Genomic DNA, 241411 nt, shown 5'->3' on the forward strand with positions numbered 1-241411 from the left:
TGTCTTTCATCTGCCTCATCTCCTCTTTCATCGCGGCTAATTCCTTCTCTAATACCTCACATCTAGACTTACCAAATATTGGACTAAAATTAAATGTGATTTTGAGTACAATATTCAAAATCTAAAACAAACAGGGCCTAAACCATTTACAGTATATGCATTGATTTCTCAAAGAAATAATCTAAAGAATTATACTTATCAAGCTTTCTGCATCACAACACTGAAGACACCTAATCATTTCTCTTTAATTTTAGCCACAAAAGAATCAGAACAAAAGGTCAAAATGTTGGTATTTGGTAGTGAAGCATATCCATCTGATACAAGACATAAAAAATATATTTTGGTGAAAGAATTTTAAAAAATGATAAAAGTGGAAAAATTAAGAAGAAAGTACGGTAAATAGAAATAAGAAAAAAGCTAATATCAAAACATAATCAAAGTATAGACAATAAATATGTATAAGTAAGAATAAAATAACATTACGACGATACAAAGGGCAAACTGGTTTTGCATCCCCTGTCCGAAAATCCAAAATGTATTGTATAGAAAGGTATTTTAAATCATGGGAGCCACCTACCATCCACCGCCCTTGCCGGACAGATAGCTCTATTGCTTTATTGACTCCACTCTGAATCCTCGTATAATGCTCTGAATTCTTTTTAATTTTTGTGGGTGTTCAGTTGATTTTTAACCTCAGGCTGAATAGAATCCATCTAGAGAATCATCACTTTTATATGAGGATTCAGGTTTATTTTCTCCATCCAAAAATTCAGTGTGCACTGTAAAGTATAAGGATTTTTCAATCCATAGATCACATATTGTAAGTTGCAACTGTCACCATCCAGCACCATTGCTGGCCAGAGAATACCACATCATTCTTCTCTATTGGGTATAGGACCTGATTACAACTTTGTACAGAGAAAATACAATGGAAATATCATTGAGAGTTATAGTTCTTGTGAAAACTCCTGATTCAAGCCCATGGATAATATTCCCCCGCAAAAGAACTAAAGGACAGACCCCAAAACAATGAAGGGGTCTAAGACATTGTCTGAAGCCTCTGTTGCATGGCAGCCGAAATGAGATAGAAACTAAAGCATGCTGCACTCATCATGCAATCATGCCTATGGAACAAAAGATTGCCTCTGATATCTCAATGGCACTCAGCATAACTTCAGAGAATGAAAATGCAATTAAAATTTGCTAGCGAGCGAGGCGAAACACACCTGCTGATATATAGCGATAAGCTCTCCAGTCTTCTCGGTTCTGACTAGAACACTGTTCCTGAAAAGGCTCCTTTGTGCTCCAAAGTCATTGTGATAATCTCCACTTTGTCCTGCCAACATTACATACAAAAAATTATAGCACGACAGGGGGTGAACATTACTAGGTAGGAAAGCCTGGAAGTCTGTTCATAGACATCGATATGCAGTGCAGATGCAATCATTTTTAATTTAAAACCACCACCATAGATAAACCACCTGTAAAATGAACGGCCCAGAAATTCAAAAAAATGGTATGAAAATCATGACAAATCAGAGCTTTCGGATAGTATGATGCATGAGATATTTAGTGATTTGATCACAAACCACTTTAACCCACAGATACTTCTGCCCAATATACAGTGAAGTGAGTAGCATCATCAAAACAAGGTAGTGCAGATATTATTTTCCAATAAAAATCATAAGTTGCATTAACAACCACAATAGAATACAGCGCAAGGATACATAGAAACTACTCAGCACAAAGATCATGCAGCCATGTAATAAATTATAGGGTTCCAATTCGACTTGGAGAATGGAATTAAAATTAATTCAAAATCAGGTAACGAATAATTCTCAAATAGTATCTGTTGCCAGTTTTAATTTACTATTCAAAAGAGAATCAAACTGAGGTGATTTCATGCTTGGATTGTCAGAATCAAATAAGCAGAAGAGTCCTCATGCTTGGATAGTCACACAGAACAAGCGCAACCCTGATGGCTTCAACACTGAAGTTTGCCATTCTAAGCCCGACGCCGCTTCTGGATCATACAGCAATGTCATGTATCCAGGCTCTTCCTCCATGGAGAAAGCAATGAAAGGGAGAGGCGAAGAAAACCAAATACCAGTAGAAATCCTCCTGTCCTTTGTTGTTTTGAATGCAGAGAAAGGAAAAAAACGAAACCCTAATGAAAGGAATGAAAGGGAGAGATGAAGAAAACCCAAACTATTAGCAATCAAACTTGAAATTAAAACCAGAGGAAAGCAACAGAAATGGTTTTCTTTTCAAAGTTAGTTTTGCTAAACCGGGCTTCGAAAATGGCTTCTGAAAAAGGAGAGATTTGAAGGGGAAAACAAAAGAAAACAGGGGAAAACATGTCTCAATAATCCGGCATAGGGTTAGGGGTGGGAAAAAACCAGATGAGAGAGAGAGAGAGAGAGATGAGAGCCATACCTGCAGATTTGATAAAAACCTCTTCTTCCTTTGCAGAGGTGAGCGCAGACGAGAGGTTGAAGATGACCTAGGGAAAACCTTATTCTTTGGACAGAGCTTGCAGAGAGCGAAGAGAGACAAAGGCAAGATGGCTTTTGTTTAGGTAATACTCGATTTTAGGGCAAAATGGAAGAGGAAATATCGAGCGGAGGAAATATCGAGCGCGCGCGGGACTCTAAATTGAGAAATTAGTAGGGAAAAAATTAAATTTGGTATACCCACGGATTTACCTAACTAACGGTACGCAAAACATACCATATCCCTACTGGACATAAGTAGTTTCCGTAGGTAAGAGGCTACCGTATGCATAAATGTCCATCTATGCCTACGGATTATTTAGCAATCCATAGGTGAAAACTATATTCCTATGGAGAAATTAACCCCCGTAGGGATATTGTGCATTTCCCTATGGAATTAAAATCCGTAGGGAAAAAGTAAATTTATCCCTACGGACATAACTAAAATGGGCAGGGAAAGGCTAGTTTTGTTGTAGTGCTCCCTCTCTCTTTCTCGACAGAAGTAGAGGGAACCATAGATGCGCCCAAAATCCACCCTCCCCTTCCTTCCCGACGGTGAAATCTGCCATCTCCGCACGGTGTTTTCTCCTCCAACGAACCAGACGTCGTTCTCCTCCCCAGGTAAGTTCTATATTTCATTTTTTGTCTTTTTTTCCCTTTTCTAGGGTTTCAGTTAGGCTTTTTTGGTTTCTTGGGTTTTAACTGTTAGGGTTTTTCTTTCTAGGTTGCTCCTCCAACGAACCAGACGCCATTCTCCTCCCTAGGTAAGTTCTATGTTTCATTTTTTGTCATTTTTTCCCCTTTTCTAGGGTTTTAGTTAGGCTTTTTTGGTTTCTTGGGATTTAAGGGTGATGTATTTGGGGAAAATCGTGAATCATTGATGGTTTCCTCTATTTGTTTCTAGGAAAAATCATGAATCATTGATGTTTCTAGGGTATTTTTGTTTCTCCATCGAAAATCATAATTTTGTTTTAGTGAGAATGTGGAAAGATTAAAGCTTTAGACAGAGAGGAAACCTATTGGGTTTTTCGAAAATATCCAACTCCATTTTGAAAAAAAAAAAGTTTGGGTCCTTGGAGACCAGCACATTTTATTGCTGAAATTCGTAGAGGGCGTGACATCTCTTTCTTTTGCAAGGTGTCGGCAGAGAAGTTCTACAGAATACATATGGGGGCAATCTCTGTTCATTTATAATTTTTACTTTTCCCTTGTAATTGCTTTAAAAAAAGAAGAAGGAATGTCACTCCTGCTCGTTAATGTCACACTGATAGGGTCATCAAGTTGAATGTCCTAATCCACTAATACTGCATCACGTAGAGAAAGATTTTGCTATTGTAGGAAATGTGGCTGGCATTGCCATCCATAACACTAGGCACTTCCACCCGTGTTGTTTTGCCTTATCTATCAATCTTACATGGATGGGGGTGCCTAAATTTTATGAGTAGCAATACCCACATAAAAGTAGTTCTTATTTGAGGAGGAATTGAGGAAATAACTCCCTAAAAAGTTTATTATATTACACATACCATATTTTATTTCAGAACACTTGCTTAGTTGTATGATCACATGCATATTATCTTTTTAACATCACAGTATTTTTTTGAAACCTTATTGTTTGGCCAATTGCTCATTTGATATACTGCAATGATTTTATTTTGCAGAGGATATCAATCTCTGTTCTGTATTCTAATTAGAGCAGTAGAGTAAATGGAGCAGACAAGTATTTAGGATTAAGTTATTCGGTTCCAATGAAATAACAATATTGTTCATCCCTTCTTCCTTATTCTTTTTAGAGTTATGGAGGGTGGTTCTGTTTAGAGTTGTGGAGGGTGGTCACAAATAATTTCTCCCTAAAAGTATAATGAGAGGACGAGCATTTTGTTAGACCTTTTAGCATATTTTTCTCATGAAGAATTGTTGTTCATCAATGACTTGCATTTCTTTTACCATCTAGTTTTTTTGTATGATGCCCGGGTAGTCAAATGAAGAATGGCATAGACATACTTACTATGCTGTATTTGCATGGAACAGAACACCATGGACAATTTTATTTTTATGAACAGACTCGGGTCCTGTTCGTTTTGGATTTTTAGGACCGATTGTGAGTTCAATACTGATTATTGGACTCAAAATTATATTTAATTATGTTCAAAATTATGTTTAATCTTTGCTTCTATAAGCTTAAATGTGCAACGTTACTTAAGCAATATAGACCTCATAGATTTGATTTTACCTGTTAGTGTAGACACCCCATTTTGACCTGACCTCCAATTTTCCCCAAATTCAAATAAATCCCCGAGGTCGAGTAATATCCCAAAATTTTGGCATTAACCCCCCTGGTTGAGTTCCCGAGTCCTGAGGCTTAATTGTACAACCTTATTTTGATATTTTCGCTAACCCATCTTGTCTGCTTGAGCACAGAGTGTTACCCAAAATATTGTCAGTGCTCTCCAAAATCCTCTCGAAAAATTACGCAAGAAATGGGCGAAAAATGGGCAAAAAGACAAGCTGAGTTTGTGCCCTTATCAAAACTGGCTGTGCTCATATCATTTTCCTTGTTTGATACAAAAAAAAAAGGAAAGAAAAGTAAGATAAGATGAATGGAGGGTGGAGATCAAAGCAAGGAAGAGAAAACCCTAAAATCTAGCTATTTAGCTCAAGGAGCGAGGCCTCATTTTTTTTTTTTGGGGGGGGGGGGGAAAGAAAAATCAACAAGCAGAAAGAGGGAGAAGGAGGAGCCGCCGGCCACCACCTTCTTCCACCTCCGGCCACTCCTCCATTCCAGCCACCACCACCTCTTCTGCAGATTTTTGCCCCAACCACCTATCTCCATCTTCTCCGGTAAGCTTGCCGGAATTCGGCAAGCTCAACCCCACCCCCACCACCGAGCCTCTCCACAGCCACCTCCTCTGTCACTCAAAACCCATTCAAAAAAAAAATCAAAAAAAACCCATCCACCGCCACCTCCATTGAAGCCGATCACCACCACTATTCACCATTTCCTCCTCCACCGAGCCACCACCTCCACCAAACCCATTTCACAGCCACCCACCTCCATCGGCCGCAATCTCTGCAAAACCCACCTTCATTCCACCCACCTCCATCGGCCGCAACCCCTCCACCACATCAAACCCATTTTTTTTAAAAAAAAAATCCACCGACCGTCTTCTTCCTCACCTACATCACCCACACCATCCAAACCCTCTTCTCGGCCTTCCCCTTTCACCCACAACCTCTGCAACTACTCCGGCCGTGGCACCTCCACCCACCCAAATCTAACCCATTTTCTTCAAATCCCCATCCTCTCCACCGAAACTACCATCTCCCTCAAACCCATCTCAAGCTCTACCAGCCAACAACCCGAATCCTCGTCGGAATCCGACAAATCCCACCGGAATCCGAGCCTTCATTCTCCCAACTCCATCGCCTCTGCAACTCCTTCTCCATTTTAAACCCAAACCCATCTCATTCTCTCTTAAGCCAAAACCCATTCTCAAATCCTCCATTAACTCCGTGCCACCTCCGACCATCGCCCACTACCATCTGCCCCTCTCCACTAGATCCACCGTTTCCCAAACTTAAAACCCACCCCCATTAACAGCCACCACTGCTCTCTCTCTCTCTCTCACAATTTTAAGAAAAAAGAAAGAAGAAACGTGAGTTGAGGTTTGGAGAAGAAATTATAAAAAGAAGGGAAGGAGTGAAGGGTTCGGCCGGGATTCCTAAACCTGATCATTCATCCTTAAATCCAGCGGTTGCGATTGCATCTCCGGTTACCACTCTCAAAGCCCCGATCGTCATCGCTAGCTCCGGCAATAATTTCCATCAGGTAATCTGTGTGGCTTTGGGGTATAATTTCTTCTTCACTACTTTGAAGTGGTCTGAATTCCATTCCCATTTTATTCTACTTTTCTTCTTCTTCTTGGTATTTGGATCACAGAGATTTATTTAAAAGAATAGTCAGATTGGTTACATCAGTTTTACCCGTGGGAGTTGTTTCTTATGATTAACAAGGAACCATAGAAAAGTCCCATTCCCCCTGATTTCCTGTACACTTTGCTATGGGTTTCATGTATCAAAGCATAAAGTATATAGTCTTGGCCTTGTGTTTAGTTTTCCATTTACATTTATGATTGCTTTGTCTAAGATTAAAGGGTACAAGTCATACATAGCAGATAATCATGGTTTAGGCAGCGCCCAGCTTTTTTCCTCAAATGATTCCAATGGCTAGTTGGTAATTTGAGTTGGAATGGTTTCACTGTTTTTGTGAAGATTAACCTAAAATATTTGGGGTAGCACCCAGGCTAGGACGGAATGCTTCTTGAGCCAACCCTTTCCCTTCCTGCCTTAGAGTTTTCGCAGGTTAAGGGATTCCTTCCTTTTTAGAGTCTGTCATAGAGAGTTTAGGAGTCTGTCCTTTCATCTTTCAGAGTCAGTCTTCAGCATAGGAGTCAGTCCTTCAGTCTTTCAGGAGTCATTCCTGTCATCGTAGGGGTTAGGATTCGGTCCAACCTTTCGTCAAATCGTGTGTTTTTTCTATCCGCTCCTGCAAGGTATAGGATGCTGTCCAACCCTTGCAGAGTTGTTATTCTGTTCGTTCCCCCGCAAAGCATAGGATGCTGTCCAACCTTTGCGAGATATCAGGAGTCTGTCGTACCCTTACGATGATAGGGTTCTGTCCTCTTGTGTCAAAAATTCCAAAAAATATTTCAAAAACACTTGAAAATTCAAAAAACATCTAAAAATCAAAAATCTCAAAATCTCGAGTCATTAGGAGTAGTCGGGTCCGAACTACGGATGGCTTGATCCCTAGCTGAGGGGTACGTAGGCAGCTCAGGCGTGCTGCTGGCATCCTGAGTTCAGTCACCTTTTTTTGAATATCTTTCACAACGTCAAAAACTTCTATAAGCTTCAAAATCTTTCAAACCTCTCAAAACTTCAAAAATTCTTCAAAATAACCTTACCAGCAATTTTCAAAAGATCTTCCCATAGAGTTAGGAGTCTGTCCTAGGCGTGTGGGGTGTCTTAGAGTTAGGAGTCTGTCCTGATTGTGTTGCTTTGCCGTGTCTGGTCGTGTGAGTGTCCCTAGAGTTAGGAGGCCTCGAGTCGTGGTCGGCTAGACACTTAGTCGAGCCGATGGCTAGACTAGGACGCGCTTAGAGAGCCCATGGTTTTCCTTAGGACACACAACCTAGTCACACATAGGGTGTAGGGTCCGCTTGCATTAGTTAGGGCATATAGGGAGTCCTAAAAATTACCATTCACTTGAACTTAAGCAATGGCGCAAGAAGCTTTAAAAACTAGTCAGGTCTAGTTGATCGAGTCTAGGATAGCGGTCCTAGAGGGTTAGGCATTGTAGTTTAGCATAGGTCGCCGAACTACGTTGGCTCTGATTCTTCCCGAGGCCGGGATACGTAGTGCAGCTAAGATGGGTGGCCATCTTGGTCCGAGCCAATTATCGCATTAGAATCTAGGGTTTGTCATATTGTATGTTTTGCTGTGTTTTCTTACTTTCCTGTACAGATCCTATACCTTTAGCTGTAGCATGCATGCGTTTGTCCACCAGAACATAGACACCAATTAGGCATGACACTCATAACCTAGCTATTCTTAGGTGTCATGTCTTTCATTTCCTTTTTGTGTGTGCTTCTTATTCATCTCCGAGACATGCATGATTAGCTAGACGTTATCTCGGGGATATTCGTTCCCATTTCGCATGATTTTCGCCCAAAACTCTTCAAAGTTAATAATAAATGGCATAAGAGACCAGGTGCTTGCACTTGGGCGAATTGGAGGCGCTTAACCCCTTCCCCATTCGTCATCAGGCACGGACCCTTTGTATCTCTGGTTATCTGTTGCGACAGAGCACAGCATGGGATCCAGGGCCCGCTTCCTTGGATGGCGACTCTTTCTTTGTTCAAGGTACGCCTCGAATCCGGGCTAGTCCCCGAATCGAGAGGTATCCCACTTTACATCGCCGCTCATGCTGTGAGGGGCACTCTTTCGAGAGTTCCTTGGTAGAGCTCTCCTTCACGTGGATGATCTTGAGACTCGCGTGGGGGCCCGTCCCCCCGCCTCTCTCGGATCGGGGTCCACAGTTAGATATCGATTTTTGGTACAAGATAAATTTTGAACTGTGGATGTATGGGTCTGATCATATCTACAAGTTCCACTTGTAGAATGCTTGATAACAAAAGCATGAAAATGTGTAAATACTTATTATTATTTTTATTTTTTTTCATCAGAAGTTCCCATGGGAAAGCAGAATGCACATTGTTTCAATCTCATTAATCATTTTCTTGTTAGCTGTTAGAAGTCTGGGGTTTAAGATGCTGGAGGGGAAATTAGGGCTTTAGATACTGTGCTAACAATTTTATGAAATTTCTGTTCGAAGAAAAAAACTGTTTATTTAGATTGGAATTGAGCCTTTTCTTACATTGTATTGGATCTGGAGTTCTAGATTTGTTGAGGACTAATTGGTTTGGAAATTATGGCTTTAGGTATCAAGATTATATAAAAAAATTCTGGAATTTTTATTGAAAGAGCAAACTTGTTTTTTGAATCAGCCTTTTAAATGTTAAAAAAAAAATCTATTAGAATTTCAGAATTTAGATACATGGAAGACTCGTTGCTCAAGAAGTTAGTACTGAGGTTTTTAGATATCAAGTGTTGGACTACTAATAATCAAAATGATGATAGCACACTCCTGATAGGGGTTTGTCAGTTAAGAAGGCCCATTAATTACTCAACAAAGAAAACCTTGCTTCCTCACCCAAAATCCAAATGCAAGGGATTGTATTTGATGTTATTTGTATTTTATGTTATTCGTAGTTCATGTTATATTTCCATTGGTTTTATGCAGATTCAGAGAGACTCAATTAATGGCATCCTCTCGCAATAGTAGTTCTAGCAGACGTGGTATCCGAATTGCTACAAGAAATTGTAAATGTGAGAAGAAAGCTTCTATCCAAATAACGCAGACGGATGAGAATGGCAATAGAGGCCGCCTGTTTTACGCTTGTGCCTTCTTCTGTGTAAGTAAGCAGTGAATAATTGTAATTTTTACTAGTATGGGAAGTTTCAAATTCCTAACTCTTATACAACACGCAGGAAGGAAGTATAAAGAAGTGCAATTATTTCCGTTGGTGCAAAGAAGATATGGATGACAATGAAGTTGGTTCGAATAGGGATGATATAGCCGAATTGAAGAATGACATGGGCACATTGGTAAATTTATTATACGAATTGAAGGTGCAATCAGGCAAACGCTTCGACGGATTGAAGGTGCATGCAAATGAATTGAAGGTGCATGGAGGCAAACGCTTCCAAGTTTTTGAGAACCAACTACAATGGATTAAAGTTGCAGTTGTTGGGTTGTTTATCTTGATCCTTTTTGTGTCTCTGTTACTTAATGATCTAAGACAGTGTTGTTTAGTTGGAGGTGTGGGGTTGTTTATCTTGTTTCTTTTTGTGTCTATCCGTTACTAAGTGATCAAGGGTACTGTTGTTTAGATACCCTTTTCTGAATGTACGATGCTTCACTTAGCCTGTTTAACTTGCTTTTCCTGAAATTGGTACTTGTATGTACTTGTTTGTACAAACTGAATATAGATGACGAAGCGAAAGGAAACACGGGGAAATGAGTGTCGTCAGAGTGATTAGGGATGAAATGGCAAATGTGATCACAGTCTGTTCCATTTACTATGAGACCAGCTCAAACATGGTGGCAGCAACCAGTACATTGCTATACGAGCTTAGAATTTGAATCTCCTTTGGTTGGAAGAAAATCATCGCCAAAGTAGACATCAAGGTTCTCTACGAAACCCATCGAAGGTTCTCTCCTTTGTCGTCAGAAGTTCTATCTCCCATCTCCATCATTTTCCCAATCATTGTGCATCACTACCGTAAAGGTACCAAGGTGGCCGATTGATGCAGGCGAAATGGCGAGAAAACACTGTTCTGAATGTGAACTATCTCATTTTGGAACTGATCTCGCAAATTCTTAAACAGAGGGTTAAAAGTGAAGTTCAACTCTCAATCTCGAAAACAACTTCGGTCTACTCAAGGTAGTAATCTAACCTTGAATTAGAGCCCGAATTTATGCGGATGAAATATGAGGCTTAGAGGCTCTGAACTATGAGTCTTTTATTCAATTTCAGTTCCTCAATATGCAATGGCAAGATCCAATGTAAATTTGATATGTTTCACGAACACAGTAACGACAAGTGGATATCACAATGTGAAGTTTAAATAGCAATGGCAAGATCCAATGCTATTGAAATGAACAAATTCTGCCTGAAGAGTCTTTTGCATCGTCAGTTACAAAATTCTCTCAAAAGTTTTAGCTACCGAATGCATGAAAATATTTTCATAGCTCAAGAAATTCTCACTTCATTCAGACACTTGGAAGGATGGTCCTAGCTACTTTAGCCTCAAGGCCCAAAAATCTTTCGTCTCTAATTTGAGGATGATTTAATGATAATCGCAAAGGATTCTTTCTCGAGTTGCCAGGTTATCAAAACCCTCCTCTACTGATTTGTTCTCGGGAATGGGTCTAACCATTAATAATCAGAATTTGTTTAAAGTGACATCGATCTATAATTTATTCATTATAGAAAACGAAATAAGAGAAGCTGAATTTTACAAATCTGCCGCTTTGCCTTCTGCATCAAGGTTTCCTATAATTAACCGTATGCCTTCCTTCTCCGCCCTTTCTTTTGCTAACTTATCCACTGCATCGTTGGCTGATCGCAATTTGTGTTGGAACTGTGAGTCAATCCTTCAAGCAAGGTCTTTAATTTCTGGAATAATATGACCTTTCTACCAATGACATATCGCTTTGTTTGTGGCCCAAGCCACAACGTTGGCCGAGTCTCCTTCAATAATTAGTTGTCCCGCGCCATTTCAAGTCTTAAAGAGGTGATTTTGCTTGGCCTCGTTTGCATCACAGGTACAAGTCGGACCCGGGAAAGACATTATTACACCCTCGCTTTTATATCGAATGATACTGCCACTCCCTGCTTGCCTTGAATTTCCTTTTGCACCTCCTTCAAAGTTAAACATAATATTTTTTTTTATGAATTTTGAGAACCAATTTCATCCAAATATGATTATTAGACTCAAAGTTAAACATAATTTATTTTTTTATGAATTTTGAGAACCGATTTGAGTCCAAAAGGACTATTTATTATTTCACATAAGTAACCCAAAGTAGAAGGGGAACACCATGGGATGGCAGTCGTTCCCTCTTTAATGAACAGCCCAGATGCATGTTTCCTTGCAAGAAAACAATGATAAAATGTGTTATCCTCGGTACAGAAATGCAATAATAAAGGAGAAGACTACCTTATCATGCTTACAAGTCCAACTACTACTTTCTAGACCAAAGCATGCTCCTTATGCATGTAACAAACTGGAATAGCAGCAAACAAGGGAAAAGCATAAAGTTCTCATCCATTACCCAAAATCTGTTCATTACATTGAAGACCATGGACTTTCCAAAGCAAAATAGATTTGAATGTTTTAGACATCACATGACTAACATTGATAATAGATTCCAAAAAACTGTAAAGATCCATCACATGACATATTTTCAATGGCTACCATGTTCATGGCAATAGAAATTTTCTTGAATGAAACATGAGGCATGTTGAAACATGAGGCCTGTTGGGACATTTTCAGTTGAAACATGAGGCCTGTTGGGACAAATTTTCTTGAATGAAACATGGCAATACAAACCTTCCTCATTTGGGTCTCCCTCCTCATTTGGGTCTACCTCCTCATCAACAGATATATATCCCGCCTCACTTTCATCATTTCCTAACATATCGCCAACCATAATTAGTCTATATCATCAATATCATCAATTGATAAACCAAAATCTATACAGTAGTCTCTATCATCCATTAACTCGAGTACACTTCTTCAATCCCTTCACTTCAAGACAATCAAATAAAACAAAAAACATGTAAGCCAAATCAATGTCAATTACATAATAATAAACCAAAGCATAAACATAAGCACAAATCTATAGAAATGCTTGGTCTATCCAAATCACCAAATAACCAACAGGAACAGCAGAAAAACCCATGAACTCCAAATCTTTTTAAATACAAAAAATCACCACATCCAGATACATTACTCTATCATAGCATCGACATCCAAGTCACCAACTAAAGCCATTAAAACACAAACAACCCCTCCAAATAAGTTAAAAACCCCACCAAAAATATGTTAAAATGAAACGGATATTTTCCCAGACCATGAAAAAACAGATACACCAGTTATTTTTCTAGAGGAATCTACACAAACTTGCAACTAAATTTGATGAAATTGCAAGAACAATGAGTTAGAGGCAAAACTCACAAAGAAAACAGGGAAATAAAACTACAAATAGCATACTAAAAAAAATCAACTGCAAATACCTTCAAAACAGAAATTGATCTACCGGAAAGGCTCTAAAAAAATCAAAAATATTTTCAAATGGTGCATTATAGTTGAAAATCAAACTGTAGAAAATCAAGGGGACAAAAAACTCAAGAGAAGAGAGGACCGAAAACACCATCACAAACACCATGACAAACACCATCACAAAAGATGGGGGAAAATAAAGGAGAAACAAATACCCAAGCTATAAACCCTATAAACATAAACACTAACACTAGAAGAGGGTAGAAAGCAAAAAACCCACACTGAAACCCTAGAAAAGGGGGAAAACGAAAAAAAGTGAAATGTAGAACTTACCTGGGGAGGAGAACGGCGTCTGGTCCGTTGGAGGAGAAACCTACAAAGAAAAACCTAAACTCCTAAAACCCTAGAAAGCAAAAATGTAGATCTGAAACCCTTAAAAAGGGAAAAAAAACAAAAAATGAAATTACAAACCAACCTGGGAGGAGAACGGCTGGCGTCTGCTTCTTCGTTGGAGGAGGAAAACCGGCGGAGATGGGGGATTTCACGGCAACAAGGAAAAGAGGGGTTTGGGTTTTTTCGCGCCTCATCTCTGTCGAGCGAGAAAGAGAGAAGATCGGCTCTTTTTTAAAAAAAAGATTGAATAAGTTTGTGTAGATTACTTGGGGAGGAGAACGACGTCTGGTTCGACTCTTTTTTTGGCGAATTTTAACAGGCGAGAAGGAAGGGGAGAAGGGATTTTGGGGCGTCTGTCGAGAAACACAGAGAGAGATTCGACTCTTTTTTTCGAACGGAGATTCGACTTTTTTTTTCGTTAGTGTCTGAAAAGGGCAGGAAACAGCCAGGGTCGTTTCAGATCGACGGTTCTTAATCAATAAGCGCTGCTGCGCATATAAGCTTATATGAGCGACCGCTCATAGTCACTTTCCCCATATATATATATATATGTGTGTGTGTGTGTGTGTGTGTGTGTGTGTGTGTGTGTGTGATCAACACATTTTATGTTATTTCATATAAACCTACAAACTCATATATCATATTTAATGTTTATAAACTCTCTTAATTAATTAAATAATTAAATAATTATTATTTATTTAAATGATATTCTAATACTTTTAAGTAGGGATGCAACTCGAGTCGGGTTGGGTCAGGTTGAGGCCAACCCTAACCCAACTCGCAATAACATTCCCTCAACCCTAACCCGACCCAACAAGAGCCGCGGGTTGAGGATGGTCAACCCTAACCCAACCCGCCTCCAAATCGGGTCGGGTTGGGTTCGGGTTGGGTCCGGGCTCCTCTAGGACCAAACAGAAAAATACAAGGAAAAAACATAATCCTAAGAAAATCATGAAAAAAATAGAGAACAGAGGTTGGGTTCAGGTCAGATCGGGTTGCCAAATCCTCAACCCTAACCAACCTTAAATTAAATCGGGTTGGCTTTTCCCAACCCAACCCGAGAAAATGTCAACCCAACCCGAGCCAAAATCGGGTTGAGCCTGACCCAAGTTGCACCCCTATTTTTAAGACCCCAAATGAATGGATTGTTAATTAGAAATAGAGAGAAGATGATGAAGGGGCACCTAATTGAGATTTTTTTTTCTCTTTTATCAGAGGAGCATTAGATTTTTAAATTAAAAAAGAGAAGAAAAGGAGATACAAGCATACAATTCTCCCTACCAAATCCAAGTGAACTTTGCGTCACTGCCTACGTTAGCTTATACTTCCATACCCTACAAATAAGGCCCTCTCCTTCTCTTCCTCAGTCTCACAAAAAAAAATGGGAGATAAAGATGGAGTTCATGTTCTACTAGTTTCCTTTGCAGCACAAGGCCACATAAATCCCTTGCTTAAGCTCGGTAATAGACTAGTTTCAAAGGGCCTTCACGTTACTCTGGCCACCACGGAAATCCTTCGCCAAAGAATGCTCGATTCAAAAATTACAACGAAAGAAAAAAACAGCCAAATCCATCTCGAATTCTTCTCGGACGGTATGAGTCTCGACTTCGATCGCAAGAACAACATTGATTACTTCCTCGAACAGCTCGAGAAATTCGGACCCAAAAATCTCTCCAGCTTGATTGAAACTCTCTCCGTAAATGAGGGCCGGAAATTCTCTTGTATAGTTAATAACCCTTTTGTCCCGTGGGTGGCCGATGTTGCCCAAGAACATGGGATCCCTTGTGCCATGTTTTGGATTCAACCTTGTTCGCTCTACTCCATTTACGACCGTTTTTACAACAATTTGAATCAGTTCCCAACGGTAACAAATCCCGACAAGCCTGTAGATTTGCCAGGGTTACCATTGCTGGAGAAAGATGATTTGCCCTCGTTTGTTCTTCCCTCAAATCCGTTCGGTGGCTTTCCGAAATTGTTCTCAAAGCTATTTCGAGAGTTGGAAAAGGTGAACTGGGTATTAGGTAATGTTAAACAACTAATTAATTACTCCAATAGCTTAAGTTGTTAGTGTTGTTGTTATCTAATTAATCTAGAGCATTGCTAGCAAAAGTAGGAATATTCATATAGGCTCACTTTTTGTCTTATTAATTTAATTCATCCTATGTGGCTGCTCTGTCATGCAATAGCGGTTCCGTAAAATGCTTTCTGGGATGGCCCCTAGCTAATCCCGGGTGAAAATAGTTTAATCCATCCCTCATTTTTACCAAGTTTTTAAAGTATGTTGGCACAAGATTTTTACTTCAACACTCACCCTTACTCCTTGCCCCTCTTTTTTGGGGGAGTGGCCGTATATGTGTAATATGTGACCCTTTTTGAGTTACACATGTTTTTTTAGAGGAATGATAGAATGAAGGGCTCCCCTTACAAAAATCAGCTTCAAGGGCGCCCTCATTGATCCAACAGCAGCACACTTTTTAAGATGCCACTCTTGGATCAAATATGAGGGGCGGTATTTCCATCGTACAGCAAATAAGAGTTTATACGCCCATTCATCAGTTAGGCAATAGCTCTAATCCCATGTGAAACAACCAATTACTCCAAAAGCTTAAACTGTTAGAGTCGGTGTTATTTAATCATTTGTAATTCAACAGGTAATTCCTTCTATGAGCTCGAAAAAGACGCAATAGAATCAATGGAGAATCTTCATCCGATCAGACCCATTGGCCCTCTTGTTCCCTCAATACTTCTCGGCAAAGATCTTCCCTCCGATTCCAGAATGGACATGTGGAAAGCTGAAGAAGCTTGTATCAATTGGCTAGACAAAAAACCACCTTCCTCAGTCATCTATGTTTCATTTGGTAGCATTGTTGTTCTCTCATCTAAGCAAATGGAGAACATAGCATGGGGGCTCAAGAACAGTAAAAGGCCATTTTTATGGGCTGCGAAGCCTCCAGAACACCCGTCTTCAGACGGGTCAGGCGAATTACCAACGGGATTTTTGAAAGAAACTGAAGAACAAGGGCTAGTGGTTTCATGGTGTCCACAATCAAAGGTTTTGTTGCATGAAGCAGTCGCATGCTTTGTAACACATTGTGGGTGGAATTCGACGTTGGAGACAATTTGTACCGGTGTGCCAGTGATTGCATTCCCACAGTGGACGGATCAGCCCACAAATGCGAAGCTGTTGGTGGATGTGTTTGAGATGGGAGTTAGGGTTAGGGCTGATGAGGATGGAATGGTTAGCAAGGGGGAGGTGGAGAGATGCATTGGAGAGGTGACTGAAGGGCCCAAGGCCGCGGAGTTGAGGAAGAAGGCAGTGGAATGGAAGGAAGCCGCGAGAGCAGCGGTGGCCGACGGATCATCGGACCGGAATATTCAGCTATTTGTAGACGATGTAAGGTGCAAGGCTATGAAGGAGTTGTGAATTAAACAACCAATTACCCCAAAAGCTTAGCTTAAGCTGTTGGTGTTATTTAATCATTTATAATTAGCACTCCCCCTCTCTTGTGGTGGCCCCTCTTTCTTGGGTTGGCCGTACACGTGGATATCCACCAAGGAGCTGTTGGTTTTGAACTCAAGACCTGCCATGAGGCAATAGTTCTGATACCATGTGAAACACCAAATTACTCCGAAAGCTTAAGCTGTTAGAGATTAGGGGTGCAACTTGGGTTGATTTTTGTGGGTTCCGGTTGAGCTTTACCTTAAAATCAGGTCGGGTTCAGATTGATTCCTATTCAATTTTTAGCAAAAGCTCAACCCAACCGGACCCCAGTGCACCAGTGGTTAGAGTTGGTGTTATCCAATCATTTATAATTCAATATGAGTGTGCGGTGATTGGAATGGAAGGGGTGTCTGATATGAGGAATTATTATGGCGAAATGATATATTCGCCCCCTTCTGCCCTGCCCCCTTCAAGTGTAAAAGTGTAGTCACAAATACACTAGAGGGGCTTGCACTAAGTAAAAAAGAAGGGGGGGAGCAGATGTCATTTCCCATTATTCTGTGGCCTGGTAATAATTTTCCAATGAAAAATAACAGCTGGAAAAGTACAAGTGGGGCCCAATATTTGGATCATCCTATGGTGTTGGCTATACCGTATTTTTTGGGAGTTTGCATTAGGTAGGCTCCCTATGCAAACTCTTAGATTTCCTTTTCCCATATTATATACTATAGTATTATCTTGGGGAGTGATAAATGGACTCTCAAATATGATAAATCGACTCCCCATGTGTCTTTCTCTCTCCTCTGGGTTAGAGAGAGAAAGAGGAGAGAGATAGACACATGGGGAGTCGATTTATCATTTTGGGAGGTCGATTTATCACTGCCCATTATTTTGTTTAAATATATGCAAATATTTTATACACGGCAACAAAATCTAAAATCAAAGAAAATTGCAGCACACACGTGGACAAAATATATTAAAGAAGAAAATATATATAAAAACAACACGCGGGGGGTGGGGGGCTCTGGACGGCTCGACGGGTAGACCCATGCATGTCACATGTACATAATTGAATTTGTTGAAGTTACGGGAACCACAAGTCTAGCACATTGAAGCTGGTCGAATCATAAATGAATGACTCTAAAACCTTAATAAGGTGCCTTTAGGAGCCCATAAATACAAGTGAAACATTGAATTTTGGTCAGATTGGGTAGATCGTGTTGTGGGAATCATGTATGCTCTTGCAAATATTATTTTTCGAGCAATGCTAAACAGAAGGGTATCCTTGCAAAAAAGCAACTACAAACATGGTTTTAAATTTCGACCGAAATCGGATTTCGGTGGAGACTGACACCGAAATGGGTAAAAACCGAAACGCTCATTTATTTCGACCTAAATTTTTGAATTTTGGTCGAAATTTCGGTTGTTCCAAAATTTGACCCAAAAAACCTTTTTTTTTTTAATATTAATTTAATATTTCACCGAAATTTGGCCGAAATTTAATATTGAATAAAATATTAGTTTCGGGTTTGGTACCAGATTTCGACCGAAATTTCAAAATTTTGATCGAAATTTCAAAATTTCAAGGTCCGAAACCGAAATTTTAAACCTTGGCTACAAAGGGCACCCCCATTCGACCATCTCAATAAGTTGCATTTTCAAAGGCGCCCCTATTGGAGCATCTCACCAAATTAAGTCCGTTTATTATAAATGCACTTTGGTGAGATATGATGGTCCAAGTGGGTCCCACCAGACGATTCAGCCCCTCTAATTTGTCGCCGTTAAATGGGCAGCAAAAAAAAAGGAAAGAAGCAACGGTTGGAATGGATTTTGATGCCGCCTCCATACCAAGACTGAAACAAATAAATGGGTTGGGTTGTGCAAGAAGTGGGCACAACTTGTACTTCATATTTCACATACATCATATGTAAGAAGCCTTTCGTAATATGACTATCTGAAAACACAAAAATTAAATACATGGTTTTGTGTGCAAGTGAGAATATGACTACTTTATAAGATTTTTTAAAAAATATGATTAATTCATAAGAGAAATATAAAATGATAACTAAAAGAAAATTAATAAAGGAATTAGAACTTTCCCAATTTTGCGATTCTTCGTTCTGATCGTTGGTCGCGGAGCCGTCGCAAGTGGAGGGGAAAATGTGGTGGGCCGTAGAAGGTCTTGTGTGAAGATCGAGTTGGACGTTGGCGATCGTTGCGTTGCCCCAACTTGAAATTGTAGAAGGAGGAGAGAAAAATGATAAAGTGGAGGATTTGGTAGAGTGAAGAATTTGTAAGAAATTGAGAGGAGATAAGGGAGAATAGAAAAAGGACCCTTGGCCCTTTTGTAGAAAAGGAGAGAAGTTGTGCCTTGGGAAGAGAGAGAAAAGAAGAGTCCTTAGAAGAGGAGCTTTTTTGTCCTCTTGTAAGAATGGTGTCTTGTGTTGTAGAAGAGGAGAGATTATGAAAAAGAGTGTTTTTTTTTTGTTTTTTTTTTTGGTATATGGAGAGGGAGGAGAGAGAGGCGTTGGGGGATGTCTCTTGGTTGATTTTTTTTCTTTAAAAGGAAAAAAAAATATCAATGGCAAAGATTCCTCTTACCATTGGATTTTGTGTAATTTATTTTGGAAATAGAGATAAGAAGAGATAAAAACTTGCTAAAAAGGGAGATATTTTGAATGAAAATAAGAAAGGCATGGTTGGCTAGTAAAGAGGTAAGGAAACATTTTGAATTTGGCTTAAGTAGGTAATTTATTAAATGGAATGAATTAGATCATTTTAGTAAATATTACAATAATTTCAAATATTTGCAAGAGTTTCTAAATTTTATTTAAAGAAATTTTATTTTTTTAATTTTTGGTATTTACAATTGCCCCTCTTTGTCACTTGTTGTATTCAACAAGTGGCAAAGAAGTAAACACATGAGTAAATGACATGTTAGTTTTGAACAGAGCGAGGTTAGGGGAAAGAGACGTCCACAGGATGCCCCTCTTGGATGCCCCATGTGAAAACATGGAGTAGCCAAGAAGATGGGCATGAGAATAACAGAATATTAAGAGGAATGTCTAATACACAAAGTAGATGGATGTGAAAAAAAATTAGAAGACTTTGGGGCAACAACATACAAAGTCATCCAGTGAAATGTGATCTTCAGGTTGATTTGGAAAGCATTATAGGTGAGAACAACAAAAGTGATGGCTCGATCTATTATACTTGTCGTTTCAATGACATGATGCAAATAAAAATAAATGAAGAGCAATGATGAATAAAAACGGCATATGATAATTGAGAAAACGGTTTCTACACACAAGTGTAGATAAATTATCTACACACTAGCTTAAAATACAGTGGGGGCTCACATTGTTTGGGTGATCGAAATCATTCATTTGATGGGTGTGCCCAAAAAATCAGCTTCATAGGATCATCCTAACCCTTCGAACCGTGGAGGCAAAACATGGACAGATTTGTGAAGGTTTATACACGTCCATTTTACCTCCACAAATCGTAGGGTTGGGATGATCCTATGGAGCTGATTTTTTATGGACACCCTATCTATGTGAGGGCCAATCAAATGAATGGTTTGGATCATCCAAACAATATGCCCTCCACTGTATTTTAAGCTAGTGTCTAGATAACTTATCTCCACTTGTGTGTAGAAACCGTTCTCTCATGGTAATTTTGATTATTATAATGCAATAGAAAAGCTTGCAATGAAAGGTTTGATAAATGAATATGTGAAATACTAAGTGAAATGGAGGGAATACTAAAGTTAGGGTAAAGTTAGGGGCAAGAAAAGAATAAGAGAAAAGATTGAAAAATGAATTCAAAAGTATAGAATATTATAATGGAGTTGGCCCAGTTGATATGAGAGGTAAAACTAATGAGTCGTGGAAAAAAAGCAATAAACATATGTGGTATTCAATACCATGCAAGTGAGTAAACCAAATCTGTGTGCTATAAAATAAATGGGATAAATTACATATGTAAGGAGGTTCTTGAGAAGAGAAAATTTAAATGAAAAATATTAATAAATGGTTTTGTGTGCAAGTGAGAATATGACTAGTTTATAAGATTTTTTTTAAAAATATGATTAATTCATAAGAGAAATATAAAATAATAACTAAAAGATAATTAATAAAAGGACTAAGAACTTCCCCAATTTTGTGATTCTTCGTTCTGATCGTTGATGGCGGAGCCGTCGCAAGTGGAGGGGGAAATGTGGTGGGCCATAGAAGGCCCTGTGTGAAGATCGAGTTGGACATTGGCGATTGTTGTGTTGCCCCAACTTGAAATTGTAGAAAAATGAGAGAAAAATGATAAAGTGGAGGATTTGGTAAAGTGAAGAATTTGTAAGAAATTGAGAGGAGATGAGGGAGAATAGAAGAAGGAGTAGGGCTGCAACTCGAGCCGGGTAAAACCCGACCCGCATTGACCCGACCCGAAAATAGCCTGGGTCGGGTTCAGGTTTCATGGGTTTCGGGTCGAGCCGGGTTCAGCATTCAAAAGCCCGCATGAATCTCGGGTCGAGCCGGGTTTGAAGGGGCCCGACCCGACCCGACCCGAGTTACATAAGTTATAGTATGTACATTTTTTTCTATTGTTAGTTAAAAGTTAAAGGGATAATTACATTTACACCCCCTCTAGTTTCTGACACATCCACTTGCACCCCTATAGTTTAAAACGTGACAAATACACCCTTGTAGTTTCAATTTGTTTAAGGTAGGCCCCCTCAGCTGAAGGTTTGTCCATAGATTGAAGGGTTAGGATGATCCGATGGAGCTGATTCTTTTGGCACACCCTAACTATGTCAGGACCCATCAAATGAACGCTTTGGATCATCCAAACAATGTGGGCCCACATTATTTGGATGATTTTTTGGTAGTGTTTGGATTCGGGTAGGGGCCCACATTATTTGGATGATCCAAAGCGTTCATTTGATGGGTCCTGACATAGATATGGTGTGCCCAAAAAATCAGCTCCATCGGATCATCCTAACCCTTCAATCTATGGACGAACCTTCAGCTGAGGGGGCAAACCTTAAACAAATTGAAACTACAGGGGTGTATCTGTCACGTTTTAAACTATAGGGGTGGAAGTGGATGTGTCAGAAACTAGAGGGGGTGTAAATGTAATTATCCCAAAGTTAAAAGTGAAAAGCCACGCACCCACTGTTACTGTATGTGAGTGTAATTTCTGCTTCTATGAGTTGAGTTGATTCAAGTGTTTGATTCAGCATTGTTTGATTGTAATTACAACATTGTTTGATTACAGCATTGTTTGATTCAAGTGTGATGTGAGTGTAATTACATCATTGTTTGATTCAAGTGTAATGTGAGTGTAATTTCTGCTTGTATGAGTTGAGTTGCCTTGCCAAACAAGAATTTTCCTTAAAAATTTGCGTCAACGTGAAAAAACCCGACCCGAGATTTATCATGGGTAGGACCGGGTTTGGGAATCGTGGGTTTTCCGGAAAAAAACCCGACCCGACCCGACCCGAGATATTTCTCGGGTAGGGTTGGGTTCTCCAAAACCCGACCCGCCCGACCCGAGTTGCAGCCCTAAGAAGGAGCATTGGCCCTTTGTAGGAAATGAAAGAAATTGTGCTTTGGGAAGAGAGAAAAGAAGAATACTTGAAAGAGGAGCTTTTTTGTCCTCTTGTAAAAGAATGGTGTCTTGTTGTAAAAGAGGAGAGATTATGTAAAAGAGTGTTTTTTTTTTTTTTTTTTTGGTATAGGGAGAGAGAGAGAGAGGCATTGGGGGATGTCTCCTGGTTGACTTTTTTTCTTTAAAAGGAACAAGAAAATCAATGGAAAAGATTCCTCTTGCCATTGGATTTTGTGTAATTTATTTTGGAAATAGAGATAAGAAGAGAAAAACTTGCTAAAAATGGAGATATTTTGAATGAAAATAAGAAAGGCATGGTTGGCTACTAAAGAGGTAAGGAAATAATGCCGTCTCCACAGCTTAATCTTTTCAAATATTTGCAAGATTTTCTAAGTTTCATTGAAAGAATTTTTTATTTTTGGTGTTTACACTATCTAAACTTTTGAGAATTGATATCTTTCTCTTGCTTTTGTGAAACTACCAATTACTCCAAAAGATTAAGTTGTGGAGACGGCATTATTCAATCTTTTATACTATAACATTCCCCCTCACGTGTGGCTCCTCTTTTTCAAGGTTGGCCTACACGTGGCACATGTGTCCCCTCTTTTGGGTTGGTCTACTCAAAAAGCTTAAGTTGTTAGAGATGGCATCATTTAATGTTTTATGCTTTAGCTTCTGTTTGTCCTTTTCTTGAAACTAAAGAAAAGAAAAGACAAAAGGAGGTGAAAATGCTACGGGTGAAAATTGTTTACACTCATTTTTAATCTTAAATAGATCATGTGATAATTTGTCAGGTGAAACAGTTACATGCCTGTTGTCATCTTTCTAGAGAATGGAGGCAATAGTGATGCGGACAAAAAAGATGAAGAACATGTGGAATGAAACAATTCCTTTATTCTTAAACTTTTATTTTCGTCACCTTACTTGTAAATTAATTTTTAGGCATCAAATCATGTCCATTTGACTTGATTTTGGTATCAATAGAAAGGTTATTCGATTACCTATCTAATGAGGCCAAGATCACATAATTTGGACTTTATTTGAGGAAGTTATGGCCAATTTTATGGGCATGATATGGATTTATGATGGCATTTATATTGGAAACTAATAAATGTATCCCTTTTCATTACTTGGGACAACCAAGTGTAGTGTACGATGGCAATCAAGTCCTTTCAATCTTTCCCATGTGATGTACAGCTGCCTCTGTGCAATCATAGATAAAGTGCACCTGGGTGTCCGCGGTAATGAAAAGGGGCGCATTTATCATTTCCCATTATATTTTAGGTTAAGTTTTTAGTTTACTTTAGATAGACAAATGATTGAGATTTAGTGCTTTCGCCTTGTGAAACAACCAATTACTCCAAAAGCTTAAGTTGTCAGATATGGCATTATTTATTCTTTTATACTTTAACACTCCCCCTCACGTGTGGCACCTCTTTTTAGGGTTGGCCTACACGTGGCACATGTGGCCCCTCTTTTGGGTTGACCATTACATGTGAAACAACCAATTACTCAAAAAGCTTAATTGGTTGTTTCACATGGTATCAGAGCAAAAGGTCCTGAGTTCAAACCTCCTTGATATTAAAAATCCACATGTGGTGGACAACCCATAAAGAGTGGCCACATGGGCCACATGTAGGCCAACCCGAAAAAAGAGGGCCCACACATAAATAGGAGTGTTAAAGTATGAATGATTAAATAATGCCTTTTCCAAATGGTTTTGCCTTGCATTCTTCCAATCCTGTTGGCCGTATGTTAAAGGGGATGTCATGAACTTTTTTATCGAATTTTATGATGGGTTGGCATTGGACAAAGGTACTAGGGCTACTTTCATTGCCATTATCCCAAAAGTTGTTGGTGCAACTAAAATTTCTAAGTATTGCCCTATTAGCCTTGTGGGTTGCTTATATAAAGTTCCGGCAAAAGTGCTAGCGGAGCGATTGAAGGTTGTTCTTCCATTTATTATATCAGATTGTCAATGTGCTGTTGTTGCAAAAAGACAACTTTTAGATTGTTCATTAGTGGCTAACGAGGCCATTGATTCGTATCTTAGACTTGGTATGGGAGGCATATTGTGCAAGTTGGATATGGAAAAGGCTTATGATAGGATGGATTGGGATTGTTTGGATTATTTGCTAGCTAGAATGAGGTTTGGAAGTAGATGGCGTGCATGGATAAGGGCTTGTGTGTCTTCTACGTAGTTTTCCATTCTAATAAATGGGTCTCCAAAAGGATTCTTTAAGTCTTCTCGGGGACTTAGGCAGGGAGATCCATTATCCCCCTTTTTTGTTTGTTATTATGGCAGTGACTCTTAGTAGGTTGTTGATGAAAGGGAGAATGATGGGACTATTCAAAGGGTTCAGTATTGGAAGTGAGAATGTCGAGGTCTCTCATCTTCAATTCGCTGATGATACCCTCCTCTTTTGTAAATCGAAGAGAGATCAAGTGTTAAACTTGGAAGCATCGTTGAGGTGTTATGAGCTTATTACTGGAGAAAGGTCAAATTTTCAAAAGTTCAGACTGTATGCCCTAAATTGTCCGTCGGAAGAGGCTATGGATTTGGCTAAGATTTTGGGGTGCAAGCTGGATCATTTGCCTTCATCTTATTTGGGTCTTCCCTTGGGGTTTGGAAGACCCAATAAATCCTTGTGGGATCCTATTGTTGAACGTATTGAAAAGAGGTTGGAGTCATGGAAACAGAATCTTGTTTCTAGAGGGGGAAGACCTGTGTTGGTCATGTTGGCTAATATTCCTATTTATTTTTTGTCCTTGTTCAAGTGTCGTGTTAGTGTTGCTCTTAGGATTGAACAAATCCAACGGATATTCTTATGGGAGGGAATGATGAGAAGAACGGTATTCCACTGGTTAGTTGGAAAAAAGTTTGTCTCCCTATGAAGAATGGTGGGTTGGGAATTAGGAGAGTGAGGGAATTTAATTATGCATTGTTGGGTAAATAGTTGTGGAGGTTTGGAGAGGAGCATTCTCAATTGTGGGTGAGGGTTATTGGGAGTAAATATGGTAGTTTGCCTTGGTCTTGGGTTTCAAATGATCGATTTAGGAAACAAGGTCTGACGGTGTGACGAGACATTTTGAAAATGTCTTTCTCATTCAATCTGTCCATTAGGTTTAGGGTCTATGTGGTGGAGAGGATCAAATTCTGGAGTGATGTGTGGTGTGCTAAGAAGCCTCTCAGGGGCTTATTCCCGGACCTTTATAGGGTTGCTTCTAATAAGGAGGCTTTTGTTTGCGAGTATTTTAACCGCAATGGGGGAGGGTTAGTTTGGTGCTCGGTCTTTAGAAGGAATTTTTTTATAGGGAGTTAGAGTCGGCATCTTGTTTTCTTCAGACTCTTGAAAGTGCTACATTAAGAGGAGTGGGTTAGATAAAAGAATATGGACCACAGAATCTTTTGGTATCTTCTCTGTCAAATCTTTCTACAAAAGCCTATTGCTTTGTGGTGTATTCTCTGTTTCGGCCAAGATATGAAAATTTCATTGCCCACCTAGGGTTTGTATCTTTGGATGGGCGGTAAGTCGTGATCGGATTCAAATGATTAACTTTCTGAGAAAGCGTGGTATGTTGCTTATTGACCACTCTCCCCTATGCAAGGAGGATGGTGAATCTGTGGATCATCTATTCATGCATTACTCTTTTTCATGCCAGATATGGAGCTCTATCCTCCTAAGGTTTGGCATTCTTTGGGTCTTTCCATCATCAATTCCAAATTTGTTGCACAAATGGAGCCTTGTGCCCTAGAGTAGGAAAGGTAAAGTGTTGTGGAATATTTGTGAAATTCCAAGGGTGGTCCCGAATTTGGCAACTTATGAGGAGGGAAAAATTAGGTTGCTAACAAGTTTTAGACTTTTGAAAAACTCAAACCTAATTTGGAAATTAAGAGATCAACAATGAAATTCAAGCATACAAGTTAAATCTAAAGTGCAAATGCAAATATAGAGCAGAAGATAAGAGAGAATGCACCCGAGATTTAAAGTGGTTCGGTCCTCAAAACGCGAGGCCTACTCCACTCCACCAACCAAACTCGTTGATGGCTTCACTATGTGATCTTCTTAACTTCAGCGAAGATCAATGCCGATTACAATTCCAACCGCCTTTAACCTTGGTGGCGATCTTCACCACGAAGAGTGGGCTACGCTTCTCCGAACACTCGCCCGAATACAAGTTCTTGATAAGAAAGAAGGAAATAAAAAATCCCTCACAAGGGTTTACAAAATGTAGAAGATGTACAACTTTGAGCCTAGTGATCCAAATCCTAATTCAAGAGGATGAGAGGCATAAACAAGTTTGATTCACTCCTGGGATGTTCAAGTAGAGTTTAAGAGTGTTAAAATTTTTTGTCTTGAAGTTTAGAATGCCCATACATATAGGAAAACCAAAATATGACCGTTCAAGGGCATAGTGGTAATTCCTGCGAAAATTCCCAACGGCTATAAATCAGACCGTTATAGTGTTCTCGGAGTTCCGAGAAAAAATCTCGGAGTTCCGGGAATACAAACAGAAGTTAGAAAATTTCTACTTGACCATTTCTCGGAGCTTCGAGGAATCTCTCGGAGTTCCGAGAAGCCTATCAACAGCAGATTTTCAACTCTTGTTTTTGGGCTTCCAATATTACACCAACTTGGGATTGTTATGAGGGTTCCAAAGTGTTGGAACACCACAAGGACAATCACTTATATATTTTAGGGGTATGTGAGATTAACTTAATTATGCCTCTAAAAATCTAAATTAAAATTGGATCTTATACAATCTAAATTGACTTCGATCTTCAATGCGATTCTTTAAGTCTTCATTCGTCTTGGATCTCCGATGTCTTTGGCCTTCATAATGTGGTCCAATGAGATCTTCTTTGGCCTTAATCCAAGCAATGTTATCTTAGCACCAATGTGATCTACAACTTAGACAATCAAACACATTAGTGATCATAAATCACTTGTGTATTGGAATCATCAAAATAAGATGGGAATGCCAAGGTGGAAACCATTGGGCTTACAATTTGCTTACTTGCCATATGGTGGGTTATTTGGAAAGAGAGGAATTCAAGGGTTTTTTAGGGGATTGCCAAATCGCCGCATTGGCTTTATATGAAAGTTATTCCCTTATCTATATCTTGGGGAAGATGTATTCCATTATTCCGCTTTGTATCGGCCTTTGATCTATGGGAGGGTTGGAGAGAAGTTTGCTTTAGTAGGGAGGTGAGACCTCAGATTGATTAGAGATGTGAGGCTCCACCTTTTGGAATGCTTAAATTAAACTTTGATAGGTCGAGTTTTGGCAATCCGGGACCAGCCGGCGTTGGCGGCTTATGTCATAATGATAGTGGCGCTGTCGAATGGGCTTATTTCGGCCCTATTGGGATAAGTGATGCTTCGGAGGCTGAAGTAAAGGCCATCTATTTTGATATGATGAGGTTAAATAGAGAAATGTTGGATAGTATTATGGTGGTTGAAGGGTAAGACGCCACCACCGTGGAGATTTTCACATTTGTTTGATGAAATGGATGATCTATTTTTAGGTTCATCTTTGGTTCTTAATCATTGTGGCGATCTGTTAATGGGGAGGCGGATGCTCTGGCTAGGGGTGGGAGTTGGGTTGAGCGGTCGGAGATGGAGTGGTTTGATTATCTCCCTCCGTGATATTGTATTTTATTCTTTTTTTTTGTTTTCTTGTCCTTGTTCCATGTACCTTTGGGTGTGGTCCATCTCGGGCCCCCTCTTTTTTATTAATATTATCTGTTTGCCATCTCAAAAAACAAATGCCTTTTCCAACAACTTAAGCTTTTGGAATAATTGGTTGTTTCACAGGCCAAAAGATAGCTTTTAGGGTTTCTTCTCTTATAAATAGATATCATCAAAGCATTATAAGGGGCTTCTTTGATTGATTAATGAAAGTTTGCCTTTATGCTAGCTTTTGAGTATTTCTGATTCCGTTCTAAGAAACTCGACTTCGACGGAAACAGAGTAAATCTCATCCCCTTCGACAATGATCGAAGTCTTCTATTCCCTGCGACAATGATCGACGAGCCCCTTTTTCATTTATTTTCTCAATTTTGCTTCAGTTCCAGGGTTTCGAACTACATCAGACAATTATTCTCAAATGAGTGTGCGTATAAATTCAAAATGAAAGTGGACAGTTACAACAAGTTCCCTCTCAAAAAATATGGGGTAATGGTAAAAAGTTACAAATGAAAGCTATAAAAGAGAACAATTGCATCAAAGGGAGAGGTCCCAAAACCACAATCAAACATGTCATAATTTACATTCATCTTTACTTTACTTTTCTGCATTGTACTTAAACTTTTTCAGTAGCTGTAGTTTATCTCCACGAACTGAAGATACGGCGTAATTGATTCATCTTCGCAGATGAGCCTTTCTCTTTAATTCTCTATCCCTCGCACTAGCATTTGTTTGTGTTGTTTTATTAAGAGGTTAATCAGATACTTGTCGATTAAAATTTGTGTTGATTACAATGACGGGATGTTGGGGTTCTACGTGAACGCAAAGATCCCACATCGGTATAGTAAAAAGATGTGGATGGACTTTATTAGGACTTGGGCACCCTCCCCTTAACAACTAGCTTTCAAGGGTGAGTTCTACCAAGGTCTCAACAAGTGGTATCAAAGCCGGGGCGTGGTTACCCCAGTGTACCTCCAAGGATGGAAAAATCCCTCGTGCAAGATCTCGGTAACCCCGGTATGCCCCCGACGACAGAAAAATTCCTCAAGGAAGATCTCGCAGTTCCCATGTTGCACGTGCGTGGATGGGTGAGATTGTCCACATTGCTTCCGCGTGGAGGGGGAGATTGTTGGGGGTTCCATGTGAAAGTAAAGATCCCACGTTGGTAAAGGAAAATGATGTGGATGGACTTTATTAGGACTTGGGCACCCTCCCCTTAACAGCTATCTTTTAAGGGTGAGTTCTACCCGAGTCCCAACACGGGAAAGTAACTATAGACCCGACCAAGGGGATGATCATGTTAGATAAGCTTTGTGAGACAAAAAGATGGACCCAAAAGGGAAGTTTAGAAAGTTGGAAAGGGGCATAAATAGCTTTACCCACTTTCCTCTCTTGCTTTGTTGCACAATAGGTTTTAGTCATGGGTAGAACTTCGGACGCACCATCTGCACACGCGCACGTGGCATGGGCAGTGGGCACTTTTTGGCGTACTTTGCAATTTGCAGTTTGCACGTACGCATCGTCGCGGGGAGCAATTGGAACACACGTTCAGAAGCCAATTGGGTGCGATTTGAGACATGGGTTGATAATCAGTCGTGACTGGCGGAGGTTTTACACAAACAATTTGCCACTCCATGATCGATCTAGATCGTAGAATCGCGGATGGGCGCGATCTAACGGTCAGAATTCAACCCTCTATGGAAAGGTATCTTATAGGCGTGTATTTCAATCAGAAAGGTCATCAGAAGCACTATAGTAAAACAGAAAATGGCCAAATCAGAAAAAGTTCAAAAATCCACCTGGAAAACCCAATTCCATTGATTCCAAATCCATTTCTCACTCTCTTAAAGCCTTTACAACTTTGTTATTTACTGTCTTTTTAAAGTTTTCATCAAGTGTACTATTAGTCTGCAGAAACAATCACTTTTGTCTCACATACTTGAAAAGTCCAAAGGGTGATTTGGGCTCGGTGCCGTTTAGTGCAGAACATCATCAAACATTTGGTGAAGAACCCGGCTTCATTGTATCTTGGAGGCAAATTCGTAGTCCCCTTTGCACGTTAGTGGTGGGGGCGAACATCGTCTTAAGGAAAGCGATTACGTGCCTTAACGCATCTCATTTATTTTCTATTTCCCCCATCAAATTATCTCCAACAGGTCATGGCATCTATATTCGTGATAATTGGGGGTAGAACCCCAAGAAAATACACTTCAGGGAACGAATATTAAAATTTGTAGTTGATTATAGTGACGGAGACATCGGTAACCAGCACAACCAAACTCTTTAATTAAGAAATTGGTAATCAGATTTGTGGTGAAACATTGCACTTTTGCTAAAAATTAATGGAATCAACCTGAACCCGACCCAATTTTATGGTAAAAGATCAACCCAAATTCCCAAAAATTGAACTGAGTTGCACCCCTAAAGATCAACTCGTATTGATTATTGAATAGTCCTAGACCCCTTCACCATGATCCTAAGAAAAAATGTCATTTTAAGATGTCTCCAAAAGCCATTGATCCTTTGCATGCCTCAATCTTGTCCATGGGACTTAGAGCAACACGCTCACCTTGTGGTGGCCCATGAGATACAACAGTCCAAACACATGTAACATGTGTGCTATTTTCAAATAAATAAGATTAGTCCCTTGAACTACAAGCATCAGCCAAACTTAGGCAAGTTACTCTACCCAACAAAAAAAGAGTCCATGTGTTTGAAAATATGAAGTTCCACCTAACAAAATTGGAAAGACGGCTTTCAAAATGGAGATTCCTTTTGGATATTAAAATGATGGTTAAAATATCCAAAATATCCTTACATAAGGCCCTTGCAGGAATTCTCTAGGGCTCTGTTAACTTCTTTTCCCTGGTGCTGTTTTTCCTGGAAAACAGTCTTTTTTTTCCCTGACAAGACCTTGACAAGACAGAATTTCTGTGTTCACTTCTTTTCCAGGAAAAACTATTATCAGATGTGGAATTTCTTATTTAAAAGCTAAAAATGATGTGGAAATTGACTTTTTCCCTGTTACTTGAGATTTGCTTTCCGATTAAATATATTGGAAAGAGGCTTTCCATGGAAAACGAAGCCTTTTCCTCTTCATTCCTTTCCTTTCTGCCATGTCACCTGGAAAGGAAAGGAAAACGAAATCCTTTCCTTCCCTTTCCGGGGAAAAGAAGTGAACAGAGCCTAGAAAAACTTGGAATAGAAAAACTTTTTCAAAATTCTCTATCGGCCGCAAGAAAATTGGTTAAAAACATATAAAAGTGGAGCGATCCAACGGGTGTTGGCCAACTCACCTAGCAGCCAGATATCAGTAGCTATTATTTTGAAAATTTAACCCTAGCGTAGGAGTATTTTGGTCATTTTCTTATAAGCCAAAGTAAGCCCCAACTACCCTGTGCTCTCTAGTCTTCTTGCATATCTGTTGTCATTTCAAGCCCCTGTTTTTTCAAGGAAACTGTGGTCCAGTCTTCATCAATGCAGCTCTCAAATGCAGATGACATGAACCATAAATCTCTGGTCAAAACACACCTTCACATAGTTGAATAGAAATTCAACTCTCACGGCCCATTATTCCATTCCTATGTCATTACGCAACCGAATTACAAAATCAATTCAAAACTTCTCTTCCAAGTTTCATGCAAATTCCCATATTCATTCATTTCTCTTCAAAAAAAAGGTTCTAACTTAGACTCAAATTCTCATATTTTTTCTCTACAATGCAATCCCATGAACCATCCACGTTAGCTCCTCACTAAGACTAGCACTCCCACATGTGTTTGAACAACGAAATTGGTCCAAATTCTTTAGTCAAATATCGAATTTTCTCACTCTAAATACCTAAACAAAGATATTCTCACTATGAATATCTGAATTATCTCACTATAAATACCTAAACAAATCAACCCATCTTCATAACCTCAACTTCTCCCAAGAAAAATAACATATAGAAACACAGATAGAGATATGGCTAGAGGATTCAAGCCTTCACAGTTTCTTCTCCTTCTTCCTATCCTTCTGAGCTCCACCCTTTTCTCGGCTCAAGCTCGACCGCTAAAGCCTGGTTGCTTCGTCGAAGCAATCACGGGTTTCGCTGGTGAATTTTCTTTAGGGGCAATAAAAAACTCAGGCCCAAGCCCCGGCAGTGGGGGCCATAAGTTCACAAATGCAGAGACTCTGGGAGGGATTAAGGACTCGGGTCCAAGCTCGGGCGGTGGGGGCTGTAAGTTCAGAAATGCACCAACTCTGGGAGGGATTAAGGAGTCGGGTCCAAGCCCCGGTGGTGCGGGCCATAAGTTCAAAAATTCCCAAACTCTTGGAGGGATTAAGGATTCTGGTCCAAGCCCCGGCGGTGGGGGCCATAAGTTCACAAATGCCCAAACTCTAGGAGGGATTAAGGACTCAGGCCCCAGCCCTGGCGTGGGCCATAAATTCACTGTGGATCAAAATCTAGGAGGGAGAAAGCAGTCTGGTCCAAGCCCAGGTGACAACCATAAATTCACAAATGCTCACATTTTGGGAGGAAATAAGGACTCTGGTCCAAGCCCTGGACAAGGGCATAAACTAATAAATGCTTATGTTCTCGGAGGGATAAAGGATGCCGGTCCAAGCCCGGGGACGGGCACGCATATGTCAACACGGTTGGCGAGTGATTAGGTTCTTCCTGGCCGGCGATTAGATTAGTAAATTTATTTTATGTAAGGATTGTCACATAGTATTAATACCCTGGAGAAGGGCATGATTTAGTAACTAGAGGCTCGAGTGTAAGTACAAAACATAAGGTTTGTATAGGTATCCGCCCCAGAGTGGCAGGATTCTCTGATTTTTTTAATGAAATCCCCTTATTCTTTTATGCGTGCCCTTGTTACAAGTTTTAAGTTCATTCATTTCATTATTGTGTTTTTTCCTTGTTTGAATATTTGTTATATGACTGTTGTAAGTACATGGATTGGATGAATTAGGAAAACATTTCCAAAATGGGATTTCATTTAGAAAATAAAGATGAAAGTGTCCACATTGTGTTTTGCATTTCATGGGCATTCGAACTCACCTTTTTGTCTTCTCATACATGTGTTACAACATGTGATTTTGTCTTTATTTTCCTAGCCAAATCCATTCTGCTAGCAGCCCTAAGGCTTTGTTCACTTGTGTTCCCAAGAAAGCAAATCCCTGGAAAACAGCTTATTTTTTCCCTGACAAGACCTTGATAAGGCAGAATTCTGGTGTTCACTTGCTTTCCAGGGAAAATAGAATTACACATGTGGAATATTTGCAAAAAAGCAAAAAATAACATGGAAAAGCCCATTTTCCCACCCTTTAGGGATTTCATTTCCTAATAAAAACACACGGATTTCGTTTCCCTGGAAAACTAGTGCAAAAAGAAGGGCGAGCAATTTCCCTGGAAACCTTTTCCAACGCAAGTGAACAATCTAGGGAAAAATTTTCCTACACAGATTCCCTGGATTTCTTTTCCTAATGCCACGTTAGATTCCCAGGAAATATTTTATTTTCCTTTCCCGGGAAAACAAGTGAACAGAGCCTAAATGAATAATATAACAAATGAAGCGTATAGCCCTGTAGAATTTGAGGAACCAAAATATAAAACACAAGAGGAGAATAGAAGTACTCAAGAGGAGAATAGTACTGTTATTGAAAAGAAGAGATAGTCACACGGTTTTTTTTTTTTTTTTTACTGTATGTATTCCATTCATCTCATTATATCAAATAACCAATACGTACAACACTTCAAATAGATGTTGCCCATCCGTTTCACACTATTACTATCCTAGTCAAACTCTACTAGCACTTGCTTTGATAAACTCAACCATCTATAAAATAGGAAATTGATAAGAATAAACTAACCAAGATAAGGCTAACTAGGAGACCTTCACAATCTACTATACTAAAAAAAACACCGACTCTAAAAACTCCAAAACGTAAGTTACCTTGGGTCGGTCCCACAATCCACATGTAGCTTGAATTACGTTTCCAGCACACCCCCTTAATTCAAACTATGTGAATGATTGTACTCCCATCATATGACAAAATTTTTTAGGGGGTGAAAAAATCACCGCCCAAAGACAAAAGCTTTAAAGTTTTAAATAAATATGAAATTCCAACAGAATCTTTCCTCTCTAATCCACGAAGAACTAAGGTAAAAGAAAGAGGAAAAATATAAAAAAGAAAAAAGGGGAAAATTACATATACACCCACTGTGGTTTGGCCATTTTTCGCTTTAAACCTTGTGGTTTGGAAGTTACCAAGGATACCACCTCAACTTTCTGTGGGTTTTTTTAACGTGACAGAGTGGACGGAAAGAGGGAAATGACTGTTATGCCCTCGTCTTCCCCAACTGAAATTAGGGTTTTCATACTTTAAAACTGAAAATTAGGGTTGGATTCAAACCCTTGTTTATTTATCAACATATACCCTCGATTTAGGAGTTTTATTTATCTTCATTCACATCATTATCATGATTTGCACATAAACCCTAATATTTTAGGGATTTTTTTTGTTTTTATCAATGTTTTTTTTCTTGAAATGTGGGTTTGAAGTAGCCATGGGGTGTGGTTTCATTGTCTGTGGTGGAGGTGACGGCGGTGGCCGGGGATGGCAACGACGGCGATGGCCGGAGGCCCGGAGATGGCGACGGCGGCGGTGGCTGAACGTGGCGGCAGCGACGGTGGGAAACGGTGTAACCCTAATCCCTTTGCAAATGGCCTAAAACTAGTGATAAAGGGTATTTCTGTCCTCAAAATATTAACCATGGTTAGTTTTGGTCATTCCGTTGGGTTAAACTAACGGACTGTCAATGGAGGGGGTCTACTTAAAAATGTCAGGAAGTTGAGGGGGTGTCTTTTGTAACTTTCAAACCACAGGGTTTAAAGTGGAAAATGGCCAAACGAAAGGGGGTCTATCTGTAATTTCCCTAAAAAAAACCCATTACCCACGGAAAAATGATATTTATTTAGTGCGAATATAAGGAATACATAATTATATTGGTCTCATCTAGTCGTTCCTCCAGCTCTCAAATGCAGATGACATGAACCATAAATCCCTGGTCAAAACACACCTTCAAATAGTTGAATAGAAATTCAACTCTCACGGCCCATTATTCCATTCCTATGTCATTACGCAACCCAATTACAAAATCAATTCAAAACTTCTCTTCCAAGTTTCATGCAAATTCCCATATTCATTCATTTCTCTTCAAAAAAAAGGTTCTAACTTAGACTCAGATTCTCATATTTTTTCTCTACAATGCAATCCCATGACCCATCCACGTTAGTTCCTCACTAAGACTAGCACTCCCACATGTGTTTGAACAACGAAATTGCTCCAAATTCTTTAGTCAAATATCTGAATTTTCTCACTCTAAATACCTAAACAAAGATATTCTCACTATGAATATCTGAATTATCTCACTATAAATACCTAAACAAATCAACCCATCTTCATAACCTCAACTTCTCCCAAGAAAAATAACATATAGAAACACAGATAGAGATATGGCTAGAGGATTCAAGCCTTCACAGTTTCTTCTCCTTCTTCCTATCCTTCTGAGCTCCACCCTTTTCTCGGCTCAAGCTCGACCGCTAAAGCCTGGTTGCTTCGTCGAAGCAATCACGGGTTTCGCTAGTGAATTTTCTTTAGGGGCAATAAAAAACTCAGGCCCAAGCCCCGGCAGTGGGGGCCATAAGTTCAGAAATGCACCAACTCTGGGAGGGATTAAGGAGTCGGGTCCAAGACCCGGTGGTGCGGGCCATAAGTTTACAAATTCCCAAACTCTTGGAGGGATTAAGGATTCTGGTCCAAGCCCCGGCGGTGGGGGCCATAAGTTCACAAATGCCCAAACTCTAGGAGGGATTAAGGACTCAGGCCCCAGCCCTGGCGTGGGCCATAAATTCACTGTGGATCAAAATCTAGGAGGAAGAAAGCAGTCTGGTCCAAGCCCAGGTGACAACCATAAATTCACAAATGCTCACATTTTGGGAGGAAATAAGGACTCTGGTCCAAGCCCTGGACAAGGGCATAAACTAATAAATGCTTATGTTCTCGGAGGGATAAAGGATGCCGGTCCAAGCCCGGGGGACGGGCACGCATATGTCAACACGGTTGGCGAATGATTAGGTTCTTCCTGGCCGGCGATTAGATTAGTAAATTTATTTTATGTAAGGATTGTAACATAGTATTAATACCCTGGAGAAGGGCATGATTTAGTAACTAGAGGCTCGAGTGTAAGTACAAAACATAAGGTTTGTATAGGTATCCGCCCCAGAGTGGCAGGATTCTCTGATTTTTTTAATGAAATCCCCTTATTCTTTTATGTGTGCCCTTGTTACAAGTTTTAAGTTCATTCATTTCATTATTGTGTTTTTTCCTTGTTTGAATATTTGTTATATGACTGTTCTAAGTACATGGATTGGATGAATTAGGAATACATTTCCAAAATGGGATTTCATTTAGAAAATAAAGATGAAAGTGTCCACATTGTGTTTTGCATTTCATGGGCATTCGAACTCACCTTTTTGTCTTCTCATACATGTGTCACAACATGGGATTTTGTCTTTATTTTCCTAACCAAATCCATTCTGCTAGCAGCCCTTAGGCTCTGTTCACTTGCGTTCCCAGGAAAGCAAATCCCTGGAAAACAGCTTATTTTTTCCCTGACAAGACCTTGATAAGACAGAATTCTGGTGTTCACTTGCTTTCCAGGGAAAATAGAATTACACATGTGGAATATTTGTAAAAAAGCAAAAAATAACATGGAAAAGCCCATTTCCCCACCCTTTAGGGATTTCATTTCCTAATAAAAACACACGGATTTCGTTTCCCTGGAAAACTAGTGCAAAAAGAAGGGCGAGCAGTTTCCCTGGAAACCTTTTCCAACGCAAGTGAACAATCTAGGAAAACTTTTTCCTACACAGATTCCCTGGATTTCTTTTCCTAGTGCCACGTCAGATTCCCGGGAAACATTTTCTTTTCCTTTCCCAGAAAAACAAGTGAACAGAGCCTAAATGAATAATATAACAAATGAAGCCTATAGCCCTGTAGAATTTGAGGAACCAAAATATAAAACACAAGAGGAGAATAAGAGGAGAATAGAAGTACTCAAGAGGAGAATAGTACTCTTATTGAAAATAAGAGATAGTTACACGGTTTTTCTATTTTTTTTTTTACTGTATCTATTCCATTCATCTCATTATATCAAATAACAAATACGTACAACACTTCAAATAGATGTTGCCCATCCGTTTCACACTATTACTACCCTAGTCAAAGTCTACTAGCACTTGCTTTGATAAACTCAACCATCTATAAAATAGGAAATTGATAAGAATAAACTAACCAAGATAAGACTAACTAGGAGACCTTCACAATCTACTATACTAAAAAAAACACCGACTCTAAAAACTCCAAAACGTAAGTTACCTCGGGTCGGTCCCACAATCCACACGTAGCTTGAATTACGTTTCCAGCACACCCCCTTAATTCAAACTATGTGAATGATTGTACTCCCATCATATGACGAACTTTTTTAGGGGGTGAAAAAATCACCGCCCAAAGACAAAAGCTTTAAAGTTTTAAATAAATATGAAATTCCAACAGAATCTTTCCTCTCTAATCCACGAAGAACTAAGGTAAAAGAAAGAGGAAAAATATAAAAAAGAAAAAAAAAGGGGAAAATTACATATACACCCACTGTGGTTTGGCCATTTTCCGCTTTAAACCTTGTGGTTTGGAAGTTACCAAGGATACCACCTCAACTTTCTGTGGGTTTTTTTAACGTGACAGAGTGGACGGAAAGGGGGAAATGACTGTTATGCCCTCGTCTTCCCCAACTGAAATTAGGGTTTTCATACTTTAAAACTGAAAATTAGGGTTGGATTCAAACCCTTGTTTATTTATCAACATATACCCTCGATTTAGGAGTTTTATTTATCTTCATTCACATCATTATCATGATTTGCACATAAACCCTATTATTTTAGGGATTTTTTTTGTTTTTATCAATGTTTTTTTTCTTGAAATGTGGGTTTGAAGTAGCCATGGGGTGTGGTTTCATTGTCTGTGGTGGAGGTGACGGCGGTGGCCGGGGATGGCAACGACGGCGATGGCCGGAGGCCCGGAGATGGCGACGGCGGCGGTGGCTGAACGTGGCGGCAGCGACAGTGGGAAACGGTGTAACCCTAATCCCTTTGCAAATGGCCTAAAACTAGTGATAAAGGGTATTTCTGTACTCAAAATATTAACCATGGTTAGTTTTGGTCATTCCATTGGGTTAAACTAACGGACTGTCAATGGAGGGGGTCTACTTTAAAATGTCAGGAAGTTGAGGGGGTGTCTTTTGTAACTTCCAAACCACAGGGTTTAAAGCGGAAAATGGCCAAACGAAAGGGGGTCTATCTGTAATTTCCCTAAAAAAACCCATTACCCTTGTACGGAAAAATGATATTTATTTAGTGCGAATATAAGGAATACATAATTATATTGGTCTCATCTAGTCGTTCCTCCAGCTCTCAAATGCAGATGACATGAACCATAAATCCCTGGTCAAAACACACCTTCAAATAGTTGAATAGAAATTCAACTCTCACGGCCCATTATTCCATTCCTATGTCAATACCCAACCCAATTACAAAATCAATTCAAAACTTCTCTTCCAAGTTTCATGCAAATTCCCATATTCATTCATTTCTCTTCAAAAAAAAGGTTCTAACTTAGACTCAAATTCTCATATTTTTTCTCTACAATGCATTCCCATGAACCATCCACGTTAGTTCCTCACTAAGACTAGCACTCCCACATGTGTTTGAACAACGAAATTGCTCCAAATTCTTTAGTCAAATATCTGAATTTTCTCACTCTAAATACCTAAGCAAAGATATTCTCACTATGAATATCTGAATTATCTCACTATAAATACCTAAACAAATCAACCCATCTTCATAACCTCAACTTCTCCCAAGAAAAATAACATATAGAAACACAGATAAAGATATGGCTAGAGGATTCAAGCCTTCACAGTTTCTTTTCCTTCTTCCTATCCTTCTGAGCTCCACCCTTTTCTCGGCTCAAGCTCGACCGCTAATGCCTGGTTGCTTCGTCAAAGCAATCACGGGTTTCGCTAGTGAATTTTCTTTAGGGGCAATAAAAAACTCAGGCCCAAGCCCCGGCAGTGGGGGCCATAAGTTCACAAATGCACAAACTCTGGGAGGGATTAAGGACTCGGGTCCAAGCTCGGGCGGTGGGGGCCATAAATTCAAAAATGCACCAACTCTGGGAGGGATTAAGGAATCGGGTCCAAGCCCCGGTGGTGCGGGCCATAAGTTCACAAATTCCCAAACTCTTGTAGGGATTATGGATTCTGGTCCAAGCCCCGGCGGTGGGGGCCATAAGTTCACAAATGCCCAAACTCTAGGAGGGATTAAGGACTCGGGCCCCAGCCCTGGCGTGGGCCATAAATTCACTGTGGATCAAAATCTAGGAGGGAGAAAGGAGTCTGGTCCAAGCCCAGGTGACAACCATAAATTCACAAATGCTCACATTTTGGGAGGAATTAAGGACTCTGGTCCAAGCCCCGGCGGTGGGGGCCATAAGTTCACAAATGCCCAAACTCTAGGAGGGATTAAGGACTCGGGCCCCAGCCCTGGCGTGGGCCATAAATTCGCTGTGGATCAAAATCTAGGAGGGAGAAAGGAGTCTGGTCCAAGCCCAGGTGACAACCATAAATTCACAAATGCTCACATTTTGGGAGGAATTAAGGACTCTGGTCCAAGCCCTGGACAAGGGCATAAACTAACGAATGCTTATGTTCTCGGAGGGATAAAGGATGCCGGTCCAAGCCCGGGGGACGGGCACGCATATGTCAACACGGTTGGCGAGTGATTAGGTTCTTCCTGGCCGGCGATTAGATTAGTAAATTTATTTTATGTAAGGATTGTCACATAGTATTAATACCCTGGAGAAGGGCATGATTTAGTAACTAGAGGCTCAAGTGTAAGTACAAAACATAAGGTTTGTATAGGTATCCACCCCAAAGTGGGAGGATTCTCTAAAATTTTTTATGAAATCCCCTTATTCTTTTATGCGTGCCCTTGTTACAAGTTTTAAGTTCATTCATTTCATTATTGTGTTTTTTCCTTGTTTGAATGTTTGTTATATGACTGTTGTAAGTACATGGATTGGATGAATTAGGAAAACATTTCCAAAATGGGATTTCATTTAGAAAATAAAGACGAAAGTGTCCACATTGTGTTTTGCATTTCATGGGCATTCGAACTCACCTTTTTGTCTTCTCATACATGTGTCACAACATGGGATTTTCTCTTTATTTTCCTAACCAAATCCATTCTGCTAGCAGCCCTAAATGAATAATATAACAAATCAAGCCTATACCCCCTAATTATATTTTAATTAATAAAATGTATAGTAAAATTTTAAGGTTGAGAAGTGTTTGATTACTAGGCATTTTAAGTTGGTAAAACTAGCAAATTAAAGACACGTTGATGCGTGCAGGAGGGAGGGAGGGAGGGAGAGCATAGTCCTTACAAACTATTTGCTTATGAACTTATACAAGAAAACCAATGGGCATCCTACTCGCAACATTATTCATGCAAAAAATATGTTCTTTTATGAGATAAAAATAGAGCCAAAGCTTTAGAATGTGAAGTCCTTAATAGATATAAAGAGTGTTGGGGGCAAGACCGGATTCCCAGCTGTGTGATGACATGTGGCAACTTCCACGGGTGAGACGAAGCCACTCAGCTAGCTATAACACCGATTACCACCGATCTGACAAAGCAGGGAGCCGTGTGACCGTCTTGCCAAAGGATCCTCAGAGCCGGAGGCCCCGGAACCCTAAATGATGTCGCCACTTGGCCAGCTCACTCTCATTAACCCGGGAGATCGCATAACGTCTCAACAAGCCGCTTCCGGTGGCAAACCGTATGGCATCTTGATACTCTTTAGAGGATTCAAGTGCTTTCCAGCTCCCCCTTGTACGAGATCATAGCATCCCCTACTGCCATAGGGGACAACGCCTGTCATCCGTCAACATCACATCATGGGCTTGTCATTCCACCTTGTAATTCCACACCAATGTCAGCGCATGCGCCAACGATCATACAAAGTCACGTCACTATGACATCACGCCCTAGAACACATAACCCCGCATGTAAAAAGGAACCCTCCACTCCATGTCCAAGGCTTCTGGGCAGGAGTCCTACCCTCAGGTACACACCACCAAAGCATAACGCACACATGTCTTGCCCTTAGGTGCGCATATCCACCTGGGCCGTCTAGCAACTGCCTTCTCTCTCTCTCTCTCTCTCTCTCTCTCTCTCTCTCTCTCTCTCTCTCTCTCTCTCTCTCTCTCTCTCTCTCTCTCTCTCTCTCTCTCTCTGTGTGTGTTTAGCTCTCATTTTGGTGCCTTCATCTGACTTGGCTGTCGAAGTATTCCCTTGAAGTTCCAACTCTACGTGGTTCTTAACCTTTTGTCTATGAACGCAAGTCTCATATCGATGTTATCTCCCTCCATCCGGAGCCAAATAAAAGGCAGGAACCAACGATCCAGGACCACCCGTACACTCGATCGAATTCTAGCACCATCAAAGAGAATTAAATCTAAAAGAAGGGCACCTAAAAATTAAAGGAATCATAATGCAGTTAGGTAATGTGGATCCAATGAGGCGCTTTGCAGCTGGGTTTTTGCAAGGACGCCTTTCAGTTTAGCATTCCCTAGCAGTCCTACATGATAGACGGTCCAAATGATGCATTAGCAGGGCCCACTACAAGACAAACAGTCGGCGTGCCTCACCTTATTACGGTGAGATCGCGCCCTACCGAGACTTTTGATACATACACTGTTTCCCTCTCTCGGGGTTGTTTTAGCTCGGATGTAATGGCGGCATTCGTCGTCCTCCGTGGCCGGCTATCCGTTCAGTCACTCTGTATTTTCATATGCCCAAAACTATTTTCTTCTCACTGCAATGCAACCTCTGCCTTGAAAGAAGAGGAAGAAATGAAGGAGAAAAGGAGTAAATGGTTTACTTTACCTCCTTTTACTTCATCTATCAATGCATCGTCCGTTGGAAAATTGATCTCTGGTCGTATGGGTTCTGAAATGGGTCTCACTAACGAAACCACCACGGCTCTGAAATGGGTTCTTCGTTGCTGCCCCCAACTACCCACATCCCTCGTTCAGAAGCTCTTCCGCTTAAGGCAGGTAAGGGTCAAACTCTTTGGATAGCTCTTAAAGTGATTTGGGTTTAATCTTATATGTAAATGGTTTTGATGTTATATGTTATTATTTGCAAATAGTGGTCACAATAGTTTTGGGAATGATATAGTTTTTCTAAGAGGCCTTCATGCCCTATCTGCAAATAAGATTGAATTAATTTTTTATACAAATTGTTGGTGTAAAAATCCTACACACAATTCATACAAGAGGCCTTTCCAATCAATAAAAATGTAACTCTAATCCGAGTAATGGACGAATTTACAATCAAACGGTTGTCGGTTCAAATGCCTTGTGTCACTGGCCTTTTCTTTTTTCGTGCAGACAAACCCGTGCGGCACCCCATCATACACATATGCTAGGGCCAGCCTTTACCAGTGCAAGGCTCTGAAGGCCCTAGCCAAATACCTCTTGATGCTTTGCTTATTCTCACAATCCTCAACCCGTTCATCAAGCTATTGAGTTTGCTCTTGCCATGCTCACATTTAAATCCATGCTCATGATCAGCCTGCATCACGAGTTCATCAAACAGAAGGCCCCTTAATCCAAGTGTAAGTCCATTCGGTACAAGGCATGTCAATGCTACACACCAATTCGCCAAGTCTTATGACCCTGCAACTCATGGCACGGATCTATGCCATGAACTAATTCGCGAGACCGAAGTCCCACAAGGCAGCAATAACCATCTGGAGGCGAGGCCAGGTCCAGCCACACTCCACTCCGTTAAGCTCAAAGACTTTGGGGCTCACACAACCGCATCGAATAACCATTCAGATAGCTGAAGCCCACCAAGGAAGGAGGCATTGAGTGCACCACATCTCGATCCGCCAAACCCGAATGCTTGGTCGTCCAAGGAGCAAGCATGCCCTATGGACTAATCTATAAGACTTGTGTCTTGCGAGAGCGGCCGAAGCTACCTCAGCACGAACCCATGGAAAGCCTAGAGATTGGCCTGCCCACAAGACGTATCACGATGCTGTGACATCGTTAAAGTTCAACTTCAACACCGGTCCGTACACTCATTGCAAGTGGGAACCCAACCCAACATGCACTGTCTTTGGCCCCCATCCTCGACCAAAGAAATTGAAGCATCCCTCGGGAAATCTCACAGTCCGCACACAAAGCTCCTTTAGAGCACGCCTACGGCAAGTCAATTTCCTGTCGTGCCTCACACACAAGCCAAGCCCTCGTACAACCCTTCAGGAAGCCACCAAGGTTCCAACCCACAGCTTGTTGGCCCCGGGGGGTAGCATCTCACAGGAGCCAACTCCCTAAAGAATTGGGCCAACCAGCCCTCTTAGATAGGAGTGCCCACCAAATGTCTTCTGCCAACACACTTTTGAAGATACAATGAGACAGGGTCACTTCCTGGTCATAATTCCATCTGTGTCCCCATGACACTTGTGAACAAGGACTTTAACAATTCATTTAGGGACTGTTTGGATTCCGAGAAGATTTTGATTTGGATTTCTCACATTTGCAGCCCATTTTGTGTTGTGATTTGGATCCGGATCAAATCCTTGGATTTCCAAATCAGCGGCTGATAGTGAAAAAAATCAGATTTCCAAATATGTTGTGGAAATAAGTAACTGGAAATCCACAGATCAGGCAGTTTCATTCACCCTCTTCGCTCCTCAACCTCTCCCCTCCAGTAGGAAGTACCCCCTTCCCTCTCTGTCTCCCCTCAACATGAGCTGGCGGATCTATTCATTTTGTATTCATAATTCCATCTGTGTCCCCATGACACTTGTGAACAAGGACTTTAACAATTCATTTAGGGACCGTTTGGATTCCGAGAAGATTTTGATTTGGATTTCTCACATTTGCAGCCCATTTTGTGTTGTGATTTGGATCCGGATCAAATCCTTGGATTTCCAAATCAGCGGCTGATAGTGAAAAAAATCAGATTTCCAAATATGTTGTGGAAATAAGTAACTGGAAATCCACAGATCAGGCAGTTTCATTCACCCTCTTCGCTCCTCAACTTCTCCCCTCCAGTAGGAAGTACCCCCTTCCCTCTCTGTCTCCCCTCAACATGAGCTGGCGGATCTATTCATTTTGTATTCAAAACTCAATTCCAAATCCAAATACAAAATAAGAGGTATCCAAAGTTCCAAACGGGCCCTTAGTGTGAAGAGAAAGGAGATTCACCAAAGAACTGGACCAGAGAATACCTTCTTCGAGGCAATGTCCATTGATGTTTTCACAGTACACAGTCCGATTGCAGAAAAAATAGTAAAGGAAAGGAGGGGAACTAAGTTACAAATCAATCCTAGATAAAAGAAAAGGATACAAGTTTCATATGGATGATTCACCAAAGAACAGGACCAGATAATACCTTCTTCGAGGCAACGTCCATTGTACACAATCGAATTGCAGAGAAAAATCGTAAAGGAATGGAGTGGAACTAAGTTACAAATCACTCCTAAATAAAAAGAAAAAGATACAAGCTGTATATGTGGATGATTACAATAGTTAAATATGATTATTTGCAATTTTTGAAAAAGATGCACTTATCCAGAGAGGCCTTTATGCCCTATTTGCAATTTTTTTTTTTTTTTTTTTTGGAATGGTGCCCTATATGCAAATAAGATTAAATTAAGCTGGTCCTTATTTTACAAATACCAGCTTTAATGGCATTCAAAGATGTTCTTAAAGACCCATATGAGATTTTGTTGCTTTTCCTTTCCTTTATTTTATTTTATTTATATTGTTTCTTAGAATTTTGTTAAGACACTTGGAGGCAAAACAGTGATTTCAATGAAAATAAGGGAACAAAAGATAGAAAACTGGGTTCATAATCCAATTCGAGGTGAACGACCTCCTAGAATTGAAAAATAGCGAAGCTATATATCCCTAACATTTCCTACCTAATCCACTATGTAGATAACAAGCTTCCCACTTATTTTAGACCTACCTAATCCTGTGTGTGTGCAAGGACACAGTTTTGAGTTTGGAATTCATCGTTAATTTCAAGATGGTTGCTTACATGTTATTTGTAAATAGAAAACCCACTTGACCACACTTTCTCTAAAACTCCTACCCAAACTAATCTAGATAACCCTTATCTCTAAGACTCCTATCAATATCAAACAATTGGAGAGAAAAGTGTGCAAGCTATAAAAATCTAATGTAATTTATTCTACTCTAAGTGGGGACCCATCTAGGCCCATAACACCAGGTTGATAACTTCCCATTGTTGCCTAAACTTCTGGAGTCATAGCAAACTAAACCTTTGGAACTGTATCAACCTGGCTCTGATGCCAAATGTTACGTAACTAACCAATACGCCAAAATCCCTCGGACTGATGGCATGCATCATGCTAGGACCTTTATAATTTAGAATCGTAACAAATTTCTTCAGTTATCTTTTCAGTATTTAGACTGTATTTGTCAAGGACGTGTTTGGACTTTGGAGATTCTTAAGGCTTGAGAATCTCTACAACTCAAAGGCGTTCCTCTCCCGAGAGGACTCTTCTACAAAAGAAGAGTCAAAGTTGTAAACTCTCTGCGACTCAAAGGAGTTCATTTCTCGTGAGGACTCTTTTACAAAAGAAGAGTGAAAATAAAAACAGTCTCTATGACTCGAAGAGTTCCTCTCCGGGGAATGCTCATAGGCGTTTCTTTTTTTTTAATAAATGTAAATAACGGCAATTAGAGCCAGAATTGTGTTGCCCTTAAAAATTTATTAAAACCTCTTCTGGAAGGAGGGAAATTTGATCTCACGATATTTTTATGGGTTTAATCTTCTCAATGCATTTTTGAAGATATATTGTGAACATTTATCTACAAAAGTCGTTGGTTAATACTATGTTTTATGTCAGGTCCGTCGAAGATCCACTGAAGCAACTTCTGCTTCATGTCCAGAAATTCAAAGTCAACAACATCGACTTAGAAGGGTAATAAAAAGCTGTTTCATAGTTATTTGATTAAATAAGATACTTGTACTTGTGTAACCATTTGATATATTTATTGTGATGCCAATACAAACATTATTACCTATTATTTGTTTATAGTGTCTCTTATTTTCCTGTCACTGATATTTAAATTTTGGAAGGTGTCAGCAAAGGATGCCATGAATTTAGGGGATCGAATCTTTCTCCCTGTCACTGTTCAGGAGTTCCCCCCTGAGAAAGATGATTACTGCTGCAATAATGATGAAATAAATTACCTTCAAAGCCTTGAATTGTACAAGGTCTTGAACTCTGAATTTTAGTTGTTAAATTTCCATGTTTCAATGTCAATGTATGACTCCTAGTGCTTTTTGAGATTCAGGATCCAGCTATCCTTGTGGTGAATAAACCCGCGGGCATGCCTGTTCAGGTAAGTTGGACTTGCTCAAACTTGATTTCCTTATTTCCTTGTACATTTTCTGATTTTTGTTTATGATCTGTTTCTGACTATTACTTTTCTTTAACCAGGGTGGTATTGGCATCAACAAAAGTTTAGATGTGTTAGCTGCAGCATCTTTAAGATATGATTATTCTGAACCCCCTCGGCTGGTGAGTTGGAAAAAGGCCAATATGAGTTTTGTTCTGTTCAATGGACATATGAGTGCATGTGAATGTTTCAGTGTTGAATGTTGTGATGTCAATGGAAGTACAATTACCTGTTAAGCAGAATCTCTATGGTCGAATTGATCTAGTTTTCTAGATATGTGTATTTTATGTGATATTCTTGGAATTTGTTATAAAAGTAATAAAATTTTATTAATAAAGCATCACCCAAAATTACATTCTTGGGGACAAGTTGTCCCACCGATGCAATTTACACACAGACTACCTGAAGTCTAAAGGTTTTAGCCTCACGACCAATTCCTCTACCCAGACCAGCGAAGGCCCCGCCCGTAGCGAGTCTATAGCTTTCTTTTATGTTACTCAACAGTTTGGGACGCTAGCTGTAAAGTACACTTGTCCTCCAAGACGATTTCAGGAGATCAGCGTAAACTTCATAAACAATACCACTAATGAATGAATTGATGACAAACACATCCATGAGAACAAATGGAGAGAAGACAGCTATCAGTTTCTCTCTTTTTTGTTCTAATGAGCCTTTCATATGTAGGTGACATTTTTTATTCTAATGAAGCTTTCATATGTAAATGATATTCTTTGCTTTTAAGATACCATTTGGATAAATGTCAGTCATGCTGGTTGATAGAAATGTATAGTATTTCCATGTAGAGCTAGACGTGGAGAATTCTTACTTCAGGAAAGACTATTACGAGTTCTATGAGTAAGGGGATTTGTATGGTCACAATCTTTGGCTGATAGAAGTGCAGATGAATGAACATGTGATTTGTGACCAAGTGTGTCACCTATGCATGACATTTTGTAATATGCTAAGATGAAATCTTTTGTGGATATGATGATTACTTTAGGTGCCCTTCTTATTTGCAGTTTCTCATTGTTAGTTGTAATCTTTTATAACAGAGGCATGAACAAACCCGGAGAATAATCTGAATTGACTATGCATGAATTACCCTTACTAATAGGGCATTTGGGGCATTATAGGGGCCCTAAATGCCATTATTAGGATGTCTCGACCGGAATACCCTATTAGTGATACGTACTTGAACTCCATGTAAACCTTCTTTGGATTACATAATAATGCAATTAATTGTAAAAAGTGTCCAGGCTACCCCTATCTGTACAATGTAAATGCATGTGAACTGGAAAAAAGGCCTTAGCTTATGAATTCTCCTTAAACCAACCTTACCATTTTAGACAATCTTAGCTCAAGTTTTTTCTAATAAGAAAAACCCTTTTGACTCAATTATATTTTATTTCCGCTTTACTCATCATCCTTTCATTGTCTTTCTCATTACGGTTTTTCGACACTCATTTATATTTGCTTTCCACTTTTCTCATCAACCCTTCATTGTATTTCTCAATAACCGCAGCAGCTCACCTATCTCCATTGCCAGGAGTCTCTTGAATGCCTATGTCAATCCTTTGTTCTACCATTTTGAAGGCAGTCAAATGAACTTTCCATTTACTTGCAAGGCATCTATAACAACATTCTGTTTTTCTTTGCCAAAATTCATACATAAACCCATCCATGAAATGGGTTTTCTCAACAGAGCTATTTTTTTCATTCTATGAAGCTACCCCATTTCATTATCAATTGAAACCTTTAAATATCTTAGTTGAAGAAACATGGTATTCTATAGCAATTTGTTTCCAAGATCTTCAGTGACCTTGCATAGCTTCTTTTTTTTTGAACTTGCATAGCTAATATCTAAATTAAAACTGCAAATCTTCATAATCAATTTCAATTTGAGTTAAGTTCTAACGATCATCCCCCCCATTTCTATTTTCTCTTTTCCTTTCCAGTTTCTATCACTAGTTGTAAATTTCAAAGAAAATTTTCTCCTAAATAGTCAATAATCTTTTTTTTCGCTACACATGCATCCCTAAAATTTCAATACATTAAAACATAATAGGTGAAGTTGGAAAAAAGACAGTCCAAGAAGGTATTGTGGACAAGAGGATGCAAAAAGGATCAGAAGTGGCAATGCAATTCCTGTAATATATGCACACCAAGTGAAGGTTCTACAAAGATGTTTCCTAGCAAAGAATGAAGGAGGTATGAGAAATCGAACGTTGGGAGGGGAACTGCAAAGAGGAGGAGGGATTCGTGAAGACAGAAGGGTGGAGGGAAGGGGAAGTGGAATAAACCAATCAACACCTCAGACCACCCTGGGAGATGGGGTCGAACGTCCTACCTTCTCTTAGGTGACGACTAACGACATCCAATGGCCCCAGGAAAACGGCTATGGCATTTCGGCGTGGAGAAGGAAGCATTATGGCATCATCTGATCTAGGAAAAATACGGCTGTGTGTGTGTCTGGGGCGTGGTGGTGGTGGTGTATGTGTGTGTGTGTGGGGGGGGGGGATGTGGTGGCCCTCAATCTGCAGATGGTCCGGCGCCTGGAAATCGGTTTGCACTGTCCGTACAGCATTCTTACCCAATCTGCGGTATAAAGCGGGCAGGGGGATTCCATCAGATTCTGGATGGACCTGTGGACGGGGGATTCTACTCTTAGGGAAGCATTTCCGGAATTATTCCGTCTCTCTTCTAGTCTGAATGCAAGAATTGTTGACATTCTGGTGAGGGGCAAAGAGCACAGGAGTCAACTTTGGGACATTAGACTCCATCGTGATCTAAAGGATGAGGAGATAATTCGATTCGAATCTCTTCTCCAACAGCTCTCCCAATGTTATCTCCCCCCTCATGCGCAAGATGAAAGGATCTGGATCCTTGATTCTCGGGGTGGATTCTCGGTCCAATCATTTTTCTGCCAATTAAATGATGATTACGGGCCTATCTCCCAGCGTGCGCGTATATGGAAAACCATTGCCCCACCTCGGGTAACAGCGTTTGCATGGACGGTGGCACATAGATGCATCAACACATTTGACCGTGTCATGAGGCGTGGTTTTCATATGGCAAACCGGTGCATCTTATGCCTTAATGCTGTGGAAACACTGGACCATCTCTCTCTCTCTCTCTCTCTCTCTCTCTCTCTCTCTCTCTCTCTCTCTCTCTCTCTCGTATTTTTTCTTCTATCAATTCCCATTAATGACGACAACAACTCTATCTGTTCATAGAAATTCTTCCAATGAGGACAAATATAATATATGAGCCACTTAATAGTGTTAATCAAATCACCTTAAATGATGCCAGACGCATAATCCCAGTCCACATGGCCATAATATCAGATTCAATCGCATGCCATCTCCACAAGGACCTGCATATGCCGACAATACCCTGCCTACAAGTTATTTATTTCACAAAAATAATTATTACTGTTCTACCTATCTGCATGTGCAAATTCTGTATATGTAAAGTATACAAGAATTCCCAAACTACTGCTAGAGTTGTGTATAAAGACCTACATGAATGCCTTGTCCAATTTTTTCACGTCTTAGGCATTAGAGGATGGAGACGTATCTGCCTTCTTAAAACTGCACTGGCTAGTTAGACATCTTCATCATCTGTCTACCTTGATTGGTTGTCTAGATTTTGTGATTACCCTTCTGCTGTCGCATAAGAATTACGGTGTAATCATATGTTTGCTTCATTTTCTTGAGGATTCGGAACTTTTTTAATGTTTTTCTTATGTTAGGTATGTAAAGCACTACTCGTCTTATGGGCTATTTTTTGTAGTTCGAATCATTACGTGATATGAACAATCTCTTATGATGTATTAGGTACACAGACTTGATAGAGATAGTAGTGGCATTTTAGTGATGGGGAGGACGCAAACTAGTGCTACCATTCTGCATTCCATCTTCCGTGAGAAAACTTCTGGGGCATCCTTTAGCGTGAGTACTGAGTGAAGATCCTCACCTTTATGTTTTTTCAGAAGTAAACTTATTTATTTGAATAACTTAATCAAACTCTGCTTTACTCATTTAGTCTTGCAACTTTAAGCACATCATTTGATTGTTTGCCTGATTTCCAATTTTTAAGGATGTTGATGACAGCGAGAAGGTCTTGCAAAGGAGGTATTTAGCACTTGTCATTGGAACTCCAAAGCGTAAGAGGGGGTTAATCTCTGCCCCACTTGCAAAGGTTTACTCATTCTTGATGAATTTTAAATTAGACAGTGACTTTACTTCCCCTTTATATTCCTTAATAAAGTTGAAAAGTTGAAAGAGTTCCCAGTTTTATATCTGAAGTTGTCTGATAAACATTGTTTAGTTTGATCTTTTGTGAACTTCTAGATATCTAACCAGTACTACAAATCGATCCATTGTACCTAATTATTGTCTTTTTTTTAATGTCATTGTAAGCTTAACTAATCTCTAGCCAGGTTTAGTACAGATTGTAGCCAGTTCTTTCTTTCGTTGCCATCAGATCTTGAATGCATCTTGCAAAGATTAAAATGAAAGAAACAAGTAGTGACCGAAAAAAAAAATTAAATCTAAGAGGTGTATCAATATTCATTGTGCTTATTTTTCATTATTTTGGTTAAAGATGCAGAAAGTATGATCAGGACTTACTGGTGCAAGTAACATCCAATAAACCATTGTAATTTGCCCATCATAACACAGTCTAGAGATTATTTAGTTACGGGCCCCTTACGGCTCACTGATGCAGAAATTCATCATAAAAAGGGACCCACACCTATTAAAATTTACTTCAGGAAAAGGCCAAACAAAGAAGGGAAGGAAGAGGTTCAAAGTGGGCCTGGACTGGTGACATCAGCAATGGCCATTGCTGATGTCATTCGAGGGCCCACATGTAGCCAAAGCTGGGTGGAAACCCCCAACACTCCCTTTTTTTTTAGTGCAGACTTTTTTGGTATTTTTTCTGGAATTTTCTTAGTATTTTAGAATAGGTTTTCAAGGTTTCCTTCTTGGAATGAAAATCCTGCTATAGTGTGCTTGGGATGCAACATATGTATGCCTTTAACAGCCTCTAACTTCACATAGCTGGATCCATCCTTCCGTATGTATTCTCTTCTATACAATTTCAATGTTAATTCCTCACAAAATCAGCTATCAATATGAAATACCATAGCCTGCAAAGACATCACTAGGCATTTTATTTTGGATACTCACCAAAATAATTCATAAAAAATGTGTTGTTCTGAAAAATTAGATGATGACTGGACAGTCCAACTCTCTCCATCACGTCTTGATGATGGCACAGCCCTGGATGCATGTATCCACTACTTGCTATCAATCCACTTGGAATGTCCAAAGTTGTAGGCCATCATGCTTTATTTTATGATATACCAAACCATTTCATTTTTTTTTTTAATAACTTAATGTTTGAGCCAGCCATCACTTGTGCGGAAAGCTATAACTATCTTGAGGTTGTGACTAAATTTTAAGCTTTAACCATTTCAGGTGGCTCTGGACAATGGGAAATCTGAGCGAATTACCATTGTTGGTGATACCAAAATAACGTCATTCCAGCATGCATTAACAAAGTATCAAGTGATCAAATCTTCAGATCATGGTTAGCTGAGCATTTTCCTATACTTGGCTATTCCACAAAGTTATACGTACAACTATCTGACAATATAAATGCTATGATGTAATGCATGTAATGAATTAATCTCAAATTGCTGCATGTATTGGTCTCTAGACAGGGACAAATTATTGATATATGTTTAGCGACCACTGTTATGATTCATTATGACCCTTAGTCTGTAAGTTTGGTTTTCTTGGATTTTAGAAGTTTTTATGTGACTGAGATGGTTTATACTGGTTAAAGGAAAGCACTATCAAGTATCAACTTTTGTTATGGAACTTGAAATCTGATGTTGCCAGCAAAAAATGTGAAATAAAAGAATGCAACTGAGCATCCTGAAACTTTTAATTAGGATTTTAGTAGTATTAGCCAGAGAAAAATAAAAAAGGTAAATGTGCAATGGCAATTCTAACCGTTTCTCTGTACCGAAGTGTTGGAGAAGGATTTTTAGATTTTTTTATGAAATGATGGGGAACGAAAAGTATCATTTTAGAATCAGGAGTTACTAATAACCAGTACATGATGTTCAAGAAAGGCTCATAGGCCATACGGCTGACATAATCAATCATACAATGTCTCATCTTGGTCCAAAAGAAATTGGGTACCCTTTGATCAAGTTTGGTTGTATATGAGTTGTAGTTTTATCCAACTTTTCAGTAGCTATGGTCTTAAGAAATGTCCTAGAGCTTGGTTTGAGAGGGTTAGATAGGTTATGATAGAATCTGATGGGGAACGAAAAGTATCTTTTTAGAATCAGGAGTTACTAATAACCAGTACATGATGTTAAAGAAAGGGTCATAGGCCATACGACTGGCATAATCAATCATACAATGTCTCATAGGGGTGGACATGGTTCCGGTTCAAACCGAGGAACCGAACCGAACCGGCACATATGGTTCAGTTCGGTTCGGTTCTATATGTATATGGTTCGGTTCCGGTTCCGAAATCCGGGAACCGGTGCAGATTCGGTTCGGTTCTGGGTTTCGGATTCCGGAACCGAAAACCGAACCGAGAACCGACCCTCACCTTAAGTTCTTAAAATCACCCCCCGCCAATTTGATAAAATCACCCCACTATCTATATAAAGTTATAAACACTCTGGACTGCCAGAAAAATGGAAAATGGTACAATAAAAAAGTGCATGAGAGGCCTGATATGCGCCCACCCATGTCAGATAGTGTGATCTGAACCCTTTATTTGGTAGACCCTGTTGTGAACATGACATGATCAGAAAGTTAGTCTCACCGGATGATCCCAAACATCCAATCAATGCCTACAAACAGACAGCTGCAAAAACAGAGTAATATCCACAATCAGGTTGTATGAATGAATTGTTAGAAATTAGGGGTGGACATGGCCTAATAAACAGGGCCATTGGTGAAGGTTGGGTAAACCCAGAACCGAACCGAACCGAACCGATTATATATGGTTCTGGTTCAGTTCGGTTCCATACATATATGGTTCGGTTCTGGTTCCAATTTCAGGGAACCGATTATATATGGTTCGGTTCTGGGTTTAGCCCAAAACCGAACCGAACCGAACCATGTCCACCCCTAATGTCTCATCTTGGTCCAAAGCAAATTGGGTACCCTTTGATCAAGTTTGGTTGGATATGACTTGTAGTTTTATCCAACTTTTCAGTAGCTATGGTCTTAAGAAATGTCCTAGAGCTTGGTTTGAGAGAGTTATATAGGTTATGATAGAATCTGATGGGGAACGAAAAGTATCTTTTTAGAATCAGGAGTTACTAATAACCAGTACATGATGTTAAAGAAAGGGTCATAGGCCATACGACTGGCATAATCAATCATACAATGTCTCATCTTGGTCCAAAGCAAATTGGGTACCCTTTGATCAAGTTTGGTTGGATATGACTTGTAGTTTTATCCAACTTTTCAGTAGCTATGGTCTTAAGAAATGTCCTAGAGCTTGGTTTGAGAGAGTTATATAGGTTATGATAGAATCTGGCTCCATGTGATACCATGTAAAATTAAGGATTTGGTGCATGCTTTACAACTGATGATAGTGCACAGAAGGCGCTCAGCTAATGAAATGGCTGATGAATTGGCGAAAAAGGGTGTAATATTGGAGGCCATGGTCATTCATTGTGTACCAGAGGCATTGTTGAATATGGGTTCATATACTAATGTAATCATCATGATGTAATTGGATGGTATCCCTACTATCACAGGGGACACCTTGTCCCTTGTTATGATTTTATTAATAAAAGTCAATTTTCAAAAAAAAAAAAAACGGTTCATCCATTATTGTAGCTATGGTCATCTAGTAGTAGTAACTACACAAACGCAAGCAGAACGCCTCAAAATTGCTCTTCTACTATTTATTATATCATAAAATAGGTCAGCAGAGATAATTTTAGTAGCCAAGCCCAAAAATTCACTTCACTCTTAGCCGCTTACTTGTGATTCCGTTATGCTCATGGCCTCCAGTTTCAGGATCCTTGTTTTTCTTATTTTCCTTGATGTGGTTGTGTCAACCTTTCACTCGTCCTAACATACTTATTCGAACTTTTTAATGATATTATTATCATGCATTGACCAGAACACTAGTCCCTGAACCAATGCTTTTCTTTTATATAGATCATTGTTTTCCTTTTGTTGTAACCTCGAGCCAACGCCCCCAAGATCATTGAATGTTACAAGCAAATGGATTTAATTTTTCAACACCCTTGAAATAACAAAAAGTTATTAGGATAAATTGGTTATTTATATAAGTTTGTCCCATTTCTCTTTTTAAGATTGACACACACACAGTTTTGAAAGTGGAAAAAGAATGAATAACCCATGCTTTGAACGAAAACCTACATATCCTGAAGCTTATCCGCATGATTAAAATGCCTTGTTTAGTTGCCTTCTCTTTTTCATGCATATGATACCTCTCTGTCAAAATTTCAAACCAAAAATAGTACACTGACAATCAATCAATGTACATTAGTTGTCATAAACAAGTTCTCCCTATATATTTTACACCTTGCCCCTGGAATTTACATTGCACAGGTTTTACTTGGCTAGAGCTCTGCACTCTTACTGGTAGAAAGCATCAGGTATGAAAGTTCGAGCTGAACAGTAGTAGTAGCCTAAGAAATGCTTCTCAATTCTCTTCATTTTCACAAATATGCTTACCCAAGATAATTTTTTATTTATGATGATGAAGCTCCGTGTTCATTGTGCGGAAGCCTTGGGTACACCCATAGTTGGAGACTACAAGTATGGTTGGCAGGCTCACAAGAAATGGAAACCCATACCTTGGTCGAAGCCCGAGAGGGAGAACGAAAAGCTTCCCAAGTGGAAGTTTCCCTTTGGCATTGATTTGGAGAGCGGCAGTATCGCGGAGAAGCAGCCTCGCTTACATCTTCATTGTAAGCAGATGGTTCTGCCAAATGTGTCGCAGGCTTTAGAGAAACTCCAATCATCACCACCACCTCATGATTTTTCGAAACTGGAGAAGCTTAACTTGGTTGCTCCTATGCCTATCCACATGCAAAGAAGTTGGGACATCTTGAGCTCTTGATTTTTTAGGGTGGTTGTTTGGATTTATGATACCAACCTTCATCCCGCATTGGATATGATGCACCAATCCTTTAATCAGTGGTTGCTACCAGAAAAGAAATATTTCGAAATGCAGAGGACCTTATAATATTATCTCCACAACCCCTTTAGTCATATCCGCACATTTCGCCAGAGTATCAGGTACGAAAGAACACAACAATTTTGTCGTATGATTCGCTTGCTTATAGAATAAGTTAATTATCATATATCACACTTCTTCCTCAACCGTATTAATCTTGTAAAATGTAGCTGTAGTTGCTTTAGACATTCATCCCAAACTAATCTGAATTTTAATTTTGGATTTTCTCCCTTGTCATGACATGTCAAGTGTGGCATGTTTTATAAATGATTTTTTCTTTCTGGGTTATGTGAGCAATTTTTTTTCATTAATGAGAGCTTATTTTGCATGTAACATGGGATCCTACCCATGGGAGGAAGCTATTACTAGTTCAACAATCCAAACATGGATAGAATATTAGTATAGTACTAGACAATAAACCCACTTGTTTGATGATCCACACATTGTTTTAGTCCCATTATGGATAGTTCATGTTCCAAAGTTTCCCTTATTGGATGGATGATCTTACCCTTTCACGTTTTGGCCTGACCCGTAAAATGGGGTTTCTTGTATGATGCATGCACACATTTTTCATATGAGCAGGATGAAGTACAAATGGGGACCCTCTTGTTCAATGATCCAGACCATTTATCTGTCAGGTGCTATGGATGGCCAATCCAAACCGTTCAAGTCAGACAATTCTAGCATATGAAACAAGTGGACACTTGCATTTTTGCTTGTTTAATAAGAAATTATATTATGGCCGCTCATACAAACAAGTGAACGCACTTGTATTTTATTGTTGCACACAAGAATGAAGATCAGAGGAGATGGAATTGCCAATCACTTTGATTTTTTGGTTTTTTGCATAATTTACACGACATCATGCTATGATATTTGGACGAGAGACATTGTGATGGGCTATGGTGGTCTACCAGATCAAAGTATTTGTCTCTCCCATTCTCATATCTCTCCCTGCAAACTTAATCTTCACCCTATCATACTTATCCCTCTCTTATCATCACTCTCCTTTTGCTCATAAGTGTCCAGATCTATGGGGAAAAAATATAGAAAAATTTCATGAAAAACATTATTCTATGAAAAAAATTCCAAGATTTGGTAGGTTTATACCTACCTTAAAAACCATGATGATAAATTTCTATTTTGAAAAAAAAAAAATCATGAAAAATGAATTTACCAAAAGTTGGAAATTTTCTTTTATATGGAAAAACATTTTAATGAAAATTTTCCATTCATCCAAACAGTCCCTTGAAGAGTTGGAGTTTTAAATTAGAGAAATCAAATGCCGGTCACTCGCATACAATGTTTCAAAATGCGGATGTAGGTCAAAACACGGCCAAAGCAAATTATAGTCAATTCCAAACGATGCGGTCGAGTACTCAGTTGATACGGCTGAGTACTCTCTTGACACGGTCATGACTCGGGAGAGAAAAAGGAGTTTTGATCGACTTTGTAGGGCAAAATGCGGACTCGAACAAGAATGCACCAGTAAGAGGGAATAGACGAGAGAGAGAGTTTTGAAACTATGCTCGTGAATGTGAAATCATAAGTGCCTTCTCTGTCTTTTCTCCTCTATGAAAAGTGCCTTGTGTCTAGCATTTTGCTATGGGAGATGTATAATGTGTAAAGTTTGTAGTCTTCAAAATGCTTATTTTCAATGGGGAGATGAATATCCTAATTTATTTATCTACATTCAGCTGTGGGGTCTGATAATTAATGCTCAGTAAATTTACAGAATCTCTGGTATCTTATTGCTCAGACCAAGAATCAACACAGTTCCTAAATTCAGTAGGCTTCGTTCTTTGACCTAGAGGTGGGAGGTTCAATCCCAACTTACCTATCAAAAAAATAATAATTTATACTCTCTTATTTTTAATACTCAATAAAGAAATATATAATGATATAATATATAAGAGAGTGTCTTTTAGGAAACACAATAACGTTATTCGAAGTACATTTGTATATAGGCACATAGGAAACGTTCTTCGGTCACTACAACAGAATCAAATGTGACGATCACATCAACCAGGGACTCTTGTCATGACAGTGGCAACAATACCAATGGCAGGTGTAACTGTGTAAGTAGGGCAGCCCTGCTCGACTCTAACTTTGATAGTGGTAGTAGAAGGCCGCCGAGTTTTTTGTTCCAGACAGATAGGTATAAAACTTGGTACACCAAAAGCATAGGCAAGTCAAGGATAGAGTTGAATGAAGTCGTACAAGGCTAGGCGTAAGGGTTGATGATAGATAACACCGATAATTAATACTCTCTAATGCCTCATGTAAAATACATCCACCATCAATATTAATTATTAGAGTATTGATTGTATATCTTGTCTAAAAATATGTTTTTTTGGTAGGTAAGCTGGGATTGAATCTCCTATCTCAAGATACCTATGTTATTAGCATATTACTCGTATGATTATGTAAATGAGGGCAAATTTGGAAATCTAATGTACCTAGTCAATGCCTAGAATTTCAGGATATGCTTTTTGCATTTCCTAAGAGACTTAGAGTACCGCAACTAAGACTAGGAGTGGACATGGTTTGGGTTGGTTCGGTTCTTGGGTATACCCAGAACTGAACCAATCCCTATTGGTTCCTAGAATTGGGAACCAGAACCGAACCACTGACCATTGGAACTGAACTTGATTTACTCAACTTCTTCTTCTTTTTTTTCCATTTTTTGGATGGATTAATGGAATGTATGGGCTCAGTTATCATGCTAGTGATGCACTCATGCTCTATAGTCTATACTATAGAAATGAAGCTCAACATTGGCCCATGAAAGTTTAATGCAAAGAAAAACATCAGAGGGTGTGAATTTATCCTCAAGCAGTGAACCATTCTCACATAAACTATTGGGGGGGGGGGGGGGGGGGGGGGCGAGATATCATCCCGTTCGGTTTGGTTCGGTTCGGTTCCTGGTTCCAGGATCCCAAAATCAGAACTGAACCGAATTCCCACAGTTCCCAAACATGGGACCTAGAACCGAACCACTTAAGTTTGGAACCGAACCACGTCGACCCCTAACTAAGACACAATTTGTAAGCTATCTGGATGGATGAAAAAAAAATTTCAAGAAAACTTTTTTCCATGAAAAATTAATTTTGTAAGAAGAGGGGCGTAGTGGCAACCGGCAAAACAGGTTTGGTAAACTAGATAGAAAATAAGAGAGAAAAAAGGAAAAGATATAGGAAGGAGGGGCAACGGAGTGGCAAAAGAGGTTTTGAAAAAGAGTAGAAGCAGGAGGGAGCGGTTTCACGGGGCAAGAGGCGCAAAAAATGGGGAGTTCAAATTTGGGAGGAGTCAAGACCGATGATAGCCCCATCGACGGTGGAGAAACAATCGGAGGGGATTTCCCCCACGATGAGAGGCTTTTCTCCGAGGGTGAGAAGGTCCTCGCTTTTCACGGTCCTCTTCTCTACGAAGCCAAGGTTCTCTCTCTCTCTCTCTCTCTCTCTCTGTTCTTTGAATTGTCTGAGATCAATTATAATCTTTTCTTGATGCTAGTGTTATTAACGTGAAGAATTTCAGTACAGTGATCTGGTGATTGTACCTTTTTAGTTTTGGATCTTGAATTTCATGTGGTCTTGGGAGGTTAATTATGGTTCTATTTTTATTTCACCTTCTCAAAAAAATGATGGTGCTGTTTTTTACTAATCTGACATTTTATGGATGATTGATGGAGGAGGAGGAGTGTACTGTGTTGATTCTGTGATCTTGCCCTAGTTGTTAGGGTTTTTGACGTTATGATCTTATGTATATGTAATTCCTCGAGAAAGATGTTTTCGACCTATTTGATTGAATTTTTCATAATAATCTTTACACCTCTCTTGTGATGTCAATACTTAGATTCAAATAGATGTGAGCAAGGTTTAAAATTTCGGTTTCGGTACCGGTTTCAGACCCTGAAATTTTGAAATTTCAGTCGAAATCTGGTAGAAAAGTCGAAATCAATATTTTATTCAATATTAAATTTCGGTTATATATTAAATTATTTTTTAAAAAAAAAACAGATTTTTTGGGTCAAATTTCAGGAAAACTGAAATTTCGACCCAAATTCCGAAATTTCGGCCGAAATAAATGACCGTTTCGGTTTTTAGTTGTTTCGGTGTCGGTCTCCACCGAAATCAGTGTGACATTTTGTTTGATATAAATGTCAGTTTCAGACTAAAATAAAAGTCTTGTTAGTGTATTGCTTGCAATACTTGATGATAAATACCATTTGTAGATTCTGACTTACCCCAGTGGTTCTTTCTAAAGGTTCAAAAAGTTGAGTTTCGGAAGGAGTGGAGATATTTTGTTCATTATCTTGTAAGTATTACCATTTGTGTCGTTTGAAGTCTGATGTTTAGTCACATATCAATGTATTTAGTATCGGTATTGTCACTGGTGATTAAACAAACAAAAAATTGCTAAATGGATGCTCTTCGTAGCCACATTATCCTTTCATTACTTGAGCTGCTGAGGCAATTTCAGTTAGATGTTTGTGCAGAGGAAATGTTGGGATCTGAACAGATTATTTGTCCATTTCAGTCTCAGTGACATAAATTTTCTGTTTTGCAGGGTTGGAACAAAAAGTGAGTACACTTTACCTGATAGTTCTTGGAGGGGAATTCCATGCGCACTTTGAAACTTAGTTTTGTGAAACTTCTCTTCCAAATTTTCTTCTTTAGCATTTTGTGGGGAATGCACGAGAATCCATGAATTTGATTAATTTGCTGACCCATTTTACTTCTCCTTCAAGTACTCTAATCCTTATGTTTTGACTCATTCAATGTTGGATGCCTGTCTCTTAGCCCCTACAGTTGGTGGGGAGTACTCTCTATTGATTATTCATGGGTCACTACATCTGACCACCTTCCAATTTGTAAAATCTATTTCTCTCTCCTGTCTGGGATCATTGTAAATCTCATGTGCTTTGAAAAAATTATGATGTTCGTCCAGGGGAGGATCGATAAACGTCTAAGAAATCTACTCCAGATAATTAATCAGTTGTTAATATTGGTAGAGGATCTCAATTAATCATTTACTACCATTGGTAGTGAACTTTTTTTTTAATAAACTGGAATTTATCTTGGAACCCGGGGTGGCTCCTTAAATTTTATTGATATTAGAGAAAAAATACAAGAGGACATGACGCCTTGCCTCAACACCTAAAGAAAAAACGAGTGAATCAACTAAATCGAATCCTAGGAATGCCCAATGAATCACATCTCATAGCTCCCCTAGTGAATCCAGGGAGGTCATTCCACATCCAAAAGTATTCATTCTTCTCAAAACACAAGCATGGTTGGCAAGAGTATCTCCTACTTGATTGCCTTCTCTGCTTCTCTATAGACTGTACTGGTGAGAGAGAGCCAGAGTTAATCTCAAAGATAAGTTCCAGAAGATCTTGTCAATAGTAGCTAATAGACCATTGGCTCCTTATTGGAGTTAATCGTATTCATATCTATCACCACCTTACTATCAGCTTCCACCAAAACCTTTGATTTTGATAAGCTTTTTGAAGTGTCTACTTGTCTTACATTGCCCCTAGTACGGCTTTAAATTTCGGCCGAAACATTTTGTTTCAGCCGAAATATTTCGATATTGGCTGCTACCCAAACAAAGTCCACTTGGTTTTTAAAAAATATAAGATTTTTCCCAAAATTTTGGGATTTCATCCAAAACATGTAACTTTTCAGATGAAAAAAGCAAAGGTTTTGTCAAAATGTCAACAGTTCGATAGAAACCCTAACAAAAATCAGCTCTACCCACTGAAAAGAAAATAACAACGAGATTCCTTTTTAAGTTATTTCTAAAAATGACAAAAATAAAAGGAAAAACCATTGGTGAATAATCTTGGATTTCGGCCATGATTTTGTACCAAAATGTTTCCGTGATTTTACAACATTTTGGCCGAAATTTTGTACCGAAACCGAAATGTTTCCGTTTCGCTGATGACTGAAACTGTTAAAGTATAAAAGAATAAATAATGCCTTCTCCAACAGCTTAAGCTTTTGGAGTAACTTGTCGTTTCACATGGTATCAGAGCAACGGTCCTGAGTTCAAACCTCCTTGATGTCAAAAATCCACATGTAATGGTCAACCCAAAAGTGGGGCCACATGTGCCACGTGTAGGCCAACCCAAAGAAAGAGGGGCCACACGTGAGGAGGGGTGTTAAAGTATAAAATATTAAATAACACCTTCTCCAACAGCGTAAACTTTTGGAGTAACTGGTCATTTCACAGAAACCGAAACTGAAATTTAAAACCTTGGCCCCTAGAAGCTGGAGTGCTCTTGTTCATTTAATCAAATATGAAAATGGAGATTAAAACAGATGAATGTATATGATCCTTGAACAATTGACCCTCATTTTTACTTTTGCCCATCTCATTTTTCTTCCGAGAAAAACGACCATGCACCATATAATTCCTCCAGTTATTTATGTTTTGATTGTTTATATTATCTAAGAGGGACTGTAGAATGTTTTCCTTTGTTTCAAGGCACCGAATCATATGGTAGATCAATCAATCAGTAATGGTAATTTATCCAGCAGAAATTACTGCCATTATGAAACCTGAATGGTAATATTATACGATGACTTGGCTGCTAAGTCAGTGTGCTTTTTTGTTTGCTAAACTTTATGATTAACAGCTGGGATGAATGGGTCAGCATGGATCGTTTGATGAAATTCACTGAGGAAAGTGTTCGGAAGCAGAACTCCCTTGCTAAAAACCAAAGTGCAGATAAGAATCCTAAATCAGGCCGTTCGGCGCAAGTTAAACCAAAAAGCTCTAATGGTTTGCCTTACTGCTTTCTGTTCTTATGGTTTTCTTGCTGCTTATGCCAATATATCTTCGGTTATTTTCCTCATGTCTGATATTTATATGTTTACTTGATAGTATAGGTAGAATTGAGTGTTTCATTGTTTTGTCTGTTTTGGTCATTTTTAAAAGAACAAACAAACAATGCCTTTAACTGAAAATAGATAATATTTTGTTGATATGCAACGACATGTATAGCAACTTCCAAGGGACTTATCACTAAACTATACTTGGGATAATAAACAATACTAAAGTGCCATTCTTCCCATATGAAATACAACAATTCTTAAGGCATTATATATAATGCTCCCATTCAACTTGAGATATGATTGTAGCATCAAAAGCTATTAACAAGGAGCTTTTGCTTATTACTGCTTGCTGGTCATAATAAACGTTTGAAATTTTGGTTTCGGTTGTGGCCTCAGACGAAAACGAAAGTTCAGTGGCAATTTCTGTTTCGGTAATTTCGGTAAAAATCTTATAATTTCTGCCAAATTTTTTAAATTTCGGTTTTAAATTTCGGTATTTCGGCCGAAATTTAAAACCATGGTCATAATGGCAGCCACTTGGTATTCACTTTCTCGTATTCTACTTTACTTCTCTGTATAAACATTTTCTCAAATGAAATGATTTCCAACCTCAATGTGTTCTCTTCCTCCATGTGTGCTGACTTGTATCCTATGCTGATAGTGTCATTGTATGTTGCAACCGTTTTAATTGAACTAAAAAGGGTCTTTATGACTTGTCGTAGCATAAGTTGGCCAAGTGCTGCATTTGCCATTTCTTGGTATAATGCTTTTGCAATTGTTCTTGTTGGTATTTTTCACTTCTTTTTGGACTATGATATCAATCATCAAGTAATCTTCCAAGTGGTTTTATTGGTTTTGGGATCTCCATATTTATCTCGTGTGAATGCTACTTTCACTGCTTTCATTAATTTCATTGCTAGCTTTTTTAATCCAAGCCCATATATCTGCATTTTGCATTGATATTGAATAAACTGGCAATTCCATGTTTAAGAGGGAATTCTATGCTTCTATTCGAAAAGAAAAAAGAGAGAGGAAATTCTATGCTGAAGGAACTCCTTTGCTGAAAATTTTGTTAATTGAGGTGTTAGATGACAGTTGAGTATTTGGAGTTATGTACTAGAATTTTGTTTTGATGATTTTGTAATCTAAAAGATCATTAATGATTATAAGACAAAGTTGTATGAGGTGTTGTTGAATTTAATGAGATTTTTCCTATAAATGAGCTGATGCAACAAATTGGGAAGACTTTATGAAAGGAAGAGAGAATTTAAGATTAGTAATACATTCTTACTGGTGAAATAGATAAGAACCTATGGATGAATAAATTCTTCTGAGCAGCTTGTTTTGATTAATCCTATAAGGTATTATATTATTTTGATTTCTATGGAAATACGATTTCAATCCTAACCAGATATTTTCTCTGGTGTGTGTCTCAATATAATAAGCAGATACAAAAGGGGATAAAGAGGATGTTAGGAACTATGGTGAGGCAAAATTCTATTCTTAAGTAGCTATACATATTTTCATTATTTTTCATTCACTACTGATCTTATGCATTATTTGGGAGTTTGGCAATTGTTGTTTTCCAACTTTTTCAGCTAACTAAACAAAGAACAATCTCAGGAATAAGATTGCTCAGTTGATAACCAGATTTAATATCTGTTGTCACTGTGTACCTTTTTAAGCATTAGCATTCAGTTTTGTTTTCATTAATGCTAGTGAAATGTATGACTCTAATTTATTATTATTTACTTACTGGCAATAGGAAGAGGCAAGAAGCGAAAGGGTGATGTGGGGATTGAGGTATTGTTTGATTACCTGAAGCTGATTGAAGTTATTTTATTTGATGTCATCTAGAAGCTTAAATTGTTTCTTGTAGCATTTCATTGGTTCTGATGCATTTAACATGATTACTGTATTCCTTACAATGTACTTACATGTGTGTGTGTGGACTTCTTGTATGGCGATGACTGAACTACTTGATCTTTAACTCTTTTTAATATCCTCTGCACTAGGTAGTTGAACCCATTGTTGCCGGTGCGAGAAGAGCGCGGGAAGCAAAGGCTCTCGGTAAGGTGGGGAGCGGGAAGCGGCGAGGATGTGTGAAGGGAAGCGGCAGAGATGCGTGAAATAATTAAAAAATGACAATTTAAAACAAGTAAATTCAAGTTTCCAACCAATATAAGTAATTTGAAATTTTGAATCCAATCTTCATATAAGAAGTAGCTCGATTCCATTAATTGTAAATAAAAGTAAGGATTGCCATCAGAATTGAAATACAACAAACAAATAGTGCCCACAAAGGACTAGAAGAGAAACCTAAACTCTAAAGATTCCCGAAACCCCAAGAGGTGGGGAAGTTCATAGTCAAACAACATGTTCAAAGAAAAGCTTCAAGGGGGTGAACAAGTCAAAAAGTTAATTGCAATATAATTCAAAGCCATAAATTGAATACTCCGAGTATCATGAGCCTCTCGGGAAGGTGGGAAGCTAAGTTATGAATTTTGTTTCGTATCATCCGGAAAACCGCAACTAAACACCCCCCAATTCCGTTTCGTTTAGAATTTCATCCTCTTTCGGTCCGTTTCGGCTGAAACAAGGTGTTGTTTTACCTGTTTCGTCCGAAACACCCATTTTATTTTTTTTCTTCTCTTCTTCTTGCCTCTTCTTAGATCTCTTCTCTTCTTCTTTCCTCTTCTTAGTATTTACATGTAAATTCATTTAAGTACACTTAGGATTTACATATAAATAAGGGAATACCCCCATTTGGATTTATTAAAAATAGTTTCAAGGCCCAATTCTAAAAGGATAAAAAGTCAACTTTCCAATTCTAGTACAAAATTTGACCTTAGGTCATTTCGGGCCGGGTCAAAATCTCAATTTCTAAACAATGGGGTATTTTTCTAATTTTAAAAATTCATAGATTCTATCATTTTGCAAACATGATTAAATCCCAAAAGTTCAGTAAAATAAATCTCATAATTTGGTCTCTAAATATTTTCATCTAGTCAAGCACTTGTCAACACATGCATTTCAGCTGATAGTGATTTTCCTTTAAGTAAATGTTGGATCTTTACAACCTTGATTTTATGATGGATTGGGTTGCAGAGCATGACTATTGTTCCAATTTTTAACAAATTTTGTATTTTTTTTTTAATTTTCATTTTAACTATTAAAAACAAATTTCGGTCGTCGTAGCACACCAAAACGAAATGCCGGAAAGTGTCCAAAACGAAACTGCGACCGAAACGAAATTCATAACTAAGATGGGAAGCATGAAGGGAAGCGGCGGGGATGCGTGAAATAATTAAAAAATAATAATTTGAAAACAAGTAGATTTACGTTTCCAATCAATATAAGCAGGGATTTGCTACGGTCCATCTCAAAAGGCATTTCGCGGCTGGTCTGTCGCATGTTAGACCAGCCACCTCGTGAATGGAGACAACAACTTTTGTCTCCATTCACGAGGTGGCTGGTCTGACATGCGACAGACCAGCCGCGAAATGCATTTTGTGATGGACGCTAGCAATTCCCATATAAGCAATTTGAAATCTTGAATCCAACCATCATATAAGAAGTAGCTCGATACCATTAATTGTAAATAAAAGAAAATATTGTCATTGGAAATGAAATACAACAAACATAAAGCTATTCAAAAAAAAAAAAAAAAAACGAAATACAACAAACAAAAAGTGCCCAAAAAGGACGAGAAGAGAAGCCTAAACTCTAAAGATTCTTGAAACCCCAAAAGGTGGAGAAGTTTACAGTCAAACAACATGATCAAAGAAAATCTTCAAGGGGGTCAATGAGTCACAAAGTAAATTGAAATATAATTCAAAGCCATAAATTGAAAACTTCAAGTATCATGACAGGAGAAAAATCACCCGTAAAAACGCTTATGCATGAGGATTCAAAAAACGAACAATAAAAATGACACCTTTTGCTTTGAATGAACCATTAGTATATATTGTAGTACATAAACATACACAAAAAAGGATTCATGATTGGAAGTACACTAGTATGGACAATAAAAAAAATTGATAACAGATCGTTATTACCTTTGGATTTTCAAGATTGGAAGCACACTAAGAGGTTAAAAACATATCGATAATAAGTATGCACTGTGAAACAACCAATTACTCCAAAAGCTTAAGCTGTTAGAAAAGGCATTATTTAATCTTTTATACTTTAACACTCCCCCTCACGTGTGGCCCCTCTTTTTAGGGTTAGCCTACACGTGGCACATGTGGCCCCCTCTTTTTTTGGGTTGGCCATTGCATGTGGAATTTTAATATCAAGGAAGTTTGAACTCAGGATCTTTGCTTAGTTACCATGTGAGACAACGAATTACTCCAAAAGCTTAAGCTGTTAGAGAAGGCGTTATTTAATCTTTTATACTTTAACATGCACCTCCAAACTGAGCCGCATGAACAGATACACAAATACTCAACTCAACTCACAACTCAACTAAGCCTTTGTCCCAAACTAGTAGGGGCCGGCTAATGAATCCTTTAGAAAATTTTCATGTATGAACAGATACACAAATATGGATAGTAAAAAAAATGATAATATCAGGCAAACAGAGGTTTAGTGTCTCACATATTGGCAATGTATGCCTAAACTTCAATTTCTGTTGGAATAAAGGTGCAAAGAAGCCATCAAAGAAAGCAAAACAGATGGAAAATTTCCATAAGCATAAAGTGACTAACAATAGAGATAAGAAAAAACACTTGGTGTGCATAAAAAACCCAAAACAGGAAAATACGATTATACTGTGAACTCAAAAAAATAAGGAATAGACTCAATAGACCCTAAGCTCAACTTGAAGTGGTAGGACACAACTTATTTCAAAATCAATTTAATTGGTTGGGTCTAGTCTAACTTCTCAATCCCCCTTGTCACGGCAATAAAATGTGGCTATTGAATACTATTGTTCTCTACATTTTATCTTATGATCCTGTGATCTCTATTTAGAAACATTTTCATAATACCTGGTATTATTTAATAGGCGCTTTCAAATTTTTCCTTTAATTTTACATGTAGTCTTTTATTCAATTTTGAAAGTTATGTGCTTTATACTGTTGATAGCTTTGGACTTTATCTATTAATTTTCTTGGATTGGAAATTGTTAGGAGAAGGATATAGGATCAATAGAGAAGCTTTTGAAGATCCAGTTTCCATCGACCCTGAAGAAGCAGCTAGTTGATGATTGTGGGTTTGTTACGCAATTGGGTAAGGTACATTCCCTTCTATGATAGTCACTTTTTCTTTCAATATTCATCATGTATCATACTACACATGAAAATGTCTTAATTCTTGTGGTTTCATGTTACAATTAGATTAATTAGTGTAAAGAACGGTAGGGAAATTCGAGATTCAAACTCGAGTCGGCCATGGCCTAGGCTTTGACTTGGGCAGGCCAACGTAGTGACTCCAGTAAGTCGAGATCTTTTTAAAAAATGTGGAAAGAATGTATAAAAATAAGAAAAAATAGCAAGAAAACAAAAAAGTATATCAGAAACATGGAATTATGTCGATATATTTTACTACTAAGCAAAAAAATAAAAAATCATGAATTTGGTATGTACTCAACCTATTTAAACTTTTGAACTTCATAGCTTAAACTTCAAAGTTCCAGTGTTGAACTTCAAAAGGTCATGCTTTGGTAACAAAAAATACAACAATGTCTCCAACTTTCATGTTGATATTTGTTACTCCACACTTCATGCCTCATACTTCATAGAAATTAGAATCAGATCCCATAAGATCAAAGCCCCACAATATCCAATTATCCAAACTCCCAAAAGTTGGACTCCCAACTTGGGAGTCCCAAGTTCCATCTTCTAGCTTCCATAGAGTCCAATATCAACCATTCAAAACCAAGTTTATCAATTCAATTGGGCAATGCCTCAAACTCAAAATCTCAAAGATCATTCCCAAACTTGGAGTTTAATTTCAATATCCTCTTTATCTTCATCACTATTATTCCACTTATTTTCACCTCTACTTCATCACCATCTTGATCATTTCCCTGGTTGATCTCCTCAACCCCAGCATTTGTATAAAGCAGAAGACCCTAGAAAAGAATTAACAAGAAACGAATGTGTCTTCTTCATAGTGTTGGGTGCTGGTGGATGGTTCGCGTCAGGGTTTCTTCAAAAGTTCCAAGGGAATTCTACTGGGGGATCTGCTTTCCCCCATCCTCTTCTCTATAATGGTAGAAGACCTAAGCAAGTTGTTAGAGAAATCCCCGCTTTCCCTCTTCCTCTTCTCTATAATAACGGAAGACCTAAGCAAGTTGTTGGAGCCTTTTGAGCAATGGTCCTTTTATTCATCGTTGTATTGCTAGAGAAGTTTGGTCTTTTTTTGTTAAACAAATTTGGGATGGCTTGGATTTTTCCTCGCCATATTACGGAGCCTTTTGAGCGATGGTCCTTTGCCCCTTCGTCGATAAGAGATCATATTCTTTGGTGGTTGCATTCGTTGCAGCTATGTGTCCTCTCTGGAAATAAAGTAGTAGTGTTTGAGGGTTTCTCGAAAATGTACAGTCGATCCAACAAAAGATTATACTCATTATCATCCAGTGGGCAACGATCCTTCTTTAGTTGCGTATCTATCCTTGATCTTCACTTTTGAGATAGCGGGATGAGATTTGGCTCAACAAAGTCACGATGGATAAAGTCATAATTTTAAAACTCCCCCGCATCATCGAGGACTCCCCGGAGTCGAATCCCTTTTCCCTCGGCCGCGTTCCGCATTTTGTCACTGTGTCCCGCGTTTTGCCATACAGAGTCAATAAAAACTCCTTTGACTCTCCGGAATTATGACCGAGTCAATTGAGTACTTAGACGCATCAACCGCGTTCTTGGTCGTGTCCGCGCCGAGTCGACAGGGATTTTTCTTGGCCGCATTTTGACCTGCATCTGTGTTTTTAAGCATTGGGATAAACTGGTCCCTAGGTGGGCCCCCTCATGGTCTCTTTAAATTGAATTTTGACAGGCCCAATTTAGAAAACCCTGGTCAGGGAGGCACTAGGGCTTTATTGTGCAAATGCTAAGAGGGGGGGTCAGTATTACCATTCGAAAAATAAAGAGGGGGGTCAGTATTGCTTTTACTGGTCCCATTGGGGTTCAAGATTCTAATATGGCGGAAGAGCAAGCTCTCCATACGAGTATTTGTCTTATTGATCATGACCTTCTGGATGCCCACATGGTCTAACATGATTCGCTCAATTTTATTCGGGTGTTGAATGAATGATATTGTTATTCGTGGCATTGCGCATATGCGATTGAGGATGTGAAGGATAAGGTGGAGTCACTCGGTGGTTTTTTTAACACGTGTGGTGTTCGGCTAATTTCGAGGCCAATTATCTTGCTCATTATGGAGTTGCCAAGTTGGAACTTGAGATTTTTTTCCTTCTCCTTGATGGTGGGAGGTATGACTTTATTTTCCTCTTCCTTGTTCTTTGTTCTGTTTGTATGGTCCATCTCTGGTGCAGCCCGTAACCCGCAAATGGAAACACAAAATGAAATTGATCGAATTCAACCCAAGACCAAGTCAAACCACATGGATGACAAATGTCATCATCCTACGGTGCCACTTGGCTATGTCACTGCATCAATCTCAGTCTCCTTGTTCTAGTTAATATGATTTGCCGTTAAAAAAGCATTGTAGGCTGTCGGTCTCCATTCAACATTTTAGGCACTTTTACAACTGTCAACAACTTGTACTCAACTCCATATTCTTCCAAAAATGCTTGCTTATGATAATTTTTCTCTTTACTTGCATCCAACTTCGCAACTACTTTTCAGCCAATACCTCTCATATTCATCTTTTTAAGCTTGTTCGATGTGCTCATGATCTTCTCAATGCAGGGAAGTTCATCACAAACCTTGTGTCATAGGGACGCAGTTGCTATTATGACCAGGAAGTGGGCTCCTCTCGTTGCGTCTTCAAAAATATATTCTACGGAGACATTTGATGGGCACTTCTATCTACGAGGGCTGGTTGGCCCAATCCTTGAGTAGGTTAGCTCCTGTGACATGCTAGGCCCCGCATGCTATGGGTTGGAATCTTGGTGGCTTGTTGAAGGGCTATAGGAGGACCTCACTTGTGCGTGTGAGGCACAATGGGAAATCAACTTGCAGTTCATAGTTCGTAGTTCATAGACGTGCTCTAACGGAGCTTTAGGTGCGGTCTGAGTTTTCCAAAGGGATGCTCCAGTTTCTTTGGTCGAGGACGAAGGCAAAAGACAGTGCATGTTGGGTCGGGTTCCCACTTGCATTGCACGTACGGACCGATGCTGAGGTTGAATATCACTATGACTCAGCACCGCTGTACATCTTGTGGTTAGGTAAATCTTTAGGCTTTCTATGAGTTCGTACTGGGGTGGCTTCGACCGCCCTAATGAGGCGCAAGCCTTGCAAATTAGTCCATGGTGCATACTTGCTCCTTGGATTACAAGCCTCCGGGTTTGGCGGATCGGGACATGGCGCACTCAATGCCTCGTTCCTTAGTGGGCTTCAGTTATCCAGGCAAGGGAGTGGACTCGTGCTACAAACTTGCAAATAGTCCCTCGATGCCGTGGTGTGAGAAAGCATTTGGGCTTGGAGGAGCGGAGCATGGCTGGAGTTGCCTTGCTGGACTTCGGTCTTATGGATTGGTTCATGGCAAAGGTCTATGCCTTGAGTTGCCAGGTCGTAAGACTTGGCAGATTGGTGTGTGGCATCGACAAACCTCGTACTGGATGGACTTACTCTTGGCTTGAAGGCCTTTTGTTCGATGAACTCGTGATGCAAGCTGATCATGAGACGGGCTTAAAGTTGTGCACAGCAAGAGTAAGCTTAGTAGCATGATGAAAGGCTTGGGGATCATGAGCATAAGAGAAGTATCAAGAGGTGTTGGGCATGTAGAGCCTTCAAGGTCTTGCACTAGTAAAGGCTGGCCCTTGCATATGCGTATGTTGGGTGCCGCACGGATTTGTCCGCGTGAAAGAAAGGCTCATGAGACTTGCCACGTGCCCCATACAATCCTTACCACTCGTATATTCTCTCCTTACCAAATTTAGTACCCATGAATGGTAGCAAATGGTTTTTATACTTTTCTTTGCTTTCTCAACAATCATATCAATTGACTGCAACTTTGCAAAGCCCTCAAACACAAGTTCAATGCAAAATTCTGCACATGGCATCCAATGGAATTTATCATGCTTACCCTCTAGCTATTATTTGTATGCTCGAACATGTTTTCTGCACCGACTTGTTGAACAACTTGATCTGGCAGCTTAAACAATTTTTTTTTCACATATTTCAAAATATTTATGCACTCACGTGGGCAGTGAACAAGGAAACTTACTCCTATTCCTCCATTTTTTCTTTAAACTGAACACAATAGTGCAACTGTTGTCTTCAAAAAAAAAAAGAGCCTTGTAATTATCGAGAATAAAGAGACAATGTAGAAAGGGACATACACAAAACCTCTTCTACACCGTTTCTTTCTTTCTTTCTTTCTTTTTTTTCTGTCTGTGTGCGCATGTGCGTAGGAGGGGAGGGGTCACTAGATGGGGCATACCATGGATTGTCCATGACCCAAAAATCTCACTAGTTGATGAGGCGTCCAATCATGGGCATTGAACATTAACGCTTGACAAATTTTACTCTCTAGCCCCATCTATTAGTGTAGGTACCAGTGTACCACTCACAGAAACATGCACCACATGTTTGAATAGAAATGTTGGCCACTTGAAAATCCCACGTATACATGTAAGTTCCGAATGCAAAAACATGAATTGCAAAAGTTATTTTGGTTATAAGAAGTGGATTTTAATTAAAAAGGTAAAATCGTCTTTGGATGACACTATCTTTAATCACTTAGTGGTTGATTTGAAATAGCTTTTGGTAAATACATAAATGTGTAAGTGGGGATTGAGTATTAAGAAACTTTTTAGTAGGTTTTAGTACTATGTTATCTGGATACTATTGCGGGTATCAAGTGATGAGATGATCTGGTGGATCCTCCAAGTTCCAAATATGAATACTTGAGAACATCGGACACTTAAACAAAGATAAATGATAAATAGGAATGTTAGCCAACACCGCCTTAATCAACGGTTATTCTACCGCCTCTGGAGACAAGATTCCGTTTCCAAGTGTCAAGTCTCCTTTCAACTCTCGGTACTATCGGATCCCAACATCACTTATTAGGCTTACCCACCCCCAGCGACAGCCCGAAATAAGTCAAAGGAAGGAAATCCACCGAACATCCCATAATCCCTGCAAGTCTTTTAAGCACTTCTTGATCAGTATGGATACCAAAGATTCTGGATTTATGAAAATTAGATCTAAAGAAGGAAATCCACTGAACATCCCATAATCCTTTAAGTCCTTTCAATGCAAAATTCTTACGATTTACGATTCGATTTTACGATTCAAATCAAATCTTATGCATAATGACTTGAATCCCATAATTGACATTTCCTTTATGCATTACAAGAAGCCTTCGAAATCCCTCTCATTAGAAGGAAGAAGACAGAGTAGTAGGAGTTCGAACGAATCGAATCAGTCAAGCACAATGCATTACTTACATCGAGGTGGGAGACGACTATAATGAGGAAAACACCGGTGACTCCAGTCTCTTATGATTGATATTTGTCATTTGATGTTCGAGACTTTGAGAATTGATATGATCTTGTGTCTTTTTTCTTCTTTTTTTTAAGATTATTATTCAATATGCATGGGTTTGAATGAAAAATAAATGATTAGATTAGTATGTGTCAAGTTTGTTAGCAAACAATTCATATTACAATATTGAATGACTAATCATGGTAATTTCTATTTGAATTAATGAATTTGGATGAAAAATGAATAATTGGCTATTTTTTATTCTTTAACTTGTTTATAATTTTTTAAAGTGTAAAAAAATTCTTTATTATTTTTATTTTATATATATATATATATATATATATATATATTTGAATGAATCTTGTGATTTATGATACGATTTACTATTCGATACAATTTGACCCCTATTACGATTTACGATTTGATTCCAATTTTCAAAACCTCGCATCTTGTAGCAACGGAGAATTGCTTTTAGATTTAACACTTTTGATACCTGAGACGAGCTAAACAAGAGGGTGTTTACATTTTAGATTTAACAAGATTTAACACCAAACAAGATTTAACACTTTTGATCATCTCTGTTTCCTTCTTTGTTTCTGGCACATGGCATTTCTTGACTTTAGGTTTTTTTATGGAGTGCATTTTGATAGCTTAATGGACACTATCGTCATATCTGATTTCATTACGATTAGTTTACATTTTTGTGGTTATCTGGAAACCTTGCTCCTAATGTTTCATCACTTTGTCTTATTGCTAAAAGAGTTGATCAATTTGTGACTCTGGTTTTTCAGCTTGTTAAACTCCCTCGTAGCCCAAATGTTGATGACATATTGAAAAAGTACCTTGACTACAAAGTGAAGAAGGACGGCAAGTAAGTTTCACGCGGCATATTATTACTTCTATTTCCTTAAGGTTTTTTTTTCATCACTTGATTATGATCATAATAGAAGAGTTTTTTCTTTATATTATTTATTTATTTGAGAAAGAGATGGTTGTGAACCATTTCAAGAAAAAAAGAAAAAAAAAAAGAGGTGGGGTGTGTTCTCCATGTTTGGATATCATGCTCTTCCGGTAGTATCAATACTTTTTTTTATACAATTCCATTCTCAAAAATAAGGAAATTAGTGAATCTATCTATGGCACATTGGAATTCATAGATATTCTTGGGAGTATGCATCAAGTGTTTAGATAGTATCGCTATTATTGCTCAGAAATGATTTTGACATGCAGTTTTATCTACTAGTTTAAAACTACTTTTGATTCTCTCTAGAGCTTATTTGAGTGAATTGATGTTGTTACGAGCATACTGCTAATCTCATAGGATTCTTTTTATTTTTTCATTTTTATTAATAATTTGACAGGATCTTGACAAACCACTTCAACAGAATATTTTGATTTTGATTGCCACCAAAACGAAATCTACTTGGTTTCGAAGAAACACAAGATTTCGCGTGAAATTTCGGGAATTCTTTTTATGTTCATTGGGAGAGCCTATCTACAAAGATGGGAGTGATAATTATTTTTTTTTTGGGATTGGCTAATCAATATAGTCTTCTCCAAGCATGGTTTTAAATTTCCACTGAAACTAACATGGAACGACCAAAATGTTTCGGTTTTCATTCCTGTCAAAACCAAAACCCAAATGACCGAAATGGATAAACAAAAATCGTAAGTGTAATGGTGGTACACTGGATCAGTATGTATTACATCTGCCATTCAAAAAAAAAAAATCAGTATGTATTACAATTATATTTATATGAATTGCCTGCAAAATGTGGTGAATGTATTATATATAAATATTTACATGAATTTCTTGTGAAATTTGGTATGTACTAAATTATCACAGTGCATCTCACTAGATGTTCAATGTTTTTAAACCATCATGGATGATTGTCTTGCTTTTGTGTTGGTTTCTAAGTGTGTATTTGTACTTATTCTAGTATTTCCTGAAGTTTCATCTTTAAATTCTATCATTTGCATATGTTTCCATATGTTTCCGTGATTTTACAAGACTTCTGCCGAAATTTCCAGCTGAAACCAAAACTGGAATTTAAAAGTCTCCAAGCACTCTAGAGTTTAAATTCATCTTTAACAAAGTAGGGTAATCCTTCGATAGAGAAGATTTACAACACCATCTATCCAACGTAATGAAAACTCTTGACTCGTTTCCAATCTCATATCTAATTATTTGGACAAAGGAACTGAAACTAGGCTTCCAGGAGTGGTATGTGATGGGGTCCGGACTCAGCACTGAGGGAATCCGGACTCAGCACTGAGGGGTCCGAACTCAGCATCCAATTAGCTGCTGGCACGTGGCCCTCACAAGGACCGTTGGAAGGCCAACACCTGTCTCCACTAGGTGTGGCACCTGGACCAATCAGGGACCTCCACCTGCCCTCCCTAGGTATGAGACCTGGTCCATACAGAGGCCACCACCTGTCTTGGACAGGTGGCTCAGAACTACCACCTGTCCTAGACAGGTGGCTCAGAATCACTATAAATAGCCTTCACTTGTACTAAGGTGAGGGTCCTGGAAATCTGAGAACCAAAACTCTAAGCTTTTGCTCTGACATTGCTCTGCACTCCTGCTCATACTGACTTGAGTGTCGAAGCGCCCGTCCGGAGTATCACTCCGGGTTGGTCCTCTGACTCTTTTCTTTCTTGTCTGTACTCTTGTGCAGCGCAGGACTCAACCAGCCCCTCAGTCGTGGCTTGTTAGCTCGGACCACCCAGCCCTACCATAACCTGTTACCGATTTTAGGCCTAACAGTATGTGTTGTAGACTTGTACTCAACTTCAACACAATCTAGCAATAGCTGTTTTCTTCTTACTGTTCTAGTTGATAAGATTACCTCCAAAAAATGTACAATATCCACTATTGGATCACGATTTGGGTGAGAACCAGCCCAATCAACTATCCATCTACATCCATATGAACATGATGGTGTATAGGATGCCTTTTCTTGGAGCTCCTTTAAGAGACCACAGAATTCTCCGAACAAAATCAAGATGAGTAGTGTGAGGTGCCTACATGAAATGACTTACAACACTTACCGCATATGCAGTATATGGATTAAAAATGGTGAGATTAATCAGCTTTCTAGCAAGCCTGGATTTGTCACTAACTCTCCTTGCTGGTCATGAAGGTTGTTGATCTGCTCCATGGGAGTTAACTGGATTTGCTCCAAGCTAACTTGTTTCTTTTAGCAAGTCAAGCTCATACTTACATTGAGAAATAAAACTCCCGATTCCCAGGAAGTATTTGAGAGGAGCTACAAACTTGCTCTGATACCAAACACTATTTAGCCTCCAACCTTTTTCTTTTCTTTTCTTTTTTTGAAAATGGTCACCGATATTTAGCCTCCAACCTTCACCAAAAATAAAATCAAACTTGTTTCGATGAAGCAACAAAATACCTATACTAAACATCAAAATAGAGAGAACAAGGGAATAAAGAAGAAAAAAACAACCACCAGCTTGATTTACAAGCTTACGCACCTACACACCCATATTTATTATTTTCGACCTCAAGAGATTCATAATTTTCATACATCTTGTCGGCATCTCCTTTCATGGCAAGTAAATCTTCAATATACCTAAGAAGATAAGTTGTCCTTATCCAAGTCCTGCAAATCCGGTAGCTCCAAAATTCTTCTCTATTATTGATAGTTCAGGAATTTAAAAAATTAGGGAAAATTTTTAAACTTTACTGTGTTGTTGGTGGCTGTAGGATTGGTGAAACAGGAGAAATTTTAAATGGACTGCGTGCTTACTTTGACAAAGCATTGCCTGTGATGCTTTTGTACAAAAAGGAGCGCCAGCAATATAATGAAGCTGTTGTGAATAATGTCTCTCCTTCAACAGTATATGGTGCAGAACATCTATTGCGCTTATTTGGTATGCCGATGCATTCACTAATATGTGTAGAAATACAAAGTATTCTCATGCTTCTTTCTGGTTGGATTAAAGTTGCTTTATCTGTTTAGTAAATATAAATTTTATTTTCCAAAAAAATGCTTTTTTTTAAATAAAGGAAAATATTTTGGAAAGCTCCTTAAATTTTACAATATGTTTATGGAATTGGGTTCCCATAAAGCCTCCCAAAATCATGTGCATTGATATGATACACAGATAGTGTAGTCTTAATGTACTGTGTCTGACATGATACATGCTGTATGAATACTTTTATTGGTCAAATCAATTATCATGTTTATCAACTTTTTTAAATTAATTTTCATGTTTTTTTCTTATTAACGTGACATATTTGCAATTATAATTTTCTGCATGTCAGTTTTACTGATTATTTAATCAATATATTGTTAATTTACTTAATTCCATCTTCTAAATTACATCTAGTTCAGTTTCACAATGTTTAATTATTTTGTGTCCTGTGTCTTATCTGATGGTATGGGATACTCGTATCCGTGTTCTATATCTTGAAGAATGCAGCATCTCCATTCTGTCTCTCTTATGTATCGACATCCGTGTCTTGTTATCATCTTTACAGAGTTATACAATTGATGTATTGAAGATAGGTCCACATGAGCAGTGGCATTCCAACCGATCAGATGCCTTTTCAAGGTTTAATTTGATGATTAGACCATTTTGACTTGAAGTCTTGACGGAGTCAATAGTCTCATTTTCAATGGCGATCCTATCAAGGATCTGTCTGTCCTCACATAACCAATTTGGTTTAGGGAAACTAAATTCACCATTACTCTCTTGATTCTTGTGGAAACAATGTGACTTTTCTGGTTAGAAAAATGTTTTAAAAATGATAAGATTACAAAACATAAGAAGGGAGCATAGTTTTTCAAAATAGAGCATTCAAGACTCCCATGAGGCAAGAGAGGCGTAAGTTTCATGAGTTTTTTGAATTTTAAAATTAAAGTCATGAAATAAAAAATTTACAAAAATATTAAAGTATAATGGAAGTTTAAGAAATATTTGTGCTTTATTTATCAAGCATAAACAATCAATAGATTAAGAATACCAAATGTATTCATCAGGTTATTCTTTATGAAGTCTACCCTTATTTTTTGCCTGGCTGGCCGACTCCCTCGTTTCGGCATACAACGGATGCAATATGCCATGTAACAATAAGAGCTATACAAAAGAAATGAAAAAAATCATTTTTTTTCTTGAACAGATTGAAGAAAGAAAGAAATCGTGAGATAAGGAGGTATTCTGCAAACTTCTCATCCAAGCAATAGACTATTGATAACTGAGAATTCATGTTTTTTTTATTTTGACTAATGGCTGCAAAATAATTGCAAAAGTTATTGTTCTGTAAAACTTTGCCACCAAAACAGAAAATCTTCTCTATATCTCAAAGGACAGTGATTTGGCCTGTAAAATCCACTTCTCTCATGACTATTGCAGATAGGCCTCTCTGTCATATGCCTCTGAGATCATTGGAAGGGAGCATGCAAATCCTGAATAAATCATAATACTATTAACTTGACACATGCATATAAATTGTTTTATAGATGTATATTACATATATGGGATATGGGGAGTGCACAATGGTTATTTGTTTGCCCATCCAAAATGTCTAGAATCTATTGGATGATACATCTAAGTTATTTACTAGTTTTTTATCATTGATTCCCTCACTTCTCTCTCATTATCCTTTGTTTATTCTTTAATTGCTACTCTTCTAGCAGAATTCTTCCATGGCATCTGACCTTACATTGAATCAAGGCACGGATTATGTCTACATGTTGTAATATCATGTATTTGTGTTGAGGTTTATTAACTATCCCGTGGATATTGGAATTGTGATACGTCTGTTGTCATGCATGAAGCTTAAAACACAAATTTCCATATGAGAGGACTCATCTCAATGGCCCTGGAAATTATTCTATTTTCTGTAGTCCAATTATCTTTGCTTATTGTTTTTGATAATTAAACGTCTTTTAATGTCCATATATTGAAAGAGAACAAGCTTTTGATATTAACATCTAATAAGGTTTTGCTTATACACAGTCAAGCTTCCAGAGCTATTGGCGTATGTCAACATGGAAGAGGGGGCTCTGACACGACTGCAGCAAAAGTTGCTGGACTTTCTCAAGTATATATCTAATCTTCTTTCTAGTACATTCAGAACTTTATGTAGAATTTGGTGTTGAAGAAATGCATGTCTTAGCATCCTGTGCGCATGTCAATTTGTCAATTTGAGTTCATCATTGCAACTTATTTGTAAAACTAATTTATGGTGCTTTATCATGAAAATCTGCTCAACCATTTCGCGAACCGGCTGTTGTTTTCTATCTTATCCCATTTCCAATTTATTCAAAACTTCTTGTAGAATTTGATGTGGAAGAAAATGCTTCTTTAAAGCAATTCAGGGGAGAAATGGTTGACTAGCAATTCAATGTCACATTAAACTCTTCCATGAAGATTATTGGTAAAATTAATTACAGTGATTGATTATGAGAATCATTGAATCATCTTTTTGACACATGAGATCGATTGTCAGAAACTGATCTACCGAGCATCAAATTAACTCCGCCAGCCTATCTCTCTCAATGTACATACGAATACCAAGCAACCTGGATTTAGGAAAATTTGGTCTTTGCCCTGTTGCAGTTTCATAACATCGGAGAGCTTCTTTTAACTTTAGCACTTTTCCGTCATCTGCTTCACTGAAAATAGAAGTGTCATCTGCAGACTGGAGGTGGGATGCTTCCAAACCTTGAGACCCAATCTTAGAACCCTCAATGAGACCACATCTTCTTCCTTTGTCAATCATTTTGCTAAGGGTTTCAGCAATAAGAAAAAATAAGAATGGAAAGGGGGTCTCCCTGGCTCAAAACTCGGGAGGATTCAAAGAAGCCTTCAGGGGATCTATTCACCAAAATGGAGAACCACGCTGAAGTTACACATCTTATAACCCAAGCTCGCCATCTGTCTCCAAAGTCCAAACCCCATCTACTCCAAGTTGTGGTCCAGACAATCTCATTCCATCATATCATAGGATTTTTCTGTTTTCAATTTACAAACTATGTCCGTTTTCCCAGTCTTGAAGTAATAGTCCACCACCTCATTGGCAATTAATGCACTATCAAGAATTTGTGTATCCTAGATGAAAGCAGATTGGTTGCTGGAGATGACCTTAGAATCTTTTTCAACCGATCCGCCAAAACTTTAGCTAGGACTTTATATAGGTACCCAACTAAAGTGATTGGCCAGAAATCCGCTATGTTGATCGCCCCATCAATTGTACGGTTCAGGGCACTGAATGTAGCACTCATGCTTTTATCCAACACCAAGCCATCGTAAAAAGCCTGTAAAAAGGATAGAATATCACTCTTTATAGCTTCCCCGACACTCATGAAAGGAAGCCATGAAGCAGCTGTCTGTAAGCGAAAATACCAATCCTTATCTCCTCTTCTTCAAAGGGCTTTTCTAGGAATGCTTGGTCCGATTCGTCGATAATGCTAAACTCACTTCTGTTGGATTTTGGATGCTTTCCACCCTCAGTCGTGTATAAGGTCTTGTAAAAGTCCATTTATCTCTCGTGTAATTACCTTCGTATCATCACAAAGACTCCCTTCAACCTGCTAAGCACAAATTTGATCCCCTCTTCCCCTGGCACTGGCTATCCCATGGAAGTAAGCAGTATTCTTGTCCTCCTCCAGCCATCTGGACCTAGATCTTTGTTTCCAAAAGATTCCCTCCTACAACAGAAGATGGTTGTACCAAGGTTGCCAGAGCGGGAATCGAAGGCTCCAAGGGAAGAATCCTACTCAAGGTTGCCAGAGCGGGAATCGAAAGCGGGAATCGAAGGCTCCCAGGGAAGAATCCTGCTTCCTTGGGTTGTACTCCTCTTTAAGGACTCCCATCTCCTCCATTGCCTCCGCACTGGCTAAACCATCTTCTTCCACCCTCTTTATCTCTTGCGGACGATTAAGCAACCAAGAGCCTTCTTTCTACCCCAATCTGATGGTTATCCTGGTTCCACTCCTTTAGCTTGTTTTTCACACGATGGAGTTTCTAACAAATCACCACATATGTTGGAAGTTAGGTTCTTATCTGAAGTTGAGTTCTTACATGTAACTTGAGTTCTTACCTGAAAGTTGTCAATCCCACTTTCAAGAAAGATGCCATCAAGAAAAATCCAAGTTCCCATTGCTCATGTAAAAAAAAAACGAAAAAAAAGAAAGATTGTTCCCCTTGATTCATTGTGGTTGTGAGACTAAAAAAAATGTTTGTATCAAATTATCAATATTTGTGAAATGGTTGCATTTACATGGACACCTAATATTTATGATCTACAAATATCTCCCTCTCGTGATTACAGGTATTGAATGAGTTGGTATGCACCTGAATTTCATCATGAAAGAACACAATTAGGTGTTCAATTAATTAGAGTGAAGATGGAGGCTATATGTATGGATATGTGAATTGAAGAGTTGACCCATTAGTATTTGGAATATAGGCTGCAACAATGCTAGATAAGATCCCTAGAGCAATATGTTTTCTCAACTGATTAAATATCTCTTCATGACTTTGAGTCATAGTCAAAATGGATGAAGTAATATCCTTGTTCATTGTAGAAAAACTAGAGGTCGAGAGGGAAGTGCATTGTGCACTCTTAGAGGTGTCACATGAAGATCCTATCATGTTTTGCAAGTTTGGTTCCTCCTTTTACATTATGTGTACATTCTAACCGCAACCATTATGTCTCATTAATGTTTGCATTACCATGACCCAGATCTTCTCCTAACCGCAACCGTGACCTCCTCCTCCATTTCCTTTAATGACACAACCAACCGACTACTCCCAACCATCCCCCCTTATTAAGGAGATAAGACGTGATAAAAGAAACGTTGTTGATGCTTTCATTCACCAAAAATTTGATCTTGCCACCTCTTCATCCTGCATATTAATACCTGCTAGCATACTCTCAGATAAGTTAATTTTCAACCCCGAAACCAATTCAAATCATCAAAACATTCTTTTCACCTGAAATTTTTTGGTTTCGGCCGAAATCATGTAAAATTTTGGAAGACAATTTCGGTCTTCTACAAGATTTTGGTGGAAATTTTGGAAATTTCGGCAATTTCGGTGGAAATCTTCAAATTTCGGCCTAAATTTCGGACTTCAGCAAACTTTCGCTGAAATTTCAGATTTATGTACTTTCGGTGTCGGTCTCGGCCGAAATCCGAAGTTTTGGTGGAAATTTCGGTATTTCTGCCGAAATTTAGAACCATACCGAGGAAGATGAGTGTCTGTCAGCAAATCGTAACTGAGAGAGTGTCAAAGCATTTAAACTGGGCTTAAAACCTCCAAAGAAACCTCGCGCCTCCTTGGAAAGTAGTAGGCTTCAAGTTTTTGCTACCAAAATAAACAAGGGGATGTGGGATCGCCTTTAGCTGATACCTCTTGAGCAGCCAAAGAGTCCTGTTAGGGAACCATTAACCAAGATGGAAAAAGATGAAGCTGCTATGAACTTGTTAATCCAACTCCATTTAGCGTCGAATCCTCTTCTCCTGGATAAAATCCAAGAAGTTCCAATCTACATGGTCATACTCATTCTCCGTATCTATCTTATCTATCTTGCGTACGATTATTTATCCCCCTATTCTTGTGGAGCCTGTCACCTCGTTTGCATTAAGAATCCCATCCAATATCTGTCTTTCCTTCAGAAACACTCCTTGAAACTGAGAAATGATACTGTCCATGACTTCTTTAACCCGCCTTGCTAACACTTCGGTCAAATTTTCTTATGTGCTGTGAATATGACTGATTGGTCGAAAGTCTCTTGAATTCCATTGCGCCATCTTTCGGGGGGATGAGGGTTATGACTTGTGAATGTTGTGTTCATAGAATTGAGTTTGTATTTGTTGGCTGTCTTTTGCAATAAAATGGGATTCGAGCACCCTCAAAATGGTTCTGCATTATGAGTAATGTTTATTTCCTCAAAGGCTCAAACCTCCTCTACATTTTTCTTTTCATATGGCGATACCAATTGGTCCCAGTTTGCCCGTAGTCTGCCATCATCAGATTTGAATTCTCAGCCCATTAACAATTTTGCTGTGACTAAATATTTAGACTCAGCTATCATGTAAGCACTACTCCTATACCCTTTCAAATGCACTCTAGGCCTCCTAGAATTGTGCCTACTCATGCATGTAACACCCAACTAATCCCCTCTCCAATCTGCTCCTCCTGAAACTAATTGATCTTACCCTCGATATCCGAGAGTATAAAACAGAGGTTTGCACACACACACACACACATGTATGTGTGTATGCATGCATGCATGTATGTATTGTAAAAAAAAAATACTTGAGAAATGATACAGTAAAACTTATATCAACAACAACAACAGCTCAACAGAGCCTTTTTCCCAAACTAGTTGGGGACAGTAAAACTTATCATTCATAAAAATAAAAAAAAATTGATACAGTGAAACTTGTTTGTACTGCACTATGGTGCAATTAGTGAACACATGTATGATGGGACCTTTGATTTGGACCATCCATCAAGGGGGCTCCATCGTGGATGGGTCATCATGCAAAAGGTTTGTTTAAAATGGTGTATTTATGGGTATTTGGTTATGTCTTGTATGAAATTTATTGTAGTTTAGGTTAACTTGGAAAAGATAATTGTACAGATATATTATTTATGGGTAGTACTTATTATTTTATACCTTTTTCTCCCCACCACCAAGCCTTTCTTTCTAGTTTGTCTTCTGTTTACGTTTTCTTGCTGCCTCTTGACATCCTCAATGGCATTCAACTATACAAGAACTATTTTCCCCTTTCCCTTGATTGCAATTTGCAACCACATCCACATATGATCTTGTTTGCCTTTATCCAAGAAAATCTGCAACAAGTTGCCCTTTGGATTATAAAATCAAGATGGACTCTGATGAGTTTATTAAGAAATTTAAAGCTCGACATGTAGTCGAGGGGGCATAGCAGTCTAGGATAAATTATTATGAGTTTTTTGTTGGATGCAAAGATGACAACTATTCAGTCTTTTTTTCTGTTTTGCCACTGTCGTCCTTTGTATCTATTATTACTGTTATAATTTGAAATCATTTTCTCCTCACCAACATGCCTTTCTTAGATTGTCTTCTAGTTTAGGAACCTTCTTTCCAGCGGCATTTCTACTTCATTATTATGCAAAAGGAACCGTCTGCCCTTGGTTGCAACCATACATGGATCCAACTTATGGAAGCCCCTAGTCTAGGAGATGACTTATCAGAGATGAGATGAGATGCGAGAAGTTGGAACAAGTTGAACTTCATTTTTAGTTGTAATATTTATAGTTTGCATTGATGTTTTGCAGCAGATTTGATGTTCGAAGTAGTAAAGTGTGTCTTCTTGTTAAATTTGGTCGATATAATGGTTTCTTTTCTTTCTTTCTTTTTTAATTTTTAATTTTTAATCAAATTTTTTAATTCTGAATTTTTAACTATTTAGAAAAAAGTCTCCGGTATTAGTGCCTTTTCTGAAACAGAACACCAAAATAGACGAAACACCAGGACATCTCGTCCCACTGATCAAAACAAAATACCGAACAAAACAGACTTTATTACTAAGGTAAAAGGTATCTGAGCTCAAGCTCAGATAGGTTATCTGAGCTAGAGTCTCTAAATAGGATGGGTGCCTATGTTGTTTGGGTTATGTTAGATATTGGTTGTATAGGACCTAACATAGATAGGATCTCCCTAAGAAATCATCTCCATAGGATCATGGTAAGCGTTGATTTGTGGAGGTTTAAAATGGACGGCTAGAAAATGGGTCCATTTTGTGAGGAAGTTTTGTATTCTTTCCATCCGAGGCTCCTATTTATGATCCTTAAGCAAATTCTTTGTGCCTGTTTCGATTGTTAGCAAGCTATACAGATTCAACTTGTGGTTAATGTTTATCAAATGAAGCAGTTAAACATTTTTTAGCAGAAAAAAGGACGATTAAATCAGGGCAGGGGTTGCACTATAAAATATACAATATACAATTCGCACCTGTCTCTCTGATTACGTCAGTGATCTCCATAATATTGTTTCCAAAGCGCCAAGGACTGCTACCCTCGCCCTTAGCCCAGCCAATGATGTTCTTAGTGTCTCTTTTCACCCGAAGTTCTCCTTCCTTTCTAAACAACCGGTAAGAAGCATTTTGACCTCTGCTAGATTTGAGTCTTCTATGCCAGTTGATACAGAATAGTCCACTCCAGCAGCATCTAACATTGATTATCTCTAAATTCTTCATAACCCTCCGGCCCCGGCCCGGGTTCACCAAGGAACAGCCATCAAAATTCAGTTTTATCACTTGGGTTGGGGTGGCTTCCATCTTGTCACTATCTTATTTAGATGTTGGATGTTTTCACTGCTGAGAAACTTATGGATTATGTGAACAATAACTTCAGCAGACAGATTTGGGCTCACTTGGTTTTTTATTGGCATTGTTATTTCTTGGTCTAAATGCAGGTACTTATTACGTCATTATACTAATATTCTCAGTTGCTAAAGCTGACCTTATAGATAGTAATGCTGAAACTATCTGTTCAGCTACCAGATATTGCATCATCTCGGTTCTTAATATCATATAATAGTAAGATACTACTTACCTTTGCAAAATCTGGTCTTGAAGACAGATACTGGGCATGTTTTCTGCATGTAGCGTGGTTGCTACTTGCTAGACTTCTAGCTACATTTTCCGTTTTTTGTGTTCAGTACTGTTCACATTCATGATCGGGCACTCATGTCAACTTCAAAGCAATAGCACCATTCAAATTTTATATAATAATAAGTTCATGGATGCAATAAAAATATTTCTTCTGAATAAACCTTGCACTCGCTGAAGTGCACCTTCTATTTTTGCTTGACAAGCTGCATCTTTTGTTAGGGGTGAACTGCCACTCCATCAGGACAAATTCATATCTGGGATCATTGTTTCCCCCATCTTTCATCGCTCCAACTTGCATACCTTTCCATGAAGGATATGTTAATGGACATCCTAATTTCTCCCAACAATACCTTCCACTCACTGGAAGATGTCTTCTTTTCTTTTTGCTTTTTTGATTGACAAGATGACAAGCTGCCTCTAATGATGAGTGGTGTGGGAATGTTAAAGTACTCATTCTTTGTATTTTAAGCTATCAAAATTTCTGGTCATTTTTTCCTTTGTTTATTTGTCTGTTACCTGTATTTTGGAAATTCATATAGCACATTCTATTTCTTTTATGCTTTTAGTAGACTTAACTCCTCATTTTCTTAATTCAATAATAAAAAAATTTCCTGTCTTTAAGTTAACATTTTCTTAATTCAATAATAAATGTTTTTCCAGTCTTCAAGTTAACTTTACTCATCAAACCCATATAATAATATTAGCAAGTTATGTGGAATCCAAATCTGGCATGCACCTTGTTGAAATGTGCATGGTCAGTTTTCTTTTCTTTTCTTCTTCAATTGAAGTGGCCATTAATGGCGATGCAATTGCTCCAGGCTGTGTTATGATTTGAAATCTTGGTCTCCAGGTACTTGCAGAAAAATCAGAGTGCATTCTTCCTTTCTACTTATGATGGCTCTAAGGGCTTCGAAGAAACTGATGAGGAACAAACTGACTGATTTTGCCACATGATATGAACACAAGGACATGCCATGAGAATGCGAGGTTGTTACCGGATAATCTCGCCAATCGGTTCCTTGCTACTTATGGTGTTCCTGTTGGGAGGTTTGTTCTGACTGCTGCTGGAAAACAAAACTTCTGTTCTCTTCTCTGTATTATCAAATCTTGCTTGGTTTGAAGTTCCTTGTTAGCAAGGATGGTGTCTTTTCAACAGTAGCATTAAGTTTCTGGTATGAGGTGCCAAAACAATCCAATGCAGTAAGATGTGCCAGGAATACAAGAACATGACTGAGTATCCTCATAGTATTGCATCAGTGAAGTCTGTTATACTATCCAGGAGAGAAAATCTAGACATTGCCTTTGAAACACATCTAAATTTGTTTTAGATATAGGTTGTTCTCGTTTGTTTAACAAGTTTATATTGACCTTTCCTTATAAACAATATATTTTGGGGAGTGATAAAATACCCCCACATCTCTCTCTCTCTCTCTCACCCAGAGGAGAGAGAAAGAGACAGGGTCGATTTAAGATATTTGGGGGTCGATTTATCACTGCCTTATATTTTTAGGAAATAGGCAAACAAAACATTTCACCCCCTCTTTTGTTTGACCTTTCCTGAAAATCAATAGATTTTTAGGAAGGAAATTGCTAGCGTCGCAAAAGGCATTTCGCGGCTAGACCACGCACCACGTGAATAGAAACAAAAGCTGTTGTCTTCATTCACGAGGTGGCTGGTCTGACATGCGAAAGACCAGCTGCGAAATGCCTTTTGCAATGGACCCTAGCAAATCCCTTTTAGGAAATAGGCAAACAAAAGAAGAGGAAATGGGGCCGCTTGTAGTAAAAGACTAAGGGGGGGGCTGCTGAATGGAGGTGGCAAACTGGCAATCCTCTTCCTCCTCTTTTTCTTTTTGTTCTTCATATTCTTTTCTGAAATCCAGTGGTTAAGTCTTCAACGACAAAAATATGACTCACAGTCATATTATATCATTGTTGCTCAAAAGAAAAAGTCATATTATATCATTATAATGGAAGAAAAAAAAAATTTCACAAAATATCACCGAGCATAGAGCAAGAAAAATATAAACAAAAGGAAAAAGCCTACAAAAACAATGTGAAAGATGAATAAGAAAAACAAAAAATGAAGAAAGCCAGAGAGCATAAAATAATTTTGGAAAAAGTTCGCATTCTAATGCATTTTTGCTGCTCTTATTCTATCTGTATTGTTTTAAAGAAATTGGAATCGACATTAATGCTCAACTCAACTCAGCTAAGCCTTTGTCTCAAACTAGTCGACTAATGAATCCTTTAGAAAATTTTCATGAAGAAGATGAACGGATTTACCCAGCTCAAATTGACTAAAGTCTAATCCTGACACTAGTTGGATTCGTCTACATGGATCATTTTCTTTCATTCTATACTATCTAGGGTCATGTTCATGTTCCTAGCCCTCAAGTCTTTCCTCACTGTTTCTACCCAAGTTGGAATCTACGTTGCCACTAAAGATCATATTTACCGCTTTCATTAGTGGTTCTCTTTTTCAATAAAATTTAACCATTTAAAAAAAAAAAGAGTATTTTTACCCCTCTTAATTTTTTACTGCTCTTTTTCTAATTTTATCAGTCTTAAAAAACTCTGAATACATATTGCCAGTATAATGAAAACTTATCGCTCTTAAATATATTTTTACTACTCTTAATTTTTTACCTTAATTTCGCAATTGTCGTTGTTACACTTATTATTATGCTAATTTTTTTTTACAGTTTTTACTAATTTAGCATTGCTAAATTTGTTTTTACTGTTATTGTAAAACTTTTAAGAGCACTTAAAAATTTACCGTGGCAATATTCATTCAAGAGTGATAAATTTTTATTATACCAGCAAAACTTATCCATGACTTTTAAGAATGTTAAAAAGCTGTATAACTGAAATATGAATTATGAATTATTATAACCGATAAAAAGGAACTACGAGCAATAAATTTGTGTTGTAGTGGTGAAACTTCTTCTTCCTGCTCTTCTTTGTTTTTATTTGTCTTCTTTATCAGGTCTGTTGCTTTGTTGTTCTCTGTACTCGATCATATTTGTAAAGATTTTTACCTTTTTTCTTCCTTTTTATGGCACAATATGACAACGAGACGTCATATTTTTTCTTAGTAAGGACCTTATATTTGTCTTAGTGAAGACTTTGTTCATTGTACTTCAAAAAAGAAGGCAAAGAAGAAGACAGGTGAAAAGGATTGGAAGAAGAAAAACAAGTGGAAGATGAAGAGAAAGATGAGAGAGGAGAGACCAAGGAAAAATAAATTACAAAAACTTTTTGGGAAAATGAACTCTGGACCAAAAATGTGATCATGACTGGTATTTCTAGCAACTTTTTGAATTTCTAAAAAAAAGAAAATAAAAGCCATCGTTGCAACTCGGAAGAAGAGGGGGAGGAAATTGTTAGAAATTTTAAAAGAAAAATTAAGTTGAAAAGTCAAAAATGCTTTTTCCTTTGAGTTTAAAATTTGGAAGGAAGATTCAAATTAAAGTTTCCCCCTCTTGTTTTGAAAGCAAATGTCTTTTGATTGAATGGGGACTAGAACCTAAAACCTTAGAGTGTGTATGCATGTTGTGCTCTCTAAACCAAAGGCAAATTAATAATCCCACATTGCTTTGGAAGAAATTTCTTCTCATCCATATAAGATGGAGAGTTGGAAAAAGGCTTGGGCCTTCAAGAGGCTTTATAATTTGTTGGGTCTTGGGCTTTTAGAAGAGCACAAGCCAATGTGTAAATAACACACACGCGCGTCGCCTCGCCTCGCCTCGCCGGTCCGAGGTCCGGGGTCCAGGTTTGGGTACAATTAAAGTATATTTTTAATGCCCAAATCGTATTTAATTTTTCCCATTAAATTTAAATCGATTTTTTAATCTCCCCACGTTTTGGTATTGACACCCCTAATAAGTGTGCGAACCGTTTAACACACTAATGGTCGTGATTAATCTCTTCCAACGGTCACTTCTTCATCATCTATAAAAAGGAGAGAACAATACCGTTTGGAATACACATCTCTGCACACGAATTCTGAAGGAGAGAACAACACCGTTTGAATACACATCTCTACACACGAATTCTGTTTTTCAAAGACAAAAAAATACAAGTTATGTCCTGATTTTATCATCTTCTTCCTCCGTTCCTTTTGTGTTTGAGCACTATTCCAAGGTGGTTCTAGGTGGACCAGTCAGCGAGTGCACGTGGACTGAGCCAACTTTGGCTGTTTTATCTTGGAGCATCGGTTTGCGGATCCCGGCTGCTCCGGTAGGGGGTGGATATGATTCTTAAGGACAGTGACCAGTGGCACAACTCAGCATTCTTCTTCTTCTCAATCTGTTTTTTCATAAACGTTTTCTACAAAACAGATAAGTACTAGTTTATTTAGATTTCTGATTTCCAACAGAAAAAAGGTTCTCGTTTCAAGTAACAGTTTTTTGCCTTTTTGGGTTCCATTAAGTCACAGATCAGACCATTAAATCCAACAGAAAAAGATGAGGAGGAAGAAGAGGAAAAAAAGAAGAAAAAAAGTATAAGAGGAGGAGGAAAGAGAAGAATCATTAACAAAAAAAAAAAGATGTTGGAAAAATGGAAAAGAAGAGGAAGATAAAGGAAAAAAGAAGAATCGGTGCTGGAAAGATGGAAGAGTTCATGTCGTGTCGGTAAAAATTCAAGTTGTGTTGGAAAAGCCGGTATCAAGTAGGGAAAGTTGTGATCATGTAGGAAAAGTAGGGGTTGTGTAGGAAAAGTTGGAACGTGTCAGGAAAAGTTGTGGCCGTCTTATCATTTTTTCCTACGTCGATTCTTCTTTTTTCCTTCCTCTTCTTTTACCAATTTTCGGGTGTCAAATCTTCTTTTTTCCTTCCGTTTCCTCCTCTTTTGGAGTTGGAAAAATGGAAAAGAAGAGGAAAAAGAAGGAGAAGGAGAAAAAGAAGAATTGACGCCAAAAAAATAGAAGGCTTCGAAAAAATTGAAAAGGAGATGAAGGAAAAAAGAAGAGTTGACGCCGGAAAAAACGAAAGACATCCCCAACTTTCCACACAAGTCCACAATTTTTCTTACACGACCCAAACTCTTCTCGAGTACACGACCCGAACTCTTTCATTTTTTTCCAGCGTCATACTTCTTTTTCCTTCATCTTCTTTTCCATTTTTCAGCGCCTTCCATTTTTTCTAATGTTTCTTTTTCTTCCTTCTCTTCTTTTCCATTTTCCTATGTCTATTCTTCTTTTTTCTTCTTCTTCCTCTACTTTTCTTCCTCTTCATCTTTCTCCTCCGAATTGCAATGATGGTTGTGATAAAAAAAAATGAAAATCTCCTCCGAATTGCAGCGATGGTTGTCGACAATGGTGGTGATAAAAGGCAAAAAAATTATTTGAGAAGAAGAGGGCATTTTTTTCTATGCTTTATATGCCTTTAGGGCAAAAACATCTTTTGGGATGTATGAGGCCATACGTTTTGGGAACTTAATCTCAACTACCATCCACTGATAATTTCAGTAATAAATCACAATTTTCCAAGAAATTTTTCATTTTTAAATACTTTTTGAATTTAAGTGGTAAAAAAAGAAAATAAAAACAAAAGATAAATGATATATGAGCAATGATATATACGCCTCTTTTTCTTACTTGAGACCACCTGCTTGTTAGTCATAACTCATACGCAAGTTTTTAATTTTCAGTTTTGGTTTTAGATCATCAGCGAAATGGAAACATTTCAGTTTCGGTACGAAATATCGACTGAAATCTTGTAAAATCTCAAAAACATTTCGGTATGAAATTACTGCCAAAATTCAGGTAAGATTCTTCGCTACTAGTTGGTTAGAGTTTTTATCAAAGGGAGAAGATATTCACCCCCCTGCATTATATCATCACCCTTTGTAAAAATAGAAACTTTGCCCACACCATAGGATGATCCAAACCATCTATTTAATGAGCCACAGTGTAAATAGCTTGTGCCCCAAAAAATCATTTCCATAGGATGATCCCAACCGTTCGATCTATAGAAGTTTCCATAATGTGACCCCCTCATTAGATCAGAGGGATAGAATCATCTTATGGAAATGATTTTTGGGGCATAACCTATTCACGTTGTACGGTTTGGATCCTATGCTGTGGGCTGTACAGTCCATTTTCAAAAATACGGGGTGAATTCATCCTAGAGGGGGTTGAATTTACCAATGCCCAAAAAAGAAGGGAATGTTATCGAGTCTTTGTGTGACTTGACGCCCCTACTACACCAACCCCACCCACGAAGCTTCTCTTAAAATATTCCTTTTTTCATCGTTTTTAGGGCATCTGAGTCTGATACCTCAACGTCTTCTAGGGTTGCCGTATCCCGGATTTCGGTTTTCAACAGGCAAAACATCGTTGCCATTTATCATTTGAACAGGTTCGAAGAACTATATCTACACATTTAGATATTGTATTGTTATCTTTTTATGATTCTTTAGCCCATCTCCTTTATAAAATCAAATATCCGAATTCTTCAATAGATTTATAGTTTGAAGATGGAGGATGAAACTGAGAATCATCATCTCACCGAAGATGTGGTTATGGTGGATATTCTCCCTCGTTTGCCAGCTAAATCTCTTTTCAGATTCAAATGCGTATCCAAAAAATGGAATGATTTCATTTCCCACGATCCCTCTTTCCCCCAAAAGCAATCTCAATGTTTCTCATCATTTTCAGGACTTTTATTTCATAACCCACAAGGATCTGAATTAGGGTTAGGTCTTACTTCCCCTGATGAGAAATCCCATGGTGTTCCTGACCCATCTCTAAGGTTTATTGATGACCCAGTTGAAATTAAAGCTTCCTGCAAAGGGCTTGTCTGTTGTAAAAGCCATACCAACGATTCGTCTTACTACATATGTAACCCTGCTACCAAGGAATGGAGAGTCCTTCCTAATCCCCCTCGTGATCACGACTCAATGGTCGACGTCGTATTAGCTTTTGACCCATTTGATGTTCCTGCCAGTTACAAACTTGTTTGTGTTTTTAGTTCCGAATACGAATTTGAATTTGAGATCTTCGATTCGAAGACAGATGAGTGGATAATTCCTAGAGTTATGTTCACTGATGATGTTCTTTCTCTTGTGTGGGACACGATCTACTCCACTATTTCTGTTCGAGGAATTATATATTGGCTTGTTGATCCTTCTTCTGTAGTCTTATCGTTCGACACCGATAAAAATTGTTGTCGTTCAATACATTTACCTAAACTAACTGCCAAGGAAAGGGAATCTCAGGCGTGGCTTGGAGAGTTTGAAGGCTGTTTGTCTTATACCAACGTCGTGAAAGCTAAGGGGAAGGTGAAAGTGTGGATCTTGTGTAAGCCTTCTTTGGGTGAGTGGTCATTGAGATATAATGTCCATTTGGAAACTACACTGGAACATCAACCGGAGTTGTGGCGTTCGCGCCGTGCGCACTTGTGGACTTTACCTTGTCAAGATGGTGAGGTCCTACTTTTGTATCTATTGTCGCAACAGGAGCTGTTTGTTTACTATTTCAAGACTCAGAAACTGAACAAATTTCCCATCTTGCCACCGGGTTTTGCAAATTTCTATTCGTACACAAACACCATGGTTCGTCTGCCACGTTACCTTGGTATGTATCATGTCATTTGATATGTTCTTGGATTCCATGTACTGAAATTTGACAGTTTGAAAACTTTGAATATAGGGAAGTATCTTCTATTCGTACCATTGATATGTTGTTAAGTTGTTTCATATGATGTTTATGATTATCGTTCTGTGAATGGTTTATGCAGAGGTGTAGCATCTTTGAGCATTCTCATGTATTCCGAGGGACGGAGGAGGTAGGTTAGCCGAAAGACGGTTATCGGTTCAGGGACGCAAGCTGACCTTTCTTTTTCAGGGCAGTTTGAGAAATTTGAAGAGGACGGACTTCGAGTTTGTGGTTAAACTATTGTCATTATAGTTTGTTCCGTTCTTATAATCTAGAACGAGAATGTTATACTTTTGAAGTAATGAGGAGTGCTTGGAGCTTCCTTGTTTTGGAGATTGGGATAGGTTACTTTGACATTTTATTATCATCTTATCATGATTTTTGTTTCTGCAATAAATATTTAGTTTCATCAAGAATCAATGGCTGGCTGCTGAAACATTCACATACCTTGTTTTTTTTTGCTTCTATTAGTTGCTCCGCCAAAGTACTGCCCCAAACAATTTAACCGCATGAGTATTTTGGGTTTTAGCGTTCCCTAGATATGTCGTCACAGTGCTATGTATGTTTTTCTTCAGCAAAGTTGGCTGAGGCAGATCGAGACCTGTAACACTGATGCTGGATAGGAGTTGAGAGTGTGACCACCCTCATTAGAAGAGGTGTTCAGTATCATTCATCCACTTAGTGCGTCGGCAGTGCTGAGACTTGTTAAATGGATGTCGGACAGGACTGGGGCATGTGACCACCCTCACTAGAAGAGGCATTCCATACCATTCATCTACTTAGTGCATCGGCAGTGCTATGGTTGCATTTTGCCACTTTCTTTCCATCCCAAGTCACATAAGTTGAATGGCCCATGTCATGTAGAGGTTGCCACCCATTTCTTATTTATGCTGGTTATGGTACATGCTTCTTTTGACGATTCCTTGTTTGCAAGAACTGCAGATATATCTTGTTTTGGATAATACCCCAAGAACAATTGTTTAGCCCCTTTGGTGCAAGGTCTGCTATTATCAATTGCATACATTTTTTTGATAGGTGAACTGGGATTTGCAAGGCTTTGGAGGGAATTTGGGGTATTTATAACGTAACTGATAGGGCTTAGAAGGGTAAGAAGGGGGACTGGTTAGGGTAATTATGTGGCGAACAGTCCAAGGCTTTGGAGTGAAACTTCTATTCTCTTCTCTGTATTACCATGACTTGTTTGGTTTGAAGTTCCTTGTTAACATGGATGGTGTCTTTTCAACAGTAGCATTAAGTTTCTGGTATGAGGTTCCAAGCAATCCAATGCAGTAAGATGTGCCCAGGAATACATGAGAATATGATGAGTATCTTCATATTGCATCAGTAAGTCTTTTACAGGAGATAATCTAGACAATAGCTTTGAAACATAACCTTCTAAATTTGTTTTAGAGATTGGTTGTTATTGTTTGTTTAACACACACATATATGGGTCCACGTTATCTAGTCAACCGATTATCTGGTCCGTCCACCAGAAATAGAGTGGGGCCCACCTGGTTTGGGTGATCCAAAGCATTCATTTGATGGGGAGGCTAGGGAAGAAAAAAATTGTAATCAGCTTTCCCACCTGGTTTAGTTCAATTCTTATTGCTTTTAAAAAATTGTAATCAGCTTTGCAACTAAAGATCATATTTACGGCTTTTAAAAGTCTTTTACCACCCTTATTCAATATTGACTTCTTAAAAACCTTGAAAATATTTTACCACTCTTAAACTGTTCTTAATTTTTATCGCTCTTAATCAAATTTTATCACTTAAAAAAACCCGAAAATCTTTTGCTTTTAAAGAACAAATTTACAGTTCTTAGAAGATGTTTACTACTCTTAATTTTTACAATTGTTATTCAATATTTACTATTAAATTTTTGAAAACATTTTACAGCTAAAGAATAAATTTTGCCGCTCTTAAAAAAACTTGAATCTTTTAGGCCAATATAATAAAAAGTTATCGCTCGTAAATATATTTCTACTGCTCTGTTACGAAATTTTTTACTCTAATTATTTACATTTTTTTCAAATTTTGCAATGCTATATTGGTTTTTACTCAATTATAAAACTTTTAAGAGCAATAAAAAATTTAGTGCGGTAATGTTCATTTAAGAGGGATAAATTTTAATTACACCAGCAAAACTTAATCATGGCTTTTAAGAGCGTTAAAAATTATATGGTGGCAAAAAAATTATGTTTTAGTGACGAAATTCATTCAAGGTTTTTAAAAGCTGTGAAACTGAAATAAGAATAATAAACTGAAATTATGTTTTGTGTTTTAGAGGTGAAACTTCTTCTTCATGCTCTTCTTTGTTTCTATTCGTCTTACTTTCACTCCAATTTTTTATTTTTTTTCTTGTTTGTTGCTTTTTTCTTTTTTCTTCTATGTACTCGTTCCTATTTGTAAAGATTTTTACCTATTTTTTTTCTTCCTTTTTACGACAAATGACATGTCATGTTTGTCTCGGTGAAGACCTTATATTTGTCTTGGTGAAGACTTTGTTCAATGTACTTAAAAAAGAAGGCGGAGAAGAAGACAAAGAAGAAAAAGACTTGGAAGAAGAAAAACAAGAAGTGGAAGAAGAAGAAGAAGAGAGAAGACGAAGAAGAGAAAGGAGAGGCTAGGGAAAAAATTACAAAAAGTTTTGGAAAAATGAACTCCGGACCAAAATGTGATCATGATTGGTATTTCTAGCAACTATTTGAATTTAAGTCGTAAAAGTTTCTCAAAAAAGAAAAAGAAAATAAAAGCAGACTTTGCAACTCGGAGGAAGAAGGAGAAGGAAGAATCGATGCCTGAAAAAATGGAAGACGCTAAAAAAATGGAAAAGAAGAGGAAGAAGAACAGAAAAAGAAGAAGAAATCAATGCTGGAAAGATGGAAGAGTTTAGGTCGTGTCGGAAAAAGTTCGGGTTATGCAGCAAAAATTGAGGTTGCGTAGAAAAAATTGGGGTCGTGTCCAAAAAATTGGAGTCGTCTTTCATTTTTTTTAAGTTGATTCGTCTTTTTTGCTTCTTCTTCTTTTCCATTTTTCGGCGTCGGCTCTTTTTTCTTCTTCCTCCCGTTTCGATGCTATAAAAATGAAAAAGAAGAGGAAGAAGAATGAAGAACCGACGCCAGAAAAAATTGAAGGTGCCGGAAAAAATGGAAAAGAAGATGAAGAAGGTAAAAAGAATCGACGCCGAAAAAAAATGAAAGACGACCCCAACTGTTCCCACACAACCCCAACTATTCCTATACGGCCTGATGATGTCGAAATACGCTTGGTATGATCTAGCGGTGATAGAGATGGTTCTACAAGTAAACTGTACTCACAGAAAGTGTGTTAGTGGACCCAGAGTTGTGGCTCCGGACGGCCACTTCCACACTCAAGTCAGAAATCGATATCACAGGAAAACTAAAGGAAAGAGATGAGTTACAGAAGTATTACCAACGAATGTATATGGAGGAAGATGCGACTGAACTTAGTTTTTTCCAAGTTGCCTACATACCCCTTTTTTGATGATCAAGTCAGACGTAGTTCCATTTTAAGTGTAAGGGTCTCCTTTTATAAAGAATAAAATTCATATTGATAAGAAACTTACTGTTTTAGGAGTCTTACTTAATTGGTCGACTTCCCCCGGAGATAAGTATATATCTATTTTTGATAGATATCATATTTTCCTGCACAAGTAAATTACTCTTAATAGGACTTTCCTCTAAAAGAGAAGTGACTCTCTTATAGCACATTTCCTCTTCGAGGGATGGTTTCCCAATTAGAGACGTTGCTATATTAAAGGGGAGGATGATATTTCGTTATCTTTCCTTTAAAAGCTAATAGGTCGGTTTCTAGTTATTCGAAAGTGACATGTGTCAATTATCGACTGATGGTGCCGATTTTACCCCTAACACGGCCCAAACTCTTCCCAACACAACTTGAACTCTTCCATTTTTTCTGACACCGATTCTTCTTTTTTCCCTGGTCATTTTTTTTTTCCATTGGTAAGCGCTATTTTTTTCTATTTCAACCGAAACATTAATGCAATACCAACATTTTTGCCGAAACCTGAAATTTTAGAACGAAATCACTTCCCTCTTGTGTCTAACGCACCACTAGGAAGAAGACCACTAGAGAGAGAGAGAGAGAGAGAGAGAGATTCAAATGCGTATCCAAGAAATGGAATCATTTCATTTCCCACGATCCCTTGTTCCCTCAAAAACAATCTCAATGTTTCTCATCATATTCAGGACTTTTCTTTCATAAACTAGTAGAATATGTAGTAGAGCTAAAGTTTACTTCCCCTGATCAGAAATCCCATGGTGTTCCAGACCCATCTCTAGGGTTTCTTGGTGAGTCAGTAGAAATCAAAGCTTACTGCAGAGGGCTTGTTTGTTGTAAAAGCTGCCGACCAAACAATCCGTCTTGTTACATCTGTAACCCTGCTATCAAAGAATGGCGATTCCTTCCGAATCCTCCTCAACATCACTATGAAATGCCGGAGATCGTATTAGTTTTTGACCTGTTCGACGTTCCTGCCAGTTACAAACTAGTTTTCATCATCAGGTCCATTACCGGATTTGAATTTGAAATCTTCGAATCGAAAACAGATAAGTGGATAATTCCTAAAGTCACGTTCGATGATGATGTTGTCTCCTTCAGGCATGACAGCATCTGCTCAACTATTTCTGTTCGAGGAATTATATATTGGTTTGTTCGTCCCGCTTTTGTAATCATATCGTTCGACACCGATAGAAATTCTTGTCGTTCACTGCCTTTACCTAAACTAACTGCCCAGGAAAGGGGATCTCAGGCATGGGTCGGAGAGTTAGAAGGTTGTTTGTCTTATACCAAGGTCGTGAAAACTGAAGGGGAAGGTGAAAGTGTGGATCTTGAGTAAGCCTTCTTTGAATGAATGGTCATTGAGATTTAGTGTCGATATGGAAAATATTCTGGAACTGCAGCCGGAGTTGTGGCGTTTGCCCCGTACATTGCTTAACCTGCCGACTTTACCTTGTCAAGATGGCGAGGTCCTACTTCTGTATTCACACTCATACCAGCGTCTGCTTGTTTACTATTTCAAGACTCAGAAACTGAACAGATTTCCCGGCATGCCCCTGTTTTATCTAAGTTTCCGCTCTTACACTAACAGCATGGTTCGTCTACCACATTAGCTTGGTATGTATCATGTTGTTTGATATGTTCTTGTGGGTAACATGGTCTTGGATTCTCATCTCAATGTACTGAAATTTGACAGTTTGAAAACATTGAATATAGGGAAGTATCTTCTCTTCGTACCATTGATATGTTGTTAAGTTGCTTCAAATGATCTGTTGATGATTATTGTTCTGTGGTTGTTTTCAAGCAGGGGTATAGATTTTCTTTCTTTCTTTTTCTTTTCTTTTCTTTTTTTTTTTTTCCGAATGGCAGGGGTGTAGATTATCTTGTTCTTCATCTTTTGTTCTCGAGAATTTTGAAGAGCATGGACTTCAAATTTGTGGTGAAACTATTGTTGTTAAAAATTGTTGCTTTCTAATAATCTGTAACGAGAAGGTTATATTTTTAAAGTAATGAGTAGTGTATGGAGCTTCCTTTTTTTTTTTGGAGATTGGGATATGTTACTTTGACATTTTATCCTGCTCTTCTCATGACTTTTGTTTTTGCAATAAATATTTAGTTTCATCAAGAATCAACGGCTGAAACATTCACATACAAGAAACTTTTTTTCCTTTTGGTTCCTCCCCCAAAAGTACTGCCCTAAACAATTTATCCGCATCAATATTTTGGGCTTTAGCTTTCTCTAGATATGTCATCACAATGCTATGTATGTTTTTCTTCAGCAAAGTTGGATTAGGCAGACGGAGACCTGTAACACGGATGTTGAATAGGACTCAAGCGTGTGACCACCCTCACTAGAAGAGTCCACCAAGTGCATCGGCAGTGCCGGGACCTGTTAAATGGATGTCAGATGAGACTCGAGTTTGTAGTAGACTCGGCACGACGCGGTCGAGTACTCAGTTGACGCAGTCATAATTCGGGGGAGTCAAAAGAGTTTTTATTGACTCTGTAGGGCAAAATGCAGAACTCGGCCAGGGTAAAAGCGTGTTGACTCGGGGGAGTCCACGATTATGCGGGGGAGTTTTAAAACTATTGTGTGACCATCATCACTAGAAGAGGTGTTCCGTATCATTCATCTAGTTAGTTCATCAACAATGCTATGGTTGCTTTTGCCACGTTCTTACCACCCCAAATCCCAGAAGTTGAATGACCCATGCCATGTAGAGGTTGCCACTCACATTTCTTAATCAAGCTAGTTATGGTACAAGCTTCTTGTGACGTTTCCTTGTTGGAAAGGAGCCGCAGATTATCTTGTTTTGGATAAGATCCCGAAGAACACTCTTTTACTCCTTTGGTTCAACGACTTCTACTACCAATTGCAGTACATATAAAATTCAAAAAAAAAAAATTCAATTGTAGTACATATCTGCATTTGAAAATGTAGCTACTTGTCATGGTCTGCTAATCCTATCACCTCACACCTGTGCAGCACTCCTTCAATGCTCTGATGTTGGCCCCAAGTCCGCCTATCTCAAGTGGCTTAGCCTTGTACCTAAGGTAAATAGAACGGTTAGACACAAGGAAGCACACATGATTAGAAAGAATACCTTGTATCACTTGTAAAAAGCTTAAAAGACTCGCTAAGAAGAACGCAAGAACTGAAAGAATGCCTTATATTACTTAGGGAATGCGTACAAGTCTGAATGTTCCAAGGTCTCAGAGATTCTTTGGATGAGTCTTTTTGCTTCCGCTCGTCGAAAAAGTCGCCTCCACTCTTTTGTTTTTCCTTTCCAGTGAGCTCGCCAACATCTTCAGCTTTTCCCGCTGTCATTATCTATAAGAGGGATGTAGGGATTCTGATTGCTTATTTGTCTTGGGAGTCGGAGCCCCTCATTCCTGGGGGATTCAAGCCTCCAAACCCCTCTGCTGTTTTTTTTTTTCATCATTCTATTGAAGAAATCATGAATGGGGCAGAGGATGAGAGCTTAGGCCCCAATTCTTTCACGGAGGTGATAAGCAGAAATGGTGCAAAGTAGCCAGTCTTCCCCTCTCTTCGTAGAAGAACTAAATGGAAATGAAAAGCTTGTCATCCCAGTTGATCTTGCTTCCTTTATAGGAACTGTTCAGGCCATGTTCAGGCCATGTTATCTGTTAATGTAGAATCTGAACCAATTTACGAGTTGGAGATGCTAGCGATTGAAAAAGGTGTTGCCATGGCTAGAGTGATGGGTCTTGATCAGATTTGGATTGAGTCTGACTCAAAATTTGCTGTAGATGTTGTCAAGGGTAGAGCCAAAACTCCTTAGAAAAAGAAGAACTTGCTAGAAAAGCTTTCTGTGGCCCTTTCGCTTTTCAGAAAATGGCACATTACTCACTCTTGGAGAGAAGGGAATAGAGCTGCTGACTTCCTCTCCAAGGGGGATTGTGTCTGCAAGGGAACCAACATACAACTTGACCAAATCCCTCAGCCCCTTCTTGAGATCCTCCAGGAAGACAGAGAGGGAAAGATCTACTATCGCACATAACTGATGTATCCTTAATTTTGGTAATTTTCTGTTTGCTGTTTTTGTTGTTGGGCGATTAGCCCCTTCCTGCTGGCCTTAGTGCCCCCATTTGTAACTTTCTTTTTTTATCAATGATATCTGGTAGTGGTCCTGCCTAACCCCAGCTTAATCATCAAAAAAAAAAAAAAAATCTTGCTTCCTTTATATGAACATCTTGTAGAAATGCCTTTCGGTTTTGGCTAGGTACTTGCTGTCGAATCTTAATCTAAAATTCTTCTTCGATTTGACGCTGTGTTTCAAAGAAACAAGTTTCTATTTCAATGTAGGGGCATGGAATCGGAATATAGAGACTGTTGTGATAGATTTAATAGGGGTGACAGTTCTGGACGGATGTGAGATTTAAGGTAATTATGATAGATTTGAGATACACTGGTCATAGGTTAGGAGTGCAGTGAAAGATTGGTGATTGTGTGTGGACTATTTGCATGAGAACTAGGCTTGTTGACGTGTTAAAGCTGTTGACATGTCTCAAGGAACAGCTGGCAGGTGTCAAGAGACAGGTGGTTAGTCTATTACAAGGGAATTATTTCAGGTTTTAACTGTTGACTGTTAATGGGTTTTGGGGAATAAAACTTATGGCGCTCGACAGGAAAATGCTTTGGAGGGAATTTGGGGTATTCGTAAGTTAATGGATAGGGTTTGAATGGGTAAGAAGGGACTCAACTCAACCCAACTAAATCTTTGTCCCAAACTAATTGGGGTCGGCTAATGAATCCTTTAGAAAATTTTCATGAAGAAAGGTGAAAGAATCTACCCGGCTCAAATTGACTAAGTCTAATCCTGACACTAGTTGGGTTCGTCTACATGGATCATTTTCTTCCATTCTCTCCTATCCAAGGTCATGTTCTCTGTTATGTTCCTAGCCATCAAGTCTTTCCTCACTGTTTCTACCCAAGTTGTTTTCGGTCTGCCCCTACCTCTTTTAACTCCATCAACTTGGCACGAGTCACTTTTTCTCACTGGAGCATCCAAACATGCCGAATAGTCCTCCGGTGGGTGGATTTTAGATGCACTTTATAGGTTTGGGATTTAGGGACTGGATTGATTAGATTAGGAAAAGGGTGGGTTTTAGGGTAAGTTCAGTTTTGTAAAAGTTGTTACTCGTTAGTAAAGGTTCTTGAGATGTTATGGTTCAAGATTGCAAAAGTGAAGGGATTTAAGGCGTCTGATTTATTTGAGATCTAAATTGATCGCAGGTCTATTCTAGTATTTTAATGTATTCTAGATGCTAGGGATGGGTTCTTGATGGGGGCAAGAATTGAAAGATAAAGGGACTGTGAACGGTAAAGAGAAGAGATAAAACTGGGTTCAGTGACAGTTTAGCTTAGCAAACATAAGGGAAATTAGATCGGTCGAGTAACTCCAATGATGAGAATTCTATTTCAACCTACTATCCAGAAAAAAGTAGAAATCATGGCGGCACTAGATTGACCAGATCTATGCAAATTTAGCCCCTTCCCTCTTCTTATCAACGATGGATAAATTGATTTAATGGAATAGTTTCCATTTGACGACTGTGACCAGGTCCATCGATCTTTACTCTGCCTTCACACAAATGTATTATTCAGATTTCCATCAATCCGGGCTTCAGCTTAAAATGCCATTAGCCCGTACAGGTGTGGCTCTTTGGCTTAAAATATTGGTATGCTCCCCATTGATGCGAGTTCGAATCCCCCTTAGCTTGCCCGATGCCCGTGGTTTACGTGTGATTATGTGCATCCGTAGGGAATAGTCCCGCCTAAAAAGCCTGCCAATTGTATCTGTTTCCCAAACCCAAGAAACCCCTAACATTCTCACTTGTATTGAGAGCTTACCAGCACATTCTTGTCGATAGCCAGCCTAAACAGTCCTGGAAAAATGATTTTTAGGGGACCATTGCTACACCATGATGTGGATTATAGGCCCAATAAGATGCATATTTGTCCAATAGGACTCGTATGGATATTTTTATTGTTCTTAGGGATATTTTAGGGATTTATTTGGGATTATTAGGGTTATTTGGTCTTTTATTGATTTTAGGGGTATCTAGTCTTTTATTATTGTTGGATGCTTATTTATAGGCCAATTTACAGATTTTTTTAGCTTTTGATGATTAATAATATTGATTGAGATTCTCTCTTCTTTTTTTTCGGAAAAATAGTTTCCTCTCTTCTTATTCTTCTTCTTCTTCTTCCCCCTTCTTCTTTCTTCCTTCCCTCTTCTCTTCTTCTTATCCTCTTATTCTTCTCTTTTCTTCTTCTATTTCTCTTCCCTGGCCTGCATCAATTTGGTATCTATTCCCTAGCCAGCATCACACCATCTATCATCCTAGAAATTAACTATGTTTCCACATCCCTTCTTGAATATTATCCACATATAAAATTCTTCAACATTGTTGTCAATGCTTCTTCAAATCCATGACCGCTCTCCCGAGATGTCTTCTCGTGCTCCACCCATTTCTGTCCACCCCATACTTTTTCATAATATTCTCTCTATAAACTTGACTCCCCCACTCTGAACTTCCATAACCATTTACATAATTGGTCTTGATTCATTCCCTTTAGTCTTTTATCCATAAGCTGCCCTCACACTTTGGTCTACAGACTACATCCCAAGCTACAAAGTGATACTTGCAGCTTTCCTCCCCATTGTTCCATAAGAATCTTTTTTGAATTCTCCCCAACTAATTCACATTACATTGGCATGAACAAAGCAGCATGTAGTATATTGGATGGTTGGGAAGTGCTTATTCGTATCAGTGATAGAGATAGTATCCTCTTCTTTCAAGATGCTAGTGTTTTTTTTTTTCCAAACCTCTCAACGACTGTGCTCCATAATGTTTTATTCGGCTTCCCTACACATAACAAGAGACATAGATATGAGCAAGGAAGATCTGCTTTTGTACAACTAATAGCTTTTTTCCAAACCTCTCAACGACTGTGCTCCATAATGTTTTATTCGGCTTCCCTACACATAACGAGGGACCTAGATATGAGCAAAGAAGATCTGCTTTTGTACAACTAATAGTAGCAGCAGGGTTCTCCACTAATCGATCGTCCACTTTCACCCCCATTACGAACGATTAGAGAAGTTAACCCGCTGCCCCGATACTACTTCATAGCATTTGAGGATTGCTTTAAGCTTACAAGCTTGTCGCATAGAAGTACGACAAAACCTCAGCGTATCATCTTCAAACTGAAGGTGGTTGATTCCTCGTGAGCTTTTAAAAAAACCTTGGGGATTGGGGATAGGAGGTGGAGGAGATCCATTGATGAGAATAGGAAGCCAAGCTGACGATTTGCATGCCTTCATCAATTGTCTCCACCAGTGTCCACACCCCAACCTTCCCATCACGTAGTCTAGAAAATATCATTCCATTATCATATGCCTTCTCCATATCTGCATTGCAAATGATGCCATTTCTTCCGCTCTTATGTTGTGCATCGTTGCACCCATGAGCAATAAAGGTGCCTTTGTTAAATTTTAAAGTGTATTTTTTGGGTTGCTTTATTTTTTTTTTATTTTAAGAAATGTTGTGAGGACAAATATGTACTTTTGTGTCCATGGGCATGTTGGTCTTTTTGCCTAGCTTGCACATGTGTGAGCCACACATGTTTGCTCCATCTTTTCCCACTACCTACCTATTTCAAATTCAAACCTTTACTTGGAACTCCAAACCCACTATCCCTAAGCATTTAAGACACCACTTTTCCATACCCACTACCACTTACCTTACCTAAGCTATCTTCTCTTTACTTTCCTTGACCAAGCCTAATTCTCATTACTTCACTTTTGTAGAGATTCTCCACTACCTAGCTCCATTGAAGCTCTCTTGTTGCAAGCTTGGTTTTGAAGCTTTTTTTTTTTTTTTGTTCTTGTCTTGTATTGTGTTCTTCTATCATATATATTGGATTACATCTTGTGGTGATTGTTCTTCTTCTCTTTTGGTTATTGTTCTTGGGCTAGTGTAAACTTTGGTTTCACTATTTGAGAAGAGGATTTTCCGGTGTTGTGAAATCCGTCTTTCTCTTTAGCCTTCTATTAAGAAATGCCTCTTGGGCTCTTGAGACTATTGAGTTTAAGGCAAAGTTTTAAATTTTAGTTTCGGTTTCGGTAGGCATGGAAACCAAAGGTTGGAAATTTCATTGCAAATCTTGTAAAAACAGGGAATTGGCAAATCATTAAAAAAAATCTTGTAAAATCATGGAAACATGTGCAAAGGATGGAATTTTAAGATGAAACTTTAGGAAATCTTAATAAGTACAAATACACATTTCGAAACCATCACATAAGCAAGAAAGCCATCCATAATAGTTTAACATCAAACACCTAGTGACATGCACTGTCGCACATGTCTGGAACACTAAAATGAATTCTGAAATTTTTTTTTCTTTCCTCAATTTAGAGAAAGTTAATATGATTATGTGTAATTTAGAGGGATATAATCATAAATGGAAGTAGGAGAAGCTCTAGGGGTTTTAATGGCAGGAGTAGAAAAGAAAACAATAGAACTATTATTCGACCTTGAAACTAGGGGGAGAAGAATGAAGACGGTAGAAACGGTGATAAACAACTAAGCGAGATCACCAGGGAGAGAAGATTGAAGACGGCGAAGTGGTAAACAACTAAGTGAAGATGAAAGTTCACTAGTCCATAAACTATGAGTAGAGTGGAGACTCATGAGAGCGGGGGGGTTGATGGGTTGTGCAAACGGTTTATGGTGACGGTGTTTTTTTTTATCATGGAATGTTGAGGTGTTTGGTTCGGAAGACAAGATATGTGCTCCTCAAGAGATCATAAATTACAGGATGCGTTGCGTAGTTGTGATTCAAGAGTCCAAGTAGGCAGTGGTGACAGACAAATTGATAAAATACTGGTGGTGGGGAAGAAACTACAAGTCAGAGCTCATCCAAGCAGTTGGTTCAGTTGGAGGATTATGGTGATTTGGGGCAAAGACACTCTGCAGGAGTTGAGGTTGGGTTCTTTCTTTACTTATGTAAAATTCAACGACGTGGATGGTGATTTCAAATGGATGAACATCTTTGGATTGAATTGGAGGAAATTCACGCTAAGGGCAATCGATTGTGGTGTTGGGGAGGCGGTCTTAATACCCTCAAATTCTCTTATGAGCATGGTTTGAAATTTTGGCCGAAATACCAAAATTTCAGCTCAAATTTCGGATTTCGGCCTGGATCGACGCCGAAAGTACCTTGAACTTGAATCGGTGTCGGTTCCAGATTTCGGCCGAAATTTAGGCCAAATGTAATTTTTAATTTTTTTCAGGAATTCCAAATTTTAGCTTAAATTTCGGCTAAAAATTCAGATTTTAACTAAATTTCGATTTCAGCTGAGGCCAAATCCAATATCAAAACTGAAATTTTAAACCTTGCTTATGAGAAGCGAGGAAGAAAAAGGAGTATGAGGAAGTTCAATGATTTCATCAACTAGCTCGACTTAGTGGACCTTCTGTTGGAAGGAGCTTCATAAACTTGGTCTAACAAAAGGAAGGATCCATTGATGGAATGTCCCAACAAATTTCTCTTGACGCCATTCAAAAAAAAAATTCTCCTTGACCCTTAGCGAAGAGTAGAACTTTGTAGGCGTAAGACAATGGATTCTCTCTAGATCGCTCGCAGATCATAACCCAATTTTGTCAGCGCTTGGTATGGATGATATAGAACCTCCCCTTTACACATTGAGAATATGTGGCTGAAAATGCCGGACTTTAAGAACAAGCTAAGTGGTGGAATGAATGAGAAGGAGAAGAGTGGGAAGGTTCAACTTCATGGAAAGCTTAAAGAGAAGACAAAAATCAAGGAATGGAAGGAAGTTTGCTTTGCTTCTCTTAAAATCAAGGAAGCCTCCATATTGAATAGTCGAGGCATATAACAAAAAAGGAAGAAGGGAGGAGGGGCTTGGATGAGGAGGAAAGAAAAGGAATACTTGAGTGCCTTGAGTAGGAGAAGATAATTAGAATGGATGAAATTAGTTGGTGTCTTAAACCAATGGCCATATGGCGAAGAGAAGGTGATAAAAACATTGCCTTCTTCCACAAGCGCGCGCCTTATCAACAAAGAAAAATTGTTATCAGATATATTTTGGTGGATGGGTATTTGGTCGAGGAGAAAGAGAGGATCATGAGGGAAAAATAAGCTTCTATCCTAAGTCATACCCAAAGGGGCGCTGGGTGTTTACTAGCTTGGAAGATGTTGATTTTTTTATCCTTACTAAGCCATATGGCCAGCGAGTTGGAGGTTGATTTTAGCGAGGAAGTCGAAGGGGTCATCTTCTCTCTAAACAAAGACAGAGCCTGTAGGCAGGACAGTTTCACCATGGCTTTCTTACAACAGATGTGGAATTGTGTGAAAGAGGACATCATGAATTCGATGCTGGAATTCCATACAAGGCTGTGGATAAACTGCACATCATGAAGTTGATGACGAAATGCCATACAAGGGAGTGGATATGTAGCTGCATGAAACTCTTGACCTTCATTACCCTTGTACCAAAAGAGGAAGCTCGCAAAATCAATGGTTTTAATCTCCTCCAACAGTTTTTTATTTCCATGTTTAATATTCCCAAGGAAATTGGTTATAAGTTGGAAAGACTTTTGAGGAACTTCTTGTGCGAAGGAAAGAAGGATGATACCTCAAGCACTTGGTGAAATGGGAGGAGCTATGCAAGTTGAAGGTTGGAGATGGTTCAGGCCAAGAGAACTTGATTCTTAGGAACAAAGGTCACTTGGGCAAGTGACTTGGGAGATTTGGGGAGGGGAAATTTTTTGAAGTGGTAGAAACATTTATTTAATAGGAGCTTCTTTAAGATGCTCCAACGTGAGACCCTCCTAGCTAGATTTGGAGACAGATTTAGAAAGCCCTGGTCCTCTCAACTACTCAAGCAAGTACTATTTAAAAGTGCTAATAAGTATCTGACCAGCTCTTGTTAATTAATCTATTACTGCTTCAAGAAACAAAAACACTGTCTAATGATACAAACACATTCATTACATCTTAGACGTAATTTTGAAACTATTGAGACTACTTTACAGAGGGAAATATTATCACTTTTAGGGTGATTGAGAGCGTTGATTTCGTAGATTAATTGCAGGAAACAACAATCCTAAACTTCAAATTTGCTGCTCATTTGTTTACCTTATTATTATACACCAAATGAAAGGCTGAGATGGAATGAATTGCTTCATTTTTCAGGTATGGACCATCCATGTGGGAACCCAACATTCTTGATTATCCCACTTGTATGATAGGATTGTATCCTGGATAAGATTTATTCAAAGATACCGGTTATCACTCTTTTTTTTTTCTTTTTTGGAATAGCAACTAGTTTTCACCTTTTTTGGAAAGGAAAAAAAGTTAAAAGTTATTCTAAACCAATACATGCAAGCTTTGCATTTATGCCTAGAGGCCCATTTAAGCATTGCAAAGGTCTCATCTCAGCTACCCAATTTAAAAGCCCAGCCCGGATAGTGCTACAAACCATGTTCGGTTTGAGTCATTTTCTTAAAGCCCAAATAGGAATTGGGCCAAATTCGAACAGAAGTCAGTCCATGCCCGGCTCATTCTTTCCTTCTTCTTTTCTTTCCTTCCTTTTTTTCCTTTCCTGTTGTCTACAATATATTCAGGACAATGCATGTCTACAAATGAGGCTGTTTCACCTCGTGTGACGCCCCCATATCAGCCCTTCGCAAAGAAATAAAAGGCTCATTTCAGGGTGATGCGACGGAGGCGAAGGAATCCCGAGCATGGATAGGACAACACGTCAAGGGCGGTGCCCTTGCCGCCTAGCTAAGCGCTAGATTGCTACACCTTAATGGAAATTACAATTACAGAGTGCATCTTGCTCCATTTGAGACACTAATATTTACAGGGAACATTGAGACTAAACATAATAAGCCTTAATTTTCAGATGAGCGATCCTTGGCCTTATCTTTCAATGCCATAGATGAAACCAAAACTTCGAATATGATGGGGAGCATGCAGAGGTCAAATGTGAGAAACTTAGACAGGAAATGCCTGGGTTTTCAGGCAAGGCGCCATGTCCTCCTATTGTATCCTTTTTTTTTTTAATATCAACAAAATTTATGGTGCTGACCCGGGGTCCTAGATAAATTCAGGGTTCGGAAGAAGAAAAAAAACAAGCTTAGACATCAGGGAAATGCCTCCATAAAACCCAAAAGCACTTTCATTGACATGTGAAGCTAAAAAAGAAGCTGTATAGGGGTTTCTTCAGATGTTTGGACCTTCCCATAAGTCAAAGACCTATCCATTCAAGAAGGCCGTCTACTATTCACGTCCTCTCCAAAGTAATCTCAAGGGTACCACCATATCCTCTTGTTTGTGTCAAGGATGTTGATTGACCCACCTTGGTATATCGCCCATGCTAACCAAAGTACATGCTCATACAATATCTTGTCGGATTGAAGCCGCTAAGAATCACTGCAAACACAAGAAAGTTAAACACAAGCCATTGCAGAAAAAAAAACAAAATGAATAAAATTCAGGATTAATGGAGGTTTCACACTTACAGAGAGGGGAAAGGATGATGACGAAACCAATTGGATACAGGAAGAAAGTTGTTCTATCGAGGAAGGGCAGTACTGTGGTGATTCATCCAACAGAACACATTTCATTAAGAAATTTCCTCATCAAAGTAATTCAAACTTTGGAATATAATATTCACATAGCATATCATCATTCAAAGAGAAAAAGAGATGATATTTCCATTACCATCATATCCTAAGAAGTTGAGATAGTGGTAGTAGGAAACTGCCACCATAAAAAGCAAATTCGAAAGGAGGACAGGAATGAAACCGTGGGCAACTAAGAGCGGTGATACAAAGTATTGAATCACTGACAAAAGGCAAATTCAAGATGTCAGTAAGAACATAATGTATAAAATAGGCATCACAAGTAATTGGTAGGAGCCGAGGTGAACATAACAATTACCGTAGAGCACAACAAAAGTTGGGAAAAAAGAGTTGCAGTGAACATCAAATGCATACAGCCTTCACAGAAAACAAAGGAGAATTAAAATCAGCTTAGATCGGTGTCCCTTTGAAACATCAAATAGTGTAAATAAGGAAAGTATGCATATAGCAAATTTATACAGAATTTTAACCTCACTTTGACACAATTTGAACCTAAATAGGGACTAAGGGATATGTAATCTTGTACCTCACGGTCACAAAAGTAGAAAGTGTTCATCAGCTAGATAAACATTACAACTAACAATGCCTCAAACTACCCGTCCAGACAGAACCAGATAATTCTGAGAGGTAAAAAACAAGTGACGCAACAAACAATAGTCCGCATGTATAGCAGCACTTTAGTTCAAAATTCAAGCATCCATCCCGGTTTATAAACTTCTAGTTCACTTACACTAGCTTCAGATATGCTACATGTTCAATATCAATAATGCCAATACGGACTAATCATAATATGTAGGCCGTCACAAACCCATGGTCAAGAGTGCAGAGATTTAGAGTGTACTGTTTGTGGGACACATTATAAATAGTGAAAGATAGTATTGCTGGTGGTGTACATCAGATGAATCATGGATATTAATATTTCAGTAAAATGCAAAAGCGGAATCATTAATATAATACTATATTTTTTGTCACCATACACTTCAAGTGATAATATTAAGATGACTCTACGTTTGTTAGTCTATATCCTAGCAAATTCAAATGTATTGAGGAGAGTTTATCGTAAGAATCACTCCTAATCAAGGTTCGAATATCGATATTGGTCTCCGTATCGGCTAGTGCTCAAACCGATATCAATTGGGTGTATGCGCCAATTGCCTGTGACATATAGAATACAGTGATACATATAGCTTCTATCACAGGTTCCAGTTTACGGTATATGGTTAATGATATTCAGAGTATTTCCTTTAAAAAATATCCATGTTTGCAAATTTAAATGTAATTTAAAATACTTTTGTTGTGCTAGCGAACCAACTAGGTGTTTCGTATCTGCTTATCTATCACTTTTTTGTCTACTAAAATTAGAAGTATTGAAACAAGTGAAAGGAATGAACAATATTACTAATAATAGCTTTAGAAAATGAACATGCAGAGAGAAAAAAAAAAGATAAACATAAAATACATCTGTTAATCAGAAAACAAGAAAAGCATGAACAAAAGTGAGAAAGAATAGAAGTTACGTAGAAAAACTGTGAAAAAAAGAAAAGAAAGAACAACTATACACGCATAGATCAAGGTCCAATAAGTGAGAATAAAGAACAAGAATAAGGTAAAACCGTCAAAAAGAAAAGAAACAAACAAAACAAAAGAAAATAGGCCCAAGTCTACACACATAAATCTAGGCCGAAGAACGTGTGTGTGTGTGTGTGTGTGTGAGAGAGAGAGAGAGAGAGAGAGAGAGAGAGAGAAGAGAGACCAAGAATAAGGTAAAACCGTAAAAAAGAAAAGAAAAAGAAAATAGGCCCAAGTCTACGCACATAAATCTAGGCCGAAGAATGTGTGTCAATACATATTAAAAGGGGAAGAGAAAATTATCCGTAAATATACATCAAATCTCAACAAGTCTCACAAAATACATGCATAATATTTCAACAATACAGGGGATTTCTAATCTTTTTACAAGTTATCAAATAATGTCGAATATCAAATATGAAGCAACCGTGATTTATTAACTAATCAACAAAAAATAATGGCAATTCCACTAAAAATAATGCAAATCATTTCTATATTTCAGGTGCCATAATTTAATAACTCGAAAGAAATGAAAAATCTCACCATTGCATACAAACATGGGTAAGTAGTATTAGTGCAGATTATAAAAACAAAGTAAACAGTTCCATGATTTACCATTCGACATGTTGCTCAACAACATGACTACTTGAAGCCTCCTCACGAAGATAAGCATTTGCCAGAAACCTGCATGGAACCACTAATCTTGAGAAATAAAGTTTTGATTACAACAACAAAAAAGCGTCATTTACATAAAGAATCTGCTAGACCTAGAAGTATCAGTAAGGTCTGAATAGTAGCATGACTAGATATGAACTTCATAGGTAAACAAACGTATAAATAAAAAGGCACAATAATACAAAAATGTTAAAAAATCATCTAAAAAAAATTATATAGCATGCACCAACAGACGCACTATATCTACTACTATAAAGAGGGAAGGGGGTTTTACAGTTCACCCTTACGTGTCAGCCCCCCCTTCCTCCACGGCTATATTTTCCCTTTTTTTGGTGTATTTTGTAAATTCTAAAAATCTAGGAAAATGAACCGAAAAAGGATAAACATCCGGAAAATCTTGTAAAAAGGGTAAAAAAATAGGAATTCATTCCCACTTCTCACGATAAGGAGAAGATATCGCAATTTCCCGCTGGATTTTGGGGATAAAAGACAATCAAGCATGGTGGGGATCTCTCTCCTTGCGAGATTTTCTTTGGTTTTGGGCGTCTCACGAGAACAACACAGAAAAAAACTGCACCTTTCACCAAGATTTCCGCCGACCTTCTTCTCTTCCTCTCTTTCCTCGAGACGCACGCCGCCACTGCCATCCAGAAACTTCAAGCCACCACCAAAATTTCTGGATTTTTCCATGGCTTTGGGCTAGATTACAGCAATATTTTCTCTCTCTCTCTCCTCAACCCCAGCTCTGTTGGCCGGCTAATTTCGGATGAAAGAAAGAGGGTTTTGGGAGTTCTTCAAGACAACATCTCTTCACTTTTATTTCAGCAAAAAAAATAGGAGAAACAGAGGGCTTGGGGGTTCTTCTTGACCATTGCCATTTCAACCACCATTTGTTTTCTATTTTCCCTTCTTCAGGTAAAACTCCCTTTGTTTTTTCCTTGGCTGTAGCAATGACGTCCCCAAAACGTGAGTGGGAGTAAGAGAAGAGGGAAGGGTTAGGGCTCTGTTGAGGGTTGGGATAGAAAAAGAGATGGGTATTGACTGAAGCGAAATAGTGGTTGTTAGGGAATAGGTCTATGGTAGATCAGAGGTTGAAGATGATGGTGATCTAAATTTGCAGAGAAGATGGTGCTGTTGGTGAAAATTAAGGGAGAGATGGTGGTGGTGGGACTAGGATCTAGGTGGTAGAAAAAGAGAAGCGAGATTTGGTAGAGGAAAAAGGGTTACCGGGTTTTGAATTTGGTCAAGAAGATGGTCGGAGAGGATAGACAAATCCCGATGGGGACGGAGGAAGATGATTGGATTCCGGCACTATTTCCATGTCAGATCACATTTTTCATCAAGAAACATAAGATTTTAATAATTCTTGCAGAATACTCAAGCCTCCCAATACTTATTGCATATTTGGAGCGGGGATTCTGTTCCCAAGTTCCCCGGTTGTGACATACGAATGTCTAATTTCTGTTTTTGCTTATGTCTATTTTCGATTTTTGTTATATTGAACAGGTGTAAGGCATAATTTATTAGATAAGAGAAATTACATGAACTGTTTCATGACCGTCTTCCATTATTTCAACACTACTGACAAGTTATCTTCTCTATCTATCTTGGATTATTTGTTGATAATTCTTCCGGGTTAGTTGTTTGAGGTGAATTCTGTTGTTACGTACTGTCATCGGCTATTGATGCTGAATTCTTACCTTACATTCATCAGGCATAACTTCGTGTATAAGTTGTTAAGAGAATTAATGATTTCAGTCTAACTCAACTCTTTACTAGGAAGTTGAAGATGACCGTCCGAAAGGCATCAAGGAGTAGACCGAGCTGTGGCTGATGATCAACATCCGATTTGCGAAGTGAACAGAGATTCGGCAAATTTCCTAAAAAAAAATTGAATTATATTATAAATCCTCATGGTGATTCTATTCACTTTTTCCAATCTTCACAATGGATAGTTAGGATGGGAGTTGCCTCATTTTGATTATTAATTTGCTAATAATGGTTGCGTTCTATTCACACATTTTGCATTTATGTACTTTTAAAAACTTCATTGCTGTTTATTTGTTGGTTGCTGATGCTTTTTTTTTTTTACCTATTTCATGTACTACTTCCTCATATCTTTGACTAATAACCATATTTTGTGATGCAGAGGGGATGCACTGTTTCGATAATGACGCCTCTCTTTATTTGCACTTGCTAATTGGTTGTTAAAGGCAGTTGCAATTCCCAAATGGGCTGTTATCCGTGGTGATAGCAAGCGGGGGTTTATTGTATCCTTGGATAGGCATTCATTGCTTCATTAAAGTTGAGATTGGCAAAACTGTTATCCTTGGGACAAGGTAATTTCTATTGCTATTGCTTTATTTTTTAAGCTTTTAAATCACGTATTTTTCTATTCGATCTATCGTTTAGGATCTTCTAATAAGTTGTTTTTTCATCGTACACACAATGCCTACATGCAATCTTTCCCATTTTATACGGTTTTCTATTTTTCATCATAGTCCCAGTGACTACAATGCATTACTTAGACCAATCAAAAAATCATTTCCCAGGCAAATGCATTCTTGAGAACACTGTTGTTTTGGGTTTAGTGCTGAAGGTCCTAGACACATGGAGATCAAATCTGACTTTTTGGTTTTTATAGCACTGTATTTATAGCCATGGAGTTAATGTGTTGTGGAAAAATTAAGTTTCTAGAACACTGTTTCCCTGTAATAGTTTTGTTACCTAGGGCCAATATTGGGTCATGGACATCCTCTACTTTGTATTGATAATACCAACCCTAGAATTATCGAGACATCTAAAGATAATGCTATCTTAGGAAGGGGACACCGATTTTTTCATTATGGATTATTTCCTAGGCTTTATTAGAAGTTTCCATCTATTGCAGCTTTTTGCCCATACAATTATAATTTTAGGTCTGTTAATCTAGAAGCTTGTCACTGATGTTATGTGGGTTTGGTTTGCAGGATTGTGATTGAAATCCTTTCTTTCTTCTCTTTGTTTAAAAGAATGTTGTGAGAATTAAGGGTACAGAGAGTCGAATCATCTATGAACATGAAGAAACGAGCAATGTTCTGGATTTTGTCGTGATCACCAAAAATGCTGACAGGTCTCACACTTCCCTGGAAATGGAAGACCCTCTACCTCTAATTGAATCAATGTAGCGCGGTTTTGAAGATAAAAGAGATGTTGTACAACTTACTCTATGGATCTCATAGATTTCAATTTTGGATAAGGGGAATTACTTATTCAAAAGTTCTATTTTTTTTTATAAAGAAAGGAAATCGTCTGTACTTGCATTTTAAGGAAATCTACTAATGCTTCAGTAATTGCATTTTCATAGGCTTACAAATTGAAATTTCATCTTATTCATCACTTAAGAACCATAGAAAATGTTCACCGCTTGAAATTTTTTCATTTATTGGCTTAGAAGTTCTTACTTTGCTTCGTTTTCATTCTGTTTACATTTACAAACTTGAATTTCTCATTCTTCCCTCTCTGTTTTTGATGAATTCATTCTTCCTTCTGTTTACGAAACTGAATTTCTTATTCTTTCCTCATCTTCATTGTCATGTCCATTTCTAAATTTATTATTTCTAAGAGTTATTACTCTTTTTTAAATTTATAAGGCAAAATCTACAACTCAATTGAATCTTTTTAAACAATGCTTCTTTTTTTCCATCAAAACAATTTTAAGCCGTATTTTCTTCTCCCCCATGCATTGCACGGGGTGTCTTACTAGTGTGTGTCTATATATATATATATATATATATATATATATATGTGTGTGTGTGTGTGTGTGTGTGTGTGTGTGTGTGTGTGTGTGTGTGCGTGCGTATGTGCGCGCGCGTGCCCGTGTGTGGGTGCGTGCGTGTGTGAGTGTGCGTGTGTGTGCGTGTATATTAACTCTCCCAGCCGGGCCTAAAGAACAATTTACAACCGGTAATCACTCATACAACTCTCTTTTTTGAAGTGTAATCCTTTCTCGTTTATCTTCCCCAACCTCAGGTACTGATCCTGAATCGGGATCTTCTCTACCTATATTTTTTCAAAAATAAATAAATAAAAATATGTATCTACTTTCATTTCCTCTAAATGATCGCAAACCCCACTTTCCAAGTTCGACAATAGAAACCAACACCGAAAGAGAGAAAAAAAAATCCACATGAAAAATGAAAGAACTACAAAAGAGGGAGATGTAAGAGAAAATGGACATGAAAATAAAATCCCGCATGTATACACAAAAGCTTACTAAAAGTAGAAAACTACAAAACTTCTGTCTTCCCCAACCTCTGGTACTGATCCTGAATCCTATCTTCTCTGTCTTAATTTTTTTCCCAAAAAAATGCATATCTTCGTTCATTTCCTATATATGATCACAAACCCTACCTTCCAAGTTCAATAACAGAAAGAAACACCAAAAGAGAGAGAAAATTGAAATGAAAATTGAAAGAACAACTACAAAAGAGGGAGATTTAAGAGAAAATGGACATGAAAATAAAATCCCACATGTATATATACAAAAGCTTACCAAAAGTAGAAAACAATGAGGTGACGGGATCTACAAAAATTGATATGGATGGAAAATGATGAGATAGTTTAATAGACGAGTGAAGTTGGGTGGAGATTTCCAAAGGCAAAAGTGAAACGATAACGGCAAGAGGGCCCTTGCGTTATTAAGGAAAAGAAAATCAAACAAAAACGAAACAGAAAACCCAAAAAAAAAACAAGGAAAAAGAAAGAAGATGGAAAATTCTATGTTTCCCTTCTTTTTACCAATTCTTTCTTTTCTTATATATTTTGGATCTCATTGTATCTTTGCTCTATTCGTGGGTGTTTAGATCTGAAGTTGTGGTGCATATATTCATCTTTTATGGGGTGTCACCATCGCAAATATAGGGGCTTTGCTCAGCTCATCACCCTGTGGTGCAGGATCGAGAAAAGAAAGAGAAGAAAGAGAAGAATAAGAGAAGAAGTGAGGAATTAGAAGTAGAAGAGAAGAAATATGGGAGAAATAGAAAAAGAGGAGGAGAAGAGAAGAAAAGAAGATGAGAAGGAAGAGGAGTAGAAGAGAAGTAGAAGGATAGAGGAACTTAGAGAGAAGAAGAGAAGAACCGAGGAAGAGGAGAAGAAGAAATCTGTAGAGAGGAGAAATATCAATTCAATTCAATAATCATCAAAGTTAAGAATTCTTAATACAATGAGGCCTATATATAGGCATTGGGATGGAAATAAAGGAGAAATATCAATTCAATTCAATAATCATCAAAGTTAATAATTCTTAATACAATGAGGCCTATATACAGGCAATGGGATGGAAATAAAATTCGATGAAAAATAAAAGTCCTAACAACTAAAAATATGGAAATAAATATCCTAGAATCTAAATAGAATGAAATTAATTCCTAAACTAAATAATATGGAAATATAAATCCTAATGGGCAAATATGCCACTTATTGGCCTACTATCTGCATCACCTTGCTTCCAAAAAATTGTGAAAGGAAAGTGGTTGAAGTTCTAGTTCCAGACTTCTAATAATGTTTTTTGGTTATTTTCTAAAATTGGTTTTCATGGATGAAACCACACACGCGCACACAGATTTATATATTTGATTTCCATGCTTTTCCTCTGTACTCATCTTCCGTACAAAGACCAGGGAGGGGAACCTCGAATCTTTTTTTTTTTTTTCCGTAGGTATGCTGGGATCAAGGTTGAGATACAAAGCCTCAACGATTGAGCTAGAGGCCCAACCCCCAAATCTATTTCTTTGTACTAAACCCTCTGAACCAACAAGTGAATGCTCTATTCAATCCCTACTCCCATTTTCTTCTCCAGTTTCAGCATCAATAGATTAAAAATATTGCACTTTTTCCAGCTTTTTGTTGACCTCAACAAAAATCTATCAAAACCAATCTGCTGAAACACGTCCAGCTTTGTTTCTTCTTCTCCACATTAAAACCCTTTCACTGTTACACATGCAATCCCCACATCTATACAGATCCAAAACCAAAATGGCAAGTTAAATCCCTAAACTCCTGTATTTCAGGATAGAAGAAAGTATTTTTAATTGTTCAAGTGGATGCACAAATCCTCCTAATTTGCAAAAGGGGGGTTGCTCAATCGAGCCGTTCTGATGAAGAAAGGTCCTCCATGTCCCTAAAAGGCTTATAAATGGTCAGGACCACATCGTTCTCAAACATCTTCAAGGATTCAGTTCTTAGAAAGTTTCGGTTGAAGATGATTCATCTTTAGTGATCAGTTGGCATGAGGAAACTTCAGTCCTTCCATGGTGTTTCTCTCAGCATTTTATTAAAATGAGTACTTTTTAAATATATATGAAGATTTTTTTTGCTCGTATACTCATTATGACAGAAATTCCACAGCAGACCATCTGGCCAGCTATAGAATAAACTGTAATTAAGTTGTCTATTGGCTTTTTAATACTTTGTCGTGGCTTTCTGTTTCTGTTGCAGCCTGCTCTGGGCTCTACTTGTATGTTCCGTTGCCTTTTGTCTTTTAAGTTCTATGTTTCTTTGATAGAGTTTCATTTTATCTGTTCGAAACAAGAGAAGATGACTGAGTACCATCAGACTCAGAGCTTGATGATTTGCACAAAATGCCCAGTTTGTAATTTTTATTTTTTTCAGGAGTTTTGTTTGTCGTTCGATGTGAAAGGGTCGAAAACTCTCGCTTTATGCTTGAGAAACAGCCTTCCCGGCGATCTGCTTCATGAATTGAAGGGCACCGCCCCCGAAACAGCAGCAGCGGTCAATAAAATACCTGGTGGGGTGTTCAGTTGAGCTATTTCCGCTTTCAAATTCCTTAGATTCTGAGGGGAAAATACGATTTCCTCAGCTCCTCGGTCTTCTGAGCAATACGCTCAAGCAGAACACAAGTCTCTGTTAGCAGCGGTGGTTAGGTCTGCTTTTCATTAGGATAATGCACACCCTCTGTGGTAAGAAAGGGGACAGGTGTAGCTCCACGCCCTTTGCAATGCCATGGATTGGTTTTGCGGCAGAGTTAACGGCCGCAGCGAGAGTGGATTGGGGGTTTGAAGAAAAATAAACACGAAGTTTCGTTCCAAGTGTTCACTTCTTTTTCACCTGGTTTCATTCGATTTGTTGTGGATTGGATGATGGGTTTTCATTCCCTGTGGGTTTTTTTTTTTGGTGTTCTGCACCTGAGCTAGCCAGGCCTTTCTCTTTTATTAATAAATATCACTTCCTTCAAAAATAAAAATTATCATCAAGTCAACATCTCTGCCCTAGAATCTGTGAACCCTATGGGATCCGTGAGCCATAAGTGTGTTTGGGTCATCAGGGGATTATGTTGTTGGAGAGAGAGAGTCCTTGGGCAAAGTCCTGGTGGAAGGGAACTCTCTCAATGTGATCAGATGGCTTAGAGGATGCCATATATTCCCCTGGAGATTTGCTCGATTCTTTGACGAGATTCAGAATCGGGTAGGAGCCTGGAACATTTCCTTCTGGCATGTTAGGAGATCCGCCAACAATGTTGTTGAAAGGCTAGCTAAGGATGGTGCATCATTTGAGAGACTGGAGTTGTTTGACTTTCTCCCTCCGTGATTTTTTCTTTTCTCCGTCCCTCCATAAGAGAGGATGGTTGGTCTGATTTTGTTGTATCTTCTTGTTATTTTCTTCTTCCTTGTATCGACCATCTCGGTCTTTTTCTTATATTAATAAAATCTGCTGCCATTAAAAAATTCCAAATCTGACATAGAATAGTCTGGGCCCAAATCCAAGAAGTCCCATGGCTGCTATGTTCAGCAATCATCACTTTCAAAACAAATCCGGTAAAGTGAACATCACTAAAAGATATTGGCATACAAGATATATGTGTTCATCTAGTATGTACAAGTTATGCAAGTGTGCATTTATTTTTACTTTCTGACCAATCACAAATGCATATAAAACAATGATAGGTTTTTTAATCAGAATAAACAGCACAATATTACGACTAAGAGTTTCTGATAGTGAAATCAATGAAAAACTTGTAGTAGTGTGCAAGTAGCATATCAAATTGGAAGCTTACCAACAACATGTTGCCAAAATTACTCCAATCACCAAAAAATGAAAAAAGACAACCGAAAGAATAGTGAAAACTGCATGTGCCATGCTACCATCATACCTAAAATAAAGACAAAAGCCAAGGTCAGAATCTAAAAGTACTCAGCAAAGCAAGGTTCGCTCATGTTTACTGAACTAAAATATAATTCGTTGATCAAAAAAACTTTGAGATGATAAATAAACTTCAATAGAAAGAAAGATAAACATGAACTACGAATATGAAAAGTGGAAGATATGAGAAATAACAAAAATTTCAACCAGAATGTAACCCTTTCTCAGAGCAATTATGTATCTGAACTCGTAAAAACCACTGTTACATGGATTCTTCTAAATGGACAAAGAATCCTGGACAGTTCTCGGATTCCAATACTTCAAGATTCTCCAAGACAATTCCAGATCTCTTTTATTTGTTTTTTCTGAATACTACAACCACAACTTTACAATTACCATATGTTTTGAGTTTTACCAATATTAATATTAAGTTTCTTAAATGGATATTATACCTACATAACTTATTAAAATATTCAATATATTCCTTGTTTTAACCATATTATTATGTAAAAAAATAAAATTTGAGAATTGATTAAAATATTTTGACGAATCCACAAATCTTTCCTTTTGAGGTTTGCCGAATCCAACACTCGATACCCGTGTCGTATTCCGACATTCGTATCCGTACTGATGCAACATAGGTAAAAGCTAAAAAGCCAACCCAAGCAGGATGAAAATATAAGAAACTTACGCAGCACAGTATGCAGAAGTAGCAACTACCAAAAGAAGACTGCAAATTACAACAAAAGCAGGATCATCTCGGGCCCACTGATTCTTTGTTTCTGAGAGCAAAAGCAAAAAAAGAAGACGTCAACTCATATTCCCACATTTATAATTGACTGATGTAGATGATTACTTTTTCTATAATATCAAGTTCTACGCATGCTTCAAGAAAAATTTTAGTAGAATATCAGTCTTATTCGAAGAACAAGTTGAGCTCTGTAACCTCATGAAAAACCATGGACTGGCTTGAATAAACAATGAAACAAACATTGACTTTGAAGAAAACAATATTAACCGGAAACCTGTACAAAAATCTTTAAAAAGAAACAAGAAAAAACTAAATTGAAATAGCTCGATCAAGCATTGCTATGGAATTGTAACTGTACGTCAATCTTAAACAACTTAAAACAAGAAAAAAATGGCATGAAATACTTATTATTTGGCCCCGGTATGTGAATGTCAACTTTAGGCATATGTAATAGATTGGGCTTTTTTTAGCAAATTCCAACACAGTGAAGCTTCATGTCAGAAAATAGTGAAATTCTCAGTGTATCAAAGTATCTCCTATGCTTTAGGGATTGAACTGTTTTATACAGCTCAATGTTTTTTTAACAATATATTAAAACCAAAGGAGTGGGTTGATCTCCTATGCATTAACAACTGAGAAATATGAACATCCTACCTTCTATATAAATAGCGGATATGTTTTTAAGGTCGTGCTTCCCCAACACGTCACTGTGAGAGAAGGTAATACTGGAATTACATGCCGGAGCATCTTCAGGGCACTTTGACTAGGATAAGAACTTTGTGATGGATGAGAACCGTTAGTAGTGGCTTTCATTAAAGAGGGATGTCGCAAGAACAGTCCAACAGTTTAGAAGATGTCAATTCGCGAAAGGGAGAAACTAAAACACGAGGCCATATACTCCTTTGTTCATGCCCTATGAGCCCTAGAATGATTTGAGTATGGACTTTATACTAAGATTGTCGAAGACTTTGCAAGGGCATGATACAACATATACGTGATCATTGATCTTTTTTTCAAAATGGTTCATTTCTTACCATGCAATAAAACATCATATGCAGTTTATATAGCAAGAATATTCTTCAAAGAAGAGGTACGTCTTCACAGACTTCTAAAGACGATCATTTATGGTCATGATGGGAAGTGGATGGGTTACTACTGGAAGACTAAAAAATGATTTACACTAAATTGCAATTTCTGGGTGCATTTCATCCACAGACATGTCGACAAGTTGAACTGGCAAATGTGGATGTCCATGAGTTCCCCCATGAGGGAACTCTCTAGAAGCTAGAGTTTTGTGTTTTGATGGCCCACTTATGTTAGGTTACTCTAAAAAATCGTGTCTTGTTTTTTATATATATAAGCCCTAGGACCATAGTTTTGGACATCTTAGGTTTATGAATGAAAAGCATGTTTCCACAAACTTAGAAGAGCATCTGCTCTCCAAATACATCGTTAAGTGATTTCTTGACCTCTCATTGGTGTGAAGCCTTCAGACCCAGTGGTGTGATGCCCTAGAGTTCTATTCCTTCTCTTCTTTCAATCTCTTGAGATAATATCTACATTTTTTCTCTTTCTTCTACTTATTTGAATTTGTAGAACACTTTCGTTTCTTGTGATTGTGATTTCTAAAGGTCGCATGGATTGTTGGATTTTATTGTAATCAGCTTGAGGATCTATTGACCAAATCAGATCATAAATATGGAGATCAGATTAAGTTAATTGCAACTATCAGAGTTAGTGATTGACTTGATTTCAAGATCCAATCGTCATATTTGAGTAATTTTTTTGTGGATTCTTGCGGTTAACCTAGATCTAAGATATAACTTATAAGGGTTAGATCTAGTTGAAATGTTGGAAGTCTGACCAAACCCTTGATCGGCTAGATTAGAGTGAGTTTTATAAACCTGAAAGTTATAGGATATCTCTCTTCTAGTTCTGCATCAGAGAAGTTGCAAAACAAGTGGTAGTAATACCAACTCCTTTATTATAATGATTACATTTAACACTAAATATCTATTATGTACATAATTTATCTATTACAGTGTGTCATTTATATTTTACATAATAAAAAAATTCAATAGACAGACTCCATCAAAACAGTTACCATATTGTGGGACTAGGGCTATCTAGAAGTCATTATTGCTACCATCTAGGTGACGATTGGTGTTCTTGATGCAGTTCATTGGATCACTATGAGTCTATGAGTACCAACAACCTGTGAAAGCTTGAGCTTGTATCTATTCAATGTTATTTTTTAGGGAGGCTTTCTAACTGTCACTTCCATAGGAAAGAAGACTTTGCACTGTATTGTCTGGCTGCGGCGAGTGAAGATGTGAACAATTTGGCTAAGTACTCTGTGTTTTTTCAAGGAATGCATCATTCACATTTAACATCTTTTATTATGCCCTTTGTAAGCCACACCAAACAAAATCTTTAGAGAAAAAAGAGGTATTCAGATGGGTAAAATACAAGCCAAGATAAAAAACCAAACTAGCAAAACAAATTTAAAAAAAAAACTATTTTTGACAAAATAATATCCAGATACCTGTTCAAAGGCTTACAATGACACCAATCAATTGGTTGTTTACATTTACCACCTATGACGATTAGCAGTTTGCAATTTAAAAAGTCACCCAAATCACTCATATCAATTAAAGGAAGAGTCAATGACTAGTGAGCAGACTTACGTTTGTGGTACTTGGTGTGCTGATAGCTGTCCTCCGTTATCCATTTCCAGATGCAAAATCATTAACAGAAGAATTAAAAGAACAAAAGAGAATCTAAAAAGGTTGAGCAGGAAATTAAGAACAAAGAAATAAAATCTAACAAAGGAAGTCAAGTTTTGACATATCTCGTGAATGATGTGTGGTTATCATTAAACTGAAACAGAAAACCCACTACTACTACCAATTTCTATATCCTTGAAACAAAAAATGCTAATATAAAGTTATTTAACCTTGGGATACCATAACATTAAAAAGGTATACCATAACATTAAATGGAAATTGGTACACCAATGTTTTTTTTTTTTTGGCTACAAGTTAGAGCTTCTTTTATGTTGGTATGCCAATGGTTAGTAAACCATTTGCAAAAGAAATTTGGAAATGTGGTGGCTGTTGGGGATCGGAATGTTATGGTTTTAAATCACGAAAACTACCTTCTGGTGAAGATTCTAGAGGGAAACATTAGTAATTAACATGGAATCAAAGCATCACGATTGCATGACAACAATAACAACAGTAAATATTCAAGACTCGAATCTGGTAATGAGCTTGAAATGTCACATTCAAATTATGCTTTCAGTGCCACTGAAAGATTATCACAAAAAATGTTGCAAAACAAATGAAAGATTATCACAAAAAATGTTGCAAAAAAAAACAAAGAAAAAAAAGAGTAAGTCTGAGCCAAGCATGAAAGAATGAGAGGTTTTAATTTCTATATGCCAAAAAAAAAATCAGAACTGGGAGAGTATTGACTGAGGAAATGGCTTAACTTCCAAATTATGCTCACAGATTGGGAATTTCTTCTCTTACCAGTAAATGCAGGGTTCATCAAGATTGAAGGGTACACCAATAGTGATATGAAGTGATACCAATAATAATATGTAATTAGCAATTGAAGGAAATTATTAAATATACTTGATACTTGATGTTTGGTACCTAGTAAAAAGTAATATGTTAAGTGTCAATGCATAACTTAACGGACTTATGAGCTACAAAGTGTAATCGCTAAGACATCACTAAACTCTAAATAATACAAATATATAACAAGCCGATCTCTCAGTGATCTAATAATAAGTAAAACATTACTAAATGAAGAAGTTTTTAAAAAAAATCAGGATTTAGTACATTCCCCATTTTTGTATAACCAGTCCATTGTGCCTTCGGCCTCAGAAAACGGAGTATCCTTCGGAAATTGGTGTTGTCGGCTGCCATTTGGGTAATATGGAAGGAGAAAAATGCCCACATATTCAAAAGTTTCGTCAACAGGTGAAAATTCATGGTCATGAAGATTATCTCTCTAGTCATCTCTTGGGCGAAGGTCCTGCCGTGCTTTAGGTACATCTCTCCAAAGATCTAAGGTGCTGTTGGAGGGACAATTGTGCTGGCAAGGATGAAGGCAGGAGACCCCTCTGCTAGTAAGGAAAAGGGGAGTGGGGGGGACCCCTCAGTGGAACGCTCCTGAGGAGAGCATAATCACGAAACAAACGACCCGGCATAAGAGGGAGATCGACATAAAGTAAAGGAAGCAGAGAAAAAAGAGAGGAAAGGGGGAGCTCCCGATACTGACGGTACTCTCCTCCGTCTCACTCAAGTGAATTGGTTTCAAGAGCATTCCGTTTGAACACCAGGAGCAGTCTGATCCATTATTTGATAAGACCGCTCATAGAAGCATGAAACAAAACCACACCGAAATAGTTCGGAGGTCGCCCTTTTTTTGGTTGGCGTAGCCACAACTTTGGTCATAATCCGTTCAAACACATAAACCCAGTCCTCGATGTTGATTCGGCTTGTTCAGAGAGGTTAGGTTGCCCACTTCACCAATCCACTGAGGCTTAAATTTTGACGGTTCTAGTATTGGTAACCTTGGCCCAGTTGACATCAGTGACCTCGCTAGGGATGACTCTAGAGCTACTAGGTAGGCGTCCTCTAGCCCGATCGGTATCAAGGACTCTAAAGAAGCAGAAGTAAGGGCAGCCCTGCAAGGCATCAGGCTCCTACCCATGGAGTTTGCGGATTATATAGAGGAGCTATAAGGGCTCCAGCTTTGCTTCTACCATGTCAAGAGGTCCGCCAATACTTAGGCGGATCGATTAGCTCAATCAGGAGTATATTCGGCCAATTTAGAGAGATATGACTTTCTCCCACCATATTGAGGAGAATCAAAGTGGATTAATCTTACTTTATAATTCTCTTGTGTGGAAAACCTATTGAAAGAAATGAAATTTAAATCATCAAAAACCTAGTAAGGATTTTCTGAAGATGTAGAAAAAATGAAATAAAATTTTAGCAGACAGGTCAAAAGTATATAAAGCTTGAGAAGGTTGAAAGTCGCCTGAAAAGTAGAATAATAGGTTATGTTAACCCAAGGTCTTGAAAGAAATATATATCCGCAAATCCCAAGGTTATACTTCTGAGAAGAACTACTCACCACTATGACCTTGACATATAGATTCGACAACATGATGTCAAAAGTCATGGAAGTGGCTACATGTCATTGTAAACAAAAGCGAATTAATTAATTGTTCAGGAAAAAAATATCTTTATAGAAAAGACAAAGTGGATTCGCCATTGTGCTAGGCTACATCCAACATTTAGGACACACATGTATTAGCCGCTAAATAACACTTGGATGTAATAAATGATTCAGAATGCCATAGAATAATTAAGAGTAGATTCTTACACAACTTTTGGTGAGGTGCACAGATGAAACATTTGCCAGAATGTATATTCAATATCCATTTGTTGCCACTACAATGAACCAAAATGACAAGATATATGAGAAAACAATTACGAAGATATATAATTAAGACGACACCAACGAACAACAATAATCAGCTTCTAGCTTCAAATTAGGCATTCATTCAATCAGAAGTTAGTTAAGCAAAAATCACGAACAAGATTCAAGAGACTAGAGGTGTAAGTAAACATCATGATAATAATAATATTGGGTCTCAAAAAATTGATAAGTGAGGTCATTATGATTTGGAGATCGTAAGTGATTTTCATTTTTGGGTACAATCTCTAGATTTTGGTGGAACTTTTGAAAAAGGAAAATTGTGGATAGTGCTTTTACTTTTTATCCAATAGGAAGTCAAATTTTAAAAGTTCTATAATTTAAATGTTTTGGGAGCTTATTGGACAATATGTTACACAATTTGTATTTCTATTTTAGCCAAAAAAGGTTTTATTTAGGTAGATCTAAGGACTGAAATTGATCATATATCAATGGTTACGATTAAACTAGGGTGTTAAGGTATTTTGATGTATTTTTCAAGAGATAAATAAATAGTTATGAGTTTCCCTTATTGGGTTCTGGTTTTTACCCTTCTTTGATCATGTTCTAATCAAATCAATTGCCATTTTATCTCTATATAGCATTCTTTATGGAAATCTACTGGATTGTTTTGTGATTGTTCAATAGCAGGTTTTCTACTTTTGGTCGATTCCTGGTGGTTAACATGCATTAAAAAGATCCATTGGAAAGCACAATTCAACGTGTGGCCTAGATCTGGTTTACCTATATGAGACAAAATGATCTCGTATTTGGCTTACGAAACTTCTAGCTGATGCTTTTGGAGAGGTGCATTGCTAATAAGCTCGCCTCACGTCCCGCAAGGGCCAACACTTAACCCTTTGTCTTCATAGTTTCATCCCAAAACTAACTCCTCTCCCTTTGAAGTTGAGGAACAAACACAATAGTTGGCACTCACTTGTAAATAGAAGAACCAAATAACAAAGATAGAGTGTGATATATAATTCCCAGCAAAGGTTCCTGCTTCGTAAAATATGAACCAACTGAATATTACAAGTTTACAACCATTATCCTCATTAACACACAAACCTAACTGCAGTGTGACCAAATATAGACAATCAATCCTCTAGTTGGAAGCCTAGTTTCAGCCTCTTGAGTTGTGATAAAATCTACTAGCGATATAACCGGTACAAGAGGCAACTTAATTTCTTTATACACTGATCAGAAATAATTCAATATAATTATTTACTGAACATATTACATTTGCATCTAGCCCAATCGCGAAAAGGACAGATTAAAAAGAAAGGAGACATTATCAAAGAGTTCTGATACCCAATTCTTCGCTTTCGACATTTCCGGATTCCATCCACATATCAAGCTAAAGGTATATGCATTGGGAAAAAGGTATTAAAAAAAATAGATTAATTCATGAAATCCAATACGGGTTCCAACAATCATACTGTAGCAGACATCATAAGAAGGAATATCCATTAATTTCAGCCCCAGAACAGAATCATTGTTGTGTTTATCGGCATGTAGTGCTGATTACAACTACTAAAAAAACCCAATACGGAAAAGTGAAAATAAATCCAAACATAACAAGGAAGATAAGAGGGGGGAACCTTGATTATCCTTCGGAGGTACTGGAGAGGAACGGGATTGGAACGCGCGTTAGAGGGCGTGCGCCCTTTTGATACGGTGGGCAACATGTATGTATGTATGTATGTATGTATGCTTCCCTCAATCTCTCCAAGATGCGATTTATCGATCGATCTGATTTTCCTACTCCCTCTCCTCTTTCTAGTGCCTCCTTTTACAACAGAACCAACCCTACCATAATCGCACTAACAGAAACTATCATTCCTCAGTCCTTACCTGCTCTTTTCATTTTCTTCAACCTTGAAGAAACAAACCCCCTTTTCCTCCTCACTTCCTTTCTACACATTCGGTGTGGTGTGATTTTCTTGCAGTCGCCCGCTCATCGTAGGGTCCCACCGAATTGACGGTCTAGATCATCAAATTGATAGCCAAAGGGAAGCGAAGGAACTCTTCGGGTGGGACCACTATGCACACTGATTAGAGCATAGTGGGCCCCACTTTTGAATTATCTGAACCGTTCATTTCATAGTCCTAGAATTGGAACTCCTGCGGCCCAAAAATCACACCAATCATGCAATTTTAACTTCGATGTGAGTCGTTGCTTAGATGTTGTTCAATGGAAAAAACATATTATTGGGTGTTGAGATGGGTAATTAGTGTGGTCTTTTCTCTGTGTAAGAACGGTTGTATGGAAGGCTCAGATTATTCAAGGGTGGGCTCACTATGCCATAGGCTCATAGTGTACGCACTGCATTGTATTCGCCGAAATTTCGATTCGAAATTTGGGAATTTGGTTCCAAATTCCAGACCCAAATTCCGAAATTTCGGCCGAAATTTTGGAACACTTTTTTTTTTTAATAAATAATGTCATTATACCGAAATTTGGTAAATGGGGAAAAATTGAATTTCGGAAATTTTCAGTTTCGGTCCCCACCGGTATCTGAAATTTCGGATTTCGGTCGAAATTTAAAACCATGATTACAAGTAGGGGTGGACATGGTTTGGGTCCAACCCGAGGAACCAAACCAAACTGGCCACTTCCAAATTTAAGAGGTTCGGTTCTGGGTCCCGTGGACTTTGGTTCGGTTCTGGGTTTGGGATCCTGGAACCGAGAACTGTACTGAACAGAATGATATCGACCCCCCCCCCCCCCCCCCCGCATGTGAGAATGGTTCAGTGCTTGAGGATAAATTCACCCCCTTTAACGTTTTTCTTTGTCATTTAAACTTGACGAATAATGTTAACTCGTTAAGGGGGGATTTTATCCGTCATCCAAAAAATGGAAAAAAAAAAATAGATTGGGTTAAGTCCAGAACCGAACCAATCAAGTTCAGTTTTGGTTCGGTTCGATTCCAATGGTCAGTGGTTCGGTTCTGGTTCCCAATTCCGAGAACCAATAGGGATTGCCGAACCGACCCGAACCAAGTCCACCCCTAAGTACAACCCCCACTTAAACATTACTCATGAAAAGGTTCGAGCGCATAGAGATTTTATGTGTTATGGGGCCATATGGTCAAGTATTTCTCAAGGGCGATGATCCCCCTAGGATAATGTGCCCCCTTTTATCGTGATTTGACGTCAAAAAGCATTAATGTCCGCTTGCAATTCACGTTAAAAGGGGGGTGCATTATCCTATGGGACGAAAAAATCTCCCTTTTTCAAAAAATACTAGAGATTTTATATGGTATGGGGACCATATAATCAAGTACTTTTCAAAAAGTACAATACGGCCCACTTCGTAGGAGATCCAAACCAACGTAAATAGGTTGTGCCCCGAAAATCATAGGGTTAAGATGATCCTAACCCTTCTTTCTATAGAAATTTTCATAATGTGCAGTCTCTCTATAGATCGTAGTAGTGTTAGGACCATCCTAATCCTATGTATTTTGGAGGCACAAGGTATTTATGTTGTGGCCCGGCCGATGAATGGTTTGCATCATCCTATGCAGCATGTCTTATAGAACTTTTGCGGAAAAAAAAAAAAAACACCCTCATTTCCTTCAAACCAATTTTTACCTATCTCTTTCAAACCCTCATTTCCTTCTGATCAAGGTGTCCCAATTGAGTAGCCTACTCCGACCGAAGGCGTCCCAAACGAACAACTCCTTTATTCATGAAGACGATAATACGAAGGAAAAATATGATATTATAGGAAGAAGACAGAGTAGGATGTGATGGGGATTTTACATAAAGGATGAGGGTACAAAAGTTTTTTTTTTCCTGGTAAATTCTGCTTTGTAAACAAACAGCATAAACCTGGGTAAATTCCTAGGTTTTTCCATTCCCGTCTCCTCCCTACTTTCTTCTTATCCCAATACTTGCATCCATGTGTACAGCGTAAGTAAGACCTAGGACACTCCGATAGACAATCCGATTACAGATGGATCTTGAACTAGAATAAAAAAGTAAGATAAAAAAAGCACTCTAAAAAGGACCCAGTGGGACTTTTGTGGAATTTCCGCAGGCACCCACGTTTGGTTGCTAGTTATATAGTGGGCAAAAAAGAATCCCACAAACCAAAATAACCCCGCACGAAACCCAAAGCTGGAAAAAAAAAATCCCAGGAGCCAAAATAATCCCGCACGAAATCTGAGGAACCAAAATAATCAAAAGAAGAACTTTTTTCTTCCCAACAGTTCAAGCAACCAAACAAAGCCGGGATTTTTATTTTACCGGGATTTTTTTTTCCTACCATTCGGTCAACCAAACATGGGATTTTTATTTTACCGGGATACTTCCAGGGAGTTTTTTTTTCCCACCAATCTCCCAGGAAGTTTTTTGTTCCACAAAAGTCCCAAGAACCAAAATAATTCTGGCATCCAAACGGAGATGGATCATGACCAAGACATAGGTGAATCTAATTCAAAGTAGATCAATTGATTGGCCTATTATCATCAATGAAAGATTCAGTAGCGTGCAACCTTATTATAATGCAACGAGGCATGCTGAATACAACATGATGGGTCTCACCTTTGATCATACAGACTGTCCATCCAATCGGCCTTGCTTTGGCTCTCACATGACCTTAAAATCAAGTCAATCATCCAATTGTACTATCAAATAATACGTAGTTTTTATCGTTGAATTTAGATGGTCAACAACCATATGGCTAGAGATTATGAGGGATTTGCTAGGCAATTTCAGGGATGACTTTTGTGGGATAGAACTGCCACCTCAAATGAATTAAATGAATAAGACAAAATATTTTAAAAAGGTGATCCCATGTCGATGTTCTCTTCTGCAAAAGTCTGGCGCAAAATGGTTTTCTTCAAAATTGGCTAGCAAATCTGATGCAGCCAAAGCTTACCAAGAACATACATCATGAAAGAAGTTCCTTGTTCTTCAAATTCTATTCCCTTCATCTTTTTTGTACCCTACTTTTTATGCATTAAATCTTGTTCGTTTGATTTGATTTTAATTTTATTAGAATTTTTTTTCGATCACCTGTCTAATGAGCACAAGATCACATAATTTGGACTTGATCTAAGAAAGTTATAGGTAATTTACAGATGTAGTGCATGCTTATTACGGTATTTATATTTCCAGGGCTATTTTAGTTTTTATTTAAGTTACTTTATATGAATGGCTCATATTAGTTGCTTAGGTCTTAAGTTAGCTGTTAGGGTTTCTTTGCTTATAAACATAGGGTTTAGTTAACGAGTGCCCCAAGGGCACTTGTTAAGGTGCTTTGGAAAAGAAATTTTGTAATCAATTTTCATGTTGTTTGAGACTTCTACAAATGTTTTTTGGATTTTCTATCAAAAGATGTGTAAAATTTCTTTTCCAAAGCAGCTTAACGAATGCCCCGGGAGCACTCATTAACAAAACCCATAAACATATATTACAAAAACATTGTAATGGACTGTTTTAAATGATTGGATGAAACTTTGCCTTTAGGCTTTTGAGTTCTTTGAGAACTTTGAAGTATTTTCCAGTTTCGCTCTGAGAAACTCGACTTCTTTTGTACCCTACTTTATAAGCATTAAATATCTTTCATTTGGCTTAGTTTTGGTCTCATTAAAAAGGTTTTTTGATTACTTATCTAACAAGGACAAGAATACACAATCTGGATTTGATTTGAGAAAGTTATGGGCAATTTACAGGTGTAGTGCGTGCCTATTACGTGATTCTATTTTTAAGGTTATTTTAGTCATAATTTAGTTTTTAGTTAAGTTACTTTAAACGAATGATTCATATCAGTTGCTTATGTCTTAAGTTAGCTTTTAGTGTTTCTTTGCATATAAATAAATATTACGAAGCATTGTAAGTGACTTCTTTTAATGATTGATTGAAACTCTGCTTTTAGACTTTTAAATTATTTGAGAACTTTTGAGTATCTTTTAATTTCGCTATGAGAAACTCGACTTCAACGGGAATGAAGTAAATCACATCCCCTTCGACGTTGGCCGAAGTATTATATTCCCTACGAAGGTGATGGAAGGGTATATTTTCTTATTTATTTATGTATTTTGCGTCTGCGGTTGCACGGCGAGGTACTTCTAGGATTTCGGACTGCATCAAAATCCCTTGTTATGATTGCATGATTGACATATTTTTGGGCCATGCGAGGTCCAAAGCAAGGCCTATTCGATGGATTTTTGCTCGTAGTCTGCTATGTCGTGCCCAAACCTGCTGGGGTCCCCAACTCGAGGGCTTTATTATGAAGTTGGCCATTGGGGCAAAATGCAAATGTTAATTAACACATATCTAAGGTGTTAACCATCAATGTGTTCAATTTGTATGGCGGCCCGGATAACCTTCATTCACTCTATGTGTGAATCGAGTAGCATATTTTATATAATTATTCGTTTTAATTTATTCATCAAGACATTGACGACATTCGATATTTCACTTATTTAAATGAGCATTTATATGTTGAGTGGGAGGACAAGCTCGTACCGGAGGTGCCGCCCTTGATATTTGATCCAACAACAGCTTATTTTTTAAGAAACGGCTGTTGGATTAAATATCAAAGGAGGTACTTCTATCATACCCTGATACGAGCCTTAAGGGACTTATTATATGCTTTCTTCGTGGATCCTGCCTTCTCTACTTATATTATTTGCATACATTTAACCTTTTTCACTTTTTTCAATATACTTTATTTTTCCTTTCTGATCTTCGTTTATTGCATGGATCCTTTTCTAGTTTTATATTAAATTGCTTGTACAACTCAAATCTCGTGCATGTATCCTTATTAGGCCGGTTCCATGAGTCCTTCTCTAGTCTTATATTACATTGTTTATACAACTCAGATCTCGTGCACGTATACTTATTGGGCTTGTTCTTATACCTGTCCTGTATTGAAATTGGGATTTGCTAGGGACCATCACAGAAGGCATTTCGCGGCTGGGCTGTTGCATGTGAGAGCAGCCACCTAAGATGAATCAGACAAAATCTGAGCCTCTGTAGCAAATCCCATTGAAATTTTACCTAAAGCAAGAGACTTCAGTCTCCCCTTTCCCTAATCTTTATATCCCTTATCTTTCCTCATCCGATACCATGTGATGAATGAAGTTTCACCAGGCACGACCTTTCTCTATGTAATAGACAGTGGCACACCCATTAGGGCAACATATCAAAATGTGGTTGTGCTAATATCATTTCATTCCGATTGGATGAGCGGGTCCAAACTCGAAAGTGAGAACGCCTAGATGAAAGGTTTGGATCAATCGAAGGTGGGACCCGCTATGATGTAGAGAGTCGTTGAGCGAGGGACATTTCCGTCATTGCACATTAATGTCGTAGTTGACGAGTACTGGAATGAGCACATGATGGAGCGGTGTAGATGACACCAAACCAGAAAGGGCGAGAGAGAGAGAGAGAGAGAGAGCCCCCTCTTCTCTTTATCTCCCGCGCAGTGATGTTCTGATACTGAATTTTCGTGTTAAAAAAGCAGTGCTGAAGAACGATGGATTCTCTGCCTTACGCAGTCGGAAGCACCAGATTCCTTATACCGAATTCCAGAAGAAGAAAGGTCCCTCCTCCCTTTGTTCCCATCTATTCTATCCCTCATTTCTCCCTTTCAATTCCTAGGTCCGTTTCTCTTTCTGTAAATCCCCGACTCTTTCCCTACAATAGGTCGATCCATTGTCGTTCTACCTCCCAAAACTCTCATCATCATCATGAAGATCATCACAGCCACAATCATGATCACAATCACGATCATAATCACAATCATAATCACCACCACCACCACCATCACGAGCAAGACACGAACTTGAACCGATATCAGGAAGCGATTCTCGGCTTCGCAAGAGCAATTCGATGGGCTGAATTGGCGGATTTCCTTCGGGAGCATTTGCAGCTTTGTTGTTGTTCAACGGCTCTGCTTCTGGTCGCGGCTGCGTGCCCTTGTGTGCTTCCCAAGCTGGTTGCAAAGCCTTTCCAGCGCGCCTTCATTGTTGCTGCATTCCCACTCGTCGGCGTATGTTTCTTGTCCCTTATATTCTTAATTCAAAGCATGTAGTGCCTACAATTACACGGAATGCAAATTGATATTTGTACCATTTTTTTGTTTGTTAGAATTGAGTATTTCTTTTCTTCATGTCTTCATTATCTTGGTTTGATGTATATTGTGGTCATTTGTGCTGTTTAATTTGACTTTTATAGAAGTGAGTCAAGTGAAAATTAGCATAAATTTATTATTGATATAGAAGAGCATTGAGCAATTAATCTGTACATGAGTTCTATTTCTGTATTGGTAGTAAGCTTCTTTAATTACAAATTTTCTGTTAATTTTCACTTCACTTTTTTTGTTAGGAAATTAACAAAATTAATTTTTTATCTTTTATGTTCCACTTTCATTTCACCCCCATTTTAAGAAGTCAAGAATTTGCCATGGCAGAAAATCGGCGTTGTAACACAATTAATCTCTTAAATTGATTTATTTAGGGAAAAAGATTGCAATATAGGGCCCTGTAAAGAATTTTTAGAAAAAAGTGGTTGTAATGATCCCTTCACTTCATAAAGCAATTAATCTCATCATATGTGTGTGTGCGTGCGCGCCTTTACCATGAACTATCTCTAATCCTTTTCTCTTTTCCATTTCGTATATGCCCCATTTTTAGCCAGTTGATAGGGAAAATAGATTCAACATATCAGTCTTCTAAAAAGCATAATGTTCATATCTTACGTTTTTCTTTGATAGGTAAGGTGGCTTAGACCCATAACCTTGTGGTTGTTGTAATCTTCATATCTTGTGTTACTTCGCTCAAGCACGAATTATTTCATAGCTTACACATGAATGAGCATGGATTATGTGATGGCAATAATGTGAAACTCAGTTTGTTATAGACACCTATTTGAGACGAATGCTCTGTCATGACTCTGATGGTGCAGCAAATAAAAGAAATTCATGTCACAAGACTTCAAATTCAAATTCAAAACCCAAAATAAATACGTCACATGCCTTTAGAAGCACATAAGGTGGAAGGGTATGGCATGTGTGCTGTTTCAAAGAGAACATAGTATAAAACTATGCTTCAATACAATGAACTACTAAAAATACACACTAGGATTGTTCATCCCCAAGATTGTTAACCATAAAATAAGAGCATGTTGGTTGAAGTGGAAGCATGCTTCAGGAGTTCTGTGCGACTTTAAAATACCTACCAAGTTGAAGGGCAAGTTTTATAAGACAGCTGTGAGGCCAGCCATGTTGTACGGCTCACCAAGAAGCAGCATGTGCATAGGATGAGTGTAGCGGAGATGCAAATGCTTAGATGGATGTGCGGCCTCACAAGGTTAGATTGAATTAAAAATGAAAACATCCGTAAAAAGGTGGGGGTGGCACCGATTGAGGAGAATATGAGAGAGCATCTCTTAAGATGGTTTGGGCATATCCAACATAGGCCTTTGAATGCTTCAGTGAGAAGAAGTGACTTGTGCCAAGTTGATGTAGTAAAAACAGGTAGGGGCAAACCGAAAACAACTTGGGTAGAAACAGTGAGGAAAGACTTGAGGGCTAGGACCATAATAGAGAATATGACCTTGGATAAAAGAGAATGGAAGAAAATGATCCATGTAGACAAACCCAACTAGTGTCAGGATTAGACTTAGTCAATTTGAGCCGGGTAGGTTCGTTCACCTTATTCATGAAATTTTTCTAAAGGATTCATTAGCCGACCCCAACTAGTTTGGGACAAAGACTTAATTGAGTTGAGTTATATTGTTCATCCCCTGTTGGAGCCCATATGGTGACTTTAGTCCTAATCAGAAGTCCACTTACAGGCATAGAGTATTTTTATGTTTCAATACAGATCTAAAGATCTTCTAGTTACGGTAGAACTCTTTCTTGAACTCTGAGAAAAGTCTGATGGCTCAAGAGCTACAATGCCAATATGATGAATGGTAAGAGCAGTATTATCCGGGGGCTGAGCCTCTAGCTCAATTGTTTAAGGCTTTTGCTTTCAACCATGAGGTCAGAGGTTCAATCCCAGCTAACCTGTCCAAAAAAAAAGGAGCAGTATTATCCCCAGTTCAGACTTTTCGATTACCTTGATACGGAAGCGGGCTGTCCTATTGTCGTTAGGCAGTACATGTATCAGAGTCTATTCTTAACATTAATATAGTACTTTAAAGAAAGTTTTTTCCATTGAAAATCAGTGGTTGGTGTCTGCCAAGGCCTTCAGAGTTCTCCCATACCCAACTTCCAACTTTGTTGTGCATTATTTTTTGTAAGATAGACAACTCCGACAAAAGGATGTGCGATTTGGCATACTTGTCAACTTCTAAAACCCTTCAAAAATCACTTAGAACTAAAAAATTCTAGAAAAATTCTGAAAATAAAATTTGCTAGCATGTAGGCTCCCTATTTTGACATCAGCAATTGTCATATTGATGTTATGAAAAAGCACACCAAGGGTCAAGTTCGACCTCTTCCTTTCTTGTGTCAGATGTTGATTGTTTTGGGATGCATCACATTTACTCTCTCTCTCCCAGTTAGGGAGCATTTGGCTCTGAGGAATGGACTGGATTACACTTCCTCACCAGTCACCACGACCTGGTGCCTACCATGCTTGACAGCACAGGGTGGATCCCAGTGCCCTCAGGGTGACCTTTCCTACACATCCATAGTTTTATCGAACTCCAGGCACACCAATTGCAAATCGTGCTGCTCCTCCGTCTCTGTCTGATATGTGGCCATTGCAACCGTACTCTAGTGGATTGCTATTTTCATTATGAGCATTAGTCCTTAAGTGGCTCTCCGATTACTCTCTCACCGCACGAGTGATCTATCCCTCACTTCTCCGTAAAATACTCCGCGGATCATAGATACGGGTGCCACACATCATATTGCCAATGACTCAGTCAACATGTCCTCCATCCGTCCTTACTCTGGTTCTTTTCTTATTCTCATAAAGGGATGGACCCTCCATTCCCATCACCTGTTGGTACTGCGTCCATTTCCACCTTTTCAATGTGATCATCCCTCACTTCCCCTTCAAATACTTAGTGGTTCATAGATACGGGTGCCGCACATCATATTGCCAATGACTCAGTCAACATGTCCTCCTCCTTACTCTGGTTCTTTTGGTTGCCGTTTTATCTTTACACCCACTTGTGTTTTCGGAGCCTATTCTAGATCAGTCTCCTAACCTTTATTGTCAACATGACATCATCATTTGACCCACAACATCTCTAGGGGTGCAATCGGGTCGGGTTGGGTCGGATTGAGGCCAACCCAAACCCGACCGAGGAACCATTTACTCAACCCAACCCCGACCCGACCCGAGCATGGTTTTAAATTTCGGTTTCGGTACTGGTTTCGGACCCCACCGAAATCAAAATTTAGACTGAAATTTCGTTCGAAATCCGACGGAATAAAAAAAGGCTTTTTTTATCCCGCTTGAAATTTCGCCCGAAATTTCAGGGGGATGTTAAATAATGAATAAAATATAATTTATTCCTTAAATTTCAGACTCAAATTGCAGGAAACCGAAATTTCTACCGAAATTCTCGAAATTTTGGATTTCAGTCGAAATTTAAAACCATGGACCCGAGTTCCAACCCGACGTGACCCGAGGAACCCTTTTTTCCCGACCCGACCCGACCCGACCCGACCCAAACTGAGTTTTTATGCTTACTATACAAATGATAAAAAATGTCGGGTTTCACTCGATTGGGCTGCCCAAGCCCTCAACTCGAACCCGACCCAAACTGAGTTTTTATGCTTACTATACAAATGATAAAAAATGTCGGGTTTCACTCGATCGGGCTGCCCAAGCCCTCAACTCGAACCCGACCCAAACTCAACCCAGGCTTGGAAAACTCGACCTGAACCCGAACCAGAACCTAATCCGAACTCAACCCAACCGACCCAACTTTTTTCAGGTTGAACCCGACCCCAGTTGCACCCCAAACTACCTCTAGTACATTATGTTTTCTAGTTTTTGGGTCGCTTATTTCTTCATGTAATAAGACTTCCGAGTTGCAACTTTGTCCCAATTGTCATTTGTCAACTCGGAAAGCATTGTAAACTTCATTCTATTTCCAATAATAATATAAAAACATCCTGGACCCGGGTTCAAGTAGGGTACAACCCGAGAGACTCGGGTGCCGAACTAACATGATCAAAGTAGGGTACGACTCGAGAGACCTGGGTTCAATTCCCCGGCGACGAAATATCAAATATTTCTTCAATGTCAAAGACTTTAAAGGGATTGGGACTGTAGCTCAATTGGTTGAGGCTTTGTATCTCAACTTGAGGTTGTAGGTTCAATCCTAGCTTACGGCTTAGTGGCTTACCTACCAAAAGTAAAAAAAGGTGAGTAAAACTCAAAACCCAAGAAGGACAACTCATAACTATTCATTAACATTCTAAAAAGTACATCATAACCTCATATTTGTAGTCTCAAAACACCTTAAAATCGCCGAGTCTTGGGAACAGCTGAGTCTTGGGACCCTGAAATTAAATTTCGATGGAGCTAGCTTTGGAAATCCGGGACCGGTCGGTATAGGTGGAATTTTACGAGATGAAGTGGCTTGGTCAAGTGGGCTTTTGCTGGCCCAATTTGAGAGACTGACTCGAATGAGGCAAAGGTTCGTGCGGCCTACCAAGGAATCAAGTTGCTAGCCGTGGAGGACTAGGACAGAGTGCTGGTAGAAGGGGATTCCGTTAATGTTGTCCGTTGGCTTTGTGGTTCTCATGTATTCCCTTAGAGATTCGCCAAGTTTTTTGAGGAGACGAAAGACATTACAAGGTCCTCAAATATCTCCTTTCATCATATAAGGAGATTGGCTGATGGGAAGGCGGATAAGTTAGCCAAGGAAGGGGTGTTTATGTCATCCTTTGAACAATTTGACTTCTTACCGCCTTGATTTTTTGTTTTCATCATTGTATTTTCTTCCCTTTTCTCATTTAAAAAAAAATAAAATTCTTCCCTTTTCTCTATTGGCTTTTGTACTTTGACCATCTTGGTCCTCTCTAATCTTTTGACCATTCCAAAATAAAAACCTTAAAACCCAAATTTAATCCTAACTTTTGGTATAACATCAATTTCGGCCCTTATATCAACCTAATTAAAGCATAACTTCTATTTTAGAGCTGCCCAAGATAAATATTGACAGTGTATTCCATGTTGCTGTCCTAAAAACACTTAATGTTTTCATTATATAGGGCCCACTAAAACCTATGTAAACTTTGTGTATAACATCAATTTTGACTTATTTCAAGCTAATTAATGCATAACTTCTATTTTGGAGCTACCCAAAATAAATGTAGAAACTGTATTCCATGTTGCTTCCCTAAAAATACTATTCACGTTTTCATTATATGGGGCTGACCAAAACCTACTTAAACTTTGTTTAAAATAAATAAAAATCAGTAAAAATCATCATAAATTATTATAACTATGTTGGTTAATTTCGTGATAAATGGGGCCCTGTACAACTCACTATGGATGTTAGTATGACATTCTAGACACTTTCCAGACATCACAGATGCTATTTGGGAAATGATTTCTGGTCCTCCCATCAATCCATAACATATTAGTTGTTAATACAATTGCATCAGTGTACTAGATGTATTGGCGCTGCTTCAGAAATGTAGTTGCTTCGGCCTCTTGTGCTTTGGGGCCATTCTTTAATTTTCTTTTGTAAAGTTTTATATCAATTGTTTCAAAAATAAAAAATAAAAATGAAGAAAAAACAAGAAAACTTACATGCTGCCTGTAATTCATGATCAATATTTTTGCCTCAAGGCATGCTCTAACTCTCTAAGAGGTGGGAAACCCAAAAGGCATGGGTCTTAGGGTGTGAGGCGCATTGAGGCGTACGCCTCACTGGCAGTGCGCAGGGTGATGATGACCTATTGTCCCGAATTGATTATTTTGTCACTTAAGCCATTAAAAAAGATTATTTTTTCACTTAAACCTTTTTGGTGATTTTGATCATTTCATCTTCTATAAACACCTATTTGGTGATTTTGAAGAAATTTGAGCTTTAAGAGAGGTTTTTTTTTGTTTTTTGGGAATTTCTTGTTTTCCCTTATTTCTCTCCAAGCATTCAACGGAATCAAGATTCGTCACTTACGGTGGATTTCTGTCATCAAAATAAAGCTATTTTGGTGATTGAGCACTCATTCGAATGGTGAGTAGAAATCCTTAATTTTGTTGTTTTTTCCTTTCTGCATTCACTCAAAAATGTTTTTCCCACCCATTTGTTGCTTTCAAAGAGATTTCTATTTCTGCTTGTGAGTTGTGATCTGTGACTGTTTTTTCTGATGTGTGGGAACTGAGAATGTAATCTAAACATTTTTTTTATCTCTCTATTTTATATTATCGGTTTAGTACTACTTTGTATTGTAATTTGGCAATTATAGTTGGTTGATGGTGGTTGAGACTTTATTTTGTTAAGTGGTATTGATGGTTGGAGCCCAACTAGTTTGGGACAAAGGCTTAGTTGAGTGGTAGAGTTGAGAGAGAGAGTGAGTATTGATGGTTGGATGGTGATATTTGGTTGAAAATGAAGCACTGTTTTTTCTCAATTTTGTAGTCATATTTTTATATATTTTACAACTTCTTGATGCCTATGCCTCGCCTCTAAAAACACTCGTCAATACATATTTGAAATACTCTTCTACATGTGAACCTTAAGTAATGATGGAATTGTATGAATACTCTTCTACTATATGAATATTTGAAAAACTTTCAAAAAAAAAAGGATGGAATTGTAGCTTGCCCATAAAAAGAAATTTCACATAGGTGGTCTCTTTCATCCAAATTTCTTTCTTGTAAGTTCTTCATTGGAGTATCCTACTACGTAGCGGTTTTTCCATGGTTGTCCTGCTTTTCTTTTTCATATATACACTGCCAAAGGTACACCAACAAAATAATGGATTTTTTGTTCATATTTTTTCGTTAGGTACTTTTTTGTAAGAGAATCATGATCATTTCGTATGCTTTTAGACTAATGAAACTTCATACTCTTCAGCGATTGGATTTTTACAGATTGCCGGTTCTTGAAAATCATTTCCTTTATTATATTTCAGGTTTCAGCAGCACTTGATGCTGCTATGGATATTGCTGGTGGAAAAGTAAATATCCATGTTCTAATGGCTCTTGCAGCATTTGCATCTGTACTCATGGGAAACGCCCTTGAAGGAGGCTTGCTTCTTGCAATGTTTAATCTGGCCCACATTGGTAAATAGTGAAAAGTAGAAATGTTAGGTTCATCTGACTACTCGTCCTTTTGACCAGAAGATTAATATTTGAAGTTTGACTCAATACTATTCTTGTGTATGAGCTTGCAGCTGAAGAGTATTTCACAGCCCGGGCAATGGTTGATGTTAAGGACTTGAAAGAGAATAATCCCGATTTTGCCCTTGTGCTGGAAGTGAATGGCAACAGATCACCTGATCTCTCTTCCCTGGCATATAAAAAGGTTCCTGTGCATGACCTGGAAGTGGGTTCTTACATCTTGGTCAAAGCTGGTGAGGTATGTGCACATTATTTTATCTTATATGTACTGTTTTTTTTTTTTTGTACGGTTATCTTATATGTACTGTAAATGAATATTTCTTGGCATTTGTCCATTGTGTGCCATCTCAATGATGTTTGGCTTCACTGGCTTGATATTTGTTAACATTGGCACTCTATTGGAGGAACAAAAGTATAATCAATTTTTTTTCTCGTGCAAGCTTATTCAACCAGTGTATTGTGGCTATAATAGACTTTTTTTTAACACTGAAGAACCATTGGACTTGCATGTATTTCTTTATTCCTTTTTACTGTGTTCCCATAATTGGAACTGCATCTAGCTTAATGTTACCTATTTTTTGCATGTGTCTCCACTTCTAAACACCTCAGACTTGGTCCTTGGCTTTCCAGTAGGAGCATTGACTTGAATTGCTTTGCTTGATCATAATGATTGTTATTATCTGGGAATAATATCAGAAAAGTGAATATCCTCTTAGTCCCTAATGAACAGTAACACTAAATTATTTTTAATTTTATTTGTGTGAGGCTTAAGTTTTGGCTTTCTATTTTAGCCTTCTGATTTAGCCTTTTTAAATAATGGCATAGGACAATAATAACGTAGTGACAAAAATTGCCCTCGGTAGCTGAAAAGATTGATAGGATTTAAAGGAATTTTTATGGAAAGATGATTTTAGGTTCAGAAAGGTTCACTTAAGAGGGCGAGCCTTGGCGCAATGGTAAGGTTGCTCCATTGTGACCTGGTGGTCACAGGTTTGAGTCACGGAAACAGCCTCTATGCAAAGTAGGGGTAAGGCTGCGTACATCTGGCCCTACCCAGACCCCGCAACGGTGGGAGCCTCATGCTCTGGGCCGCCCTTTTAAAGGTTCACTTATTTAACTGGCATCAGGAATGCCTTTCTAAAAAAAATATGGGTGTCCATGTAGTGGAGGCTCTTATCCAACCCAACCGATCTTGCTTCAGGGAATGGAAAACTGAATTCCCCCCTCTTTTTGGATGTCCATATTGAGACTCCGATCCTTCTCCAGTAACTATTTCCTTCCTATGGTAGGCTATTCAGGAGAATATTCTTACCGAAGATCAGCTCTAATTGGCCTTCGATTAGGTTTATTGGTAGCAGAGGGATCCTCCTTTTTGGAATCCCTGGAAGCAAGCATTTCCTTCTTGATGCCGTCCCAAGAACGGTTGCACAACATAATTTCAGATCAGGTCCAAATGAAATGATTATAGCATGAAACAGTCCCCTAACCATCCAAAGAACAGAGCTAGGGCAGAAAATCAGAGATGAAAAAAATAATAAATTCACACGAACAGCAATACAGACACCTTAAGTGAAGATGGAAGAGAATAAGAGATTCTATTCTCGGTTCCCTAAAAAATCTCCAAGATCCAGCTAAGCCCAACTCCAATCCATGTTTTAGAGTAGACAACCATTAGTATTCCACCCCCCCGCCGCCCCCCCCCTCTTCTCTTCTCTCTCTTTCTCCAAAACAAAATAGAATTGAAAAACCTTAAATTCGTGGGCATTGACCCCCCTCCCTCTATGTCCAACTAGAGTAACCCTATAATAAGAGGAAATGCATATGATTTCATTTCAGTGTGCGTTTCGGTTTCGCTTTGCATTTCTGTGGGGATAGAAATGGAAACTTTCATTCGTTTTGTGTTGGTTTTGGTGAAAATTTAATTATAACTCCTTGGTTTCTAGGGTTCATTATAATTATGGTTTTGCGACGTTTTACTGGAAAAGTATGAAACTTTGGGAAGTGTATAGTTCTCACTTGTTCCGATGCGTGTGGCTTTTTGAGGATCTGGCTGCTTTGGAAGAGTGTGACTGATATGAGAGACAGCCACAAGGAAGGTTTGAAGGTAGCCTCATGGATCGACCCATTACATGAATAAACTTTGTGCCTGCACATTCCAAGACGAACATGTTAGAGATGCTTATTGTTAGTTCAAATCATCAAATGTCGCTGGTTTGGAGATCCAATTACTAGTAAAAGCCACTGCTATCATTTACCTTGAGTTGGTTTTGAGTAAATGTCATGGTTCATATGGCTCTTAGAGTAGCCTTTTCCAAATCTAGTTGGTGATCATATTTAGTGGAAATTTGTCATGTTTCACCTACTGTTAACATTGCCCAAATTAAGTTGAGAAGTCAGAAAGTTTTAGAACTGTTCACTCAAAAATGTATGAGGTATTTTGTTCCAATGTTTTCACTTTGTTCGTGATGAAATCCTAGATTCAGTGGCTCTAAATTTTACCGTCCTGCAATGAGGCAAACCCCTTGCTAATGAAATAATTTTGTGCGATTTGAGTCTCAAGTCTCTGCCTTTTTGAGGATTTGGACTCTTCTCTTTAATTATCGTCAGAAGGAAATAAAAAGGAGCAAGGTGTTTAGGACCTAGAATTTTTATAGAATTGTATTTATTTATTCTATTCTGTTGCGCTACTTTTATGCAAAGAATATTATATGGTATGCATATCAAAGAACGGCACATAGTAATTGCCATATCTAGCGCTGTGTGACATAACCTAAAATTCAATTTTTTGGTGACAGAGCTTAGCTGACTCGTCTCAGTTTGCAGGTATGCCGTCCTTATCCTGGGCTTGCTCAAAAATTGGCTTCTGACATGACAGCTGATTGCATACAGCTACCTAAGTCTTGACTCTTTAAATATTTTTTAAGGTTTTTGAAAGAAATGTGTTTTCTTATTAGCTGATTTGAAAATGAGATATTTCACTTAAATTTATTTATTACTTGTTAGCTTAGTAAATGTAGCTTTTTTTTTAATGGCTGTAGTAAATGTAGCTTAATGGCTAGTACTCCTACTGACACTGACAATGACATACTTCACTTATCTACTTGTTCACAACTGGTTTCTAGAATGGTGTTCTTAGTATGAGTTGTAATATGTGTTTTTTTCCTATGTTGTGGAATAGGGAATATTGCAGTCTCTTTCAGCCTTAAAGAATTGTTTGATAGTCACAAGTCAACCTTCTCGTTGTTTTGAATTGCATTATAATTATGTAAGCTGGTGTTTTGATCAGGCTGTGCCGGTAGATGGAGAAGTTTTTCAAGGTAGTTCTACAGTTACTGTTGAGCACCTGACTGGAGAAGCCAAACCAATAGAGAGGATAGTGGGGGATAGAATTCCAGGGGGTGCAAGGAACTTGGATGGAATGATGATAGTGAAAGTATGTATTTTCATTTCAAGTTGAACCTTACTAATTTTCTCTTAGCACTTTTCCTTAATGAACTATCCGTTCTAAGATATATTGTTGATTTTTTTTTGTTTGAAAAATGACGATTTCATTGATACTATGAAAGATACAAAAGGGACCAGAGGTCCCGACCTGCATTACATAACATCAAATAGATTAGGTAGGAGCATACTCCTAGTCCATAAAGAGTGACTTAAAACAGGAACTTGCCTATGTTATGAAAATAAACACTACTAAAGCTTCCTCGAAACCTCCACAATTACTATTCAGTCACCCAAAAACCAAACTTCTAACAATGGCCCAAAGCTAAGGAAGCTTCCCTCTTTCGGGCATCTACAACAGCATCTCACCGTGAAACAGCTAACCTATGCTGAGAATTTTACCAACGTCTCCAAGATGTGCTGGATTTGGAAATCCGGCATGTCAATGAGAATTTCCTCCGGCATCCGGTACAGGCGACTAGGGTTTTTTCTTTCAGCAATCTTTTCTTCCACTAATCGGATGCCTACCACCATGTTAGCTTCTGAAATCATCCTCCGCTCCGCCCTTTCTTTAGCTAACAATAATTTGAAGAAGGGGTGCTTAAATAACGGCGAGTGGGTATCTTTAACCTCACATGTTCCACAAAGTCTGTACAAAGTAAAGGGGCAATCCTTGGCATCTTGTTTATAAATTTCCACTGCTTTTGAAGGAACTCTTCGGTCATTTCTTTATGGGTTGGTTCAACCTTAAAACCCTTCTCCTCATCATAAGTCATCGACTTCATTCTCGTGAGAATATCTTCTTAGATTATAATCTCTGTGAATAACTGTCTGCTCCACCCAACCTATCCAGAGGAAGAACCACCCAAATTGTGTTGATTATCCATTCCTGGATGCTGATTTGATTACTCAGGGGAAGGAAGAATCGCCCAAGCCCTAAACCCTACTCCTTAAAAAGCAATTTCCTATAAATCCAAGTCAAAGACCTAATACCTTCCCGTTCTACATAAAGAGGGATAGACATTATTTTAGCACTGTAAGTTAAAATGGCCCACCTCCCAGATCAACCATTAATGAGTGTGAAAAAGTTGATCCTAGTCCCAGTTAGACTCGGGCCACCCCTCAACCATTTACGACACCTACTTTAGGGATGTAAATTTGAAAGGAATGTCTTTATGACCTTGTCACAAGATAACCTCCTCGCAGGACCAGACGTGTCTGAGATTCCTTAGGCATGCACTATTCGTCTTTTTAAGTTTCAGATATGTTTCCTTGTTACATAGACCAGAGGCCCCATGCCTAAAGATCCCCAAATCGGTCCTTAACTTCGCAAGTCTACATTTCAATAGCTGGTGACAAATAGAACTGACACGACAAGACTCGGCCCTGCCCCCTTTCAAAGGCGCAGAACCCTACGAGAGACATGACCCTGTTGTCAGATGCTGAAATTTAAAATTGGAACCCCATAGGGTCAACGGCTTAGGTATAAATTCCGTTCCGTTCCGGCCGGAACGGACCGGAATTCCGGAACGGAATGGGCATATTTTCCGTTCCGGTCGGAATTCCGGCCGGAATGGTCGGAATTCACTATTCCGGCCGGAAATGCTGAAAATTTCAAAAAAATTCGAAAAAATTCAAAAAAAATTCAAAAAAATTACAAAAATGCCATTAAGGCCGTTGGAGAGTGTATTTTACAGATTTACCCTTGTTTTATGACCGTTTTATAGTTGTTGGGAGGGCATTTTTCGTCTTTTTCCAAAAAATTCGAAATAAAATAGTAAAAAAATCCAAAAAATTACAGAAATGCCATTATAGCTGTTGGGACTGTTTTTTTTACAGATTTGCCCTCGTTTTATGACCGTTTTATAGTTGTTGGGAGGGCATTTTTCGTCTTTTTCCAAAAAATTCGAAATAAAATAAAAAAAAAATCCAAAAAATTACATAAATTCATTTATGGTTGTTGGGGAGTGTATTTTACATAACAGAAAGTTTCGACCGGAATGCCGAACGAAACGGCCGGAATACCGGAACGTTCCGTTCCGGTAGCCAAAACGGAACGGCGACCGGAACGGAATTTATAACTAAGGTCAACGGTCTCTATCCAGATCCGAGCAATGCAGAAGAGAGATCTCCGGCGCCGCCGGTAGCTTTTCCGGGGTCTGAGAAACGATCTCCGAAGGGTCAAATGCTAAAGGGGAAGGGGCCGATCCAGGTTTAGGATTCTGAATAGCTGCAGAACCCAACTGCCGACTATTACCCCGGATTTCGACTCCAACTGAGTAAACATTGACCCGCTGTTTGGATCTGAATAGAGGATGGAAGTAACTTCCACCATGGTACAAGAATTTTAGCTGAAACGAATGACATGCAATGTTTGTGAGCCCCTTCCATTTTAACTTCCAAAACTCTACCAAGTAGGCCACCTAAAGCTTCAACAGTTGATAATGCCCAAACATGAAGGGGTATGCGATAAAGGGAATGCAATTTACTATCCCAGACCTCCCTTCCTTTGGCTAGGATCGAGGCGGCTTCATCCTCTGACTCAAACATAAACAAAATCTCAGCCTTTGATAGATCACATGGGCAGGAAAGAGAAGGGATGGTCCAGGATTTCTTAACCCACTGCCAGAGGTCTCCAAGGGATTCTGAAATATTCCTCTTTTTCCCTATAAGGCAATTTTTAAGAGTAGCCAATCTTGTGTCCACTTCCTTACCCGAGATGATTAAAGACGGAATACCACCTTTGGCCAATAGAGAGATTGTTCCCGAGTCAGGCCATGGATCATCTTCCTTATTAACAGTATCCAATCTGGCGTCCGGGTTGATATTTTCCTTACCAGGCGAGGGAGAACCCTTCACAACCAAATGGCACCTTCGACATTTGTCCCTCCATCTAAAATTGGGGTAGTTGCAGGCAAGGTTTTAAATTTCGGTTTCGGTGTCGGTTTCGGTTACGACTGAAACCGAAACGTTTCGGTTTCGAGCCGAAATCATGTAAAAATATGATTATGATTTCGTTTTTTTTTTTAATTTCGATCGAAATGTCTAAAATTTCGGTGTAAATTTCGGGGATTTCAGTTTAAATTTTGCTATTTCGGTGAATATTTCATAAATTTTAGTGGGAATTATAAAATTTCGGTGTAAATTTTGTAAAAAAGGCTAAAAATGAAATTTCAACTAGAATTTCGGCGAAATTTTGCCGAAATCTTGCAAAGAAACGACTTCATGTAAATTTATTTTCAGTCGCGGCCGAAACTGAGATATTTCGGCCGAAACTGAGATATTTCGGCCGAAACGAAACGTTTCGGCCGAAATTTAAAACCATGGTTGCAGGATAAGCAATTCCAGTCCTCGAATCTCCAGTTTGAATTCACCTTATTTCTTTTTCCTTTTAACCCCCAAGTACCAGGCAAATGCTCCCGATTGTTTAGATTACACCATCGACAACAACGCCTCCATTTAAAGTTCCTGTAAGCACATGCTAAACAAAACCAATCCCCCATTTTTTTTTCTTCTCAAATCTTCTCTTATATTATTGAATTTTGGACCTCTTTATTCTTCCAGCTTCGGCTTCCTCTGGCATTTATAACGTTAGTGTAATTCAAAAGGAAACTAAATTACTTAGTAGTGCATATATTGTAAATTTTTTTAATAAAATGTAGTGCATTTATTGTTTTTAGCCAATCCAAACAGAGCTTACTCTTCCAACCTTTGGATGTTTACGGAACAAACTGATTGAATTCATCTCTCTTATGGTGTCACACTTTAGGATTTCATAATTTGAGTGAAACTAGTTAGTGCTGCATTAACTTTCTAAACTACAGCTCACGACTTCTTGACTGATTTTTCCTCATCATGGAGGCAGTTTTGAACTATACTTTCTCAGGGTAGGTGATAAGTAACCCTACTTACTGGATGCTTGGACCTGCTTTATTTCTATAAGTCCTTGCTTTAGAGAGTAAGGGAATGTTATTTGGTAAGGTCCTTGATTTTTTTTTTCTACTGTTATTTCCTTGTTCTTTTTTACTTATTTTAGTGAATTTTTAAATAAGTTTATTTCTGATCAAAAACAAAAAAGATTCTGTTTTGGCATCAAGAACTTGAAAATTTGATAAAACACCATTCAATGGAAGGACATGTCACAAACTGGTGGTTATTCCACGTTTTCACATTTTCATAATCTGTCCAACCACGCAATAACAAAGGAAATGCATGACCTTAACACAAAGGCCCAAGGCAAAGCCCAAACACTAAGGCCCTGTTCGTTTCAGATTATTCGCGACCGATTATTCATTATGACTGTTAGTGGTACTAGACATGGTAATGATCATGGGTATTTTGAGTAAGAACATATTGAGGTGCTGGAGCTAATACTGATACTTGCGGGTTGGGGGTGTTTGTGGGGGGGGGGGGGGGGGGTGTTGTAATGATCAAGGGATGTTTTTGAACCATTGCTTCTTGTGTGTGTGAACTTAGCTTTCTTGTAGCGCTTGCCTTGCAGGTTTTAGGCCCCACAACCATGCTTGGCTGACTTGCTTTGTCGCGAGACATTGCAAGTGCCGCATGGACCTTGTCATCAGACCTGAGGCCCACGACACTAGCCTGTAATTCTTCTATTTCATATTTTGGTGTATTTGCACTAGCTGTGTTTAACCTTTGTTCCCCTTGTCGAATGAATTTCTTACTTGTTCAGAAAAAGAAGTTTCCTTCTTTCATTCTCTTACTAACTATCTCACTGCTCCTGTTCCCAAAGAAGCCACCCCTGAAAAGTATTATCAAAGTCTCTAAGAAAGCATCTGTTAGTTTGTTTCGTAATAATTATCAATTCTGATTAGGCAAGTGCCTTTTTTGAATTTTGATACCCCTCCTCGAGAGCCTGAACCTAGTTGACCCCTTCCCTCCTGAATGGTTTAAACTTAAATTTGACGGCTGCAATAATATTGTTCACATTAATGATCGAGAATGATACTATTTAGCATGTTTAATTCGTCTAGTTGAAAATGCTTGTAGGCAATCAAAACCTAGTTGACGATTTCTTTTTTCACTTACCTTCTATTCACATTGAATATAGTTGACATTGTTGTCTGCCCCTAAATTACTTATATTTCTTTGCAAATAGTATCCAGTTGGTTTCCCATATTTGTATTCTTGGCCAAGGTGGAAAAAGAAATCCTCTATTTTGAAAGGTGCACTGACTTTGTCTATATCTGGAATTCTTGTCATAGTTCCATTCAATACTTTTAGATTTTATATTTTTTTATCTGAGTTTCATTAGCCTCTAAAAATATGAACTCTCTTAACATAGGTAGGTGCAAAATCATATGATCTTTATGGATATTTGTTCTTTAATTTTCAATTAATTTCTATCTTTTTGGCTTAGGCAACCAAGACATGGAAAGATTCTACATTGAGCAGAATTTTTCAGTTAACCGAAGAAGCACAGCTAAATAAGCCAAAGCTGCAACGGTGGCTAGATGAATTTGGGGAGTTTTATAGCCAGGTTGTTGTGGCTCTATCGCTTGCGGTTGCTCTCATTGGGCCATGTATTTTTAAGTGGCCCTTTATTGGCACACCAGGTACTTTGTTTGCATGCACAAAACTTCATTCAACATTTATATTACTTGTTAATTTTCATCATACTTTATGCCGGTGTTCTGGTTATCTTCTACCAGGTTCTCCAGTTATTTTCTTAAAAAAGGAGCTCTATTAGGGGAAAAAATTATTCCATTTATAATTCTTTATATATTATAATCAGTTAATCACCATCTACACTATGGATCAGATGTCTTTTTCTGAAGGATGTTGTGTTAAAAGTCATTTTTCTGGTTGTAGTACTTATCCTATTACAGGTCCATTGTTTTTCAGAAAGGATAGCTGTTCACTATTTAGGTTGAGTGCTAGTTGGAGTAGTTGGAGTAGAGAAATTTACCCTTCTATGTTATATCTTGTATGTCTTCTTAAATGAGGGTACTTTGGAGTTTGGATTCATGGTCGGACATACATAAGTCCTTTCACCATTGTTATACTGATGGTTGATTTGATGATTTCTCTATTTTTCTGTTATCCTTTATGTGACTCCTTTCATTTATTCAGTGCTTTTGTTGCCAGGTTGCATTTGAGAAATCTGGACCTTTGTTACAATTCAAATTTGCTTCTTTCCTTCTTGATTTACATGTGCCTCTGTCTTTAATCTTCTCTTTTCCTCCCACTCCCAGGTCCATTTTTTCTCTTTTGAACTGTAAAACGGAATTTTATTAAAACATAATGAACATGATGCATTAAAGGAATACAGGCATCACAAGAAACGGGCTCGGGAAAGAGGAAACAAATAAAACTAAAGATCAGGCATATAATGCCAAGTAACTTTTTTGTTTTGTGGTAGGCAAGCTGGGGTTTGGCAACCACCAAAATTGGGTAGGTCGTTGCTCTTCAAATTTCCTTCATGATGAACATGAGAAAACCGGAAATTAGTGAAGGAATTCGGCAAGCACTCAATACCTGAAAACAAACTGAAGTGGGCGCCAAGGAGGTTATCGGAGAATAGAACACTACAGCAAAGAGTGCCTTGCGCCACTAGATCTAGAAATGGTTTCGACATCCATCTTTCTTTAATAGGAGATCTGAAAGATATCCCTAACATTGTGGCATTGCTCTCTTAGTGACAAAAGGTCGAATTGCTTGTGCAATATACTCTCTTCTCTACCACTTTTTGGCTAATTTAGAAAGAGAGAAATTCCACAAGCTTTTAATTGAATAGAAAAACATATCGTAACATGCCTTTAAAACAAATGTTTTATGACTTGAATAGTGCTTGTAAGTCTTACACTCCTTGTAGAACTGAGGATGTCTGGGCTACCCTTAGAGGGCTGTCATAAGCTCAATTTTGGTGGTAGCAAAAACATATTTGGGAAGATGATTCTGAAGATAGAGGGGCTTGTTTTGGGTGGGAAATCTCGGACCCTAGTTTTTTTTTTTTTTTTTTTTGGGGGGGGGGGGGGGGATTTACCAGTCAGGGCGCCCAAAATTTTCACATGAGGAATGTCCTTTTCAATCTAGCATTCCCCTTTTGGATTTATCAGTCATATGATTGGAGGCTCTTGAATCAACGAGTTAGGATCCAGAAGAGGTAGCAATAAGAAAGCAAGAGGAGTTGCTACCTTGTTTGGCTAAAGTGGTAGTCAGTTGCTTGTCTTTGACTCTCCGGCGCAGGAGCTCATCATATTCAGCACGACACACAAGCATATAATTATCTTGCTCGACTGGACCTTATGAAGGTGGTGCGGAGCTCTCATGCACACTCGCGAAAGCATGGTTAGTAGAACGAGAAGGACGTAACTCTGGATGTAAATCATAACAATAATCAACTGAATGAACCTCCAGAAGACAGTGCGTGGAGAATTGAGTCCCTCTTCCACCAAGGCCACGACCTCCGCCTGAATCGCGATCACCTCCATGGCCAGATTGACCACCACCACGGCCAGATCGGCCACCACGGCCACTACGATCAGTCCCCATCTGAGTAGCAAGAGCAAAGCGATCAACCGGTGGATCACTGGGTCCGTCAATCCTCATAAATTGTTGTACAGTGGAGAACACCTCATCAAGAGAAGGCAAAGTGCCTAAACCGATGATCTGCAGTCCACAATAGGAAGAAACTGGACGACCTGTAAATCTTTTCGACGCTTGGCCAGGATAGACGGATCCATAGTAAATGTCAGATACATATCCAACTGCTCACAAAGGGTCACAAACTGAGAATAGAACTCTGAGACAGATCGATCACCACGCTGTAGATTCAACAACTCAGAATAGACATCACAAATTCGTGTCAAGTTATTGACGCCCGAATATAGATTCTCAGCTCATTTCCAAATGTCCTTAGAGGATCTAAGGTACATCATAGGCCCGGCAACTCAGGTCCCCATACTATTCCAGAGAAGTGTCTTGATCACGACGTCTTCTTGTCGCCACTTGCCATAAGACTTATCCTCACTATCTGGAGGCTCTCATTCAATGTACTCAACCTTTCCACGAGCAAGAAGGAAGGTTTCAACCGCGATCCTCCATGGCAGATAATTGGAGCCGTCCAATTTAATGGACGCCATCTGAATGTTCGTAATTTCATTCGCTGGAGCTTAGCGGGAGCAGCCATAACGAACAACTTCAGAAAGGACAACACACGAATCACAACCACAAACTCCTATTGCTCGATGAAGGGCACAACTTGAACTAGGGATGCTTCAATGGGAAGAGGCGCAGGGGGGGGGGGTCCTAGGGTTTACTCATCTTCCTTTTTTTTTGTTGTTTGAAGGAACAGGGTCCCTAGGGCACACTAACCCTTGGGCTCTAATACCATGTTGATCTAGAGATAGTAATCATAAAGAGAGAGAGAGAGAGAGAGAGAGAGAGAGAGAGAGAGAGAGAGAGAGAGAGAGAGAGAGAGAGAGTGCCCCCTACTCTCACCAATATGAGATATATATATATATATATATATATATATATATATATATATATATATATATTGTTAATTTACTAACTTCTCCATAAGCTTAAGCTGTTGGAGAAAGGCGTTATTTATCTTTTATACTTTAACACTCCCCCGCACGTGTGGCCCACTTGGCAAACACGTGGCACATGTGGTCCCACTTTGGGCTGACCATCGCATGTGGATTTTTGCTATCCGGGAGGTTTGAACTCGAGACCTTTGGCTCTGATACCATGTTAACTTACCAACTTCTCCATAAGCTTAAGCTATTGGAGAAAGGCGTTATTTATCTTTTATACTTTAACACACACACACACACACACACACACACACACACACACATATATATATATATATATATATATATATATATATATATATATATATATATTATACTGATTAAATGACCAGTATATCCTCAATATAACATGATATATCTAACTGACGAGATGGATTCTTTAATCATTTGATTACTCGTACATAATCACATTCAATCTAGACTTGGTTGAATCCATGATTCTCAAGAAAATGTATGCTTCTCCGTGCTGCTTTAACTTCTGCTTCTATTTCTTGACGTTTTCCAGTGGGCCCGACGAATACCAAATCACATTGCCATTGGAATTGGAAATAAAACCTTCAAATTTGGCTCGTCTCCTCTAGCTTTTCCAATCTACCATTTCAGGGCCACCCTGCTGATTAGAGAACTTGCAAATTTTGGTGTAAATTGTAGTGAATTACTAAATTGGCAATACATGCCTAATATTTAGGTTTTGTTGGATTTACCTTTTTTGTATCTTGGTTTAGGGCTTTTTATTTCCCCCTTTTCCAATAATCTGTCACTCGTTAAAAAAAAAAAGCGTTAGACTTAGGACTAATATTGGATCTCCCACAGATAAAGCAGTTTGGGATTCATTGCAGGTAACTTATCATCAATTTTCACAGACCCAATGCTATACAATTTGCTTCAAAGTTTAGCTTTTTAAAAAGGAAGATGACCATGACAGAGTACTTCACTAAATATAATGGGCTGTTTATCAGCTTGCTATCTAGAATCTACTTAATTGATTGGGATCACATCATTTGATAGATGAAAGTAATATGTTCACTGCTTCAATCTCTACATGGTCCCTACAATAGATTTGTAGGAAAAAGGGTCACTGCAATACAGTGCTACAATCATCTCAACTTGGCGTATCTATTGGATATTGGTTCATGACTTGGAGAGCATGCTCTGACCAAACCCTAAGTAGATGCCCACAATTTGTTCTTTTTGTAATTGTTCTTCGGAGTTTTCTGTCAGTCTGTTGTGATTTCTCTCTGACCGTTTGCAAAGCCTTCTAGTAGCTGTTGGCCCAAGAATTTATTGTTAATGTACCTTCGAAATCTTTATTGATAGTGACGATCAAAAAACATATTTTCCTCCTTTCATGTAATATTCATGTTCTATATTCCTTATGATGCCGTATCTTGCAGTCTGCAGAGGATCAATTTACCGGGCTTTGGGGCTAATGGTGGCAGCATCACCCTGTGCATTGGCGGTTGCTCCTTTGGCATATGCTACTGCAATAAGTTCCTGTGCAAGTAAGGTATTAAGTATCATGACTGAATGATGGCATGGCAAACCCTAGATACTATTTTTCATTTTGTTTTCTCTGCAGAGCACTGTCATTTTGTTTCATTTTGTTTGCAACCTGAATAGTGTACGGTTTGGATATCATGTGTATCTTTTCTCTTAGTGCGTTTATCCCTTAGCTTCCAGAGTGTCAGAACTTTTCTATCATGTGATTATTTACTCCTTGGTGCTATATTACAGTTTTTATTTCAGTCAATATTTGGTTGCTGTCCTATGCAATCTGTAAAATTGACATTTTTTACGCTTTTACATTGTTCCATCATAAAATGTTTTTTTATCCCATAAGTCTTCTATGGTAATGTAAGGCAGGGATACACCAAATGAATTCATTTGGAGTTTGACGGATGTGTTAGTTGCTGGATTGCACACAACTAGAAAGTAGTCAAGGTTCATTATTAACAATGCCACACTGACATTACACTATTTTGTGATGGATTTAAATCAATCCTTGACAAAGTGCCTGAATCCTTGAAATATCTATCCAGATTCTTTGTTATTACACCTCCCCACGTGATAGACAACTGTATGTTCGCATCAAAACGGATGTTTTTACGGACTATTACTAAATATAATGGGAAAGACAGGAAAGTAAAAAAAAAATTGTTGATTTTTATAAGTGGAAGTAAAAGTACATCAAAACGGATCTTGACTATTACAAAATATAATGGGAAAGACAGTAGACAGTAGAGTAAAAAGAAAAAAAATTGTTGATTTTTATAAGTGGACGTAAAAGTAGTACATTACATTCATTAGAATCCATCATAACGAAAAATATGTAAGTCAATATAACAAAGAAGCCAATTTGTTCCATGTACTGCAATTATCAGTGAGTTGGTTAACATTTTAGATCTCATGACCTGCAAAACTGACAACATGCATAGGCCAACTTCTTATCATGGGAGTTTAATTTCTTATTCTTTTTTAACATGTAATTCATTAAAAGGAAAAAGAATAAGATGCAAAGAAAGACCAAGAGAAACAAGGGATAAAGAAGAAAAAAGAAGGAAAAAATGAGGAAACAAAAGCCCAGGCAAAAACCTAAGCTAGAAACAACAAGCTAATTGGGAAAGCAACACGGATGCCCATGCTAGACAAAAACTACAAATCTGACATATCTGCCCAAACAAGAAATTCTTCATATTGCACGCCGATGTTAGCTAATTTATCTGCTTTTGAGTTCCTTCACGATGGATATGAGAGCAAGTCCATTCAAAACTTTGAATCATGATATTCTATTTATATGCCACCATGATTATAACAAAATTAATCCAAAGGATCTACTCATGCAGAGTACTAGAATACAAAATGAATGATCGTGAAACTTACCTTAATCTGCCATGACTGTGATCGATCAGGCTATGTCTTCTACTGCCTTTCTGGTCTGTCTGATCTCTCGTGGGGGAGATCTCTTTTGGTCAGGTTAGATGCCAGCAGAGACCAACCCCTTTATTTATAGAATAAGACTTCCTAGAGTTCCACCCACAATAAACTCTATTTGGCTTAATCTATTTAACAAACGGATGTAGTTGAATCAAGGGCTACTCTTTTCATCCATGTCTCAATAGGGATGAGATGCATTGATTACCCTTACACCCTTTACCGATCGCTTTGGAAACAAGTAATTCTAGTAATTTCATATTTAATCTCATTCTTCAATCTAGACTGTCGATCTTAGATCATTGATTGTCCACATAAGATCTTTCATTCTCCCACTTGGGCAAGCATTGAACATAAGACTAACCTTGATACGTATCTAGACTGGAAAACTTTTTGGCGAAACAAGATTAATGTGATAACATCTCACAAACAAGATCCTGTCTAACAAGATTCTAATAACAAACCATAGAGGTCAATACTCCATCAAACGGCGTGCGACCAAGTATGATCACAATCACCAGAAATCTCGTTCACAAATTATCGCCGACAAACATGGAACGTGCAGTATGGAAATAACGTACATTTATGTTATCCTTTTACTCTAAATAACATATTGGTCAACCTTTATGCTTCTTTTCTGAAGCCCTCATGTTACAATAACCGTCATGCTTAAGTGTAAACTTAAGGCTCTTTTGCATTTTACCTGAAGCCCTTGTCTGACTATTACCGTCAGGCTTAATTATGAAGCTTAAGGCTCTTATTTCAGAAATATTTCCACAATTATCGAATGATCATGCACATTCCTTAACTAATATCAGTATTTTTTTTTATTAAATCAAACTGGCTGTGCTCTAGGTAACTTTAAGAGTTGCTTGTGTACCCGGAAGTGGGATCAAGCGGCCTACACGTAGTTCTGATTATTCTTTACAATATCTCAACATCAACTTTTTAGTTAATGAAGCCAACAGCCTGAGAAAATGTCTTCCATAAACATGTGTTGATCTAGCTTAAATACAATTGATCCATTTTTTCCATTTAGGGTATGTCTGAATGTTGTCATCCTAGAACAAAGATAGCATTGGGTTCTGGAATGGTGCCATCATTGTAGCTGATTAAATCTTAGCTACTGAGGATTGCGAGGGTTTGGCTCCTCATAAAGGTGGATTGACTCATTCAATTTCATGGATTCTTGTGATGGGAGGAATGGTGACAGATATAAATGATGTTAGTTTGTTATCCATGCAGAGAAGGGAAAGGATGTGATGGGGAAATTCGAGATAGACGGGGAAAAATGTGGGAACTAGAGTTTGATGATTAGATAAGAAAGGTGGTTTTCCTTTGGTCTTTCTGGTACCATGAACAGAAAGGAACACGACTTGTCGTTAACCACCTTAAATGGTCTGAGATCATTGACTTGTCTACAAGGATGCAATTACAATTATTTGAGTGCTCTTAATTGTAGTTGGGGGATGCAAAGGAATTATTTCAGTGCTCTTAATTGTAATCGGAGAAAGTAAAGGAATACAATAATAATGGTATAGTATCGAAGCAACAAGTAAAATATAAATAAATAAGATTATCTATCCTATAAGCTTTTTCTTACAAATCAACTGAATAAATATTTTGATTATCCATTTTCCTTACCATTATTACTTTTTAGGTTGTATTGTTTTTACTTTTACTGTCAGTTCTCTTATCATGTGGTATTGTAACTACTATATTCTCTTCTTATTATGATATGTATTGTTTATTATTTGTGCTTTCAGGGAATACTTCTCAAAGGTGGGCATGTATTGGATGCTCTAGCATCCTGTCACACCATTGCATTTGATAAAACAGGGACATTGACCACAGGGGAGCTTATGTGCAAAGCAATTGAGCCCATTCATGGACATCGGGTTGTAACAAACAAATTGGAAGTTGCTCCTTGTTGTGTTCCTAACTGTGAGAAGGAAGCCCTTGCTGTAGCTGCTGCCATGGAAAAAGGTTCTACACACCCTATTGGCAGGTATGATAATCGCACTAGAGGTAGCTCTTAGTTACTATTTTTCTTTTCTTTTGATGAGTACAATGATTGAGGTTCTGCTTCATCTTTCTTGTGGTAGAAGGTACTGCAGTTGAGTTTCTATTTTGGAAATCTCTTTTGCCTGTTTGCTTTTTTGAACTCATAGGCTTTCAATATTATTTTTTTTGACAGAAAAAATATATTAAAGATAGAATAAAAGTACAGCAGCCCCCACTCTTGATGAAGCGGGGGAGAGAAAGTGAATATACAAAAAGAAAACAGCCCCTCAGGCTTTGTTCACTCGCGTTCCTGGGAGACCAAATCCTGGGAAAACACCCCCTTTTTTTCCCGGGAAAGCTAAAATTCGCATGTTCACTTGTTTTCACGAGAGTTTGAAGGAGCCTAGGTGGAAAATGTCACATTTGACATGGAAATTAGGAAAAATGATGTGGAAATGAGTCTTTTCTCACAAGTGTGAATTCCTTTTCCCTTTATTTTGGTGGGATTTGCTTTCCCAGGAAAACTAGTGAAAAAGGTGGGCAAGCAGTTTCTCGGGAAACCTTTTCTTGCACAGTTTCCTTGGATTTCTTTTCCTAATGCCACGTCAGATTCCCGCGAAACCTTTTCTTTTCCTTTCTCGGGAAAACAAGTGAACAGAGCCTCAGGGGGGAGGAAATCAAAGAACTAAAGACCTTCCCTAACGATTGCGGCCCTATCTAGCATATTTGCCTCTGAATTAGCCGACCTTCTGACATGGTGGAAGGATATGGTCAATCCCTCCACGAGATCCTAGATCCCGTCAAACCAATGCGCGAACCTCCATGGGATCGGATGACTGCCCTCCAAACACCTAATGACATTGAGGGAGTCACTCTCAACTATGACACTATCTAGAAAGTTCCACTCTAGACTGATCAAACCATGATGGATTGCTCTAACCTCCGCCTCTCTAGAGTCAGCTATCCCAAGAGGCCCTGAGAAGGCCCATGAAGTAGATCCATGTTCGTTTCTTATTATTTAGTCCCTCCTATTATTCACTCTATATCTTCTGCGTTCTTCCTCTTTAACTTCCACATTTTCTTTAATATCGTCTATGTTAAGACATGTTTATTATGTCCTAGTATACCCAACTCATCTATTTGCTTGTGTTGCAGCTCAAGTATGCATAGCTGTTCACAACAAATTTCACATGCATGAAAAAGATAATCACACACATAAAATGCATTGAGATCAAATTTTCCTCTTGTGAGAAGAGGTTTTATTAATTTTGGTATGGATCGTACACTTCCGGCTTTATTGGCCATTAATTACATTTCTTGAAGAAAGAAAATACATCTGATTATCCATCAAGAGATTCCCTATCTAAATACAACTTTTAATTAATTATCCTTCAGAAAGATCTGATTTTTGTTAGCAGATCCTTTCGGACCTTTCGGATGGAATTTCTTTGTACTGGGGACTTTCTTTACATTCTTGAACTTTCTTCATCTTCCCTGTGGGAGCCATCATCTTTATCATCCTTCTTTTGGAGGAGAAAGGTCTTTTCCCTTTAGGGAGTATCTGTGAAGGGATCCTAAAGGGACCTTTAGAGAGTCTCTGGAAAGTGATTCTAAAAAGATTTTCTTCTTTCTCTTGATGGAGAAAGGTCTTCTTCCTTTTGGGAAGAAATCGTCGTATTTTTCTTTTGGGGGAAACCGCCCGTCTTTATCATCTTTCTCCCGGAAGAGAAAGACCTTCTCTCTTTAGGGAGTCTCTGGGAAGAGATCCTAAAGAGACCTCTAGAAAGTCTCTAGAAGAGACTATAAAGGGATTTCATTCATCCTTCTTATGAAAGAGAAAGGGCTTCTTTCTTTTGGGAAAACTGTCGTCTTTATCTTTTGGGGGAAACCACCGTCTTTATCATCTTTCTCCCGGAAGAAAGGTCTTCTCCCTTTAGGGAGTCTCTGGGAAGAGATCCTAAATTGACCTTTAGAAAGTCCCTGGAAGAGACTCTAAAGGGATTTCTTCATCCTTCTCATGATAGCATTTCTAGCATCGAGACGATAAGGATTTTCTTGAAGCTTTTTCTGGAGGGTGGCGAGATTCTCCGGACCGTGCACAAGCGTGGATGGTGGCGGTTTTGAATCTTCTTGACCATTGATCTTGAATTGGGAGCATCTCGCTATCTTGTTTTCCTTTCTCCCAATTGGGTTCAGTTCGGCCGAACAAAAAAGAAAACGGAGAGAGAGAGAGAGAGAGAGAGAGAGAGAGAGAGAGAGAGAGAGAGAGAGAGAGAGAGAGAGAGACTGTCTTTTGTGGGGTACTCTTTAACGCAGAGAGAGACCCTAAAATTATTGGATAATAATCTTAAAACTAATGAAAGACAGGATAATATCAATTCTCTAGGCTTCAAACATCAAATGACAAATATCAATTATAAAAAATTGGTTAGTATGTTGCCCTCATTATAGTTGTGTCCCTCCTGAATGTTAGTAATTCCCTCAAGCACATGTACTTCACTTTACTGGTTCAAACTGGTTGAATTCGATTCGTTCGAACTCTTCCTTTGTATTCTTCCTTTTCTGAAGAGGGATTTTGAAGGCTTCTTCTAATGCACAAGGGAAATAAGGTCTTCCGAAAGGAAATCCTTCTTTCTTTTATAAATTAAAATGATTAGGATAAATTGCATAAATCATACAACTTACGATCGAATCGTAAGATTCAATCGGAAATTGTAAGATTCATACAAATTATGATTTAATCGCGGGATTCAAATTGTAATCCGTTATATTTGATTTGAATCATAAGATTTTGACCATAAATCGTAAGATTTTCAAAACAATGCCACTTGGTTTAGTGAAAAAAGAAGAAGAAAGTACTCCCTCTAATTGATGCATGAACTGTCATATTCCCTTATTCACATTACTCCTCTTATTTCATGTAGGTAATAAAATTTGGATTGTTAATTGGGAATACAGTACTTGTATTATTTTTATGTTTGTGCATATGAAGCCTTGATCAAGAAATTGTCATTTATGTTTTTTTATTCATATTTACTCTTATTTTTTTAATATAGTCTTTGTCATAGTATATACATTGCTCTTTTTAAAAATAGGGTTATCAATGTTTGTACTCATTGTGATACTATTTTCAAATTTATTATTTTGCTTGCAAGTATTGCAGGGCTGTTGTAGACCACAGTGTGGGGAAAGACTTACCATATGTTTCTATTGAAAGCTTTGAGAGTTTACCTGGTAGGGGCCTTTTTGCGACATTGACTGGTATCAAGGTATTGTAACCTCTATCATCAACGGGTTGACTTTTCATTTATATTGATTTTATTAATGCGAGCTTGCTTAAACTGTTAAAAAATTCATGTTGACTGAACTGCTTTGTTGTACCAAAAACGTTGGAAATTAGTTCCTTAAACCTCAAGAAATATGTGAAGCTTGCCTCATCAAACTGTACGATAAGCTCATGGCATAATCTTTTATGGAATGGTCTTTATGTTGTTTGATTCTCCTTTGGTTGACATACTACTAGCAATGTTTACCTGACCACATGCAATCCTCTTATCAAAATTGATGTGAACCATCGGCCCTGAAACCAAGTTTATGTGAACCATAGGCTCTGATACTAAATTAATGTGAATTCGTGACAGCCATGAGAAAGAGAGATAAAGGAAGTAGAGAATCAAGATCAAGAAAAGCGATCAAGATCAAGAAAAGGAAGACGATAGGGGTAGAAAAGAGAGAGGTTTATGAATCCAATATAAATCCAACCGGGGTGACAAAAGTGATGGGAGAAAAGAGAAGAAAAGATAAAGAAAGAGAGAAAGGTAAGAGAAAAGAAGAACGTGAAAGAAGAGTTTAGGGATAGAAAAATAACCTATTATGAAGAATCACACTTTAAAAGGCATTACATCCACACAAGTGGGAGAGAAATTCTAATTCTATATTCATTCCAGTTCATAGCATTCAAGAAAAGTATCATGAGGCCACGCACGTATATATATATATATATATATATATATATATATATATATATATCTGTGTGTGTGTGTGTGTGTGTGTGTGTGTGAGAGAGAGAGAGAGAGAGAGAGAGAGAGAGAGAGAGAGAGAGAGAGGAGTTTCTACACACTAGTGTAGATAAGTTATCTACACACTAGCTTAAAACACAGTGGGGGCCACATTGTTTGGGTGATCCAAAGCATTCATTTGATTTGCCCTCACATAGATAGGGTGTGCCCAAAAAATCAGCTCCATAGGATCATCCCAACCCTACGATTTGTGAAGGTGAAATGGACGTGTATAAACCTTTACAAATCTGTCTATTTTTTGCCTCCAAGGTTGGGATGATCCTATGGAGCTGTTTTTTTGGGCACACCCTATCTATGTGAGGGCCGATCAAATAAATGCTTTGGATCATCCAAACAATGTGGTCCCCACTGTATTTTAAGCTAGTGTGTAGATAACTTATCTACACTAGTGTGTAGAAACTCCTCTCTCTCTCTCTCTCTGTCTATCTATATATATATATATGAGAAAATGGTTCCTGCAAACGTGTGCAGGTAAGCTTAACTGCACACGTTTGCAAAAACAGGGTGGGGGCTCACATTTTTTGGGGTCCAGAGCATTCATTTGGAAGGCCCTTCCATGGATAGGGTGTGGCCCAAAAATCAGCCCCATTGGATCATCCTAACCCTGCCATTTGTGGAGGGGAAAAATGAGCAGAAACATTGACACATAGTGTCTGTCCATTCCCCCCCCCCCCCCCCACCTTTGATCGGGTTAGGACAATCCAATGGGGCTGATTTTTGGGCCACACCTTATCCATGGAAGGGCCTTCCAAATGAATGGTTTTGATCCCCTCACACGTTTGCAGGAACCATTTCCTATATATATATATATATATATATATATATATATATATATAGAGAGAGAGAGAGAGAGAGAGAGAGAGAGAGAGAGAGAGAGAGAGAGAGAGTTGCTGCGCTCGAGTGCAGCTAAGATTAGCAGCGCTCGAGCACAGAAACAGGGTGGGGCCACATTTTGGGTGGGATCCAAAGCATTCATTTGATGGGCCCTTTCATGGGTAGGGTGTCCACCAAAATCAGCTCCATTGGATCACCTTAGGGTGTCCATTTGTGGGGCCAAAAATGGACAGATTTGTGGACAAACAGTATCTGTCCATTTTTGGCCCCACAACTGGATACCCATTGGTGATCCAATGGAGCTGATTTTTGGTAGGCCCCCCATCCATGATGAGGCCTTCCAAATGAATGGTTAGGATCACCCCCCAATGGCCCCACCCCCCTGTTTCTGTGCTCGAGCGCAGCAACCCTTTTCTCATATATATAGGAACCATTCCTGCACTCGAGCGCAGATAAACTTATCTGTGCTTGAGTGCAGGAAACATGGTGGGCCCACATTTTTTGGGTGATCCTAAGCATTCATTTGAAAGGCCCCATCATGGATGGGGTGTGTACCAAAAATCAACTCCATTGGATCATCTTAGGGTGTCCATTTGTGGGGTGAAAAAATGGGCAGATTTGTGGACAAACAATATCTGTCCATTTTCTCACCCACAAATGGACACCCTAAGATGATCCAATGGAGTTGAGTTTTGGTACACACCCGCCTTTCAAATGAATGCTTAGGATCACCCAAAAAATATGGGCCCATCATTGTTTCCTGCACTCGCGCAGATAAGCTATCTGAGCTCGAGTGCAGGAACTGTTTACTATATATATATAAGGAAAGTGTTCCCGAGCTCGAGCTCAAAAACACATGTGGTCCCACATTTTTGGGGCATCCAGAGCATTCATTTGGAAGGCCCTTCCATGGATAGGGTGTGTACCTATGTTGCATGGATTCGGATTTGCGTGTCGGGATCCGACACGGATTCGAGGTCTTGGATTCGGCAAGCCCCCAAAAGTAGGATTCAGATTCGGTAATTTTTAAATAAAATAAAATTTTCAAAATAAAAAATTTAAATGTGTATATATCTATGCATGTATGTATATGCATATGCGTACATAGTTGTCGAACTCGTCCCGGGTCGAGTCAAGTGGTTTTCGAGTCAACTCGTATGGTCGACTCGCAGGTGCTCAAGACTCATACGAGTCATGTTTTGACTCGGATGAGTCACACCAACTCGACTCGAAAACACATAACTCGTACGAGTCTTATTTTAAGTCGTAACACTTATGTTTAAATAGGGGGGCTGTACCAATTAACTAAAGGGGGTGTGAATATATCAATATATACGTATTTACCTATTCCCGTAATAGAAAACCTAAAAAGTTAGGGTTTTTTACTTCGGGAAAGTGAAACGGAGAAACCCTCCATCCTCGACGGCTCGACAGTTGATTTTTGCACAAAGAGAGGGGTCTACCAACATAAAAAAACAAGAGGAAGAAGAAGACGACTGATTTGCTTGATTAAGGTTAGTTTTTTGCAGTTTTTTTCTTTTCTTTTTTCTTATTCTCATGTCTTCTTCTCTCATCCTCCAAAATCTGCAAGAAGAAGAAGAAGAAGACGACTTTTTGGCTTTTGCAGATGAGAACATCCACACGGTTGATTTTGTCTTATCCATTTAATTCATCAAAGGTGGTTGTTCTCACATGCAAAAGCCAGCTGAGAAATGGCTTTCCACGAAGGCCCAATTTATCAAAGGTGGCTGTTCTCAGTGAGGCCCTGTTTTTTTGAGATTGTGTTGTGACAATCGATTGAGAGCCCTAAACTGATTACCGGTCTCAAAATTACGTTTAATTTTGAGTCAAATAATCTGTTTGGGGCTCAAAATTAATTTTTTTGAGTACAATAATTTGTTTTGAGCTCAAAATTAGATTTAATTTTGACTCCAAAAATCTGATTGGGGCTCAAAGTTAATCTGTTTGATTCCAATAATTTATTCGGGGCACAACCTATTGTTGTTTGGACTTAAAATCCAGAATTCCAGATTGTAAGCCTCAAATTTCTGCATTTGTCGGAAACTCTTACGAGTCACGAGTCGAGTCGAGTCACGAGTCAGAAAATTAAGAAAACGAGTCACGAGTCGACAACTATGTATGCGTATATATTCATGAAAAAATTGAGGGAGAGGGTTGTTGCGAGTTTTGCATTAAGAAAGTCGAAGGAGGAAGGGGATCGATGTTCGAGGGTCGAGGTACTAAGGGTTTTAGGAAAAGAGTGGGTTGTGCTTTCATAATAATAAAAAAAGTTAAGAAAACACATTTAAAGGGAAAATATACATGATTCACATTTTAAAAGAGACAACGTTGAATCAGATTCGCCCGAAAAAAAAAACAGGATTCGTGCGGAAAAGAGACAACGATGAATCGGATTCGCCTGAAAAAAAACAGGATTCGTGCGGGACATGGCTACGATAAGAATCTGGGTGTGTCCCCTGTGAATCCATGTCCGATTCGCATGTGGAGACGTGTCGACTCGGATTCGGCATAGGGGGCAAAGAATCCATGCAACATAGATGTGTACAAAAAATCAGATCAATAGGATCATCCTCACCCAATCAAGGTGGAGGGGAAAATGGACAGACACTGTGTGTCCATGTTTCTTCCCATTTTTTCCCTCCACAAATGACAAGGTTAGGATGATCCTATAGGGCTGATTTTTGGTATACACCCTATCCATGGAAGGGCCTTCCATATATATATATATATATATGTATATGAGAAAAGCGTTCCTGCGCAGCTGCGCAGGGAGCTTCCCTGCGCTTAAGTGGTTTAAAAAGCCTCCCATTGGTTTGTATAGCGGGTCCACCTTTGCGGGGCCCACAAAAAGTGACCAATGGAAGGCTTTATAAGCCACTTAAGCGCAGGGAGCTCCCTGCGCAGCTGTGCAGGAACACTTTATATATATATATATATATATATATATATATATATATATATATATATATATATATATATATATATATAGAGAGAGAGAGAGAGAGAGAGAGAGAGAGCGAGAAATATATATATATATATATATATAGAGAGAGAGAGAGAGAGAGAGAGAGAGAGAGCGAGAATGGTTCCTACACACTTGTGTAGATAAGTTATCTACACACTAGCTTAAAATACAGTGGGGCCCACATTGTTTGGGTGATCCAAACCATTCATTTGAAAGGCCCTCACATAGATAGGGTGCCCACAAAAAATCAGATCCATAGGATCATCCTAACCATTCGAACTGTGGGGGCAAAGAATGGACTAATTTGTGAAGGTTTATACACGTCCATTTTACCTTCATAAATCGTAGGGTTGGGATGATCCTATGGTTCTGATTTTTTGTGGACACCCTATCTATGTGAGGTCCTTTCAAATGAATGGTTTAGATCACCCAAACAATGTGGCCCCTACTGTATTTTAAGCTAGTGCGTAGATAACTTATCTACACAAGTGTGTAGGAACCGTTCTATCATATATATATATATATATATATATATATATATATATATATATATATAGATGAGGAAAGTGTTCCTGAGCTCGAGCTCAGAAACAGGTGTGGGCCACATTGTTGGGGGATCCAAAGCATTCATTTGGAAGCCCCTATCATGGATAGGGTGTCCACAAAAAATCAGGTTCATAGGATCATCCTAACCCTTCTATTGTGGAGGGAAAAATGGGCAGATTTTTGGAGAAATAGTATCTGTCCATTTTTCCCTCCACAAATGGAAGGGTTAGGATGATCCTATGGACCTGATTTTTTGGTACACACCCTATCCATGATAGAGCCTTTTACATGAATGCTTTGGATCCCCCCAAAAAACATGGGCCCACATGAGTTTTTGACGCTAGAGCTCAGATAAGCTATCTGAGCTCTAGCTCAGAAACATTATTCTAATATATATATATATATATATATATATATATATATATATATATATGGAGGAAACTATTGGTGAGCTTAAGCGCACCAAACTTATGGTGCGCTTAAGCTCCCCAATCACATGGGTCCCACTTGTTCTGTGGTGATCCAAACCATTCATTTGCAAGGCCTTATGATAGATAGGGGGTGTACCAAAAATCAGCTCCATAGGATCATCCTAACCCCTCCATTTGTGGAGGACAAAAAATGGGCAGATTTGTGTCTGTCCATTTTTGTCCTTCACAAATGGAGGGGTTAGGATGATCCTATGGAGCTGATTTTTGGTACACCCCCCATCTATGTAAGGGACTTTCAAATGAATGCTTTGGATCATCCTAACAAAGTGGGCCCCCATGTGATTGGGCGCTTAAGCTCACCATAAGTTTGGTGAGCTTAAGCGCACCAACAGTTTCCTCATATATATATATATATATATATATATATATAGAGAGAGAGAGAGAGAGAGAGAGAGAGAGAGCTAGAAAATTCTAAAGCCCTAGACAAAAACCTAATATTTTTTGGACCAGAATACCCTCTAATGACTTAAAGACTCTCCACTTATAATTTTCGTAATACATGTGGAGCCTATTTAAAACACCCATAACTCGTAGCACATAAGTGATTTTGATGGGAAAGAAAATTCTAAAGTCCTAAACAAAAACCTAATATTTTTTGGACCAGAATACCCTCTAATGACTTAAAGACTCCCCACTTAAAATTTTCGTAATACATGTGGAGCCTATTTAAAACACCCATAACTCATAGCACATAAGTGATTTTGATGAGAAAAGACGCTACTTCCCCCCTAGGCCCTATCACTTAAAAGGACTTAAAAAAACAACCTAAAAGACACTTAAAATTAGAATATGACCCTAGGATGGTCCCCATAAAAAATAAAGGTTTTAGATTTTTTTTATGACTATCAGCTAGAAAAAAAAACACTATGTATTAGTATGAATTGATACACATGGGTTTCTTCTTTTTTCACAAAATCCATATTGAAAGTGATTATAAGTGTTGCTTGGATTCGGATTCGCGTGTCGGGATCCGATACGGATTTGAGGTGTCGGATTCGGCAAACCCCCAAAAGTAGGATTCGGATTCAGTAATTTTAAATAGAATAAAAATTTCAAAATTATATATATATATATATATATATATGAGGAATAAGATTGTGCGGTCGACCGCACCAAGCTTAGGTGCGGTCAAGGGCCCCAAACTCATGTGGGCCCACTTTGTTAGGATGATCCAAAGCATTCATTTGAAAGGCCCTTACATAGATGGGGTATGTACAAAAAATCAGCTCCATAGGATCATCCTAACCCATCCATTTGTGGAGGTCAAAATGGACAGACACTGTTTACCACAAATTTGCCCATTTTTGCCCTCCACTTTTGGAGGGGTTAGGATGATCCAATGGAGCTGATTTTTTGTACACACTCTATCTATGATGGGGCCTTGCAAGTGAATGGTTTTGATCAACACAAAAAATGTGGGACCCATGTGTTTGGGCCCTCGACTGCACCTAAGCTTAGGTGCGCTCGACCGCACACTCCTTTTCCTCTATATATATATATATATATATATATATATATATATAGAGAGAGAGAGAGAGAGAGAGAGAGAGAGAGAGAATAGAGTTCCTAAGGTGTCACCTCATATAGCTTATATGAGGTGGCGCTCACAAAGCATAAGGGGCCCACATTTTTGTGGTGATCCAAGCCACTCATTTGAAAGGCCCTTAGATGGATATGGTGCCTACAAAAAATCAGGTCTATAGGATCATCCTAACCCTTCCATTTATGGAGGTTAAAAATGGGCAAATTTATGGAGGTTTATACCCATCCATTTCAATCTCCACAAATGGAAGGGTTAGGATGATCCTATGAAGTTCATTTTTTGGGCACACCCTATCTATGTGAGGACCTATCAAATGAATGCTTTGGATCATCCAAACAAAGTAGGCCCCTTATGTTTTTAAGCGCCACCTCATATAAGCTATATGAGGTGACACCTTAGGAACTCTATTCTCATATATATATATATATATATATATATATATATATATATATATATGAGAGAACATTTCCTACACACTTGTGTAGGTAAGTTACCTACACACTACCTTAAAATACAGTGGGGGCCCACATTGTTTGGGTGATCCAAACAATTCATTTGAATGGTCCTCACATAGATAGGGTGTCCACAAAAAATCAGATCCATAGGATCATCCTAACCATTCAAACTATGGAGGCAAAAAATGGACTAATTTGTGAAGGTTTATACACGTCCATTTTACCTCCACAAATCGTAGGGTTGGGATGATCCTATGGATCTGATTTTTTGTGGACACCCTATCTATGTGAGGACCATTCAAATGAATTGTTTGGATCACCCAAACAATGTGGGCCCCCACTGTATTTTAAGGTAGTGTGTAGGTAACTTACCTACACAAGTGTGTAGGAAATGTTCTCTCTCTCTCTCTCTCTCTCTCTATATATATATATATATATATATATATATATATATCTATTCATGGAAAATTTGAGCGTAGAGGGTTGAGTCGAGTTTTGTATTAAGAGAGTCGAAGGCGGAGGGGGTCTATATTCAAGGGTCAAGGCTCTAGGGTTTTTATTAAAAGAGTACAGGTTGTGCTTTCATATTAAAAAAGTTATGAAGAAAACAAGTTTAAATGGAAAATATACATGATTCGCATTTTAAAAGAGACAACGATGAATCGGATTTGCCCAAAAAAAAAGAAGAAGATTCGGGTTGAACACGACTACAACAAGAATCTGGATGTGTCCCATGGGAATCCATATCCGATTCGTATGTGGAGACTAGTCAACACGGATTCGGCATAGGGGGACAAAGAATCCATGCAACATAGTGATTATTACATTTCCACCACAGATTTTCCTCCGTAGTTGTAATTTTAATGACTTTTGTCACATTTTCTTAAATAATTATCTATGCTTTGATAATTCTTATATAATATATAATTTTCATAGTGTGTTGACCCTATCAAATCTGTGACGGTGTTAGTTCTTCTTTTGTCTGTCCATTTTCTTGTCTTTTAAGTCCCAAGTCCCAAGTCCGTATCATGATATAATTTTGATAACTCTATATTACCTTCTGCTACTAGAGCTAGAAGTCTAGGAACCAAGCCAATGAATAACGTAACTTCGTTGTGGCTGCATTCCTCTTTTGTTCCTTTTGCTTTCTCTCCCCCTTTTCCCTTCTACATGCGTCTGTTTGAGGTGATTTTTATTAAAAATAGGATTATGTACACCCCACATACGCTATTTAGTTCCCCTTGCCCTTCATTAAGCTTATTGTAGGCTTTTTTTCATATTGTATAAATTAACTTAAACTAAAACCTAATACTAATGAGAATATATTTACTTTCTCTTCCACGACTTCTCTCCCTCTTCATCTCTCTTCTCTTCAACTAGTTGTGAGATACAGTATCCGAGCCAACAAGATCTGAGTCAAAGGTTTTTCGTTTCTGCTAATAGGTATTTCTTTATACTATCACCTTGTCTCTTTTATTCAAACCCTAGCTCTATTTTTCTTATATCTTTTCCTCTTGAAAGACCCTCACTTCTTTTCCTTTTACAAATCTGTTTCTATCTTGCTTAATCACTTTTCTTCTCTAAATCCTCGTTCTTTCATTTGGAACTATCCAAAAATAAAATAAAAATTCAGAACTTATTCATTTCCCTTCATACACCTTCACTCCAATAGTCAAAGCAACATTGGTAGGAACCATCATGGGATTAACAAATTCTTTTGGTTGGAAGTTCATCAAATGGATGTAAAAACTACTTCTATGCGCGATAGTCTGGATAAAGTACATACGAAACATCCTGAAGGCTTTGAAGTAGCCAACAAAGAAGATTTATGTCTGCAGACTCAAAATGGCTAACTGTGGACTAAAACAGTCTACATGGGCATGGTTCAATAGGATAAATCAAACTATTGCAACACGAGGCTACAAAAGAAGTGTGTCAGATAACTCACTATTCTCCGACACACATCGGTGGGTATGACTCTAGCGGTCTGGCCTTGGTATATGTTGATGGTATCATAGTCATTTGGAGTGAGCTCAAATATGCTCTAAAAGAAAATTTTGATGGAAAAGACCATGGAGAACTGAATTTAGGTGTAAAAATAAAAAGAACCAAGGAAATAGTGTTTCTAATGCAAAAGAAATATGTTTTTCCTCAATAAATTTCAGATGTTGAATTGCAGTCTACAACACGAAGGTGAGTGGAAAAGAAGGCTGCAAAGTCAAACATCTTTAGTGACCATTTTCTATATTCTCTTCTTTTAATGAGTCACTTGTTCAAAAAATAAATAAATAAACACAAACGTACACGCATAAATCTTGGTCAAACAAAAGTCTTACATCAACAAAAAAATGAAAGTGGAATATTAAAATTGAGTGAAAGATGAAAAGTATAAAAAGTAGAAACAATATTGTAGATATGTCTTGGTATTAGTTTTAGATGAAGCCGTTGTGTTTGTAATGTGTTTGTATTTCAACTTTGTTATAGTCAGGAATTAAAGACGTTGAACTGTGGAAGGCATCACTTGGTTCTGTAGACTACATTGCCTCACAATGTAAATCTGAGGCTGAGTCAAATAAAATAAAGGAATCTGTGAACGCATCTGCACATGGCATAGACTTTGTTCATGCTGCTCTCTCTGTCAATAGAAAGGTTAGTCATCTCCTTGAACTACATTCTTAATTTAATCTCTTTTTTTTCCTGTATGCATTTAAAATAGTTTTGCTACTATCTCAACTACTTTTGTTTCTTCATTTCTAAATGTTAACTATGAGACTGCAGTTATATATTTATAATTATTATCCAGAGCTTCCTCAATTGCACAAATATGTTAGGAGAGATATCACTTCTATTCCATTTCCTAGCTAGTGGACATGCATGGCAAGGCTCCTTTGTTGCCAAGATCGAATATCATTGTAATACACTGCGTGATTATCTTTCAGGATACTGAACAACTCTGCCACCGTAGTTAAACGGAACCATTGACAAATGCCTTGTAATCTCGACAGGTCCGATTCGCTCAAGCAGTTTTTTAAATTGGAGTTACTATAATTTTTAAGAAATCAGAAAAGCTTTGTATAGACAGTGTTTCAAATTGGAATTCTTTTGAGTACTCGGTTGACTCGGTCATAACTTGGGAGAGTCAAAAGAGTTTTTATTGACTTTGTAAGGCAATGCACAAAATGCGGCCAAGGCAAAAGGACCATAGTGCAACTCCAAGTGGTAATTGTGAGCCTTCTGCAAGATAGATTTTTTGAGACAATAAGAAAAAAATTTATTAAGAAGAAGAACAATTAGTGGGGGCAGAGATTTCCCCACCAACAGAAAATCCATATAGCAAGCAAATCTGCTTCATCGTTGGATGTTCTAGGAACAAGCAAGAAACTTAGCCTTTTCCAATAGCCCAAATTTGGTTGGGCATTCCATCTTTGCCCATGAAATCATGTTAGATGATATTCCCTCAAATCTTGGACCACGCCCAAGCCTCTCACCCAAAATCTGTAGACTGGTGAGGAGAGCATGAACTTACGCCTCATTAGAGCAATGATACCTAGATACGAATACAGATATGGACACGGATATGGGAATGGAGATATGAATCAACATTTTCCGAAATATAGGACACGAATATGGATACAGGTGTTCCATACCATAAAATAAGACACAAGACACGGATAAATAAATACCATAAAGCTACTAGATTTAAGGTAGAAGAACTAAAAATAAATTGAAAGTAGCATTAATAATACTTTCATGCTCAAAATTATAATTGTAAATATGTGACACTAACTAGCAAAAGTTACTTCGAAGAGAATAAATTATGTTTAAAACACTGTAGTTATTATGACCAACAGAAGTATCCATGTCTCCGAGTACGAGTATCAGTATTGTATCGTGTCAGACAAGATACATTGGGTCTACACAAGTATCTGGGTATCATATGGAGTCAGTTCTTCTAATATGCCTGAAGAGAGAAAGCATAATCTTCCTCTAGAGTTACAGAAAACGCCACCCACCCTGGCTTGACCCGGATTCTCAATCTCTTGACAAAATGGCGCTTCAGCCCATCAGCCTATCAAACCAAATGCCTGCTCCTTTCAACTAATAAACCAGGCACACATTAGCAGGGATGTGTATTGTGAGTTTGTAGCAATTACTGACGTGTACTTGGGGGTTCCACGGGTGTCCCAGCATATCTATATCTTCTGCAAGACATTAATCTCTGTTGATATTATTGCTCGAGGCTCAAATTAAAAGGGAAACATATGATAACTTTACCTACATGCAACTTTTAGTTGGAACATAGAATAGCCAGTCCATACTATAGGACAGAAGAAAGTTAACCACAGATAGGTTACATTTTTGTGCCGCAATACTATTTTCTTAATAATATATACTTTTGGTAATTAAATATGATTGGTATCTGTATGAAGTTTTTATTGTTCACGACCAAAAAAACATTCAATTGGATGCTAAGTTGTAAATTTCATTTCCAAAACGTTTGGTACCGATCTGTCACTCATAATTTCATTCTGTTTCGTCCGAAACACCCATTTTTTGGGAAAAAATACAGTTTCATAACGACTATTTTTTTTTGCTTTTTACTATTTTACCCTTATTTTTTAGCCGCTTTTGACTGTTTTATAGACGCTGAAGGGTATTTTCTGTCTTTTTCCCTACCCAAACATGAGAAATCTTATATAAAGTATAAACCCATTAATTTTCTCTTCACAACCCATCTAAACTCGATATAAAGTATAAACACATCTAAACCCTATTAGTTCTTTCTTTTATTAATATATTGGAATAAATTTAATGTTTTAAGCCATGTAATGGCTTTTTTTTTGTTAAATTTGGTCCATGTAATTGTTTCTTATATTTTCTAGCAATTTTTCAGTTTTTGGATTTTTTAAAAAAAATTAAAAAAAATTCAACTATTAAAAAAAATCTCTTGTTGTGGCGCCTTTTTCCGAAATGAAACGCCGAAAAACCCGAAAATGTTTACCAAAGCGAAACGGCGACCGAACGAAACGGAATCAACAATTGATTGGATGTTAGGATTTTCCACATGTCATGATGTTTGGGGCGTTGGAGATCCAAAATAAACGAGATCAATGCAAAATTTCACAACTTAAAACTAGTTAAAAACATTAAGCTCAGAAAACACCCAACAAACTTTTAAACCAAAGCCACATTCTTTCCAAAGGACAGCTTTCCTTCCAATTCTATTTTTTTCTTATTACATGTTTTTTTTTCTGTTTATCTTATCTTGGCGCACAGCTGCCTCCTTGCATTCCAGAACCTCTTTCATCCTATAGGGTTCTGAAATCTTACCTCATCATAGGGTGTGTTCCTATTCGAAAAAACGACGACCATCTTCTTTCCTACCTATCTGTCATCACTCGAATCCACACTTAACATATACTCGGATATAAGTCTGCTAAATTCTTCTTTCACAAGCTGATCTCCGTTGCACAACAAAATCATCGGCAGAGTAATAATCTGCGATAAGCCAGTACAATATATGATGGTTTATGCCCTCCCGTATCAGTGATAGAGGCTAACAAGCTTTGGCGGCACATAATCAAATGCAGGGTTGACACCATGAAGTAGAGGGACGCCACTGGCACTTCCAAAATCCAAGCAATCTGAGAAGAGCTACTACCCCATCATTAGCCATGATTGCATGAGCTCCAACTACCACCATATTAACCCTAGAAATCATGGCAAAAACTGTTGAATCAGTAATAACAGTGGGTCTGTAAACCTTTCGCAACCTGCTCCTTTGCAAGAACATGGCCCCGGTAACTTGGAGGCACCCACTGCAACAAATACCCGGAATGATCGCCTTTTTTTCTTCGCCGCTCATAGAAACTCCGTAACTGTTCTTGAACGGCCTAAAGTTAATATTGCCTCGTTCTGATGAATATGCCCCACAGCTTGCTTCGATAATCTGTTCATGCTTAGTGTCAATGTCTTGAATTAATTCATTGATGGCCTCGATAACATCTTGCTTTAGCTTACGTCTCTTGAGCAGTCTATCTAGTGTTTGCATGTGATCCTTCGACCTTACGTCTCTTGAGCTTGATGACAAACTCATCAACGAGAGCCTGTGCGTCAGGCATGGTTAAAATCTTCAGCTTAACCAGACTCTAATCACATGAGTTTCTTTCTAATACGTCCTGAAATCGTGCCGAATGAAGCAAGAAAACTTTAGTTTCAGGGTCTGTAGAAATAGGAAATCTCAAGTCTTATTCCCGAAACCTATGAAAAAGGAACAAAAGAGGAAAATATAAATAGGACAGATTCCTGCCGAAATTTGTTGTGAACTGGTATGAATCGAAGAGAAGAAATGAAGGATAATTACCATTCAAAAAAAGGAAGAAATGGAAGAGAAAGTAGAGGTGCTTTTGCTTTGGGAAGCACAAGAGACACCAGGGTTTTCAGATTCCTTCTAGCTTGAGTTTTTTCCGCGATGGAAAAATCATTTGTTTCTCAATGCATGTGAAAATATTTATTATTGGTGGCACATATTTGTTACTTATTTCTGTTGTGTGTTTAACTAGAACACCGTAACATTTTACCATTCCATAATGTATCTGTTCTTATTGTTAGAAATGCACAAATTAATTTGAATTGAACATATGCCGGCATCCATTTTTTTGGCCTATTAGCTGTTCTCAGAGTTCAAATTTGTATGGTGGTTCCTTTGGTTTCTCTGTAAAATTTTTGTAATCGTGACATCCCCGATTCTGTAAAATGGAATTTCAAATAATATTCTTTCTGTGACCCCAACTAGTTTGGGACAAAGGCTTAGTTGAGTTGAGTATTCTTTCTGTGATGTGAAATGCTATGGATACTTAAATAGTTTTGGTGCAGGTAACCCTTTTTCACTTTGAGGATAAGCCTCGACCTGGTGTTGGAGATGTTGTAAGCGCATTAAGAGATGAAGCAAAGCTTCGCGTAATGATGCTAACTGGTGACCATCAGTCAAGTGCATGGAGAGTTGCAAATGCTGTGGGTATTGCTGAAGTCTACTGCAGCTTGAAGCCTGAAGATAAGCTCAATCATGTAAAAAATAGTTCAAGAGATGCAGGTGAGGTTGTTATTTTCATTTAATATTAAGATTAGGGAAATGATATCAGCACAACCATACTTTAATAACTGCACAAATGCAGGTTGTCTTTTCCTTTTTAATTGGATTGTAAGAGATTTTTGGGAATTATAATAACTCTTAGCCCTTTATATAATAAAGGACAAGATGGGTCTGTGCAATTATCAAAACATAGTTGTGCTGATTTCATTTCCCTAAAAGTTTTGTCTTTTTGCGCTGACTTACCTCGCTGATGCTAACCAGTTAATTATATGACATGTGGTATTCTCTTCCATCAAAGTTTGATAGTTTTTTTTAATTTACTTGAACTAGAATGAAGATGTTTAGCAAGTTCAAGAGTAAATTATCACAATCCACTGGAGTAAGACCCAGAAGCAACGAATTAAGACTCAAAACTCACAGATAGACGTACCAAGAATGTCATATTGGAGATCATCCTTATTCTGATTTAGCAAAGCAAATGGGGTAGCAGGAATGAGAGGATCTAGGAGGTACATGTTTCCATATTCACACACTCCGCCAATCATCTTCTCTGTTTGTTGGTCCTGGAATACATAACCCGAAGAGAAGAAGGCTATGCTTCAATTCAAGCTTTTAGTTAAGGAACTAATACGGAGAAGAATAGTATATAAATTAGGAACATGAAGAGCCAACGGAAGATTCGTTGATAAATTAGGAATTTGAAGAACCTACGGAAGGTTTATGAAAAATGAAACCATAATGGTCCCCTTACCAAAAATCTTAGTAGATAAATTAGGAACATGAATAAGAAGCTTAGTAGTATCATTCACTCATATGATCAGTATCCATAGAGTCAATCACTCAGGGAATCTGAGACATATGAGTGGAATAGAAGGTTGTCGAAATACGTGACTGGGCAGGAGAAGTTGAATGACTAGATGACTTATCCCAGAGGCATTGCTTCTCTTAGACCATAGAGTTATACTTAGATTGAGACACTTGAATCATATCACCCTTAGTAGAAGACTAAAAAGCTTCTGGTGTAGACTGTGTAGTAGCATCACGTAGTGTACTTTGGCCACAACGAAGGATTTAAATGTCGGTTTCAGCCACCACCTTCGGTTTCGGTGGAAATTTCGGCCAAAATCATGTAAAACCTTGATAAAAATTTCGGTAATTTTGGCGATTCGTTGAAAATTTTGGTGGAAATCTTTAACATTTCGGTGAAAATTTTGTCAATAAGGGTGAAAAATGAAAATTTGGAATTTCGGCAAAATTTCGGGCAATGTCAACGAAAATCCTGTATTTTTCTGATTCAATACTTTCAGTTTCGGTCCAAACCGACACCGAAATATTTTGGCCGAAATTTTGGATTTCGGCTGAAATTTAAAACTATGGCCACACCCTCTACCTCATAATCCCTTAGAATAAGAGATCATGGAAGATATGTCACTTAAGCTATAAAACAATGACTTATTATTTAGTTATTTAACGCTGATATTTAAGTTATTAACCACTTAAGTCAACTGAGCCCCAAAACGAAACATAGAAAAGAAGGTTGTAATGCCAAGTACTTTTCCCCATCGACAAAGTGGTGCTCCTACATCATTTAACCTCTAATACTTGTATACAAATTAGTTTTCCCCATGGTGAAAAACATTATCTATAAAACCCAATGATCTCTTATTCTATGGAAAGAGATAACAGAATCTTGTGAGCAAGGGTCTGAAAATCTAGAGTGAACTAAACTTTTTGAATAGGCCTGTTAGTCATTTTTCAACATTTGTTGCATTGTGGCGAAGAACAGATATCAACAACATTTTCAATTTCTCGCAACTATCAAAAGATTTTTGATAAATGAAAAAGTCCGAAATATTGTGAGAAATTGAAATTTTATTTAGTACTCTGTTTCCATAAAACAAAAGGAAAAAAAAATATAAAAAAGAGAATAAAACAAAATTTATTGGATTCAACATTTCCGACTTGAAAATTAATGGTATGGGCATTTAAAATGAAGAATTAGGATATCTCCCGTTTTAATTTAGAAATGAATATATAAATTTAACTCACTTCTTTTTCCTATATTTTATTATTTACTTATTGCATATTTTATATATTTATCAATTTTTAATTTTTTTAAAAACTTTTGTTTTTCCCAGTTTGCCTCCTAAAACCCTAGAAAAAAAAGAAGCATTAAAATCTTCTAAGAAACGCCCTTGTTGAGGAATTTCCAGGATTTGAAAGTATGGTTAAGAGTGAGAACTATACATTGGATTTTTATATTTAGTGAAGAATTGCTTCGCATGGTGCTATGTTGCCTAGATACGGATACATGCATTCGATACGGTAATGGATCAAGTGCATGAATTATCTAAACCCCAAAGTCTTAGTATAGTACAATAAGTAATTAATTCATTTGCTTTTGCTGCATATGGATAAGAAATCATAACACTAACAATTTTTGATCGGTCAATTCCAAATCTAACCTATTAAATAATAAAAAAAGGGCGGCCTAGTGCACGAGGCTCTCACCATTGCAGGGGTTTGGGGAGGGCTAGATGTATGCAGCCTTTCCCCTACAGGTATCAAACTGCAGGTATTAAGAAATGAGAAGGGGGAGGTCCTTTGGGCTTTGAGTGGGCCAATAGGGTTGGCAGACTCAAACGAGGCGGAAATTCGAGCCATCCACCAAGGAATTTATTTTTGCAAAGTGTAGACATGAATAAGGTGGTGGTAGAAGGGGACTCTCTCAATGTCATAAGGTGGCCAAGAGACTCTCATTTGGTTCCTTGGAGATTTGCAGCTCCGTTTGATGGGATTCAGGACAGGATTGGAACCTCTTCGATATCTTTCAATCATATCAGGCGGACAACAAATGGAGAGGCGGACAAGCTTGCTAGAGAGGGTGGTACATAGAGAGAGAGTGGAGCTTTTCTATTTTCTCCCTCCATAGCTGCTAGGGTTTTTTGCCTTTATTTCTTCTGTCTTTTTTCGGCTCTATTTGCCCTTTCCTTTGTATCCTTTCTGGACCTCCTCGGTCTTCGATTTTTCAATTTATTGATCCTTACCATTCATATATATATATATAATTAAGCCTAAGTGATAATGCTATCATATTCTATCAAAAAGACAAAAGTATTGTCATTATATGATCCAAGTAAAAAAGACTAATAAATCAATATTTAGTTTAGAATAGATTATTTTTTAATATAGTTTTTTAACTTTTTTATAAAAGTAATTATGTCAGGTTTCGGTTTTAGTATGTGTTTGGTCGCAGTAAAAATGGAAACATGTCGGTTTCGGATGGAGATTTTAATGGACATCTTATAAAAGTATGGCAACCTATGGAGACATGCAAATGATGGATATTTAAAATGAAACTTCAAGAAGTGCTAGAATAAGCACAAATACACCCTAAAACACTACATCAGTTAAAAAAAGCACTCATAATGGTTTAGCAAGAGGGCGAGCCTTGGCGCAATGCTAAGATTGCTCCATTGTGACCTGGTGGTCACGGGTACAAGTCACGGAAACAACCCCTCTACAAAGCAGGGGTAAGGCTGCGTACATCTAGCCTTCCCCAGACCCCGCAATGGCGGGAGCCTCATGCACTGGGCGGCCCTTTTTATAATGGTTTAGCAACATTGAACACCGACTGATGCTTTGGTCCCGTTGGTGTAGGGGGGGTCCTTGGGGATGATACCGGCCTCACAAGTGGGCCTTCTTCGGGCCCCAATGGGGTCAAGGATGTTAACGAGGTGGAAATGAGGGTGTTGATGCAGGTCACTGGGAATACCAACTTGAGTAGATTAGTCGTGGAAGGAGACACTCTTAATGTTATCAGGTAGATGAATGGTAGTCGTCCACATACATGGAGGTTTGCGGACATGATTGAATAGCTTCACGACCGAATTGAGGGGCATCCAGTTTGTTTTTAGCATGTTAGGATGTTGGTCAATAGCGAGGCACTATGCTACACGGATTCTTCTGAATGGGCAAAATACCCGTGTCGAACACGTGTCAGATTCTAATACTTCAGGATTCTTTGCGACACTTCTATATCTCTTTTATATATTTTTTCTGAATACTACTAACATAACTTTACAATTGCCACATGTTTTGAGTTTTAACTATGCTAATAGTAAGTTTTTATATGGAAGTAAAACATTCTATTTAAATTTTCAGTATATTACTTCTCATAACCATTTTATTGTGTAAAAAATTAAATTGAATTAATTAAAATATTTTGACAAATCCACAAATCTTTCTTTTTGAGGTTTGCTGAATCTGATATTCGATATCCATGTCGGATTCTGAAACTCGTAAAAAAAAAGTAAAATAGGATACATATTACCAGTATCTGATGCATGTATTGTAGTCTTATCAATATCCTTATCCAACACTCGAACACTTCAGGCTTTTGAAGGATCCAAGTGTCATAGACATGGTGGCAATCAGTTGTAAGTTGTAACTGAAAGGGATTTCAAAGGGTAAAATCCCCTACCGGTGAATCATCTTAAGCTCAACTTTTTATGAATGTTTGCTCGGGACATGAGCCACAACTGGTATTGACAGATTTATCTAGACTTTAGAATGGAGGATCGTCACTTTTCTAAGGGCCATTATAAGGGATCTAGGTAAGAGAAGATTATGGCTCTTACGACAAGGATTGGAAATTTTATTGGCGAATTAACGGCCCATTCTTAACAGAGGGAGATCCGCATAATGTTTTCTAGTGGATTGTTAGAGATGACAGTTTTCACTAGAGGTTAACATTTTATATCAAGCAAGTTTAGATAATTGCAATATGATCCGATTACCATTTCATCGTGTACATTGAGAAGTGAACATGGAGTGGCATTGTTAGTTGCAGATTCTCAATTTTCTATTTCTTGATATATGTCTATCCTAGCCATGATCATCTCACAATGATCTTTCTTCTTTTATACATTTTTTTATATAAATAAAACTTTGTTACTTTTAATCTCTCTATATATAGGTGGAGAGAGCAGGGGTGAGAGAAGAGAGAGACCTTAGTTTGATAATTTTTTAGGTCCCAACTTCTATCTGCAATTTCTGAGTGCTTTTTGAATGATTTTTTAGTACCTTTTCTTTGAATGAATTTTTCTCACAACTGATTTGGTGTGTTCTGAAATTTTTCATTAGTATTAAATGATCCTGCATCCTTGTAGAGGGTTTTGAATACACACAACTGGCTGTCTTTGAATTTCAACCAGAAGAATCTGGGGTTCTATGAACTAATCTTTCAATTTCCAAGAAATAGAAATCGAGTAATTGTCTTTTGTCTAGACAAACATTATGCTTATGTAGAAGTAATCATTTCTCTTTTCATTAAGCAAGAGTATAGTCTCCGTGAATTGTATATTCTCACTTTGTAACGTGCAGCCTATCAATTCTAACTTATATCAGATGACAAGTTCTTATATACTTATGCAGACCTGACATCTCATAATCAATTTAGTTGAATATGTTGTGAAAATCTTGACAGGTGGAGGTTTGATAATGGTTGGCGATGGTATCAATGATGCACCTGCTCTTGCTGCCGCGACTGTGGGTATTGTCCTTGCTCAACGTGCTAGTGCAACTGCTATAGCTGTTGCAGATGTCTTGTTATTGCAGGATAATATTTCCACTGTGCCATTTTGTATTGCTAAAGCTCGCCAAACAGTTTCACTGGTAATCAGTTGTTGTATCTCTTTATGTCTGTGCACAATATGTGTGGTTGTCTGTGTTAAAGTATAAAAGATTTAATAACGCCTTCTCCAATAGCTTAAGCTTTTGGAGTAATTGTTCGTTCACATGGTACCAGAGCCAAAGGTCTTAAGTTCAAACCTCCTTGACAGTAAAAATCCACATATAATGGCCAACCCAAAAGAGGGGCCACATGTGCCACGTGGAGGCCAACCCTAAAAAAGAAGGGCAACACGTGAGGGGGAGTGTTAAAGTATACAAGATTAATTAATGCCTCCCCAATAGCTTAAGCTTTTGGAGTAATTGGTTGTTTCAGTTTTCAATTTAATTTTTTATATGTACTTGCAGGTCAAGCAGAGTGTAGCACTCGCATTATCGTGCATTATTTTTGCCTCTCTTCCTTCTGTTTTAGGTTTTCTGCCACTATGGCTGACGGTATGCTGGATTTCAACAATGTTCATTTCATTCCTTATTTCATTAAATCATGCATATATTTCATCAAATCATGCATATTTTCCATAGTCTAAAAGAAGCTTTATTATAAATTACATTCAAGAAAGATCAAAGTAGATGTCACACTAACAGATTGCTCGGAGTATTACAGAATATGGTATGATTGTCTTATGATAGTTTCCCCTATTAAGTGTTCATTTGAGATTATCTCAACTGATTCTGAGGGCTAAACCTATTACTTTGCTCAAATTTTCGTTTAAATTGGAGCCTATTAATCAGTTTGGCCCTTGCAATCGGTTGTCATAATCTTAAACGAACATGGCCTTAATAGTAGCTATTATCTTATAAACTTTAGTAAACGTTGCATATAATCCTTTATCAAATTAATGGATTCTTATATCAAAATTTTTAGTTGTTTACTCACAAGTGAGATATCATTACTCCAAACTTTTTGTTTAGCCTGAATTTATGTGGCTAGTCTATTCTTTCCTACTGTGTTCCAAAGACGTGTTAAATAGCATGGTAAATACATTATTCAGTTACTATTTTTTTTTTCTGGTATTATATATACCAATAGTGTGTTAAGTGGCATGCTAAATGCATTTTTCAGTTACTGATTTCTTCTGGTATTATTTATATATATGGGAAAAGTGTTTCAGTTTTTATGAGCTAGAGCTCACAAACATAGGGGGGGGGGGGACATTGTTTGGATGATCCAAAGCATTCATTTGATGGCCCTCATATAGATAGGGTATGCCCAAAAAACCAGCTTCATAGGATCATCCTAGCCCTTCCATTTGTGGAGGTTAAAAATGGGCAGATTTATGAAGGTTTATACCACAAAAATAAAATAAAAAAGGAATGATTGAGACAACAATAAAGAAAAATAGGCCAAAATCATTAAAAATATGGTCTGACACTCAAAACAGTATGTATACCTTTGTTTTTGGGACCATGATACTGGGTATCACTTGATTCACAGGCATATTAGCAATGTGCAATGCATATTGATCGATACACAACTAATACGCTATCGGGCCACGAGCGAGTCTCTCCAATTTCTTTTTCGTCGTTATAAGGAAGCCAAAATCTTTTCATCTTTCAAAAAAAAAAAAAAAACTAATACGCTATCGGATGCGGATGTTTTGAACCTTGCTGCATTATATATCACTGACATGAACACAATACTTCTCTACAAAACATAGTTGTTATATTATGTAATAATCACGAAATGGAGCTTAGCATTGTGTTGCTTCTAGCTTCACTTAGATCTGATACACTTGGGATTCCTTCTCTTTTAAAAATGTGCAGGTTCTTTTGCATGAAGGCGGAACCCTTATTGTTTGCTTGAATTCAATCCGTGCTCTAAACAACCCCACGTGGTCGTGGAAACAAGATCTCCAGCACATGCTGGATGGATTCAAAGCATGCATAGCTGTTTTCTTGAAGAGAACTCACACCTCAAGCACCATCCGCGCAGCACCCCTGTGAATTATGTGATTCAAAGCATCTGTTGCTGTTGTCCTGAAGAGAACTCACGCCTCAAGCACCATCTGCGCAGCACCCATGTGAATTGTGTGCTTTGTAGGTTGTAATTTTTCTTGCCATTATAGTTAGGATTGAAATGGTGGACCTGTGGAAATATAAATCATTGTTTTGTCATGCCATTGTACTTTGAATCTGGTTTATTTTTGTACTTCTGGAAATATATATGGACTGGTCCCTGTAGACCCCTGCTGATATAGAAATGACAATCCAATCCATCTTTCTAACAAGTATATATTAACAGGTCTATGAGACTTGGCTGAGTTTGAATTAGGAGTTGGGGTTTGGAAGTATTTTCTTTCATGGGCAACAAAGCATGTCATTGTCAAAAACTCAAATGGTTAGAAGGGGTTAGGGTGGTTATATTCATCTTTTTTTCTAGTTTGAATAGTCAGTCATTTGGTTAGTAAGTTAGGAAGTCTAAGTAATTGATTTTGTGTAGGGAAGGTTGGGGTTGAGATTCTGCAAGGATTCAGTATTGTAGACACATCTATACCAGACCCAATTGAAAAATGGGCTCTAAATTGATCAGCCACTTCTTAGAGATTAACCTTATGTTACCTTAAAACAAATCTTCATCTATCTGCCATCTCTAGAGTTGATCATACAAAATGTGGCCGCCATAAGCTTGATGTGGAGATGTGTACAAGAGAAAGTTGAGAGTGAGATTTCTGGTGATTGTGGTTGCCATAAGCTTCATGTTGACTTCTTAGTCATAAGAGATCAGCTAAGCCTCATCTGGCCACCTCAGTAGCAACCATTCATGGCCATTATGGAAAAATATGGGATACATTAGTTACATTTATATATGAAAAATTAAGATAAAGGTGATATAGCAGAAGGTCTCCCAAAAGTGGAACAAGAGTTAGAGCTGCGTTCCACTGATACCGATGAAACCCCCATTGAATAGACATCTGGGTAGGTTAGTTGGGAAGTCTATGTAATTGATTTAGTGTAGGGAAGATGGTGCTGGAATCATGCAAAGATTCAATATTGTAGGCACATCTGTACCAGATCCAATTGAATTTATGACCAGCATATTATCCAAAATGGGCTCAAACTTGATCAGAAAACTAAAATAAAAAAAGGGACTTCTTAGAGAACAAGATCTCCACTTGGGGGTTTTTCCTTAAACAAATCTTCATCTTTCTGGCTTCTCTAGAGTTGATCTTCATACAAAATGTGGTCCCACCATAAGCTTGAGATTTTTCCCAAAGGATTATTCATTTGATCCCTCCAAAAGTACATGGACAAAAATACTTGCATCATTCTAATTCATTCTATATATGTAATGATGGTTGTGAGAGAATTGGTCTAAATGGGGGGTTTTGTATTAGGGCTAAATGGTAGTCAAAGTCACTATAACAGAGGAGGATGCAATAACTGTACCTGTTTATAAGTTTTGGTGCATTGCCCCCACCTTAATTGGTGTAAATCATTCATTTTAGAAACCATATTTAAGCTGTCCTGATGAATGAAAATAGCCATTATCCAATACACACATGGCATATGTGCTTGCTGATTGGAATAGTTAATGTCTAATGATATCTCATTCAGAAGATTGAAGTGCAAAAATGCCTTTTTCATCTCAAGATGTTTTTTCAAAGGTCTAGAGAGAATCATGATATGAGAGTGGGCACATGTTTAAGGACAAAAATTACATATTATGGGATGTCAGGCTCAGCTATAATGGGGTGTGTTAGGCTCAGATGATGATGGTTAGAGTGATTTTTGAGGCCATTCTTCATCTTTCTATGGACTGTATGTTCAGGTTAAGTAACCCATGTACTCAAAAAGGACATGCACGTGACCATTCTATAAACAAGAGAGAAGGAGAAGGAGAAGGAGAAGGAGAAGGAGATGGAGACCAAGCAATTCTGCTGTTAAGCAGCAGTGTTTATCTATTATTTTTTTCTTATATAATCGTTTCCAACTTACTAATTATATGTCAATCCCAAATTATTAGAAATGTATCCGTTCTGCTGCTTTTACCCCATTTTTTTTTTTTTCAAAACAAAGAGCAAAATCACCAAAGATATGAAGGGGGAGAGAGAGAGAGAAATATGAACAAGATGGTATTTAAAAGAAAGCAAATTAAGAAGAGATTTGAACTTGGAATAAATTTTTCTTTTCACCTGCTACCTCTTGGTGAATGGGGAAGAGAAGGAAAGAGATAGAGAAAAGGTGAGATTTTTTGTTTTGTTTTGTTTCAAAAGAAAATCTTAGGATTTTCCATGTCTTCTTCTTCTTCTCTCTCTATCTCCTCTCTGTCAGATTTCCATTCTCATGCACAAAAAAACCTTCTTTTTTTCTTCACCAAACAGTTCTCTTTCTTCTTCGATCACCATCCTGAGATCGAACTCGGCCTCTTTTTTCATCTGTACAGGAAAACAAAATTATTCGTATAAAAACGAAAGGATAACCAGAAACACCTAAAGAAGATCCTCTTCTTCTCCTCGACATCATCTTCTTCTTCATCGGACTGGAACTTATTTTCCATTTTTCTTGACAAATTCCAAAGTCCTGCTACTTTCACTCCATCCTGTTTATGGCAATTCGTTTCACCGCGGCATTCCTCACGCTATCTGGCTGCTGCTGGAAACACAAGCTGTTCTTCTGATCTAGTTCTGACATGTAATCTCTCACTTCCTTCTTAATCATCTCTTGAATCACAGAAAAAAAGTCAGGAGAGAACGGAAAATAAGACGGTGAGGATTTCTCCACCGGAGCTGCATAAGATCCGAAATCATTGAACTGCTGTTGCTGAGTAGGAGGAGGAGGAGGAGGAGGAGAAGGAGGAAGAACAACCATCGGAGGAGACGGAGGTAAAAGCTGACTAGTAGTAGTAGTAGATACAGAGATCGGCATGTTAGAAATCTCGGACGATTCAGCGCCAGGAATAGAAAGGCTGAGAGATGTGAGTGGATCGTTGGCCGGAGATGAAGTTTCAAGCTGCATCGGCGGTGAGATTCCACCGGACCTCGGAATCGGACGGTAGATATGAGAGGAAGATACTACAGGGAGGCTCGAATCACTAATATCCGATCCAGAAGGACTGCTAGGGCTGAGAGAGAGACCTGAAACAGCCGTAACAGGAACAGCACCGTCGCTCGACGATCTCTTCAACGGCCGGAGATTATGATGATCGAACGACGATCCAGCATCATCAGTGCCGGAGGAACAACATTTCCTCTTGAGAGTTGAATTCCAATGGTTTTTGATCGCGTTATCAGTTCGTCCGTTGAGAAGACGAGCGATCGTCGCCCATTTGTTGCCGAACTTTACGTGTGCTCTGATTATCGTATCATCCTCCTCCGGCGTGAAAGCTCTGTGCTCCACCTGAGGTGAAAGCTGATTACACCACCGGAGACGGCACGATTTTCCCGATCGCCCGGGAATCGATTTGCTGATCAGAGACCAGTTCCTCGGTCCGTGCTTATGCACGAGCTTCTGTAACGCATCATCCTCTTCCGGACTCCATGGTCCTTTGATCCGATCCAGATCCTTCCTCGAAGACGCCATGGATCGATCAATCGAGATCAATCAATAGATTTCTTCTCTCTCTCTTTTTTTTTTCTAGAAAGAGAAACCCTAACCCTAACCCTAAAATGAAGAAAAATCAGCTTTTTATTTTTTTTTGGTTTCCTCTTGAGAGAGGAGAGGAGAAAGATGACACAGGAGAGGGTGAAGAGAGACTATATAAGGGATGGGAAAGGGTGACTGGGAATAACCGGTTGAGTTAACCGGTCATAGAACGTTAAAGAGCACCGCTTCTTCCAGGCAGGCGGTTGCTTGCATACAGCTGTATGTGGACACGCGTCAAAATCTCCTTTCTCCTATTTACAGAGTCATGAACTTACATCTCTCTCTCGCTTTCTTTCCTTTTCCTTCTTTTTCTTTTTATTTTCTTTTTTCTAAAAGAAGAAAAAAAAAAAAAGCATTCCAGATAAGGACAGAGAAGAGAGCTAAATCTAGAACAACAGGGTAAAAAACGAGATAAAGATGAGTAGGAATTATCGGGAAACGAGATGAGATGAAATGAGTTATCGTTGGTTGACTGAGCCAGGCTGGAGAGCATTAGTGAGGGGAGGATATTTTGTTAAAGAACGGCCGCACGGAAGTGATGACGTGGCAATAACGACAAGCTCGGTCGCCGAATAGGAGATCGGATCATTACTGCTATCCTGTTACTCCAGCCTGTAAAATTTCACCCCCCTTCCCCCCTCTTTTTACTAACTCCCACCCCTTCTAACGGCTTTCTTTCTTCGTGCCTAACTTTTGAACCGCTATAAAACCGACTCTTCTCCTTCCTCTTTTCCTTCCTTCCATTTTTTATTTTTTTAATTAAATAAAAATATCTAAACATTTATTTAATTAAAAGATAATGCAAAAAAGATTCGAATCCAGAGCCTGTTACTCGTACGTCGTACCCATAGTTTAAAATTTCGGTTTCGGTAACAGTTGTTTCAGACCCCACCAAAAACTGAAATTTCGGTCCGAAATTTGGTAATTTGGTTCAAAACTCCAGATCCAAAATTTGAAATTTCATACCGAAATTCCGAAATTTTGTATCACTTTTTTTTTTTTAATAAATAATGTCATTAAACCGAAATTTCCCACCGAAATCCGAAATTCGGTAAAGGGCGAAAAATGGAATTTCTAAAAATTCCGGTTTCGGTCCCCACCCGTTCGGTCCGAAATTTCAAACCATCGTACCTACTACCTAACGCTGTTTGCGTGTGCCACATTTTTATCCTTTTTTTTTTTTTTTTTTTTTTTTTTTTCATGTCGGTGATGCGGTTTTCAACTTTTTTTTTTTTTTTTTTTCCGTTTTTAACTTGTAACTGCTCTCTTTTCTCCCCCGAAGATAAAGAAGATAACGTGGATGGAGAAATTCAAAAAACCGCCTAACTAAACCTAACCGCCTACATACATGTATGGGGAATAGTGGGGTCATGGATGCATCGCACACCTTTACTTCACTACTCCCAACTTAAAATACAGTTAATTAATTCTGACCGTTGATGTTGAGGAGATGGTCCCACTAAAATACATGAATCCTACGGGGGACTTCTATATATGATCCAAACCGTTGATCAAATCAACGGTTTTGATCTTCTGGGTGATTCAGATCAACGGGTCAGATCACGTACAAGAGGAACAAGTAGTCCGTCTTTCGGATTGGAAAACAGAAAAAACGGAAAAAAGGAGAAGAGAGAAGTAAAAAAAGAGGAAAAGATACGGGGAATCGTACTCTGGGCATGCACCCATTGCGTTGGGGACATTTGTAAGCGCTTTTGCCGTGCCACCTATACACACGCCCGCTCGCACTCCCACGTGCCTACTTGGACCCGCTCTTTGCCTCTCTATAACGGCGAAAAAGAAATTGGAGAGACTCGCTCGTGGCTGGGGGTACTACCACTCGTGTGACTTGTACACTCTTTAGCCAGCAAAAACTTTTTTTCCTGTTTTGCCCCCCTTTCACTGCATAACGATCACTATGCACTAATAAATGGTGATGATCCTAACCCTACAATCTGAATAGGTTTGGGAGATGATCTAAAGGTAGAACCTAGATTATAAAGTGGACCCACTCTACTTATTGAGAAATACTGGACTTCATGCGCACGCACCATATAAAATCTCATCGATATATCATTACGGTTGTCAATGGACCGTCTAGACTGTCTGATGGACTATCTGAATCCGAGATTAAATGTACAGGACCTAGACATCCACTATTCATCTGTATAAGTCTTTTCAGTAACCCTCATTTGTTCCTTCTCTAACCATTGCTTTAAGTCCCCATCTTTTAAGAATTGTAACTGTGTACAACGTAAGTAGGATCTACTACTACTAGGACTCACCGATGGACGGTTCGAATTTAAATGGATTGTGATAGAGACATTGGATGCAGGATCCGAATAACACATTAAATCCTATTCGTAAGAAAAGGCAATGTCGATCTTTGGCTTTATGCCCTGACCGACACGAGAAAAAAAAGGAAAATTGCCAATCAGGACACCAAAGTACAAGAATTGTGAACGGGGGACACAATTTTGAAAATTTGTTAAAGAGGGTGGATAACCCACTTTTGAGAGTTTGATAACCCTATTTAGAGGGTTGATAACCCCGTTTTAGAGACTTCATAACCCAATTTCGACCCTCTCTAACAATTTTTCAAAAGTGTGTCCTCCGTTCACAATTCTTGTAGAGCCACCCTGCTCTAGTGTATTTATGACTACGATGTTTACACTATAAATGGTGGGCCGGGGAAGAGAAGTGGGGCGAAATATATCATTTGCCTTGTTTCAAAGGGCACAACAACAATTTCCTTTTTAAATTTCAGGCTGTTTCTGTTCTTCATACATTGTACCCAATCTGTACCACCTTCCACATGGTCACATGTGGGGAGTCTTACGGGCAAGCAATCAAGCAGCTAGAATAGCCAGTCCAGAATGGATCCCAGCTAGTGAACGGTCCAAATCACACCATAGACAAACCCCCACTCAATGAAAATGGGCGCATGGCTTCTTTTACTAGAGATTTTTTTATAGGAAGGAAAGAGGAAGGGAGGAATTTTCATTATTGAAAGCAAAACTTGCTTTCCCAAGACACTGCAAAACGATTTCTCCTCTCCCAACCAGCTCAGCTCCTACTCACGTTCTGCATAGAAAGAATTCAAGAAAAGAGAGACTGATTAATTAATTGCTAATTACGTAATTTAATTAATATTAACATAATAGTTAAATAAAGGGGTGGAAAGTGAGAAGAAGGAACCGCAAAAATCAGTAGCAAAAGACGAGAGATTCTGTTTAGCAACTACATACCTTTAAACTATTATATTTGTATGGTGCCAGTGTGCCGCTGCCACCCCCTCTTTCTCTCTCTTTAGAAAAAGAAAACAAAAAAAAGGAGGAAAACGTGCATTTTCATTGAGAACAGACTCTCTCTCTTTAATTATTTGGGTGGCACGTGGAAAACAAGAGGATAGACATCGTGTCCTCTCCGAACAATAAGAAACTTTCGGGTCCCACATGCCGACGAATCTTGTCCGTCAATCTGAGGAAAAAGTAAAGTTGATCGCCTCAGGATGATCTGAAATATCAACGGTCATGATCATGAGGGACCCAAGATTCTAGCAAAGACTTTGTTTATGACAGGTGTCATGATAATACTGGTGTTCGTAGCCACGTAAGCAAAGTGATCAGACCACTTGGACGACCTCCTAATCATGCGTGTCTTGTCCCAGTTGGAATCATTTACGACGTACGTTCTCGCCTTTTGTTTTTACTCCCTCAGATTTTCGTCGTTTTGTGACACACGTGGCAGATGAAAACCCGTCCGAACCCCCGAAACCGTTGCGACCCTCTCTTTTCTGAAGAGGGCATAAGCCACGTCATCACTTTGCCAGCTATAACGCACTTCTCTCATCCGCTTCCCAAAAAAGACAGCACGGCAGCATCTCTTCTCGGGATTCGCAGAGTCGTTCCCAATTTGTCTATCTTTCCTATCGTGAGCCGCTCCTGTTAACGTACGCGCCTTAAACATTGTAGTATCGTACGGTCTTGTTGGTTGGGTTGGTCGGTGGTTTGAAATCTGCAAAATACCGTTGGAGCCCCTCTCTCTCTCTCTCTCTCTCTCTCTCTCTTCCTTCTTTACTGTCCAGGGCCCACACGAGTCAAGTCCCATCTCCAATGTACACGTGTAGAAAAAATCGTTTTAATAATCCATCACCAGATATTTTTGGGCAATGATATATTTTCCCTTTTCTTCCCTGGGCCACCCACTTCTAGACATGGGTGGGGACCGAAACCGGTATTTGGTGAAATTAGAAATTTCGCCATTTTCGGAATTTCGGTCCATTCGAGAAAATGCCTTTTTTTATTTAATTTTTAAAAAAAGTTACAAACTTTGGGCAGGAATTTCAGAATTTCGGAATTTCTGTCTGGAATTTCGAACGTGAGTACCAAATTTCGGTCGAAATTTCAGTTTTTTGGAAGTCCGAAACTGGTGCCGAAATCGAAATTTTAAACCTTGCTTGTAGGTAGAATTAGAAGTTATGAATACAATAGAGTAGAGGGGGCTGGCCATGGAAAGAAAAAGGGCCGACTATAACACTTCCCCATTTTTTTTTTAATCTAGTGGCTGATTGGAAGATCCATTGCCCCACATAAAGGGCACCAATAGATGGTTAGGATCAGCTGACCCACAATTTGGTAAAATTATATGAAAGAGTTTGGGCAGTCATAATCCATCAGGAGGATCAAGACTCATTCAGGTCCTAGGACCCACAAGGAGGCATGCGTGTTTTTAATCAAGACGGTTGATCTGGTAGACCATCATGAGCGACTCATACCATATTGGTCCCATTCCGAACGGACATCCCATCCGTAAGATAAAGTCATATAAAAATCAATGGTGTAGGCCTTCTGCATCTAATCAATCCTAATAAATAGAGTCCAAAATTTGGTTGTTAGGAAAGAGGAGGAATGATAGATATAAGGGCGCCCTTGCAGAAAGAGCCAAAAAAGGGCTATTGATTGGATCCACATCATCAGATATAACTAATTTTACTTTTTTTCAACCGATTTTAAAATGTAAATGAAAATGACGTGGATGCAATGATGAGCCCTTCTGCAGCTCTTTATGCAAGAGCTCCCTTGTATCTATCATTGCTCAAACATGTCATCTACATCAATAACCATAGCCGATGATCTAGACCATTGATCAAACAATTAGGAATTTTTTTTCGAGATCAAATGGGAAAAAAATAGAGTAGAAAATAATAAGGGCCCGTTTGGATACCTCCCATTTTGGAATTGAATTTTGAATACAAATTGAATAGATCCGGCAGCTCATGTAGAGGGAGACAGAGAGCGAAGGGAGTCCTTCCTAGTAGAGGGGAGAGGTTGAGGAGCTAAGAGGGTGAAGGAAACTCCCGGATCTGTGGATTTCCAATTTCTTATTTCCACAGCAAACTTAGAAGAAATCCAATAATTTGATCCGATCTAAATTACAGTGCAAAAAGGGCTACAATTGTGAGAAATCCAAATCAAAATCTTCTCGGCATCCAAACGTGCCCTAATAGAAATCCATCCGGTGCGCATTTAGATTTGTTTAAGCTAAGGAAAACCAGTTTGACGGTTTGAAAGTGATTAATTTAAGATAAATGTTAATTAAAGTTATTTTTTTTTAAATTAATTTCTTTAATTAAGTTACAAACCTTGTCTCCTTTATGATGTAGCCGAATTCTCTGTGAATTGTTTTAATAAATGAGAGCCGTGTGTTTGCTTCAAAACTGCCATCTTCCAACTGTCTACCACCAGACATGAAGACAAGAGAAGCCGTTGTTGAGAGAGAGAGAGAGAGATGTTTTTCTATTTTCATGTCTACAGTCTGCAATCCAACCACTCCCAACTTTCTTTTCTTTTTTCTATGTCTTGTCTGGTTCACGTCGTTTTCTTTTTTTTTCTACAGAAAATAATCGTCTCAATCTTTATCCACACTATATGTGTTTTGGAAATATTATTTAACCAGCTGTCAAAGGTTATTATAATTCCTCAAAATCCTTAATCTGCTAAATAGAAAAGGACAAGGTGAGATTGCCCCCATTATTAAAACACTAATTGCAGCTATAAAAGGCTAACGCAACTCTAAAAAACATATCTCAACATTAACAACAGGGAAATGATAAGAGTAAAGCTATGTTTTTATAATAGGGACCAGCTTAACTTGTCGCATGTGCTTTAACCAGCTGTCAAAGGCTGTTAACACCTTTTTGGGAATTGTAACAGTTGGTTAAGCATATAGGACAAGGTGAGTTCACGCACATTATAAAAACATGGGTGTGCTGATATCATTTTCATATGCACACACATGATGCTTAATATCCGCGGCCATGTGTGCATGTGTGTACGTGTGTGTGATTTGCTAGGCAATTTCATGGGAAGTTATTTCGCGGCTCACTTTTGTAAGATAAAACAACCACCTTAGATGAAGAGGGCTGCTAGCGAAATGGGATTTTGTTTGGAAAATTTAGACGAAATCCTATGTTGTGACACATGCACAAGAAGACAAGGAAGTGAGATCAACCTGTAGAATATACTATGATCACATATGCAATAGATATCCTTTGATGAACCCGAATGTAAACTGCAAATTCGTAAGCAAGGATCAAAGAGAATATGTAAGAGAATGAAAAGAGTTTAGTGGTAGAGGCACGTTACAGAGTAACGCTACCCTTAAGATAGATTATCGCCCATACCACGAACCGTATGCAATCGGGTTCTCTTGCGACTTATCTCCAGGATACAACACCACTATCTTTGTCGTTGGCGGTGTGCACGCACCGGCTCGGACCTTGCGAACACGAACGATGCCGATCAAATTTGCCCACTTGAAAGAAAGGTTGCAAAACTTAGAACTTGTAAAATTCTTGAAAGAACAATACAATTTTAAGAAGAAGAAGAAAAATCAAATACATGTACTATTTAGAATAACATGTATTGTTGAGAATAGAAGGTGTGTTCTTGCATACACTAAACAAGTGTATATGTACTACACCCTCAACGTCTCTTCCCATAAATCAAAAACCGTTTTCAAATGACAACTAAAGGTAAAACATAAATAGCATTAAAAAATTAATAAAATATCATAAAGAAGAGACGTTGCAACTCTAGAAAATTTGAAATTGATTCATAAAAAGTCAAAGCCTCTAATGCTTTAAATATTAAAATATCCAACAATCCCTCACATGAATCAAAATTCAAATCAAATAAATCAAATCAAATATGGGCAACTTTGAAATATCATGCAATGGGTGAAGGTGTCTTGTGGACTTGAACCTCCACTTAGTGTTTATATATTCGAGTCTATTAAAGTTCTAAGTGAACTACATCTTGAACTAAGAACCTTGAGTAATAGACCTTCATATATTACACACACGATATCGGCAATGTAACCGTGTTCTATCGGGGTAGCACATTTCGGCCATGCGCTGATCCTGTTTCATGAGCGCTCTAGAGAACAAGCCTTAATTCTCATAGGAAGCAGCCCCACTTCCACACTCATATAGGTGAGTCCATCAGGGGTACCTGTAACCACGCACCCCGCTTATAAATAGCTATAGACCCATTCAGAGCAAAGCTCTTCCTCCATATCGTTACAGTTAGTACTATTTACATCTTAGGGATAGGCCAAGAGAAGTCTTTCATTCTCTTGAAAATTTAAGTACAGTGCTTTCACCGATCACTCGAATAACTTGTTTTTCCCATTGAACATAGTTCTTGGGATCTCCAGTCATATAGGTTGGGTTGCCGTTATTGGTGATTCTATTTGATAGGCTTTAGCCCCATCCCTCTTGATGTTTCAGCCACTAGCTTTTTAGCTAGTCTTTTGGTCAGTGGATTTGCCAAGCTTCTCTCTGACCTTATAAAATCAATTGCAATCACTCCATCTAAAAGCAATTGCCTCACATTATTATGCCTCAGACGTATGTGTCTGGATTTACTATTATATGTTCTGCTCTTAGCCCTTGCTATTGTAGCTTGGCTATCACAATGAATAGATATAGCTGGAATTGGCTTGCACCACAGAGGAATATCTGCTAACAGATTCCTAAGCCATTCCGCTTCTTCACCTGCTTTATCTAAAGCAATAAATTCAGATTTCATGGTGGAACGTGCTCTACAGGTCTGCTTGGTAGATTTTCAAGCGACAACACCACCACCCAAAGTGAAAACATATCCACTTGTAGATTTAGTTTCTTCTGAATCTGAAATCCAATTTGCATTGCTATATCCTTCTAATACAGCGGGATAACAACCATAGTGGAGTCCAAACTCCATTGTGCCTTTTAGATATCTTAAAATTCTGATAAGTGCATTGGAGTGTTCTTGACTAGGGTTACTAGTGTATCTACTTAGCCTACCAATTGCGTAAGCTATATCTGGTCTACTGCAGTTCATTAGATACATTAAACTGCTTATAATTCTGGAGTATTTTAATTGGGATATACTTTTTCCAGTATTTTTCTTAAGTTTTAAACTAGAATCATATGGTACACTCAAAGGAGTACTATCGAATTTGTTAAATTTTCTAAGGATCTTTTCAACATAATGAGATTGTGTTAAAATAATTCCTTCTGAATTTCTAATTATCTTAATCCCTAAGATTACATCTGTCAATCCAAGATCTTTCATGTCAAAGTTCTCTGACAAAAGATTCTTGGTGTCATTTATAACATCTAGACTCGTACCGATGATTAACATATCATCGACATACAGGCAGATTAAAACTCTAGAATTACCTTCAAATCTACTGTATACACATTTATCAGAATCATTTATGGTAAAACCATTTGATAACACTACTTTATCAAATTTCTCGTGCCATTGTTTTGGTGCTTGTTTTAAACCATAAAGAGATTTTATAAGTTTACATACTTTATGTTCTTGACCAGGGACTGCAAATCCTTCAGGTTGTTCCATGTAAATTTCTTCTTCTAATTCTCCGTTCAGGAAAGCTGTTTTAACATCCATTTGATGTATTTCTAAGTTATAGATAGCCGCTATAGCTATCAACATTCTTATAGTTGTAATCCTAGTCACAGGAGAATATGTGTCAAAAAAGTCTATCCCTTCTTTCTGTTTAAAACCTTTGGCTACTAATCTAGCCTTAAATTTTTCTATGGATCCATCGGTTCTAAGTTTCTTTTTCAAAATCCATTTACAACCTATTGGTTTACACCCTGGAGGTAAATCAGTTAACTCCCATGTGTTGTTTGACATAATGGATTCTATTTCACTATTTATAGCTTCTTTCTAGAAGTTCGCATCTAAAGAAGACATAGCTTCCTTAAAAGTAGATGGATCATCCTCTACCAAGAAGGTATAAAAGTCAGAGCCAAAGTCAGTAGCTTTCTTTGCTCTTTGACTTCTTCTAGGTTTACCTTTAGGTTACCTTCTTCTCTACCTCATTTTTTTCCTTTACATTATTGGTTTTCTGTTTGAGGATGACTACTAGATGCAACTTCTGTTGGAGGTATTACAGTTTGACTCACACTAGTTTGTTTAAGAGGAAACATCTCCTCAAAAAATTCTGCATCTCTGGACTCTAATATAGAGTTTACATCTATGGAATTATGATCAGATTTTACCACTAGAAATCTATAAGCTGCACTGTTTTGTGCATACCCTATGAATACACAATCCATTGTTTTAGATCCTAACTTAGTTTTCTTATGGGGAGGTAAGCTTACTTTAGCTAAACACCCCCACATTTTAAGGTATTTAAGACTTGGTTTTCTACCTTTCCATAACTCGAATGGAGTTCCATTTTCATTTTTATAGGGTATTTTGTTTAGTATATGACAAGCTGATAACAAGGCTTCCCCCCACATGTTGAGTGGTAACCCTGAACTATTTAGCATGGCATTTACCATGTCAATTAGAGTTGTATTTTTTCTTTCTTCAACTCCATTTTGTTGTGCAGAATAAGGTGTCGTCACCTCATGAATAATTCCATAGTTTATACAATATTCAGAAAATTCATTTGAGTTGTATTCACCACCTCGATCTGATCTAAGTATTTTAATCCTTTTTCCTAACTGATTTTCCACTTCAATTTTATAGGTTATAAATTTTTCTAAAGCTTCATTTTTACATTTAAGAAGATATACCATTGCAAATTTTAATTTGTCATCTATGAAGGTAATAAAATATTTATTTCCTCATCTAGTAATAGTGTTCTTTAGGTCACATACATCACTATGTACTAGTCCTAGGATTTCTAAATTTCTTTCTATTGATTTAAATGATTTTTTGCTAAATTTTGATTGAACACATATTTGACACTTTAGTTTTTGTTCAATAGAAACATTTGGAATCATACTTAAGTTCACCATTCTTTTTATAGATTGTGAATTTACATGTCCTAATCTACCATGCCACATATCATAAGATTCAACAATATAAGCAGAAAAATCAAAATTTTTATTGATTTCATTCATAGATACATTGAGCTTGAATAAACCCCCCACAAGCATAACCCTTTTCCACAAACATCCCAACCTTGGTGAGAATAAACATATCAGATTCGAAGACGAGCTTGTAACCGTGCTTGTTCAACAAGTAGCCAGAAATTAAGTTCTTCCTAACTTCTGGAATATATAGAACTTGGTGCATTGTGAGAATCTTGCCGGAAGTAAATTTGAGATCAACCTTTTCTTTCCCCATGACCTTAGCTGTTGAGGAGTTACCCATGAAAAGCATTTCGCTTTCATCTACTTGATGATAGGTGATGAACGCACTTCTGTCACAACAGACATGTACAGTGGCTCCAATGTCTACCCACCAATCACTCACATTGAACACCATGTTCCCTTCAGAGTCTACGGTTATAAGCTTCTTCACTTTGGTTCTGTGAATGACAGTCGCGGATTCCATCATATTGGCTTGAGGAGCGGGTTTCGATTGAGAGTTTTCGACATTTTGGGAAGTGTCTTTCCCCTTTCGATGTCGACATTATCTAGCATAGTGTCCAGGTTTTCCGCAATTGAAACAACCATCTTTCTTCTTATTCTTGTCTATCTTTTTGTTACTTTTTGAAGTCGTTTCGGTTCTCCACCTTCTTATTTTAATGAGACCCAAAGTTTTTATTTGTTTTCTTCTCACTAGTCTCAACAAGATTGGTCTTAGAAAGGAATTCCGATTCTTTATCATTTTGATCACGATTCCTATGTTCTTCTTCTATTCGAAGTGTTAGTAGGAGATCTTCTAAAGATAATTCATCTTTTCTATCTTTAAGACTTTTCCCGAATTCCTTCCATGAAGGTGGAAGTTTATCAATAATGGCCGCCGAATGGAAACGGTTATCCATTTTGATTCCTTCCGGTAGGATCTCATTCAATAGAAGTTGGAATTCATGAACTTGTCCTAAGACGAGTTTTCCATCTCCCATCTCAAATCTAAGATAGTTTCCAACTACATATTTTTTCACTCTGGCATCCTTGGTCTTGTATTTTTTATCTAAAGCTTCCCATATTTCTTTTGCAGTCTTCATTCCACAATACACGTTATATAAGGAATTCGTCATGACACTAAGTATATAACCACGACACAAAAAGTCATCATTTTTTCATTTTTGAGTAACCTCGGATTGAGCGGGTTCATGCTCTTCGGGACTAGGCTTGGGTGTGGTCAAGACATAGGCAATTTTAAGAGTTGAAAGCCAAAAGAATAAGCGTTGTTGCCAACGCTTGAAGTTCAATCCGTCAAACTTCTCGGTACGAGTATAATCTTCACCAGTCATGTTGAACTAAACCGAAATAATCTATCTTAAGATTGTTGGAAATGATCTTGGGGTCAAGTAAATTAGTTCAACAAAATTAGTGATATATTTAATTGAAATGAAATAAAGAAAGGATTACCTTTGATGATCCCGAATATAAACCGCAAATTCGTAAGCAAGGATCAAAGAAAATATGTAAGAGAATGAAAAGAGTTTAGTGGTAGAGGCACGTTACAGAGTAATGCTACCTTTAGGATAGATTATCGCCCATACCACGAACAGTATGCAATCGGGTTCTCTTTCGACCTATCTCCAGGATACAACACCACTATCTTTGTCGTTGACGGTGTGCACGCACCGGCTCGGACCTTGCGAACACGAACGATGCCGATCAAATTTGCCCACTTGAAATAAAGGTTGCAAAACTTAAAACTTGTAAAATTCTTGAAAGAACAATACAATTTTAAGAAGAAGAAGAAAAATCAAATACATGTACTATTTAGAATAACATATACTGTTGAGAATAGAAGGTGTGTTCTTGCATACACTAAACAAGTGTATATGTACTACACCCTCAACGTCTCTTCCCATAAATCAAAAACCGTTTTCAAATGACAACTAAAGGTAAAACATAATTAGCATTAAAAAATTAATAAAATATCATAAAGAAGGGACGTTGCAACTCTAGAAAATTTGAAATTGATTCATAAAAAGTCAAAGCCTTTAATGCTTTAAATATTAAAATATCCAACAGATCTGTTAATCTAAACTGATCTAACCATGCAAATAATCTAGAACAAAGAAGGAAAGATAAGATTACGATCCTATTTTGATCTGCCAACACGGTAACTGGATCTTCTACTGCCTCTCCTGTATCTCTGATGGGGAAAATTTCCTTTGGTCAGGCTAGATGACAATGAAGACCAGCCTCCTAGAGTTTCACCCACAGTAGAACTCTAAATGGCTGAATCCATTTAACCAACAACGTTATCCAGACGTTCGTCCTGATGTGGTTGATTGGGCTACACTAATCATCCATGTCTCATTAGGGATGAGATATACTGATTACATGTATACCTTTCATTTATCACTTTGGTCAATTGTACCACATAAGATCTTATAGCCTCCTGCAAAAGGGAGCTATGAAATGGCTTGGTGCGAAATTGCGTAGTATGTATAATGTATATGTATGTATTTAATGTATATCATCAAGTTTTAAACTTGTGTGGGATGATAAGACTTCTTCCTCCTTTGTAATGGCAACTTGGTTTCCAAATGCGATTCTCCTCCTTTCCTTTTCATCTCAACAAGAATTCTATATTTCACAAGGGACCTGATAAAGTGAGACCCACAGGTCATCATGCATGTGGGCTCCTTTATACACTTCATTTGTCAAAGCATCTTTATTGCTTATCACTTGAACCGGTCTAACCATAATATCAGCAGATTCTAAAATATCATAGCTTGCTTTTTCACTAAACTATAAGCATTTGAATAGGACATGAACATTTAGAAAATGCTTTCCCTTATTTTCCTTGTTTACTTTTCATGTCATTGTGTTAGTGGTTGTTCCTTTAGAGAGAGAGAGAGAGTGTACTGAAGAATACATGGGGCTTAATTAGTTTTATAAGTGTAGTTGATCTGTTTTTGTTTAAGAAGGAAGTGAGCAAAGCTGAGATCACACAACACTTAGGTGGAATCTAGGCAACATGCTCCATTACACAAGGTTTTTGTGCTTGACAATCAATCAACACATACAGCTCATATGATTAACTTTTTAAACAACTAAGACTTAAATATTACATTCATTTAAAAACGTATGTCCCATTTGACCGTTCAATCGTCAATGTAAGAGAGATAAACACATAGAGGGAGAGACAGGTTGGAACCTTCGGAGTCCCATACAGTTCACAAACATTTGTGAACGTAATGAGGCTTCGACTTGATTACGTTAATTAAACGATAAAGTATGTTGGCACATATAATGCATGGATAACAACAAGCAACCATGTTTAATGAAATGTGGAAAAGAGTCCACTAATTGGCGTAGATCGACGTAAGTCACAAATATCGTTCTCGGAAAATTCCTCGGCAAAATCTTGGGACATATATATATATTTTTTTGGATTTATATCGGAAAAATGATAAAATAATTTTTTTAAATATATAAAATATATAATTTAAGAAAAACAAAAATAAAATATCGTAAAAATTATTATCATGATATTTTTCACAATAAATGATTAGAATGAAAATATTGCTATATTTTTTAAAAGCTCAAGATTATTTTGAAATTTTGTCGTTTTATCAAAATGTGACGATAAAATCAGATTTTTAAAAAAAATGTCAATGATATTTGTTACATAAGCGCAGACAAGTCCACCCGCTCCAATTGATCAAAATGATCGTGGGTAGACATGGCAAAAGCGACCCGTGCCCATCCGCAAATTTGCGGGCACGGGTCTGAGTTTTAGTGACCCGTCAAAACTAACCCGCGGGTGACCCAACCCGCAAAAACATGGGTCAGGTCGGGTCAACCTGCGGGCACCCGCAAGTCACTTGGCTTTTTTAAGGGTGGTGATTTTGTTATGCTAATCTAGTTAGATGGCTTTTTTTTCTAATGCAAAGGATGGTGATTTTGTCATGCTAATCTATTTTTTAAGGGTTTGATGCCTGAATAGGTTATGGCTAGCACCATAGGTTGATCCCATCCCTCCGATTTGAATGTTAGAGGGTTGATCACTTGATCCTAACCCTAACCCTCTATAGATCGGAGGGTTGGGATCAACCTATTGAAATGATTTTTGGGGCACAACCTATTTCGGCTGTGGGCCATCTAATGGATGGTTTGGATCATCCCACGGTACCGGCCATACCCTACTTTTAAGTTTTAACATTTTCCTAAATTAAAAAAGTTGTTTGAATTTAACCATTGTTTGAATTTGCGGGTGACCCGCGGGTTGACCCGGCCCACCCACGGGCCGCGCGGGTCACGTAAATTCTGACCCGCAAAAATGCGGGTCATTTCCTGACCTGACCCGTGTGACCCGCACCTGCATCACCCACGGGTTGACCCGGCCCGGCCCGCCCGTTTGCCAGGTCTAATGGTGGGGTCACGAGAACTATTATGGATCCCATCGATGGGGGCCATAAACTTCAATTATGGACATGACTTTGGAAGTCCTGCTTACCGATTATCTTCAATGGCACAATGTAGAAGAAATTTGTCTGTTTGTTAGCAGTTGTCATACTGTCAATTGGAATGTGGAGGAGACTTTTGATTTTCAGCTAACCATGTGAGGAATAGAAAGTTGAGATGAGAAGGGCTAATGAGCTAACCCAACCCAACCCGCTTGAAGAAGAAGAGCTCCAAAGGAAAAGCCCACCTCTCCACCCAACCCAACCCATTTGAAGAATATTGAAGAAGCTCCAAAGGAAAGCCCACTTCTCCATTGCAGATCAAACTAACTTTAGTTTGCAACCTGAAAAAGTAAAGTAATTGCACTCTCTTGGGACATGAGTAAGGCATGTATTTGGTTTATCTATAGCTTACATGAAAGAGAAAGAGAGGAAGCCTTGTGGGCTGTATTCTTGTATAGTTGTATTAAATTTGAGGCATCAAGGGAAGGAAAATCAAGTAGGTGCCAAGTAAATTTTTTCACACACACACATACACACATGATAAAAAATGACACAAATTTCCTTCTTAGAGATTGGTGTGTGAAGATACGATCAGAATGTACCGTTGGATCGTGTCACAAACATAATAGAAACCCTTTTAAAGATAAGATTGGTAAGCAGCCATTCTGTCTCCTTTGCAATATTGACGATAAGATTGCAGTAAATTTTGGAGCTGAAAAACTTAAAAATGATTCCATAAGCATCTTAACTCATCCTTAGCCATGGATTACTCCAAATAGGATTGAAATCCTTGGATATGCTATTCTTGGGTTTGGCTACCTTACTTTGATAATTTTATCTTGAATAAAGCCCAAATGGTATTAATGTGGTGATGCGATGTATTCACCCCCTTTTCTTCCCCGGCAACACCCTCCATTGTATGGATCATCAACCACCGCAGGTGATTCTCAGATTTGGAGATGAAACTAAAGTATATGGGGTTCAATGGATTGCACCCACATGCTAATTGGGTTCAAATTACCTTGTAACCAGGTAAAACTTAGATTTGGGTTATTCAAACTTTTCAAATATAAGTGGTGATTGAGTGTGGCCCGTTGATGAAGATCCTTATGTGTAACTTGGACGAAAGACTACAGAAAAATGTAATGGGGAACATGAGAGAGGGGGGGAGGACTTCCCAAATACAACTGATGGGTCAAATTCGATCTGATCACGGGCAAACCAATAGCAAGATAATAGAAAGATGCAAATAAACAAGATTCATGTGATTTGCGTAGATGCTTACGCACGAGTAAAATGATGAGAACTACAGTATGAGCAAGAACCAGAGAATATAATTGGTTCTATTGAGTTGGGTGTCCTGAATTAAACCCGGTTGGGGTCTGAAGTATTGTGGGCGACCTGTATGGGGTATGTTTATAATTTCTCAGGAAGGTTTTAAGTGATTTCGGCCCAATTTGAGTAAGTTTTGGCCCGTTTTATATAAAAGGGGTTTTTAAAGCTTATTAAACCCGGTTGGGGTCTTTGAGAAGATGGTTGAGAGCTCAAAAGGGGAAAAAGGGTGCACTTGGGTTTCTTGTGGGTTTGGTGAGAGATATCAATCTTCTCTTGTAACCTCTTGCTCTTATTGTGGATTTTGATGCCATGGATGTAGGCTTTGCCAAACCACGTAAATATTTGTGTTGTGCGTTTGCTTTTGTATGGTTCTTGAGTTTTGCCTGTCATTGAAATTGCAGATCTCTATCGAATAGGTTTTTCATAACAGGTTCCACTTATCACACCTTTCCAAGATCATTGTAAACTGGAGGTCGTACGATAATGGGATGCATATTTCATGAGGATAACGTGTCCATACACGTGCCTCTATTATGGGTGCAACTCCGGTCAATTTTTGGGAATTCAGGCCGAGCTTTTACCATAAAATGAGGCCGAGTTTGGATTAATTCCAATTCATTATTTTAGCAAAAGCTCAACCCTGCCAAAACCCAGGTAGCACCGCTATCACTTTCTATATATTTTCCATCACTTATTATTGCACTAAGTTTAAATAATAAACTTAGTGCAATTATAAAAACATGGTTTGCTGATATCATTTCCCTTTAGAAAACATATTTAATTAGATATTAGGACTCTAATTCCTACGCATCAAACATAAGACTTATCAAATGGTTGGCTCGGATTGACGGAAGGTCTAATGAAACAAAACTCAACACATTTTTTTTTAGGGAAGTGATATATTCGCCTCTTTTGATAACCAGGAACACCCCCTGTCAGTGTTTGTGGGAATCAGGGGCATTGAATTCTTCTTACATAAGTACAACAGCCTCTCTTTTGCCATTGATACACTGACAGGGGTGTTCCGGTGATCAAAAGGGGCGGACATATCACTTCCCTTTTTTTTATAGGTAAGCTGGGAACGGATCCCTGACCTCAGGACAAAAGAACATAGGCTTTACCAACTGAGCTAGAGACTCGACCCTCAAAACTCAACACATGCTATTGTAGATGACTACTGTACAAGCAAGTGGTAGCAAAAAATTACAATGGAACCCACAATATTATTGAGGGATCTAAACCATTCATTTCTGGGGCCCTGCCGTAGATATTATTATTGGGAGATCCAAACCATTCATTTCTTGGGCCTTGGCCATAGATAGGTTGTGCCCAAAGTTCTTCCCCATAGGATGGTCTTAACCTAGGGTTTGGTGGGTACCAAAAAAAAACCTAGGGTTTTGGCGATATGTCAGGTGGGAGATCATCCAAGAGCGGCGTAATGGATAGGGATTTGCAGATTGTTACAGCTCTGGTGCCGAAAAAATCGTCTTATGGTCGGCCCCCTCTTCCGGTGGCGGCGCCGGAGATAAGCACTGCTATTGTGGAGTACACGCAGAGCAAAGAGGAGGAAGAAGATATCGAGGTGAAGCTACGTAGAATACTCGAACATATCCCTGTCCGTGTCAGCAACACCTCCGGTAGTTCCGCAGGTTCCGGCTCCGGCGATTTCCATCAGGTTTGATTTCATCAAAACAACCTAGTAGAGTGAAAAACTTTGCTTTGAATTTTAATTTCTTATTTTTCCCCCTGTTTTCATTTGTGGGAATTTGGTTATTTATCTACACGTTTTGGGGTTTCCTTTGGTAGGTATTTGTGTTATCTGATATCCTGGTCTGTGATTTGGGCATTCTTTTCTCAAACAGGCAGATGTTTTTTTGTAATTTGTTGATATCATCGTGGGGTTTTTTGTTTGTTTGTTTTGATTTGAGAATGGGGCATTTCAATTGGGGAAAATTCATCATTTTAGTTTTTTTTTTTTTTTTTTGAAATGGCAAGATGAATTCATTAAAAAGGAAGGGGACCGAGGTGGGCCTCAACCAAAATTACAAGAAAATAAAACAACAATAACAAGAAAGACAAATCTCAGGGAGGAAGGAAGTCAAACCACTCCAACTCCAACCTCCTAACCCCACTTCTAGCCAAGGAGTCCGCCTCCCCATTAGCAGATCGATAGAAGAAAATCTCCAATGAGGCGACACCAACCCCTTCAACCATTTAATCACATTCAAAGAATCTCCCTCCACAATAGTGATATCCATCCATCATTTTAGTTGTAGCTGCATTGTCAATATTTTGCCTTTAGGGCTTTGTCCTGTTCAGTTCAGTGTGCCTTTTTTTCCCTCTATAGTATGCTTGTGCAAGTCACATTCCTGTCATTTAGATTAATTTGTATACCCATATGCTATACATCTGTAGAACATAATTATGGAATAGCCATTTTTAAAAAATGTCCCACCCCATTACTCTAGTCTACCTGCAATTCACTTGTAACAATCCGACTCCCTCAACTATTTTTTTTTCTTATCTATCCTATAGAGGCTTAGAAGCCTAAGGCACATAGCAACATTACCTATCCACATTTCTTTTCAAAACAAGAATCCCTCTCCTTTTCTCACCCTAAACCTAATCCCCTCCTTGAACTCATCTTTTATTTAACAAATGGATCTCCATGCCCTCGAGTCTCTACCTCTACCTAGACTTTTAACCTCACACCCACTCCTATCACTCCTATATTTGCTAACTAAAAATTTTCTTTGAAGTCACTCAAATCTCTGATGTCACAACCATTATTAAAACTTTTTCGAAGTTGATCTTCAAACCCGATATGACCTCAAATCAATTCAAGGTACTTTTGAGGTTGGTGACCTGTTCCTTGTTGGTACCACGAAATATTAAAGTATCATTGAAAAATTGAAGGTGAGTAATGTCACCAAAATCTCTAATGTGAACTTCTATGCGGCCATTTTTAGCAGCCTTGTTAATGATTCTACTGAAGGCTTCACCCTCCATGGTGAAGAGGAAGGGTGAGAAAGGGTCCCCTTCGTATAGACCCCATGAGCTTTGGAAGAAGCCTTTAAGACTACCTTTTAAAAGAATCGAGAAGGATTGGGTGGCAATGTATTATTTCATACATGACGGCCATTTCATCCCAAAGTTCATCCTTCTCACCAAGTAATCCACAAAGTTCCAATCTACATGATTATAAGCTTTTTCTAAGTCCACCTTGCAAATCGCCCCTTCCCCTTCCTCTCTTTCCTCCATGACTAACAATTTATTAGCAACAAAAACACCATCCAAGATTTGAAGTTTTTCAACAAACACTCCTTCAAACTCGGTTATAATCTTACCCATTACCTTCTTTAAGTGTAAAACAAGAATCTTGGCAATGATCTTGTAAAGGCTCCCCACACGGCTGATGGAGCCGAAGTCTTTTACTTCTTTCATGCCCTCCTTAGGAATGAGTACCAAGAAAGTAGCATTCAAACTTTTGTTAATTCTAGCTTTACCATCGAATTACTCCATCACATCCATCTTGATCTCCTCCCACATCTCTTGGTAGAAAGCAATGGTGAATCTCTCTGATCCATGATTTAATCCCTTCGACATCCACACAAACTTTAGCACCCCCTAGGGTTAGGGAAGGGGCGGCAATAATAGGGTTCGGGTTAGGGTTTTAGGGGTTCTAGGGTTAGGGTTGTGTGGTACGGTTCCTTAAAGGAGGAAAATGTTGATCTTCAACTTTGTGCCCTGATACCAATGTAACCTTCTACATGAGAGATGGAGATGAGAAGAGTAGAGATGGAGAAGGAAGATGAAAGAGAGTTAGTTACCCTCTCCACATAAAAATGATATATATATATATATATATATAGGGGTGTAAACGGATCGAATTCGGACCGGATATAGCCATATCCGAATTCGAATTCGATTAGAATTTGTACTATCCGAATTCGGATTCGAATTCGGCGGATACTTAATTTCTTCTACCGAATTCGAATCCGGCGGATATTATTCGAATTCGAATATTATCCGTATCCGTTTATCCAGTAAAGTCGAACATTCGAATTCATAACCGAATGTCATTCGAATTCATAACCAAATGTCCGAATTCAAATCCGAATCCGAATTTGGTAACCGAATTCATATTCGAATTCGAAAAATTCGTATCCGAATTCGAAAATTTCATATCCGAATCCGAATAATTCATATCCGAATTCGAATTCGGTAACAGAATTTATATTACAGAATTCATATTATCGTATCCAATTCAACCACTGTTAATGGAAGAATTTTTTTTGTTTCTATTCTAACTGTCAATTACAAAGAAGAGATCATCAGGCCATCACTTTCTTTACTACAAATAGACCACTCTTAATAAAAGAAATGTTTCTGTTTCTGTTCTAACTGCAATTACAAAGACCAAATACCCATCAGGCCATCACTTTTTTTACTACAAATAGAATATGTCTTGCATTCTACGGAAATCAATATAATAACTAGTAGTTACAAACGATTGCATTTCAACCTGAGCATTTCAACCTGTAAACTAGTTTAAAGGACTTTTTGAGGTTTACCTCTAAACCTGAGCATTTCAACCACCAATATAATCAAAACTAGTTTACGTCAAAAAGTTCACTCTCAAAACACTTACAAACGATTGCACAACTAGTAGTTCTAAAACATAAAGTTGTAGAACATGTTCCTGACAAGTGACAAACTACTTGGAATTCTGGTGCTCGAATTCCTTCTCAAAATCGACTAGCAAGAGCCTTATAATTCCTCCGAACCACCTCACAGATGAATGAGATCAAGGTTGCTGTGAAAAGCTGCTGGCCCAACTTCAACCTGTGAATAATGAAATGACCATCCTAGATCAACCACACAAATACATTCAAATTTCAGAGTGTTTTTATATGATGCCCGACCGTCAAGTAGCGTAAAAAGGTACCGCCCTTGATATTTGATCCAACAGCAGCCCACTTTTTGAGAGACTGCTATTGGATCAAATATCAAGCACAGTACTTTTGAAGTACCACCTTGACGCTACTTCACGGTCTGGCACCATATAATTTCTCCAAATTTCAAAACACAAACATGAAACTAAGAAGAAAAAAATCAATAATAAATTCTATAATGAAAGAAGTCCAGAACCAAAACATTAAAATTTCTTTCTTTTATTTGTTGATGGTTAATGTGAACCATATCATTCCAACAACAAAAAAGTGAAAAATAGAAGCCCTGATCAACCATTTACCTACAAGTGTACAACCGTTGGCATGCACCCACTATAAGGAAATGAAAGAGGGGTTGATGTGCTTCAGCTACAGTGTATATGTGACTGCAAAGGGGCTGATGTGCACCTGTTGGGACACCCAGCTATAGTGTATATATGACTGCAAAGGGGCAGATGTGCTTCACATTTGAAGGAATGAAGTTACCTGATTGCTACGTACAATGCAGTTGGGTGTCCCAACAGATGCAAAGGGGCTTATGTGCTTCACATTTGAAGGAATGAAGTGACCAGATTGCTGCGTACAATGCAACTTGCTGCGTACAATGCAACTGGGTGTCCCAACAGATGCAAAGGGGCTTATGTGCTTGACATTTGAAGGAATGAAGTGACCAGATTCTACTTACAATAGTTTTCAAAAAAAGAAAAGATTGCTACTTACAATGCAGCTGGTTGTCCCAACAGATGCAAAGGGGGGCTTATGTGTGAAGGAATGAAGTGACCAAATTGCTAAGCAATGCAGTTGGGTGTCCCAACAGATGCAAAGGGGGGCTTATGTGTGAAGGAATGAAGTGACCAGATTGCTAAGCAATGCGGTTGGGTGTCCCAACAGATGCAAATGGGGGCTTATGTGCTTCACATTTGAAGGAATGAAGTGATCATATTGCTACTTGCAATGCAACTGGGTGTCCCAACAGATGCAAAGGGGCTTATGTGCTTGACATTTGAATGAATGAAGTGACCAGATTGCTACTTATAATAGTTTTCAAAAAAAAAAGAAAAAGATTGCTACTTACAATACAGCTGGTTGTCCCAACAGATGCAAAGGGGGGCTTATGTGTGAAGGAATGAAGTGACCAGATTGCTACTTACAATGCAGTTGAGTGTCCCAACAGATGCAAAGGGGGGCTTATGTGCTTCACATTTGAAGGAATGAAGTGATCATATTGCTACTTGCAATGCAGCTGGGTGTCCCAACAGATGCAAAGGGGCTGATGTACTTCACTAAGATTTTTTTTTGTTTTCACATATGCATGGAGCTAAAAAAGAAATGATAGTTAAAGGTAGAATAACAAGTAAAGGTAGAATATACCTGTCCAAATTCCACTTGTAAAAGCATGGACCAAAACATCAATCAAGATTGAAAGCCTGAAACCGGATTATAAAATAGAAAAAAATCAGTCATTGTTAAAATTATCTTATAAAATAAGAACAAAAAATTAAATTAGCACTTCACTTACTTGCTCGTCTAGTGGTGGCAACCAATCTTTCGTACAAAGTAAGCATTCCACCGTTTCAGAATTTAATGAGGCACGTGTATCCTCAATAACTCTACGTGCTTTACTGAAAGTTGACTCCGACGCAACTGTGGAAGTTGGGATTGCCAAAATATCTCGAGCTAACTTTGAAAGTGTTGGGAATTTTTTTCCATAGTGCCTCCACCACTGCAATATATCAAATGAAAGAGCTTCGTCCTTATTGAATGGGAACAAAGACTCTTCTAGGTATTGCTCTAACTCTGTCTTTTTAGCAAATGATGATAAAGCAGAACGCTCTCTAACAAATCTATTGAAATCTCCTAAATCCAAGCTTGAATGAGTAGAAGCTTCAACTGAAGAACCTAATCCAGATGAACATTCAGCTTGATCCCCAACCCTACAACCAAAAGAATCCTCAAGTGAAGAGTCCGTATATTCTGAATAAAGTTCTAATAGGACATTACGGACTCTATTTGTGTAGATTTGAAAACAACCACCATAGATTTTCTCATAGAAATACTCAACAATATGCATCTTATAACGAGGATCAAGAATGATTGCAATTGTTAACACCAAACTACATTCATCCCAATATTTATCAAATTTATCCTGCATAAAAAATGCCATGGAGTGAATGTAGTCAACATTACTCGATTGCCACTCCTTCAATGACAAACGAATTTTGCACACTTCGATGAAGTAAAAGTTAGCGGTTGGATACTTGGTGCCAGAAAGTCTTTTGGTCACTTCATAAAAGAGTTTTAAACATTCACATATTTTCTTTCCCTTTTCCCATTCATCCCAGGTAGGCAGGAATTTATACTCATGATCTAATTCACCTAGACGCTCAAATGCTTCTTTCAGCTCCAAAGCATCTCGTAGCATCTCATATGTAGAGTTCCATCTTGTGTCAACATCCAAACCCACCCGTTTTTTTGTACTTAACCGAGTTTGACTCAATGCAAGGGAAAAATTTTCATCTCTGTATGGAGAGTGATTTATATACTTCACACTTTTTCGAATTCCCTCAATTAACCCTTGAATGACCTCCATCCCATTCTTCACAATTAAATTAACGATATGCGCCGAACACCGAATATGGAACATGTCGCCATTGTGGACAAGTAACCCCTTACCAAGCAACCATGATCTAATACCATCCAACATCCCTCCATTCGAGCTAGCATTATCCACTACAACACTAAATAATTTCTTATCTATGTTCCATTCTAAAATTCGATTCTTCAACCACTCACACAATCGCTTACCACGATGTGGATATTCAACAACATGAAAAGAAATCAATTTTTTGTGCAACTTCCATTCTTCATCAATATAATGACAAGTAACACATAAATACCCTCGATTCTGATGTTCAGGTGTCCACCCATCAGTAGTGAGACTAACTTTGGAAGATATGTTTTCAATTTTTTTGTAAATCCTTGCCTTCTCATTATTATAAACACCTACTAAATCAGCTTTAACGGTGTTTCTTGACCGGAATTTATAAGTAGGCATGCAATATGAAATCCAATGCCGAAAATACTCGTACTCCGCCATAACAAAAGGAAAGTCATGTTTTGCAACCATCTTAGCATACAAGGCCCTCTCAACTTCTGGGTCAAATTTATGTATTGCTAACTTGGGAGATGGGTCCTCAATATTGCTAGTCTTTCCAAGATAATACTGCGTAAGATCTTTCGTTGGCTTCCTAGGACACGTATTGAGATGATTCTTCAAATGAGTTGTTCCTTTTGAACTTGACCCATCAAATTTTTTCTTGCAATATTTGCAAGTGGCAACAACAGCACCGCCACCCTTTACATCCCTAATATATTCATTCCATACAGCTGATGTAGTCTTTCGACGCTTTGGTTCATTTTCAGGAATGGGATTGGAATCATCAGTGGAAGGTGGAGGAACACTCCCACTAGGGGCATCAGTAGCTGTACCACAATGAGAAGGTATGGTATTGGTGCCTATTGAACTAGGTGTCGTAGCATCAGCACTACTAGACGTGGGATTAGCTAAATTCTGAAGATCAGACATTGTTGTAACTTGCAACCTAACACATCAAGTCCAAATAAAGAATCAAAACTAAAGTTACTGAAATTTATGAAATTTTAGAAAGAAAACAACAATGAATCATATGAATGTAAAAACAAGAGCAAAGAAGCTTGTGACCATGAATTATAAAAGACAAATGATTGATATCTGCACTTCTATACCTCAATGAAGGTATCTAAACAAGTAACATATACACATTAAAACACCATCCATTAGATATCATTTCACATATGTCAACAGCAATACACTCATCAAAGCATAACCCAACTGATTATTTCACATATATATTGCTCTAAGACCAAAACACTTGATGCGAAAAAAATAAAAGAGCATACTATTTTCATACTCCTTGCCTTTGTTCTTTAAGTTTAAAAAAACACAACTCCAAATATGCAATCAGTTTATAAAGGAGGACATTCTATATAAACAATACATAATTCATAAAGAAGGATCACATGTTTCGATGTCTTATTTAACGTAATGAACAGGAATACAACATTTATAATAGCAAAAAGGAAAGGTTATTTATAATGGTACCTCTCCAAATTTCAAATCAGAAGTCAGGCTTGTTCCTGAATCCCTGAATTAATCGGAAAATGCCAATATTAGATGCTTGGATTACAAAATATATAATGAAAATATTCATTCAAATTCAAATTAAAATGCCCACACGGCTTATTTCGACATACCTTGAATCAACACCCATGATGAAAGTGGAAAAAATTCTGCATTTTCCATCCGTAGATGTTGTTGCTACAAGAATTTGTAAACAAAAATGAGACATCAGCATTGAGAACAAAATTAATACATTACCGACATATGCTGCACACAGGAAGAAGTGCTGAAATTGCAACGCCGGTTAACCAATAGATCAATGCATACGTAGTTTGAGTTAATGAAGGATAAATCATGAATATTTCAAAACTATAATCATGTGAAGCAAGGAAACAATGCTTTTACTAATTCCAATGTGCAACCAATCAGATTGTGATAGAAAAATTCAGTTACAGCTGCTCTATGATGAGAACATCCAAGTTGAAAAGATATTTTATCATTAGCATCTAATTGCAAAATTTTAAGCTTCACAAAATGATAAGTAGCATCGTGTACCTGCACATACAAGAACTACTTGATATCAAGTGGTCAAATACAACTTCAATCACTGCTTTGGAGCTTCGAATGGTGAAATGAAGAACTAGTAGCAGAACTAGTAGCAGATGGTTGTACAATAAGAGCTACAATTCAGTGTCTGTCAAGATGCCATTCAAAAAAAAAAAAGATGCCACAAATTTAAGAAAACTTTCAATCATCAATGTAAAAGATGTAAGATGTGTCAAATGATGTCAAAATTACCTCTTGAAATTGCCCCCAAAAGCTCAGATCGATTCGGAGAAGAAGAAGATCCTTGAGATCTTGGCCCCCAAAAGCTCAGATCTCAGAAATGATAGATTCGAGACTAGCTTGTCTAGATCTGGATGGAAAATAACCGAAGTTAGCCAGGGTTGAACAGGTCATGTTCTAAGGTTTAGCAGAAGGGGTTTATGAAGAGGGTTTGAACAAGAGAAGGAGGTTAGGATCTGATGGAGTAGAAGATGGAGATGGGATCGGTGGGTTTTGGTTTAGAGATATGTTAGACTTAGATCTAGATCTAGGAGGGAGTTGGGGAAAGGATGAGGTGGCGGTGCTGTTCGTGAGTGTTGGATTCCGGTGATTCCGCCGGAGAAGAAGAAGAAAATCGTCTTCTCTCTGCTATTTCCCTAACTATTTCTCTTCTCTCCACGATCGATCATTTTCTTCATCTTCGTTGCCTTGTTGGAAACCCTAGCAGCAGCAAAAAGCCTAAAGGAAGGAGTGAGGGACCAAATGAAAAGCAAACTCATTTTAGGGTTTTAACTTTTATTCAACCCTAAATGAGAGAAATGATCTAAGCCATTCAATTCAATGATCTAAGCCCACCTTCACTGCATAATCCTAGCCCCCGGTCCATCAAGCCTCATTTTACGATTCCTGTGGGAAAATCTAAACCGTTGATTTTTGTAGTCCTTTACCTTGCAAATGAGATGTCCTCTCCACATTGGACGAGCACCGTGTTGGTTGGCTGGCTCACGACGGTCTAAAAGATCGACGGTCTTGATTACACAAACAGGTCCCTGTGGTGGGATCCAAAGTGTTCAAAATCTTTGTTCTCATCTCCTTCAAATATGAGCTTCTCAATTTTTCTAACAGTTCATTTGGTGTGGACCATGAGGTGACTTTGTGGGTTCATCAATTCATGTATGGGCAGTTTCTTAGAAAACAGGAAAAATTTTTATTTTGAAAAAAAAATCCATGAAAATGAATTAACCAAATGCAGGAAAGTCATAAAAATTATGGACAATAATTCCATGAAGAAAATATAGAGTTTAATAGGAATGTGTTTTCTTAGAAAATAAGGAAAATTGTAATTTTGAAAAAAAAATCCTTGAAAATGAACTAGCCAAATGAGGAAGACTCATTTTGCAATATATATTCCCACCCATCAACCAAAACTTTCTAACTGCCAACTAAGGGTTTGTCATTGAAATTAACCAAAATGCCCCTTCACATCTAAGAAATTAAATATTATTTTACATTGTCCAATGTTATAGATTATTTTCCATGAAATGTTATCCGCATTCCCGTATTTTGATGAGGGCACTCCTCACTTTATTAGAAGTACGGTTTGGCCCACAAAATAAGATGATCCAAACTGTCCATTAGATGGGCCACAGCCTAAATAGAATGTGCCCCAAAAATTATTTCCATAGGTTTATCCTAACCCTCCGATCTACAGAGGGTTAGGATCAACACTATAACATTCAGATCGGAGGGTTATGATTAACCTATGGAAATGATTTTTGGGACACAACCTATTTAGGCTGTGGCCCATCTAATGGACGGTTTGGATCATCCTATAGTGATGTCCATACCGTACTTCTAATAAAGTGAGGAGTGCCCTCATCAAAATACAGTAGTGCTGATAACATTTCCCTATTAGAAAACTGAAACCCCATATGGTATTTCGAGTTTTTATATGATGCCCGACCGTGAAGTAACGTCAAAGCGGTGCCACCCTTGATATTTGATCCAACAGCAGACCACTTTTTAAGAGGTTGCTGTTGGATCAAATATCAAGGGATTCAAGGGTGATACCTCTGGCGTACCACCTTGACGTGACATCACGGTCGAGCATCAGATAATTTCTCTGGTATTCCAAGTTGGCTTTCTCTTAAATTAATTCTAATAAAAATGAAGGAGAAAAAGAAATGTAGATTTCATCAGCTGTTATAGAGAGCAATTTTTCAAAAGTATAAGTAGACTTTTGTTCCCTATGTTAGCAGCTTAGCATGATCGTGGACCCTACTTCTACATGAGGCCTCCTACTTGTGAGCGTCAAATACGTGGACCCTACTTCTTCTACTCGGTTTTTAGGAGTATTTCAGGAAATGTAATACCCTTTAAAAATTATTTAAAAAATAATAAAATGAATCCGGATATCCGAATTCGAATAAATATCCGAATTTGAATTCGAATCCGGATACGGATACGAATTCGGATATACGGATACGGATGCGGATTTTCGGAATAAACGGATATACTTCTCGGATTCGGATGTTAAACGGATCGGATGTACCATTTACCAGATTCGCATCCGCTTAGATCCGGATATCTCCTAAACGGATTTGGATAATATCCGCTTGAAACGGATTCGGATAATATTCGCTTTAAACGGATTCGGATGCGGACGGTAATCGAATTTTCGAATATCCATTTACACCCCTATATATATATATATATATATATATATATGGGTTACATAGAGAATGACAAGTATACCCCTATGAATATACTAAAATACACTTAACATACTGATTAAGTTAGCAAGAGCCATTTTCTTAATTAAATAATAAAAAAGACCCGTCTGAATTTAGTTCTACCACCTAGAGAAAACATCCCTCTCTACCATGCTAATAGCTTCCTCCCGAACCTTTCCACCACAGGCTCCCATATGCTCCGTTTGGTTGCCATTGGGTTTTTATTTTGTAGGAAGTTTGTTGGAGAATAGCTGCCACGTAGGACAAATTCGTCGTTTGGTTTCCAAAATAGCATTGGACTCCCTTTTACTCCCTTGTTGGATGTCTGCCTTGTAATAATTGCTTGTCTGCTGACATGGACTCCTTGTCCTCTCCTTATGACTTTTATACCAATTTATTTCTAAAAGCAAGGACTTTTTGGTTGAATTTTATAGGGAATGGTCCTCTCTCTTTCTCTCTCTCTCCTCTCTCCTCTCTCCTCTCTCCCTATATTAGTAATGACAACACTACTTATTCTCCTACGCTCCAAGTATATGCCGCGCAACCAAACACTACTTACACTATTCTCCTAGGTAATTCTAGACAAATCAAAATGCTTGTGTCCTCTCTTTTGACTACTTTTGACTTCATATTCCACTACTCTCCGAGCCACCGCCAAGCAACCAAATGGAGCAATAGAGAATTAGCAGGTAAATTCAGTAAACCTACATTTATAGTATCTGTCATCAATTAATTCTCCCTCACTCCCATAATTGTAAGTTTAGTGTAATTTAAATTTAACCATTGCCCTTAACTGGTTTCACAACATTACAGCACGACCTTTAGGTTTGTTGCTTGTTCAAACCTTTTCCTACATGATAGAAGGGTGTCATCAACGTATTGAACATAAGTAACTTGACAAACTTTGAACTCCAAATTGCCAACTTTGAATCCTTATATTAGGCACTCCTATTCAAATTAACTTTTGCACCAACTTGGTCGGTGCTTATGCCACTACATTAAATTATACAGGAGATAAGGAGCCACCATGTCTCAAACACCTTGAACTATTGCAGAGTGCAGACACCCCCCAACCCAACAACAGCAACAGCAACAGCACACACCGCTCTCTTCTCCGAAACATCTTGAACTTTTGAAGAACCTCTTTGGGGGAGATATACTAACAAGAATAGAAAACCATGCTCCATGCTGACAATACACACTCAATCCATTCTTTTGTGTTATGCTATTGTATACGGGGACATCTTGTTCCTGTTTCAATTGTACGACCTTTAATATATGAATGGAGTTGTTAATTTTCGTTAAAAAAATATACACTCAATCCAATACCGCCATTTTGCCCCATGTGGGTTACACAATGTGAGGACTACGAGAGGGATACACAATTAATGGGGTTTATCAGGAATTAATAATGGTGTTTTGTTGACAGTTAATAGGATTATTTAGTCAAGGTGTGAGATGAGTCCCATCTCTTTCAGGTGAGAGGTACAACAGATGCATGTGTATATTAAGTATGATGCTCTCTTACCTTAAAAGGGTGAGAGTTGGCTTGAGGAAAAATACACAAATTTTCAGCGAGGGGATAATGGGAAGTAATCATTGGGAGAGTTAGCTTTTTCCCATCTAAGGTGGGGAACACACTCGCGCGCACACGCGCGCTCGCATGCACACTTGGAAGGAACCTAACTGACAGTCTTGTTAGCATTTTTCTATCTAATCTGGGTACTACTAGGCAGACAGTCGCCGTTGGGGTCAATGCTAACAATCAATTTTTGGGTCCACATAGGGACAACTATGTGCAATCGATATGTTGATCTTGTAAATTGTCAAGACGCATTCCACAGTCTTGGTCCCATGCTGAATGGATCCCATTCGTAAGATAAAAAAAACTAAAAAAAAAAACCAATGATTTTTCATTTCTTTTCGCAACCGTAAGCTTGGTGTTTTGAAGTCTGAACATCATTGGCTGGACTTGTGGTCACTGGTTGAATCAACGGATCTGATCACATCTACGTGGCACATGCCGGCCCAAAAAGTGGCCGTCATACACACATGGATTAAAGTTTCCTTTGTGTTTGTCTCTCCCACATTGGTTTTGGATGGGGAACACATACCCCCTTGCATCGGTGGGATTATTTGCAGGGCATTAAAGTATTGTGTCAACTGCGGGCGAATGCTTCAGTACTTCCTGTATGAGGGTGCTCTTCATTGACATTTCATATCTGGGGTAAATTCAGTTCCAGAGTCCAGCATGTATCTTGATGTGAACATTGCTGCATCCCTTCTAAAGTCGAAATGCCTCCCATTCGGATATGAACAATAGCTAGGCATATGTTTATAGAAAAAAATATTCTTTTATTAATTGTTGAAAATGTGGAACACACACTATTGAAACAAGGCCGGATACCGCCAAAATGTGAGGTGGCTGTTTTAAACTGGCTACAGATGGCTGGCCTGTCAAGGGCTCCCATGTATGTGCTTATGTAGGCCACGTACGAATAGCTTGCTGCAGCCTAATACAATCTAGCATAGCAACATTTTACCGTTTCCCTTGAAAGTAGTATTTATATGTTCCATTTATTTCTGTTCTCGAGGATAAACTGGTTTCTGTTTTTTGTTTTCTTCCATTTGACATGATTAATCCTTTCACATAGAACTGCAATTTGAGTTCAACCTCTTGTTTCTGACCTTTTTGTGTGTGCAACAGTATCGGCAAATGAGAAGGAAAGAGCAAGACAGGCTTGCAAGGATGGATGTGGACTACCAGAAAAGGAAAGAATTGACTGAGTTTAATATGAGAAGAGAGGAAAGAATGAAAGCCGCAGAAGAACGGACTGCAAGAAAGCGTTTGAAACGTCAGAAGAAGAAACAGAGGAAGAGCCAGAAGAAGAATCAAGTGGGTGCTCCAGAGGAAAATAATCAGAAAGAAGAGTCTTCAGATGACGAGGATTCTGATAACGGTGAAGAGTTGAAGTAGGCTGCTTCCCTTGGTGCATTAACGCATTTGTAATGCAGGTTTTATGATCTATGGATCAGTGCGCGGCATATGAAGATCTTGGCATCCATCACTGTGGTCTTAAAAAACCTCTATGCTCTTGGGTTTTCTGATAAACTCTTTAATATATGTCTTTTCTTTTTTCGGAAGTACCCAAGAAGCATTTTGTTGATTGTAGAAAAATATTTGATAATTCTTCAGTTTATCAAGAAATTGTTTCATGGTTTGTGCCCGTGGCGAGAAAATTTTCTTTTATGTAAATAAAATTCCAGGGTCCAGCTGGTGTGAGATTTTCCTATATCAATGTGGGATCACCAACGCCTCAACTGTCGTACCATATTTTTTTGTTGAGAAAATGCCATACTAATCTGCATCCTTAGTATCGAATAATATGTATTTTTGGTGGTTGAATGCAGATTGTTGCTTGTATATAGATTTTCACTTTCACTTTCAACAACAAACACATTTGAATTTTGTTATCTTAGTCAATTTCAACAACAAACATATTTTGAATTTTGTGATCTTAGTCACTATGAACCTTGATTTGAATCTTTGTACCCAATTCCTTGAAGCTCTTACAGGGCCTTTCTAAAATTTTGAATTTTTATGGAAAACTGATATTCACACTACCATGTTTTGATAATTGCACTAACTCATCTTGTCTTTTATTATTTAAACAGCTGTCAAAGGTTATTACTGTTCCCAAAAAGCTCTCAGAAGCCTATTAAAAAGAAAAGACAAGCTGAGTTTGTGCAATTATTAAAACATGGCAGTGCCAATATCATTAGCCTTTTTTAAATTTCTTAAAGTTTAATACAGATTAAGGGTGCAATTCGAGTATGGTTGCATCAGGTTGAGGCCAACCCTAGCCCAACCCGAGATAGCATTCCCTTGACCCTAAACCAAACCTTGGGTCGAGGATGGTCAACCCTAACCAACCAGCCTCTAAATCTCTCAACCCTAACCGTAACCCTAACCCAATCCTCCAACCTCTTTTTTTCCAAATCGGGTTGGGTTCGGGTTCACCTGGGGCCAAGCAGAAAAATAAAAGAACATGATGTAACCCTAATAAAACCACGATAAATATAGAGGACGAGGTCGGGTGCAGGTCGGGTCGGGTTGCCAAGGCCTCAACCCTAATCCAACCCTGAAATTAAATCGGGTTGGCTTTTTGCAACCATAACCCAACACGACCCATAATCTGGTTGAACCTGTTGGGTTTGGGTTGAACCCAACTCAAGTTGCACTCGTAATACAGATTTTTACCAAGAACATTTATCAAAGAATACTGATTTTTTGACCTATAAAAGACTAAAAAATCATCATTATTTTCTTACTCCTACTGAAATATGATAAGCATGGTCATTGCAATTTTTATTCTTTTCTTTCTATTTTTACTCATTTAGAATCACTCACATAAGCAACTCATTTGAAACCACTCTCACTTCGACTAAAAATAGCTTGACTAAAATTTTGGAGATTTATGAGTTATTGGATATACGAAAGAAAATATTTATAACAACAAGCGCAGTATGCAAGGACTCTATTATTAGAGTATCATATTAGGCTATCTGGCAAATATGAAATTTTTTTCATGGAATGTTAAGCTTACCGTGTGTGTGTGCATGTGTGCGCGAGCGTGAGAGAGAGAGTGTTACGAACCCGGTCCGGTTCATAACGGAATTGATCTTCTTAGAGGGAAGGGTCAATTCTCCTTTGTGCACAAAGAAACACTTTCTAGGAATAAATTTCTGCATTCCTTCCACTAGATGCTTACACAGTTTTTATAAAGAACAAAGCAAAAGACTCACTAGTATTAGGACTCTAAGTTCAACTTTATCTAAATCTAATAAACCAAATAACACCCAACTAACACTTATCACAATAAACTTTAGCTGCTGACTCATCCCTAAGAGACTGGAAATGATGACGCACGTAAGAGAGAGAGAGAGAGAGAGAGAGAGAGAGAGAGAGAGAGAGGATATACTGTGAAGTGGCTGAAAAATAAGGAAGGCAAAAAGTCTAGTTTGAGTAGAGTTTTTCTTCTGTGTTTTTTGGCCACTTCTCACCCTCTCCTCAATCACGCCCTCTCAATTCTCTCCCTATTCCAACACTTGATAAACTAATATTTCATAGCAAAAGTTTTCATGGCCACCAAACATGGCCTTAGTTTCAATTACTTTCGTTAGGGGTGCAACTTGGGTCGGGTTGGGTTGAGCTTTTGCTAAAAAATGAATTGGAATCAACCTGAACCTGAACCCGACCCGATTTTAAGGTAAAAGCTAAACCCAAATTTCCAAAAATCAACCCGAGTTGCACCCCTAACTTTTGTACTCTACCTCTAATCTATAACTCAAGGAAAGCCAAAATTCATATATATCGGAAGTTCTATGACTAAATCGTACATATATTGTCAAGGTCATTAGTTAAAACCCTTGTCCTTTTTACATGAATAATGTACATTATCAAAGTATGCTCTATAAAAAAATAACAACCCATTTTAGTAAGGGAAATGATTTCAAGTGCTCCAATGTTTTGACAAACATGCGCTCCCGTGTTTGTCGTGTAGTATTTAAAGGGCTTTAATATTCATCTGACAGCCCATGTTTATCAAAACGTTGGAGCGCTGAAATCATTTCCCTTTAATAATGGCACATAAACAAGTGCATTATGATTTTTGTAAATGTTAAATGTACTTAGAGATTTTTTATTTTTTTTTATTTTTTTATATTCACACCTACCATGTTTTGATAATGATGCAAACTCAAACCTTGCACGCGTCTCTATACTTTTGGGGAATTGTATTAGCCTTTGAAAAGCGGGTTAAATGGTAAAAGACAAAGGTGAGTTCGCTCCATTATCAAAACATCGTAGTGGGAATATAATTAGCTCTTTTTTTAATGTTCTGAAGACATAGAAATATCGTATATCCATGATCCATCAGTTTGTTTGTTCCTGTGTTTTAAAAACTCTCTCTCTCTCTCTCTGGTCCTTCTTCTCGTTGTGATCGTGGGAGATCGATCAGATCGACCGATCCGATCATTGAAACTGCCAAAAGAACCCTAACGAAGATGGGAGAAGATCTGGACCGTGCATCTGCGCCGGAGAAGGATTCCTCTTCCGTCGCTCCTCCTCCACCTTCTCATAAATCCGTTCATCAAGCTCTTGGCGGAGGCCAAGGTTTCCTCACTCCTCCCTCTCCCTCTCTCTCCCTCTCCCTCTCTCTCTCTCTCCCTCTCTCTCTCTCTCTCTCTCTCTCTCTCTCTCTCTCTCTCTATATATATATATATATATATATATATATATATCCATTTTCCATCTCTATTTGTTTTCTTCAAATTTTTTTTAATGTTATTTGTTTTCTTCGAATGAATAACCGTGGATGTGAAATCAGTCATTCTAGGGTTCCAATTTAGATTTAGATCCATACATATTAGCTTCCCTCTTTGTCTCTCTATTTCTCTCTTTAATTTCGTTTTTCAGATTATATGAATTCCGAGCTTGTAGTATTTGGTAGGGTTCCAAGTCTGATGATTCTGGAAATTACTTTTATTATGTTCTTACTAGTTTCTAATATTTGATTTCATTTTGGGAATGTACAATGCAAGTTGTATGCTACTGCAAGCATGGAAATGGATATGGTTTTAATTTTTCGCAAATGAAAATTGATATTTACAGCCTTCTCTTGGTTAAATACACATCTATATACATTTTATGAATGAAAATTGGTGTTGATAGGTTGAAATTTGTAGGGTTACCATGTCTTTCTTGAAAAAATTAATCTCATTTGACCTAAGAACAAGAGATGTTTAAGAGACGTGAACCATTTCAAAAAAAAAAATGTTTAAGAGACGTGATTAAAACAACTCTTCTTGATGTCAAGTTGATGTTTCCAAAATATTATGAATTAATGGTGTTGGCAGTTGCTGATGTGCTGTTATGGAAGCGTCGGAGTACGGCAGCTTTTCTACTCGTCGCGTCAACTACTCTGTGGTTCCTTTTCGAACGAGCTGGTTACAGCCTCTCATCGCTCATCACCAACGTGCTTCTTCTTCTGGTTGTAATCCTGTTTTTCTGGGCTAAGTCTGCGTCTCTTCTCAATAGGTAGTAGTTCAATTCTGTGTTATTTCTGCCAAGTCAATTAGGTTTTCTCATAGGGAAATGTTATCAACACAGCCATAGTTTGATATTTGCACAGCCCCGGATGTCTTTTCTTCTTTAATTGGCTTGTGAGAGCCTTTTGGGAAATGTAAAAGCCTTTTGAAAGCTCGTTAAATACTAAAAGACAAGATGGTTTGTGAAAAAAATCTAAACGTGGTTGTGCTGATATCATTTCCCTTTCTCATATTCTCATTTTCAATTTCTTCCATGGTTTAATAAACCTAATTACTATTATTATTTGTCATTATTGTTGTGATCCAGACCTCTTCCTCCGCTTCCCAATCTGGAAATTTCGGATGAGTTTGTCTGGAAGGCGGCTGATGCAGCTAGGACATGGATCAATCGGGTGTTGGCAGTCGCACATGACATTGCTATCAAGAGAGATGCAAAGCTTTTCCTTGAGGTTGGTTTAATGGGACGCTGTGCTTTTCTACTGCTTGCTGAAACTAAAATTTTCTTATTCTATGACTTGGTTTTGTGTTCCAGGTTACTCTTGGACTGTGGCTCGTTTCGTATATTGGAAGTCTCTTCAATTTCCTTACATTGGTTTATATTGGTGAGATTCAGTAGAACCTACTGTCGATATTCCTATACAGATTGCTTGTTTTGATTAATGTTCTGGTGTTTGCTTTCTTTCTTGAATGATCAGACTTAGCTACACCTGCACAGTGTGACAAATGGATGTTTCCCATCTCATATAGATTTATTTCTGTGACCTTTTCTGCAGGAGTTTTTCTTTCTCTCACAGTTCCCGCTTTGTACGACAAGTACCGAGTTCACATTGATGACAAACTGTGTGCGCTGCACAAAACCTTCTTAAAATGGTACAAGAAAATTGATGACACCGTTCTAAGCAGGATATCAGTACCCCTAAGCAAGGAAAAGAAGACCCAGTAGTGTCGTTGGTAGTCTCTCTCTCTCTCTCTCTCTCTCTCTCTCTCTCTCTCTCTCTCTCTGCATATCCATGTAGTACATGTGGCTTGACTGGCTATTCAAGTATTCATTAGTGTTGCATGACTGCAGTTTAAATCATCTGCTGCACTAATTTACAAACTGGTTTAGTTCTTACTCAGTGAGTCACTTCTCAGCTTGCTTAAACCAAAATTTTGCCCCCTTGCCCATAGTTAAAAAAGGAAAAATCGAGGCACATTTAGACGAAGTAGGTATAATTTAACCTTAAGCTGTTTTTATTATTTTTCTTTGCTGTTGTTTTGGTTGGAACAATCGGATTTGTGATCACCATTTCGAAACATATAAAAAAAAGGATTTGGTGATGGTTGCTTCAGATCTTTAGAAAGCAAATCTTTCTTGTTTCACCATATATATTGTCAAAGTATAATAAATGCTGTTGTATTATTTACTCAAGGGTACTTTAGTGTTCAACCTTAACAATAATCGCCTAGATGTTAAGTCGATTTAATTCGAGGTCGGCTAAACCCCCCTCCCGCGGAAAAAAAAAATCACAATGGCATAATCTCTCTCTCTCTCTCTCTCTCTCTCTCTCTCTCTGCGGGTTTTTTTCTATCCTTACTCTAGACATGCCGTGACACAGTATCAGAGCATGCAATCTGATTTTCTCTCCTGTCCTAGGGCCATACGTGAGCAGATCTGAAAAGAAGGTACTGGTTTCACCGCTAAATTGGATCAGATCTCTTCTTCCTCCCTTTTTCATCTCTAAATCAGACATGATCTCCTTTTTTTCATCTCTGTCTTCTAATTCTTTTCCCTTCTTTGTGTTAATCCAAGGTCCGGACTGATTGCCTTGAAAATGATCGGATTTTTTCTCTTCTTTCAATCTTTTTTATTCTCACATCTGATCAGAACCCCATTTAGATCTGATCTGGTCTGATAATACCCCAAATTTCTCTTTCTTTTCTCTTCCTCCATAATGATCAGTTTCTACACCTGTCTTCTGTAGGATTAAATATCTCGTTTCTTCTCTAGATGTTGACTTCCTTACCGTCAGTTGTCCTGTGTTGATCGTGGCTTGTTTGTGTGGATCATATCTGGTATTATTGCTTTAATGTGGTGATTTACTTACTAGTTGCCTGTATTTTAATCATGTGATCCAATAACATTGTGCCCGTTGGATCTAGTATCTCAGATTTGGACTATGCTGCTTATCAGATATGCATGATATCTGACAATGCTACAGTATGGAAAACTCAGCAAATTCTACATCTAGTGTGAGAGTGTCTGGTGACTTGTTAGGTAAGCAAATCGTGTCTGTTCAATTGAATAGACGAAATTATTTTGTTTAGGCTTAGTCCTTTAAGATCCTTATTGGTGCCAAAGGTATGCTCAACTTTTTAACAGCGAATCCTCCTCTTCTTACTGTCAAGGACTATGATGACTGGATGAAAAATCATTATAATGATGACATGGCTGCTCAATGGTATGGAACCCTCCATTAGTTCCACAGTTATATTAGCACTGCTAATGTGACGTGTGGTAAGACTTAGGAGAGCAATATTCTTAAGGTAAAAATATTTCCTAGATTTATCAGTTTTGCGATGATATTCTTATGCTGAAACAAGGAGGCAAATCCTTGAGTGAGTACTATAGCACTCTCAAGGGCATGTGAGAAGACCATTTAAAAAAAAAGGATATGTGAGAAGAGTTAAACATATATCAATCGGTCTCTACCAACTTGGAGTTAGTTAGGAAGCAACGTGAAGAATTCTAGGTTGCTAATTTTTTGTCTTGGCTGATTTCTGGTTATAATTCAGTAAAATGACAACTTTGGCCGGTGACACCATTCCATCTTATGCATGATGTGTACTCATGTCTACAATGTGTTGCGGTGACTTCCTCCCCATTAGATTTTATCACAACAAAGGAATCCTTAGATCTTGTATCTACAAATTATGGCCGTGGATGTGGTTCTGTTGGTCATGCTAGGGGCAACGATTCAGGGGGAGGCTTAGGTAGATGTAGAGAAATTGGAAAATGTGTTTATTGTGGCAGAACAAATCATATTGTGAATAAGTGTTGGGACAAGTTTGGGAAGCCAGAGTGGGCTAATCAATTATCAGTAAATGTTGGTGCTAATTCAAAATCCATTGATAATACAATACCGCCAATCTCGTATTAATATTGTCCTTTCATGAGAAGAGTACGGGAAATTTCTTCAACAACCTTCTTCCACTTCTGATACCCCGATTCTTGCTGGCTCAGGTCTTTTACAGTCTTTCAACCATTTTCTTCATCATGGGTCATTGATCCTAGGGTTTCCTCACACATAACTGGTGAGTCTGGTATTTTCTCCTCCTTTTCTAATTCAGCACCTAGTTCTTCTGTTACACTCACTGATGGGTCTCATTCTAGAGTCTTTTGGCAAGGAATGGTCCATCCTACTATGTCTCTTTCTCTTTTCCATGTTTTATATATCTCAAAATTTCTTGTTAACTTGCTTTCATTTAGTCAATTAACTCATTCTTCAAAATGTTCTGTAGTCTTCTATCCCTCTCATTGTGTTTCCCAGGATTTACAGACGAGATTGGTGCAGGACTTGAACACAACATATTGTACTACCTGTATCGGTCTCTTCACTCCACCACCATGTTGTCATCTACATCTCATCTACAATGGCATTCTCGTCTTGGGCATCCATCTTTGGAAAAGTTGCAGCAAATGATTCCTTCTCTTCATCCTATTTCTATTCTTGAGTATGAATTGAGTCAACTTAGGTAGCACCACAGTTTGGTCTTTCATCCCCATGTTAAAAAAAAGAGTCTTGCCCCTTTCTCATTAGTCCATTCTGTTATTTAGGTTCCATGTCGTGTGTCTCTGTCTAGTCTGTTTTGGTTTTAGTATTTTGTTACATTCTTGGGTGACTTTTCACAAATGATTGTGGTGTTTTTGCGTAAAGATCATATTAAATTTGTCACTATATCAAAGCGTTTCATAAAGAAATAAAAGTGCAGTTTGACAAAAATATTTGTGTTTTACGATGCGACAGCTGCAAGCAGTGAGGAATTTGCACAGGGGATCAGGTACCCATTCCTCAGAGAAGAAAGTTGCGGTGTATGAGAGGAAATCATGGGGCAAGGGACTGCATGTTTCCGAGTGGATCCGGGGTCATAGCCCAACTTCATATTCCCTTGCTTTAGAGTATATGCAAAATGATATCTCATCATTTTGCTCTGAAAATGGTATCATACTTCAAACTTCTTGCATTCACATTCCACATAAAAATGAAGTTACATGAAGAAAAAATAGACATTTACTTGAAGTTCCTCGCTCTATGATGCTCCATATACACGTTCCTAAAGGTTTTTGGAGAGATGGGTTTACTATGTGTTATTTAATCAACCGTATGCTGTCAACTGATTTGGGTAATCACGTTCCATTTTCTAATTTATTTCCTCGATCACCTGTATATCATCTCACTCCAAGGATATTCGGGTGTGTGTTTTGTACATAATGTTGGTATCCTTCCTGAGAAATTATTTTCTCTTTCTATTAAGTGTTTCCTTTGATGCTCTCGCACTCAAAACTAGCACCCGTGCTTTGACCTTGTAATTAGGAAATACCTAATTAGTGTTGATGCTACCCAGGTCGCCCAACCAGATGGTCGGCCATCCACTAATTCTTCAGATTTGCCTGTGGACCCTATCCCCACCATGAATTCTTACATTGACTTGGAAGCTCCTGTAGATATCCAGAACGGTAAAAGATCGTGTACTCAATATCCTTTTCGTCAGTATGTTTCGTTTTACTACCTATCTTTGCTTTACATTATTCCTTTCTGCTGTTTCCATTCCTAGCACGTTTCAAGAAGCCTTCACTCATCCAGGGTGGATGAAGGTTACGGATGAAGAAATGCATGCCTTGTGCTTTTGTAATGTAATACTTACTACCTAACCTAAGTGAAAGGATGCAGTTGGTTGTTGGTGGGTTTTCTCTATCAAATACCAACCTGATGACAATATTGAAAAGTTGAAGCTTAGACTGGTTGTAAGGGCTACACTCAAACAATATTTCAAAAAAGGGGGGCTACACTCGCATACGGTATCGATTATTTCGAGACTTTGTCTTCAATGGCAAGGCTTAATTTTGTTTATGTTCTTATTTATGTTGTAATCCACTCTAAGTAGCCAGTGTTTTAACTTGATTTGAAAAATGTCTTTCTGTATGGAGATCCTAATGAGGAAGTATATATGGAGCTATCTCCAGAGTTTGTTGCTCAAGGGGAGAATATGGCATGTAAATTGCAGAAAGCCATTTATGATCTTAAACAATCTCCTTAGGGGTGTCAATGGACCCAGACGGTCCGATGGATAGTCCGAATCCGAACCTTAATAGACAGGATCTAGGCACATTGGAAGGATCCATGGACATATTTTGGATCCTCTTCGTAAGATCTGAAAAATTTCTGATCGTGATCGAGACATGGCAAAAAATCCGATGGATAGTCACAATCCGAAGTCTTTTTACTAAAATACCCTCAAAATATTTCTTATATTAAGTCTTAAAGGAGATGTAGTTTCATAAAAATGAACTGAATACTGCTTAGCTTACGACTTTCCACTTCCCCCATTTTCCAGACATATTTTTCTCTTCCTTTCCTTGATCGGTTTTTCTTCGTGTAAACTTGCCACTCACCCTCAACAAGGAGTAGTTACTAGAAAGTTTTATCGTCGCACACCCTCAAACATTGAAGTTCATTTCAACAATAAAATCCTATTCTTCATCAAAATCATGGGTTTTTTTTTTTTTAAAAAAAAAATTGACTATATATTACTAATGACGAATGTTACAAGCCGGGGACAAGATGTCACCATCAAGTATGACATCAAGAGTACAAAAAAACGACAAAAAAGTACATCCAAAACTAATTCTTTTCTGAATTGAGGAAGTTTTGGAGTGCATTTCAAATGAAGAAAGCTGAGATTTTTTGCCGTTTTGTAAGTAGGACCTACTAGGACACTCCGATGGACAGTACGATTTGAAACAGGTCGTGACCGGGACACAAGAAGTAGGATCCGAAGAACACTACGAATCCGATCTGACCGATAAGGGATTTGAATGGATGGTGACTAAGACATAGTTGGATCTGATCCGAAGTGGATCTGTTGACACCCCTAAATCTCCTAGAGCTTTGTTCGATAAGTTCAGCAGAGTAGTTGTATCCCTTGGATTTCGTCAAAGTCATGCCGATCATTATGTCTTTGTTCAGCACAGAACATCATTTATAATTGTACTCTTGTTTCAAAGCATAAAGATTGCAAGAAAAAGGATGGCATAAGGCTATCCCGAAGGAAGCATGTGACAGATCTTCACACTGAGACGAGAATGTTAGGATTTAAACTTGCAGAGATACCCATGGATCCGAATATAAAATATTATGTGATAAAGGTGTTCAATTTGCAGATCCAAAGAGGCACAAATCACTTGTTGGTGGGAATCTTGTATCTTGGAGTTGAGAGGAACAAACTGTTGTGGCATGTTCAAGTGTAGAATCTGAATAGAGCAATGACACCTACTACATGCGAATTAATGTGGGTAAAAAATCTTATAATTGAATTTGGAGCTGTATCTGATATACCTATGGTCATGTTTTGTGATAATCAAGCAGCAATCTATATTGCCAGCAATTCATCCTTCTATGAGAGAACTAGGCACATTGAGTCTCGATTGTCACTTTGTCCGCGATGCAGTTATAAGTAAGAAGATATGTACGCCATTCGTGAAGTCCAAGGATCGGTTGGGTGATGTCTTTACCAAAATCCTTGCTAGGATCCCTTTTGTTATGTGTTCCAAACTGGGCATGGGTGATACATAGTTGCACACACACAAACACACACATGCTCCAGCTTCAGAGGGAGTAACCAAAGGGTACTTTAGTCTCTTACCTTAATAATAATCACCTATATGTTAGTCGACTAACACGCTTTTTCCCCCTAATTAAATACCGCCATCTCTCTCTCTCTATATATATATATATATATATATATAGAGAGAGAGAGAGAGAGAGAGAGAGAGAGAGAGAGAGAACGGTTTCTACACACAAGTGTAGGTAAGTTATCTACACACTAGCTTAAAATACAGTGGAGGGCATATTGTTTGGGTGATTCAAACCATTCATTTGATTGGTCCTCACATAGATAGGGTGTCGACAAAAAATCAGCCCCATAGGATCATCCCAACCCTACGATTTGTGGAGGTAAAATGGACGTGTATAAACCTTCACAAATCTGGCCATTTTTTGGCTCCACGGTTCGAAGGGTTAGGATGATCCTATGGAGCTGATCTTTTGTGGACACCCTATCTATGTGAGGGCCAATCAAATGAATGGTTTGGATCACCCAAACAATGTGGCCCTCCACTGTATTTTAAGCAAGTGTGTAGATAACTTATCTACACTAGTGTAGAAACCGTTTCCTCTCTCTCTCTCTCTCTCTCTCTCTCTCTCTATATATATATATATATATATATATATATATATATATATATATATATATATATATATATATATATAATTCTTATAATTTTTTTAAAACAAAGGGTATCTGACCTACTCGTACATAGGCTTGACATTTTTTTTTGAATGGTTAATTTCATTAATTAAAGTAAGAAGACCTATGTGGTTCAAACATACAAAGAAAGACACCGGAAGAGAAAATAAAAAATACAGAAGTTACACACATTCAAAAAAAAAATACAGAAGTTACACAATGTCAAGGTTGAAAAAAATCAAAAGTCTCTTACTCTTTCACGGACACTGCAACCGAGCAAAAGTGTCAGCCTTAAAATTGGCCGAGCACCAAACATTTTGAAAACCCACTTAACAAATTTCGGAAATAAGGTATGGACATAATCAATTGGAAGAAATTCTGACATGGTAATAAGGGTAACAATCACTGTCTTAAGAGAGTGTTTGGCTCATGTGTGCAATTAGTGAAATCAACTTGGTTTTCATATAGAACATATTGAATATCTTCTGCTAGTAAGTATTAACTCATGATGGGGAGACTTGAAGATCACTGGTGAAAAAGTTGATTACAGGTTGAACTGCATTTTGGGTTGCAGTTCAAGGGTAACAAGGGGTGCTTGCCTAAAGAGATTGCCTCTCTTGGAGGGTGAGACCATCTGATGATGTATTATTATTTAGGATTTAGGAATCATGATGGCTGGGTAAGGGTGCAAAAGAGTCTTCCACGGTGATGGCGATGTTCATGAGTGGCAGTTAGCAGCAGATATGCTTAGGCTGATATTTTGGAGTTGAAAGTACTGCTGGTTGGGGGTGGTTCTTAAAATGAAGTCAATGAAAATATTAAAGGCATGGAAAGACTTGGCTGTAGATTGGACTAATGGAGAGGAAGGAAATAATACCCTGAACTGATACTTTGTCTATGTAACGTATTCGGACGCATATAGAGATTTTCTTTACTGTCAAATCAGGTATACAACTACAACAAAATGAAAGAAATGAGGACATATAAATAAAATACATAAAATTATATCCGACCCCATGCCTACCTGCTGGCCAGGAGTACTGTAATAATTGTACACACATGTGTGTTTATGCATTCCTGCATGCGTGTTTCCAGGCTTCATAAGAAGTTTTAAAGTAAATTGAAGTAGGTCAAAGAACAGGTACGCAAAGAAAATCAGAAACAACACATCTTTGCAGCTAATAGTTGCCATTAAAATTTCGAAATCAAAGGTCACTGAATTTGAATTGTTAGAAGTGTATGTTTTTGTATTTCCACTTGTTTCACTTAATGACTTGATGTAACATGCATGCATGATGAGAGTAGTATGTGGTATATTCGGCTGTTTTATGTTTCTCTTGATTTTCTATATGTCGCTACATTATTGGTTATGACTTTTGAGGTTATGAATGTAATATTGTCTTGCTTGGTTTCTTAGCAGTCTCTCCCAGTATTTGTCAGTAAGGTGGAAGGAGCCTACCAATTGTGCGTGTCACTTCTATATCAGGGAAAACTTTGATTGTCTATTCTATTTTACTGAAGAGATGAACCTAGTTGTCCAAAATTTTGTTTCACGCTATATTTTCTTGATATCATTTGATGCTTTGAAACAATAATGAAATGGAAAGAGGGTTCTCTCACAAAGGGATACAGGCTAGGGCTGAGTGGTAGTTACAAAATTCCTTTTAGTCAGATGGAACCCAAAGATTTTAGTGTGCTGATATTTCTGGTTTCTATTGTATAGACCATTGTACTCTGGTTTTCATTTGACATATGAGTCTGTAGTTCTGTTGCCTTGATCCAATTACATAAATTTTGATTGCATCCGTTAAATTGTTCAGTTCCTTAAGCTTGGCATGTTTGTCAATGGCTGAACTTTTTCTTGACATACCGCTTTCTTATTTTCTTATATTAATCTGTAATATTACTCTTGTTCTTGAAGAATTCCTACTTTCTCTGCTTTTGGATACCCAATTTCCTGTAATCTATTTCTTAAACAGAGCATAATTTAAATCACTGAATAACATTTATTAAATTAGCAAATTGAGGTTGTACACAGGTATCATCAATGATGAAAATACTCATACATGTAACATGCTGAGGCCTAAATGGAACAATAGACGCCTGAATAATGATATGTGTAGAGGCTCTTGAATGACCTAATCTATGGGTACTCCCATTTCTTGATCATGAGCTGAATCTGGGATTCAAGGATTCAGTTATTAGTCATCATGCTAACAGTCATAAGTGAGACCCTCATTCACAAATCCCCCAAGTACAGTTATCAGTTATCTCACATTGAAAGATATTGACTATGAAGAAACGTTCAGTCTCAGGGATTCCTGTTCGTACAACGCACATTGAGGTCTGTTGCCAAGGATCTTTTGTGCACATTGTATTGTTGTTGGGTATTCAGCACCATATATCATTATGAAATAAAAATTGATGGTGAATTTTCTATTCTAGAGCTGAAGTATTGAAGATATGATTTGCAACTATGGACTGCGGGAACTCGGTTTGGATTGAGCCTTTGTTGGTATTGAAAGTAACCCATTAATGAAGAGGACTATGGATTGCAACAAGGTGAAATTTAGCAATATTTATGAGAAAGAAATCTGCTCATTACTGTTTGAGAGAAGACTCCATGAGATAAAAAACGCAAAAGAAAACATGTAGTGCAGTAGGGGTTTAGAGATCTTAATTCTTCCATTTCTCTATCCATCAGGTGTTTCTAGGAATACTACCAAATAAGATTTGTAAGACAGAGGTTTGAGGTTTAACTTTCTTTCCAAGGTATTCCTTGTACTTAAAGCATTTTTTTTCATGTGTCCTCTTTTCTTACAAAAGTGGTACTTGATACCTGGTATTTTGATCCATCTACAGTCCTTTTGTTGTCTTTGGTCCAACTTTGCTTACCCTTTCTTGAAGTACGCTTTCGATGGATAATGAGTGGTCAAATGAGCACTATCAAGCATTTCAGTTTTCAATCTCTCCTCTTCTTAAAGAAACATGACAATCAACTTGCTTATTTGCCATTTCACTTTTCGTGTGTTATTGTTTATCTTAAATGGAATGAACTGTGAAGACAGAGAAGTCATAATGAACTGAATCCAAGCTCCCTTTCCCTTGTTCATCCTCTTTCCTTGTGTTTCACTAGGTGATTTGTAGTTGTAATCTGAATCCAAGTCCCCCCGCACATGGCTTGAATTGTGCCAATTTTTAGAGAAGGAAACAATTTCAGTGCTTTTCATGAGATCCATGATTTCTGCTTGCTGAGTTTCAGTGAATGTCGAATTTCTGTACTGTTTGATCTCACTCCTGGTAAGTTTCTTCACTTGCTATCCCTTGGAATGCCGGTTCTTGTGGATCCTGAGAATGTCAAATTTCTGTACTGTTTGATCTCACTCCTGGTAAGTTTCTTCACTTGCTATCTCTTGGAATGCCGGTTCTTGGTTCTGTGTTATAAATTCTGAAGACAAGCACAGAGTACGACCGATCTGGTTCTTGTCTGTTGTGTATGTCATTGTGGTTGTTGCAAGCTGTTTTTCATGTGCAAATTGCGTTAGAGTTCTGCTGTTCTTCAAGGTTTGCTAAGTTTTTGCAACTGTTGTGGTTTGGATGCATAATCTGAACCCTGAGTGCTTTGGATCTGCATAATTCATTTTAGATTTGGTGATGATTCCTTCCGAAACTTAATTCCCATCATGGAATCAGAAAGAATTTGGTGGAAAGCCGTTGGAATTGAGTTGTAAAAGGGATAGACCTGGACGATCCAAGCATTGGAATCACTTCCAAAACAACCTTAGCTTTTCTTAGTAAGATGATTTGCTAAAAATAGTTGTATGAAGATTGTTGGATCTGCAAGAAGTGCTTCCACCTAAGCAATCCCAGCATTATTGGCCGAATCCACTAGTAGGATATTCTTCCAATTCAGTCCAGGAGTTCCATAAATGATATCTTCCTGTAAGTAATCCACTTGACTTGAACATATGGCCTGATTCATGGCTTACTGAGCAGAGTAGTTACAGGTGAGAAAGAGAGAAAAGGGGGGGGGGAGTTAGGTTGTGAATTCTTCTTCAATTAGAAAGTTCCACCAGTAAACTAAAAGGCTTGAAAAGGGCTGACACAAATTCCTCCTGACTGAGACTTGTTTAGGGAGCTTGAACAACTAAGAGGTCTTTTGAAGGCTGTTTTGAAGCCCAATTATAGTGACCTAATTTCAGTCCTTCAACTATTTGGTCATCTTTTGGTTGAAAGCTTGGCTCATCAATTGCCACAACAATTCCCTGCAAAAGATATTACATCAATTTTTTGGAGCCTAAGGTTGTATGTCAAATATTCGAGTAAGCCTTTGATCGTCAAAGAAGATTCTTCAAATTCTTTTGCACGGGCTATTAGTAAGGCAATCGGCCCTTGGAAATTAGCAGACATAATCTCGGAGACAAGAGACCTTTGCTTGCTGCACCACCCGGGGTTTTATCATATGAGTAGGTCAGCAAACGAGCAAGCAGACAGATTGGCCAAGTAAGGTGTGGAGGTGGAAGAGTTGGTGACGACTAACCATTGTAGGGAGAAAAGGAAGTTGGAATCTTAAGGGTTGGTGTATAACTTTTTGGGTTTTATTCTGTTGTACACACTTCTAGGGACGCCTTGCCCCTGCTGTATGTAACGTTTCTGTCCTAATAAAACTGTTATCTCCATTTCAAAAAAATAAAATAAAATTAAAACTACTTATCTTTTAAAGGAAAAAAGAACTGTCAAAGCATGGCAAGTTGCCAAAGGTCTAGAGGACCTGGCACCACTTGCTAATCACGGAGTTTTAAGGACTGTGCAAAGCTGCTGAAATGAAAAGTTTCCATCACAATAAAATCCTTGTAGAATTTTATACTCTCTTGGAACTGAAATGTAGAGGGCGAGCCTTGGCTCAATGGTAAGGGTGCTACATTGTGACCTGGTGGTCACGGGTTCGAGTCATGGAAACAGCCTCTCTGCAAAGCAAGCGTAAGCCTGCATACATCTAGCCCTCTCCAGACCCCGCAATGGCGGGAGCCTCGTGCACTGGGCCACCCTCCTTGGAGCTGAAATGTAATCATGGAGAGGCAAAAGCCAATGGTTTAGCATCTGTTAATGAGAGATGAAGGCACGTGAAGACGAGCCGTGAACCACGCTCTGAAGGAAGTGCAGGAGTGATGAAAGTTGTGAGAACTGGGCGGACTCGGGGCATTTGTTTGCCCAGATAGAAGGGAGAGCAGCAGGGTTCAAGGAAGGAGAGCCAGAACTGGCTAAAACCTTAGGGATTTTATATCTTTGGGGCTGGGTAGGAAGGAGCTTTCGAGAGGGATGGATTGGAGGCATTTTTTGAGAATAGTCTTACACCCATGAGATTTCGAGACAGAGAGAGGGGATGTGGCCACAAGGCTTATTGCCGCGCGGGGGGGGGGAGGATATGTAAATGAGTAGATCACCAAGGGGTAAGATTCTGCTATGGTTTGGTTCATTGTTGTCGCCAGCAAGAGACGGAGTAAAAGAGGGGTATGGTTCCGATTGAAGGAGAGTAGGCAAGTGAGAGAGAGAGTGTTGCCCAATCGAGTGGATTTCAAAATATCACCTGTTTTATGTGAACTTCGGGCGGGCCTTAGTTGTATTTACAAGGGAACTTAAACTCAAGACTAGTTAGAGTCCCAAATTTTGGGAAACTCTTGAATAACATTGTATTTTAGAGTTCTATAACAAATGTGCTCAAGACTAGCGTGGGAGTATCTAAGTATCTTGACCCTTTTATTTGTCAACATTTCTTTAACATTGTTTTTTTGCTTTTCAAGTAATCCATTTTTACACCCTACAATAATTACTATTAAGATCTTACCACTGAGAAGACTACTGAGTACTGAGTCATCGTCTACAATAATAGGGACCAACGAATGAATGGTTTGGATCATTGGGAAAATGTGCTAGAGCTAGAGTTAACATGGACTCAATCCTGTCAATCTCCACCTGATTGATCCAACAACAGTATACTTAGCTAGGTGTCCAACCACCTTTAGGAAACTCAACAACCAATCCACTATTAGAAACTCCTAGAAATGAATGTTTTTATTTCAGGTTTCTTTTGTTAGCTTTCAAAATGTTGTTACCATCTCTAATCATACACAGAATTATAAATACATCAATGACATATCATTTGCTTGAGGCAACAACACACTCAATTGTGTCAAAATGTCGTGTGCTTGTACTTTTATCTACCCTTATTTTTCTTGCCAAAAGTAGGGCCAGGGACCATGGGGACTGTTTGGTTGCACCAAAAATAGTGTTTTTAAGGGAAAATCAAAGTAAAGCATAGATTTTCCTTTTGGTAGTGTTGCTTGCTTTTCATTTAGGGTCGGTTCATGTGCACCAAAAGTAGGAAAATGAAGGTAAAATGACTCATTTTCCACTTCCTAGTATTGTTTGGTTGCTATTTACTATTCACAGCTGTAAATTTTCCAAATGCAAGCGGATTATTTATTGTTTTGACTTAAACACTAAAATCAGGTGAAAAGGGAAAATAAAGAATTATGAATTCATATTCCTTCTACTTCTATAGACATGACCCTTAAGCTATTCAAGTGACAATCCTTGGCTGCAAATTTTCCAAATAAAAGCTAAAAGCTATTTTTCATTGTTTGAGTTTCCTCTCAAATGAGGAAAAAGAAAGTAAGGAAACGGGAATCTAATCTATTTCCCTTTTCTACTTCTACTCATGGTTTAAAATTTCGGTTTCGGTAACCGTTTCGGACATTCGGAAAACCGAAATTTGGTACTCCCGTTCGGAATTCCGGACAGAAATTCCGAAATTTTGTAACGTTTTTTTTTTTAAAATAAAAAATGCATTTTGCCGAAATGGTAAATGGCAAAATATTTAATTTCGCCAAATACCTGTTTCGGTCCCCACCGAAAATCGAAATTTTAAACCATGCTTCTACTTAAGGTACATCCAAATGCATAGCGATAGGATCTGAAAATGGGACTTTCATATTGTTATTCAATTTGCTAATTGTAAACTATGTTTGAACTGATATATCGGCCAAATCGGACTTTCATGTTGTTATTCAATTTGGTAGTTGAAAACTATTTGTGAACCTGGTATATGGGCCAAATCGGACCAACCCCTTTCATATCGGCCAATACATTGAAAATGTTCCATATATATGGGCACCTTAAAAATCATGATTATACGCGGGAAGTGATAAATCGACTCCCCATGTGTCTATCTCTTTCCTCTGTCCTATATGCTAGATTTACATATAATGTAACAATGTAAAAGGTTTTTTTTTTTTTTTTTGTCATGTTAAGACCTCTAAGTTCATGAAAATGATGTCAAAGTTTTACCTTCGTATTCATGGTCCTTGAAGATCACAACAATGGCAGCTAGCAGTTAAGATTTCTGCAGGCTGCAGTGCTACTTCCTGTCTCTTTTATTACAGATATTGTTCATCCTCTTCTTAAAGTTAGAAAGGAATTGATACATAGGGTGTCGGTGAACGAGACCCACGTAAATCCTCTCACCTTTCCAATCGTGGCAATGGAAATATGTCAGTCTCCCTTGTGTGGACTTCTTAGGAAGTTGGGCTTAGATATCTAAGTGGGGACAACTTCCCACTACCATCCAATTCTTGATCGGACGACAATAAGCTGTTGTAATTATTTAACGTCATATCCGTACCCCATTTTCCCAACTGTTGCACTCTTTTCATGATTAAGAAGAAAAAAAATTACATCATTAGCCAATAAAAAAAGTGCCTTTATCAAAACCAAGGTTTAAAATTTCGGTTTCGGTACCGGTTTCAGAACTTGAAAATTTGAAATTTCAGTCGAAATCTAATACAAAAATCGAAATTAATATTTTATTTATTATTAAATTCCGGTCGATAATTTGGGTCAAAATTTCGGTGAAATATTAAATTAATTAAAAAAAAGATTTTTTGGGTCAAATTTCAGAATTTTGGCCGAAATAAATGACCATTTAGGTTTTGGGAGGTTTCGGTGTCGGTCTCCACCAAAATCCAAAATTTCGGATTTCGGTCGAAATTTAAAACCATGATCAAAACAAGGGAGTGAGGTTGTTATATGGCTTTCCTTAAAAATGAATTGATCTCACTATTACATTGTGGATCTTACTTTTGGTTTATCCAAGCCGTCCATCCTATCGGATATTATCTTGACAACGCCGAATCTTTCATTGATCCAAGCAGACTCTATTTAGATCTCAATAGGATCATCCTAACCATCCAATTTAGAGAAGCTAAAAAGTTCTTGGATCACCTAAAAATAAGTTAAATTTGACAATCCTTGGCTGCAAATTTTCCAAATAAAAGCTAAAAGCTATTTTTCATTGTTTGAGTTTCCTCTCAAATGAGGAAAAAGAAAGTAAGGAAACGGGAATCTAATCTATTTCCCTTTTCTACTTCTACTCATGGTTTAAAAATTCGGTTTCGGTAACCGTTTCGGACATTCGGAAAACCGAAATTTGGTACTCCCGTTCGGAATTCCGGACAGAAATTCCGAAATTTTGTAACGTTTTTTTTTTTTTAATAAAAAATGCATTTTCTCGAAATTTCAGCCGAAATGGTAAATGGCAAAATATTTAAACCATGCTTCTACTTAAGGTACATCCAAATGCATAGCATAGGATCTGAAAATGGGACTTTCATGTTGTTATTCAATTTGCTAATTGTAAACTATGTTTGAACTGATATATCGGCCAATACATTGAAAATGTTCCATATATATGGGCACCTTAAAAATCATGATTATATGCCCTTATATGCCAGATTTACATATAATGTAACAATGTAAAAGGGTTATTTTTTGGTCATGTTACGACCTCTAAGTTCATGAAAATGATGTCAAAGTTTTACCTGTTCTCGTACTTCAAGTTCGTATTCATGGTCCTTGAAGATCACAACAATGGCAGCTAGCTTAAGATTTCTGCAGGCTGCAGTGCTACTTCCTGTCTCTTTTATTACAGTTTTTGTTTTTTCCACGTTCATCCTTTTCTTAAAATTAGAAAGGAATTGACACATACGGTGTGAACGAAACCCACGTTCATCCTTTCCATCACCTTTCCAGTCGTGGCAATGGAATTATGGCAGTCTACATTGTGTGTACTTCTTAGGAAGTGGGGCTTAGATATCTAAGTGGGGACCACTTCCCACTACCTTCCAATCTTGATCGGACGACAATAAGCTGTTGTAATTATTTAACGTCATATCCGTACCCCATTTCCCCAACTGTGGCACTCTTTTCATGATTCAAGAAAAAAAAATTACATCATTAGCCAATAAAAAAAGTGCCTTTATCAAAACCAAGGTTTAAAATTTCGGTTTCGGTACCAGTTTCGGACCTTGAAATTTCAAATTTTCAGTCGAAATCTCGTACAAAAATTGAAATTAATATTTTATTCAATATTAAATTTCAGTAATTTCGGTCGAAATTTCGGTGAAATATTAAATTAATTAAAAAAGATAGATTTTTTGGGTCAAATTTCGGAATTTCAGCCGAAATAAATGACCATTTTGGTTTTGGGTGGTTTCGGTGTCGGTCTCCACCGAAATCCAAAATTTCGGATTTCGGTCGAAATTTAAAACCATGATCAGAACAAGGGAGTGAGGTTTTTATATGGCTTTCCTTAAAAATGAAATGATCTCACTATTACATTGTGGATCTTACTTTTGGTTTATCCAAGCCGTCCATCCTATCTGATATTATCTTAACTACGCCGAATCTTTCGTTGATCCAAGCAGACTCTATTTAGATCTCAAATGACCCAAAGATTATGTCAATAGGATCATCCTAACCATCCAATTTAGAGAAGCTAAAAAGTTCTTGGATCACCTAAAAATAAGTTAAATTTGACGATGAGATGCAAGAAACAGAAACACATGTCTGCACGGTGGGCCCTTACTTCTGGTCAGCCAATCATCAACCTAAGCCTCTGCACGGTGGGCCCTACATTTAAGATCAACAAATTAGGGAGGTATCCTAGATGGGGCCCATGCTCACAGACATTCCCTTTAAATTTTGCATTCAATTAGGGATTAAAAGCGATGTAGATGGTGACTAATCTCTACTCCCAACACCATGCATATAAAGCAGTGGGCCCACTCACAGCTAGTCGTACCTTTTCAATGTTTAAAA

General features: G+C 38.2%; 14 protein-coding genes and 1 pseudogene across 17 annotated transcripts; 12 read left to right on the plus strand and 3 right to left on the minus strand.

Moving 5' to 3' along the window:
* Positions 1–3010: 3010 nt before the first annotated feature.
* LOC143870070 (uncharacterized) lies at positions 3011–9980 on the plus strand. Its single transcript, XM_077376575.1, has 4 exons — positions 3011–3113; positions 3217–3256; positions 9355–9526; positions 9603–9980. Exons 1-4 carry the CDS (start codon positions 3011–3013, stop codon positions 9978–9980), a joined length of 693 nt encoding a protein of 230 aa, XP_077232690.1.
* Positions 9981–14557: 4577 nt separating this feature from the next.
* Positions 14558–16942, plus strand: LOC143858427 (UDP-glycosyltransferase 84B2-like). The gene is made up of 2 exons (XM_077369083.1): positions 14558–15316; positions 15947–16942. The coding sequence occupies exons 1-2, from the start codon at positions 14677–14679 to the stop codon at positions 16717–16719; spliced, it is 1413 nt and encodes a 470-aa protein (XP_077225198.1). The 5' UTR covers positions 14558–14676; the 3' UTR covers positions 16720–16942.
* A 7168-nt stretch (positions 16943–24110) lies between these two features.
* Positions 24111–26026, plus strand: LOC143870071 (uncharacterized). The gene is made up of 4 exons (XM_077376577.1): positions 24111–24498; positions 24647–25205; positions 25466–25615; positions 26005–26026. Exons 1-4 carry the CDS (start codon positions 24111–24113, stop codon positions 26024–26026), a joined length of 1119 nt encoding a protein of 372 aa, XP_077232692.1.
* Positions 26027–31961: 5935 nt separating this feature from the next.
* On the plus strand, positions 31962–36348 carry LOC143864454 (uncharacterized). The gene is made up of 2 exons (XM_077375381.1): positions 31962–32653; positions 35656–36348. The coding sequence occupies exons 1-2, from the start codon at positions 31998–32000 to the stop codon at positions 36155–36157; spliced, it is 1158 nt and encodes a 385-aa protein (XP_077231496.1). The 5' UTR covers positions 31962–31997; the 3' UTR covers positions 36158–36348.
* Positions 36349–38999: 2651 nt separating this feature from the next.
* LOC143864460 (uncharacterized) lies at positions 39000–40120 on the plus strand. Its single transcript, XM_077375387.1, has one exon. It carries the CDS (start codon positions 39033–39035, stop codon positions 39918–39920), a length of 888 nt encoding a protein of 295 aa, XP_077231502.1. The 5' UTR covers positions 39000–39032; the 3' UTR covers positions 39921–40120.
* Positions 40121–41880: 1760 nt separating this feature from the next.
* Positions 41881–56241, plus strand: LOC143858436 (Pseudouridine synthase family protein). The gene is made up of 10 exons (XM_077369090.1): positions 41881–42258; positions 46095–46169; positions 46328–46465; positions 46546–46593; positions 46692–46772; positions 50487–50600; positions 50749–50850; positions 52134–52245; positions 55278–55324; positions 55435–56241. The coding sequence occupies exons 1-10, from the start codon at positions 41935–41937 to the stop codon at positions 55789–55791; spliced, it is 1398 nt and encodes a 465-aa protein (XP_077225205.1). The 5' UTR covers positions 41881–41934; the 3' UTR covers positions 55792–56241.
* Positions 56242–59079: 2838 nt separating this feature from the next.
* LOC143858441 (MRG family protein) lies at positions 59080–87341 on the plus strand. Of its 3 annotated transcripts, XM_077369095.1 has the most exons (11): positions 59080–59345; positions 60175–60225; positions 60478–60491; positions 62552–62697; positions 64199–64234; positions 64516–64553; positions 67883–67987; positions 74161–74240; positions 77100–77266; positions 79358–79442; positions 86861–87341. In XM_077369095.1, the coding sequence occupies exons 1-11, from the start codon at positions 59193–59195 to the stop codon at positions 86949–86951; spliced, it is 966 nt and encodes a 321-aa protein (XP_077225210.1). In that variant the 5' UTR covers positions 59080–59192; the 3' UTR covers positions 86952–87341. The 3 variants fall into 3 exon arrangements, with proteins under 3 accessions (XP_077225210.1, XP_077225218.1, XP_077225214.1); XM_077369103.1 differs by lacking the exon at positions 60175–60225; XM_077369099.1 differs by lacking the exon at positions 60478–60491 and having other exon boundaries at positions 59086–59345.
* A 4882-nt stretch (positions 87342–92223) lies between these two features.
* LOC143864470 (F-box protein At5g49610-like) lies at positions 92224–94089 on the plus strand. Its single transcript, XM_077375397.1, has 2 exons — positions 92224–93592; positions 93756–94089. Exons 1-2 carry the CDS (start codon positions 92494–92496, stop codon positions 93761–93763), a joined length of 1107 nt encoding a protein of 368 aa, XP_077231512.1. The 5' UTR covers positions 92224–92493; the 3' UTR covers positions 93764–94089.
* A 2668-nt stretch (positions 94090–96757) lies between these two features.
* On the plus strand, positions 96758–98554 carry LOC143870072 (F-box protein At5g49610-like). Its single transcript, XM_077376578.1, has 2 exons — positions 96758–96842; positions 97905–98554. Exons 1-2 carry the CDS (start codon positions 96758–96760, stop codon positions 98552–98554), a joined length of 735 nt encoding a protein of 244 aa, XP_077232693.1.
* Positions 98555–109095: 10541 nt separating this feature from the next.
* LOC143858456 (UNC-50 family protein) lies at positions 109096–128471 on the minus strand. The gene is made up of 10 exons (XM_077369111.1): positions 128152–128471; positions 126458–126525; positions 123742–123767; positions 120995–121085; positions 120218–120313; positions 112105–112173; positions 110219–110277; positions 110000–110122; positions 109798–109869; positions 109096–109708 (listed from the first exon to the last, which is right to left on the minus strand). Exons 1-10 carry the CDS (start codon positions 128236–128238, stop codon positions 109653–109655), a joined length of 747 nt encoding a protein of 248 aa, XP_077225226.1. The 5' UTR covers positions 128239–128471; the 3' UTR covers positions 109096–109652.
* A 5437-nt stretch (positions 128472–133908) lies between these two features.
* On the plus strand, positions 133909–184714 carry HMA1 (heavy metal atpase 1). 2 transcript variants are annotated; one of them, XM_077369115.1, is made up of 13 exons: positions 133909–134555; positions 141621–141771; positions 141882–142066; positions 145115–145261; positions 150650–150845; positions 155228–155340; positions 158531–158772; positions 161932–162037; positions 172187–172351; positions 176579–176795; positions 182284–182471; positions 182835–182921; positions 184251–184714. In XM_077369115.1, the coding sequence occupies exons 1-13, from the start codon at positions 134040–134042 to the stop codon at positions 184428–184430; spliced, it is 2493 nt and encodes an 830-aa protein (XP_077225230.1). In that variant the 5' UTR covers positions 133909–134039; the 3' UTR covers positions 184431–184714. The 2 variants fall into 2 exon arrangements, with proteins under 2 accessions (XP_077225230.1, XP_077225235.1); XM_077369120.1 differs by lacking the exon at positions 182835–182921.
* On the minus strand, positions 174957–175799 carry LOC143858849 (uncharacterized; annotated as a pseudogene).
* Positions 184715–186562: 1848 nt separating the features above from the next.
* LOC143858475 (transcription factor MYB44-like) lies at positions 186563–188160 on the minus strand. Its single transcript, XM_077369125.1, has one exon. It carries the CDS (start codon positions 188004–188006, stop codon positions 187017–187019), a length of 990 nt encoding a protein of 329 aa, XP_077225240.1. The 5' UTR covers positions 188007–188160; the 3' UTR covers positions 186563–187016.
* A 17385-nt stretch (positions 188161–205545) lies between these two features.
* Positions 205546–219911, plus strand: LOC143858486 (PRKR-interacting protein). The gene is made up of 2 exons (XM_077369128.1): positions 205546–205926; positions 219348–219911. Exons 1-2 carry the CDS (start codon positions 205657–205659, stop codon positions 219615–219617), a joined length of 540 nt encoding a protein of 179 aa, XP_077225243.1. The 5' UTR covers positions 205546–205656; the 3' UTR covers positions 219618–219911.
* A 2656-nt stretch (positions 219912–222567) lies between these two features.
* Positions 222568–233061, plus strand: LOC143858495 (reticulon-like protein B11). The gene is made up of 6 exons (XM_077369134.1): positions 222568–222815; positions 223559–223739; positions 224058–224199; positions 224283–224352; positions 224524–224701; positions 232677–233061. Exons 1-5 carry the CDS (start codon positions 222707–222709, stop codon positions 224691–224693), a joined length of 672 nt encoding a protein of 223 aa, XP_077225249.1. The 5' UTR covers positions 222568–222706; the 3' UTR covers positions 224694–224701; positions 232677–233061.
* Positions 233062–241411: the final 8350 nt, after the last annotated feature.

This window comes from Tasmannia lanceolata, unplaced genomic scaffold (genome assembly GCF_043159265.1).
Source record: "Tasmannia lanceolata isolate RefF3 unplaced genomic scaffold, GAP_Taslan_0.1 ptg000003l, whole genome shotgun sequence".
In the NCBI taxonomy this organism is placed as follows: Eukaryota; Viridiplantae; Streptophyta; class Magnoliopsida; order Canellales; family Winteraceae; genus Tasmannia; species Tasmannia lanceolata.

Coding starts and splice junctions, on each gene's coding strand:
- LOC143870070 (XM_077376575.1), top strand. CDS start 3,011: ATGCGCCCAAAATCCACCCTCCCCTTCCTTCCCGACGGTGAAATCTGC. Junction 3,257..9,354: donor GACGCCATTCTCCTCCCTAG/GTAAGTTCTATG, acceptor GGTTTTATGCAG/ATTCAGAGAGACTCAATTAA. Junction 9,527..9,602: donor ACGCTTGTGCCTTCTTCTGT/GTAAGTAAGCAG, acceptor TACAACACGCAG/GAAGGAAGTATAAAGAAGTG.
- LOC143858427 (XM_077369083.1), top strand. CDS start 14,677: ATGGGAGATAAAGATGGAGTTCATGTTCTACTAGTTTCCTTTGCAGCA. Junction 15,317..15,946: donor AAAGGTGAACTGGGTATTAG/GTAATGTTAAAC, acceptor GTAATTCAACAG/GTAATTCCTTCTATGAGCTC.
- LOC143870071 (XM_077376577.1), top strand. CDS start 24,111: ATGAACTTTTTTATCGAATTTTATGATGGGTTGGCATTGGACAAAGGT. Junction 24,499..24,646: donor AGCTAGAATGAGGTTTGGAA/GTAGATGGCGTG, acceptor TTATTATGGCAG/TGACTCTTAGTAGGTTGTTG. Junction 25,206..25,465: donor AGAAGAACGGTATTCCACTG/GTTAGTTGGAAA, acceptor TCTGTCCATTAG/GTTTAGGGTCTATGTGGTGG.
- LOC143864454 (XM_077375381.1), top strand. CDS start 31,998: ATGGCTAGAGGATTCAAGCCTTCACAGTTTCTTCTCCTTCTTCCTATC. Junction 32,654..35,655: donor GGTCCAAGCCCGGGGACGGG/CACGCATATGTC, acceptor CGTCGAAGCAAT/CACGGGTTTCGCTAGTGAAT.
- LOC143864460 (XM_077375387.1), top strand. CDS start 39,033: ATGGCTAGAGGATTCAAGCCTTCACAGTTTCTTTTCCTTCTTCCTATC.
- LOC143858436 (XM_077369090.1), top strand. CDS start 41,935: ATGGCGGCATTCGTCGTCCTCCGTGGCCGGCTATCCGTTCAGTCACTC. Junction 50,601..50,748: donor CTTCTGGGGCATCCTTTAGC/GTGAGTACTGAG, acceptor CCAATTTTTAAG/GATGTTGATGACAGCGAGAA. Junction 50,851..52,133: donor TCTCTGCCCCACTTGCAAAG/GTTTACTCATTC, acceptor TAACCATTTCAG/GTGGCTCTGGACAATGGGAA.
- LOC143858441 (XM_077369095.1), top strand. CDS start 59,193: ATGGGGAGTTCAAATTTGGGAGGAGTCAAGACCGATGATAGCCCCATC. Junction 74,241..77,099: donor AAAGTGAAGAAGGACGGCAA/GTAAGTTTCACG, acceptor TGGTGGCTGTAG/GATTGGTGAAACAGGAGAAA. Junction 79,443..86,860: donor AAGTTGCTGGACTTTCTCAA/GTATATATCTAA, acceptor CTTGGTCTCCAG/GTACTTGCAGAAAAATCAGA.
- LOC143864470 (XM_077375397.1), top strand. CDS start 92,494: ATGGAGGATGAAACTGAGAATCATCATCTCACCGAAGATGTGGTTATG.
- LOC143870072 (XM_077376578.1), top strand. CDS start 96,758: ATGAAAAAGAAGAGGAAGAAGAATGAAGAACCGACGCCAGAAAAAATT. Junction 96,843..97,904: donor TGGAAAAGAAGATGAAGAAG/GTAAAAAGAATC, acceptor CATCATATTCAG/GACTTTTCTTTCATAAACTA.
- LOC143858456 (XM_077369111.1), bottom strand. CDS start 128,238: ATGTTGCCCACCGTATCAAAAGGGCGCACGCCCTCTAACGCGCGTTCC. Junction 120,314..120,994: donor ACTTCTGCATACTGTGCTGC/GTAAGTTTCTTA, acceptor TCTTTATTTTAG/GTATGATGGTAGCATGGCAC. Junction 112,174..120,217: donor ATTTTGGCAACATGTTGTTG/GTAAGCTTCCAA, acceptor GGTTCCATGCAG/GTTTCTGGCAAATGCTTATC.
- HMA1 (XM_077369115.1), top strand. CDS start 134,040: ATGGATTCTCTGCCTTACGCAGTCGGAAGCACCAGATTCCTTATACCG. Junction 158,773..161,931: donor TCTACACACCCTATTGGCAG/GTATGATAATCG, acceptor CAAGTATTGCAG/GGCTGTTGTAGACCACAGTG. Junction 176,796..182,283: donor AAATAGTTCAAGAGATGCAG/GTGAGGTTGTTA, acceptor AAATCTTGACAG/GTGGAGGTTTGATAATGGTT.
- LOC143858475 (XM_077369125.1), bottom strand. CDS start 188,006: ATGGCGTCTTCGAGGAAGGATCTGGATCGGATCAAAGGACCATGGAGT.
- LOC143858486 (XM_077369128.1), top strand. CDS start 205,657: ATGTCAGGTGGGAGATCATCCAAGAGCGGCGTAATGGATAGGGATTTG. Junction 205,927..219,347: donor GCTCCGGCGATTTCCATCAG/GTTTGATTTCAT, acceptor TGTGTGCAACAG/TATCGGCAAATGAGAAGGAA.
- LOC143858495 (XM_077369134.1), top strand. CDS start 222,707: ATGGGAGAAGATCTGGACCGTGCATCTGCGCCGGAGAAGGATTCCTCT. Junction 223,740..224,057: donor TCTGCGTCTCTTCTCAATAG/GTAGTAGTTCAA, acceptor GTTGTGATCCAG/ACCTCTTCCTCCGCTTCCCA. Junction 224,353..224,523: donor CCTTACATTGGTTTATATTG/GTGAGATTCAGT, acceptor CCTTTTCTGCAG/GAGTTTTTCTTTCTCTCACA.